This window comes from Melozone crissalis, unplaced genomic scaffold, assembly GCF_028551555.1.
Source record: "Melozone crissalis strain CALT ecotype California unplaced genomic scaffold, PUWL_Pcris_2 ptg000029l_1, whole genome shotgun sequence".
Classification (NCBI taxonomy): domain Eukaryota; kingdom Metazoa; phylum Chordata; class Aves; order Passeriformes; family Passerellidae; genus Melozone; species Melozone crissalis.
This window is the reverse complement of record NW_026535807.1, coordinates 7,058,848-7,302,640: the sequence shown is the minus strand read 5'-3', so window position 1 is coordinate 7,302,640 and position 243,793 is coordinate 7,058,848. Positions and strand designations below refer to the sequence as shown.

The 243,793-nt window shown below is 44.9% G+C and overlaps 1 protein-coding gene across 12 annotated transcripts; it reads right to left on the bottom strand.

Annotated features, from left to right (window-relative positions):
• Nucleotides 1-2,006: 2,006 nt before the first annotated feature.
• On the bottom strand, nt 2,007-205,766 carry CADPS (calcium dependent secretion activator). 12 transcript variants are annotated; one of them, XM_054281013.1, is made up of 31 exons: nt 205,371-205,766; nt 165,674-165,787; nt 161,190-161,522; nt 136,532-136,612; nt 132,075-132,311; nt 129,638-129,759; nt 113,775-113,886; nt 109,736-109,875; nt 108,260-108,326; nt 100,198-100,306; nt 98,987-99,199; nt 87,769-87,905; nt 82,489-82,676; nt 72,398-72,499; nt 71,507-71,570; nt 70,659-70,782; nt 68,202-68,270; nt 67,325-67,342; nt 58,130-58,245; nt 52,479-52,635; nt 51,366-51,507; nt 44,592-44,738; nt 41,376-41,531; nt 38,446-38,593; nt 34,170-34,184; nt 32,765-32,839; nt 31,612-31,695; nt 26,590-26,622; nt 23,883-23,990; nt 5,029-5,133; nt 2,007-3,331 (listed from the first exon to the last, which is right to left on the bottom strand). In XM_054281013.1, the coding sequence occupies exons 1-31, from the start codon at nt 205,749-205,751 to the stop codon at nt 3,152-3,154; spliced, it is 4,077 nt and encodes a 1,358-aa protein (XP_054136988.1). In that variant the 5' UTR covers nt 205,752-205,766; the 3' UTR covers nt 2,007-3,151. The 12 variants fall into 12 exon arrangements, with proteins under 12 accessions (XP_054136988.1, XP_054136989.1, XP_054136990.1 ...); XM_054281014.1 differs by having other exon boundaries at nt 58,139-58,245; XM_054281015.1 differs by lacking the exon at nt 34,170-34,184.
• Between the last annotated feature and the right edge of the window lie 38,027 nt (nt 205,767-243,793).

Below are 243,793 nucleotides of genomic sequence, written 5' to 3'. Positions count from 1 at the left end.
CTAGCAATGCACAGCCAGGGAGCATCTCCTCAAGGCTGCACCCACACTCTCTCATTCAAAAAACTGAGCAGGGCTCACTATTTTGAAAGGTGGCAGGTGGAAGTGGGCTGTGTTTTTACCCAATAAATATTTTGTGTTTAAAAAAAAAAAAAAAAAAAAAAAAAGGGAGACATTTCCAGAGCAGAATCAAGCTGTTTCTCCAGCTCTGCTCTGCCTGAGTGCCAGCAGAGCTATAAATTTCCATGTCCTTCAGTGCTCTTTGCTACCAGCCTGGTGACCACCCCAGTAAGGCTTTCCTAGGGCTTCCTCTTGGAGCTGCTGTCCTTCACAAAAGGCATCTAAGGGAGAGGATAAAGAGGGCATGAACACTCATGTGCAGCAGTATTTGTGTGGGTCTCAAGTGGGTCTCAACCCCCTAGAAAGGACCAGGTGCTGCTTGCAGTTTGTTCCTTGCTTTACATCTTGTGAGACTTGCTTTAACAGGGAAGTCCTGGGAGGGCTTCAGGGTGGGATTGAAGGCTCCAAGCATAATGAGGTCAAGAATTGATATTTTTTGTGTGCATGCCAGTGACAGACCTGCAGAGGCATCTGAACAGGTTTTGACAGACTGAGTATTACTTAAACACTCAATTACTACCTCCAAGGACTCAGGGCCAAGTAGTTGCACTATAAAGGTGGGTAAGAGAGGGAAAAGCTTCCTGTGTCTGTGGTCACAAAGCCAAATTCCTGCCTAAGTCCTCAGAAGTAGCTTTTTTCTGGCAATGCTTCCCTCTACCAGCAGCACAGAGCAAGACAAGTATCAACTCTGCTGGGCTACAGTCAGGGCTCAAAATTAGTCTATTCTGGTGCATCAGATGGCTTCTCAACATGTCAATGGTGCTAAATGTGCACATCCACCACCCACTCCTGAAGTGAAGCCCCTCCTAATGCCCCTCTTCCAAGGGGATGGTGTTCCCAGACACCTGGGAAAGGTGGATGCTGAATGTGTGGGGTGTGGCCATGCAGGTGGGGCTGCTCAGCACCTCCACAGCAGATGCTAAACTGACACAGAGGGAAGGGACCCAAAAATCCAGCACTGCAGGTGAATATGCTCCAGGCTCCATAACTATCCCAGCCCAGTCTGGGACTCAACATCCCCTTCACAGGCAGTTCCAGAGGTCCCAATCTCCTCCCATATGTGCAGGGTGGGTCTCATGTTTTCTGGGCTCTGGAAGATGGTTTAATTGTTCATTATGTCAGGAAGGCTCATCCAGGAAGGACATTTTTCCATTTGCTCATCTTTTATTTGTGAGGGATTTGTCCTGGTTCCCCAGGCTGGCCGCAGGTTGTTGTGTTTGGGGGCAAAGCACACCAGTGCTTCTGCTGCTCTCAAATGCCTGAGACCTGGGCTAGCAGGAACCAGTTCTGGTGTGAATCAGCTCATGGGAGGGAGGGACTGCAAAACCTCTCAGAAAACTCTCTGTGTAACAGAGAATTACAAAATGGATTGGGTTGGAAAGGACCTTAAATATGATCTGCTTCCAAACCCCTGTCATGGGCAGGGACACCTTCCACTAGACCAGGCTGCTCAGAGCCCCTGACCATGAACTTCTTCAGAGATGGGGTATTCATGACCTCCCTGGGCAGCCAGTTCAAGTGTGCTCCTGTTAAACATGTGTTCCATCAAACCAGACTTCCATTTCATTTCAACTCAGGGTTTGTCTCTGCCCTGCTGCACTAAGGCTGCTTTGGGAGAAGTTAAAATACAAACTGAGGCCTTTTGAAGGAGGGTAACTGTTGGGTAAGGCTGATGGCCACATAACAACAGGGGCTGAACCAGAGCAGACATCAATTAGATGTCAAGGGATAAATTACAAGACACAGAGTGCAGATACTGGTGGAGACAGCTGTGGTGGACATAGCAGAAATGCTCTTGTACCTGGGGAACAGAGAGTGTGCTCCCAATCCTGACCTTGGGGAGCAAATCAGGAAACCATCTTCTTAATTAATAAACTAAAGAACACCCATGAGAAAAGAAAATGCCTTTATTCTGTGAGGTTGGGGCTCTTACATCTCAGCTTAGTTTGGTTTTTTTTTTCCTAAGGCAGACATAAAAAGACTCCATAATTTATTATTAGGACATCTGAATAGTTATTTATTGAGAAGCCACAGTTCTCACACTTTTACAACTGTCGGCTTGTATAAGGCAAAAAAAGCAAGATGGATCACTATTTTACACAGAAAGTAAAAGCTCTGGAGAAGGAACCGATGGACATGCAGTTACTGGTCAAAATGCAATGTACATGACATATATAAAAACCATTGTGAAACAGAGGAATTGTAAATTATGGTTACAATCTACCGAAATAAATATTCAATATATTATTATAAACACATTTGTAGAGTCTAAGATTGTAATTAAAGTTGTCTTTGTACATACACGGTTATTTGAAATTTAAACAAAAATGTAACATTTAGAGGAGCAAACGTCAACATAAAACAACTGCTTTGGACTTGTAATGTGGCATGATATATCCATAATGATAGGATTAATCTGGTGTGGCAATTAGAATGACTAATCCTCTGGGATGTAGTCTCTATGGAGTTAACTGCATATTGAAGGGAAGAGCCTGGTACTTTAACAAGGATGCAGAATGATTCAAACGGCTGTCTGGGTTTGTTTGTTTTCTGGTTTTTAAATGAACAGAGAGAGAACAAAAAAATCATTTGTAATTGCCTGGTTTTTCTTTTAAAAACAAAGCTGTTTTTTTTTTTTAATTAATTTTAAGCAGTTGGCATCCACAGAAGAGAAAGAAATGAAAGGACTCGAGTCACTCATCTTCACAACAATTTACCATCAATGTATATACAGTACATTAATGAAGCATTGTTTAAACTTTAATAACAGGGACACACCTAGGATGTTTTCTATGTAGTTTTTCCATTAACAGTATTAAACAATGGTGCTCCATATTGCTTATGAACATATAGATATGAAATTAGGAAACTGATGAATCAAAGAGAGGTGCTAATCTTATTACCACACAGCTAACATGGCATTTGTATTGGTAAACTTCTCATGGGCATTTAGAGCTGACATAAAAATTCCTAATGTGGCTAACTGAGTTACAGACGAGGTACATGCACGGATACCAGGCGACCCCCAGCTGCCCTAGTCATCCTCCTCATCCTCCTCATCGCTGTCCTTCATGGTGATGCCCTGGAGCCCCCCGCCCTCGCTGACGGACGCCGTGGCCTCCTCCACGGTCAGCCGGTTCCGGATGGTCTCGTAGGTTTTGCTGTTCAGGGTGGAGTCCAGCACGCCTTGCAATCGGAAATCTCGGTACGTTTTCTACAGCACAGACACAGGGAGAGGTCAGGGCCACGCCAGCTCCCCTGCAGGAGTCAGCCTGTGCCCAATGCTGGGGTTTGGGGCCAATAATGGGAGAGGCTGGGATACCAGGGAAACCCCAGCCCTGGGGACATTCCGCATCGCCTGGGGAGCGCAGAGGCCACAGGAGCATCTCTGCTGGCCACTGCACCCTCCCTTAGGGTGCCTTGGGCAACAAATTACAGCTCTGTGACTTTGTGGGCTGGGCAGCTTCAGACCAGCACTGTTTTGCACAGGGGGGGTTGGTGTCTAAAAAGACATTGAAGCAATGTAAGGGCTCTGCTCCACCTGACCTCCCTGGCTCCTGCATGTGTTCATCCTGCCTCTAATGTTTCTCTTCAGGCAGCAGGATGCTTATCCCCTGTACCCACAGACATGATTACACATTCCTGGAATGCTCCATATTAAACAATCCTACCTACAGTATAGGGATTAAATAAACTAAGTCCAGGACACTGGACGAAATTATTGAGGCATAAATATAAGCATGGGGTACATGTTTCTAAAATCTCCCTTTCTTCACCTCAATCTGGAATTGTATTTCCATGGTTCCCATACTTCCCTTGTTATTACAATTAATATATCTTATTTGAATTTATGCTTAAAACCTTCTCAACTTTGTGAGATAAAACTCTGGTCTCGTTGTTCATTTAATTCTGTTCTGTGCTCTGCATAGAAACTATTTACTGTTCTGCTATTTCAGAAAGTCCTTGGGTTTGTTATAGCTGCTTCTGAATGTAATATTGGTATAAATAAAGCACAAGGAAAAAAAGCTTTCCTCAGCTAGCTGACAAGTAGGAATAATCTGTCTGTGCCTGTTGTTTTCAGTTATGAAAAGCACATTTAATACATTTCAGTTTTAATTTATTCATGCCTTCAATGTGTTCACTGCACACAAGACCATAAACATTATAAAATACTAGACCAAAAAGCATTAGATAGAACCTAAAATGATCAAAAATATATTTACCCCCTTCTGTGATCTTATTATTTCATGTAAACCACTGTGATTTCACACTGAAATAATTATCATTAGTCCAAGGCACACACACACACAGATATACACATACACGTGCACTTAAAGAAAAAAAAAATGCTACTTTCAGGGTATGTTATCCCACCTTTGTGATCTCTTAGAGTTGATTATATACATCCATTGTAAAAGAAACAACTTCAATTAACTATGAGAACAATCTCATTTGCATTCTGACAATAATCACGAGCCATAGCTGGGTTTAAATGGGTTTAAATGTTTCTAGCAAAACAGCGTTGAAAACTTTTGGGTTGATTTAACCCATTTTAACACCAGAGCTCACAGGTGTGATCAGTGAATTTGTGGTCAGTGAATTTGTCCACAAAAAGGCTAATTTTGGTGCACTTACTGTACAGGTAAGGTCAAATAACAAGACAGTTTGGTTTTTGTTTTTAATGCAATAAATTTGTTCTTATTTGCACACCTGTATTTTACATCTCTCTGCATTTAAAGTTCTTGTTTATCCAGCGCTACCTGCCATAGACAGAGCTATCTTAATTCTTTAAAAGAATATTAATGAATCCTTCATTTATCTGCAGTGACAGAGCACGTGCCACACACACGCAGGAGCACACAAAGGCTCCTCCAGACAGCGAGGGGCACTGGGAACAGCCTGAGTGCTTACCTTGACTATCCTGATGAGGGTTTTCAGCTGGTAGATGTGGAGCTGCAGGTCCATGCGGTCTGTCAGCCAAGTGCACACAACACTCATGGAGCTGGTGTACCATTGCTGCAAGAGAGACACGGCTTCTCCAGCACCCACACGGGGCTCTGAGCGATGCCCTGAGTGACACCTGTGCCCCCAGCACCCCCTGACAGCCACCTCTGAGGCTCACCCCCTCCTGCCAGCCTGCTCATGGGGTCCATAGAGGGACAGGGGAGACTGGCATCTGCTCTTACACAGAATTTCCATGCATGGGCTTTTAAATTTTAACAACAATAACAACAAAATAAACTTATTAGGAGGGTAAAGGCCACCAGTAGTGCCTTGTAATCTGATTTTGCCATTGATGGCACTTGCCAGCAGTGATGCGTGTTTGGCTCAAGCCATCTTTTTAACCTGTTTCCCCCACAGTGAGAACACAGTCCTGCCTTTAAGGATGTTAGTCCCACAGTCAGGTTACTTACCATCTTCAAATTCAATCATAAACAGCCACAGGATGGGTCTGGGACCCCGAGGGTGAGCAGAGGGGAGGCTCATGCAGGGCAAGGTTTGGCTGGGGGGAAGGATGCTGGTGTAAGCACCTATGGGTGGGTGCCTGCCCACGCTGTCTGGGAAGTGCTTTGGTTTCACCCTCACAGTTATGAGAGATGGAAAAGCAGCAAAGAAATCAGCTTGTTTCAGGCTGCTGAACTCACAGGGCCCCTCCAGGGGCTGAAATTGTGCTGCTGTGTGTGCAAAGGGCTCGCAGCAGTGTGGCAGCAGCCTGCAGTGCAGGACAGCTCTGGTGGGCTGTGGCATGTTTCATGCCCACAGATGAGCAGTGAGCCCTCGAGAGGAGGAAAAGCAGGGGCTGGGGGGTGGGTGGGGAGCCACAAAACCTCCCCAAGGTGCTCAGCACAAGGGGTGGTTACAAAGCAGGCAGAAACCCATCACACCTCTGTATGCACAGCTGCACCCTTCTCATGACCTCTCTGACACACAGAGATCAAAGCCCACACTGCAGACCAGCTGCAATTAATCTAGAACTAGTTAAAGTACTAAAGAAATTCCACCAGACCAGTTTATGAAGATCCTGACAGAGCACCATCCATAGTCTGGGATGCAGCTGCCTCCCAACAAGGCTGAAACTTTGCACCAGTCCAAGTCAGGTCTTGGTGCCCCCCTCGGTGCCCCCTTGGGCTGGGGTCTCTGACACAGAACATGCCCTGTCCTGCTGTTGGTGCAGCAGGGGAATGGAGACAACTGAACATTCTGTAATTGCAAAACTTGCCAGTGATTTGCTTCCCTCCATCCTTTGACACTGGCACCCACAAGGTGGCATGAGGCTCACCAAAGCAAACAAATGAGTCTAAGCTAAACCAGCCCTGCACCACAAAAATGTGTGCTCAAAACACATCTCTGAGCTGAGTGGCAGCACACCCAGGAGCTGCATGGGGAAGTTTTCCCCCCAGCTCCAATGATGCTCCTCTACTTTAATTTCTACACCACCTCTTTAAAACATGGAGGAAATAAGGAGATGAAAGAGCCACCGAAGAAATGGCATGTGGTGACCTCATGCTCAATGCTTACACCTTGTGTAACTTGTGGCAGAGGTTCTGCTGACCCTTCCTCTCCAGGACAGAAAGCTGGCAAGAGCTTGGTTGAGACTAATTGAGACTGGCAAGCTGGAGCTCTCAGCTGTCACCTGAGGTGCTGGCATCAGACTGGGGCTGAACAGTGAGTGAAGCGAGCTGGGCAGCTGGTGTGGACCTGATGAGCACAGGAGACATGAAGGTCTGGTGGGGCTTCATACCTCCCAATGCCTCAGACTGGTCTGAGAAGTCAGAGTGTCCCTGGATACCCCCTGAGGGTCCCAGGTACACGGACCCAGGGCAGCCAACAGCCAGCTGGCGGTTGGGTGGCACAGAGCAATGCTGCCACTGGGGGATCTGCCTGGGCTCCCAGGAAATGCTGCAGACCCACGCGGACAAAACAGAGAAACGGTTAATGTTCATAAAGCTGCTTTTCTGCAATCAGTGCTTAACTGAGTCATGCTCTTGGGTGACACTAGCTGTGACCCAGGACTGTGCTGGCACATGGATGCCCAGGTCAGCCAAACACCTCCTTCCCCTTCTGCCACCTCTTCAGATTGGAGCCCCCAGAGGAAAGGGCACAACCATGTGTTACACACACGCCCCCTCCCTTCCCCTGCCGCCTCCCAGCTTCCACAGAGCGATCTGCTGGCTGTTTGTGTCAACTCCACACGAGATGAGAAGTCCCTGGCAGGGGCAGGTCCTGCCATTTCTGTCTGTCCCACGCCACACACGCCCACAGGGCTATGTGATCCCAAACAGAAATTCTGACCTCTGCCCGGATGGTATTGGCAAGGTGACTTTGCTGCTGTGAGACCTTCTGAGCAAGCCAAATGAAATGCTTTTCTGCGTTTCTGGAGGGCACTTCAAACACTCTGGGTTCTGGGGAGATGCAAACTCCTTGGAAGCAAATGTGAATTGCAGCCCTCTCCTCCTGAGCGGCGGCTGACAAGGGCTCAGCGCTCGGCGGCATGAAAGGAGCTCTCTCTCTCAAAGCCAACTCACTCCCAAGACTTTCTGCTTTATGAGGAAAAGACAAAGTCTAATTCATTGATCTTGATACACAAAACCGTCACGTCACTTCATAGAGCACACACCAACTGCTGAATTTCAGCCCTGCATATTCATAAAAATAAGTTAGCCCATAAATTAAATGTTCCCTTTAGCTCTCGCTAGTGTTGATGTGCTATAAGACGCATAAGCCCTCTGATTCATGACTAACCTACCAAAGAAGATAACATTTGCATATGACTATATTATTAAAAAAACAACAAAAAAGCCAAATGGTCCCAAACAGAAACGTATTCACCTCAGACAAAAGAGCACAGAGTGGTCCTGTGGGGACACTGGCCACCTTGCTGTCCCCAGGGGGCTCTGCCATGCCCTCAGGGCCAGTGGGCTTCATGCTGGGGACACAGGGTCCCCTCTGGGATCCAGCTCCAGCCTCGTGGCTTGTCCCCAAAGACAAGGTGCACAGGCCACAGCCCAAATACTGAACTTTGGGCTCTGACAAGGGGCTTGCAACACATTTCAGGCACATTTCATTGGCACACCAAAGTAAATACCATAAATATATTTTCTGCAAAAAACTTCTCATGCCTGATGAGTATAGACCCCCCGATGGTCCAGGCTGTGGACAAAACCCCACGTGTAACTCACCGTAGTACACACGCACATTACTGGTGCTGCTGGCATCCCTGTCCCTCACTCAGGGGACAATTTACACTCAGTCTGGGGGCACAGGGTGAGGACAGGCTGTGGAGCCTGCATCCCCAGGGATGCATGGTGGGTACCGCTCCTCCAGCAGGGTGTCGGCAGGGAGGGCCACAGGGCTCTGGCAGAGGCAAACCACAGCCCCATGGCTGCACACCATGAGCCAGCCCCAGCAGAGGAAATGCAGACACTGTCAGAGCCCAGCCACTGCAAGCATGCACTCTATTTGTACAGACAGGAATTCAAACCCTCTTTCAGGTTTGTTTTCCTGTTTTCCCATCTTTCAGAGCAACTGTCATTGCTGGGGGGATGAGGGGGGCCATGGGCCAGCTGGGATGCACCAGGATGGGCATTACAGGAGCTGGAGCATTACAAAAGCTGCACTTCCATGGCTGCCTATCCAACACCCCAACCAGCCTGAGCAATAAGCTTACTTGTTCCCCAGCCCTCTGCCTTCTTTTTTTTTTTTTTTTTTGAATGCAAAAACATGATCAATAAGTTCCTGAAATAGCAAGTTTGTCTCTGAATACATAAATTGTAGAAATTGGTATGAATAAATCTGCAAGTAGCGCACTGAATGTGGCACATTTTATCAAAACCCAGCCCTGTGCTGGGCTCCTGTGCTTTCTGGGAGGTGGTGTCATTACACACACCCAGGAACATCTGCAAAGCCCCGTTCTCTTTGGTGTGAGCTGAATGGAAGCATGACCTCCTGTTCCTTGCCATGAACCTTGAGTTCACACTCATATTTTACATGTTACAGGAAGCCACAGCTCTCCCCAGGAGTGCTGCAAACAGAATCTCGTAAGCCAGATGCAACACTGCTTCTTAAGGCACCTGAAGGAGCTGTATTCTTCATTCAAAAGCTTACATACTAGTAGCTTAAGGTCACTTCAGCTTTTGTAAAGAGTGGGACAAAACCAGGAATGCTTATAGGGCTGGGTTGTCAGCAGGGTAGCAGAGGGATTACAAGGAACCTGTGACTCTGCCTCTTTCTGCCTTTACTGGTAGTTTTTTTGTGTGTGAACAAGTGCCATACAACAGATTGAGGCTGGTATAAAGGCCTGGGACTGTGCAAGAGCACCCTGCTGAGCCTCAGCTGTGCTTGCAATTAGCAATAGGCATGAAATGATTATTGTTGTGGTGGCTGATGGCAATCTGAAGTGACAAGTTTTATGGGGGAAGTTGTAGTAGGGATGTTCAGCAAGTTTCTGCAAACCATTAATCGAAGGCTGCAGCACAGTTTAGTCAAAGCTATTTTATGTCATTCCAAAGGTCTCACAAGGATGCTGAAAGAATATTTTTCTGCTCTCAGTGCCTTGGAACAGAGTTTTTCTAGGTCAGGGATTCTTTACTGCCCTATTTAGTGTCAAAAATACCCATTTGCCTCAAATTAGCAGAAAGCTTGTAGTTAAGGGCTAGAGATTAGGCATACAAAATTACTCAGCAGGTGACTGCTGGGTGGATTTGGGGTTGAGAAGTCTTTAAAACTGACTACAAGACATTATATACTTCTGACAAAAGAACATAGTAATCCTACCTGCTTGCTTTAACCACTGTTGTTTGTCTATTATTATGTGCTTTAATGCTCATAAGAGCAAAACTACTGGTGATACTACTCAATTACCATAGTAACTCTCCCCTATGACCTCTCATTTCAGTACTCGCTTTCCAACCAGAACCAATCCAAGCAGGGCAAATCTATTTAAAACTGTGACACACACTGCACAAAGAGGCTCCCAATGCTGGCTGGCTCCCTCTCTTTGTCCAGGACATGGGCTTGTTTTGAAATGCTGAAAGGCAGCTTTGAAATGAACCCTTGAATTCAAGGTGTTTCAAAGATGAGGAACTGGATGCTGGGCGGACGCCACCACAGCATCCCCGAGCTGGCCAGCACGAAGTGAGGGGGCCACAGAGGTGGGAAGGGAAACAGGAAAAGGCTGGCTGTGAGTTTTACTTCCCAAAGGAAAACTGGACCTGCTCTCAAGCAACAGTTCAAAGTGATTTATCAGTCAGGAAAAAAAAAAAAAAGTTAAAATTACCAACTCTTTGTTTCTGGCATTTGCATCATTGTCCAATGGGCCAAAAGCTCAGCTGGGGGAAGGCAGAGTGGGGCTGTGATGATTTACAGCTGCTGACAGTAGGGGACAGCTGACAGAGCCGTGTCCATCCAGCCCTGGGTGGCCCTGAGATCAAACTGGGTACTTGGTGTTGTCACGAGTATTCATGGCAGCCACCTCCCCTGAGCAGGTGCCATCTCCACGGGGAAGGGAGGGATGCAGCCCCAGCAGTGCAGGGACAGCAGTGCTGGGGACCAGCCCTGTGCACACAGCTGCCAGTGCTGGAGGGGACTGGTGTGGAGAGTGGGAGCAGAGCTCTCCAGGAGCAGCCTGCCAGCCCCAGGCACCGTGTCCCTTCCTGCACTCTCGGTGTGCCCAGCAGCACAGCCAGGTGTGTTCACCAGAACTGCCTGCAGCCCTGCAACCCAAAGCCAGATCTCCCTATGGCAGTCATGGAAGGATCATTCTTGTCCAGTCAGTCTTCTGTGGCCATCAAAGTGCTCCTCTCTACCGTCCCTCAATGTTTCTTTCACTCTTCGTTCCAGGCAGTCATTTCTGCTCCAAAAACCTGGTAAAGGTGGCAAGCCCAAAGCACAGGGCCTCACAGCCAATGAAGTTCCTACTCCCGTCTATCAGAAATAAAGAGAAGTTCCCAGCATGAACACACACAGCAGCTTATGCAATCCCTTTTCCAGTGGCCAGCTCTGTTGGGATGCTGGGTGTGGATGAGGGCAGTGACTCTTGCCCTGCTCCCAAGCACTGCTAGCAAGGTCCTGGCCAGGCTGGCAGAGCTGAGCCCAGCTGTTTTTCAGGCTGTTCTGGAAATGTGAGTTTTGTGTTGCTGCAGCAGATGTGCTGTGCCCCAGGCTGGGAGAGTGGGGATAGAGCAGGGACAGGGCCTTGGTGACACAAGTGTGTCTGAAAAGCTTGAGTTAAGACGTGGCAGTGGCCCTGGAGGAGGATGAAAAGCCACAGGCACTCAAGCACAAACACCATTCTGGTCCCCAGTGTCAATGAGGAGACTGAGATGGACCTTCTGCCACACAATGAAGAAGGAAGAGGCACAGCTCTCCCCTCAAGCATGCATTTTCTGGAGGGCAAACAGAGACCTGCCCATGCAGCAAACCCCATCCCATCCTCTCATCAGCTTTCCTTGCTCTACTCAACAAAACCCATCCTGTGCTCTGGGTGTTACTCCACTGAGCCCTGCAGAAGGGCTCCCCTGCCCTGCCCTTCGCTGGGGACCAGAGAACCACCCAAAGGCTGCTCAGCATTTGGAGCTGTAAAACGTCCTGCAGCACAGAGGGCCAAGGCTGCAGGGGCTCAGGGCTGAGCCCCAGGCACAGAGCATCTGGCTCGGCCGCGTCCTGGCCGCAGCCATGGGTGGCACCAATAATCACCCAGAGGCTCTTTCGATTTACACCTGCCAAGGATTTGGGCCATTCCCCCAAGCTGGGCAGGGCACAGGGCTCAGGGCACTGAGAACAACCTTGCTGTGAGTGCCCAGGTTTTCCAGAGCACAGAAATTGGTGTGACACTGCCCACGTTACAGAAATAAGTTTAGCGGCTGTGGCTCTTGGAGCACACAGCTAACCATAAAATAAGCAATGAGTTAATATTGCAGGCATTGATCAGCTAGTCTTACTGATTAATGCTTCCAATAAAAAAAAAAAAGCTCCCCTTTTATTCAACAGAATAAGAAATTAAACACTTGAGGGCTCATTCTAAAGAATGAATGAAATTGAATAAGCTACCTAGCACTTGAGATTCCCAGCGAGTGCTTGAATAGAGCAAACCTCCTGAGTTGAATGGATTGCCTTTTGGGACCAATTTGTCTCTTTTCACTCTTTATTCCTCCTTTTTTGCTGACAGATGTACAAAGGCGGAACTGCGCTGTGCAGCTTAGCTACATGCACCCACAGCAGCTGTCACTTTTGTCGAGCAAGTTAATCAAGCAAATGCCACCATATCCCACTTTCTATAAGGAACAACATGTTATAGACAGTAGTCTTGGGAGACGGGGAGGGAGGGAGAGAGACTTTATTTTAACTTTGAGTAGCTGGTAGTTTTTTTTTTTCCCCTCTGTGTGTAAAAAAAAAAAAAAAAAAAAAAAAAAAAAAAGGAGGAAAAAAGAAACAGCCAAACCTGGTAACCTGGTAGCACAAGCTGACACTTTTGTTTTCTCGTGGAACAAATATTTAATATTATTTTAACTCTAATTTGTACTAGAAGGAGAGCTGTCTGGTTTTAATTAAATTTAAGGGACTTAGGGGAACACAGTTAAAAAAAGAAATAGAAGCTTTTTGTTTGCATTAACGCTTGTTGATAATAATATATTGATTGTCAATTGCTAAGCCCAAAAGATTAGTGTAGTAAATAGAATTATCTGAATGCCACAAGTGAAGTGCTAGCTTCCCGTCCCTGCTTTTCCCTTTGTGAGGCACTCTGAATCACTGGTTGTTATTTATACATTTTCTTTGATAAAACCAACTTGTGTGGCTGATTTTTTTTTTTAAACCCTGCCTCATTAAGTGTATAATAGCATTTACGTGTGGGGCTTTCTGCTTTTTAGCCTTTCAAGCTTAAGCTTATATTCCTCTCTCACAACCATGTTTCAAAACTTGGGATGTTCACAAACAATTGGATACACACCAATATTGTATATATCAGATGCTCTCTTGCTATTGCCAAAGACTAGAAAATAACAGAACATTATCCACAAAAAGTAAATAAATAGTTATCGTCCTGCTACGCTGCTGATGCCAGATAATAATACTATCCGGTCATTAGGCAGCTTTTCTGTGGCACATAATTCTTTAAGTTAGGTATGAAAAGCCAACATCAAAAGTGGGTCTGTTGGTGTAGCTCCACAGAGCAGAGCGCTGGGAGGGCTTCAGGCAGCCCTCAGGTTGCTGGTAGAAAGGTGATTCACCCCAAATTCAGACCCTTTGGAAAGTATCTTCCAGAAAATAAATCTAAGCTCTGGTTACAGTTTGCAGTGTGCTAATTTAACTTCTCTGCAGGGTCTTTGCCTTGGTGTGTTCAGGAACTGTCAGCGTTTGGGATTCGTGACCCCTTGGCCAAACTGGGCACCCCACGTCTGCACCTCACCCCTGTGAGCAAAGCCCCTGTTAGCAGTGCTCAGCAGGGCTCTGGGCGAGCGCTCCTCACAGCAGGCAACATGCCCCTCATCTTCAGAACTAAGCCTCTCTGTAAAACTCCACATTAAATTCTAGAGATCTGGCAAAGTGCTAGCAATTCGATAAAAATCCCCTGAAACCTTGGGGTCTTTTTGGTTTTTTTTAAATTAAATTTTGACCTTGTTCTACCAAAGCCTCGTAGAATAAGTCTGGAGTCTCCCAGGTGACACTCACAGCTACTACTGAAGTAAAAGTACCTTTTTCCCCTGGTATTTTATGTACCACTATAATGCTATCACTGCGAGTACACACAGCATGTTCTTCAACATCCACCCCAGAGCTGTGAATTCTGGATGCCTTTTACTCTATTTTATATTCCTTAACTACGAAATCTCATTCTTGTTGACAACGTACCAATACGAGGAAGTTACAAAGTCAAAGGGTCTCGATATGAAAATAATTTGTATTATTATTTAATAAAGTCACAGTCCCTAACGTTGCCTAATAGGGTTAAGCTGCTAGCCAGAGCAACTCATCATCTGTCTAGGATGCAAATGGCACCACCGAATTACATTATTTCTTCCCCCCCCCCCCTTTCCCCAAAAATAAACCACAAAACAACTTTGAATCGCGCAAGAGCTCTGCCTTGCAGCAGGGAAGAGCGCTGGGAGCGAGCGCGGCGCGGAGCCGGGCGCGGGGAAGTGCCGCACGCTCTTTGCAGTACATATGGCACCTGGGAGCACCCACTGCTCAGGAGCTCGGCTCGGGGCGGGCTCAGGCTGCCGCCTCACCCTTCACTGCCTGCGGCTTGGACCCGCCGGGTCGGTGCCACAGGTGTTGATGGCAGGGAGGCCGGGGCTCCCGGCGTGCTGCCTGTGCTGGTGGGATCGCACAAATTCCCTGCTCTCCAGAGGGGCACAGCCCGATCTGCATGGCTCTTGCTGCAAATTCCTCCCTGCTCTTAGCCCAACATTTTATCCCTTTTCAAAGGGGACAGAGAGGGTCAATATCTTTTGTGTTGGTGGGGCCAAGGTCCCCAATAAACCCATGTGCCCAAGAAGCTCACCCCGAATAGCCCCTGCTCTCGGCGCTGCACCAACCAGTGACACCTGCACTTGTCCTGTCAGCTGTGACTCCACACGCCACAGAGGGTGCAGGTTTGTCTGTGCTGACCCTCAGTGGCTCTGCAGGCAATCCGTGCACTCTCAGCACACAGGTAAAGGCTTCCCACAGCAGGGGCACAGCCAGAAGGGGATCTGCAACACTGCTCCTCCTTCGGCGGGGAGGAACAACTCTGATGCCCTGTACTCATTCAGGTGGCCCCAAGCCATACGTCAGGGTGGTCTGCTCTGCTAGCCAGACACCAAAGTCTCTGCTTAGCAAAGAGCCATACACTCACATCCCCGGCAGGAGTGAATGTGTCAATGACTCCCCTTCTGCCCTGGGGAGAATCTCACAGAAAAAGCAACTGCACTGCTGGCACCTCTCTTCCTACAGCCAGGGATGTCCTGGTCCCAATCTGCTGGGGTTTACTGAGCAAACACCAATGCCAGCCCATGCACAGATCATCTCTGAACCCACCCCAGCCACGTGCTGCTGCTGCTCTGAGGAGGGCAGAGCTGCCAGGCCGTGTGCTGGTCAAGGCTGGATGAAGGGCAGCAGGCAGAGAAAGCCGCAGGGGAGACCCCCCTGCAAAAAACTCCTGCTCCATGGCAGGGGGTGCAGGAGTTGGTGCCCACGGTGATCTGGGAAGGAAGCAGGCTGCAATCCCAAACTTCTCTCCCATCCACAATGTCCTCAAACCAGGGACATCCCATGCTTAAACCTGTCGGGTTTGCAGGCTGAGTCCCTCAGCAAGTGCCTCATTTCCTCTCTGAGACCGGACAGTCCTAATCCTGTTTATACACTGAATTACACCTCCAGAAAATGCCCCTTTTAGGCAACAGATAAAGCCTGTCCTGGCTACATGAAGCCCTGAACTGGAAGCCCTGTCTTTCCAGACTGTGCTGGCATGGAACATCCCATATCCCTGCACACAGAGCCTGGGCACACCACCAGGTGGGCTCTGGGTGCTGAGCTCTCTCTGTTTCACTGCAGATACAGCTCTGCAAAGTGCACAGCATTCACTAGGAACTGCCAAATTAAATCCCCAAAAACCTGCTGCTTTGCAGGAATTTGCAGACTTCTCTTCTCCTAAATGAAAGAGCTTCTGCATAAAAACCTATAAAGGCGCACAAACAGAAAACCACTCCTGTATGGACGCTTGTTCTCAAATACATTTTTAACTTATAAAATATTCTCTGCTTATTTCCATTTTTCAAAAAAGAAATGAAGTTGACATGTTAAAATCTGAGTTTCTATATAAAGCAGCCTAGTAAAACACAATATCCACACAACTGCTATTTTTCTGTCCTGATTCCAGAGCCCTGTTAGTGTGAGGCAGTGATGATAAAAGTGGCTGCACAGTTGTTCAGTAAGATGCACAGCAATGCATGCTATAGAATACTTTCATTACACTTGTTATCAGTTTAAATTGGAAGCTGTCATGAAGTGGGACTTGATAAACTTTATCTGCTTCTTTTATAGCCTGAAAATTCCAAAAAAGTAGCTGGAGGCTGCCTGTACATCTGGGCCCTGATTGCAGCAGCTCCCCTGGTCTCTCTCCTTCCTGGGGTTAACACCGGCTGCAGTGCGCTCCCTGCCCGAGTCCCAGCAGGCATTTTTGAATGCTGATATCATACATCCAGGGCCAGGCTTAAGGGAGCACCGGGAAAGGAAAGAGCCGCAGATCAAGAGAAACAAAATGACCTGGGACGGCTAATCTGGCACGCACCGCTGGCTGCCGCGGGCTGAGCAGCAATTGTGTGCGGCCGGGATGCAGGGGGAGAAAAGGAAAAGACGGATTGAAGGCGCTGCTGGAAGTCAGACAATTCGTCATTGTGAGCGCAGGGGCTCTGCCCTGCGCCGAGAGCCGCTTCGGGCAAAGGCTCTTTGCGGAGCCCGCAGGGAGGGAGCACAGCCCGGCCCCTGGGATGGGGTCAGCCCCGCACACCTGCGGGCACCGGCACATCCCGGCCCTTCCCACGCCCCCGCACACGGCTGGGACACAGCCACCTCCAGCACCCGGCTGGGACACAGCCACCTCCAGCACCCGGCTGGGACACAGACACCTCCAGCACACGGCTGGGACACAGCCACCTCCAGCACCCAGCTGGAACACAGACACCTCCAGCACACGGCTGGGACACCGCCACCTCCAGCACACGGCTGGGACACAGCCACCTGCAGGACACGGCTGGGACACAGCCACCTCCAGCACCCAGCTGGGACACCGCCACCTCCAGCACCCAGCTGGGACACAGCCACCTCCAGCACACGGCTGGGACACAGATACCTCCAGCACACGGCTGGGACACAGCCACCTCCAGCACCCGGCTGGGACACAGCCACCTCCAGCACACGGCTGGGACACAGATACCTCCAGCACCCAGCTGGGACACAGCCACCTGCAGGACACGGCTGGGACACAGATACCTCCAGCACACGGCTGGGACACCGCCACCTCCAGCTCTCCTCCCTGATTGCCCACAGGATGGGAGCTCCAATACAGCCTCTTAAACTTAGCCATAAGGCAGAGAGCACCGTGTAACTCATCCGCAGTTATAAACAGAGAGCTCCTGGCCAGAGGCTGCTCAGGAAAAGGCTCTCTCTGGATGGAGAATTCCATGCTCCTGCATCCCCAAAACCGTGGCTACTCGCATCTATAAACGATCTTTCACTCAGTGCCAGCCCCAAACCACAAATCTCTGATGCTCAAAAGCACGGTGCAGATGATGTTAGCAAGCCTATGCTGACCTTAACGTAACGGAGCAATCAGTCTGCCTTCTTAGAATGATTAATGGAAAATCTCCTCTGGAAAAGAAATCAAATTAACTGTCTTCAACCAAATGTCTACTGGAACACGAAAAGCTGTTCTGATAAAGACATTTAGGAGGGGAAAAAACCCCTTTCAAGCATGTAAAATCCAGTGACAGATCTAGGATTTATTTTATTAAGACTCTCCCTAAAATAAATTAAATGGAGCCTACTTAAATGAGCACTTCAGGAAAGAAGCCTTGCTGAGGGGGAGCCCGGAGGCCATGTGCCCAGTGCATGCCTGGGCTGTGTGAAGCCAACAGAGGGGAATATCAGAGGACAAGGGCTGCCTCTCAGGAGTGGTGTCAGTGCTAAGCTCTTCTCCCCACTCCCCTGTGACTACAAGAGGGCACATGGGGAGGAAAAGAGGCTGCAGAAGGACAGTGCACTCTATGCCTCTTCTGGACAAAGAGAATTTACCCCCTAGAAGATACACTGACAACTACCACTACAATTTTATGCTTTTTCCCAGCAGAAGTCCTGCAGTGAGATCAACTCTAGGTCCAGGTCTGAGCTTTGCCAAGCCAGCAAAGGGCAGCAAAAGCTGCATGGCTTTGGCTCCTCCAAAGATGCACAGAGAGGGAAGAGGAAGCTGTGCTCCCTGGAGATCAGTGTGCCTAATTGTCTTTGTTTCACAACTCCCTCTGGAAGGGGAGAGAGGGGAAAAAAAAAAGCAAAAAACAAGGCAGAAGAAATAGCTCCATGGAGGCCGTATCAGGATGGGAGTGGGAGAGAGTTAGTGCCCTAATGAGCAGTCTAGCTGCGTGGGAGGGAAACAGGTTGTTGTCTGTCTAAGAGAAAGTGGTGAGTGTGGCTACAAGCAGCTCCGAGATGGGAGCCCAGCGCGCAGCCTGATATCCGCTCTTCCCCTGATCCTGCAACCCGGCCTCCTGTGAGTAATTCTAACTCACAGTGAGTGGCTCCACTGACTCACAACCAGGCTTTTGAGATTGGAGAGGGGAAGGAGAGGGGAGGATGGGAAGGGCTCTGTTTTGGCATTTGATTGTTTGCCATGCAAGGCTTACGGTCTAGCAAGAAATGCCACGATCCTGCAAGCATGCCTTGAAGGAGCTGCCAAAATTCAAGTGAGTAACCCTGCTAAGGGCAAAAGCTTTGATTTTAAGGATAAGCTAATTCCTCAGTGTCTGCAGAGGACTTGCTGAATTAACTGATCTAGCTGTGTTTTGAATTTTTTCAGTATCTTTCAGGTGTGCTATCAGCTCTAATGTGTAGGTACTGAAACATATGCTGAGCTGCCTGTGTATCCTCCAGTGACAAATGCTTACTCAGGCTCCTGGAAGTGTGTATAAGGATTCTGCAGAAGTTTTGAGACTCACACAGTGTCCTGCATCCTTATTATCTCTGATATTTAGAAGTCAGATACCAGCAAGGGCAGCCTGCTTTGGAAACATGAGAACTGTCCTGCACCATGTCCCCAGGACTCCTGCTGGGCTCCTGGCATGAGGGAAGAAACCCCAAATCCATCAAAATCCACTGGATGCAACATCTGCCTTGGGATATCACTGGGGCTTCCTAAAAGGCAAACTCAGCTGAGCCTGAGGGACAGGACAGGAGGCTGGAGCCTCAGCCAGGGGCTTTTGCCTCCCTGAAGGTGGTGGGAAGGAGATGCTGGCTGCTCTAGCTGTTGAGAGGACCTGGAGTGACTGTTCCCCTGCACTGAGGACAGCTGAGGGCAGAGCAAACCCTGCCCTCCCTGCTACACCTGCCAGACCCTGCTAATCCCACCCTGCCATCAAGACCAGGAGCTGTTCCTGCCTTGCAGAGAAGAACAGGCTCATCCCTCGTTTCCGGAGCGCGTTCTCCGTCTGCTGTCCCGGCTGTGACACAGAGTGAGGAGCTGAAGGCTCTCAGTGCCAGGGAAGTGGTGAAACTGCTCCTGCACACAGCACCCCGGCTGCTGCCACCTCGGCGGGCAGTATCACTGCGTGATTAAGTTCTTACCAGACTTTTTGGTAAAGGCAACCTTCCTGATCTGATAACTGCCAAGGACAAGCCAAATACGCAGGGTCAATCCATGCACCCTTAATCTCCAGAAGGCAGATTAAGTGTATAATTGACCCATATAATCCATGTATCATCTCCAGTGAAATGTTTTTTATGTCCGGTTTAGGCAGACATGAGGCCCATAAGACAGCGATCAGAGACACAGAATTACCATTGCAGTGGATTTCATCAAAGTTAGAGATGGCTTTTTAATCACTGATCTCAGAGACTGCTAGATTTAAGCAGATGAACTAGCACTAAGCACATCTGTTTTAATCCTTATCTTCTACTCAGGCTGGTGTCTTCAAGAAGTACGAGGAGGAAAAAAATAAATTAATTTTTTTTTTTAGGTCCTCTCAATCTTAGGAGCTTCTCTTGGTGTTTTGATCCCTCATATCAAAAGCATGTTTTTGTTTTTTTTGGTAAGATATTGAATTAATCATCAGAGAGAAAAATGCCATCTGCGCTATTCAGGGACTGCATCGGGATGCTGGAATTCGCAGGATCTCGGGGAGCTCACCCAGAGCTCAGTAGCCTTTTGTGTATGTGCTACTCACTGTGGCTGGGGAGGAAATAGTCACCCTATGTTTTACATTAGTGTTTACCAATTTATGTGGAAGGAAGGTTGGCATTCACACTATCTACTAGTCAATCATAGACTTTCTGGATCACATATGTTGCGACGGGTTGAAACCTATACTGTGAGTATCCAAGGGTGTTTGTAAAGATATACACACATGCATGGATCTAGAAATAACTTCTGTCAAAGGGCACAACCCTCACAAGTAAAACTCCCACTGCCTTCAGACAAAATGACAGATGTATAAACTCTGATCTCATGAAGTTCTGAGTGACCTAAGACAAAGAGGACCTGAATTTTGCAGGATTGGTCTGAAGACTCATGATCACTCTGAAGATATTTTCCCATGTTTAAGATACACCCACCTGCTTCTGCCTCATTGTTCCTATAAAAAGTTCCATTCTGTATGTCAACTCTGCTCCCCTCTCTGGGCAAAAAGTGATAAAATTTCATTCCTGTCAGGCACCACACAGAGTTTGTGATCCTTCTGCATTGTGTGCAAAGTACCATAGGGTTTCAATCCCAAAGCACCCAGCCAGGCATAGGAGTGCAGGGAGAGAATGCTATGATGCTATTCTGAAACTCCTCTGCTACCACTGCTCTCTACCAACGGGCCTTATTACAGTGTTTTAGCTTTAAATGTTATCAAATTAGTGAACCAGGCCAAGTAAATAAGTCATGTTACTCTGCAGTAAACAGCACTGCCAAAAAGCTAGTTAGGTTTTGATTACCAGCAGAACTCCACGATCAATCTGTTCATTCAATGATCCCAAGAATACAGATTTTTAAAATTAAGATGACTCTATTTCAGGGAGGGGGGAAAACCCATCCTGACTAATTTTCAGAATTAAGAGGATTAACTCAGAGACCACACAGAAATATAACAATAATCTGCCACAAACACCAGTATCTCCCAAAGAGCAGAGCCCTGTTCTGCAGGCATGAGCAAGTCAGGCGATGCAGGGGAAGAGAAATGGTTTCTGAGCTAAGAAATCATGGCAAATACCAAGGAAAGACATATTAACCCAGCATCTCTGGGGACATGGCCTAACACACTCTGCAGCCTCCGTTCAGGGGAGGAAACAAATGGGGAATAAATGGGAACACAGGGCAGGACAGCAGAGAAGCGTGGGGATTAGGGGTATCCCAGGAGTTCAAACCCCACCAAACGTGCAATAGACAACCTTGCACTGTGCACCTCTGCTCCTGCCCTGCCCAGGGCTGGGCAGAAAGGGGATGTAGCCCACACTGTGAGTGTCTTTACTGGGACCCCACTGGGTGCACAGGACTTGACTGCAGGCAGGTTTAAGCTGTTTGCTGCCACTGCTGCCCCTATTGTCATGCAACAGCCTAAACTGGACTGAGATTTGGCTGGGGCAGGCCAGCACCACTGCACTAAACCAGCTGAGGACCTGGCTGTGAAAGTGTTAATAATCTCATTGCCTGGACAAACTGCAGATAAGAGGATTGTTCCTCTGTCATGCTGGGGGAAGAAGGAACAAAATGAGGTCCAATTCTAACTTAGCATCATAAATACCATTTTTGATTATTCCTCTTCTCTTTCTTATTAAAGAGGTAGTTAGTACCTAAAATGTCCTTGGAAAATAAGACCAAAGGAGCTTAAAGATCCCGTGACCATGCTGCTTTGCTGGGTTAGGTGAGAGGGGCAAAAGGCTGCCGGGCTCTTTCTGAGGTCAATAATAGAGTTAAGCACTTGTTTCTGCCTTTACCCAAACATGGGTGAACACAGCACCAACTTAAATGGGATCTGGTGACCCCCATATGTAAACCCTGTGCTGGTACTGATCCACCAGGAGCACCTGAGCCATGATGGGAACTGAACACGGAGCCAGCTCCTTCAGCTGCAACCTGACAGAGACAATACATGGCTGCTCAAAACATAATTCCAAGTTTTGGGTGACAAGAGCTTGGCACAATCCATTCCCTCCTTGCAAAGCAACCACCCCACAGCTTGCCCTGCTCATGGGCACACACTCACACATATGAGACACATGCAAACATGCCAGCAGCATCAGATCCCAACTCTGTCCCACTGGGATGGGAACAGGAATGGGAACAGCTCCCACATGCTGCAATTCCCACCTGCAGCCAGTGTAAGTCAAAACAGGCAGAGCAATGGAGAAACCCCATCTTTGATTATTTAATTCCTCATGGATCAGGGAGACTTGAGGAAGGCAGGGAGGGAAAGAAGGGTTTTGCATTTTTTGCTTTCCACCAAGGTAGCTGCTCTTTTGCTTTTTAGTTCATGTCAACTGTTAATTTGTTTGAAATATGGCTTGGTAAAACCAAGTATGAGTGGATCAAACTGAAATCAATATTTGTGTTAATTACAGCCTTTTGAAAATTGGAAATAATGGCCCAAATCGGTACAAACACACCAACTGTGAATCATAGGGAAAGGATGAGGGAAAAGGCAGTGTGGGCATTGAAAAGAACAGTCCAGATGAGCTCTGGAAATTTAACTGCTCGTGGAATAAATTTCAACACAAACGAGCAATGCACTCGCAGGCCCGCTGCAGATGGAAGCGACAGTCTTTTGTTTCATGTTTTGTTTTTTCTCCCCATGCCTGCTTGATGGGTGATTTGCTGTCTGGTGCTCACGCTGCAAACTCTCCCCAGAGCCGAGCCCAGGGAGGCACTGCTGTGCTCTGTGCATGAATGAGGCATTCTCAGTGGATGTGGGTCATGCTAGTAGATGTACACAGCAAGATTATTTGACTCTTAATTCATGCCACTTGATATAATGTGATAAAACATTTGACATGAGAGATAAGTTCCATTTTAATCTGGTATGTTATGGGGAAAAGAGAGAGTGGGAATTGTAAAGGAAGAAGAGGTTTCTGAGGGACAGGTAATGTGCAGAAAGAGAAGTATTGAGTGAAGGAAGAGGTTGGCTGGGGAAAAAGCAGATTTCCCTGCACACTGAGGAAGCAAAAGAGTGAGTAAAGAAAGCACAGAAGGCTGTTAGAGTTCCAGAGCCAGGAGACTGAGACATGGCACTGCTGAGGGATGGAAGGAAGGAAAGTAGGGAAAGAAGCTGCTTCAAACAGAAATTGAGATATGGACAAATATCCTAGAGAGACTGAAACAGTAATGCTGCAGTCTGGTCATCAACAGAAAACCTTTACTATAGAACAGCTACAAGGACAGAAAGGCTGTAACAAAACAAGAGCAACGGAAACAGAGATACTTTTGACATGCATCCAAACCTAAAAAACTCAGACATCACAGGTCACTGTTCTCTCACAGTCCAACAAACTGATCTTGTCCAACTGAAAATTAGCCATGAACATCAAGGAGACCATGTCCTTTGGTGGCAGACACCACAACATGGTCCTCCTTTATACCAAAGCCCATTCATAATCAGCTCTGTTTTGATTAGCTTTTAAAATTAAAGTTTAAAATGTTAAATTTGCTGTCAGATTTGGAGTGCTTGTCAATGAAACAATGCAAAACATGCAGAAGAGTTGGTCCTTAGCAAACACATCTGCCAAAAATCTGGCTCAAATTTGAACAGTGAGAGCTATGACTGAGATGTTCTGATACAGAGAAATTTACACATATTAAAGAGCTCTCTTAGGAGATACTGGTTTTTAAAATCCACACACAGACTAAGACACAGTAGACTAGAGTAGAGATTTAAAGCAGGCAGAGAGCAGATACGAGCCTTAGTCAGAAAGAAGGGAAAGATTTATTTTTTAAAGCTGTAACCAATAAATTTTCTCAAAATGTGACTTATCCTCCTGTCTTATTTTGTCACATTTTGGGTCTCTCCTGCTTGGTGTCCAAGGAGGAGAGGGCATTTACTTACATCAAATAACCTTTCTATATACATCTCCTCATTGACCTTATCACGCAGGACATCCTGAGAGTGGCGGACAAATGTCACATAGGCATCAGCAACATCCATTCCTGGCTTCTGCATGGAGGAGAGAAGAAGAGACAGAGAGAAAAACATAAATAGTGACGCAGGGGGCAGCTTCTCTGTGCAGCCTCATCATTGCTTTTCCTTCTTCTCCCTTTCCTGCTGTCCTCCTGCAGTTCGCCCTTTCCTTACCTGATGAACACTTACCTGATGTCACATTTCTATGGCTCTCTGAAGAATTTAACTGATTTTTAAAGAGTAAAATCAAGCATGCAAGATTTTGGGGATAACAGCATTGCTTTAAATCAAACGGGAACTGAAGCAGCTGGATGTAAAATACTTTAAAAAAAAATCTTGTTTGAGTTCACATTGCTTGATATATTGGATTCAAACTTACCTCAAATGAAACCCATTAAAATATGGTAACACGAGTCATTACAAGAGCTGCCACAAAACCTTAAATTTGTGTGGCACATTGTAAGTTTGTTAATAACTAGTGTCATTAGTTTCCATTACTGTGATTTACCTCAGATCACAGAGTATCATTTCTCTGCAAGATACGATTGTCAGCCGCTGTAAATTGAAGTTAGTTAACACATCCATGTAATTTCCAGGGTGAAAATGAGGACAGTTTGGAAAGCAGTAGGAAGGGAGTTTTTTAATACAAAGCAAACAATTATCAAGCAAAGGGCCAGTGCTTGGCCCTTGGGAAGGCAGTGACATTTCTTAACACCTACTGCAACAATGACAAGGTATTAATTTGAAAAACAATGAGGACAACACAAACGTGGCAGTAGTCAAGTGTTACACTTTCAAGCAATTTTCAGTCTGCTGATCGTGCCCCTTCCAAGGCAGGATTAGATGGATTGGTTTGTACCAAGACAATTGCAACAGAATTACAGAATTAGACTTAACTAACATTTGCAGAATTAAATTTAAGTGGTGGGTTTCTGCTCAACATCAGGATTTCCCCTCTGTCCTCCAGTTGAACAGGTTTTTATTTCTCCTTCCCCTGGAAAGGCAGTGGCTCACAGACCATGGGGTGGCCTCTGCACAGGTCTGGGAGCTCTGTGGGGCTGGTGGTTCAGTTCATTAAAAATGTTGAGGCTCTCAAGGAAGCCTCTTTAATATGGCTTCATTTCCAGGGGCAGGTGGGGAAACAACTGAAAACTAACCCAGGTGAAAGATTTCTGCTCTGATTTACACAAAGAACTGGAACATTTGTCTGGCTTTTAGGAGAGGAGCAGACCCTGCTGCAGACCTCCCAAGGGTGTCCAAGGTACAAAGCCTTTGGAGAAGCTTGAAAGGGTTACACAGCATTTTATTAAGACTTCCCGGGAGATGCTTTACATTCAGAACATAGAGGCCTCAGAGAAGGACATGCTTTGCCCTAGAAGTTACTTAAAATAACTGTTCTGTGTTCAAATTTCTGATGACTAAATATTTAAGATGCACTGAAACAACTAGGACATTTCATCTGAAGGATCTCCACATTTTCAGGGCAAGAAATAAATTCTGGGTTCTTCTTCCCAAGGCTCTCAAAATCTTGCTTTTATTACTCCAAGAGAACAGGATGCCAAGATCTGCATTGGGGTATTTTAAACCAAGCAACACCTCTTAATGTTCAAGAGTTTGTCTTTTCCATGCTAGGCTCAAGATATGATAATTTTGTGGGCAACATTTAGGTTGGGCCAAAGGGCTGAAAAAAACCAAATGCAGATGATGTGGTCCAAGATGTCTGATAAATTTATCACATTGCCATATGAGAACATGCAGAACAATACACCTGCATTAAATATACACACATTATACACACACACCATCAGACTCAACTGAGTTACTCTTGGTTTCCATGGCCCTCTAACTGGGTGCAGGAACTGGTGTTGTATATTAAGATCTATTTTTCTGCATTTGCAGTTGCTCAGGATCTTTCTGCCTGTAAATGTTACAGTAACCCCTTATTCCAGCCAACATTCATATATTACACTTCAACTTAATTTAAATGTAAATTTCTGGCAAGTTAAGTGCTCTGTCTAAGAACATTAAGGGCTCTTTTCCTTATGAATCAAGGTCTAATTAGAGGAGACGATGTACAGTTTCCCTATACCAATTACAGAAAAATGGAAAAAATTATTTTCATTAACAATTTCCCAAACACATGTTGGTAGCTCATCACCATTTCCCCAAAGTAATAAAAAAGTCATTTTCCAAAAGAGTAAAATAAACCAACAATTAGAAGAACAAAAATAAAATAGATTAGCTAATGTGTTAGATGTGTGTTGGCTCAGTTCTAACATGTCTGGACTTTTTGTTTGGAAATTATACTGTATTTGTACAAGTCCAAATGAAGAATCAACAGAATGCACTGCTCCCATTTTTTTTTTTTTCAAATGTGATTCAAGCCAATTGCATAAATATGGTACCTTTTTGACACCATCTGCAAATTGTTGCCTAAACAGCCTCTTAGGTCTCCATAAGAGGGTAACTGCTCATTATTAACATAATGGAGATATCCTTTCCAGTTCAAATGTTAGAAGTATGAAGGCCCATGGCTCAATCTTGGCTGTTAATGCATAATGTGGGTTGCTACACATGCCATAAACCAAAGCATGATGCAAATTACTATGACAGAAGTTGTTTAAATTGTGCTTACGGGTACATCCACGTATTTGGAAGCAGCCTTCACCTGTAAAAGGAACAAGAAGAGAGTTAACACCACCAGTACCTTTTCAGGTCTCTGTTTTTTTCTTTAAACTCTCTGAGACCATCTCCAGCCAAGACTTGGGACAACATAACGCTGAGTAGGTTGACAAGGGTGATGAAACTCACTTTCCTGTCTCAAACGGTGGTATTTTTGTTGTTGTTTTTTTTTGGAGAGGTAACTTTACTGCTGCTAAAGCTCTAATAGCAGCAGATGATAGTGTGGGAGTTGTGCTTCTACTTCAGCGAGCGGGGGAAGACGGGGTTCGTAAGAAGGCATCGTTATTTTCTTCGGAGGCCTCGCTCTCCACCTGATGCCACGTGTCTCCCAAGGCTCTGCATGTCTCTCCTGCTGGGAGCTGTATCCCAGGAGCAATGCCAGCTTCCCTGGAGTGGGGCCATGGTGAGGCTGGCAGGGGCCTGCACCAACCTAGACACAAGAAAGGACCCTAATTTTGCTCCCTTCCCATTGTCCTGCCCACGGTGTGCTTCCCTCCTCGGACATTGTCAAGACCAGGCTGGATGAGGCTTTGAGTCACATGGATAGTGGAAGGTGTCCTTGCCTGTGGCAGAAGGGTTGGAACAAGATGATTTTTAAGGTCCCTTCCAACCCATCCTGTGATGCTTTGCTGGGCTGAAGGTTTTCTGAGAAGTTTTGCACGCCTGTGGCTGGGCTGGTTGGAAAGATGTGTTCACGTTTTAAAATTCATCCTTGTTGCCTTCACCTGCAGCCTCTCCTGCACTCACTTGTTCCTCCCCCACATCAGTGAATTCAAACCAAAAATTATTATTCTCCCTCTTGTTGCTGGCCCTGATTCTGGCAAGAGCTTGCAGACCATGATGGGGCAGTGTGCTCATGCCATGCCACAAAGAAGTGCTCTGAAGCTTTTCTGCTTCCCACACTGAACAGCTACCTCATTTTCCCCTGATTTTCCTCCTTTTTGAGAAGATACCGTTGGAGAGAAGGTATCAGAGATGGACACTGCACTCTGGGGTGTCATCACAAGCTGGTGTGATCTGCAAGAGCCCGCACTGACTTTGTCTGTGATTTTCCGTGCAGCAGGGTGCACGTTGCCTGGCGCGGGAGGCGGGGTGGCCCCTGACGTCAGGGCCAACTCTTCCAACTGAGCAGTGCCCAGCTGGCCACAGAGACCTTTTTCCCACTGTAGCATAAGGCACAGTGTCTAGAAAGAGGATGGCTGGGATTTTCCACAACGCTTCTGCTTTTAATTAGGGTAAGCGTTGCCGGCCATCTTTGTTTGGGTGTAAAAGCTCACCTGCTTTTAAATATTTCTAAAGCTACCATTAAAACAGCCTAAATATAACACGCACACAGTTGCATCTTGGGATGAATAAATTATGTGTCCCGAATGAGAGAATGAATGTATGTGTGAGACAGAATGTGAGAGTGGGTGGAAGCACTCATATGGTGTGTGTGGGGGGTGCATAATTAAGCACAATGAGGCAATACAAAAGACCAGACTGGTGGTAATTGCCGAGGTGAACGCGGCGAGCATTGGCAGCGCCCAGGCTGCCGAGCCGGGGGGCAAGAACAGAGGGAAGGGCAGGAGGAGGGCACCGAGCGCCTGCTGCTGCAGTGTGACCCCAGCTCTGCCTGCCAGAGAGGCTGCAGGGGGACGGGGCACGTCCCAGCACATGAGTGTACGAAGGAGACAGCAAAACCAGCACCAGAGCAAACACTTGTGTTGTCTCCAGGTATTCCTGTTTCCAGCCGGCTGGCTGAACACCTTGCCCTGTCTCTGCATTTATCCTCACAACTTTCTGGGGAGGTGGTGAAGTGCTATCCCTTGCTGCTGCGGAATGGGAGCGGAGGAGCCTCAGCCCCCGTGTGTGAAGGCAGCTGGAGCCCATCCAGTGGATGCAGCTCCAGGAGAGCAGGCAGTCATGGCACACCCACGCAGGCAGGGTGCCCATGCGAGCACCAAACCAGCAGTTTTTCTGAGCAGCAAAGCCCAACAACCAGGAGGAAAGCCTGGAAAACGATGTGGCTCAACAGCCTGCAGAACTCAAGATGGGGTCCTTCCTCAGGGCTGCACCTGTACCTTCAAATATCACATGGAGCACGAAGCCAGGCAAAGGCAAACCTGCCAGCTTAGCTCTCTTGGGTCCAGCTTAGCGCCACTTTCAAACTACCTTCTCCAAAGCCAAGAGACGACAAGAATAACTCAGCTTCCTGCGATCTCCTCCCTCCACCCACAAAAAAACTGAGCTGCTTCTCCTGCCCACTCTCCTTTAATCAGAATAATTACTTGTTTTTCTTTAAAGTCAGATTTGGCTACATTTAGTGAAATTTCCAAACTGCCGGATGTTGTGTGATTTTTGCTAGGCTGCCGTTTTTCACAAAGTATGTGACTTTGCCATGAAACATCTCAGTTTACCATACAAATTTTGCGCAGAACAAAAATAAGATCTTTTACTTCTGTCTCCCTTGGGTAGCATGGAATCTTTGGTTATAATTACCACAGGTGTAAAGCTCTGCCTACAGAGGCCATCCAGATTACAGGGAATTTTAGCAGCTGGCAGTCCTGTGAGTGAGTGGATCTGCACATGCAGACACCCAGCCAGGGCCTGGGCTGCTGCCGCCAAGATGCACTCAAATGTAGCAACAAACAGAAAAAAAAAAGTCTGGCCAAATTTAGAAGGGTGTTTTCCTCTCAAAGTGCTCTGCAAGGAGAAGTGGCTAGTGAGAATTTATTAGGACAACAGATGCATTAATTTTATCTTGAATTTCGAGGCAAGAATTGGAAATGAGGATATCCTACTAGGTGATAAAACTGTCTGTCACAAGACCCCCGAGTACATGTCACTTGCAGAGCGCCTGGAAAACACGCGATGAAAGAAGTTGGTGGAAGGGGGTGGGAGACTAATGCTTTCTGGAGCTCAGTGGCTTGGACCATCACACTTTGTTGTATTTGTTCAGACAGGGAAAACGTGGGAGGTGGTGCAAGCATGCTGTAACAAGAGAGAGAGATTCTGTATTTATCACTGCAAAGACTAAACACAGCAAGTCACATTACTACTGCAGGGAGAGGAGACTTGCTAAGCCCAGTGCCAAAGGGGTCAGGGCTGCTCCTCAGCCTCCTCTCCCAGTGGCTCCCAGCAAATATGGGGGCCAAAGCGAGAGACATCCCTTTGTCAGGAAGGAGCAATCCTGCTCTTCTGTCGTGTACCCAGCCCACTTGCTGTGGGCGAGGGACCAACACTTTCCTGAGACATGCACACACCACGCACAGCAGCTATTTGGATACACATCCCTTCCTGACTGAAAACTCATGAAATCCAGGCTTTGGGACCATGTTTGAAGGCTGTGGGGCTGTTGGAGTGGGACAGCCTGTTTTGCTGCTGCTGGGGCAGTTAACTGTCAGTAATGTCCGAGGAGCAGCAGAGAGGATGCCCGAACCCTATGCACCCATGTGCTGGTCCCGACAGGTGCCCAGAGCCCAGGTGCAGCCAGGGCTTTGCTCAGCAATCAAAGGGAGCAGCACTCGGCAGTGTAAACAGTGGGATGTGGTGGGAGCAGTGCAGCACCAGCGAGGAACAGCTTGGATTCACGGGGAAGGAAGGGCTGCACACTACACTGTCTACATGGGCTGATGCCGGTGCTTCCGATGCCTGGAAAGCTGCCGCCTCCACATCCTCTGCTGCTGGCACACAAGCATTTCCTAACCCTCCACAGCACTGGAATGAGGGAAGGTATCCAGGTATCCATACCCTGCATCCCCTCGAGCACGGGTGAGCACAGCCCTGGGGCTGTAACCTCACAGGGTTTATCCAGGGAGGAGAGCTGCACTGCGGGGCAGTGAATGGGACACCCTCCCTTCCTCTCTTCTCTGAAGAACAAAGTGCCTCCAGCACACCTGAAAAGGCAGAATGCTTAGTTTGAACCCCACGGTGGTTCAGATAAGCTGCCAGACTGTGTATACAAAGCTGCCAAGAGCAGTTTCTTGCCTCTGCTGTTAAGCCTTCCTAAATCCATCTCCATTTCCAGATGGATCCTACAAACTGCCTCAAACTCAGCAAAAGGGCCCAAGAGTAGCAAACAGCAGACATTTGCAAGGAACTAAGACAACTCCAAAATGAGATTTTGGAAAGCCTTCCCAGTTTGCAGAGCAGTGCCTTCTGCCTCTTGCCCAGTCTCTGTGAACAAGTCGGTGCAGGAGAGGCTGCACAGGAAGGCAAAAGGACCGGGGTGTGAAATGTGAACACAACTTTCCAAGCAGCCCAGCCACAGGCATTCATGTGCACAAGTGTCTGTGAGCTGAGAGAAGTGAAGTCCTCCTTGCACAGAGACACTCCTGTAAACTTTCTGGCACATGCATTTTCAGAAGACCTTTGGAAATCAGCTGCCATGTGTTCATCCTAAGAAGCTGTCACAACACTTTTCTGGAATACAGCTCTGATTGTTAAACCATTGCTGGATACTGAGGCCAGTTTTGCACAGATATTGGTCTAGTCCTATACCTTGCTAGGAAATATGTGGTGAGCTGTGAATTGGTTCCTCAGTGTTATGGAGAAATGTGGCATTAGAGGCACCTTGTGCTTTGTGACCTCATGGCATTTCCCCTACCTTGTTCTCTTTTAGAAACACATTTTGCTGTTTACTATTTAATGGTCACCGTTACAGCCAGAAGACTGAGAGGAACACACCTGCCCTGTGAAGAGACAATGAAGCTAACTGCATGTACAGTGCAATGCTTTTTTTTGTCTTCATATGTATCCTCTACAGAATAAACTTCACCAAGCTGAAGGATGGATGGAGATGGCTTTTCTCAGTGCATCCTGGATGTTTATGTACTGTATATCTGCATACAGGTTTTTTGTCTATTCATGTGGGAGTTACAGTGATCTAACATCACAAAATGGAAGAATTATTAGGTAGCTGATCTAGTCCTGGGAGAGCAACTCAGAAAAAAAAGAAAAAAGGAAAGAGAAAGGAAATATAGTCTGTACTTACAGTAAATGACAGGAATGAAGAAAACAAAGTCCCTTCATCATATCTAGACAGTTTGGCCAAGACTCCTTCCAAAATGGTGACAAACTACAAAGACAAAAAACACTGCGATTATTTTTAATAGTTGGACAAGGGTGTAAAAATCTGCATCACCTTCAAAGGAACCCGTGCACCTATCAGCATTGCCAAAGGAATGGACCACCTCTCCCTGAGCGCAGTGGGCAGGGAGTGGGGAGAAAGGAGTGCTTCCTTTTGGGTGCTGTGATGCACCCCTTGCTGACTGGGAATCACCCCTGAGTGTCCTGGGTGGTGCAGGGATGGGAGGTGGGGGCAGTGTGTGGGGAATCCAGCAGAGCCTCTCTGGCTGGGGAAGGCTGTGGCTCCTGCTCCCAGGATGCAGTGGCAAGCACGCAGCTAGCTGGGTATTCTTGCAGAAGAATTGAACTGGCATATGTTGGCGGATTATGTTTAAAGGTCTCCACTGTATAATAGGGATGACTTGTTCTCAGAAAGTTTGAAACTAGAGGAAAACACACCCCACCATCTTTCTCCTTACATACCAATTCCCCTCCGTGTTAGCACAGCACACCAGACCTACACAACCACCCAAGGGGAATGCTGGCAGCTAAGCTACAGAAGCTGACTCCGATGAAAAACAATTTCCAAACAATTAAACCTGACATTTTGGAATGTATTTCCCACTACTGTCATCTCTAAATTAATTTCTTAGAAGAGCATATGGTGATCTTGCACAAGATGAGCTATTTTGTCCACACAACCTCGTGTGTAGGAGTGGTGACCACCTCTGCATGCCACCCCAATGGCTCTGCAGCAGCATTTAGCAGTGCCACCCCCTGACTGCAGCCACCCCAGTGCTGTGGGGTGATGCTGACCATGGGCTGTTACCCCATTAACCTAACACCCATTCCTTAAAGCCACTTCTGGCCCGCTATGGCAATCCTGCTAGCAGAGTACTGCGTCTCATGCAGCTCCTTATCAACAAAGAGTCACCATGAAAGGACTGGGAGATGTATGATCCTGCCTGTGAGAAACAAGAAGCCAATTCAACATCCTAATGTGTCACATTTTAATGGAAACGCACATATTAAAGATGCAATGTTAACAGTGAATCACTTCACCTGAAGCCGAGGGTTACCTTTGCCACTAGGAGTGTTATCATTTCTTTGACGGTTTCCTCAATTAGTTCATCTATTTTTGAATGGTACTGGTGCTAAAGAAAAATAAAAGGAGAGGGGGAGGAAAATATTAGCATTGATCACAGCCAACAGCTCTACACTTGTCAGTCTCTTCCCTTGGTAAGCCACAATAAATAGTATTAAACCAAAGAATTATGCAGCTTATTATTACCCTGGGCCCCACTGCAGTGGCCAGTGACTACTTACACTTGTAGGAGAGGCCTTGAGTTCAGGAGAATCCTGCATCAGTTTTGAAGCATGGGCAAGCCCTGCCCTGTTGGGAGTGCCCGCAGCTCTGGGAGCCATGTGTGGATGTCAGAGGGGAGCCTCCACCATCCCTGTGAGAACCAGCACTCCGTGCTCCTACAGATTCTGAATCACTTTGCTCCACTTCTGTGGGCATTGTCCTGTCCTGGCACATGGATTGCAGCAGACAGTGGGATACACCTGCTGCAGGAGGGGAACAGGCAGCCCCTTCCAAGGGCACCACAAACCACCCAGCCCTCAGCATGGAAATGGGGAGGGTGTGCTGCTCCAGGAGAGCTTGCAGTGGGCTCAACCACTGGCAATGGTGCAGCACCCTTCCCACCCACTGCAGCAAAGCAGCTGAACCTGTGTTACCCCGGGTTCAGCAGGCACATGGCTCAAGTGAACCACTCATTCCAATGCTTTGCTGTTTTGTACTGTGAGATAGATTTAAAAACCACCCAACAAACCACGACGAGGCTTTTTGTCCCATGCAAAAGGCAGCAGGCAGTGCAGCCCTGAGCCCCGGGCAGTGGCAGATCCCGTGGCAGTGGCTCAGCACTGGCTGACCAAGGGCTGTGCCTGCAGCACCAGCGTTTCTGAGTCTCCAACCCAATTTCTGCACACGCCAAACCTCGCTTAGCTTGGGAGCTCTGATGCAATCAGCTGCAATATGGCTAGAATAGGTACTAAAATACAGTCTTCTACTAATTTAGAAAAGACCTGTTTCCAATACAAGATTTAATTAGTGAAAACATACAGTATATTCTTATTTTCAATGGACTGAGAAAATACTGATTATGACTGCTTTCCAACACAAAACATTTGATTTTTCAGTCAAACATTTCAAGCACTGGTGCTAGTCACTATATTCATTACCACTTGGCATTAATATTGTTTTAAAATGTTAACATCAAATCACATTGAAAGAGACAAATCTGCTTTAAATACTAATCAGACTTTGGGAAGGAAGACTGTGAGGGCTTTACAAATGCTAGCTGCTGGTCTCAGTGTCTGACTGGTACTCTGAACTGCTCTACAGTTTGGGGATTTTTTTCTATGGCAGTAACATTAATATAGGAATTTGGGAAAAAGAAAATAAAAGTAGGACACACTTACCCACTCTTTTGCAAACTTTTCAGATGATTGGGGACAGAAATAAAGAGGAAAGTGCAAAAGACAGGAAAAAGAACATATGAAGATAAACAATAAATAAACCAAAATCTTTTAAAAAAAGAGACGTATGAGAACAGCAGCATCATGCACAGAAACAATAAGCAATGGAAAATGAAATGGGGTCAAAACCTCCTTTCGCTGAAATGCCAGAGATCGCTACCTGTAGGATTTGGTGGCAGTAAAACAGCGGGAAGGGACCGGATTGTAGCTGACACCTGGCACTCTCTTGCAGTTTTTGGCTCCAAAGAGGAAGGGAACCAGCTGTCCACAGGCAGGGTTCAGCCTCGGGGCAGCCACACAGCCCTCACTGGGGCAGCAGGGCCAGGGCAGGGGACATGGCACAGCACCAGCCCAAGGCCTGGCTGGGGGCACTCAGAGCCTCACCTGGGCACGAGGACAAACCGGCACCGCCACGCCACAGGCTGCGATCTGCTGGGCCCACGCGGGGGAAACATACACGAACAAGCGGGTGAAACTTGCATTGGCAGCTCCCATTCCATGTCCTGCTTTGCAGGTCAAGACATACACAAGTCCCTTATGGGATCATAGTTATGATTAATCTTTAATGCAGAGCTAGGCCATATCAGCTCCCAGGATTGACCTGGCCTTTCCCAGCACAGCTGGAATGAAGCTGTGGGGCGACAGGGACCTGTAACAGCTTGGTACAGGTAGAAGCTGCTGATGTGCTTGGCAGACACAGCCAGGACTTCCTAAGGGAAATGGAGAAGGGGTTGTGCATATATTGGGGTGTCTCTCTCATTATGTTTTCCTTCTGCAACTGCATTTTCTGTGTGTGTAAAACTTTGCAAACAAGTATTCAGCTAACTGCTTTCATCATGTAAGTCATGAGTTCGAATTCAATCATGACTAGCTATGTGCAAAGCAATTCACTGTGAAATGCACTGACTGATGCATGTTCAATAACAAGCTTGTTTCAAAAGCAAATAAGAGCCCCAATGGAATAAAACCACAGCTCTGAGAGCAGGACAGGAGCCTGTGCATGCACCGAGGTGGTGTAGCAGCACCCTGAGCGCTCATTCCCATCGCAGCCGCAATCCCCAGGGCAGAGTGAGCCCCGGTGCCCTGGCAGTGACCATGCAGGGCAGGGCCTGCCCCAGGCAGCCACAGCCATGTGCACCCTGTGCCACCAGAGCCACAGCCCCAGCTCCACCTCGGGAAGGGGAGCCCTGGCCAGGACAGGTCAGAGACGACGGTGGTTTGGAAAGCGAGCGCCTGGTGCTGCTACAGATGCCTGGCTCGCAAAACCAGCAATTCCAACAGCTCCTTCTACATTCCTCATGGAAACACTCAAGGTTAAAGATCACAGAGCTGGTTTGCTTTACCCAGCATAGCCCCCACTCTCGATCAAGTTCATCATAGCTTTCTATTAGCTCAATTATTACAATCCATAATCAGTGCACTACAATGATTCAACTTGACTTTATGTGATGAGTATCTTGCCTTGTCATGTAACAGATTGTGTGTATGTTGTATTTCTCTAAGGACCATCTGACCTTAGATATTAAATAGAAACATACTAGACCAACTGAGAAACATTTAATACATACATTTATCCCCTTAGATGTATTAAAAATTCAGAGGAAAAATAAATATTTAAGATGGTAAAGTATGTTTACCAAATGTTTTAACAGCTGCCTTTAGAGACAAGGAAATGGAATGAAATGATGGGTGTTTGTTTCACAGGGTAATGCTCGCAAAACGCATTCAAGTATCTGCTAAAGTGAGTGTGGCTGAAGGTAGTGTGGAAGGGAAGGCCTTTGGGGTGGGAGGGAAGCCACAGAGCAAGGTCAGGTCTAGGCAAGGAAGGTGCCAAAAGAGTCTCTGCCCAGACTGAACTGTCAGAAAAATGTGTGGTTTGTTTCTAACAAAAATGTCATCTCTGGTTAGGTCTGGGCCAAAGGCCTTGCCTGAGCTCTGTGGTGGGCAGTGTGAGCCCTTTTTGCTGCCACTGAACCGTCTGCACAGGCTGGAGGAGCCACGTGCCAACTGAGGCACTGATGCATGGTCCCATCAGTGAGTTTCTGTCCCTCCCTGTCTGTCCATTCCTCCCCTTGCTGACCTGTGCAGCTGCTACACACCAGAGATGGGGGGACAGAGGGACTCAGTGAGGCACAGACCCAGCTCCCATATTACTGAGAAGGACACAGGCTGGAATCCCAGGCTCCCATGCCTCTGCTGCATTTCCAACTGTCTCATCACTTCCAGTGGGACTGGAAGAGGCAGGGTGGCATTTTGTCCTCCTCTCCTTGTAATGACAGATCTACATGGGAACTTGAATCCCCCTCAGCCTGACCACTTTGGCACACAGGTTTAGACAGCTTCAAGAAGAGGAGATGGAGATAGTTGAAACAGAGAGTGGCACAAGTGAATGGAAGGGGAGGTAGTAACACTACTTAAAAGAAAAAAAAAAAGACAAAGGGAGGGTGTATAAAATACTGAAATACTGCAATCCTAAATGGTAACCTATGCCCCAATAATTTATGTCTGCTTTACAGGTTCCATTAGTTTAGCTATCTGTTAAAAACCTCATGTCCCAGCAACTGCTGCTTGCCACAGGGGTTCAGCTGTCTCAGAGCTGCTGCACCAAGCACCTGCTGAAGTGGCCCAGGCAGATTTGCAGCTGATCCTGCCTGCAGCCCAGGAGCAACCACACAGCCACCTCCTCCCCTGTCAACTGCAGTCTGAGTCAGGCTGAACCTGCGGTGGGACTGATGCTCAGAATTTGGAGGAAACTGTGGCAATCAGGGAGCATCATCACAAGTCAGCATGGAAAGATGCAGTGAGTGCCTGGTCACACAATACCCGGGCACAGAGCTGATGTGATCAGGCTTGGGCCATCTGAATACTTCACCTGGCAGTTTAATGAATGCAATGAGCCTCCCCTGTCTTCATGATCTCCAAAATCTCCCTGTCCCCAGGGACTGTGCCAGTTATAAGGGTTTGATCCTGGTTTGCAGTGGGGAACATCACAAACATGAACCTTTGCAGCTGATGGGGTAGATGCTGCAGCAGCTGCAGGCTGAGGGATTTGGGGAGACACATGGGTATGGATATGGAACAGAAAATGGTAGAGAAGTTCATGTCCAGACCTGGACAACAAAAGCCCACTCAAGATCTGCTCCAGCTGACCTGGAGGACAAGGGAAGACCTGATGATGGGCAGTATGAAATCTCTTACAAGGTGCATGTCACAAATAAAATGTCAGAACTGAAATATGTATAAGAAAAATAAAAAGAACAGCTGAATCTGATCCAAACACCACTGACATCAGGGCAGAGAGCCCTGCTACATCCAGTGGCCTTTGGAGCAAGTTCTTTCAGAGGAACAAATTGAAGTGAACAACTGAAAAAACACAGGAACAACTAGCAATGATTCACTGCAAAATCTGACCATGGAAAGCTGTAGTGAAAAGGCTTATCTAGGAAATGCTGACAAGCAGCGGACTAGGTGAGCCAAACAGTATTTGTGAATTTATTCTACACTGGTATATGAACATTCAATTTGGCTTGAAGTCACTGGAGCAAAATGAGCATTCTGATGCATTTAATTCATTCCAATTTGCCATGTCTTTCTAATTCATAGGTCAATTCACAGAAACTTCAACCTGCAACTATGGCTTCAGAAGAAAATAAAAGTCAGCAATTAATTAAAACAGGTTTGTTATTTGGGAACTTGAGTCATTATGAACCTGGAAATCCAGAATGATCAAGTGAGCTGATTACAGCCAGTACTCGAGGAAGGCAAAGCAGCCGGAATTTCAATCTACTTTTGGAAGTTCTTTATTTTTGTAGTTTTGTTTTTCTTTTTTTCCTTACATGCATCACAGCAACAACTTGGCAGTTCTGTTTTCCTTATGTTTGTCTACAGAAAATAGCCATACACAGAAAGTGTGTTGCTGACACCTGGCTCCAAGGTGCAGTTAATGACTCAATTTGTATGGTCATCATGCAACAACCAAGCTTGAGAGATACCGTATGCATACCACAGTCCTTGCAAAAAGCCACTCCTAAGTGACAGGGATTCCGAATGTTTCTATTCATTAGATTTGAGAGCAACCCCCTGTACATTCATCTGCACACTCTCTATGGAAGGCTAAATCCACAAACGATACAACGTCTCTGAAACGAGCACAACAGGAGACAGGAAATTTCATGACATTGCCTTTAAAAGCTGTGAAAGGAAGAACCTGCATTTTTACCTCTTGGCCCATTTCCATACTGCAAAGCTTTGTAGACTGAGCTTTGGCATCCACCATGACATTAAACATGGTGCATATTGATTGAGGGACTCGGAAATCTGTTGATCGGCTGGTTTTCTGCAGTTTTACTTCAAACGCAATCCTTGTTCTGTGAAGGAAAGTAGAAGAAGATGTTTCAGTTGCTTTTAAAAATACTAAGACAATAATAATTTGAAACAATACTGAGAGGAGTCTGAGAGCCAGAAAGCTGAATGCTGCTGGGAGTGCGATAGTGCAATTGTTACAAATGTGTTTTTTCTAAAAATGATTTTCCTGTTTAAAAAGAAACCCCCTTTCCAGAATACACATTATTTATAAAGCGTTCAACAGTTTCAGGGAAACTGTGACTCTCTTATGCTTGATAAACAGTGTGATGATGTTACAACCAGCAGTGTCAATGCACACCTTTAATTTGGTTGCATTAGCTGATTGATAACCACACCCTGCTGCACTAAAGGAAGCTCCTATTGCTCCCTGACAGCAACTACAAATAACAGAAACTCCTTCATTGCTTGACTGAAAGGACACTGCCAGATCATTGCACTTACAGTGATATGGCAGTATTTGCTCACTGGAAGTTCTTAATCGTCTTGTGAGTTCACAGAAGTGGTTTCCCTGCACCACACACATTCACCAGATTGTATCTGCAAAGCATGCAGAGGCACAGGCATGTGCATATGAACACACCTGCATCACACACCTCCCTGTTCTCCTGAGGTTTCACTGAGATCACATCTGACATCCCTGCAGTAACAAACCATGATACACCAAAACCTTTGTTAGGCCAAAACCTACAAAATCTGATCCTATGTCATATTTTAAATACCAAGGCATTTGTGAGTCTAACAAGGGAATGCTTTCCAGTGTGGTGGGCATTGCCTTGTCTTTTTTCAGAGCCCCTCTTCATATTCCAGAGGTACTTCACTTCACTAATCTAACCTAACACAGAACAATTATCACATCACACAGAATCTGCCAATAAATTAACATAGGAGCTTCAATTTAGAAATAACAAATAATATCAGCTGCAGCTCAGGAATAATTCTGAACTTCAATGATCCCCCAAGGGTAATGCAAATGAAAACTCATTTACGAATGTGAAGCTCCCTTTCTGGGGATCAGATCTGAGCTGGTATGTAGGTCCTTCTGCCTGGATTTATTAGTGAGCAGGCCTTCCTTGCAAGGGCTGCTTTCCTGACAGCCCTGAAATACAACCCAGTGTGGAAGGCAGGGTGGCTCCTCCATGGATTCAACAGTTCAGAGACAGACGCGAAGAAAAATGTTGTGTCAAACTGAAATTGCTAAAGAAACCTTAGCCAGGCCCTGTTTGCAGGTGATATAAATAGGGAAGGCAGCATATTGGTTTACATCAGCAATGGCATTTGAACTGATTTAATTACCAGTGCCAGATTTAGCCTGGACTCGGGGACTAGAATGTTGATAATTACTGAAAGGACCCAAGGAGACTGGGATTTTCCATCTCCTCATGGAAAGGAGCATGTTCCTACTTACTTATGCTCACAACCATTATATATAGTTGTACCAATACAAGCTGGGCCAGGTTTTTACAGAGGGGCAACACATTTGTAGAAAGGTTGAGGCAAACCAGGGAAAAACCACCTGGCTTCCAGGCACGCAAGCTCTCCTCTAGATGTACCTGGAAATTTGCTTATTTTTCCCAGTTATCTCAGCTGAGCTAACTTGTTCTGATTTTTACAGATCATTGCAGCTATAACTGTGCTGTAGGGACAGCAAAAGGGCCTTAATTCCAAGTGAAAAAAAGAAAAAAGAGAAAATAAGTTTTGCTGGTGGTGCTAGAGCAGAGAAGAGAGCAGAGCTCCATCACTGGGTTTTCTCCTAAAACACAGTCTGACAACTGAAAGACAACTAAAGCTCAGTGTTTGTGCCAGACACAGGACCAAAGATGGGCTGCTGTAATAAATTGCTCTATGTCAAAGATATTAAATGCAACACATCTCATTGCACTTAAAATGCACTAGGGTTTATTCCAGATTGGTGAGAGAACAAGCCTCGAGCTATCTGCCTTCCTGCCTGCATCTCAGGGATTGAATGTGCCTTCCCCTGTGCTGATACTGCACATCCAGGCTAGTGAGGATTGTACTGAAAATAAATGCTACATTCAGACTTGCAGAGTGGCCAGGAAAGTGTGGTACAGGACAGCCACATCACTCACTGCAGTTAATATTAGTATATATTGACTATATTTAGTATCCATTTTTTCTCTGGTTCATCTCTTTGTCTACGAATTTTTGCACAAAGAAATACCAAGTTCATTTTTTCTTCTTGCCTCGTTATCGCTGATGCAAATGGACATAAATTGCAGTGGAAAAGTTGGAAATTTAACTTCAATATTTTGCTTTCAAAATGACAGCTGCCAGTATGTCTAAAAGTTGCTTAAAGATATCTCTGTTTTGGAAGATCTGCAGGTAACTATGCTATAATGTGGCTGATGATACAACAGCTTTTCCCAATCAACGGCAGACGTGAAACCTGTGTGCCAAGCAACACATTATCCCACTTTTTAAATAATTTTTTCTTGGGTTTTTTCATGTATCTGTGCTTTTTTAGGTGGGTGCTGGGATTTTTCTTATGGATATACCTTCAGCAGTCAGCATCATCACACCAACCTGCATTTACAAAGATCTGACCTCACGTGTGGCACTGAAAATAAGTAATTTACCTACAAAGCCCAGCAGAATGGGTGATTTATTGCCTTACTGGGAATAAGCACTCAGTCTCAACAGATAAGTGCCTGCTTGGGAGAGTCCACAACTCACAGCAATGGGGTGAATTCCAGTTTTAAGGTGGAATAGCTTTGATTCCCGTGAGCTGTGGTGAGAACCATGCCAGGCTCCCTCATGAGCACCCACCTTTTCACACAGGACTCGATCATGTCACTCGCCATCAGCTTCAAGCGCTGCTCCAGGTGTTTCCCAAACTCCTCCTCAGGCCAGTGCAAATCCCGAATGAAGGTCTGTAGGGCATCAAGTTTCCAGAACATATCTTCTGAGGTGCCTGATCCATTGCTGGCAGGGCAAAATGAGAACACAAGTCAGAAGTGGCATCGGGGTCTTGGCAACCTGATGTGGAGACCATTCCTGCAACAAGTGTAAGGCAGACAGCAGTTTCATACACAGGACAACGCTGGCCATCTCCACCATCAGGATTTTGAGTTTTACCATACAGTTGCCTAATCTACCTTGCTGTCATCACCCACAAAACTTTCCAGACCAGATGAGTAAGACAACATCATGAGTTACACACATTAACGGGAAGAACGTGTGTATGGTAAAAATCAGCCTTAGTTAATAACCACATTAAAGAATGTGATTATTAAGAATTAAGGCCAGAAATTGTGGGAGAAAATCCTTGATCAATAATAACTGCCATACTAGGCTGTATGCAGTTATTAAGATTTAGGGTTTCATGCAATTCTCCCCCCTCCAAATGATATCTTGAGTTTGCCTTGTCCCCCCAGTGTGGCCCCGTTTCCAGGTAAGGGACAGTGCTAACAAGTGGTGAGCGAGGACACACTTTATCTCTTGAACAGCTGAAAAAAAATTGGGGTAAGTCAATTGAGCTAAGGGTACATCTCATATCCAGGAGTTTCAGCAGGATTTATTGCTGCAGCTTTTTCTATGCAAAGGCAATTACAGGACAACAAATTTACATTTTTAAAAATTTATTTTGCAACAACTTTGGTCTGCCACAAAATTCTCAATTTCTTTCCCAAGCATATATTCTTGTACCCACACCCCTGCCCAGATGGAAGTCTTTAGTCCTGCAGTGTGTAGCTACACCAGCTCTTTTCACAGTATAATTATATCTCAAACCTCCACTTACAGAATAAAAATACAGGACTGGATTGCACTCTGTTTGTGCACAGAAATTTATGCATCTATAACCCTCTTCTCTCCCTCTCTTCTTCTCCCTCACTTTTTTTTTTTCCAGAACAATTACCAAGGGAGCTTCAAGAGTTTCAACCCCCTCCTCGCATACCACTAATGCTAACACAGTAATTTATAAGATATTTAACACACCATGCATTACCACTTGTGCTGACATCATCTATAGAAACAGATGAGGGAGGGTGTTTCTATTGTGACAGATGCCAGCTGCATTGAGTTAATGCTAGAGGAGCTGGGAACTAATGCAAACAGGGCTACTCCCAGGTGAGAGCTGTAGTCCCAACATGCCAGAGGGGTCCTGAGGGAGCCTGGGCTAGCAGAGTCAACAAGATAAAGAATGAATAGTCTTGGTTGTAGGAGAAACGTATCCGACACTAAGCAACAGGTAACATGTCCTTGATGGAGGGGAAGGGTGCGTAAAAGGGAACCAGGGAGATGAAAAGATAAAGAATCAGGCATTTGCTTTTGCCAGGGGACCAATTTGGACAACAGGCTCACATGTTCATCTACCAAGAGCTTTTAGTTCAAACCTGTGCTTGGGTGTAAGCAAGCTTTAACAGTCTAAACCCAGTTTTGGAACTGCATGGATTTACATTTGAAGTGATTTAATGTGTACAAATACAATAATTGGTATTTACTACAGCAATATTATGACATCCATTTGGTTTCAAAATTCTTGAAGAATTATTCTCAGTCTTTTTCTCACTTTTGATTAGGGCTCCATCCAAGTAAACAATATAGTATATTCATTTCCAAAATGCACTGTTTGGATTTTACTTGTGAGCACCACAATTACTCTAATCACGCCGGCAGCTTGCAATATACCATTGATGCTCAAGCATTTTCAGAGGGATGATCCAATTTTCTGTCATTACATGATTCTTATCTTTTCAAGGGCAATACCACAAAGCATGCACAGAGCAAGATTAAAACTTTCAAGTACTCTTTACAGACAACTGCCTAAGCTAGCCTTTAAAATAACTATCTTAGCATGAATATGAGTTGTATGGCTTTGAAACATAAACAACCATGCAAATATTTTAAAAGGTTTTAAATCTATTTAAAAAGATCTCACATCAGTGTTTTCTTTGCTTTCATTCATTACCAGTGCTCTGCAATCCTGCCTGTGCCAGACTAATGGCAGAGGCGTTCTGGTGGACTCCAGGTGTAGATGTAATTGAGGGTGTTTCAGTAAAAGAGAACAGGAGATTCTTGGGTGAGTTATTCAGTTTTATCTATTAAGTGAGAGGACAGAGGAAAAGCACCATAGTGCTGTCTGAGACAAGCCTATGCCAACCCTAAATAACTCTCCAGGATTTTAGAAGGAGAATGGACAAATAGTAGTTCCCATGATAGGACATCTTGAGATGATGAGATTTGGGTTGAGCCCACTGGGTACCACCCTCCACACTCCTCAGTGAGAAATCTCCTATAAGAGAACTTGCCTAATCTGTGCTGAGGATTTGTGGCATGTTCCCCCTGAGCTTCACACATGCACCTTGGGACACTCAGGCAGGAAGCACAGAGCTCAAGGCTCCTACAGAGTAACTGCTTTGACGCTATTTTCCAAGCCACAATCTAAAAATCACATTGAAAATCTCTTTCTTTAGTTGGTCATGGCATTATTTGGGCAGTAATGAAGGCTATGGAGCTTTAATTGCTCTCTAGATCATTCCCCAATGTGAATAAAAACTGTTACAGGGTGCTCCTCTTTCTTAAACTGCTTCAAAGTCAAGACAAAAATTATCTGGGATTGCAGAGCTCGCATGAAATAAAATTCATTTTTAGATCTACATCTGGTCCACAGAAATTGGTTGACTGGCATTGAAATTGATTAATCTTCTCTTTTGGACAAAACTCTTTGCTGAGACACATAATGTCACATTGTGAGTTCTGTGGTTTGTATGTTATTCAGACCATACCCCATTGTTGACAGCTATTTTGTAAAGCAAGATACTTGCTCAAACTCTCAGTGGGAGTTGAGACAAATTTTCAAGGTTTATACAAAAAAACCCTCAAAATACACATGCCAGAAATTCACTAGTGTCTCATTCAGAAAACATCTAATTAACTGTATCACTCTTTAAAGTTTTATGTAATGCACAGAAACAAACAATACATATCCATGCCAAGATTACTTTAAATTTAAATGAGATCTAATTTGAACTGAATACACACTCAGAATCATAAATAGCAGCCATCCATGACGGTGCAGAAAAGCTAGGCATTTGTGGGATGCCTAGTGGGATGTTAACTGGTAGATTTGGTACTTTAGGGAGATTCACATTTGGTAGATTCACATTGGGCAGATTACTTGTTAAACTCCTGTGGAAGAAACAGACAGAAAGAAAAAATACCATAACAGTGACAATGCCGATGTAGCAGAAGCACATGACACTCAGAAACAAATCTGCAAAGTTCACAGCATGAGGACAGTTAAAAAACTAAAGCAAAACATTTCAGAAAGAAGCATGAGTATGAAAGTTTATGTACTGAGTTTTCAGTCTGCTATAAAATTCAAATTCCTTAAAAAAAACAAGCAAACCAGAATGGAAAGAAGAATCACAAAGGGAAAAATTTACAGAGAATTTAAACACCTGTGAAAATAACTGCACCTTCAAGTCCTGATACCATTTCAAAGTGCAGAGAGCAGCTTTTCTTCCAAAAAAATCTCTCTTTTAAGGAAGAGTCTCAGTTCTTGCACACACAGGCTCAATGGAAGTGCTAAACTATGAGATCTGCTTAGGGACTGGAATTTGAAATAATAAAGGGAGAGTCTGAAATTCCAGCCATAAGAGTTTTTCTTGCAACCAAGCTCAATGGAGTTGAAATTTTGCTGCAAAACCTCTCTGTCTTAGACCCTCCACAAATAAAGATGGGCTAATCTGGAGTGATGAGACAGTGAACTACAAGGTTCTTCCTCTGTGAAGACTGTGCCCTGATCCTCCCTTGCATTCCTGGGTGCAAAACAAAGGATTGCCCAGCCCCACTATTTGTGCACTGTGCATAAACTGCACTTTGTAAATGAATCCAGGACTAGTATGTGACTGTTTGATGGCTGGAAGGGGGCCATGAGGTGATTAAGATACTCAAAGGTTAATATAAAGCATGTGTACTTGGGCATCATGACTTCAATCAGTATTTTCAGATGTGTAACTGTTATGCAAATAGAGATCTTTAAAAAGTGGACAGCTGTGTTGATTTAATGCAAGATTCTCTCCTGGAACAAGGTGCACGTAACAGCACTGCATGCCCAAAGTTTGGAATGCACCCTGACATATTTCACTGTACTAGGTCTCTAGATGTTGCAATTGGTCTAATTCTGTTTTAATGAGTATATCATCACAGTTACATTCTACATGTAAAATTAAAACATCAGGAGATCTGGGAATCAGCAAAACACAGAGCTCAATTACCCAACTCACATATTACCTGACTCTCAGAAGAGAGGCCAGTTTCAGAAAAATGTCTCATTTCTGCCCTCTCCCAGGAACACTGTCTGACCCCCTGGTACACAACCCACAGGTGGTTTTACAGTCCCATGTGAGGAGCAAAAACAGATGCGTTTTCACCAAATTGTTACTTGGACTCAGTGAAAATGGAATTAGAAATTCAGGATTTCAGCTTCACCCTGCACTGCTGAAGCTGCTGAAAGCTTTCCTATTGATGCACACAGGCACTGCTTCAGCATCCAAACTTGCCTGCTCTGAGACTGCACCAGGATATGGCACCTTTGGAGGTCTCTCCCATTTCCCTGGATTAAATGAGTTACTTCACAGACATCATTATCTGACTTCCTGTGAAACTATCAAATTACACACTATGTCTTTCAAGGCGTATTAAAATCCTAGTAACTTCTCTGAGACATATTTAGCACTTCATTTCTTACTGCAAGTTTTATATATCAACCCCCAAAGCAGTGGAATTGAGCTGCCTGAATAAATGTTTCCTAACGCATCAGACGATGTGAACCACATCTCTGCAAGAGCTCAGCTTGTCATTGCTGGTGAATGTTAGGGAACAGACTTCATTCTTTGTGAATAAAATCCCTTGTTGGGGAGGAAAATCACAAATCAAAGTTTTTTCCAGTGAAAAAAGCCTCACCACTATGCTCTGATTTCTAATTATTTCTATGATTCTTAGCAGATTTAACTTCCTGCTATCTGTGTGTTCTCTTTTTCAGGCAAAGAGGAGAATTCACTACTGTCACAAAGCTGTCCATTGTTTCCATTCATACTGAATCTGCTGCTAAGATGATATGACTATTGAATGAGACATAGACTACATAGTGATTGAGAGAGTGTTAAATCTTCAGAAATGGCAGTGCATGTGGTTAGATACTGATATGGAATAAATAAAGAAATAGCAAGAGGTGGACAACATATAAATGTATAAGGAAAAGCAACTTAAATAACTTAGCCAGATGGTAAATACATAAATCAGAGGACCTTTGGTTTTAATATTAAAATTCAAGAAGTGACAGTGTTATATTAATAAAAACACTGTATTAATAAAATATGACTTCTAGAGTAAACAGTATACTATATTCACACGGAAACATATTTCTTTTATACAACACATTATTTTGCTGATGCAAGAATATGTTGCAAGAATAAGTTAGTACTTTTAAAACAAAACAAAACAGCAAAATAATGGAGTATATTATGTTAACATACAGTAACTAATGTAAAAAAAATATTCTCCTGAACTGACATGCACAGTTTTTCAGGTTCAACTGATCTAATTATCTGACTAACAGTTGCAGTGAGACCTCTAAAAAATGATTAATATTACCAACAAATGTTCCATGAAGCCTGCAATTGTTCAGACCATAAAAATACAGGTCCAAGATGAGAAACGGTTTCTAGAAGCCAGCCATGCCTATTTAATATAGATGGCTAAATATAACCTCAGCCATCAGGCAGGGAATGTGGGCATTTGCATCAACAAGATGAGGGCTGTCTGATTTAAGACGACTCAGCTTCAGGACTGGCTCCTGATACGATTGATGACAGACACAAGCTCTGGAGCTGCACTGCTTGCTTTCCTGGTGTCTTCTGCTTCTGCCCTGTTTGTGTGTGTGAGCTGTGGAAATGCCCTCACCTGGACTGTCTGCTGGGAAGTTCTCAGCGCAAGCAGAATGGCAGTGCACCCCTGCACACCCTCCCAGTGCTCACACTGTACTGCAGCACTGGATGGAACACGTCCAGTTGCACCGCGGCTGCTCCTGTAGAGCCGCCCTAGCAGTGAAAGGAGGGCAGAAAAATCACAGTATTTTTACCGAGCTGTCTCCTGGGTTCAGAATAGAGCTGAACGAGACCCTTGGCCACACCTAAGTGCTCAGTTCCTACAGGATGCCTGAACTGATTTAGTGATGGAGGACGCAAATGCCTGTCTCTTCCATCACTATAAACACTCGAAACCTCACTGTCGAGGCTGAGCAAATGCTCAAGAGCAAATCTTCTCACAAAAGCCTTGATGTGAAGCAAAGAGCTTGATAGTGAAGTAGGCAGTCAAATCTGTGCTCTTCCTGACTGACACCCAGAATAGTAACAAAAATACTCACTTTCACTACAGCGGTGCTTCTTTTAAGGGGAAACATTTTTCACTATCATTCTGTAGTTGTACAACCTTATAAAATGATTAGTATAATCATATTGTTCAAGTTCTGACATTTATATTAATGATACATTTATAAATAGTCTGCAAAGGGTTAGTGAGCAATTAATAGATGCTAAAGCCAGGACTACAGAGCGGCAGAGAGAGCCCTGGGTCAATGAGTAATGTCCTAGTCAAGCCATTGAAATTAGTTGTCATTGCATGAGCTTTAGCATTTGCTCAAAAAGATCTTTCAACACAGACACACACACACAGACACACACACATACGTGTCAGCTGGCTGCGAGATAAATCAGCACTCTCCGAGAAGCTAGCATGAAAAAAACCCCATTGCAAACCCTACTTTTCCAAGACCTCTCAACTCACCAGAGAACAGACCTACTCTGCATCCTGCATACTTGGATGACTGTGCGAAGGACAAGTGTTCCACATTTCTCTGCGTGGATTCACACAAGCGCACCAGCTGCTCTAGCTATAGGGCACGGACCCCCTGCAAATTCAGCAGCTCTGCAGAGGCAGATTACAGAGCCCTCATGAGCACACAACGTCCATGCTTTCCCCCCACCATTTTTTTCAATACTTAACAGTATCTCTCTCTCACTGTGATTTCTATACCTAACTCCTCAGAGCATAAGGTGCAGAGTATTCAGCAATGAAAATAGAAGAAATACATGCTTGCAAACTGCCATCTGGTCAGGTTATGGAGGGCTACATATTTCAGCCTTGACTGCAAACACAAGTACAGAGAAACCCTTTCAAAAGATTCTGTGTTGTGGAATAATTTCTTGGTTAAGAGGAGATAATGAGATTTCCTTCTCATAATGCACTGTAGAGATCCAGGACAACAAGAAGCCTGGTGGAATGGCCAGATTTGATGATCTGTCTTTGCTGGCCAACTTGAAGGTCTATCTCCAAAGTAGAGGAAAGCTGTGGAAGAACATTCTGCAGTGTTCCTGATTTCCAAAAACGCTCTGCTGGAGAGGTGTCAACAGAAGGTCACAATTTGGTTGGGAATTGGCTGCTCCGAACTATATGAGAATCCATGGCCACAAATTCAACTGTGCTACAGTATGGATATGTGGGGTGAGGAGAGAGTAGATACAGGAGGGCAAGTCAAACAGAGTAAGTCTCTAACCTGAATTTTTCTGCAAGTTCCCTGTCGATCAGACAAAGAGGAGCAGGTGGTCTGCCCAGGAGGCAAAGATGAAGATGCCTTAACATTTAGTTCTGAACAGCACATGAAAAATGTCATAAGATCCTAGGAATGACACTCCTTTTTTCCTTTGCACTGTATGTGCCACCCTCTGGCACTCACTGGTGCCTCCCTTCACCGGGCCACATCACGTTGAGCCAGCTTTGCAACTCACACTTTTGTGTGCGAGACATAAGAACAAAATATCAACACGTGAAAAAAAAAAAACCATGGTGCATCTTTTCACCAGATGGACAGAAGCTTCTCGTGGAAAGCACCCACTTTCCTGCTGGAAGAAATCTTTTATATACCCAAGTCTATAAGAAAAAGAGTCCATCCTGGGCTTTTGCTGGGAGATGCAATGCTCAAAGCACACTGTAACTAGAACTCCAGAAGGGAATAACCATCACAAGAGAACTAAGAAAAGATCTTTTATAACTATCAGAGATAACTTGGAAATGATAGATGCTGGCATACCCAGGGACAAAGCATTTTGACAGGCAAGTAGCACATCCAAGTACTTATGGACATCTATAGTTAACTCCTTGAAGTCATTAAAAAGCAAAAAGATGACAGCTTCTGATAAAAGAAAAAAAAAGCAGAATGATTTGTTTATTGAATGCTTGACCCAGGTGGACAGGTACACAGAGTTAACTGCCTCTGTTTCATAACAGACAAGGAAATACATATTTTTTACTAAAGCAGAGCTCTGAAACTGAAGTTAATGCTAACTTCGAAGTGCAATTCTGCTTGAAGGAGTGGCTGTAAAAATGGCATTCTCCTACTCGAAAGATCTATTTCTTGTATGTTTTCTGGGTCACATCTGCTTATTTGAAACAAGATTTTTTAGGATCTTTAATCCTGTTAGCCTGCAGACCAAAGACAGCAAATGGAAAGTGAGAGAGGCTCCTGAATGCCAGCCACTTAACCCCACTCAAAACAGAGGGGATGATCAGGTGTCAAGAAAAAGCCCGAGATTTGGCAGGCAGAATCCTTACGGATGCTGAGGATGCACAAGAAAGAAAGGAAAAAACCTGGGTACTCAGACTCCAGGTTGCATATGGGAGGCTGGCTGCTGAACAAAATCTCTTTTCCTTGTAAACGGAACATATTTGGTGTGAAAAGCCCTGAAAGACCACACGTTCTTTTATACAGCAACCTCTGAGAGCGCGGTGCCATTTCATTTTCCTTAGAGAATGACAAAAAAAGCAAGGAAAAGAGTCTCTCCAGAGGTCACCTGGTCCCAGTTCCTGGTCTGAGGCACTGCCAGACTCATGTCACTTGCAAAGGGTCCATTTTTCTCTTTTAGTGTCTTTATTAGAAGGAAAACTTAGCTATTTCCCTTTGTAGGATCTGACTCGGCTTTATAGAGCAAGCATGACAGGGTTCAGCAATGCTTCAAAACCTGTGAAATAACAACAGTAATCCAAAGCACATGTCACATTTTTATCATTCACCAGCTCTTGAGTTCAATTTGGGTTTTTCTCAGGCTCCCAGTTTCTTGCTGGTAAACTCCTAGCTTTCCAAATGTAAGAAATCATTATGCTTGAGTCATCTTGCCCATGTTTCACTTTGGTTTCTGCATGTCTATTCCTACAGGCAGAGGAGCTGGGACTGGCAGAGCTGCCCTGGACATGGGGACATGTGCAGCCACCAGCCATGGGGCTGATGCCAGAGGCACACACTGCAGTATCCCCCCCACAGGGTGGGTGGAAAAAATGAGTGTTGAGAATAAATACAGCAATGACTCACAGGGGTTATAGGGCTGGAACTGAACACAGTGAAGCGAGATTTTTTTTGTTCTGAAAAGGAGCTATGTGAGTTCAAAAGCAGCATTGGAAAAGGCCTTTTAGAATGGGTTCCAAAAAGCCATGGCAGTTAAGAAGGTTTTCCCATTTTCATGCTTCCCTGTTCAAAGGCACACGGTTCAAACTGAGGCAGCGATGCATTTCAAAAAGCCAATACCATTTCCCTCATTAACCTGAAAATCCTGAAGAGATCAGGCCTCCTATTTACAGCATTAAACTAGAACGTTTAAAGCATTTTCTGCATGTCCAGTCTAACGTTTGCTAATTCACCTCTATATGAATCTCCATCCATTTGCACCCAAATTCCGATTGTATCAAAGGAGGTTTCCTTACTTTACTGGCTCCCATGACTCCCGCTCAAAGCCCCTGTGAATTGACTGTGCAATTGAGGACTCCATCAGATCGACATATCTAACAACAAGTGGAGCAAACAGGTCTTGGAGGTGTTTGTGGAATTTTCCATTGCACAAATTATCTAGAATAGATAAATAAAAGTATAGTAAGACACTACTGTTACTGCAACCTCTGTAACAAACCACAGAGTGGCACTTCATCAAACAATGAATTTGTCAGTGAACAGGAAAACTTCAAGAACATAACAGGAGCCAGAGTTCATGACACAGACAGCAGGAATGACTTCTTACTCCAAACAAATAAACAGACAATGACCCTTCTTTTCTATTAATGTAAAACTTACAAATACATTATCACTTCCTGTGAATAAAACCAGTGTAAGAAACACAGCATGGCAAACATTATGGCTTTAGCATGTGGGAAAATAATTTCTTCTTTGGTTGCTCAGTATCATGATGCTGGAGCTTGCTTTCTAAGGATGAGTCCCTGGCTTTTTTCACATAGTCTTAGAAAGCTAGCTGGGGTCCTGGTCTAGGACCTAGCTAAGGCAATGCCAATTTTGCCACCAGCTCCCCAGGGAGGGTTGGACTACCCAGGAAAGCGCCAAATTCAAAACATGGATTTTGAAAGCATGGGCCCAAGTGCTTTGGAGAATTGTCTTATTTCACAAAGCACTTTTCTTCTGAACTACTTCTGCTTCCGTTTACTTTAGTATTTTCCTTCCTTCAATAAAATCTTAGAGTAAGGACTGGCTTACTCCATGCTAAATAAATGCAGTACACACGTTTAAAACAATACACACATTTAATGACAGATATAGAGTACCTAATTCCCTGCTTATCAGGCAGCCATTACCAAGAGACTTGAGAAGATGAAGCAAAATAAAATTCAACTTCCCACCTTTGACTGCAGTGATTTAAGGGCTGTGCTTTTTTCTAGTGGCAATGCAATAAAAGCTGGTGCTAAAGGAGTTTGTAAATCTGTAAATCTCCACCCATCTCAGTTCTCAGTGCAGCAAGGAGAGGCTGAAAGCATGATCAGTAACCTGAGCAGCCCACTGGAAAGGGAATGATCAGAATGCAGAATACATACAGTCACTACGGAGGGAATCGTTAATGAGCTGAAAGAGCGGGAAGCTGTCCCAGGTGTCTGGGGGCTGCACCTCTAGCGCTGCGTCCATATCCACCGCAAACAGCGACAGGAACGTCTCCGCGTGCTCTACCATCAGGTCTGACCACCAAGCAAAGGCCTTCAGAGTTGGCAGAAAAAGATAATAAAGATGTGTATTAGTTCTAATAAAGCGCAGGGAAAGATGTTAGGCCACATATCTTTAAAAAAAAAAAAAAAAGCATCTCATGGAAACTATCATTATTGTAAAGAGAACAGTGCTTTGAGTGCTAGCCTGCACGGGCAGTGCTAATCACAGAATTAGGCACTGCTGTTCTAACACAAAGCTTTCTTGTAGAGGGTCTCTTCAGAGCTCCACTGTAAAGGTATGCAGCTGTAACGTAGCAGAGAAGGTTTCATCTGTTCAATTTACAATAAATGACTTCATTAATGATGCAAATTATCAGGAAAAAAAATCAACTAATTCTTATTTCTAAAGTACAGAAATTTGGGAGTTTCTTCACTGTGCTTGTGGGTTTTCTGATGTGTTTTTCAACAGCTTAAATTCTACTTGGATTCAGTACTTGCATTTGTCTTGAAAAACTAGAAACCTGAGACATTAAACTCTGCCCTAAATCATTCACACCCTGTTTTCAAGATATTTCAAACATTACCAGTAAAAGTTATTACAGCACTGTTCATTTTACATCGTTATCTAACACTACCACCTTCATGATGCTGCTGATTAGGAACCCATTACAAAGCTCTACTATCAACATGCCAAGGTAAAAAAAAAAATCTATGGCAAGCCTATATTTTCACAGAGGCAGGAAAAACATATGTCTAAACTTGAAAACCAAAAAATATCAGTGAGGTAACTCATTCTCATGCACATGGGTCCTTAAAATTCGCTGTGCGGGCTCTCTGAGGTGGCATTCACATCATACATGGCTCAGATGTGAATGCTGCAAATGCATGCATGCGTGTTCAGTAGTCACTTCTGGCTGGGAACATGCAATATGAGAAGAGCTGTCCACAGGACCATGTGCCGTCATTTGGAAGTGATAGGAAATTACTCAGTGACTTAAAGGAGCTCAGGAACAGCTTTGCGGCACTTGGCAAGAAAAAGAAACCTCTAGCTTAGGCACAAGAGTGGAGATGAAACGAAGGGCATTGGGAATGGAGGAATCAGTTTGAAGAGGAATTGCCAGTCAGGGAGGGGCATTTTTTGCATGTTTTTGCAGACATGAATAAGCAGAATGGGTTTCCACTCAGGGTTCAGTTCTGATTCACTGATGAGCACAGCACAAGTCCAGCTACTGGTTCACCTGGTCATGGAGAGGGAACAGCACCTCCAAAACAGGTTACTGCCATAACCTCCAAAACAGGTTACTGCCAAACCTGTTTCCTGTTTTGGCTCAGCTTCTCAGCTGCCAGCGATAGTGGCAAGGGGTCTTTGGAACTATTTCCACTCCTTCAATCCTTTAAAATATAAAGCAGACTGACACTGCCCTGCTATTATTCCGTGAGTTGATACAAAATGGATGTGAAGGCATGGATAGATTGGGCACTCGGCATTTTCTTCCCAGAGCACATCCAAGATGTGAACCAAATAACCAAAATAACCACATGACCCCCAAACTAATCTTAGGATTGGGCTGCCCTGTAATGGGGATGAAGATGAAGGCACAGCTTCAGTGTCTGCCCATGCCTGAAGCAGCAACACCAGCAGGTGAGCGTCCCAGTGGTCATGGCATGGGGACAAGGTGGCTACAGCAGAGTCCTTTGTCTGCAGGCTGCCCTCAGCTTCAGGCCCATGGAGGAAGCTGCCCAGCTCTGCTGCAGCATCTCCTGCTTGGGGATGCTCAGGGCACAGTGGTAGTGGTGACAGTGGCCCTGGGTGTCTGCAGAGCTCTCACTCTGGGAAAGTCAAACCAAGGTGAGGGAGCCTGTGTGGGGCTGAGGCGTGGGGCAGAGCCCTTCAGCACTTCTCCACATTTGGTGCTGGTGTCCAGCCAGGCACAGGGCTGGGTGCCAGTGAGTGCCATGTTGGGAGGCATCCAACCTCTGAGAGACCACGGAAGAACCAAAACCATCAAGAGGCAGGTGTGCTCCTGATGCCTGTTCCAACCTGCTCGGGAAGGTGGATGGGAAAAGAGCCCTGCTGAGCAGTGGGGCTGTGCAGGGTCCTCTTATCTCAGCAAGGCCTGGCTGTGGTTTTCAGGGGGGCTGTGGGAGCTGTCCTTGCTCTGATGTGGTTTCTCTGGCTGTGCCTCTGCCTGCCCAGAGCCTGCCATGCTGGCACCCACCCAACACTGCCCTGGGTCTGCGGCCATGGAGTGACCCCTGCGATGGCAACCGGCATTTGGGGGGAAGGGAAAAGAGGGGAGGCCAAAGAACATTTTCTGTAACAAATCCCAATATAAACACTTCAGAGTCCTGCAATAAGAACCTGCTTTCATGAAAAAGGAAAAAAAAGAGCTATTTTAAAAAAAGAAAAGCATATGATCATTGGTGGAAAAAAATTATGCCCAAATCAGTAACAGTTTTCCTTTTGCTTGAAAAGTCAAATTTTAACTCCGTAATTCTCAAACTTCTGTCAGGATCCTCAACCTCCTCCCTAATTTCTGTAAGTAGGATTGGTAACACCATACTTAGAAAACCTTTTTCAAGATGGTAAAATTTCATTTATTTACCATCTACTTACCTGCTTTGCTTAAATAATAATGTAAAGGGGGGAAAAGTGTGCTTTCTAGCCAAACACACCTATTATTGTATATTTTACACATGGATACACATGTATATATGTATGACCTCAAGGAGTTAAGATACATATATACATATACACATATGTATACATAGAGAGAGAAAACACAAATTTAAAAACAGGTGAATGGCATTGCCCCTGGCATTTGTCATCAGTCATCCAGAGGAAGGGAAAGGGAGCTGGGAGACATCTGATGGGAGAGATGATAGAATGCCAGAGACCTCCTGCTCCCAGATTACAGACATAGGCACACAGATTCTGCTATTTCTGCCTGTGCTGCATTGCTTCCTTCTCATGGGTAAGACAAACCCGACTGACTAGACACGATACTCCTCTTGTAATGGTTTTTAAACATGCTCTGAGTATTATTTTCCATATTTTCATTAGGGAGTCTGCCTGGATGTCCACATGGGGAAAAAAGGGGCATATGTTAATTGCAAAAACTATTGCTTTTCAGTAAAGTAAGGCATTTCTTCAGTAAGCAGTGCAATTTTCTACTGAATAACCGAAGTAGACCAAAGAGTCACACCTCACAGGTCAAGCCTTCTCCAGGTGAGTGACAACATATAAAAATGTCACCTGGAATTATACAGGGGGAAAAATAAAGTGTAATACCTCAGCAATGCTCATTGCACAGTGACAGTATAATGTGGCTACAACACATAATAAAAATCAGTGAGATAAACCACCCAGCCTCTTCTCTCCCTTCCCTGGGTGCAATTCAAAGTGTGCAGAGAGCTGGCCAGCTGCCTGTGCACTGCTGAAATGCCACAGCCACCCTCAGGACAGGGATTCAAAATGCACTGAGAGTGTGCCGGGCTTCTGGAGAGAGATGGATTTCATCCTTCCAAGTCCCCGTTCAGAACATGGGATGGGGATGCCTCCTATCTGTCTTGGCATTAACCTTCTGTCTCTAATCAAAACCTTGTGACACAAAAGATGCTGGAGAACAGTTCTGAGCCTTCCTCATCATGTGAGGATCTTGGCAGCATGGCTGGCTGAGTGTGACTGGTCCTGCAACTGCTTCCTCTTTTCAAAATAAGCTGTGTTTTAAAAAACAGCTCCTTCCCAGCTGGTTGTACATCCAGCCTGTGCTGGTGAGGAGTGGAATAAAACAGTTTTTGCACAAGCACAGTGCTCTCAAGCACCCCTTGCTTTAGTGAAAAGGAGGTTTATTTCACTCTTCACCCCATATATTCTCTCTCTACATATAAATACTGTATATCCAGTACAAGGCACATACAGACAAAACCAGAGGAAGACCACTACCATTCTAGGCACTCGTGTAGTACTTAGTCCATCTCCACCACAGTGTACTAGAGGTGGGGTGAATGCAAACGACAAGTAACAACAGGCTGAGGAGCGAGTCCAGGCAGGTAGGGTTGTGTTGGGATGTAACTGCAGCGCTCGTAAAATATACCCATTGCTGCATGCATGGACTGGACTGCTATGCCACATTTACCCTCCTGTGTCAGGCCACCAGCTCTGCAAGCAGCCGACCCAAAGTTGCTGTTACATTCCTCGGTCAAAGTTACGGAAGCGAGGGCAACCAGGGTAAAATCCCAGTAGGAAACATGGCACTGAGAGGGCATGCACGGAATATGACAGGAGTGACTCGTTTCATTCGGTTTAGTCACATACCTCTTTCCCCTGCCAGGATCATCCAAGATTGAATGAACAGTAGAAAAACAGGGAGGAAATTTAAATATGTAATCAGGCGTTAGTTGGGTTTTGTGGATTGCTGTGTATTATCAATAAGTAAAACTATACTGCATATTTAATACACACTGGAATGATTTTTAGGTGATTGTGAAATTATTTATCAAATGCTCTTAATGAAAAATACTGTGAGTATATCTATATCTATATATATATCAATGGGAAGGAAAAGAGAAAATAGTGAAAGAGTGCAACAATACCTACAGTCATAAACAACAACTGTTCACTTCGAATTTTAAAATTATTAACTTTTCAATACGCATTCAAGAGCACCAGATTTACAGAGAACTCAAGGCTCAATCCTGCAAATACTTACATGGGTATGCAACATCACCTGCTCAGAGAGAAATGTCCTGACGTGCTGAGAGCAGGACTACAGCCAGCCATGCCAGCTGCCTGTGGGACCAAGTGTTTCCAGGATCAAGCCTCACGATTTTCTGGTGTATATCTGACTATGACATGGTTTCAGTGGTTTTAATACACAAATCTTTCTGTTAAGGTGCTTCAAAGAGTTAAGAGTGGTTGTATTAGGCCTTAGATAACCCAGACAATGAGTAACAGAGCACAGTTCATCCTAACCTCTGTGACTAGTCATTGAGGTATTACCAATAAGCCAAGGCAGAAGAGGCCGACAGGAAACCAGGTGAGTTAATCATGTACTGGAGGGGCCCAGGGGGACCCCTGGAAACAACCTGGATTCTCAGAAAGGGGCAGAAAGGAGAATGGTTCTGTTTCGTTGCAGTTTTCCTTGCTCCCTCCGGACAGCAGGAGCAGCAGCTGCGGCAGGGACCCCGCTCATGCTGGCTGGAGGCACACAGCACAGCTCAGGATTTGGAAATACAACCTTTCTGGAAAGTGGACAGGCTTGCTCTTGCAGGTAGTTGGTGGTGAATATTTGGCCAGACTGGCCCTGTCAGAAAGGCTGCAGACTGACATCGAGGAGAGCACAACTCAGTTAATTCATCCTTTAGCCCTCCCTCCCCTCTGAAAACACATTCCTCCTGAAGTGCACCTTGCCTCCATCGTACTCCAGTGTACTTCCAGCTTTTAAAAAAGATAACCAGCACCAGCTGGGCAGACATCACACAAATATACAAAGCCCCCACCGGATCCTGTGGGAGACCTGTGGGGACACGACCTCGCCGGGGACGCTGCTCACCTCTGCGTGGTGCTCTTCGTTTTGCTGTAGGACTTCAATTACCAACTCTGCCAGACGTATTGTGTCTTCTAACTTTTTAGCTGGTGTGACTAACCGGCCTACATTCTCTGTAGTACAAGAACTCGAGTTAAAAGGAAGGCAGGGTGAAAAGCCAGACGAACAGTGAGTTATTTTAGAGGTTAAAAAAAACCCCCCATAATATTCTGCAGCTTAAAAGATCTTTTCATGCATATGTTAAATGCTTATATAATTAGTACTGAGCAAACCAGAAAGCCACATTCGTTATTATACTATGAAAATACAGTGCTCCAGCTCCAAATTTCACAATACTGTCAGAGTTGGTTTGCTTTATGGTGGCACTTTATTAGCTCAAATAAGAACATCACATTCCCTAAAGACAGCATCTGGCCACTAATGTATGAACAATATGTATCCTTCAATCTAGATGATGCTATTATAGGAATCATATCTATATCATTTAAAAATTCTTTTAAGAAGATCAATTCAAACAAATCTGTCTGCACTTGTAATAAATTGTCAGACTCGAGCAATTTAAATGTCACCTGCTTCTAAAAGCAAAACTCGCAGGTCTGTCTTGCTCCAGGATTTAACTCCACAAGGGTCAGGAGTTATGCATGCTGGAGGGAGTGAAAAGTGGTAAATCCCACAGTCATGGGTAAGATTTATATGGGAAAAGAGACACAACTTTAAAACAAAAACCCCGCAAAACAAACCAAAGAGTTTAAATCCTGGAGCTTGGTGTTTACCTATTTTGAGTCCTTTTGCAGTGTTTTCTGAAAACTCTAAAAAATAATTAAATTATATTCTTCCAGGTAATTCACATTATTAACGACATATTAAAAATATGAGGTGCTAACAATACGGAACATTTAGAGCATTTCATTAGAAATAATGTAGAGGAAAAGAAAATAGCCACAATTTCCCTGCAGGACAGCTTCCACAGAGCTGACCACAGACATGTCTCTCTGGCTCACACCCAGCTTGCAGTCCCAGCTCTCCTGAGCAGCAAGGGCAAAGAGAGGCATTTCACTACACAGCCACTCCATACCTCTGCATCCATGGGTGTTTTGGCCTCTCCATGGTATCAAAGGGCAGCTCACTGCCCTGGGGTGGGCAAACTCTCCCTGTGATGGTTGTTTGGAGCAGGAGTGGAGTGGGAGACCTGCCCCTTGGGATCCATTTGCCAACAGGCCAAGTATTCACAGGGCATCTCACTCCAGCCTTCCACACACCCTGGTTTTTTCCTAGTGTTTGGTGCTGTTTACTGGTGGGGCAGAAGCTTGAGGTTGCACAAGGTGGCCTGTTCTGCTGGACTGGATAACCCAGGGAGAAACCCCTGCCTTGCTGAAGGCTCAGGGAGCTTACAGGACTTCATTCTCCCCCTCAAAGCCTTGCCAGTCCCTACTTTTCCCTGAATGCCTGTCTACAGGTTACACAGTTCCCATGAAAAGGAAAGCCATATGTTTCAGGACAGTCCCAAATGTGGCTGGTTTTTGGAGGAGCTCAGCAAGCTGGAGTCTGGCCCTGTAGGGGCTCAGCTTGGCTGAGGGATGGTAAAGCACCATGCAAATGAGCTCCACAGTTTTATTGATTTACGGCACAGACAAGGGCCTTGGGTGTTTCTTCTCCAGTTTTGCTCTTTTATCATTGGAAATAGACTAAACAAAAAACAAACAAGGTTCCCTTTAATATAATTTACTGAGCAAATACTGAAATTGGAAAGCTCCTGGCTATCTCCTCAGTCTCTGTCCTACACTATCCAGCACCTCAATGGCTACAAGAACTAGAAACCACTTCTGTTTGCAAAAGGAGCCCAAAGACAGATCCCTCAGTAAGATCTGGTTGTTTCTGCACCTCCAAAGCCAAGGGAAGCTTTTCCATTGATCAGTGCAGCATCAGGCCCATTCTCATTTGCAACATTGATCTGCTCTCAAATATAACTAAAAGACAAAAGTGTTAATAAGAACAACTGCTCAAAGATGCTGTCTTTAAAGAAAATATTGATGCTTATATAACTTTGGCAGCCAGCAGATGTCAATCTTAATTTTTTTCCTTCTTATTTTAAATATTTCCCTGGTTAAGTTACTATACATCAGAATATTCTGCTAAGATAGCTGGAGCACTGACAGTTACATGAAACGTATACGATATACTTATCAAACATTTCATCCAACATCATGTAAAGCTCATACATATTTATAGTTTCCATGCAAAATGTTATGCAACAACAATGTTATTTTGTGCTGACGTTGATATTTGAAAATGTTGCATATGTCAGACATTGCTAGACAAAAAAATGTGGACATTTTGAAATAAATGCTACCTCTAGGTCTCTAAAGCCTACCACGTCGCGCTAGGTGCTTTGTATGTACCAAGCTGCATATGAGGACTAGCTTTCTACGGCTACACGAGCGGCTGCTAGACTAGGAAACCACTGAATAAAAGAAAGGAAGACTATTACAGTACTTGGCGGCTGTTTGGCCATGCCTTTGAGCATATGATCTATCATGTTAGTCTGCGTTTGAGGAGATGATGGTGGTGGCCCAGCCGGCGGCTTCGGCTTGGGCGGACGGGCTGGTGGTGCGTGACGGAGAGAGAGACGCCAAAAGTAAAGAGACAAATGACTTCATAAACAGTGACAAAAAAAGATGGGAATTTCAAAAGGAACATAAGCAGAAATGATCAAATAGGAATGGAATAAGCTGCTGGGTTTTTGCTTATTGGTATTTGGGGTATTACATGGTAATGACACCATTTGACAACACGTATTCTAGAAGTCAGCAGATTCGAACGTCCTACAGCACTGTGCAATCAGAAAGCTAAAAATTCAATGCAAGTATGAAACCACACTTAGTGCAGTCACACCAGGAGACTGAGATGGGTTAATTCAGTTAAAACTCTGGAATTCAGAAAAGGTGAACTAAAAAACACAACTTGAAGTCAGCTCCCCAATGCTTAGGCACGTTTAGCAATAGAATAATGAGCCATAGGAATTAATTGCTTTGCAAATATCAATTACACATTTTAGAATTAAACGTCACTGTTGGTTAAAGGGAGCTATAAAATATTCTTGTGCAATTTAAACATGTAAAAAAATCTGTCACTTAAAAATGTGTGGTTCCTGATCGTTTCCAGCTCATTTAATTATTTTCAACTTGGAATTCTAGTGGCTTTTATATTCTGGGTTGAATCATATATAAAAACTTGCCAGCTCTATCAAATATGTTACTTGCTATTCCAAATGTTAGAATACTGCAATCAGGACTTGACCCATCTGTCATATAGTTTACAATATCAGCATAGGAAAAATTCAAAGAAAATAGCCTTTCCTTTTACATACACCCAGAGAATAAATTATATGCTGTGAATATATTAACACAATAGTTTCTATTCCTTTTAATAACAGTTTTTAGCAGCATTGTGACTATTTTTAATCATGCCATTTGCAAGGAATCTGGCATATTTATCTGGACATTCTATTGCCAAAAGTCCTTGCCATTTTGCTTGCATTTTCCAGTGGAGGGAAAAAAAAAATCAGTTGGCTTGTGCAAAGGAGATTTCTGATTGCTTTTATTTCTCACAGAACTACAACACTTATCAAAGTATAATAAAGAATATTCAAGTAAACCATTAAGGAGTGTGAGTTAGGTTGGTGCCCCTCTCCATACACAAGGATAGATACACATACATACATACACACATACATAAAATCACATACAATGCACACACATGCACACACACACTCACACACATTTTTAGTCTTTTAAGCTGTATAATGATTAATTCAGACTCTCAGATTCAAGCTACTGGCTTTCTTTCTTTCTTTTCCTTGTTTTCTTACAACAGGAAAAGCAAATCTATTCTTCCATCTCTGGAGTAATCCTGATCTTTGATCAACATTTACCAAGGGTGACTTTATCCCCAGAAATAAACCTCTCAGCCCCTCAAGTGACAAAAATAACTGCTTTTTGGGCATTGGCCTAATGACTTTCACTCTGCTTTAAAATATAAGCAAGAATTCAATTTGGCTACTCACTGATTGCTCTTGAGTTTGATATGCAAATGTAGGAAGAGTATTTTACTGCCCATTGCTATGGAGAACAGCTTGTGCCAAGGTCCCTGGATGGGAAGGGATGGTGGGGAGAGGGAATTGCACATCTTCTCCCACCCATGTCTGACAACCACAGGGTGGGAACCCAGGGAGTCTGTTGGGTGGCAAAGTTGGGGGTATCAAAGAGAGAGAGAGCTCTTCCTAAGAGTGCCAAAGCCAAGGTGAAAGGAATCTGAGTTTCACCCCATTGCACACGTCAGCACTGCAGCCCTCAAGCATCCTTAAATGTGGAGTCCAGCCCCTGCATCCCTAACAGCTACCCATCCAAAAATAGCTCCTAGGCTTCACAGACATCCAGACTCCAGAGTGTTGAACGGGCCTGATTAGCACAAGTGTTTTCTGTCCTAGGGAAAAGTCATTAATAGAGAAAGAGGAGGAGGAAAAGGCAAGAGATGCAGCAGCATCTTCACGAGTCGCTGGTGCAGCGCGTACAGAACAGCTTGGAGGAGGCTCCCGCCGTGCAGTTGTCAGCACAGTGCCCCAGGGTGGCTCTCACTTCTCTGGGGGGCCTGTGAGAGACCCCTCCAGCACCTTACCCTGCTCCTGGCATCCCCCCACTCTTGGAAACAAGCTCCCACAAGGCACTGGAGCAGGCTAAGCAACAAACTCTTGATATAATTCTGATCTGGCCCAATCTGCACAAATATTCAGCTCTTTTCACACATTTTAGTTTTTCAGACCCAAATTCAAGGCTCTTGCATGACGGCTGCAGAACCACCTGGAGGTGAAGGAGGGGAAGAGTTCTCTCTGTTCCTGTGGGCACTGAACATCCATGTGCCACAACTCATGCTTTTCTTTGTTGTCTCTTTATTGCATTAAAATTTAAAATATTAAGGTCTGGCTAAGGAAAGAGAATAATTTGCTCTGTAAATTTAAATAGAAATGGGGTTGTGAGAGCCATGCACTATGAAGCACTAGAGCTCACACACTTCCCTAGGTCCAGGTCTCAGAGATGGCATGTGAGGTCCCTTTCAGGGGTGGCTCAGCTCCCACTCAGAGCAAGGGAGATGTGTGAGGCTGGATGGGTTTTAATGCACTGGCTCCTGATCAGCTGCAGTGTGTGGCAGGTTTTGTTTCACTTTGGCTTTCCTTTTTTCCCATCCTTTTCCTCTCTGATCCCTCACTACAGCCAGTTTAGTATCAGAAATGCTCTTGTACTTGCTGCTCATGTGTGTCAGAGGAGTAAGATTTAAACACCTTCCTCACTGAAATCAGGACCAAATTCTTACTGCCTGACAAAGTGCTTTCCTGGACAAACTCTTCTAAAGGTTTTTATGCTCCTGCATTATACTGGCACATAAATACTTGCAGAAGCTCAATTACTTGAAAAATTCGGGGTTTGTGCTTGCAATGATCTTCAGCCTGCAATAACAGGTATATTGATAAATCTGTGCTTCATTGGGTATAGATATTGCACACAATTCATTGTGTGTGGCTCTTTACAGACTGGAAAATTTTCCAACTACGTATTTCTACCTCAGCACTGTGATTTCTGCTACTAAATCATCGGCAACAATAAGAATTACACTTGCAGCAGGAGAAGAATATTATTGATTTTTCATATTTTTTAGAAGCATAGCCACTGATTCAATGATTTCCTCATAATTATTAAAAATATATGACCCTTGCTTTAGCATCCAAGTGTTATGTGTGCATTCATTTGTAAGCCAATAATCAAAATGATACAAAAAGCTGCTGTTTTCAAGACAACTATAAAGCATAATGGACTTAGCCCAAGGACAAGGCAGGGCAGACTTTTATTAAACTCATTAAATTAATTTGTGTGCATCTGAAAGGTATTTCAGTGATGGTATTTTTTCTCTCAAAATAAGATAGTTTATTTTAAAGGAAAGAAAAAATCATAGATTTTTTTTTTTAAATTCAGAAAGAGATGTCAGTTCACCTCAAAACCTCAACATACTGCAGAGAGAACTGTTCTCCTGATTTTGTAATGATTATTGAGCCTAGGGAAGCATTTGTGCCTATCTGAATTGTGTCTCATGCCCCAGGCAGCAAGTTGCTCCTGCAATTGGTGGGAGACTCATAGAAAGAAAATGTCAGAATGCAGATCTCTGAATTTCTGAAGCTCTTGCAATAACTTTGTACTGCTTTAGACACTGCCTTTGAAAAGTCAAGAGGAAATCCTGAAAGCTGTGTAACAATTCTTTGTTAAACACAGCCCAGTGCCACTTCAAGGATTGAAACAAATAAAGCAGCATTTCAGCACACATGGATACAGGTTATAGTCATGCCTGAGTGAAAGTATTTATTAATGACTTCAGCCTCCCCTCCTGCACACAAAGATTGATATTTTCATATATTTTACATTTTTATTTACTCAAACAATGTAATTTTATTTTCTTTTTAAGCTTTGTGATTGATCACAAATTCTGAAGTGATTGGCTAGCAGGGGCTGGGCTGACAGATCACACAGGACCTGGTCAATTGACAGGAGGCTCAGCTCCTCAGCTGAGCTCCAGATACGCGCACAGAGCTTCCCAGGCTGACATCCAGAAATAGGGAAGGCGAGTGACGTAAAGTGAGCATGGGGCTGTGACAAGGGCCAGTATGACTGCCTTGGAAAATGCCACTGCTCCTTCACAACCTGCTGTGCTGCTCTAGTCTGAAACCAAGCTCTCCTGCACCTGCTGCCTCGGTGCAGGATGCCTGCCACACCTGCTGAGGCCGGTGCACCACCAAGATGCTCCATGGCTGCTGCCAGCTCGGGCCCAAGCTGCCCTGCTCAGTCCCTCTCCTAGGGGGCACCCAGCCTGACACAGGCACCTGGGGGATGTCTGCCTCTGTACAGGCACTGCAGCTGCCCCTCAGTGCCCCGTGGGCAGCACTGGCCCCTGAACTGAGCGGGTTCCAGCTTCACAGGCACCTGGCATCACCACTGGGTGTGCTTTCAAGAGAGGCTGAGCCTGCCCAGGAGCCCACCCAGGGAGGACAGAGTGTGCCACACAGTGTGTGTGCCAGGACAGTGTGTGCCAGGACAGTGTGTGCAGCCCTGCAGCACGGTGAGGTGTGGTGCCTTGGGAGACTCCTTCCCTGCACAGGGGATGGAGCTGCTGCTGGACAAGCAGAAACCTGGTATTTTTGGATAGCTCAATTTGCCTTGGGGACAGAGCAATAGCAATTCAGTAGGTCCCTCTGCTCTGCAGCTACTTTCCATGAGATGTTCCACTGCTCTGCCACCCACACCCTGGCACTAAGCACCGAGGTGAGATCTGTCTCCTTCACTGCTCATCTCTGTGCACCAACTCAGCACTACCATGATAAACCTCTCCTTACAGAGACCAAACCTAAACTGCAATATGAGAATTTTTCAGCCTGAAAACTGAACTCCCCCCCTAGTCTTACACCAAACACAATCAATTGTCAAACTGACAACTCTGCCTTGGCTGGCACCACCTCTGAAGCTGCCTGTACCCAACTCCAGCAGTGCAAAGTGGCACTTGTGCTCATGGGCATAAGGGATGGAGAAGTTATTATTTTCTAAAATAATTATGTATTTCTGACCTACATAAACAAACACTTATTAAAAGGTTACAATTATCAATCTGAGTGTTTGTAGCTTTGTCTGATTAATAATTAAAGTAATTTATTTTAAATTCTTTTAGCACAATTCCCTGTTTAATGTTCTATTTCAATATTTTAATGCAAGACAAGAGACTACACATTTCTCAGGAGAAAGGAGAACTAAAGGGTAACACTTGTGTGTTTAAGAAGTTGTTTTCAGGGTATTATTTTTATCCTTGCTTCTGGCAAAATAAAAAAGTCAGGTCAAACCCCAGTCACTTTTGACTCCACTTAAGCTGAGGAACCAGTTTCAAGTGAGTCCTGCTGACCTTGCCTGAATTTTTTGTATTTAAAACCAAGGGAGATTTGTGGGCGCAAAGCAGTGGAGTCACAACTCCCTGTGCCCTTCTATTTGCTCCAAGCATTGGGAAGAAACAGGTTATTTTTAAACAAGCTGGGCCATGGGAATGTCATTCTGAACTTCTAAACTGCAGCCATGTGACAGGTTGTTGCAGCAAGCACGATGCTCCATGCAGTTATTGTGCTTAATGCACAACAGCCTGTGCTCACTCTGATTGTTACAGTTAATGGTAATAACTGGGACCGTTCTATTTACTTCTGTTTATTTGCACCTTTCATAAATGGAAGAAAAAATTAGTCTGCATTTTCTAAATATTGCTTTTTATTTACAATTCATTTTACTATGAGGCAATAGATTATGGGCCAAATTTGAGTGAGGGGTCTGGGGAAGTCAGAGCCTGCCCCAACCTCTTGTAGTGCTCTTCTAAAGCAATTTCCCTGTGCAAAGAGAGCTGAAATCAACCAGATCCTTTCTTTTTTCCCCACAAAACAGAACAATCTACTCACAAAAAGAAATGAACAGTTCAAGTTTCAAGGACTCTGGAACTAGGACTCTGGGATACAACAGAAACGAGAAGAGGGGCTGCAGAGCTCCACCATCTCTTTTGCAGAGATGTGCACTTGAGCTGAGCCTTTGCCTTGTTACATGTCACCACAGGTTATAAACGAGAGACAAACACAACTTCTGTCCCACCAGATTGTTTGTTACACATTAACAAATAAATAGAAATAAAGAAGTAAAGAAAAACCCAGTCCTCCCATCGGGGCAGAAAACAGAAGGTATGAAAACCAAAAATGAACATTAGTTTACTTATAAATGTGCTTGTTAGGTGTGGAAAATTAATGGCCAAATCACCAACATTTTTTCACCCAAAATGAGCTGCAGTTCTTTTGAAAAACAAGAAACCTTCTCTTTACAAAGACTAGATTCTCCTCTACAACTCTCTCCTAAGAAGGCACTACATCTCTACAGGGTATTTTTAATCTACACTCTATTCTATGAAAGGAGGAAAAGGAGATTATGTAGACAGCACAAATTAACTCCTTAAGTATCAATGCATCTCCATTTTCAGCCTGAAGGAGTACATATCTTAAGGAGCTATGAAAATAGAAAACAAAATAAATATAACTCAACAGTCCTAACAATTTATAATGCATATACAATTGTTCACCTGCGTCCTTTTGATTCTCTATATGAAAGAGAGAAAGCAACAAGGAGAGAAAAGAGAGAAACAAGAACAGATATGCAGGATTAATGAGCAAGTGGACCGCACAGCCCCCCAGTTATGCGTGATATATGACATTTGAAAAAAAGAAAAGTCGCCCCATCTCGCCCCCCGCCCCCCCGAGCGTGGGGTTACCAAAGGAAGCTCCTTTCATGGAGAGAAAACGCTGCACAAATAGAAAACCAGAGAGGGAGAGCTCTGAGGACACAGAGGGGGTCTCCGAGTGACAGCAGGGTCGGGGTGTCCCCTCCAGAGCTCGGTGCAAAGGAGTGAGTAAAAAAATCGAGGAGGAGAGCAAGTAGAGTGCATCCTTTCGCTGAGAGCTAACAGACAGGAGACATTCAGATCTGATGTACAGAGAAAGGACAGCCTTACACCATCTTATACACAGGATTGGGTAAAGATTTTGTACGCAGGCAAAGGGATGGCTTTTTCCAAGTGTCCTTTATCTGACCTCTAGCTCACTTCTCCACAATGTAGCTGCTACCTTTTGATTGTGTACCAGTGACAAGCACTTTACAAACTGGGGTTACACAGAAGCAAAGTAAAAATGCATTCAGGTCACGGACATAAAGAAGAACTGAAAAAACTTACAGACAGTCTGAGTTTGTCACAAACAGATGGGTTAATTGTCTAACCTGGTTTAGGCTGATAGAAAGTGACTGGACTTCTCACACTGGGTTTCACAGACAGAAGCAACAGACAAGCCAATGCTAAAAGACTTGAAGCAAGGAGAGTGAGTTGGTTTGGATCTGGACTTTCTTGAGGTAATGAGAACAGAGAAAGTGAGGACAGCATGGAGAGGAGGGTGGTAGGTACTCACGAATGGTTAAATCCATCACTTGAGAGGCCAAGCAGAAGACAGGATGCTCATACATTTCTCTCTTTTTCCCTATAAAAGAGGATTTGGGCATGCAAGAGGCTTAGGTCAGAGGTAAAGAGGTTACAGGCTATAGGTCAGAGGAAAACTTCATATCAGGTTAAAAGGAAAGCCACAGAGTATTTTGGGATACACACAGAATAAAAAGAAGAAAAAAAAAAGGAAAGAAAAATAAAAAGGAGGGTTAAAATTTGAGATCTACTGGATTAACCATTCAGCATGCCCATGAGTCACAAGAGAGGCTGTGACCATGACTCTAGAGGTTTGCTCTGAACTGTTTGCAAGAATATAATGATCAAAACATCATGAATAGAGGGAAATAGATTTTCATTGGTTTAAGGCTCCAAGATACTAAGGATTTCAGCCTTCAGTATCTAAGGCTTTCACAGGTATTTCTTCATAAGCATAGCCTTAAGCACTGCTGCCACTGATTTGGTTCTGCATTTCTGACAAAAGTGCCTTACACGTGGCTATTCAAATGTCACTCAAAAGCAAGATTTCAAAGCCATGTCCAGTGAACAGGAATGTGTCTCACCAAGGTAAACTTGTCATTTGCTCTTCTAAGGAAGTATTTGAATATGCAGTGGACTATGCTCATGAGAGAAAACCTGATGCATGCAGCTGGCGGATGTTGGGTTGTTCAAATTAACAATCCCAGCATGCTTGGAAATTGGTGTTACAACCACTTTTGTAGAAATAGCATCAAAAAGTGGCTGTGGCCAATCACAGATAAAGGAGGAGAAAAGCAGAAGAGAGCAGATAGTGTGGAATGAACTATTTCCCTGAAAAGGCAGCTGGAAAAAAAATAGGTTTGTTGCTTCAAAGTATTCCCAGACCTAAAAGTCACAGTGCAAAAAGAGAGGGCAGATAATTAACACAACCAAGAAGAATTGAGGCACAAAAGGAAAAATACACACTAACTGTTCTACTTTGGAAATGAATGCATTTTTACTTACAGATCATAAAGTTTGTTTTTGCATAGATTTATCTGAAAGAAGAGAGCAAATCTTACCAACGAGTTAGTGATATTTATACAGAGAACCTAAGGGAGCCAGCCCTGGGTAGAAGCATCCATCAACAGAAAAGCTGTTTTTGATTCTCAATCCTTCTCCATGCTTGTCAAGTATATTTAAACATTGCATTTTACAGAATACACCAATTAAAGTATCCTCTGAAGTTGAGTACTTCGATAAATTGCCTGATAATACAGTGCTTATGAAACCTTCGTTCCTTCTCTATTTTTGTCACTCATTACCAAGTCAAGAGTTGATAAACATCCTTTTAGTGCCCAATTCTTAAGTGTTTCTCACTGGATGCATAACAATGAATTCATTACCACTGGTACACAATTTGCATCATTAGACAGAAAAAAAATGGAAAAAGAGAGGACATGTCATGTACAGAACCTGGACAATTTGCCATATAATAACAACCCAATTTTTCATGTAAACAAGAACGAAGAACAAATCAGAGGGAGTTTTAGTTTGGGGTTTTTTCCTCCTCTCAATATTGTCCTATAGGCATACAACAATAATCTTGGCTGTGGGAAAGCTTCACACCACACATGACAGAAACCCAGAGTCAGAACATACCATTCATCTGGAACACACAGGTTTAAGTAATTGGGAACTTGGAAAAAGTTGGGTGGGAGTTTGAAGTTGGGAAGAGCAGCCAACAAAGTACCAACATAAACTGATAACATATAAAGAACGACTGAATCATAGACTTTCAGTAACACATATCCTCCAGCAAACTTTAAAATGTCTTTTTGATGGCTACATGTGTCTCTGGTCACTGGTTATTATTCTCCCATAACTTAAAAGGTCAAAAATATCAGCTTTGCCAGATTCAGAGTGACAAGAAAGAAATCCGATGCAAGTATGGGATCACTGATCAATGACTGCAATGCAAACTGCAAACACAATGAAACACACCCAGAAAAAAAGACATTTTAAATTGGCTACAAATGATTAAACATAGATTAAACAGTTTTTCAGCTTTCTATTTTTCATTTGTCTCCTGAAGTGTCACAAGCAATTAGCTGCAGTATACCTTCAGCTGTAAAGATGACATCCCAAGTATTTTTCAATTTGTTTTTTAAAACCACGACGTGAGTCTGAATACTACACCACTGGCCAAATGCACCAACGATCAAAGGGAAAAAAAGCTACAGCTCTTTTTAACTGTTTCCTCTCTCCTTTCCAGAAAAAGAAATGATTTGCATAGCTTCCATTCTTAACTGCTTCCGAAGCCAACACCACAGAAAAGATTCTGAATCACAACAGCTTTACCGACAAGAGAGTAAATAGCAAATGAGCTTTTTTTAAAGAGCTCCCAGGCACCTAAGTTGCCACCTAGAAACATAAGAAAAATTTTAATTTCAGAAAGAAAGAGCCTTACCTTCAATTTTGGCATACTCTGATAGTCGAGTATAATTGACTAGAGCTGCTTGCTCCAAGCATTTACGGATGACTGTTTTTACCTCCTCTTGAGGGACCGGAGTAACTATGTCTTTCATCAGAACCTTGACACAAGAAAATCTGATTTGTTGTGGCACACAGAACTGTTTTTCTCCAAGCCCAGCACAAACAGCCATTCCTATGCTAGTGCTGCGTGGCTCTCAGGGCATGTGTACAATCACAGGACTCACTGCAAGGTCACCTTGGCCAGCCTAAGATGTGGGACTGTATTATTCCCCTTCTGCATTTACACCCTGAAGTCTGTGATGATTTTTTAGGGTATGACATTAAAATCTGTCACAACTTGCCCAGTGCCAAGCAATGTTTTGCCCTTTTCAGGCTCTACTGACTGACTTGGGTTTGGGTCTGGACTTGGCCACACTGTAGGTTAGCAGAGGTGGGAAGGATGTTGGAGTGGGGATGGGGAGGAGGATCACGGTGAGCAGGTTTTATGCATCCAGAGGGAACAAGTCTGCCTCAAGATGGGAATTTCACCAGGCAGCAGCCAGGAATTGCTGCCAAGGGTCTGTGATGTGGACCTTTGCCAGGCAGACCCCTCACCCTTACCTGACAACACAGACACAGAATATTGTGCCCTTAGTGGTCAGGCTACACACCTGCCTTTTAGCTGAGGCAGGAGATACCAAGCTCACCTAAGCCCCAAATTTCAGCATAGAATATCATTAATTACATGTCTTATGCAAAGCCAACAGCTCCTCAAGCTTTTTGAGATGGAAGGATATATGAGAACAGGTCATTTTAATTACTCTCTGCTGTTTCTGTGCTTACCCTTTCCAGCAGTGACAGAGTGGCTTTCAGTGCACCCTCTGGACGGCCAAATGGGAAGCAGTACCTAAAAAAAGCACATCATCTTAGCATTACACCAAGTGCACATGAAAACCTTTCCTGAGCCATAAGGATGCTTTCCTAAGTCTGTCCAAGCAATTCTCTAGTCTCTGCCTGGAATGAGCAGTCTTTCTATAGGGTAACTTTCTGAAAGGCTTTGTAGGTGTAGACTAAGGCAGCAAAAGAGAATATGGGTTAGTAATAAGCTGAGAGTTTTAGCAGTTTCTTAAATCTGGGTGTTACCTGGAGAGTTTTTAGATCTCCTTGGAGAGATAATACCATCTTCTTCTAAAAATGGGGGAAAAAAAGACCCATGGAAGGGACATTTATTTCCAGCTAGAGACCTGACAATGCACCCAGGGTGTAGGTAATGCCCATCACCCATCTGTGTGAATGTGCATAGCCTGCCTGACCTCACCAGTGTGCTGGGGGCCATTCATCCCTTTTTTTGGGGGGTATCTTTCCATACTGCGACATCCCTGCAGAAAGCCCTGCCTGTCAACTCTAGGGAGAAGGTAAATGGGTTATAACTGAGCAGAGAGGAACAGAGAACTAAGAGGATAAGGATAAGAAATTTTTTGTTGTTATATTTTAGACAAAATCCACAGCTTTACCATGCCTATGGGAGCAAGATGGTTTGAGATATCCTTTAAAGGATATATATTTAAAATCACACGGCAGCTATAAACATGCTTCACTGCCCTGTGTAGGTCTGTGTCACTTATGCAAAATTCCTGTGTGCATTCAAAACCTGCCTTTTGGCTTTGCTGCTTATAGGAGGGAGCTGTGAGGAAATCATTCTTCTCGCATTCAGCCTGGGCTCTGTGCCTTTACCTGAAATGTGTGATCTGATTCTCCAGCAGCACCCGGAGCCGCTCCTTGATCTCTTCGAAACGCTCTTTCTCGTCCACGGTCACCGTTCCTATCCCATCAGGCCTGCAGGAGAAACGCCACAATGACTCAGACTCCACCTCAGCACCCTGGGACCTCATCCCACAGCACACTGTCCTTTCCAAAAGGACCCTCAGCAACTGTGAGACCCAGGGCAGAGGATGTGCCATGCCGACAGAGGGGTGGCTGCAGCAGCACCGCTGCCAAAGTATCAAAAATAAACAAGTAGACAAGTATCTTCTCTCACAGTGATAACCTAGATGTGGATACCCCCCCCCCCCCCCACCCCCTTATTTTTATTATTAAAGAAGTTGGGAAAAGCAGATTTCCCTTAAAATACAGGTATATGCAGGGAGTGCAGTGCCAGCTGTCATGTCAGGATTGAGCCAGTTGCTGGCAAAACAGGGTCTGAATTTCTTCAGAAAAATTCAGCTGCTAATTTAACACAATTCACAGTATAAAAGAATATCAATGACACGGATATAAACAGAATATAAAATTCTGCACTCTTTCCTAGCTGCTGAATCACCCCATTATAGAGGTTTCTTGAAGTGAACCATCTTCAATATATTCTGCTGAAAAGTGCCTGAAGAGTGACATGCATTTTGCATTGGAAATGCAATGCCTCTTCAGTAGTTTAATTTTAATTTATAAAAACGAACACATTATGCAATTTATCTCAAATTTTCTCAGACTACTTGATGCCCCTCTATTTGAGGAGTGCACAGGAGTGTGTTGTGAGACACCCAGGTCCCGCTGCCTCGGGGCATTTCTCATTTTTCACGGAGCACAGTGCGCAGACAATCCCTGCTGAGGCTCTTCCTGGGGGCTGGATAATGCCCTGATCCCTGTGCCATTCTGTCCTGCACCTCTGCTGGTGCCAACACACCCAATCCCCTCCTTCTCCCCCACACCCACATGGCAAAACCCGCCGTGCAGAGCATCCCAGGCAGGAGGAGGGAGCGAGTCTGATCCACCCATCCACCAAAGGCATCGGCCAGGCACACAGTCATTGGCTCTGCTTCCATCACTGCAGAGCAAAGTCCCAGCATTTGTGTGCTCCTGGGCAACTCTGCTGGCACAGGCAATCTTGAGGTAATGTAAGACATCTTAAAATTGAACAAATGTTCTTACTTAAAGGCCTCCCCCAGTGTTCAGCTTAAGCTGCATAAATCCGCAGTACTAGACTGGTTTGGCTTTACAAAAGACTTGGCAAGGGATTACAAAGCTTCTAATGAACCTCCTGTCAGGGGTTAATTGGTTGGCTTTATTTTCCTCTTAAAAAATCAAAGGCCCTAAACTTAAAAAGAAAAAAAAATCTATAAAAAAACTAAAATCTATAAAATCTGTGCAATCACTTCTCCTCGACCCTACATTTACTAAGCTCTTAATATCATAAATATGAACTCTGATATTCCAACACAGGTGAATAAACCATTAAAACATTTGGGAAGAGGAACTTGCAAACCGTAGATGATATTTACTGCAAAATTTTAAAGCTAAATATACATTAAATAAAACTTGCAGCATGGACACAGAAAAATACTTGAATACCAGGGCATGTATTTAAAGTTAAACAGCATTTAATCAGAATCTTTCTTTGATTATTTGCCAAATTCAGTTGTGTATTAAGGAAAAAAACAGGAAAAAAAGATTTAGGCTGAAACTTGGATAAAATGTCTCAGTTGGGGAACACATTTCATAAACAATTTTGGAAGTATGGATCTGGTCTCATTAGTAACTAATTAGTACCAGTTATTTTGAAAAAATGAGCAAGCCACAAAAAAACCCAAATTAGATATTGAACAAAAATTAATGTCTTAACATGCTTAATATAATTTATTCCAAAGTTCCATAAAATATTTAATATTCAGATAGAGATGTCCATGCCTTTTGTGATGCTGTGCACCTCACAGTGCCTGGTTTGCTCCCAGGCAGAGAGAGATAATTCAAGGCAGACCACAACAAACGCCATATATTAAGGTGCAGGGTTGAAGCCCTCATTTGACTTTTGGCATTTGGTCCTTGCCCTGTACCCACAACAGCTCAGAGTGTCACTGGGTTAATTGTATCAGCACTGACAAACGAGGCAGTAAAAGCTGCCTGCCCTGGCAGTGATTTGCCGTGGGACTGGAAATGGTCTGAAAATTGTGTCACCCTTTGCTAGGTCAATAACCTCAACTGGTGAGATTTAATGGCAGGATCTGACAGCTCGGGCTGGGTCGCAGCCCTCTCACATGAATCTCAGCCTCTCACGGCACTCAGAGCACTCACCATGTAACATCTCATGGTGGACACCCAGCCCAGGCTGAGCTGACGGCACCAGGTGTGTCCTGCCGGGCAGGGGCAGCTCTGGAAGCATCACTGACCCACACAAAGACAAAGGGTGGGCTCTGGAGAGAAAACCTCTGGCCAATGTGGCTTTTGCCCCAGTCACAACATCCGAAGGGATGCCAACCAAACCCCTAAGTCACACACACACACACAATGAAAGCTTAATCCCTTGGGCTTCCCCTTTCCTGTGAGCCAGGAGGACACAAACCCAGTGGCTCTGGCCACCAGTCCCTCCATCTGGGTGTAAGCACAAGCCACCCTCACATCTCATGCAAACTTGAGACAATCTACAGGTCAGCTGTAGCCATTTTTGGAGCTGTGTGGATGTCTGGAAGGGCCTGCCAAGTGAAAGCCATCACCATGGCAAGGACTCCCTTTCTCACCCAGCTGTGGACTATATTGCATCTGACATGATGAGCATCTCTTGAATCTACCTTTCAGATTTTCGGCAAACCATTTTCTCACTGTCCTTCACAAAGTTGACATTTTCGGCAGCATGATAGGAAAGATGTCATGTCGGCTGCTTTTCAAGTTGTTGTCACAGTGGTTAGCACCAGTTCTGTCATCTTTGCTTTCCTCACAATCCCCCATCTTGAGCCATGTCACAAATAATAATACTTCCGATGTTTTTGTCAAATTTCAAATACTATAACCCAGTTGCACATCTTTGGATTTACTAGTTATGTTAATCTTTGTTGCTCATCTTCCCAGAAGCTGAAGCATTAGAAACTCATTAATTAGTGACAAATGCAGGATATAGATAGAACTGGAAAAACACTACCCAAAGCCTTCCACTTAATTTATTAGCTCGATAATTTTGAAACCTAATTAAATATTCAAGTCAAATATACTTTGAAAATATAATCTTTCTGAGGGAACATATTTATTTTCCCTTTTGCAAGAACACAAAGGGTATATAGCTTAGCATCACTGTAATTTAAGATTCACTTCTGTGCTCTAGACAATTTCGGTACATGGCTGATGGGGCTGAAAAAATTCCCAGGAGAAGCTCAAGCTGCACAGCTCATTCTGATGCTTATTGGCAATTTTGTTTTCAGTAAAGGTCTCTAGCTCAACTTTGATACTAGCTATTTGATCTAAATCTCATGTACAGAAGCATCAACTCCACCAGCGAGCAGCATCTCTCTAGAGCTGCAGGAACTGATGCTCTCACACACAATCCACAACCACATCACTATTGCACTGAAGCAGTGATGAGAAGTGAGAGGAGAGCAAAAGGGTGGAACAGAAGTTTTGGATGTACATGATATATACAAATGCACGAGGGACAAAATGGGTTTGGGTCTGTGAATTCAGCTGGACAAACAACATTACTGTCTCCATCTGTGTGGAGACAATTCCATCCAATTCTCTATAGCTACTGCTCACGGGTACTTGAGGTGTACGGCAGAAGCTGTGGGCAGAGAGGGAAGCAGAAGGGCAAAAAAGGCAAGAAAAATAACTAACGAGATTTTTAATTATAAGTAAACAAGTTTCAGATCACTCCTTCTGCTGCAGATTCACTGTGTTGGCTCTAAACTAGTAAATTCCCACAGTAAATATTTCATATGAAAAGTTTTAAATGCCACTTTCCTAATCCCCCCATGTTTTTAAGTTTTAAACCACAAAAACAACAACATCAACAAAGCAGGTGGTGAAATTAAAAAAAAAGGGTTGCAATTTAAACAGCAAAAATGATAGTCCTTGTTTAGCTTAGATGGTTTGTGCAAATTCCGGGGTTAATTATAAATTATAATTAGGACCTGTGATCCTAAGGCCACTGCTTTATTCTACAAGTCCCGCCTCCCCCCATGCCCTTTTCTAATTATACCCGGTGCCCCCAGGGCTAGTTATGCTGCTAAAACAAATATATCAAAATGATTTTTTAACAAAGACTAATATATGAAGCAATAGCATGCATTTGTATGCAATTATAAATATACAGTATAGCTCCAGCGCGTTAATCTCTTTGACATAAGCCTCCATGAAATACCACGTCGGCTTCTAAATGAAAAGACATATCATCTTTTACACCTTTTATGTTTAACTTGTCTACACTTTTTTTTTTTTTTTAAACTGGGGAAAATATTGCTTACACGTAGCAAACAGATCTTTGCACGCACTGTGAGCCCTGGCATGCAGAGCCAAGGGAAAAAAAACAATGTCAAAAACTGATGCAAATAATTTGATTTTTTAAGTAACAACTCAAATATAAAACACGTGCTGCCTTCAGCTCCCTTGCTGGTTGCCAGGTGCAGCACATATGAGCTATACAGTAAACATCGATGATTAGTGCCTTGGACGGCATGTGTCAGGAGAGGCTTTCGCAGCATCCTCGCGGGAGGAGTTGCCTGCTCAGTCCCACCGGTTGCACGAGGACGGGCTCTGGGGATGTGGGCAGGATCACGGCTGCCTCTCACATCTCCCCCAGCAGACCAGACCTGCAAGAGCCCACCTGCCTACATCCCTAGGAAAAAAGTGTGTTCAGCAAACATGGATATTCCCCATCTCCCCTTTCTTCTGGGGACTCACAAAGGTGAAGGAAAGGTCGGTGAGAAGCCCTTTGTTCACCCCAGTGCTCCTGGGTGCTGCCCCAGCTGCCCGTGAGGTGCTGCTGAGCATGGGGACCCTTTAATCTCCCAACTCCTGCCTTCCCTTCGCTCGGGCTCTCCTCCACGCCGCAGCGCCGAGCCAAGTCACAGCTCATCGGTTCTCATGTGCCATCCGCACCCCTGACACACTGCGCCGGGTGGTTTCTGAGCCCTGCCATCCCACACCCATTGTGATGGATCGTGTCAGCCTCCTGCGCGGAGCTGGTGACCTGCTGGGGGCTGCCAAGCCAGCCTTCAGCACAGGCAGAGCATCCCATCCGACAGGCAGCACAGGGAGCACCTGCTGTGTCACTGCGGCGCTGGATGGGACACGGAGCTGGTGCCTCACAACAGGGCAGGGCATCACACCCCGCCAGCCTGAACCTGCCTTACTGCAGCCAGGGCAGGGCACCTGAACGAGAAACCCAACACAGAGCACACGAAGATATCGTGATAAAGCGTACTTACTGCTTAAGGGACAGAAATAATCCCGCATTTCTGTTGTTTCAACTAGCTGCGTGGAAATCTTTATGTGAAACAGACCAGATATGTAAATTACAATACAATGGAAAAAATTGCAGGTATGTCACATAGTTTTCAATTCCTGAAGGTTTATGACAACAGCATATTTCTGCTGGGTTTACAGTTGTAAAAACAGTAATGAAAGCTAATGGGAACATTAGTTATCAAAATTGTTTTTTCTTGAAAACAAATTTGAGGCCGTAAAATACAGTTTACACAAGAAAGGGAAATCACTAATATACCAAATTAATTAACAAGGAGACTTGTAGCTGCTTGAACCCTAGGTAAACAGTCATTGAATAACTTGCAGAAGATTATGGTACTTGGTTGTTATTAGACTGGAGAGAATTCAGTCCAGCACTTGATTTTGATAAGCTCAGTCTGATAATATTTAGCATGCAAATGATCAATATTTAAGTCTGATTTTTAAAAGTTTAGGATTAACAAGCACAAAAAGAGTTTTTCATGGTGCTAACTTTAACATTTATAAATAATGCTATTCTATGCTTAAATTAAAAAAAAAAAAGCACAAGACCATTTCTGAAAGCCACTTCTTTGCAAGGGACAGGAGCTATTGCTCAAGATTTAGGCACTAACTTTGGACCTGGAAGAGCTGAGCTCAAATTTTTATTCCACAATACTTCTCTCATGTGCAGACAGGGAAGAAGTGAGGTTCCTCTAACACATCACTTCTCTGTGTGTCAAACAACACTGGCAGTACTGCCACAGCCCTCTGACATGAGAACCGTGAAAACAAGGAGAGAGAAGGCAGGGAAGGATCTTGGTGGCCATGTAAACCATTTCACAATTTTATTCCAAATCACAATGTCTTTTCAAAACCATTCCTGCTCTTGTCTTTGCTAGTTCTCTGGAGGACTATTGATAAAGGAAAGCAAGATAGTGGTGGTACCAAAGATACATCAATAAACATATGACATGTGTTGTTGGAAGTCTGGATAATTCTGTGTCTTTACTACCTGTCACTTGTGTAAATACATCAGAAACAATGTTTTTTTCATAATGATATGTCTTTGCAAAAGGCATCCTGTGATACCAAGTGGGCAAGACTCCATTATCAACTAATGAGTGACCACAACAATTAAAAACCATTGAGTTTCTCAGTCTCAGCAAAGAGCAAGTGCCTGAGGACAGTAAACCATGTGGATATTGCTCTTGCTGGTCCCTGCTTTCCTCATACCCAGCACTTCCATAGTCAGGTGTCTCAGGAGGTGAAACTTAGGGCAAGTAATTTACATTTAACTCCATTTCTACTTGTGAAAAAGAAGACATTAAAAGAAAAATTATGTGAGCTGTCATGCAAATAGCAGTGACTTACAGCCTTGGTATGGAGAGATCATGTCAGAGGTCTGAATAAGATACATGAGCCCAAAGGAGGGGAGACCAAACTCTGACATGTAAGCCAACAGGGCTCCAAACTGTTCACAAAACCCCATTTTGACCACTTCACCTGCTGCAGCCGCAGGGCCAGCCCCAAGCTGGGGCTGCATTTCCAGCAGCAGCCTTCCTGCTCCCGTCCTGGCTGCGCGCGGCCGCGCTGCCGAGGCGGCGGCCGGCCGGGCGAGGAGGCATCATCCCCACACTGACACCTGTCATCCTGTCAGCCTTGACCTTCAGGCTGTCCTCAGCATCCACAGCCTGCCTGCACTTCCCGCTGACTGCGAGCGACTGTTGTCTCGCTGCCTGACCTTATGCAAACACGATACAAACAGACAGCCCACCTCAGCTCCATCACTGTCTGCTGCTAATACAGGAGATTGATAGCCACATGAAATTATCTCCCTGCTCGACCTTCATTACTGGGTGGCATATTCTGTCTGACAGCCAACTTCATCCTGGGGAAAGCTAAACCACCCATTCAGAGGTGTTTACTGTCTAAAAGTGAAGGAACTCTTCTTTATGAAGAAAATCAACACTTTTTCAGATTTGATGGAAAAAGAAGCCTTTTTTAAACACAAAGATGTCTTGTAACCCAGTCTTTCCCAGACCACTGTGCATCCCAACAACAATGCAATACATGGCCACTCCAAGATGTTCTCTTGGGTGCTGTGCTGGGTCCTGGGGCAGATCTACCACCTTGACAACTTTTACATGGAAAGTTTCAGCTCTGCCATGAGCTGTAAGTTTCCTGGGGAGAGCGGGGCCAGTCATAAGGCAATGAGCAATGTATGGACACAGCAGGTGGGAGGGAGGGACAGAGCTAAAGCAAGCACGGCTTTACACACATCACAACTGCCAGTAAGGACTGCATGGGTAAATACTGGCTTTCCAACGCTCTCTGCCAGCCAGCTCGCAAATGCACGATGCATGTGGCCTCAACAGCTCTCTGAAAAGAAATCGTGACTCTTCCACTCAGATATTCAGATTGCTTAGAGTAGACACAGAGATAAGCAGTTGCGTTTTCCTCCGAGACCTCCTGTGGTCCCTTTCTGTGACCTTCTGGTAGCAAAAGCCAGACGCTGCACCCCGCAGACTCCATAGCAAACTGCTGGGTGTTAAGCAGAGCCTGCCCTTGGTGGGAACGCGCAATGCTGCAGCCTTGCAGCTCCCACACAGAGCCTCCCGCAATCCCCAGGCAACAGAGAGACGGCACAGACCAAGAAGGAACATGAACCTTCAGCTTTCGGATGCGAAGTCAACTGTCAGCTAAAGACAACTAAGTCACAGCAAGACACCTCATTCCTTTCTTGGAATATTTTAAATGAGTGACTGGAATAGCCCATCTGTGGCCAAATTGTCCCTCTGACAGTGCCCAACAGGTCCTCATACAGTGCAGCAGCTACACACAGCCCCGGACAGCTGAACAGCATGGGACTGGCTTGAGAGCATGACATTTTCCTGAGCCCAAAACTCTCCAGCCCCATGGAGAGGGGATGGGAGGTTGTCACCTTGGTCCATACCATCAGATACCTCCTGCCACCAACCCTGATGAAGAGAAAGCTTCAGCCCTGGTTGTGCTGGACCCTGTGCAGCGGTACATGAGGTAGCTGTGATGAGCATCCCACCTCCTCTCTGTTATGGGCCAGATGGGCTTTGAGCCAAGTCCTGTTCCCAAACCAGCTGTCTGCTGAGTCCTGCCTAGGACAAAGGGCAATGGGGCAGCCACTTTCACTGCCTGCTCCCATCCCCTAAACACCATGTGAGACATCTTCTAAACACACACCTAAAAACCTCAGTCTCTGATCCCCTGTGGGACTTGGGTGCCCAAATGCCATCCAGCTCCCAGGAGAGCATGAGACCCAAATGCTGGAGTCAGATCTCCCTGAGCCAGGGGGGTGCAGCTGCCCAGTGTGCTCAGTGACTGAGAAGCCCTGTGCAACACACTCCTGTGCACTGCACACTTTCGCTTACCTTTTCGGCTCTGGATTCGGCTGGGTTTTGGGCTCCTTCTTTTTTTTGGACTCCTTTTTGGAATCCTTTTTTGTCTCCGTTTCAGCAGCAGAGGCTTTGCCCCCCTCACCGTCTGCACTTGGCTGTGACCCACCAAGTAATTCTGCCATGAGTTGGCTTGGGGGAATGATTGAAATGTGGGGGGCAAGGCCGGCAGCAAAAGTGAAAGAAATAAGAAGAAAGCATGAAAAACCTCAAAATAAAACAAAAGGAAATTAGGCTGAAAGGAAACAACTGAAATCACATAACAATTGGCAAAGAAAGAACGAATGAGCAACGGAAAGTCAGAACTAAAAAAGAAACTAAGGAAGCAAAACTTGGTTTCCATGACAAGATGTATGAAAGTAACTGCAAAAGCAAGCGACAGCCTTGCAATGTGAAACCTGGGCAATGCGTGTCATAATTCAGGGTGGTATTTACCAGAGGTATATGAAAACACCTAATTATTTCTTAACAATCCTTTCTTCAGCAACATATGTAAGATACAAAGTGATATCTCAAAATATACAATAAACATTAACAGAAAAAAGCAGAAAAAGAAGCTGCAATAGATGCTACAGCTGTCAACAAAATAAATGGAGAGGGGGGAAAAACACAGCTCCAGTTCCTCCCATCAAAGGTTTGTCACATTTGAGAGAAAGGAACTGTCTTCTTCTGAAACTGAAATTGCTTTGTAACAGAGCAAGATAAAATTTCCAGTTATGTCTAAGCAATTTCTGAACTGATGTCACGTGGTCTTTAAATGAGCCATGGGTGCCCAAGGGCTTAAAGCCCTTCTGAGCACTGAAGTTTGATACTGCTGAAAATTTCACTGCTCCAACTTGTCAGATCCTCTCGCACAGCAATTAAATCAGCACAGTGTATCATTTACTTCCATTTATTCAACCCGTGACAGTCACAGGGACTGCAACTGCATCTTGTTCAGAATTGAATCTTAGCAAGTGCCTGGGCAAGTAAGTTAAAAACCTTCATTTCTGGATCCTCTATGTGCATTTTTACTGCTTACATTAAACAAGCAATGAAACAAACAAACAAACCGACTATGCCACTAGAAGTGCTGCTGCCAAACATCCACTGTGAAAACAAACTGGGGACTGTTGTGCATTATCCAAGGAAACCTGTATTTGACAAAGTCATCTCTTGTTGGCAGGGCACTGCTAGCCAAGAAGAATTCCTTACCTGTTGCCATGAACATGTGATGCACAAAAGGCAAAGCTGTAGTGAAGTAAGGTGGGGTCAATCATAGCTCCATTTTCTGCGCGCTCTAGCAAATCTCTGAGGTAGCAGAGATGTCTGTGACAGCCTCTCACTCCATTACGTGCACAATACTCATCTAGCACAAAGACCTGGCCAGGACTAAACCAGCCCTGTTTAGAAATAAAGAGACTTGATTTTAAATATAAGTTATTAAATACAAAGGCTATCACACTTGGAGGTGTAGTGGTCAACTGTTCTAATAAAAAGAAATACAAACCTAAGGCCACATTAAGGAAAAAGGAGAGAGGTCACTCAAACAATACAGTCTGCACATCATCACTCAAGCACAACATATACTCAGTGCAACTATTAACAAAAACATATTGTGCTACCATTAAAGGGAAATGTCATTTAAAATGCTGAAAAGTTAGGCCAGTTCATGTCAGTGCCTAGCAAAAATATACAAAGGAAGAAAAAGACACCTTTAAGAGATGACAAGGTTTGGTTATTTAAACAGTGTGAAACAGTAGTCTCATTCTGGGGATGGGATTGTACATTTGGCCAGGAGCAGGAAGATTGATCTGGGGGAAGAGGACAGAGGATTACACTGAAAAATGACTTCTCTTGCATCTGGCAGGTAGGAACGTCCTGCAGATGGAGAAAGGCAATTCTGCAGTATCAGACAGGGACGTTTCCATTGTCCTTATTGCGTGCTGCTGGCGACACGCTCTGACATCGCCCAGCTCCTTGGCACCGAAACAAGGGGAGCTCAACTGAAGAGCAGCATTCCTTTACACACCCAGGAAGCTCAGACCATCTCTTTGTATCACCCTGAGGGGCTGGTGACACAAGGCTTGTGGTGCAATGTCCAGACTGCCAAGGAGGACGCCCTTCCCTGCAAGGGGATGGCTCTGGTGAAGGTCCTGGGACAGCCGAAGTGGAGCGTGCCTTTGCCTTCAGGAGAGAGGCTAACGAGAACAGGAATAATCTCGTAGATTGCTTTTCAAACGCTGCAAAATCGTCAATATTTACATGGAAATTTGGGTGCTAAACAATTGCTAAGACGCAGCTCTGGAATGCATCAAGCTGCAAAATCTTTCGTCGTTTAATTGAAAAGTTCCTGCAGCGGGCGGGAGAGTAGTTGAGGCAGAGCACTGCCCCTATAGGCAACTTCTTTGCCACCCCATCTGTTACCCCAAATGCTACATCTTAGAAACAACACTGCTGTGAAAGATTAAAATATATTTTCTACCACTCAGATGACACCAAATCTTTTCTAGATGCCAAAATAGCTGCTTTGAAAAGAGTTGAAGAAATATCAATTAAGAGCTCAAAGACATAGAGAAGGATTTGCTCATCCTTATTGGGCCAACTCCAAAACAGATTGAGAAAAGAATTAAAATAATGAGGGGAAAATGATAGATATAGGGAGTAGCTACACTGCTGGGATCACTAGAAGTGCACATTTCAAAATGAAGACACAGAACAATGCAGATGGGACAGCCCTCTGGAAGGCTATTTTTTGGGAGGGGTACATTTGCCTTCACCACTTTTGATGGTATTTTTGTCTGCTTTTTGGTTGGTGGTATTATGCTTGATTCTGGAGTTCTTTATGTTGCCTGTTTGTTACATCCTTAGACCATCTCTTGTCTCTCGTTGTGTCTTTGGTGATCAGGCACGGTAAAAATATGGAAATGCCATGATTGCTCTGTTTTTGGATATAGGGGTAGAAGTGCAGTTGAAATTGTTATATTCACCTAGTACAAAGAAAGAACTCATTTCTCCCTATGGGGTGAAATCTTGGCTCTACTGACAGTGATGGGAAGGCTGGCACTGATTTCACTGGAGTCAAGTATCAGAGTCTGAGGCAAAGGAAGCAGAGGCTGAACCCAGCGATCTGGAGCATGCCACATTGCTCCCCTGAGCTGGGGTCTGTGATGTTCTCAGGAGAACAGAAGGGAAGATGGTAAACACCCATAGTCGCTGCCATGGCACCATGAGGGGAAACATGAGCAGAGATCAGAGGTTCAATGATGAGCCCCAGACCTCAGGAGAGCACAGGCAGCAGATCGGAGCCCCAGGAGGACCAGGAGGTCTTCACTTGCATGGCAGAGGTAGGAAATAAAACACTTGCTGCTGAATGGGGATCCAATGGAGCAAGTAAATGCTGCTCCCCACAGCCCTAGATAAATCCCCAAGGTTTGATGAAAAGCAATATTTAAAAAGATCCCAAACATCTTCAGGCAGATTCTGGCTCTTGATGAAGATTTGCTTGGCCCAACAAGCTGACACCCAGCCAGCCTGGAAAATGCAGCTGCCACACATGGGGTGTCTGTCCCCAGTGCAGATAGGTGCAGCTCAATGTGGCTCACAGATTGTCTCCAATGACATGAGGACACCTGGAGGGGACAATGGAGAAAGGGCACAGAGCACAAGGAGCTCCACTGACTGTGTTCAACAGGCTGAACTGCTTTGTTAAGGAGACACATCCCAGGCACCAGCAGGGAATGCCAGGGGAGCTCTGGAGCTGGGAAAAGCAAGGCTTGGTCCGGGCTGGTGACACATAGGCCAGTTGTCTAGAGGCAAATGCAACTTTGGAGAAACCCAGACTTTGTGAGGGAAATTACACATTTCAGTAGCTGAATTTTCACATTTATCATAGGAAATTGAAAAGAATTTAATCTTGGTGGCCCGCTTCATGGATCTCTTAACCTGCCTCCTTCACATCATCTCAGGGTGGGTACTCTGAAGACCTTCCTGTGGTACGTGCTGCGCTGCATAATACAAGTTATAGTAATGCTGACACATCATGGGCAATACAGCTCCAGCAGAGAGATGGCTGTGTGAGCTGGATGCTGGCAGTGGGTAGGGAAGTCTTGGGAAGAGTTGGAGGGCAGTTTCAGAAACAACACACACGTCCAAGTGAAAGAATGAAGACCCACGCATGTGTAGGGACCATACTAAGCTGGAACAGCTAAATACTCTTCTCAGAAGTCCAGGAAATCCTCTGAGTGTGACTGTATTAGCAATTTGTGGATGATGGGCAAGACCCCTGTGCAAGCACTGCAGAAAGTGTTCTTCCCCCTCCCCAGCACGGAGCTCTCTGCCAGTAAACATCACTTCTGCCATGGCTGGGATGAGTCAGCCAGGCTGTTTGTTTTCCTAGGGATGCCTGGCTCAGCCCGCGACTGGGCTCACAATAGTGTTGTTTAACCTGGTTCCACAGAAAGGAAGCAATGCTGAGTTATCCTCTGTGCCAGGGTTAAGTCTTCCCTGGCACCTCCACGTCCACATTTGAAAACAACAAGAGGTGTGACGAGGCAAAACTCTGTGGGACCTTGCACGGAATGTCCTGTAGGGAGTAAGAATCGCCCAGTGGCACATGGTGGACAGAGCAGGCTTACCACGGGCTCACAGCTCCTCCAGTCAACTCAGCACAGTGCTATCACCAACATTCCAAAGACACAGCGAAAATAGTGGGAGCTCTTTGCTGTTTTTGAGGGCGCTCTGTTTTTATACCATCATCAGGACAAAAACATGGCAAAGTAAGTCAAGAAGCACGTGAAACCAAGCATAGGTGAACACAGGCCATTATTCTGTTCCTTACAACACTGCAATGGGTGATTTGAAAGAAGATGGTTAATTGGTGATGCTCCACTCTGAAGAGGATGAGTCTTGGTGCTGAGGGGAGCTCCACCGCTCTGGTAGCTTCTAGCAAGGGCCTAAACATCTCCATAACAAGCAGAAGTGCGGCTGGTGGGTTTCTTGAAGAAAAACATTGTTAATCATTTTCAGTGATGGCCTCTCACCTCTCCATGAGTTTAGTTCAACGGCCACAGCTTTCTCACCAGGCCCAAGACTGCACAGAGACAAACCAGCAGCAAGCCAACCTCTCAGACATGCATGGATGGGGATGGTCTTCCTAGGGTCAGCCATGCGTGGGGAGCAGAAGCTGCATGCCAAAGTCACTGCCTGCCAGAGCAAGGACCTTGATGGAACCAGTGAGGAACCTGCTGCAGGTCTGACAATGCTCCCACCAAGCCTACTTGTACCACTTGGGTATCTGCAGGTAAAGTGCAGCCTTCCCCCGCCCCATCCTTACCTCAGGGGATGTCCACAACTGTTCCTCCTAGCTCTGCCTCTCCTTAGGAGGGTGACAATTCATTACTGCTAGTGGCATTTACTGGACCTCAGTCCTTCAGAGGAGACTGGCCCTTTTTGTGGTACAAGGAGCAGGGCAGGGAGAGGAGCACCATGGTGGAGGAGGACATGGAGGGCAGATTTGAGACTGACAGCCTCCTTGCCAACTGCTCAGCTGTGTTCCCAGGCTGCTGCTTTTAACAGCAAGGCACTCAGGAGCTGCAGGGACTGCACAGCTGGCAAAGGCTCTTGGCACAGCATGGTCTTTCTGCTGAAGGAACCCACCATGACATCCCAGTGCCACCCTGTGCAACAGTGGGAGGGCAGCAGGTCAGAGCCTGTCCCATGCCATGTTCAGGACATGTCCTTTGTTTCAGGATGCTCTAGAAAGGACTCATCCTGTTGTTTTCTCAAAAACTAAGAGCCTCTTCATCCTCCTCACTGAAACTGCTACAAATTAATTGCTCATTGGTTATTTGTTATTTAAGCCCTTATAGGACATAAGAGCCCCCAAGCACTGCACCCCAGCCAAAGGCTACAAGCTGTCCTGGAACGTCTCAGTGCCACTGTCCTACAGTGGGCAAAGAGCTGCAACTGCTGCTCACGGGAGTACTCAGGATGGGCATGCAACTATTGAGCATGGACAGACTGCAGCAGCACTGCAGTTATCCACACAGTCCCATCTGTTACCTGCTTGGGACCCCTGCTCATAAAGAGACACAAAGCTGGGCCACAGTCATTCCTGGTGGGACTCCATTGACATGGGAGGTGGTATCAGACAGTCATCTTTTCCCTGTTCTTTCATCCAGAAGACTCTGGAAGGCAGTGCAGGAGGCTGCAAAACACTGCTCTCTACTTCACATTCCCACACTGGAGTTTCTTTTTGCAGGAAGAAACATTTTAAACATTGCAAACAGAAATGATAAAGACAGTGCGACTGGAGAAGAACAGCAGTCAGTTCACTGCAGGCAGCCTCTCAAAAGAAAATACCTCTGGGCCAAATTCAAACCTGGTGTAAACAGAAGTCAATCTTCCAGCAACAGGGGGATTAGCCCCCAGTCACACTAGCTTTGACTTTGCTGCTTGATGTTTATATCACTAGAGACCAAAGAATATACTTGCCAGACAAGAATAGGAATCATTAAGTCTGTGGTCCAAAGTGAGGCGCTGAACCATCTCAAAGAGTGAAGCGTGGTCAAAGTTACAGGGATTGGAAGAGATAAATTCATCCATGCCATGCTTTTGAGCTCTATCTGCATCTGTTCATTTATACATATAGAGAAAGACACCATTTAGAGAGATATAAGACATTTTAGTTGACAAATATAACAGAAAAAAATATACAGTATGAAGCATGAAAGCCAAGTATCTCCTCTTCCCTCCATTGCCATTAAGTTTTCTCTTTGCAGGCTATACAGTACACTTCACTCCCATTGTCAACTTGCATCAGTTATGGACTACATTATTGTATCTAGGCAAAAGATTTTAGAATTAACATCTTGTCAACTGCTCATTATAGTGCATTTATTCTGTACTTAAAACCAGAACACAAACGTACGAATTCACTCTGCATCTTACAATAGGCTATGAGTTAACAGAATTTTGGCTCACATGAGTAAATTAGCTCCTATTTAGATAGTTGTGGTTAATTGTAATAGATTCTGCCATTCTAATGAAGTTACAGCTTTTTCCCTCTACATTTACTAGGATTTCTAGGTATCACACCAGTTACGTTGTTCTTTCTCCAAATGCCAATGTTTGTCTTCCCCACGGCAATTTTTTTTTCCTAACAGCAACTTTAAATGCTACCTCACTGAAATAAAAAGATGCTCTTTTAAGCATTGCTAAGAAGTTAAATTGATATGTAGTTTGTTGTCACAGAGGCAGTAACCCGACAGAGCGTCGGAGCTGCCAGTCATCCCGATGGAGAGACTGAATTTCCTCTGCCTAGATTACAAGCTGCCATTTTTGGGTGAATTAACAGCCTCAACGTATTCACACTTCTCTGCTTTGGGTGACGTTTATGGGCACTAACTCCTAGGGGCTAATTAATTAATCTCAACATGGTTAACTAAACTACACCGAATTCAGCAGTTGAAATGAAGCCTCCAAGCCAGCCTGGGTGCGGCCAGCCAGGACCCCGCTGGGAGCAGGTTTTGTTCTAGCAGCCGCTGGGGAATTAAAGGACACCTTTCACTTGGTTTTGTCTGTGCTCAGCTTCCTACTATATGGGTTCTTGCCAAATCCTCGACAAAGAAAATAGGATTTAAATCCTTCCCCTGTTTATAGCCTCCTAGGGGAACTGGGTGGCCTTGAAACAATGTGGCTGAAAGGACACAAAAATGCAGTTTTCCGCAGCAGGAGTATATGGTAACTGTATTTGTTTTAAAACAAAATCCCTCTTTACCAGAAAAAAAAAAACCAAAAATCCTTAATTAAAAAGAAAAAAAAAGTTTTAAATGAGAGTGAGAATGTTCTTTGATATATGTTTTTCTATTCAATATTTAGCCATGAAGGATGGTATGTCTTTCCAAATACCTCATTTGTGTCAGTGCTCTCACATAGTAATGATCATTGGTAGCAATCTTTACATTTTCTGTATAGTCTGTCGTTATCTATATACAAACTGTATAAATAACATCACTCACTGGAAAGAAATCAGACAAATTGAAACATGCAACATTTCAATTAGCTGCTAGCAATACTTAATTCAGCTGTAGCTGGCAATTTTCCTCACTACAACCCCACTGAATAAACACTGATGTTTTTCCTACAGAGGATTAATTTTTGAGGGTCTGCTCCCCTGTATGTGCTGGGGCCCTGCTGACTCCTAACCCAGCCTCTCTCGCAGGACCCAAACCCCTCCCTCTCCCTGCTGTGCATTCAGCACCAGGGCAGAAGCAGCTGCCGATGGTGCTGAGCGAGGTGGCAGCACAAGGGCAGGCTCAGGGGATGGGAACAACCTCCCTGGGGAGCACATCACCTCCACGGCACCTCTGCAGCCTCCCTGGGCACGGGATGTGAAGCCCACCCAGCCCTGTGGCCTGCAGCACAGACTGGCTCCTGTCTGTTTTGACAGCTTTCTGCCCCATTGTCTCTGTCCCTTTGGGCCAAGATGGATTTGATTGCATTCACTCCCAAAGAGTTCGGCTGTGCTGTTTTCATTCCATCCCTGGTGCCCGGAAAATGTTTTAGCAGCTATTATCAGACTATTTTTAATGGCTTGCTGCTCTGCCCGGCTCCTCGGAGTTGACTGCAAGCTGACAAATTGGCTGGAGGCCTTCATTTGCCAGTTTTGCTCAGAGATTTTATTACTTTTCAATTAGGAGCCCTGATACACTGTCAATCCTCCTGCTCAGCCAACGAGGCTCTGAGAGCCGAGTAAATCAGCTGGAAATTGGAAGAGTCCTCTAGCCCTTTAGCTGGTGAACCTTTTTGAGCATATGTGCTAGAAAGCATGTTTAAAATGAGTATTTTTCATTCCAGACTAATAAGCTTTTTCCCATATTACATTCTCTGAGCAAGGTGGGCACAGAGCAGACCTTCTGCTGGTGGGAAGCGACTGAAGCGCCGCTGGCTTCCACAGAGCTGAGGGTCTGGCTGGGCTTTTTACAATCACCCTGCCCAAGGCAGGGGCACAGACACTTCCCTGACAAGCGTGAGAACAGACACAGTGATTAAATGTCCTTCACAACTGGCCATAATCAGGGGCAATTTTACTTTCATTAAACACTTTGAAGCCACATCTTCCGTTGGGTGCCTGCTCGAAAGCTCATTTGCCCCAAATCTCTCCTCATCAGAACAACCACATGAAGAGAGAGACATCAGACATGGCACTGTGTGAGCTCAAGTGACCAGAAAAGCATTATGCACATGACTTCTGCTCAGTCAGTGATTTAAAATGTGGATTTCTGCCATGGGAAGGAGGATGAGCAGCTGCAGCTCTCCCTGCACAGCCCAGCACTGCAGCTCTTGCATGGCCAAACCATTTTGCACCAGCAGAGATGCAGGGCTGGGTGGGTGCACATCACCCACCCAGGGGACACAGCTGTCACAATGGGAACTGGAGATGTCTGTGGAGAATGGTAATACAAATGTGTATTTCTTTTAATTGGCCCATCAGCTCTGGGCCAGATGCTTAATTGGGCCAAAATTCTTAAAAATAAGGAGCAGGTTAAAGAAGTCAATCCTATACTAAACTCACCTTCCCTTAATTATTCTAAATAAACATCCCACACACTTTGCAATTATTTTTGCATTTTGATTTTTCCAATGGGCTCACTTTTAAAAATGAAATTCATTAATCAAATTATACCAAAAACATTAAACTTCGTAGGCAACACAAAAAGAACAGATCTAAATATATTATTACTCTGCTTCAAACAAATATCTGCAATTTACAATAATGCCAACATCTGCATATGAAATAAATTTTATGTTTAATCCACCTTCTTTCAAAATGGTCTATACAGTTTGAATGTGATTTTAGAGTACAAAATGAGAATTGCTAATATTCACACCCAAACTGGACAGCCAATTTTAAAGTACTTTAAATTAATTGTTTCAGTCAAATACAGCTGCTTTTTTGACCCTGCTCTGTTATTCTAGCTAAAAAGGAAGGAGAAACCAAAGAAAGAAAGTTATATGATGCTCCAGTAATTTGCAATCCCTTCCCAAGGTGCCGTGCCAAGCTCGCTGGTGTTTCTTTGTTCGGGGCCCCAGCTGAAATGCTGCTGCAGGCCCACAAAAGTTATCTTACATATTTAGACAAGCTGCACACAACTGCAGCTGAAAGGTGTTCGATGGTGGTCTCAGGAGGGAGGCTGCCAGTGGAGGGACATGGCGAGCACAGGCTCTACAAACCTTTCTTCTGCAAAACTGCAGACTCTGGCCTTTTATAGAACATTTGGTCCCCCGCATTACTGCCTTTTTTAAATACTGCTGGGTTTATTTTGTCCATTTTTATCCAGTTTGCATTTTGTGCTGACTCCATTAACTGGATTCCTGTCATACACACCCTCCCTACATGTGTTTGAAATCAGAATCTTAAAAATCTGCCAGTGTCAGGAACACAAAGATTTCACAGTAACAAGAATCAAGGAAACCAAAGGACTGTCCCACTGTTTGGTTCTCTGAGGGCTGTATTTCTCTTTATCTATCTGTTATTTAAAAAGGAAGAGACAAACCAGTCAAATCTCTCATTCTTTTTTTTTTTCTTAAATGTATTTCCCTGCTCTCTGCATTTCTTTTGCTCCAGCAATAATTTTGGCAGATTTCGCTTTGAGAGCAGTGAAGTTAATAGCGGGGGACAAGCTCCATAAAAGAATTCTTGTTATAAAAGGCTTTAGGTAGCCATTTTATTGTAAGAATTTCTTACTCCAGTTTGTTTCTTTTCATTAATGAGTGACTTTGTTTTAGTACCAAAGGCAACTGAAAATCTAGTAAATTTTACAACACATTTCCCTGTTGCAAGAAAATAAAAATCCACCAAACAAACAAAAACCCAAACAACTGTAAATTAAAAGGTGACTTTGTATCTTACTCATCTGGAAAATGTGTGCTTGTCATATCTGCTTGACATTACAAGAATGAAGATGTGGTTTGGACAGTAACAAACAATGACACTAGTCAACCTCATCAGGAGACATGAAATAAAGGAATGACAATGATTGATGGCAGCTATTCATTTACAGATATTTCTAGAAAAGTCTTTGCTGGCCTGGCTGAGCAAAGTGGGAGAACTTTTCCAGCCTGGCCAGCAATGCACCACGGCAGGTGGCTCATGGAGTGCCCACTGCAACCCACTGCCTGCCCTGAGGGGCAGCTCCTGCTCACAGACACGTTTGGGCTGTGACTTGTTAAAGAAATACCCAAGGAAGTGCCTGAAAACCCCATTTTGTTTGCCTGTGTGGAGCAAGAGACTTCACTAGCAAATACTGATGTTCTGGAGGGAGAAACACTGAATCCCTGTACCTGGATTAAAACACCAGGTGGATTGAACTGCTGGCAGTGCTGGATGGTGACTTCCCACATCCCCTCCTCACTGTGCATTGCTACCTCTGAGATGTGTGTGTTCTCAGGGCTCTGCAAACCTCCTCCCCAAATCTCCTCTCCAAACTTTCTCCCCAAATCTCCTCCCCAAACCTGCTCCCTGTGCGGAGCTGTGGCTGCTGCAGGAGCCTCAATTTGCCTCTCAGCTGCAGAGCCAAGAGCTCTTTCTTCTCCCCTTCATATTATTGCACGTTAGAAGACAGGTTTAAATATAATGGGCTGTTTATTCCTGTGGCTTATGGCTCTATCCCTGCTGCAAACAAATTCTTTTCTGCTTCAGTTAGAATTTTAATAAATTGTTATGAATGCTCCTGTAAATCACCAGACACACCAGGCACTGAATTGCAATCTAAGTTGTCTAAGGATTGGCAGTTAGATGAATAAGAATTTGTAGTATGCACTTACATAATTCCTTGTGTGGCAAGTTAAAAACACAGTTTTGGAACAGCTATTTATAATATAAAACATTGTTTCACAGCATCTTTATAACTACTTAAAATATTTTGAATTGGATGGCTGCAGAAACCTGTGAATTTGTATTTCATAAGTTAGAGTTCCAGGCTTCTTAAGAATGTAAAAGAGATTTACAGGCTAGTTTTAAATTCATGCAGGTTATGTGAGACTGATTTAACATTTTAATTCTGCATTCCTGCAATGAAGCATCTGCAAGTTGACAATACAGAAGACACAGCAGCGTTCTCATGATATCTTTAACTATCTAAAAAAGTAAAGCAATTAAAGCACAAAACTAATAATCTAATAAGATAGCGATGCATTGTAGTGCAAATACATGTAATGTTGCCAAACCCAGGTTCATTCATTCGTTCATTCATTCACTCTTTCTTTCTTTCTTTCAAAGTGGCAAAAATCTGTATTTCATTGATATTAAACTTTTGTGGGTTGTTTTTTTTGTTGCAGTAAAGCCTGATAAGAATTATCTTTGGAAATCCAAACATTTAGAAAACAAAATAAAGAAAGAAAAAAGAAAGTGTCTGCTGAGAAGGAATTCTGCCTGCTACCCAGGGGGATATTTGTACACACACGCACATACTCACACATAGGAAAAAAGAAGAAAAAAGAAATAAAAGGAGGAGGAAGGAAAAAAGGAGTCTTGTTGATGGCCAAGAGGGATGACACCGCCTGTTCCTTCTCATAATTGCATTCAGATACTCCGGATACATATTTGCCAGCTCTCATGACCCACTGATGCTATTCCCTCCTAAGGAAAGCAGGCACTCACCAGATATTACAGAAGATTTTAACACCAATAAAAGATTTTTACTGGGTGTGTTTAGGACTGAACAAACTAAGGAAAAGCTCTCTTACAGCACAGGTCTGGGCTTTTATCTTTTGCAAAGTAGGTATACCAGTGGGAAAAATTAAAATAGCAATTCCCCTGGTTTATTTTTTGACTAGCACTGCTTTGATTGGTGACTGAGACCCATGCTAAAACAATAATTTATAGTAATTTGGGGAAACAGCAGCACCATGAGAAATGCATTTACGTCAGAGAAGGCCAGCATCTCCAAATGCAGGGTGACCCAGAGAGCTGCCACTGGCTGCTGAAATCATTCCCTGCCGAGTTAATGGGAGAGGAGCTATCTAACCTCAATGATTCAGGGCTCTTTTCACAGGGCATGTGTGGAGGGGTTTCTGGGGGCCTCCTCTGGAGTCCTGCACCTTCTCTGGGTCTCTTGGGGTCTCCTGCCCTACCTTTCTATGCTTTGAGGTGTCCATGGTTAGCCCTGCACTCTGGTGTGCTGCACCAAGCTAATCATCGGCACGGAGAGAAAGGATATTGTCAGAGTGCAAAATGATCTGTTTTCAGGCAGGAAGCAGTCAACTAGATGTAATTTCCATGAAACAAAAGAAGGTATTATTTACAGTTTTATTGTGATGTTAATTACTATTTACATCTTGGAATGAAAAATAGAAATGTTAATGATTGGCTTTACTAAGAGGATCACTTGATGCCAATGTGAAAGCCAGGGAGAGAAGGCAATTATGCAAACATCACATGCATCCCAATTTCAGTATGGAAACTTACATTTCAAATCTCAATTCAGGAAAATAACATGGAAAGTTTGTACTACAAAATCTAAACATGAGAAAGATTTAAGAGAAAAAAAAAAGCACATTGCATATGTCAGATAATCTAGTCTGATTATCTGAGCTGTGCTAGCTACAGGGAAGCACTTACCCTTGAGTCCAGCTAGAAGTTAGCAGGGTAAGAAGGAACAAACCAGAATAACATAAAGACTAGCAACAAGGCTCAGGAAAGCAGACAGGAGCCCTAACCTAGCAGCTAAATATTTGGGTTCAAGCAAAGAATGAAAAAGAAACTAAAAGAAAATCAAACCAACCAAAAAGAAAACCACTTATAGCTGAAAATTTCTCAAGCAGCTCAATAAACCTCGCTACTTATTATGGGGGAACAAATCATCACAAATTCTCAAAACATCCAACTCATTGTATATGGTGTGATTAACAGTTATTAAATATAAACAGACATTACAAACTAAATATAACCACAAATGATACGTAAAACAAGTACAGACCAATCTTTCATGTTAAAAAAAAAGGGTTTCAAGAAAAAAAAATGTTGAGCACGTTTGGGAATTTTCTTTGATACATCACTAACACAGAACAAAGATTGGTGCTTTCAGACAAGTGACCACTTTTATGAAGCTTAAATATTGCCAAAAGGTGTAATATGTATTGGCAGCATTATTGACTATAATACTGTGAATGATTTCAACAGTAAACAAGAACAGTTTGGGGTTTTTTCTTTTAAAATGCGAACACTGGAGAAAAGCACAGCTTTGTGTAAATGGAGTTTTTCTTTGAAATTGTAGCAAAACAAAAAAAGCAAAACTTTTCACTCTAACAGGTATTGTTCACCCACGTAAAAGGAACTGTAAGTCATACAAAAATTAATGAATAGCAGGATCTATTTTTTCAGTACTTAAATTGCAAATAAAATAAACTCCACCCTGGTTCGGAGCTGTCTGTGTAGTTCTAAGTCAAGTGCTGCCATCGAACTGCGGATGAGAATTTGAGTGCTGCTCAAACTTTATATTTACTGAGTCAAAAGAGGCGGGAGCCAAATGGAATTTACTATTTCTCCCAAGTTTCCCAAACAGCAAGATATGTGCTTCCCAGGTTTCTGTGCCACAGACAGCTCCATGCCAGGTGCGGAGGGCTGGATTTTCTGTGCGTGTGCATGCATGCGCATGAGCCGTCTCGGACTGCTATGACATGGAAGCTGTAACAACAGTTACTCGTCAAATGGCTTAACATTTACTTCTTTGCACATCCTCATTCACCATAGCCTCTAATAAGCACAAAGAAAATAAAAAATATGACAGGTATAAAGATAAACGTACAAGAATAAAATGTCTCACAGAAGTCCTTACCTTTCTGCAGGCAAAAAAAAAAAAAAAAAAAAGCACAACCCAAACCCCAAACCAAAACACCCAAGCCAAATACAAAACCAATAACAAACCTAGACCCTTTTAAAAATGCAATACTTGGTATGTTCGGATTTCAAGACTGAAGGAGCTGAGATATGCATTTGTGCATTTAGGACTCCCCATATGTGGCATGCATGACTCACTGTTGCTTGGGATCATTTAACTGTTGTGCCCTATGACTTTTGCAATGAGCACTGCCATGTATGCATGCTGAAATATGAAAAATGAGCAGCCTTTCCTGTTGAGATGAAGGTGTATTATGGCATGTTGCCCTCTTCCTCTTGTAGGATGTGCACAAAGACCTGTCAGAGGGATCTAGATCAAAACTGGGAGGAGGAAGGAAAACCAAGGACAAAACACAGTAGCCCAGAAGATGCTCAAGTATTAAGCCATCACACTGATGGACTGATGAGCCAACTGGTCTCTCTCTCCCAGGCTTTGGCACAACACATCCAAGAGGATTTTCGAGCTCTTGCAGCAAAAAGGGGAAACTGATGCTGTGCAACTTACAGAAAAAGACATTGTGGATGGAAAGAGGGTGGTGGTGTTATAAAAAGCAAAATGATCCAGATTTGGAGCTGGTATTGGCATCAGAACAAGTGAGAGAAACTGAGGTCAGATCCTGACTCCCTCGAATGCCCTGGAGGGCCCAGGGGGTGAAATCTTGGCTGTTTTCACCAGAAGCAAGGATGAGGGAGCCCTGCCTCCTGGCAAGTGAGCGAGATGCAAAAACAAGGTCAAGCCTGTGGCACGTCTATAGCTCTGAGCACAGTCAGACTGAGTCTGGAGGACCACAAGCAGCACAAGGCTCTGATGGACATGCTGGGCTGTGCAGATGCAGAGCTGATTCCTGGGCCCAGTCACTGACTTCCCTGATCTGTGGCAAGGTTTAGGACAAGCCAGCTGTCCCTTCTCCACCCCAGGTACCCTAAGCAGAGAGGTTCAGCTCTCCCACAAACACAGGGCTTGGCTGTGCAAGCAAATCGTACACCCAAATGTCCACAGCCCCAGGCAATCCATTTTCCTCCTCAAAATCCTGGCAGATTTTGCTTATGATGTGTCTTAGAAAGCAACACCTCACCTGACCCCCCATACTGGTCTGGTGAACTGAAAACTCTGTAAATACCAGGAATTTACCTAGCAGAGAAATTCTCCGAGCTTGATGTGTGCAGGGATGGGAGAAGAGTGGAAGGAAAGGTGTTTCCTCAGTTTGATGTTCTCTGCTCTCATCCCACTCTGCAGGGATCATGCTGGGATGGACAGGAGTGCATCCCAGTGCGCCAACCCCACAACTAAGAGCAGCCTTCAGCATCACTTGTTAGGAGAGGGAGCCACGGGCAGAATCCCTCTCTTGCTCCCCCTTGCTATGCTTTGAAGGCTTTTAGCATGTGAAAAAGCAGCAGTAGAAGGACCTGTGCCTGCTGCTTCTGAGAATTCTCTGATTAAACATTCTGGGCAGAGGGACATAAATCCCTGGGAATGCTCTCAGGTCAGCACAACTCAGCCAGGCCTAGAGGCTTATCACAGCCAGTAAATGTCCCACTTGCAAGAGGCCAATTCTCACCTCCCATTTTTGGCTTTCTGAGAAGTGTCCTTCCTTGCCAACCCTTGCTGTTTACACCTTGCACCCCCAAAGTCAGTGACTGCAATGAAGAGGATGAGGATCACTGAAATGAAAACACTGACTATAGGTTACCACACTGCATCACACCACGTTTCACTTGCAGCAGCAGCAAGGCAAAGCAGAAGGGAGGCCAAAACACAGAGGCATGTGGAAGACACAAAAAAATAAAAAAGCAGCAAGCAGAGGTTTTCTGCTGTAGCACTGGTCATACAGCTGTATGTCTTGTACTGCTACTTTCTATAAATACTGACATGAAGAAGTTAAACAAATATAAAACATGGTCAAATGCTATCGATAAGGAAAGCTCAGATTTTCTGAGTTCCTTACAACAATATACTCCATAACTGCTTTACAGAGACTATTTTAAAAAGCTGAAATCTATTTTAATCAGAAGAATTCTTTAATATTTACCACTTTTCCTTATTTTACTTGTATTTAATGATAATAATTCTTAAATTTTGCTGAAACTAGCAAGAAATGCTGTATGTTACATAATAAAGGGGCTGCAGATGATTGAGACCTTCAAGAAAAATGAGTGAAGAGGCATTTATGTGGTTTATAATCAAATTAGATTTGGAAGAGAAAAGAAATTGCTCTAAATTTCAGATGAAGCAAAGTGTGTGTAACTGCATAGGACATGCAGCATAGCTACAGCTTAAAAGATGATTGCTTTAAATTCACATCTAACTGGCCTGCAAAGCAACCTGTTAAAAATACCATATGTTTTCCTACAGTTGAATATTCAACAGGAGACCTCTTTTTGTGTGTGCATTTCATACTTGCAAGATTTGCACCTGTAGTTTTGAGCACATGATGCATTTGACAGACAGCTAATGGTGCTAATGAATTGCTCTGATCTGGGTGTGCAATTTATTGTGTGGGGGTAAAACACATGTCTGTGAAAGGCAAGGTGGGTCTCAGGCTCTCAGATCCCAGTCTCTCTCCTCCATCAAGTATTGCACTTTAAAATACCCATTGACAAGTTCCCCAAGGAATTTTGTTTCTTGGGTTTGGTTCTGTCAAACACACAGGTTAACTGCTTCTGGATCTACTAATGTAAAAAGAAGCTTTATAATAATGAAAAAACATTTTGTTTTGAAATCAGAAACACATGTGTGAATATTGATTTACATCAGTGCAGAAAATCTTTCCATCAAAGACTTTGGCTGTCTAGGAGAACTTGTTTACTTACAAAATTGAGAGATTGGAGCGTCTATCTGGGGTACATTTCCTCCTTTAGCATTTAGCTTTTGCACTTGGGTAGGTGGCACAGGTTTGTGAGACTGGCCAGTGGCTCTGTACATGGCTTGGACCCACAGGATTCGGTCCTGCTCATCGTCACTCGCAAAAATCACCGTGTCTCCTTCCTTCACAGCGTTGAAGAATGTTCTGCCACCATCCAAACCTGGCAGGAAAGGAAGTGACAATGCAGTTTCACAGACTTTGAGGCCAGCCAGGAGATCTCCTCCTGTTTCCCACCCCACCACTGCTTGGGTGTTTCTTTACCCAGTCCCATGCTGCCCCCAGTTCAGTCCCCTCTCCTGCAACACAGCCCACAGGTCCCCAGGTAACCCAATTACTAAAACATGCCCCAACACACTTGGATTAATTGCTTCTCTCACCTACAGCTCCATCTGTGCAAGTTCCATGTGGGCACCACTGGAGCCCAATTAAAAATGGGGTTTCAGAGGGAGGTTCCCCATTAGTCTGAAAGCATCAGTGCTCACACTGCAGAAAAAGGTCCTTGGGTGATATCCTTATTTCTATCTTTGCCCTGATTTGGCACTCATCCTCCCATCACCCTGATATGAGAATTAAGGGAATAAACAACCTACTAAATCTTTTCTCATCCCCTCTGGGGACACCATTACCCAGAGCATGGGGAGGATCGCCATGCTTAGCAAGCTGTCCCACTGAAATAAAAGAAAAATGGTGCTTGTCCACTTGAATAAGGGTCTCAGCCACCAACAGGCACCTCCAGGTACCAGGGGCTTTCTGTCCCTGCCCCTTCCATGCACTGACACCCATCCTAGTGAGAATGGGGCAGGCAAAAATGCTCCCACAACAAAGACAAGCATAGCTGCTAGCCTTTTATTTAGGGAATATAATCTGAAGGCACAGCTTAGAACCGTTACTCAATTTGAGCATTCAGCTCACAATAAAATTCCATTGGGATTTAATTGTCTAATTCACTTAGGCTCCCCAGAAGAGAAGAGTCCTTCCTTCCTCTGGTGCAACTCCTAGCTCTGTCCCTTAGATCTGTTTATAGAAAAGCCATGCATTGCTAATGATCAATATAAACACAAACATATTTTAGAATAACGCTGATCAGAGTTCAGCAGCAGGCAGGGAGAGGAAGAGAGAGGAGCCCCTTTGGAGTGGTGAGGGAGCTGCCACCCGTACCTGGCTGCGGGTCGGTGTAGTCCACAGTGTATCCGTCGAGCTGCAGCAGCTCTTGAGGTTCTGCTTTTTTCTCCCGGTAGCTGCACATAGCAAATGTATATTGACTAACCTGAGGAAAACCACAAACCTAAGATGGCACCGGGTGACCACCACAAGGCAATCCAAAGCGCTTACAGGGTGTTTGCAGGGACGGGGGATGGCGGGGTAATTTGGATGCTCATTACCCATTAGAGAAAGAGACAGACTCAACTTCTTACCAGGCTTCTGCAAAGCCCTCTCTTAGCACACCCTCCTGCAGCACGCACCTCATTCTCCGCATCAGTACATACAGCGGTTTAATTTCCTCCAAAAGAGGAAGCTCCACGGCTTAAAACCCTCTATCATTCATCCCCAGACAAGCGCAAGAGTGACACCCTGTCACAAACAATGTGAGCTAAATTGCTAGGTGCCAGTCATATTAAAGCAATCTTAAGATGCCACTGATCTCGGCAGTTGTTGTCATCAGTGCTGTAAATGGCAGCTCTCACTCCTCTGAGGTACCATCTGCATGACACGATACATTCAATGTCAGGCTCTTGACGGAAGGCGGCTCAGCTGCGGGGCTGAGCGGGGCTCGGGATCGCCCGTGGGAGCCCATCAGGCCGCATCAGCCCCGCGCGTTCCCGCACGGCCGGCAAGGAGCTCATCCAGCCAGCGGAGGAGAGGATTCTCCGTGCCCCGGGCGAGGAACTCACAGGGAAATTTACTGTCAAATGATTTCAAATGACTTTGTTAAGGTTGTGTCACATCCTGGACGCCTGACGTAATTTTATTCGTCTGGACATTTTCTTGACCTCTGGAAGAAACTTTAAAACTCTGGTGGGTGGCAATGAATTGCGCTTGTCATTTTTTGGAAGTTGGGAGAGATCCTGAAAGATGGGAGCATGGATGGGCCGAGGGGTTTGCAGCCAAATTGCTCGGCTACAAAGACACACGCAACACTTATTTTAGTGGCATCTCTCACTAATAAAATGTAATTGATTGAAGTCGGGGGATCTGTCTATTGACACAGCATCCCTCAGACACCACTCGGTTTGCTGCTGCCCTCTATGGGCTTCTGCTCGCTGCCAGCCTGCTCCAGCAGCCCTGCCTGCACCGAGCCTTCCTCCAGGAACAGCTCCAAAAGCCACCTAAGAATAAACTCTATCATTAACACGTTTGTGGGAGTAAGACTAAAAGCGATGCTTTAAGCATCTTGCATCCTCCTTAAAACTACCAGCACTGACGGAAGATTGACAAGTAGCAGACCAATAGCAGGAGCACACCAGTGCACATTCCCTGTTCTGAACTTTGCATGCCTACCATCGTATGGGCAACACAAAAATTAAAAAGATTAACACGAAGGAATCTAAAAATAACCCAGTGCCCCTCAGCACAACATTCAGACTCCTGTGGCGTTCATTCAGTCGTACGTGCAGTATGTTGCTGCCATCTCCTGGAGAAACTCCGGAATGTGCTTTATTTACGGGAAAATCCTAGAGATCTCGTCTGAGCAGTAAGGATTCGATTTCTCTGCGTTAGACAGCCTGAGCTTCAGGGACTGCATGATAAATGCAATTCCTGAAATGAGTCAGTGCTAACCTGTGCTGACATTTATTGAGAACCTTAATACCACTAACGCTTTTTTGCTTTTCCTGTATGGTCTACAGCAACAGGTAATTCATTCAGTAGTTCAGCTGTTGTTCTCTGACCCTGAACATGAGGTCTGAATTTTGGGCTCTTCTTCATATACAAGTAATTCCACTCCTCTTTGGACACAGAAAATATTCTTCTGCCCTATCAATAAGACAACCACAGCAACACAGTGACAACTTAGGGACAAAGGCATTTCAGAGCTTGTATTTCTCATGTTAAAGGTTATAAATGAAGAAGGCTCTGGTGGAGCCATCCTGGGACAGAGGCAAAGCAAATGGATCTCTCCTGTTAGAATGCAAAGGATTTCCTTGAAAGAACATTGTTATTAGAATAGACCTTCAAGAGAAACCTGCAGGTGGGTCTATAACAGGCAGTGAACCAGAGCTCATCCAGGCTCACGTCCTACTTCTTCTCTACTCTACTCACACAGCTCAGAAGCCCAAGCTCAGGAACTGAGCTTGCTGGCAGGAGCAAGCCAAGGATCAGGCTGGAGAGAGGACAAAGCTCATGAAGGCCTCTGGAAGAGGTGCCAACTGTGCCATGCAGAGTGCCTGCACCTAAACAACTCAAGCCACTGACTTCAAGGACTGGCAGACCAGCCTGGGTGCCCTATCCTGCTGCCTGGAGCATTTACTGCTTGGGGTCAGAGAGAAGCTGGTGCCATGGCTACCAGTGCCATGTGGCTCCTTCCATTTACAAGCAGTGGCAAAGCCAAGCGCAAGAAAATGAGATTCTAGAAAGCTCAGTATGCCACAGTTGTGCTTTGCTGCAGAACAACACTGTAGGGTCAAGAGAAGATTTCACTTGCCTTTCACCAGTCCTCCAAAATATTGTGCTTTACAGAGCCTGCTTTCTGTAAAGCTCAGAAGTGGCCAGACAAGTGAAACAGTTAATAGCAGAAATTAATCTTACAGCCTGCTGAGTTCACTCTGAACCATAGCTGAGTATGAGAGCGAGCGAGCAGATGGGATGGGCAAGATGAATGGTTTGAGTAATTGGAAAAAACACAGATACAGAGAGGAAACTGAAGGAAGACAGAGGAGAAATCTCTGCCCAGTGAGGGACAAATTCACAAAGCAGCTGGGATTTCATCCAGGGACTCGATGACAGCCAGGAAAGGAGCATCTAAGGAAGCTGAACTGAGAGAAAGTAAAAGAATGGAACTAATCCAAGGCACCCCTGGTTGATTCATTACAAAGAGGGGAAAACACTTTGAGAAATAATTTGAGACAAAAGAACATAAGGGAAAAAAAAAGGTGGGGGAAAAGACAAAGAAATTCAGGAAAGGGGAAGCAGACAGCAGGAGACAAATGCCAAAGTTCACTATTCCCAGGCTGCTAAATTAAATCTGACTTTCTTGGCACTTGACCATATTCTGTCACCAGCTATATAATCCAACTGATTAATAAATACAGCAGATATGCATTAACCAGTTCTGACTTTGTCCTGGTTTCTCCACCAGAGACTCCTGCTCTAGCGAGCACTGCTTTCCCCAGGATCCTGCTCAAACCTGTTAATTGTCATGCCTCACACTCTGAGCTCAGTCATTTGCTCCCCCTTTTTTACTGTTGACACAACACCACCCTACTTGGGTTAAATTCTTTAATGGACCTTTTCTAAATTAACAGCATGCATTTTGTCCCAAGGGAGAGAAACCGTGCAAAGATACTGCCATTTGTAATACAGCTTTCCACTTTGATGGGAGACTCTTGTCCTCTGGTTGCAGCTGTGCATTGCCTCCCAAGCCCTTTCCTGACACAAATGAGCAGAGGAAATGATCTAGCTTTAAGAAAAAATATGAAAACAGCAGTTTTCACACCTCAGCATACCCATTCAGCTCTAAAAAATTGCACAAAACAGTTGTCCCAGCTCCTGTCTTCAAGCAGGAGATGTGTGTACTCTCCTGGGCAGGGCTGTGTGGTGGGAATTCATCCTGTGTGAGTATGGACCTACTGCAGACAGGTGGAACTAGCTGTGGCATCAGTTTAACCAGCAGTTTCCAGATATTTTGTATGTATCATCACACTCCAGATTTTACAAGAATCACCATCTATACCTAATTCTCAGCAAGGGTCTAAGAGAAAACATTTTTTAATATGATTATGGGAATCAGCTATGGGTCATTCACCTTGGCTTGAAGACCACGGTCTAGGACTGCTGGTGTACCACACTGCAATTCTGCTGAATTATCTTCAGTTTTGGGGTGATATTCAGAGTTACTGAACTCTTACTTCATTTCATTTTATCCCAAGTCAGCTGAGTTTTGCTAAAAGCAAGGACTGTCACTCTTAGTCTAAATTATACTGAGTTTAGGGAGTCTGTCACTAGAACAATAGATCCAGGCGTAGACACTGCAACTGGTTTTAATCTGCAGAGAGTTGATCTGGTTCCAACAACATTCTGCAAACACCATCAGACACAATCAGCTGAAAACTGCTTCAAGCTACTCAGCAGACATGTCATCCAGGTACCATGGAGTGTTACTTCCCATATGCTGCCAGAGCACTGAAATGGGGTTATGATAAGAGATGAACAGATTCAGTCTGAAATCTCAGTGTAATTAATTCACTTGCCCTTAAAAATCATTGTAAGAAATTTCCTATTGCAAAGCCAGTAAACCCACCATAACCAACCGTGGTGTTATTGCCAGTACAGCACATCAGACCTTGCAAAGAATTAATACAAGCTCTGCCAGCTATCAAAAATCCCAGCTTTTGCATGAGGGTCTAATTGGCAAACTGGCTGAAATTTGTGTGCTGTGCTCAAGCAGCTGATACAGCAACTTAGGAAACACTTACAACATCTGAAATGGATGTACATTTTCTTTCCTAACCAGTCACGGAGAACTTTGCCCTAAATAGCTTAATTGCTTTTGCTTACCACTGCCACTGGCATTACTGCTGCCTTTACGAAGCATTTTCCTCGCTTGTGATGCTGCGGACCATTTCCATCCAAGCTCAGGGCCATATTCTGCCATCATTTTCACACTGCATATCTCAGGATTTAAAATTAGGCAAGTAACGAGTCTCTGCCATGTAATTTACATCTAATCAGTATTCTGCTCTTCTGCTGCTCATCTCAAAGGGTGTCTATGAGAAGGGTGGGCAGTGTACAGAAAGGACTGCGATTCATTCGGAAGCGAAAACTAACCCCCTTAATGTACAGATCAGTGCTGGAGGAGCACACACCCTTGCCCTGCCAGCCATGCCATGCCATTCCTTGAGGGGCTGAGCCAAGTCCACCCAGCAAGGCAGGTGCTGGAGAGTTGAGGCTCAGGTCTAGAAATGACACAAAGGAACTGCTCGCAGCCACTACACCCAAACAAATCACTTCACTCCTGTATAACCCATGCAGTTACACAGACACAGAAGGTGCGAGGGATTATTCCACCCAAATTACAAGGAAGTTATTGCTCCTTTCCCCTTCTCTCCAGGGCTTAACACAAGCCAAGTAGCAGTGGAAGCGCTCCCAGCAGAGCTGCTTTTTCTCCATACGTGCGCAAAGCCTCCGTTTTTGGCGGCAAGGCTTCACTGACACAAAAGAGACAAACTGCCATCAACACCTTCCTCCTTGGTGCCACCCATGCAGTTTGGCACTTTTGTGCCTTGTTTAAATAGTTATGAAGAGTTTGAGTATTTATTACCACGAATTTCTTAACCACTGGTACCAGAAGACAGAGTGGTACCACCCAACGGTACTGAAGGAATCAAGGCTGTGTCCATCTGAAATGGGGAAAGAGGGAGAGAGCACAAGACCATGAGGGGGAGGTTATTCTGCAAGCAACAGGAGATGCTGTAGCAATAGAAGATGCTACAGGTAAGGGACAGAGACAAGGGATCAGAAAGGAAATATTTAGTTACTCCTCCAAACAGCCTTGCCCTCCTGGCAGTGTCAAGGACTGACCAGACCACTATATGTCAAATGGCCTTTATGCTTTGGGCTCTATCTCTCAACTCTGGTGCAGGCAGGAGGCTGGTGTGGATGAAGCTCCTGAAAGAGGGGCTGCTCCTTGTCCACTCTCTGTAACAAGAGCCAGCTCACCTTCCTGCAGGGGTTATTTTCTGCCTGTGGTTTAGCAGAGTTCAGAGCATCCTGGACATCAACACCTTTACTGCCAATCCCTGTTCGTATCAGCACCCATCCTTTGCATTGCATGAAAAGCAAATGACAAACATACGGACAGCAAAGTATTTTTATTCCATCTTTATTGCCTGCTGACATGTTCAATATGCTCAAACTACATCTGAGGGACTGCATAGAGAGTGTTTCTTGTTTATATTTGATGTACGGCAGAACACTTTACATTGCACCAAATGTTGAGCAAACGGTAACATAACAGAGAAGCTGCAGTGGCAGCTGGAATTTCTGAGGTGGGCTACAGAGACTCTCTGGGGGCAAAAGTCTGCTCATCTTATTCAAATGAATCGCTTTTCTGGCCAAATCCTGCTCTGATATGCCAACTGACGAATACAGACCTAGTAACATGAGAAAACATGGAATAACTCTGAGAGCTTCAATTCCACAGCAAGCTGAAGAATTTATAGCAGCTAAAAACCAGAGAAGCAACTGCAACCACACTGAATGGCCAGAAGGCTCTGAGAGACAAGTTCAAACCTGCAAACCCTTGCACAGAAGAGTATCAATAGAATTACTCATGGGAGAAATGAGGGTGGGAAAAATGACTCTCTGTTTTGGAGCATCCTCTTCCCAGGGAAAAAAAGAACTGAGAACTTTGTCTAATGGGACTGAATTGTCTCTCAGGGAAAAGCAATACCAGTCGCACTACAGGTGATCGTGGACAGCCATAGCACTTCTAACTTCATTTCAGAAAATTATAAAGGAAACAACATACAGAGAAAAGCAATCCTTCAATCTCCGCCCAAGAATAGGGTCAGTATAAAATGTTCCCAAAAGGGAAAGGCAGATAGAGGCGTGCCCTGTGGCTGCTCCACACTTCCTCCTCCCTCTCTATGGTCATTTTGACCCCACATGGAGTACAAAATGAGCACTTAAACTGCCTCTGCTGATCATACTTGGTTATGGGACTAGGTACTCAATGATTCTCTCCAAAGAGCCTCCTACTTACATTGCTCCCACACATCCTAAATCTCCTGTACTTCCCAAGGTTGGATTTCCTTATCTCCCCCACAGTTTCATGCTATGGAAGCTAGCCATGATGGCTAAAAGGAGATTGAATACAATTAAGCTTCCTACTGAGACAGGTGAACTTGGAGCAATAACTAACACAAAACAAAGGAACCAGCTTACACCAGGTGATTTAGGACAGGTAAATCAGGTGTCTAAGGTGGAAGAGGGACTGCTTGAACTCCTCTCCTTACCAGCACAGGACAGCAAACAAACAAGCATGCTCCAAATGTGGAGTCTGGTGCACCCGGTTTATACCACGTCTGTTCCTACACTTTGCCCCTCTACAGCAGACCTGCCATCTGCCTCATCAGCAGCAGGGTTTTACCCTCTGAGCTGATCAGTTTGGATCTCTGGTGTCACAAGAGCTCAGTTGGATCCCATGTTATTTTATCAGAGCATCTCTGTGTTGCTTTCATAGAAAACCCTGAACAAATTCCTCACACTTGGAGACAACACACCAAGAGAGTCCAGAGAGGAGAGAGAGAGAGATGGACCCAAGAGGACTCTGTGACTTCCTCAGGTTGGTGTGAAGATGGATCACTCACACTGGGGCCACACACTTCTGTGGCCAATGCAGTGGTTTCACCTGCCCTTGGAAGGTGAGGGAAGATCTAACACACAAAGCACTGAGCAGAACCTTTCTAGGTTACAGAGGACATCTGCCTGTTTCCTTGTTTCCTCTTTCCATTCTTAACAGTGGTCAAATGTACAGGTCTAACGACAGGGAGGGCAAAAAGTGAAAACAAGAAAAAAGGGAAAAAGGAAGACACTGCAAAACGATGACTGCAAAATGATCAGTGAGAGCTGCAGACAATGAGAAGCAGTAATAAATGTGAAGGCAAGATAGATGTCAAGAATGATTTGATGCTGATTCTGACATAGCTAGTGATAAAACTTCTGTAGATTCAAATGGGCTCCAAATTTAACCTGGAGGTTCAAAAGAGAGCCCCAGGACCTCCAACCAAGACGGACTGAGCTTCCTCCTCGCCTCATTAATTCCTTATTAAAATTGATTCTCCATTTTATCAAGCATTCAAGTGCATCTGGAAACTCAAGGCTAGAAGTCTGCAACTGGGATATCCTTGAGAACACCCATACATTTAGAAAAGAATCCATGATTAACAGCCACCCTGCACAGAACCACAACTCAGCATCAATCACATGGCACTGAAAATGGCCAGAGGACAGACTCAAGTACTTCATGTTGTGATTTAAGATCACTTCTAGTTACATCTGTTACCTGGACCAGGACAAAGAATCGTTTCTTCCATCTCTTCCAAACATTTTTACCAATGGCCCATAAATACCTAGGAGAAAAGAACAGGTGAATTCAGCACACAAGTGTTAATTTGTTCTCTTGCTTTTCAGTATATTCTGTTTACACTTAGAAACTGAAGTTAATGCACAAGAATTAACTAATGCACAAGGGCAATTACAAGACTCTCAAGTTCAACAGCATTCATGAATGGGTTTATTTTTAGCCTGAACAGATTACCAGAAAAGAAAGTGACATAAAAATCTTACAGACCCTTAATGTTACACAGTATTAATTCTCTCTTTCCTTTTGTCTTTCACAACTTGCTCAGGATTTGAAGCTCTTTAGTGCCAGTGAATAGCTACATCATGGTTGGATGGGTGAAGAATGCATTTGCAGCAGAAGAATTAAGGGAGAGAAATCCCAAATCTTCTTTAGCCTTCATAAAACCATTTTGCTGAGGGGAGCTGTCAAACAGAGGGACATTTCCTACATCAAACCCAGCACACAGGATCTCAATATCCACTGGACTGACTAAACCAGGGCACTTCACTGAGCAGCTCTAAGATGAAATCCGAGAAATTGCTTGGCTACAGATAATTCAAGCAAACTGAATAATCTCTGAGGAGGAGTGAATTTACTGTTTTATACAAAGGAAGAATTAACTAAAAAATTAATGTCAAAATAAGCATTTAATCTCTGTGATGAATTGGCCACTGTGACACTATAACACAAACACTGGCAAAACTAGTGGCAGCACCAGGCTAATAATAAACATAAGGATATTATTCAGCATTAATACGTTTTATGTATCATTATAATTACTTCAGTTCTGGCTCAATAAATACAAAAAAGATTTCATTTTTGGTTATGCAAGGGGTTCCTTATGCCAGAAGGGATCTAGCATACACTTGGTGAATGTTTAAATCACAAAACTCCAAGTCATGCTGATGTGGGCTTTGAGTCCTTGGCTAGTCCAAGAAGAAGGTAATAAATGTCCTTTTGGCTATTGCTGCTAACATCAACAGAAAGATAATCTCAGTTCTGGTAGCAAGAGGTATAAACCTCAGAGTTTTATAGGTAGATCAAATGTTAGTAGATTTAGATTTTGATTTTGAGAAATCAATACTGGGAGACACAGAATAACTTAAAAAATTATATTATTCTCAGTAAGAGAGTTGGACAGTTCATCTGTCATTTCTCACAGGAAAAAACATAATTTCCCATGAGGAAAACTGTTTAAAATTTAAACTGTTTGGCTCATAGGCATTAATAAAAGACTATGCTAAGAATATGGAAAGTGCACTGTAAATGACTGTAATAATGCCATTTTTATATGTATCTTTCTGCTTCACCTCCTGTGAACTTGAGAAAGAAACTTTCTCTTTGAGAACCTTAAAAAGCAAAATTTCCTAATGCACATTCAAAACAAAATGACTTTAGGTTGAGACAAATGTTTACCCAGAGTGCTTCATGTTTTGAGGCTTATCCATTCGCACAGCAAGCTTGATCTTCAGGTCTTGATCAGGGCAGTTTTTGGAAACAGTCATTTTGTGCCACTCTGACTGCTTTGGGCTATTAGGAGTAGGGTGGAGAACAACCTGTAACAATTAAAACAAACAATGTTAAAGGGAAAAATTATTCATGAATGGGGTTTAATGGGGAACATTAATAATGTGTAACAAAAATACATCAGTTGACCTAGTTTTGTCCTAGAAGTCAGCCTGGATATGCCTATTCACATCAATGAGGATGGCTTTTTATTGCTTTTTTAAAGTACAGCTTGTTATTTTGAGATTTGGTCATATATTCTTTGGGTCCTCAGTCAGCTCATGGGGCTGTGCAGGCAGAGCTGCATGATCAATTCCTGTCATTTCAGGAGGGTACATCTGACTGAGCTATGACAGCAGATAAAATCTGCATCCCATGTCATGACATGAGCGGCTGCAGGACTCTGCTTCCATTTCATGCAGCAGGAAATGCTGGGAGGATCTCCAGCTGCAGCACATCCATTCAACATCAGTGACTGCAGATGAACACCAAAGGCTCAAAGAAACTGAAAGCTCCAAGAGGTGAATAGTCTTTCCTGATCATAGCTGTGCTTTTCCCACTCGTTCATTACCTCTACAAAGCAGAGCAGCTCCCTGGAGAGTAAGATACAGAGTATTCCCCTAGGACAACACCACATCCACCATCTTCTCCTGGTATTTCCACATTTCCTCTGAGGTGGCCTAATCCCCTTCCTCCTACACCTGCTCCCCTTCTGATGCTTTCACTCTCAGAGGTGACTTTGCCTGGTACAAACTAATTCAAGCTTCCACTGTGCTGTAGTGAGATGAATCTTCTTTAAATTCATTAATCTTTATGCAAGCAAATTGTTTCACAATTCTTACAAATGGCAGCATTCACCCTCATTAACTGGTGTGCTGCCATCACTCATTTCTTGCTCATGTTTAGTCTATGCCCCTGCCAAACTCCAGCCCAGACAATAATCTTGTATTCCTCTGCTCTTCAACTTTGCTGCTGATTCAACAATCTAGAGGCTGTTTTACACCAAAATATCATTGACGCTATTATCCTGTCATGAATTACTGTAAAACTTATTTTATTGCCTCCTCTAAAGCCTGAGGTAAACATCAGTAGATTCTCAACTTTACCCTTATCCATTAATGTTATTTATCTCTTCTTTTATTGAATTGCTTTCTCTGTCAGGAATCTGAAGCTGTTATTAGTCACACAGATAACTGAGCAACATTAGTCTGTGCTGCATCACTCTTGGAAGAAAACACATTCAAGCAAATCCTGAAGATGAGAAATGAGTTCTCCTTGAGGCAGGGGGTGTTAGAACTGTGACAGACCCAAGCTCTGAGCAGCATCCAAGGAACCCCAGAGCCAGGCAGGTCATGCAAGAACATCCACCTGTGCTAAGCTGCATCTCTTAGTGAGGGAGCAGCCATTCTGTGTGCTTGGGATGCTCTCTGCTTTGATTTCTAACTCTTTTTTCAACAAAAGACACAAACTTTTCTCAGTGGTGCTGCAATTCACAGCTCTTCCCCTCCTTGCCCTCAGCAGATGAAGTACTGGCATGGCGGAAATCCATGGGAGCCTTGCCACTGGCTTCAATAGGGTCAGGATGTATTCCCATGCCTTCAGCTGCCCATTCAGCAGTGCAGGGCTTGGGAGCATTTTCCAGTTCTCCCCTGGATAAAAGTGGTGAGCTGAGGAGTGGCGGCCGCTTGCCAGCTCAGCACTGGCAATAGAAAGTGGGCTTTGTACCCGCCTGGCAGCGCACAAGGCCGCTGCTCAAAGGGTGGCTGAGCAGGGGTGTTTTGTGTATAAAACCTGCTTTCCTCCTCTCTCCATGCAGGCAGGTTCCTGCCCACTCCAACAGCTACACCAGGGGCTTAACACACTCCCGGTTTCATTATAATTTAAAGAAGAAATCTTGATGCAGCCTGAGCAGACACGCGTCATCCTTCGGCCGCTCCGGGTACACCAAGCGTCCCTTTGAAGTTTGGCCGACTGAAAGCACTGGTGGCCACGGGCCAGGGGGAATCACTGCCAGCTCCCCACACTTGCCACTGCTGGCCTGTGTCCTTCAGCCTGCAGAAACTCAGGGCTGAGGGATGGTTTCCTGCTGGACTGGGGATTAAAGCACATTGGTAGGGCTGGCTCATCAGCCTTTCAGGGCAAGAGGGGTTGCTTTGGGTGCTGACATCTTTCTCAGAACAACATGCACAGCTAATTGCTTCCCAAGACCAGCAAAGTCAGCAGTGCTCATGGCTGCCAGTGGAAACAAGGCTCACAAAGCAAGAGGGGCTGCACTGAGTGTAACCACTCAGGGGAAAATCCCTGAATGGCAGCGCGGCTGGCTGGGCGAAAAGCTCTGCTCAGCATGCCACAGTGGATAAAGGCAGGGTGCCAGGCTGTTTGAAGTAGGAGGTTTTGAAAATAATCCTGAAAATATTATGATGCTGTGCAGCAAAACAATTGTAGGTTTTCAGCTGTAGTACTGCAGCCTAGAGGGGTCATCCTCTTTGTCAAAAAAGGAGGACAGGCAGAAAGGAAGGATCAAGGTGTGGATGAGAAAGTCTGAAGGGGCTGTGACTGCCTTTGAAGAGAAGGTTGAGAGGGCAAAAGAGGGGGTAGCTTTGCTTTTCTCTCTCTCAAGTGCAAGAACAAAGGATACTTCATGAACATGAAAACACAAATAATTAAAATGAACATGAATTACATGAGACAAAATTGCACACAGCATTCTCCATAATAAAGCTATATATTTGAATCAACAGCTCACTAGATCCTGGGAGAATGTTTTGCACTTTTATGAATAGGATTAACAAAACCATGTTAATTAGGAAAATTGTTGAATGAACAGAGACTCTTCCTTGTCAAGGCACAAACAGCCATGGAGTTAGCAAGAAACACCCGAACAGGTTAGTCCATAACTGGAAATATAATTCTTGGGCTTGCAACAGGATCAGTGGCTTTCCTGGCCATGGATTTCTTGGCCATAGCCATACAGACAGGATGGAGAGCAAGGAGTGCTGCAGGGCAGGGCAGACAGAGCCCAGGCTGCCCCTGGAGATCACCTGGGTCATGCTGAGCCACAACAGGAGGTGCCAACTCCTCTTACTCCAAACTGATTTTTGTAGAGTCATCATCACACTGATCTCAGCCTGAGAAGCTGAGGAAGGCATGGCAAGGAGTTTGCTGCCACTTCTGCCTGGGGCCAACGTAAATTAAACAGCTGCACAAGATCCATGGAGACAACTGAAGTGCCCCAAAGCCACAGGAAAGTGCCATCCACAGATATTCTGGAGCTGTGGGCTGCTGTGATCAAGGGCCACCAGTGCCAGGGCACTGCTTTAGGGACCACAGACAAGGGGCAGAGATGGGAAGATTTGCTCTGTGGCCAATACCCCAGGAATCTGAGCTCTTTGCTACTAATTGCATTGATAGAGCAATGAATCCTCATGTTTCACTCCCCAGTCCAGCCCCACTGAAGCCACCAGCTCAGCCACCATCCACCCCAGGGAAGCCAGGGCTCCAAGCCCTTTGCAGGGAGTAGTGCAGTCAGTGCTTTCAAAAGCTCAAACCGTGCACCGGCTGCTCAGCAGATATGAGAGAAACTTAACAGTCCCCTGCCAAACTTAAATCCCCTCTTTTTGCTTCAGCATAATCCCCTTTTCTGCCTCAGGAATGTCCATTTCCGCAAGCAACCTTTGAGGCTTTCCGGACTGCCAGTATTGCACACAAGATCCTCTGCCTTTGCTCAGAGCAGGCACAGCCAGCTGAAATCCTGCCATTAAAACTCACAACAAAGACAGCATGCGAGATGCACTCCTCTCCAGCAGTGCAGAGCTCGCTTTCTTTCCCCCTCCTGAAGCTTGGCAAAAAAGCAGAGCATGTTGTGCTCCAAAGATATTTCTGTACAGGAGAGATTTCTCTAGAAAAGCAGGGCCAGAAGGAAACATTATTAAACTCAAAATCTCCTTACCCTCCCAAGCTCTTTGTCCTCCAGAGCCAGCACTCCTGTGCTCTCTGTGAACAGCTTCACCTTCACTGCAGGAAGCGCATGGGTTGTCGTGAAGTCTCCTTGGGTGCCCCAGCTGTGAAAAGAAGGACAGAGAGGTGTTCAGCTCAGCTGCAACACTGCTCAGGCATGAAAGAGTTAACCTAAAAAGTGTCTGACACAAGCTGAAGTGGTTGGGTTTGTGAGTGACAAGGGCATTAATTATCTTCTTTGGGAAATGTGGGACAGATGTTTGGAAAACCCATGATGATCCTTTGGGGAAATAAAGAGAGCATCTGGGAGCAGCACGAAACCAAGTTTTGAGAGAATTTTCTTAGTTAGAAAGAACAATGTCTTCTGCAGTGCCAGCCTATGCAGTCACAAGAGAAGTAGAGGATTGAAGACATCTGCACCCAGGATGTCTGTAATCACTCATGCCTGTGCCCCTCTCTTGGCTAATTAACCTCTGCTTTCCAGGCTGAGAGTGAGGTTTTCTTTTTCTGAAGAAACTGCAATTTAACCTGGGTCGCTTTCCAAGTCTCAGCCCAACCCAAGTTTAAATCCAAGCCATTATGTCTGGAGTAATCCTAGTTTGCTAGGGCTACAGAGCAGGACACCAGCTCCTTGTGGGTGGGATTGCAGTGGCCAGGAAGATGCCACCTCTGCAACTACACCATCAACCACTGTCCACTATTGTACTCTCTGAGTCATTCTCTGGCTTGGAAAGGAATGCTATAGATGCTGAATTATCCACAGCCTCTAGACACAATGTCTCTAGAGGACATCTACAAGTTTCTGCAATCACAAGTTGCCCAAATGCAGAGAAAACATGACCTCATTCCATGTGGGACCCTGCCAAGAGCGTGCCATGAGCAACACCTCTGGGTGATGTGGTGGAACCCACACCGCAACCCAGAATGCTGCAAGCCAGATGATTACACCATAACTCACTAACCACTTCTATTCCCCCTCACTCTGTTAATGACACTTTCTCACTTTAGGCTGTCCTCAGACTAGATCCTCAGTTCAAGAAAGGCAGTTCCCTTGAAAAGGCTCAGAAGACATGGTCCAGTGACTAGATATTCTGCAAAGATGAACACCAAGCAGCATTTTTAGCTTTTGGAAACCAATCAGTAAAAATAATTCACTTCTCCTTGTGTTCTAGGACTATGGGATTATGCTTTGCTCCCCACTGAACAAATCTTGTCCAACTGAGCTCAGCAGATGAGCATGTTCAGCACAGAGGTGATTAAGAAACTTGGGTTCTTCAGCACCTTTGCTCTGAAGCTTCCTCTCCTGATGTCCCTGTTTCACATCTTTCATTTTTTATAATGATGCATCAAACCTCCACCAGTGCCAGACTGCAGAGGTTTGGCTTAAATTATCTATAGCACTATAGGTCCAGTCAGGTCCTTTACATAATATCTTTTTCATGTGTGAGCCATCAGCTACCTAAAAAATATTTCAAGGGTAAGAAGCAAGAAACAACTTAATTTTCTAATCACAGATTCAGGTCACAGGTTATGTTTTCTCTCAAAAAACTGCGTTGTCACCAGGAGGGAAAGTAGGAAGATTATCTTGCTTTGGGTAAGAGGCAAAAGTAAGAAAATATCCAACCTTCCACTGTGTATTTTGACAGCATCTGCTTTATAGAACTTGTATCTCTGTTTACTATTAAAAAGCTCTTATTTGCTGAAGCATTCCCAGACCATATGTTATCAACAAATGTTACTAACCAAATACAAACAGTAATTTTCATTAGGTTTCCTTCATGGGAACAACATTAACCACAAAGAGAATAAATGTTTCAAATGACAGCAAACATACATAGCAAACCCTTGACAACACTGGTGCTTACATATTCATACCCTCAAAAGCCCTGAAAAGATCGGCGCCAACAAATGGAGACCATCAAAAGTTGAGTTTTGTGCTGGTTGGAGCCTGTGGTGATGTCATTAGTTGCCATAGTGATGCTCAGCATAAGGCCATAATTCAAGCCACTGAAACATCATTTGTATTCAATCTGAGTACCCAGTTTATCTGGGCTGTGTATTAAATTATTGTTCAGAAAATTATCTCTGGACAGTAGCTAGGTATTAGCATCTTCTGAGGGACTAACAGTGGAATGGTTTCATTTCCATATTTAATCATTAAGCAGGTTATCACTGCAGGAGTTCATTTGTTGGGAAAGTGCACTGGGACCCATTGTGGACAAATGCCATGAAGCAGCCATGCTATTTTGTCCCCCTATCACAGAACTCATGCTGACACCTCAAAGCAATAAAACATCTGCAAATGCAGACAGACAAATGTCATCTGGCCAAGAGGACACACACATACAGATGGATACATTTGGATGTACAAACACCAAAAAAAGGTACACAGGTAGAACAATCCTGGCAGTACTTCCTCAATCAGGACAATATTAACTATCTGAATCCTGCCTGAACCCCTCAGCTCAGCATTTCTTATTGGCCAGTGCATCCCAAAGTCTGGGACTGATAAAGAAACGCTACTGTGCACAGAGAATTTTCTAGAATCATGGCCCTATTTATGGCATCTTGCTGTTCCAGTGCTCTCACCAGGATCTACTTTTGTCTCCAGGGTTTCTTATTTAGGATTCAAACTTAGGATAAGCAGCTAAACTCTTCTGGCTGCGAAGTGCCAAAGGTTGAGATATGCCCCAGGTGCTAACTTGACAGATGCTGGCCCTTGTTTTACCTTTTACAAGCATAATAAGGAGATCATGACTGCAGACTTTGTGTCTACAGATTCACCTAGAGGTGCCATCACAGTTACTGAACAAACAGCCTGAAGTGCTGTGATTTTATCCTGAATGGAACACAAAATGACACATATTCAGAGGGTGTGAGCAGCCAACAAGTAACAGAGGTCAGCTCTTGTGTCCCATTACCTCCCCAGCCTCATGGAGCACTGGAAGGATGGGCTCACCTGTGTGATTTCAGGAGCATTTGGGAGCTGTCACAGACACTGCCCTCACTCACACACGAGGGGCTGTGATGCCACTGCCAATGCAGGTGCCAGGCTGCTCAGACCTAGCTGCTCTCAGCTGTCTTGGACTGCTGATCTGAAAAACCTTCAGGTTGATGCTATTCAGCCCTTCCCAATTTATGGCCCAAATCTGTAAGACCACTCTCCTCCCACTGATGCTGTAACCAAGCTCTTACCCTTTCCTGCCATAAGGTCACTGAAGAAACAACTGTCACCACCCCATGGAAGTGCAGGGCTTTACTGATCTTTGGCTGTGGGGCTGAGGGCTTCTAAAATGCAGAAATAGCAATTATAAAGTTAATTACCACACAGCTAAAAAGACAAAAAAATTAAAATACTGTGGCACTGCTAAGTTAAAATTCATGATTGAAATACTATTTGGGATATGAATAAGGCTTGAGCAAAATCCTGTAAAGATCCCTGTCCTGACTGCACTCATGTATCACATGAAACCAGGCAGGAGGGTCTCTGACTTCAGCTGCTTTTCTTCACAATATCCTGCTTATGTGACCTACAATTTTCTCAGCTGTCCTTGAGAGACACTGATTTAATAATTTCTGTTCAATTCAAGTATGCAAGTTCCTCGAAGGGGAATTTTAGCACCTGTGACCTTCCTATAAGTGAACATACACATTTAATACCCAGGAAAATTCATTAAACACTTACATTAATATACTGTGCTCTCCAGCAAGTCTGCTCAGCCCCTGCCTAATTTAAAACAGTCACCCTTCTTCCATCAATGCTCTTGTAACTTGATGTAGCCAGAACACTGATGCCTGTGATTTATATAAATAATGAACAAGTGCAACTGGGCTGCATTGCTGGGCCATGAATCAGCCCTGCTAACCAGGCTAACAGGGGAGCAGCTGCAGAGCCACGTGCTTTCCACAGGGGGGACATTTAAACATCATCTATGACCACTTCTCACGGGCTTCAAAATTACCACAGGATATCATTTATCCCTGCATGGAATAAACATAAAAAAATCAGAAAATGCATGGAATAAACATAAAAAAATCAGAAAGTGAAAGTGAAAATGTGTACTAAAGGAGAGCTATGCTGTCCCCTCAGTGGGCTCACTCCAGGTGTGCATGATGCTCACTGGCCACAGCAGTTTCCTGGGACAATCTTCTCTGCCAGAGCTGCTGCCCTTCTGCCTTGTTCCCATAAATTCACCACTTCAGTAAAAAAGTCATGCAGAATAATATTCCTACCTGTTGGCCAGATTTGCAGGAGTTTACTGAGCCACCTGCTCAGTATAGTTTTCCCAAATTAACCGATTCAGCAGCAGTGCCTGCCCTCCCAGGACAGGAACACGTCCTTGGGAAGGCAGGGCACGGCAGGCAGCTGCTTCCACCCCTGCAGGGTCACCAAAACCAGCAGCAGCATCACCTGCCCTCCTGCACAGCCAGCTGGCCGTGTGCAAGGGCACAGAGTCCAGCTGAAAGGCATTTAACGTATGTGACCATGGTTGGGACAATAATTTCAAGGGCAGCTGTCCTTCTCTTGCTGTCCTCTACTGTCAGATGGGATCTGGTGAGGATGCCATGACTGGCCAGTCTGGCTGCCTCCCTCCCTTGTGCTTCATGCATTTCTCTTCACTTACAACCCTCATCTCTCCTCTTCTGACATGTCTGTGTCCCTCCTGGTGTACTTGTAGCTAGGTCTCCATAGTGAGCTGGCTGGTGAAGGGGAGTTCATCAAATTGGCAGCACAGACAGCCTGACAGACACTGCCTGGGCTTGGTGACTGCTTCACCTTGTGTGGTGTGATGCTTTTAATCCAGCCTTGGTTTCTCAACTTACTGTGGTGTCCAGTCATGGTCCCTGCTGGATCTGGACCCTGCTCTGACATGGAGAGTTCAGATCCGTGGAGTGCATTGCTGCAGACTGAAATGCTACTTACAGTCTCAGTTTAGTTCTCCCAGAAATCCTGTCTAACAAATGATGGTTTTATTACTTTAGCACACTCCTCCCCTCCCAGAAGAGACCTTTAAATCTTGGGCCATAAATCATGTATGCCCATGCTTAAGCACTGGGAAAAACAGAGTTAGAGCAGAAGCACACCAGGCACTGAGCTAACCTACCTTCATGCAGTTGATGGAGTAGTGCACCTTTTCCTCTAATGTAATGCTAAGCTGTGTTTCTTTTCTACATATTCCTAGAGATATAAGCAAGGAGGAAAATAAACAGGTTTAAAGTATCTAACAGTTAACTATATATGAAGAAGCACACAGGATAGCTTTTTACTATATTCTCTAATGCTTTATCTATACCAGCCATTCAAAAACTTGAACTAGATGTTGATGACCAAAATTGTCAGTGATCTACCTGAACTTCCCTTGCCCATACATAGAGGCAATAGTTCATTATAACTGAGCACAGACAGACTCACTCAGGTCAACAGCAAAATCTCATGCAGGGATGGCATTAATCCCACTGGGATGAAAATACCCATTTTTTAAAATGAAAAGAGACCTTGGGAACTTCTAGGAACACCATAAACTAGACAATGGTGATCCTTTCACAAGCAGAGGCTGGAAGAGCTGACAGCTCCTTGTAGGGAGCAGTGCAGGTGAGGCACTGAACTGGCAGGGCTGTGGCAGAACAGATGTGTCTGCGACACGTGGCAGAGGCAGGTGCTCACACCTGCACCAGCTGGGTCACAAATCCATAATAAACAGAAGCAGGGCATCCCAAAGCCTTTGAAAAAATATGTACTCTTTGCAGCTCTTGTGGGTAATAGAAATGGATAATAGGTTTTTCGTTTGTGTCTTTGGGATTTGAAAAAGCCCAAAGGCACAGAAGAATTCTGGCATTGTTTAGGCACTCCAAGAAAGCTCACAGGCTGGGTCACACACCTGAAGACCTGTGGGATGCACACACAACTGCACACACACAACTCTGTTCCAGCAGGAGAATGCCATGAACAACTGCCAGTCTGGGACAGCTACAAATTAGTTTGTCCTAATTTCCTACAGCAGGACTACAAACCTAAAATTTAGGGGACTGTACTACTGTGTAAATGTGCCTCAGTCACCTGCTTTGTGCTCCTGCTACTGCAATAAGGAGAGATCTAATTAAATCAGTAGAGTTAGGCCTTAATTTGCCTCATCCCAATTTAGAGGCAGCAAGCAGATGAAGTGATGCCTGACATAGAGGGCCCCTGTCTTTCCACTGCTATAAGGGTGTGCTGGAGGTGACTGCTGCAGATTCACAAAAAAGATTTGAAATTAAAATCTCAAAGAACACATACAGATGCATATACATTGCTCATGCAAAAACATCCTGGGCTAGGAAATACCACTCAGGTGCTAAGAAAGGCACCTTTCCATTCTGCCTGCAGAAATGCACCGAGAAAGGTTTGCATCCATAATACATTTTGATACTCGGGGCTGCTGAGCCTCCTCTGGGATTCCTCCCACGGTAAAACTTTGATGTGTTTACTCACCTTCAAAACAGGATAACCAAAGACATCAGACACAGATTGACAACACAGCCTATTTTTGTTTACATTTGTTTCCTCCCCTCCCTTTCAGCTGCCAGAACAGCCTTTCAGTCCCATCCCCTCGGAACAAGCTGAGCTGAAGTGGGAGTGACAGCACAAACAGATTTTATTCCTCCCAGACTCTCCTGCACAGACTTTGCAGTGATTTAAAACACGCTTCCACTGATGCAGCTCCCGTGCAGGTGCTGATAAATCAGCATTCCTGCAGGCACTGGCTGGCAGAGGCGGCTGTACCTGCCTTCCCTGCAGCCAGGGAACACTGAGTGAGGCCATGGCTCTGCATGCAGCACTGATGATGTCTGCTCTGATGGGATAACCCAAGGATGCTCTGAGTGAATCCATCGTTTCCCATGGCCAAGCATGGAACACTCCCTCTGCTAAAATAGAACACCACAGGTAAATATTTTGTTTACAAAAAGGGCATTTATTTTCCCCAAAATACCACTGCAGAAAGCACTATGCTGTTATTCAAAAGGTGAGCACAGACAGTGTGTCACTAAGGACTGGGCTCCTTCTACAGCAGCTAAGGAGGTGTTCCACCCTCCAGCACTTCATGGCCTGTCCTTTTCTGTTTCCACAGCTCTGAGACACAATGTATGTGTCACACACACGGGCACCATCTTGCCTAACATCATGCAGACAGCAGTACCAGACCATCTCTCCCTCCAGGAGCTGAAACTCCCACATCCTCAGGCTGGCTACGGCAGCCCTGCTGAGAGGGAAATATGGCTGGGAGAGATCACATCTGTGCCTGAGTGTGCAAGGCACAGAAGGATGAGGGTAAAGCTGACAGAGACTGCAGCAAAGCAAAGCCTGCAAAGGTCTGCTCTTGATCTGCTTGTGGCTCACACACAATCCCCGTGGATCCCTTTCCAGTGCCAGCACGGGGCACCGCAGCCAAGAGGAGCTGCTGAGGCCGACAGCACAGCTTTAGGAACCCAAAAAGGGATGATCTTTGCTATGCAGAAAATACAGCTTGACTTGTGTTTCCTGAGAATGACTGATTCACTGGGGAAGTGTCACGAGGAAGGAAGAAGGGATGGGAGGTGGATGTAAAATCACATAATAGCTATTTATGGCCACGAGATGGCATTCCTGCCCCAGAGATGTCCCTCCACCATGCCTGCACCCAGCCCAGGACCACACACCCCTCCCAGACCACCGCACCCCAGCCTGGACTCTGCTGCAGAAATCCCTCAGCTGGTTTGGATGTGAAATTGTGGCAGTGCTATTCACCACAATCTTTTGGGTATTAACAGGGAAAATTAAAAAAAAGAAAAAAAAAGTTGCATGAATACCTTCCATGATTTAAATGATGACTGCTTTTCAAATGCCCTGTGCTCTTGTCCAATACTATCACAATTAGAGAAGAAAAAACTCAGCAGGGGTAACTGGAAGCGAAAGCCCAGCACTGTTTTATAGGGAGGTCTGAACTGAAAGAAAAATTGCTTTTACAAGGGCTGCCTACTGTATGTACTCCATCACTGTATGTGCTTTGGGTACAGCAGGAGTTTACAGCTTCATTCATTAAATGCCTGTGTGCATTTGCTGTCTGTGGCTGTGACCACTTCTTGGATAGGGTGACTTCAATGCCACACACATGCTAATCAAAGTTTCCTTTGGCCAAAGATGCTCCACTGACCCAGCCACAGAGCTGCTCACTCCACAGAATGACCAAATATGATTCATCTCTCCTATCTGATCTTGTCACCCTGAAAGAAAATACAGCTGCAGGGGACTGCCATTGGTTAAGGCCTGGTCATGGTTTTGGATTTAATAAAGCCTGCCAGATTTACAGAAACTTAGTATCTCACAAACACAGACCGTGGAGAAGGAGACAGAAATCCTCTGCTTGAAAATACAGGTTACTGGTTTGTGCTAACATAGTCTAGACCCTCCTTTATAAAACTTAGCAGAAAGCAGTGAAATATTTTCTAAATGCAAACAGCAGAAAACAACTCAAGGTACTGAGAGAGACCAGTCTGATTTTTATTTATGCCCCAATATATGTTATATTCTTATAGGGGCTTCCTGACTCCCCCTTTTACTGTGGAATGGGACAGGCACCCTTCCAAAATCAGCTGAAAGGAAGAACAAGAAGTGTGAGACCATATCTTGTTGCAACAGCATAGTAACAGCAGTAGGTTGCTCCCTTTAAGGGGTTTTATACTTAGTTCTGTGGTTTGTTGGGAGATGCAGCACATTCACAAAGCCAGCACACTCTACCTTAATTTCACAGAAAGGACACCTAAAATGCTGAAAAATCACTATCAAGATTGGTCTTCTCATTTCACCATTCCAGAGCTTTGTCCAGACAGGAGCAGGCACAGTACCAATTCTTTAAAGCATGTCCTCTATCTCCCTACTCTGCTTTGCAGCAATAGCAGCACCCCTCATTAAATAATAATGTGCACTACTTGTACACAGCACTTAATAAATAAACCAACAACTAGGCCCTTTCACTTGCCTCATCCCCTGCCTTTCCCCTGGCAAATGATGTGCTGAACTTACACTAAGGCATGGCTTATTTGTTTTTTTTAAATGATGTGCTGAACTTACACTAAGGCATGGCTTTTTTTTTTTTTAAGAACACCAACTCTGAGCAATAAACACCATGACTGAATGTATCTCAGACCCTGCATTCTGCAGTCCTCCCCTTAATGAAGCACTGTTTCAGATCACGGAGTCTCACTCTCATTTCAATGTCCTTTTGGTTTTTCCTATCCCCATTTAAGGCTGCAGGCACAGGAGTGATGGAGCAGACGGGTGTCGATGAAAATCGCCTTGGGCAGCATCACACCTTCTGGAATACTTAAATTTGAATGTATGTGCTATCACAGGAATACATAATTCCCAAGTGCATAGGAACACTCAAGAAATTAGACAGCTGGCGAGAAAAGCAAGACATTCATCTGTGAAAGGGAAGGTGCATGAGCTCAACCCTTACTAGACACCAGAGAATCCATGTGAAAGCAATGCTATGTGTGCCCTGAAAGCCAGGGAAAACACAGGCAGAGCTTGCACTTACTTGATACTGGAAGAAACCAAGTACAAGGGGTAAGTGTAAAGAAACATTAATCTTCAACACAGCTTCTAGTGTGGCACAGGAGAGCAGGGACTGAACACGACACCTTTGGGAACAAGGCCCCACCTGGGACCACCATCCAGAGCCCCAGCAGAGTATTCCATGGCAGCCCAGGAGGTTCCTCCACAGCAGTGCGGCTGTCCGGGTGACACTCGGGAATCCCTACAGGATCTTGCCTTTATTCTGGAGAAAAATTCAGCTGTTTAATCTAAAGCAGAATTTTTGTCCCACAGTGGCTGAGCTGGGTAAGAACCAATCCTGCAGAACAGCTATGAGGGAGCATCAGGCAAGGTTCTGAATTCCTAATTAAAAAGGGCAGTAAATCACTTGCACAAAGACCTCCCATAATAGATCACATACTTGCACTTGGGTAATAACTTTTTATTGCAGTTTTTGCTGTGCTTAATGACTTGTCCACAGCCTCCACTTTCAGAAATGGGAACATCACAGCATAAATCTCAGGAGCATTATGGAAATATTGTCACACAAAAGGGGACTTGAAGAGCAGGTGAAACCAAGCTAACAGCAGAACCCTTCAGGTGCAAAGTCATGCACAGTCTCATCAGAAAACTCTCTCCTAGGCATGCTAAGTAGCTGCAAGTGAAGAAAACTTGTGTCAGGGGTTTGGACACCACTTTGTACCCTCCAGCCTTAGACACAGGGGCTAAGAGCAGCTACCCTGAAGCTCCTGTCCCTGTCATTTTCACCTCCTAGCCCAGCAGCATCGTGGGCTCAGGGCATCTGCACCATGCTCACAGAGACCAAAGCTGGAGCCTCGCCTGGAAGACACTTCCCCAACAGATGCCTTGGGACAGACTGACCCTCTGCTCAGAGCCTCACCCCAGGAACAAGGACTGCACCCCACAAGCAAAGGTGTCTGATGTTTGCTGTACCCAGTCACCTGCTTTGACACATTCCTAAGGCTCCCAGAGATTTCCTAAGGAGAAAGAGCTGCAAACATCTGCACAGCTGTGAAATGAAGCAATGTGACTGGAAAAGCAATCCAATCAGTGTGGGTAATTAAGACAGCTTATATTTAATGCTGAAGCCAATTAGAAGAGTGAGGAGGAGGAAAAAAGGCAAGAAAAAGCAGCTATTTCCTAAAATTTCCTTTTGCTTTGTTTTTTACCCAGCATCATGAATTTTGCTTACACAGGGCTTAGCTAAGCATGCAAACCTAAATATGAATGTCTGCTTAAAATTGTGTAGCCACACAGGACCTGTTCCTGAGCTTTGCCATGTCTGGGAGACCTACCAGGCCTGGCAACAACAGCTGAACTGAGGGATGCACACCAAGAATTAAACTCTACTCTCATTCACATCAACATAAACCCCTTTGGTTTAGCAGAGTCAGATTAATTATATGGAATATTTGAAATTTATGCATCTCAGAAGGAGTTTTCTCATTTTACCACAGGGGAGTGTTCACAGCACCTCCCAAGACACTGCAGCAGCAAAACACTGACTGCAACAGAACCCTCCCATTACAGCCCTCTCTGTGCAAAGCCACTGGGCAGCATTTCAAACTCCCTGGCCTGAGGCAGGGGATTCCTGAATGAAAAACCAGATTTTCCCCTTCTGCAGACAGAGAAAGCATCCCTGCTTGCCAGCCTCCTTTCCCACAGGGCTTCTCCCTTTGCTGCTCAGTGCCCAGCTCCCAGAAGGTGAAGGTGAGTAAACAGCACTGGAGAAGGATGCAGGTCCTGTCCCTCCTCATGGTCAGACAGAGGGCTCTGATGGATGTGGCACACTAATTTGAAACAAAAACTCTGGCTGAGTGATAAGCTTGGTGCAGGGATCTGAACAAGGGCAGCCTGTCAGAACAGAGAGAAGCAGCAGAGCTGTCAGAGCACCTTGAAACACATCAGGGAGCAGCATCAGAGCCAGCACAAAGATAAAACCAGACACCTCTGTCTCCTAGGGAGGTGGCTAAGGGAAAGGAGATGGGAGAGGTTTAGAAGTTTACCAAAGACATTCCTTTATCAAGAGTGAATCTCTGGAGAAAGGGCACAAGGCTCAAGCCCTTGGTCATGACAAATGTAAGATGTGGCATGCAGTCAGATAAGAGCCACTGAGTGTCCTTTCTCCAGCACTGCCCTACAGCACACACAGAAGAAAACTACATAAAAAAAAAATCCCAAGCAATGCAAAGTGGCTTTTCCTCCTTCAGAAAACAACAAGCTCCATCCTCACCTCTCATTCTCTCAGCTGCTGCACCCTTGCACTAGGACTGAAGAGCCTGCTCTGCAAGGGGGATAGATAACCTCAAAATGAAAACACTTCCAGAGGAGCAGCCCACACCCCTGTCCCTTCCTGGCATGCCAAATGCACAGACAGGTTGGCCAGATTCTTCCCCCACCAGTATTTACCGCTTTTACCCCAAATGGTTCAGCTCAGTTCAATGCAGGGACACCCAATTTCCACTACTATGATAGAGGAAAGAATGTGACTTATCTGGGTGCCAAAATAACTCCAGAATCTGTAGCATTTATTCACAAGGTACACAGGTCCTTGCTGTTGTTTGGTTCTGTTTTCTTTTGTTCTGCTCACATCAGAGAAAGGTGCTGTGAGGTGCTGACCATGAGCACTGCCACAAGCACAGGTCACTGTTCACATATATGCATCAGTTTCTCTGGAGACTTCAGGACAGGGGTGTTGTGGCTGGATCTTTTGTGCTATTCCCAAACCCCTTGACAACCCTGTTCCCAGGCTGCACAAACAGCAGCACCACTGACACAGCTCCTGAAGGGCATTTTGGAGACATCAGAGGACAGACCACAGGCCAGCACACAGGGAAGGGGGGAGAGATACAAACCCCAAAAACATCTGCAAGAATGCAGTTCCAGCACAAAAAGCAGTAAAATCCTTCTCACGCTGGGATTTGAGATATCTTTTAGAGGCATCTGCGTGTTAGGGCATAATACACAAAAGCTTTTTCTTACACAACTTATTAAAAGCACCACTAATAAAACACTGCAAGCTTGATCTGAAATGAACTTTTCTATTTCAGGTCTGGCTTTCTCTAGAACTGTGCCATCCCCTGCATCTGTGCTGAGGCAGATAATCCTCACATGAAGGGATTGGGCTTAAAATGTCAGGAATCCAACATGAAGCCTGAGAAGAAATAGAAGGCCAGTGTTTACTGTTGTCCCAAAACCCACACTCCTTGCACACAACTCATCTGATGGGTACTGGGTATTTAGGGCTGCTAACCCTGCTGCTGCCCTGCCTCTCTCCAGATCTGTAAATGGGATTCAAGCTCCGAAGTCACTAAGATGATTTCTTCTCAAAAACTGCCAGTTTTGCGCCAAAAAGATGAAAGAAGAATCTCACACAGACCTATACCAGTGCATTTGGAAATCCCTCCTTGGCTGGTGAACTCCTTTTATCATGAGAGATGTGGAAGCTAGGCTGGAACCCTGGCATGGCACTGAGCTGAAGAGCAGCCACCATCCCCAGTGTGCTGTGACTGGGTGCTCCAGCTGAGGGCTGGCATTTTCAAGGACACGAGGTGAAAGTGAACAACCCCACAAGTTAGGTGAAAAGATCTCCTACAAGGTTGAGGGGCCCCTACCACTCTCCACCCCAGGACATGGGACTGTCATAGAAAAGTAAAGTCTTCCAGTGAATCTTACTGTACAAATGTAATTTTTCTCCCCTGATGCTTATGAGAAATTTAGCCTTCTGTAGCCTGTAGAGCCTCCAGACAATGGCAAAGCTGAATTTCACTCAGTTTCAAGGCTGGCAGTTAAAAAATGCTGCCTGATTCCAGATCTGCATTCACTGCATATTCTGAGCACAGGTGCTTAACCCACACTTTTTGAGCCTCTGAGACATAAAACTTCTGGGATGTACAGAGGTAACTTGCTTCGGTGTTCACAGTTTCATAGTGCTGAGGCTCACAATCCCCAAGTGTTCCTCACCCCCAGGCCAGGCACATCCCTGCCAAAGCACACAAATCCTGGGATGCTGGGCAGTGAGCACTCCCTCATGCCTGCACTGAGCTGCTTCCTTTCTCTAGGGGTGGTTTGCTTATTACAAAAAGCACAGAAGCAAGCACAGTGTGAATGACCTCAGTGAGACTGATGTCAGCATCTAAACTAACACCTCCAAAGGCTGTTTTGCATTGCCATAAAGCCTTTGTTTCTAAGGCAGCACTGCTCAAAAATGCACCAAAACCTTCTCTGAGCTGTTTCTATCACTGCTCATCACCAGAGCACCTGGGGGCCTTCAAGTCTTGTATTAAGCAAGATGACAAACATGTCACATCTGATTCATTCTCTCTTTCCTTCTCAAGAGAACTTAGGTGCAGTAAATTGCTTTCACAGAGCTTTGGTATGCTGTATCTCAGCTGCTGTGCCTGGGAGGGGAGGCAAGGTGGAAGAAACACCTCTAATGCAGAGAGGAAAGGAGGACAAGCTTTTTGTGATGGCCTCTGCTTTCTGTGAAGATTATTCTAGAGTCTCAGCTTGGCTGGTCTTTGGTTCTGGAAAGAAAAGGTCTTAGGACCCTCTTGGAATTCAACTATCAAACCTACTCCCCTCCTAAACCACTTCCATAAGTATTAGCCCAAGTGCTGGAGCAATCCAGAAGTCTTGAAGCCTGGCTCACAGCTCTGTAGGAAGCCAGTGCAGAGAGAGGATGAGTGTGATGGACTTGCATGACTTTTATCACATCACAGCACTCAGTGTTGGCTGCATTTTCTTGAGGGCTGATGGCTTTATGCCCAGACACTGTACATTTAATTATAATAAAAAGACCCACTCAATTAAAGAGTTCACTCCTGCAGGTCTTATTTTCAAAGCAATTCTCATAGAAATAGTCCTGCATCTTGCAGTGAGAAGACCTGTGCATGGAAGGGCAGATCCTGTGAGCAAAGGTGGGATGAACAGACCAATCTAAACAAGTACATGCAACCCAGGAGAAATGTGCTTTTTCAGTATGAATAGTAGCAATTTCCCCTAAATAGAGCCCAACTTTCTCCACTGAAGCAATAAGAATACCTAAAATAGTGACAATTGTAAGTTCTCATGGAAATTTAGCTCTAAGCTCAGCTCTCTTCCTTCCTTCTCTAAAGCAGATTTCAAAGCATTTTGAAAAGTCAGCCAGGCTGCAGCACTTTCCCTGATTGGGAATATTGTTTTTGAACAGCTTCCTGCAGATTCCTGCTGCTCTGGTGCAGCACAGGCCATGAGGCACCATGGGTTTCTGTGCCTCTGTGAGAGGACAGTGACAGAGGGAAGGCAGCCTGTCCTGGTCTCTGCCTGCACCCACTGCTCCTGAGCTGCTGCAGTGCCTGTGCACTGCCAGTCCTGCAGCCATGGGGTTCTGGATTTCCTTCCATGAGCTTGGGAAGCTCCTGGCAAAATATGTCTAAGGACTGGCCACTGGGAATGGGATATGAGCACAACAGCACTGCTCCCCACTCCTGGAGGAGGCTTCACACCACCTCAGCAATTCTCCACTGTCAGGAACCACATTGAGAATTTAATTTAAGTGTGAAATCTCTGCAGTCATCCAGAGAAACACTGCCTCAAACCCAGAGTGTTTCAAGTTCACTAATACCACAAATTGGAGAGGAAATAAGCCATTCATCATTTTCTCCTTCCAAATAACAAAGGCCAATCATTACTGGTAGGTGCTTAACAACATCCAGGTAAGACAAAAGCAAGTATGGGGCCAAAAGTGAGGATTTGGGGATGAGGTCAAAGAGGACAGAACAAGACTCTGCCCTTGAGTGGGACTGGGCCAGAGAGGTCTCAGATAAAGCTTTAACTGAGTAATTTGAAGCTTTTCCCAGCTCCTCTCTTCCACCTCTGGCTGCCAGACTGTGTCCCTGCCAGCTGTTCTCTCTCTTGTAGGACTGCCAAAACCCTGACAGTGAGGACAGGATAATGTACCTGTACCTGATGGCACCAGTTCAGATGGACACTCAGGCAAGTACTTACCTAAGCACATGCTTAACTCCATCCCTATTTAGTAAAGCACTTATGTGTAGGCACAAATTTATCTCTCTATGGCTACACGAGATATAAGCCTCTCATTAACACTTCATTCCCCTCAGTCAGGGCTTATGTGCCATTTTTAGCTGCAGGACAACACTCTGCATGTGGGGAAGGAAGGAATGCTTCTCCTCTGCCTCTGAGAGTGCCCTCAGCATGCAGGAGCCAGAGCTATGTGCAGTGACTCAGCAGTGCAGAGACAGGGCAGAGCAGTGTGGTGGGGAGAGCAAAGCAAGGCTTACGTTGGCTTTGAGGCTTCAGCCTGGTCTGTCTGCAGCTTCTCCCCCCCTTCCACCTCCATGGTGCAGTACACGATGCGGTTGGGGGCCAGCGACTTCAGCCCCTGCACCTCCATGATGACAACCTGCAGGAAGAGGAGGAGAAAGGTTAGAGGGGCAGCAATCAAAAGATTGATTCATTTCATCCTTCACACCCTGCTGGGGCTGCTCAGCCCATGGGGTCAGCCAGGTCCCCCAGTGCTGCTGGATGCTCTGAGGGGCAGCGGGCAGGGACGGTGGCACTGCCCAGGCTGAGGGGGGACTGTGGCACCAGCCAGGTCGGTATGGAGACCAGGATTCCCTCTGGCTGCACATGGGCTCTCTGAAACCCTTGGGTGTCCAAGCTTCAGGAGATGAGCTTCACAGATATAGTCCTGCTCCATCTAGAAATGCCTTAATATGTGAAATCCAGGGGGAAAAAAAGCACACAACTACTCAGCTTGTGCCAAAAGCATATTTTTCATATTCATTTCCATTATACTAACATAAAATGGTTTGGGGTTGGCATTTGAAGATCATCTGGTCCAATCCCCATGCTGAGGCATGGACATCTTTCAGTAGATTGGGTTACTCAGAGCACCATCCAACCTGATCTTCAAAAACTCCAAGGATGAAACACCTATGTCCCAGTTGTTCCCTGTTCCTGCTACCCTCATAAAAAATATTTTCTTTCTTATACTCAATTTATATATACCCTATTCCAGTTTAAAACTGCTGCCCCCTGTCCACTCTATAGCTCCGGTTTAAAAAAAAAACAAACCAAAAAAAAAAAAACAAACCAAAAAAAAAAAAACCAACCCAAAAAAAACCCCAACAACCAAACTTGCTTATAGAAAATCTTCCTAATTAAGAAATCACCACCTGAGTTTCATGCAGGTAATTAATTTTTTTCCCTTTTTTTTTAAGGTGATTAATCCCATTAACCACATACCTTAAACATTTCTACAAGAATCACTGTGGGAGTTTCTGTTCATGCTCTATTACAGCTATTTATGTAGTATATACACAGGGGTTTAAAATTCCTCTCCTCAGGTTGTCTGATCTGTCTGGAGCTGAGGATCCTGTCCCTGGCACACAGAGCTGCACAATCCCTCTAATGAGTGCACATTTTTGGTAAAAGCTTTCTTGCAGCAGGAATTTTGTGCACTGAGCAGTGCCCAGACCTGCCAGCTCCTGAGTCAGTGCTTCACTGGGCTTTGGCTTCCCACCAGATGGGGTTCAGCTGGAGCAGAGCATTTGTGACACCCTGCTGTAAGGGTGGCCCTTCACACACAGCTGCACACACTGCACAGCTTCTGACACGGGGGGCTGCTGCTTTGTGATAGCTCCCTGCTCCTCCACATGGGAATGCTTGGAAGTCAGCCTCATTTGATGCTGCTCTTGAAGGCACCATCTCTGGGTTCACAGCCCTAGTTTTAAATAAGACTGAACTGAATATTATAAAGATGGCTTCAGACACTTAATGAGTTAAATTCTGAGACTGGACAACCAGGGTTGTTAAGTTTTGCATTAGCAGGATATGTATAGCAAGAGACTCCCTAGGGAGAGAAATAAACAGGAAACTACACAAAAACGAAATTTTCTGATTTTTCTGCATCCTACGTTTTTGACTCCATCCTGGTAGCTGTTTTGACAATGTAACATAAACCCACTCATTGACAGACAACAACAATTCTGTAGGGGTGAGTTGGTGACTCCTTGAAGTAAATATGCCCACAAATAGACCACAAATGTGTTTGCACAAAACCACTGAGTTGGCTGAAAACAGCTACAGAGCAGCACTGCTCCAGGACTGAGGCAGCAGCAGCACCCTGCCTTCCCCTGGGTTGCACAGACAAACTGCTCAACACAGCACTGAGCAGAAAGGCAGCATGCAACAGAGAGCACAGAGCAACCCAGCACAGCACAGGATATCCACACAAACTGCAAACCAATCTGTTGGGTGAATTCAAACCCCAGGGATTTCTCACAATTCTTCACAGAGGAAGCAATTCGCGCAGGGAAATGCAGCAAGCCCTCTAGCTGGCAATAGTTAAGGACGCTGATATTTGCAGTGTTGCATTATTGTAATGGTTTTGGGGACAATACCAAAACCTCAGGGTTACTGGGCTACACTCAGTAACAAACTGCACGAAGAGATCAGTTAATGGTGCAGATTTCTGAGCCATTTGATGTACATCATCAGAAAATGCCAGACAGTGCACATCACACAGATTGCTCCAACAAGGTGCTGTGACACCAGAAAGGACACAGTGTTTAATCATAGGCAAAGCTTCCAGTAAACAGAGAGTGATTTCTAGTCACCTCTCTCCACCTAACCTAAATTTGAACTGAGCAGAAGTTGGCTGCTGTGCTTTTCACTCCCATGAACTGTGCACACTGTTGTGTGCATGTAGCTTACCTCCAGGGAGAACGACAGCACGACGTCTGACTTGGAGAGCTGGTTCTCATTTTCCTCTCCCATGTCAATTATTGAGGTGTTGTGGCTACGTTTCAGCTTCTGCAGCTTGAACTCAGAGCCTCCTTTAGACACAGGCATGCTCTCCAAGTTTGCCATCAGGAGATTGACAGATGACTTCAGCTCCTCGATGTACATGTTCTCCATTTCTTTGGACACAAACTTGGGAAACTTGCGCTCCTTGGATTTGGAAACAAACACAACAGAATGAATGTTTGTGACAATCAACAGCCACTTGTTGCACTGGGAGAATCCCCCAAGAGCATCTGCAGAGATTTGTGAGCAGGGAATTCCTACAAACCAGATGACAAATTACAGCTTCCCCCTGAGTAATGTAGAAACATTATTGCTAGTTTCTCACAGAATTACTACTTGGTACTTGTCCAACTTTCCTGTATCTTGCATGCACTTTCATTTCACTGACTTTTTTATCTGCAAACAGGCTTTTTCCTATGGATGGCATTTTCCTCAATTACAAACACTCCAGGCCAGATCTCAACTGAACTTTGTGACCAACAGCAACTTACTAAGGATTCAGAGGATGTTGACAGTAACAAATGTGTTTTTCACTCTCCCAGTTGTGCTTGCTCTTTTTAAAACACTTCTGAGCAGTTGCTTCATTGGGTTTCTAGTTGTGAAAGGAGCCCAAAGGGAGAAAACCAGCCATGTGTGGGCAGGAATGTTTGGTCTTAACTAGAAGAAGAAGTAAAACATCCTTTCCACTACTTGCCAAGGCCAGAGCCTCCTCCCAAAAAGACAACTTTTCACTGTGAGACTTTCCAGCGCTGCTTGCTGTCAACAGGAAATTTAAACTCCAAAACCAAGGGTGACAGTGAGAGCAAAATATGATGTTCCCTAATTCATATTCTCAGCTTTGCACTGCTGCCCATCACCAGCCTGAGCCCTACATCTTCTGACAACTCCTCCCATGTCCTGAATCTGCTCAGGATTCAAATGTCTCTCAGTGGGTTACAAGTACTGTGCAAGGTGTAAGACAGAGAGGCAGCGGCTGCAGCCAGGGAACACAAGGCTGATGTGCAAACAGTCTTGGCGGCAATTCACAACATTGTAAAAAGCCATTTGTAAAATGTATGCTAGAGAGGAAAATAAGGTCATGTTTCTTCTAGAAGACTGCCACCAGGCTGCTGAAAGAGTTCTCCTCTGCACTAGTTTTTGCATCAGTCCTTAAGATCATACCCACTACAAGCAGAGCTCACAGCAGCACTCAGACCAAGCAGCTGAAGTATGGCCATCTGTTTCCAGCCTCAATCTTGGGAAGCAATTCCCTCATGTAAATTAGACCTACAGTAAAATAAACTACCTAATCAGCCTCCTGTATTGTCTGTGCTTTATATAAGTTGCAAGTCACCCCTAGGAAAAAAAAATAAACAACTGTTTCATAGATTTTGAGAACTACTGCTGCAGCAATGATGTTCAGACATTATTGCTTTTTTACCCTGCTGTCATCCATCTCTCTAGGGACTGCAATTTTGGCACTGCCCTCACAAACCTCTTCAGCAGTGCAGTAAGGACTGAGACATTTCACTGTGTGCCACCAGCAACTTGTATTAGGACTAAAAGTGTAGTTTGAAGTGATGCATAACAGTGTAACTGGGACTGTTTAACTGATGTTGGAAATGCAGAGATGCAGATGTGGTCTGAAGTCACCCATCAGACTGCAGATAAAGCTGGGGGAAGTCTGGAGTAAGAAATTATCAAGAGATGCAGACAACAGCAAGAAAGGGCATCAGTCACCTCCCCATGTACTGGGAGCAGAGAGAGGATCAGGAACAGGGAGAGGCACAAGCATGGAGACAGGCAGAGTTAGGACACTGAGGAATGACCTGTCCAGCAGGCTGGAGCAGAGTGGCTCCAGCCCCAGACAGACACATCACTCCAGTATCACCACCAGGTCTCATTTACTTGCTCCTACACGTGCTCCTCCTTGTCCTTGAAGCCAGGTGACTGGGAGGGGGAAAAGGCACCACAGGACAGCAGAGCACTTGCCACTGCAGAGAAAAATATGCATCTGCCTTGGCATCACTAAGCTCTCAGCTGTAATGCTGCTCTATTTAGCTGCTGGAAAAGTACAACACACAGACTGAAAAGCCTGTCCAGATTCAGCTCTAAAACATCTGCTTGCCACAGAGTGTGATCCTCAAGCTGCCTGGCTCCAAGGCCGGGCTGATGTGCTTCGACGGAGCTGGGCTCAGTGGGAGACCCTGCCTAGCACTGCCCTAGTGCTGGGCTGAGCTGCACTCTGCTGGGCACAAGGGAAGGCTGAAACACCCACAGCTGTGTCCTGGCATGCAGAGGCAGGAAAGCTGGCACAACAGTGCCTCGTTCAAGGTCACACCACAGCTCAGATGAAGCCTTGCAGAGCCACTGGTCCCGGAAGACTCCACAGCCTTTGCTGCCTCTGAAGTGCAAATGTCCTAGTGTGAATTTCTTAATTTAACAACAAGGTATTAATTTGCCTCGAGGATGGAATCTCCAAGACAGTGGAAACCTCAGTGCTGGTTTCACAAGCACTGTAAGCCTCCCTGTGCAGCAAATCTGTATTAAAAGCTGCAAATTGAAGATAAAAAAGGAAATGCTATCCTTTCACTGAGCTGAATTGTGAACCTGCCCTCTGTTACAGGGAAAGCAGCCTTGCCCAGAAAGGAGGCTACAGAAGAAGATTCAAAAGGTCATTTAGATGCCTCCAAAATATGGTATTCATGGATCTGAAAGAACAAGGTTTCTTGCAGGCAGATGCTGGTGGGACCTGACATTCTGAAAGGAAAGTCTGCTGCAGTACCATGATGGAGATTAAATATCCTTGGCTGCCAACTGAAACCCAGGTAAGCCCCTTTTACTCTAAACCACCCTCCAAGCTGCACTGCTGTATTTTGAAGGTTGAATTCCGCACAGAAATATGTCAGGTTATGTTGAAGAATTTCCCCCTGACTCTCTCTTGGATAGCCAGCAGTGTCATGGTTTGTTTTCAGCATCCTTGGGGGAAGAATGGAAATGGAAAATTCTCATTTGCAAAAAAATAATTCATGATGCTGCAGCTTCTCCTGGCTGCTACTGAATCATGCATATTGTTGTTCTACATATCATAAAGAGAAAATGAAATAACAAAACCAGGCAATCTTTTTCTCAGGGCCTGTCAACCTATCTCAGAACCAGAGCAGCCATGCTCAGTGCAGAGGCTGACATTTCACTGCAAATAAATACTATAGGTTTTCTTGACAAGAATGAAATGGCAAAGGGCCAAATGCTGAACAAAAGAGCTCCAGTGAGTTTGCTGTTTTGCTGCACCATTGATTGGCCATGTGGTCCTTGGCCATCTCACTAATTTTATCAGTGAATTGGGGAAAATCAGAGCCTATGTCCCCAAAGACAAAACAGCAGCAGATGTTTAACAGAGGTGTTAGTGAGGAGGGGCTGTGCAGGCTCCACCAGCACCATTGTCAACGCCTGACTATAAATCAATATTCTCTGCTTTTCACATCCAGGCATATCAGTGTGGTTGCAAACAGCTCTGATATTACCTATCTTATAAAAAACCCTAATTTGGGCCCAGCTCAGTGCTGGGAGGACTGCTGCTGAAAGGCAGGCCCCTAGACTGAGCTTGTCTCTGTGATTAGATTTTTTTTGCCTTGTAGTAATGGTTTCTTGATTATCAAGAACAGCCAGATAGATCATTCCAAATGACTTCAGCCCCATTAGGGCTTTATCAGTGATTCAGAGCATCTGATTAGAGGCAAGGATAAAACTTGGCCATGCTGATGTCAACATGATCCTCTCCATCATCTATGGTCCATTGGAGGCCACTGTGTGGGGGTGTGATTTGCTCCTTAGGAGATGCTCCTTCCAGAAGGGTCTCCAGGGAGATCAGCTGAGTGCTTGGTTATCAAAGCTGTCTGGAGGTCTCCAAACAGCAGCAATGTCTGCAGGGGGCAGTGATGGCCTGACTGCTCTCATGCACAGTGTGAGCTTCTTTGGGACAATACATCTGAAGGACCTTTATTGAGGCAGCATTTCCCTACAGGCAGGAAAATGTGGCTCCTATCAGCCCAGCAAAACACACAAATCCCATTAGGATGATTCCTGGCTCCTTTTTTACACACGATTATCCACCTTATTGTCTAGCATAGAAATGTGACACCTCTGAGGATTCACAAGGGATTTTTCAGGAACCTAAACTCTCCCAGCTCATCAGGACATTCCAAGAAATGCACATCAAAACAGCTTCATCTTGTTTGTTTGCAGCTAATAATCCCATCACTTTTAACCACTAATTATTGTGAGAAGAAACTTGTAAGAGAATGACAGGATCTGGGGGCTGCATCAAACTCCTTGTATACTCCTAAATGAAGAGGTTATTAATGACAGTAGACTTTTGTTTTTACCTTGGCAATTTGTTCTGCCATTTGGAGACGTCCATCTAACTCGCGTCTGATCTGTGCTGCTTGCTCATCAGGGTTGTCCAGCTGTAGAAAAACAAAAGGCAAATCAAGGTGAAAAATTAACCAATGCAACACCTTTAGGAGCAGTTCAGTTCTTCAGGCTGACCGCCTGTGCTACATTGCTGATAGACAGAGTGAGTGGTGAGGGGCCACATTCTGGGACAGAAGCCCCAACAAAGCACAGACACAATGTTCACCAACCCAAGACAGTTTCTGATGCCTGCCCTGCTGCCTCCTGGGGCTGAGCATCCTCACCATGAGGCAGTCTGGTGCAGTGTAGTCTGGAAAATTACAGCTACAGTGATGACCAAAGTTCTGATTCTCAGCCTGATGAATGATGAGCCCTCTGTTGGTGCTCACTGGATCAGATGAAACACCACGTTGCCTCTGACCCATTGCTCTCCACGGTATCTCCTCCTCCGTCACACACGCTGCTTCACCACGGATTTTCCAGAGAGCCAACAATTACTATGGCTAAGATTGATGGAAAGTATATTTTTGATTAGCTTTTGAAAGCCTTTGTTATGGATTTAGGATTTAATTCAGGAAAACCACAAAGTGTCCTGACTGTGATCCAAATCCATTGAAGCTTCAACAGCTTCATTCACACCAGCTGCACAACATAACCTGCTGGTGAGGTTCATTTTTATATTCCTGATCCCAGCACCAGCACAGAGCCATGGATTACCAGCACCTTTCAGGATCAGCTGCCCCTGTTAGTTTCTCCATGAACAAATGTACCACACAACTTTTCTGCACCTCTGGAAGCACCTCTTGGAGCTGCTTCATTAAGGGTAGGAAATGTACAGACCCAGATTTCCATTTCTTAGCAATTCTGAAAGAGGGAGCATTATTTGAATTCTATCTGAGCTAAAGTAATTGAGGTTAATCACACACTACCCAAAATAACTCAGGAGCTAAATTTAGAAATTGAGGGTGCTGCTGGGGAGGAGGGTTGATTTTGCAGTATGATAATGAGCCAACAAAGTGCCTCACGCTTTCTGCACTATCTTGATTGTGCAGATGTTTTCCAGTGATGCTACAGGTGTCCAGGAAAGATCTGACTGCAGAAGATGAATCTTCTTAGGAGCCAACAAGCAGCCTAGGAAGTCTCTGTGGCTGTGGTTGAGTGGGTCAGGTATTGCTTTCCAGAGCTGTGCTTCCCAAGACTAAGCAGCGATGCCAAGCCAAGTAACCTGGTACTTAAAAGAAACAAAAAATCTTTCCAGGCTGTAATTTCAATGATTCTGCATGATAGCTCCATGACAAAAACTGGTCTTTGGGAAAGCAATCCTAGTTTATAGTAGCCAAAATAACATTTTCTTCTTGTTGGTTACAGAATGGCATTAATGAGACAGCTCCTGCCTGTCCTCCTGGCACCTTCCAGCAGATCTCTTGTGACTAAGAGCAGCATCCTAACAGCTCAGCCACTGTCTCCTGCTGTGCCTGGGAAGGACTCCTGTGCCTGGGAAAGGCTCCTGCTGCCATCAGAGCAAGCAGAGTATGTTTTACACAGCCATAACACTATATAGAGCCATTAAGAGAGTAATGCTGGTACCCATAAAATATACTTTCCTTGTGAAATAAGGAAAGGTGCAAATGTGAGGCATACCATCTAAGCAAGACCAAGTAAGGCAACACAGACCTTAATATCATTAAAATGCAATTTCTTAAGTAGAGAATCAGCTATTTATTATCTGCCACATGCATGCCCACTTCATATTCAAGTACTTGACAGTCAAATACATAAATGATTTAGGAAGTCAAAGAGAAAATAAATTAGTTTCGTTCTGCATTATGACTGTGTTATGTGTGTGCTGCAAATAAAGCAAAGATATAAATCATAAGGTTGCCCCAGTCAATTAAATGTGAAAAGTATTATAGATTTCAGTATGTACATGATTTGTCATATGCACTGGGCTTTTCTTCAGCAGCATGCCACAAATACATGATTTACATAATTCGTAATTCTCAACTGATCATTACCCAACTGCCTGCTGGTAAATTAGATGTTTTCATACGTCTACCCACAACCACATTAGTTCTCTCTGCCTGCCCTGCAGAGATTACCTACATTGGTGTAACAGCTCGAAAGCAAAAGAATAAAAATTAAAAACCATGTGTAGATTAGGTTTTAAGTGGAACCCAAAACTGACCAGCACTGCAGGCACTGCAGGGCAGGTGTCTACTCAAACCCTTTCTAAGCCTGGCTTAATTTCTCCTAAAATAATTAATGCAGCCAAATGCATATGCTGTGCATGGTTATAGGTGCCAAATGCTTCAAAGAGAAAGTTTCAGGACACTCATCCTTTAACATGCCAGGAGCTCTGTAGCTCAGCAAATGGTTGATTAAGTATTTCAAAGCAAACAGGCTCATGGTGAAGGCTGAACAAGATCACAATATGGGTGACAATTTTGTAGCTTTGATATAGGGCTTTAGGAGAGATCTTTGTCTCATAAAAGGTGGTTTCATTTTGTGATGCACAGTGTGAGAAAACACTGAAAAATTCATAAGCCACATCAATTAATAATGAATCTGTCAGTCCAGGAGTACTCACAACATGTGGCAACAGCATCATGGAGTGCTCCAACTGAAAGAAACATGGCCTCCAAAGTGACTCATGGCAGGGATGCCCGTGGTTTCTTACCATAAAGCTGCTGTTTTAGGAGATTAAGTGCAATGAGGCAGGACATAGTGGCACCATGTGCACACATATGGTCCATGTCAATGTCACAGACTGCTCTGCAGCACCCCAAAATGTGACAAAGCCCCTCCCCTGGGGAGGAGATTACCTTATGTTGCTTATGTGTAGGTAAAACAGGCTACACTGCAGGGATTCAGTCATTTCCATAATTCAGTAAGAGCTGCACAGTTGCTGTTTGCTGTGGAGAGGTGCTGGCTCCTGCCATCCCAGCAAACTCCAAGGTTATCTAATGAATGCCTTCTGCATGAGAGCACTCAGGGGGTCCTGGGAGGGTGATTTAAAACAATAGAAAGGACTTGGATAATTCAGTAAGGGCTGATGGTTCTCTCTTAAAGAGAAATCTTATTTCATGCTTCACAAACTTTAGGGCTGCACTAGATTCTTTGGTGAAAGCATTCCCTGGGATGTAGAGCAGCCTCTCCCTGCCTCAGTGTGAGTCTCAGAGTGCTGCAACACATCTCTGTGCCTCAGCAAACACCAGGGCTGTGCAGGCTCTCACCCATTGCATCTGCCTGTGGATGCTGGGACCAACCCTGCTCCACCAGGAGAGGTCAAGAGCTTCACCCTTGGATTCACCATGGCCTGAGTGCTGTCTTAGACAGCTGTTTATGCCATGAACTGAGATGATTTTCCACCAGAGCGTGGTACTCACTGCTCATCTGAGAGTGCTGATGGATCACCCAGCACGAGCTGGTGCCATGGCAAGGGCAGGCAGGTGCCAGGCCTGGATCCAGAGCAGGAAAAGATGGTATCTCTCCATGCCCTCTCAGTTCCCAGCCCGCCTACCACCACAGCTCTGCACAGCTTTGCAAAGCTGCTCCGTGGGGCTGAGGAAAGCTGAGACAAGCAAAGCCAGCATGCTTCTTTCCAGCAGATTGAGCAAAGATACCTCCAGATTTATGTGCAATGATGAATCAAGGTAAATGAGAAAACAGATTCAGCAAAACAGGAAGGGGAAGAAAAAAGTGCTGCCTGCCTCTGCAAATGTTTTGCAAGCTGATTAGAAAAGGGATGGCAGAGCACATCCACTGGGAAGGCACGCCCTTTCCATCTGTGGCCAGGGAACTTTTGAACCCTGCAAATCCCTCTGCAAGATCATCTGTGCAAGGTGTACGCCACTGAAAGGGATTGAAAACTAAAGCTGTCCAAGGCTCTGACCTCTGAGCATGCCTTAATGCCATCTTCTTATGGCATTGCATAAGGATGCTTGGGGGCGTGTGGGCAGATACACTGAGCTATGGCACCATCACAGAAACTGGAGCACTGGCTGGCCAATGCTGCCTGAGGTACATTTAACTTGTGTGTGTTTCCTTATCATAGGCTGAATTTCCCATCAGTTAATGCAAAGATAATCACCTGAATTTCCTAGATATGGCAATAAACTACTATTGAGTTCCAAGTAACTTTTAAAGCTAGAATCAGCTGTAATTAATTCATCCCAATCCATGATGGAAGAAGGATCTACATATCCTCAAATCCTCATCTTTGATTAAAAGCTTAATGGTAGACACATTCATCACTTAATTCAAAACAGGCTTTGGCTTTTGGAGCTAAAGCAACTTGCATGAGGACCTAGTCCAGCAAAGCTGCAGTACCCTGACACTCAGCAGGATTAAATGTGACAGAATAAGATGTGGGAACGTCTCCAATGGTGCCTATGCAATAATTGTTTTTCTGCAGAAAGCCCTGAACAAAACACTGGCAAAGCAGAAACTGGCCATGAAACAGCAACGTTTAGGTTCTATTATATGCTAAATCAGCAGGAAAAAAGGGAGAGGGAATGTAAAGAGAAGTTTATGACTCCCACTTTTCAAGGACCAGGACAGCAAAGGTTGCAGTCCTGCTCATTACAGTTCATTTTTGTATTTGTGAAGCTTAGATTTATCACAGCCAGAGATCTAAAGAGACCAACCTCCTGAACAGGCTGATATCTTTCACACTGCTTTGATGCAGCAAACTTTCCCATGAGGTCAGGGAGAAAGCAGCCAGGAGAATTAAACCTCTAGGCAGCAAATTTCCAGCACATAAAGAGGTTCTACATGTTCTCAGTGGATGGCATCCTGTGGTGGAAGTGGGAGCTGAAGCTGCTGGTCCCACCTGTGAGTCGGATCACACTTCTCCAGAAATCTCTGTATAGGTCACCATCAGACCCCTTCCTACAGCAAGCAAGCAAACTGCCTTCCACTGCAGATGCAGCTATTTTAGTCCCTCTGACAGGCACCTAATATGCTGCTCACTAATTGGTATCAGCTTATCAAAATCCAGAGCAGAAACATCACATCTCCAAGTCCCTTTGATCAATACATAACAACAACAATTATAAATGATTAATAAGCAATCAGTATTGCTATGCTAAATTACCATATTGTGTTAATTAAAAGGTCAATTCCTCACTTTTCTTAGACCAGTGCCCAAACATCTGTGCTCTGAATCATTCAAAGGTTTCAGAGAAGTGTACCTCAGAGAAATCTCCTGGTTTTGAACAGAAGCAGCATAAATCCTTAGCCATATCAATCCTATCTAATCTATCACAGCATTTCAGAAAAGCCACCTCTTTTTTAAATCATAGCATTCAACAACATGAAAAAAAAATCTGAAAAAAGAAATATGGATTGGAATCCTAGCTTCACTAATTGGGAACATCCACTCATACTGCCTGATCCCCTCCAACAGGACCTATTCTGCCCCTGAAGAGCCAGAAGACACTGCTTCATCTGGCAAAGCAGTGTCCCCTCATCTCTGAGAAGGGCCATGTGGAGCTGAGAGCTGTCATGTGGGATCTAACCTCACATAATACCCTTATGAGGTGCTCTGGCACCTGCATTAAGGATCAAGGATGTGAGAAGAATTGAGGGAGACACAGAAAAGCAGCAAGAGGCATAACTATGAAGAAACAAACAGAGGGAGCAAAAATGTGATGCTTTTAAGAGCAGTGCTTCTGTAAGTTGAGAGGAGGAGGAATGCAGCACAAGGCACCAGGTGTGGGGAGAGCTCAGCAGGTGGGGCAAGTCCTTCCATGGGGTGCACCACCCTTGTCCACTTACTGGCAGGGACAGTCAGCCCAGCAAGCCATCTACACAACAGAGAAAATGCTGTTATTTGTCCATATTAAATGTAGGATAAATCATTTCTGTGTACAGACACTACAACAATTAGAGAATAAGATGTTTAAGCCGGGCAGCAGCAGCTCCTGCCACAGCTCCCTCTGCACAGAGCATGGCACTGCTGCTCCCAGGCCTGCACTGGCTTTGCTCTGATCAGCTCAAACCATGGCCCTGCATGCAGCCCTGCCTGGGCAGAGGAGGATGGGCAAACAGGGACGAGCTTTTGGGCCCTGGGGTTTGTATAGCCTAGAAATTCCTCCTAGTCTTAGAACCACTGCCTTCCAGTGTGGGAACTCAGCACAGCATTCCTGATGTGTAGAGTCACCGAGACCACTCCTGGGGGGCTCAGAGGTCCTGGAACGTTGCCAGAAGTGTTTGGTGGTTGGACTTTGATCCTACACGGGAGACAACACCTGTATGAGGATGGGAGGATCACATGGGGATAAATGGTGAAGGGATAGATTAGTTATAGAGTGAAACACAGGTTTTAGAATCTCGGTACAGGGGGGTTCTAAGGGGACAAGATGGAGGAATTAGGGCGTGTCCTGTCCTTCTTCTTCTTCTTCTTGTCATCCATCTTCGGTGGTGATGGTGGCACTTTGAGATTGGTTCTTACTGAATGTGCACTTGACAATAAGGGTGAAAGGTATTGGGGAGAAAAGGTAAATATCTTACACGTAGTTTTTGGTATAAAGATAAGTGACCTCCCCGAGGGCAGTCAGGGTGCTCATGGCTGACTTGCTGTGCGGACCTCTGTCGGGCTGGGAGAAAATATTGTAGATAAGAATTAATAAACAACACTGAAGACCGAAAAACCTGAAGACTCTTTTCGTCCTTTGGAGCGTGGGCTGCCCCAAGGCCATCCCGAGCCTTTCCAGGCCATTAGAACAGCCGAGGAACGGGACATTCCAGATCTCATATTGGTGTTCAGAGCAGGCTCTGAGACCACAGCAATAATTCACACATGTAGTGTCATGAGCCTCCAGTCTTCACCATGTTACCACACTGCAGACAACAAACATTTCCTTTTCTTCTTGTCACAGAGCCAAATGAATCCTAAATGGCTTTCCTGACCATAACACACACACAGCACCAGCTACAGACCTCAATTTCTGACACATCAGCTGTGAAGGCAAGAAACTGCAGATAAGAGAGCACTGAGGCTTTGAGGACACTGCCAGACCCAGTGCACAGCACAAAGAACATTCAGTTTTTTCCAGACCATGTATTGCATGTAATAGAAAATATTAACTCACATTCCAAATATTTATGAAAAGTTCAGACATAATTAAACAATTTGCAATTGAAAATTAACAATCTAAAAATTCAGCTGTGTAGACAGAGAGCATTAAATATAACTGCAGTTAATGTGAGCTGATTTAAGTACAGCTAATACAGCAGCAGCAGAAAAAGGCAGTCAATCACATCCCCTGTCATTAATAGCCTTCTCCATGTGAAATATTATTACCTGAAGCTTTCAAGCTGCTCTGCTGTCCCAGTGTGTGCAGGAGAGTTGTTTGCCTACAACCGCTCCAGCTGGAGCAGAGGGATGAGGTGTCCATCTGTCCACCACCCCCAGGTGTCTGTCTGCCCTAGTCCCCCAGCCAAGGCTGTCGCAGCCCCTTCCACACCTGAGCCCCAGGAGAATGCAGCAGCCAGGCTGCTGGGGAGCATTTTGGAGCAGTGCCTGCATCCCTGGGCTCCCAGGGGTTCACAGGGGCTGTGTGTGACGAGGATCCCAGCACCCTGGGCATGGGGGGACCTGGACCTGGGGAAACAGAGCAGTGCTGTCCTGATGGTTGTGCACTGTGCTCATGACAGCACCAGCACCAGCTTTCCCCCAGTCCCACCCTGGGCTTCACCCACTGCCTCTCAATTATCTTTCCCTAGAGCTCAGTAGGGATAGAGCCTCCAGACAGAGCTTTTCCATCCCCAGTGGGTGGAGAGCTCTTTTTCACACTGCTTCACTAATTATTCTTTGTATTTAAAGCCAAGTAAAACACTGATTGCCCAATACATCCATCCCAGCCCAGGCTGGACTACCTCAGCCCTCAGCAGATGCCAGGACACAACACAGCTGGAGAAGAGGGAGCAGCACCCACCACCCTTGAACCCCTTGGGCAGCCTGAAGGAGAGGGCTGGGATGCCAGCAAGGATGGCACAGTCCTCTGCAGCAGACTCTCATGATCATGGATTTAAGGATGAGACACATGTGCTGGGTGCTGGGTCAGGCCCCACTGTAGCTGCACAGTGACTCCACCAGACAGCTCCTCTGCCAGAAACACTGTCATCTCCTGCTTTCTGAGGAAATGTGGCTTATTTCAAACTACATTCAGCAAGGCATGACCTCTTTCCTTTGAAATTGCTAACAGGGCATGAGGCTTTTGCTTAGAGAGTTAGAGAAAATACACTGGACACTCAGAGGATGGCATTACAGTCTCTGCTATTGTTGAAGTCCCTCGGTGCTTTCTGTGTGCCAGCATTCTGAGAAAATAAGGTGATAGCCTGCTCTCTGATCCCATTTCATCTGAGCCTACCCTCAATCTTCCCTTTAAGCTTTCACCAAGGACAATGCCCTTTATATGCAGAAAAGACTTAAGTGCAAAATATACAGCTGGAATCCATATGTGACACAGAGCACAACCATGACTGCAGGTCTGCAGCACCAGTACCTGCTCATGTCAGCCAGATGCTGCAGTTCTTTTTAGAAATTATGAAAAACATCAATGAAGAGATTAAAGAGAAAAGCCACTCTTTAAGCATTCTCATGGAATTCTGCTTTTTTTTTTTTTGCATTCTGCTCTGTAACCTGGTAAAAATTGCACTCACACTTCAAATGAAGGTACCACCAGATGTTACCAGCAATAAACCCATGGGAATAGACACATATGGAACCTACAGCTGAATCCCTTCCCCTCTCTTTCTTATAATTAATCAAGGATCTATGGAAATCAAGGGCAGCAGAGCAGTGCTCAGGGCACTAGGAAAAAAAATGATGCATGTGTGCAACCCATGGGGTCAGACTGCTGTCCCTGCTGCACACCCTTTGCATCCCCCTCTTTTTCCAGAGAAATTATAGGGAAAAACAACAGGGAAAAGCAGCTCTGACAGGACTGATGGCCCAAACACTGAGAAAACTGTTAAAACAGGTGGAAGAAAACAAGGGAGCTCTTGCTGGGAACCAGCAAAGCTGGGAAATGCTCTGGTACCTGCCTGTGCTGCTTTGCAGGGGCAAAGGAATCAACTGAGGTTTATGCTGTGACCTTGCATGAGAGCTGAGGGAATAACAAAATCACTTGGCTCACAGGCTGAGCAAAATCCACAACAGATTCCACCCTGTCAAAAAGCATTCATCTTCAGACAGGTTTCCTCCCTGAATTTTTATGCAACCTTAAAAACCTAAGCTGTCCTGTTTCTAAAATGCTCAGATCCATCTTAAATCCCATCTCCCACTCATTTTTAGTGGAATTTAGAGTGGAGGGTAAAACACTGCTGAAACAATTCAAGCAGTTCCTTAAAAACCTTTAAAAAATGCTTCCTTCAGCCCAAATGTGCCTACATTATGAACCATGTGCAGGCTCACTGCACAGAGTGCGTTTGCTGGAAATTAAGAGATGTAAGACTGCCTCTTCATATTCCACTGGGAGAAAAAGCAGCAATCCTGTCCCATTTCTTCCAGAGCATTTTCACACCCAGCAAAACACCTCCCAGCTGTGCCAGATGTGCTTTCCATCACAGGTAAAATGAATGGAGGGGGTGACAAAGCAGCTGGCTCTGCAAGATGCTGGCTCATGTGAGCAGGAGCCCAGCTGAGAGAACGAGTCCCCAAGAGTGGGGAGGAGAAAATGGGCAAAGCAGAAAATCCCATCCCAGCCCCAGCACCACGCAGAGTTATTCTGGTTTATGCTGCTGGCAGCCTTCTTAACTGCACAATGACACACGCTAAAAATATTTGCCGTTTGGACTAGATTTCATGTTTAAAAATGTATAACAAATAATTACTTGTACAAGCACAAACCTTATAGCTTCTGCTTCTGAGCAGATGGGAATTTGTAACAAACTTCATCTGGCAAAGCAGTGTCCCCTCATCTGCCATCACCTCATCCTCACTGCCATGCAGCACCAAGTGCTCCTTGCATGCCAGCCCTGCCTCCCAACACGGGCAGCTCCACAGCAAAGGCTTTTGGCTGCAGGTGCCCAGGGAACAGCTCCAACCTGCCTGGCTGCAAGACTTTTTCAGAGCCCACCACAACTTCCATTGCAGACTAAAAGGAAATAACCAGCCCAGACAAAGTTCAGTTAAATAACTGATTCTATATTCAGCAATGACACTCACGGTGTCCAAAACCTGCCCAGTCATGGGATGGATTCCCAGCCTAAAATTAACCACTTGCCCCTTCTTGTGCAATCTCTAGTAAAAATTGAGCATACAATTGCTATGGTAAGGCCTGAGCTTCCATTTAAATGCATGCATATCTGATAGAAAAGGATCCAGGGTATCCTTCAGGTGAGAGAAAGACTGTCACAACCTTTGCCCAGCTCTCTCAACCCTGACTATCAGTGGCAGCCAAGAGTGACTGCTTTGATCCCAGTTTTACTGCTCCTGTACACGGACAGTTAAACATTGCGGCAATACATCTGCAAACAAATTACTTGGATCATTTCCCCAGGTGAGTCAAACTTTTAGTTCTTCCTTATCTCTTCACGTAACTCTCAAGATCTTTCCAACACATTTTTATAGTACAGATTCCAGATTGGGATACAGGAGAGCTTTTTTTTCTGCCCTGTAGGAAGACAAGGGTTTCTCAGAATGTTTCCTGGGGTACCTTCACACATGCCAAAGGCTTGGCACCATGGCTGGACACCTCAGCACACCCACTGAGGCTGTGGTTGCATCCTGTTTTCCTTGCCCACCAATGTCCTGAGAATCCTTAGCTGATGCCCACAAGGCATCAATCAGACACAAGCTTTGAAAACCTTTCACAACTCTGTCACCACTTTCTCAGGTACCTTGTTACCTTCCTGCAAAGTCTGACTCTTGTTTTAACACTATTTATGACAGCTTGTACTTCCTCATTGCTTGTTTTACCTTTAAGTCCTCTCCAGGGCCTCTTTTGAAGCAGGAAAAAAAAAAAAGACAGAAAAAAGGGGTAGTATGGATGAAAAAAGGAGCTGATTTTCCTCTAAATTTTGGTAGAGGTTCTCTTGAAGGTTACAGGTTTGCATCCTGAGAAAAGCAAGGGCATCACAGTATTTTCAAACTGCTAGGAAGGTGGGGCTGGCCCCATATGCAGTTCAGCTGTGTCCACACACCCTCCCCAGGGTTTTTCAGAGCATCCCAGAGCAGCTGGAACAGCTCTCCACACAGGTCACTGCCACCAGACCAGAGTGAGGAGTTTTGCTTCATCTTAAGGCAGGAATCAGTGCAGCCTGCAGCAGACAGCCAATGGCACTGTCAAAAGGAAATGCTCCTGCTCCAAGCTGAACTCTGGCTTGCTTGGTGAATTTTTCTGAGACCATCCCTTGCTGTTACTTGCTGTCAGTGGCCCTTCCCTTCTCCAGGGCTCCCACTGGCAGGAACCAATTCATGTCCAGCAGAGTTTAGAGTTACATCCAATTTCATGCTATCAATGAGCATTTACTCCTTTTTCAGCAGAATTTTATTTGACCCATTTTTCTTTTCCTCTGCTCCCCTGAACCCCTTCCCAGCAGCCTCTGCACAGGGAGAGTTTTGTTATTAAAGATTCTTATGAACTCTTTGTCTTTGAACAGGAGACATTTACTTTTGGCTGATAACTTGCATTGAGCAAATTCAGGCAGCAGTGGAGAGAGATTCTCTTCTCCTATGGAATGCTGGTATGGCAGGATGCCTCAGGGACACAGATGTGCCTCCTGTCCTGCCCTTGCACACTGCACTGCCTTCCCTCCATCATCCCCTGCTCTACTGCTACCCCGACTGCAAATGAGATCAAATATAATGTAGAGATACCAGGGGGAGCTCCTGACTGGCAGTGGTTCACATGGTGCTTCACATGGTAGTGATAACCACTGATCTGGTGAAACAAAATGTATTTTGATTGTCATTCTCCAGAAAACCACTCTTATTTTGAAACACATCAGGTTTTTCCAAGATCACTAATGACAAAGCTCAGATCAGGCTCATACTCTGATGTTACAATGACAGCATTTCTACTCCTATATTTAGGATAGAAAGAGATATTATTTTTTCCATTGATGATGCTTTTTTTATTTTTAAATCCATACAATGGATGAAACTGCAACTGGCATTATGATAGGCAAGTGTAATGATCCAAATGATCTCACTGAACATATATTTGGCTATTTTAATTGACAGAAATAAAACTTCTACTGCCTGCCAGACATCCTCAGCTGCTCTGCAGTTGCCATACATAAAGCCAGAACAAAATGGCCAATCAATGACCCTGAATAATTGCCTTTGTTGACTGTTAATAAAGGGATCAGGAGTTACACAGCTGGGCAAAGGGCTGCACGAGAAAGGAGCAGAGTCACCTCCCAGCACTGAGCAGGCAGGGCTGGGGGAGCAGCAGGGCTGCAGCTGGTACCCTGGGGAGAACAGCAGCTCATCAGGGAGCCAAACCAGTACCAAAACTCTGCTGGTAGCCCTGGGGAGAACAGCAGATCATCACTGTGCCAAACCAGTACCAAAACTGTGCTGGTACCCCTGGGGAGAACAGCAGCTCATCACTGAGCCAAACCAGTACCAAAACTGTGCTGGTACCCCTGGGGAGAACAGCAGCTCGTCAATGAGCCAAACCAGTAGCAAAACCCATGTCCAGTTTTCTCCTCCTGCTTTGCCAGGACCACGCTGTCAGCAGGGACTTTCCAGAGGAAAGCTGTGGTACCAGCCCCAAAGAAACTCCTGTTCCTCATCTCAAATGCTGCAGATGTTCATGGGAACAGACCCTTTTCCAAATACTGCTGCTGCTGCACACCCATAAGGGGCCACTGTAACATGAAGGACCCCTGATATAAGCCAGTACTTAAGAGTGAATTTCTCTTCTATTAATCTAACTGGCATCATCCGCTCTAACTCCATTCCCCTCAAGCAGACCAAAGCACGCTTCTCTTGTCTGACCATCACTCTCCCACACAAAGTTATTTTGGAATCATTTTGACAGTGGCAGCCACAGCTCCTTCAGCTAATTTACACTCAAATGATACCTAACCATCTGAGCACAACTGTTCCCAGCCAAAATCCACTGTTACAAAGAAAAAAAGGCAAATGAAGAGAAAATCTATAAGTAGAAAGGTCAATGGAGAGCAGAGTTAGAAGGTCAATGAAAATGACTACTTGATATTTTAAATTTTTTGTAGAAATACAGAATAATAGAATGGTTTGGTTTGAAAGGGAACATGCAGACCATCTTTTTCTAAACCTTTCTGCCATGGGTAGGGACACCTTCCACTAGACCAGATTGCCCTAAGCCCCATTCAACCTGGCCTTGAAAACTTTAGTAATCAGAAGTTTTACCCTGAGAAAAACTCTGGGCAACTTGTGCCAGTGTGTCACCACCCTCACACTGAAAAATTTCTTCCTAATACCTAATCTAATGCTCTTCTCTTTTACTTTAAAATTGTCCCCCCTAGTCTTATCACTATCTACCTGTGTTGACAGTAAGAATTTGGATATGCATGGGAAGGGAATAAGATTCAAGCTATGATGGGATGGTGAGTACCATGATGAGGAACTGTTGCTGACATTACACCCTGCATAAGAAATAAAGAGCATTGGGTTTTAATGTGATTTTAAAATACAAAATAAAATGCTACACTTGGCAAATGGCATTCTCATCAGACCTAACAGGCATCATGGGACTTAATAAAATTATTGTGTCAATAATTTCTCCATGGACAACATCTCTGTTTTGCAGCTATTTTGTCAGTCCTGGTGCACGAGACTCCTGGCACTGGCAGCCCAACACACGCCTGCAGCTCATCCCACCAATGTTGCACAACATCAGCTCTCCAAAAAACTGGCAGAAATATCAGCATGATAAATGGTGTTGAGAAGAAATACGAGACCATTTAATTACTCCGCTATTAGAATTTTATAATTTAAAACACCCAAAAGGCTCTCTCCCTGTCAGGTTTGGACTTAACTAGGTCACGAAATAAGATAGTTATATTTAGCCAAACTCTCCACAGAAGACAACAACTCGTGGTCCTCAGCCTGGAAAAAAGAGAACTCATCACTGATGTTCCTTCTGCTAAGGATTAAAGCCTTACACTCCCTCCAGCATCCCACTGCAATCTGTGCTATCTTCCAAGGTTTCCCACCTTTGTTGGCGACTTAATATTTTGATTCTGATTTCTGATACCTGAAGAAAAATACCATCAATGTAGACCTTGCGCAGTTTCCCTTCCTGTGGACTAATGATGACTGGAGCTGTGCAGTTTTGGTGCTGCAGCCAGTCCAGCTGCACACACAGGCAGCAGTCAGGCAAGATGCAGAAATGAGCTGCACCCATGGGAATGAGCAGGAACTTAAACAAAACTAAACTTGAGCAAAGTCAGGGTGCCTGACCTGCAGCCACTGTCTGTCAGTGTGCCTGCTTCCTCCCCAGCACCTTTTGACTGCAAACATCATTCCTCATGCAGCACGTTCAGAAGAGGACAGCAAAATTATGCATTTGTTCTTTGTTCTCATTTATTGTGGGAAATGCCTGTAATTTTTAGCTGTCTATGCACATCTGAGGAATGCTTAAGGCTCAAGCCTGAGCACACAAGCAGGCAAGCCTTGTTCCAACAAAGCCCACAAGGTGCTGGAACCTGGCTGTGGCTGGGGCAAAGAGGGTTCAGACTCCAACCTCCACCCCATGCTGTGCTCTTCTGGGCCACCAGCACTCAGAGCTCATGCAAACTCCACTCACTTCCCTGTTACAGCTATCAGTGCTTCTACAAAGACTTCACAACAAATAATATTGTGCTATCACCTCCCCATGTTCTTACTGGTCTCTGTCAGAGACAAAAAAACTGGATCAAAGGCTGGCTACAACACTTGAAAAGCACATGCACAGATCACTGCTGTTAGGAAACATCACTGCTTGCCTGCATTATACAACAAAATCTGTGCTATGGAGGCCAACACAGTTTTTACATGATAAAGGCTACTATAGGCCTTTTAAATACATGAGAAATTGTATTTGAATTTGTGCTGCATCCAATTCCCTATTGAACTTGCACTCTAATTTCTCGCAAACATGAGTAGAATCAGATGTTCCAGAAAAAATGTAGTGTATTGAATATGAAAACTCAGCACTGAAATTGAGGTAAGGAGGTTATGTAAGTTAGGAATATTGAGGCTGAGCCTTTGAAATGCATGAAATCTACTTTGTTGATCATTTCCCAACTTATAGTCAGCTCAGTGGGAACAAATATGTGCCTACTTTGATATCCTTTTGAAGAAAATTCTTGGCATCTCATTTCTGCTAAGAAATATACCTATTCTCTTTTTAATTTGGTACTTTTTAGATGAAAACTGGAAGATTAACCCAGCTGTATTTTATATTCATGAAGTACTTTCTATGGCCTGATCCATTTGACTCCCAAAGTTTCTTCTGAATTAAAATTACACTATCACATCCTAAGCTGTGACATGAAGCATTTTTTCAGTTGCATGGAACACTGGTGACCTGAACAATGAAATGTAAGGAGTGAAGGAAAGGACTGGTGAATAATATTTTTTTCTTTTTTTTAAAATAACTCCTTTTTCTTGAAATCTGAATACAATATGGACTGCAAAGAAGCAGCCTTGAGGAAACCACATCTTACAGAAATAAGATTAGAGAAAACCTAGTAAAATATTAATGTAGAACTTTCAAAATATTCCCTTAGTGAGTGATGTATGTCAGAAGAATGATCTCTCTATATAACATGATAAAAAGAAAACCAAAAGAATAGTGTGTAACCTTAGGCTAGCACAGCTCAGTGGGAACCAGCCCAGGCTCTCTGACAAGACATTGCTGAAATGAAGCCCCTGGAGCTCTGGCACAAGCCAGCATGACCATGTATAACGCCACCATGACTATATCTTTCCATTTTGCTCCTGAGATAGGCATTAAGAGTTCCCCAGGAAGGTAATCACTGATAAAATACATGAGCAAGGATTGAAGTGCTGCAAAGCATTGAGATTTTCATGTGGAATTCAAATTAGATTTAAAGATCTACGTGCAGAATTAAATTCTAGCGGCTCCATTGTATTTCCAGTTAAAAGGAAGAGGAAGAGAAAGAGAGGCATTAACATAGAGCAGGGTCATGCACCAGTTATGTCTTATTAAGTATTCCAGCCTTCCTTAAGATAAGCATCACATATGGGTTCTTTTGCAGCTAGTAGTTCCTTGCTTAAAGGGAGAGAGGTCTGGATAACATCCCTTCTGTCTCCCAAGGCCTCCTGGGCTGATTGACAGGAACATGTACTGCAGGGAACAAATGCTGCTCAGAGAAAAAAGAAGATTACGTTCTCCAAAAGGGGCCAGTGGGGGCATTTCTTTGTCGTGTCTTCTGCTCATCATCTCTGGTTGAGGGAAAGACAAACAGGAGTGGCATTTTCCTTCCCTAACAAGACACAGTCCACAATGTTTCTCCACGTTGAGAAACTGGTTTTTATGTACAGTGTCTTGCACTGAATTCAAAGTTAGGGAAGCAAGAGAGATTGCTCAAAATAAAGAGAGCATTTTGAGAGCCAAGTCTCGCCTCTGGAAACCTTGGAACCAGATCCCATGGAAGCCAACTCAGAAACTGAACTCTGTCCCATCAGGTTCATTTTTTGTTGGTTTGGTTTTTTTTTTGGTTTTTTGAGGAGAGATTAGCAATAAACATTTTATTTTTATGCAGCACATTTAGCTATCACTCTCTCCCTCCTGTAATGGACACCATTTGGCTTGGCTTCTCCTCAGGCAGACCCACCAGGTGTTCTGAGGCTGGATACCCTGCACAGTGGCAACATACTCCATGGGATCATTGGGTTTTTCAGTGCAAAGTGTATTTTTCTAAATCAGCAACTTCTTGTCCACTTTTTTTTTCTCCCCTGTTTTTTAGTCTCCCCTCTCCCAAAGCCAATACAGGTAACACCTCTGGAGTCTGTACTTTGTGCCACCCCAAATCTCCTCTCCATTGAAATGGTTTCAAGCTGTAATTCCCCAATATTGTCACACTTGGTGATGCTCAAGGACTCTCCTATTTCTCAAGCTTTTGCAAAATCTTCCCCACCACTTCAGCATCTCCCTGCACAGCTGTGCCAGGAAGGTTCATCTTCCCAGCCCTCTCTTTGCTCAGAGGTGGAAGCAGGCAGGCACTTGCAGGGGCAGCAGACACCAGAACAGCTCTCTGTCCAGTTGGTATCTCAGGATCCAAGTGTTTCCCTTCCCAGAGACCTCTGCTGCAAGCGGCAGCAGATCAACACATCAGCAAGTTCAATCCTTCATACTTTCACCAGTCTCTCCTACCTAGAGCCAGGAGTTCACAACTCAACTTCCTCTTTTCAGAATGCAAGGTTATGGTAGGGAAACAAAAATGTATTAATAAATATTGATTTGAAATGATGCTCCTGATCTGGGGGAAAAAACCCAAACATCTGGCTAAGCAGCAGAAAAGTCATGCCAACAACTATATTTTCAATGAAAGAAAAGAAACAGCAGCCCTTATATAAAAGGGCTAAGGTAAGCTGGAAAATTCAAGTCATCAATATGATGTTTTATAAGGTAACCATGGTTATTTTTTATGCATTCCTTTGCAGCATGAATGCAGATGATGAAAAGTACTCATGGGCCAACTGAAACAAAAATAAATGAAAGAGATATCTTGATGGTAATTTAAGCCTTAAACTGCAAAAATTAATCAGTCCACACAGACAACAGAGAGCGTTCAGCTGATGCTGCACCACAAAAACACCTTGTTAATTAGATGAGGGTAAAAAGGGTTTTTATAATTTCAAAAAGAATGAACATCTTGAAAATCACCCTGCTTTTAGCCCTAATGTACCTGCAGGGATCCATGGTGCTGAAGTAGGAGTTGTCCACATGGCCTCTGGATAAAGTCCAACTGTTTGTAATTTAATGTGTACAAGCAGGTGGAAAGGCAGAGGAAGGGGGTCCTGGCATGCTGCAGCCCTTTGTGCAGCCAGGGAGGGGTCACTCCTGGGCTGCATCCATGATTCTGCTCCACTGCTGCTTCTCCAGAATGTTTGGCATGATCTTCCATGAGACTAATGAGTTCTCTTGGTGGCTCCCACCTTGCTGGCAGGTGGTGCCACCCCTTACAGTGAGGCAGGGGGACAGGAAATGGTGAGGGTGCCCAATTGTGACAAATCACAGAATCTGAAAAGAAGGCTTCAGCTCAGAGGAGTCCTCATGGACTCCTGCAGCACACAATGAATTAAACCTATCTCCAGAACCCCTAGGAAAAGGGGCTCCCAGCAGCCAAGATGTTTTGCATGGAAGCAGAGAGCTGAAATAAGAGGCTGCTTCTCCACTCCAGAACCTGTCTGGATGCTGAAACCATTTTCTGTCCCCTAAATAATACACCATGACAAGCCACTGCTGGTTTTGGTGGAACAAGTGACACTTGTCTAGGCTGTGGAGAGGCAGCCTCACCCCTAAACCCAGAGGGAAGGCAGGAAGTAGGGTGGGAAGGATTCACATCAGAAGAGTTCTTCAGGCTAATAAACATCTCTGGTTAGTGTTAGAAGGAAACAACTGAATTCTCTGCAAGTCTTCACTATTGTTGCATGACATTATAATCTCTCTGCTAGATATATGCTCTTTGGATGTACACTTTGGCCTGGTTTCTGTAAAGGGAGTGAAAACCAGAAATCCATAGAAGGCCCAGAACTGGAAGTTCCTAGTACACGAAAACACATCCCCAACTGGCAGCTAACAGGGTTAAAACACCCTCTGATTAAATGAAAGCATCTTTAATTAGTTTAATTGACCATGCCTCAGCCAAGACCATCTGCTCAGCAGCATTTGCCTGCTCTTTGCAGGAGCGATTGATCAGCCATAGCTGGAGAATACAGCATTAGGCTACATCAGATTTATTTTGTTTAATAGAAGAGCTAATTTGCTTTAAATTTAATTACAGGGGCCAAGATTGCTCTCTAAGTCCATAACAGCACATAACATAAGCTGATCCTACAGCTAATGGGTGCACACGTAGGTCCCCACATGTCTGTGCAAATCAGGCACTGCATGATGACAGCTGGGGTCCCACCCTGGCAGAGAGTGGTCTCTGCATTGTCCTCCCCAAAAGGCAGCAGCACTGTGGCACACTGCTGGGCTGGCAGGGCCACCCTGCTCACTGCCCTGAAATGTCCCTCCAACGGGCTGAGGTCTCACTGGATGCTGGAGCTGGCAGATGTCCCATCTCAACCACCCCTCTTGCTCCAAATTACAGATACCAAGTGATGTATCACACATAAGGTCACTGTTCCTGCACCAACAGGGACAATCATGGCACCTCTCTGTGGCTCCTGGGTGACCTCCATCAGCAAACCCCTCCCAAAGGATGCACCTGGCAACTGAGGGCCCAGCAGAGCCAGGCACCACCCTCACCCCTGACACTGCACTGTCCCTCCACATGCCAAAAAATCATTCTTCAACACATTGCAGGCTGAGCTGATGGAGAAGGGCAGCTGCTCCTCCTCCCCAGAGGACCACGTGAGTATCTACGTTGTGCTGTTAGGACAGGGAAGATTTCATTCACTTCCCAGAGCTTTTCCTTTTCCAATTTCCCACTGGGCACTAAACCACGGCAGGCTCTGGGAGCTGCCCGGCCCTGACAGGAAGCTGCAGCTGCTGCAGCAGTAATTACAACCCTGCAGAAGGCTCCAGGCTGCCATTTCTGTTTCCATGGAAATAAATACAGAATTACTGAAAACAGACCATGATGCTTTATGGGGTTTGAGGCTTTTTATCATCTCTAAACCACTTTAACCCATTTTTATTAGTCGTGGTTTTGTTTTAAGTGGTGGGGAGAAGGCAAGGTGGGGATGATGCTTACAGAGTGAAAATAGGTGGAGCTATCAAAAGGAGTATTAAATAGTGAAAGAGGGGGAAAATTCACAGTGTAAGGCAGATGCCCTGAGGATTTTCAAGGGGGAGAGCAGTGCTGGCCAAAGCTGCAGGTTGTCCATGGCACATGCATCCAGCCTTGGAGAGAGGAGCCCATGGAGGCTCATTGGTTCTCACCATCCCCAGGACAGGCTGTTTGTAGGGGGCTCTGGGGTCCAAGCAAACCTCCCACCCTTTCAAAGGGGTCATTACAGCCAGAGTTAGTGCTTACATGCTCAGAACTGCAGATACATATTTAACAGACATTGAGCTTCAAGATGATGCTAGAATAAAAAGGAATTACTTTGTGTTCCTTCAACAGGGAGCAGAAGGGAGGGATCTGATCCTAACCTGAGGCCCTGAACTGAAGGGACAGGGATGTGCACAGACAGGTAACTCCACACTGTGCACAACAAACCTGGACTCACTCCTCATTGCAAGGCACGGCTGGGAATTCCTCATCACAACAAACCAAATGAAATACCTAGTCTGGGGAGGATACACACAAATCAACCATTTATTCTGAGGTGACCTTAGCCTTCATCTCACTGTCTGAGCTGTCACAGTGCCTCGCATGAGTTTCTGGCCCTATTTGGGCTGCAGTTTCCAAGGACCACTGCAGCTTCTCTGCAAACAGAACGGATTTAGGAAGTATTTTTCAGGAGATGTCTCCAACTTTGAGCTAAGTCAGCAAAGTCAGCTCATGCCACGTGTTTGGCACACACTGGGTACAGGATGGCCCTGTGACTGTGTGCCAGGCACATGATTGACACGTGCTGGGCATGGGATGGGCACGTGAGGGGCTCAACACATCAGAGCAAGTGAAGAAACCAAGCTGGGTAGAACCACACGAACTGCAGAGATGAGAGAGGGGCAGAAGGCAGGACACCACCTCAGCAAATCATTTCTAATACTGACTTGAGCTAAAATCAAACACTTGAGTTAGTTTATTTTGGCAGGGGAACTTTCTGCTATGTGAGAAATGTCAGCCTTTGGACATAGTGTCCTAATTCAGCTGCGAAAATAAATGTCAAAACAGTGAATTCTAGTTTTAAGCCAGCTCCATTTGAGAAAATTTGGGTTGAAATGTTTCCTAGTTAAAATCACAGGGCCCCAAAACTTATGAAACAACTCCAATTGCACTGGTGAGATGTCTTTATGCCTTTACATGAAATAGCCAGACAGCAATGACACCTGGTGTGTGCTGCAGCCCACCCACACATGCACACTTCTCTGATGTTTTGCCTTCTACATGGATGGACAGAAATAGATGCTGAAAAACCACGACCATGTATTAGCATCACTCAGCAGGTCAGATATGCCTATATTTAGTTATTTGATTTCAAACCTTACATCTAAGGGAATTATGCTTAGGACAGGTTATTCTGTCACAGTATATGGGACACTTCAGGCCTGGGAATGCAGAGAAAGTCTGACTGGGAATCCTGAGAGTTCAGGCAGTTCTGCAGGGAGAGACCACTCTTCCTCTGAAGCAGGAGGATGGACTTGCACAGCTCATCACAGACAGATCTGAACATCTGCTCCTGCTGCAGGATTAACTGAACAGCACTGTACCAGCTCTGGCTCTTCTCACTGTAGCTAAAAATGACTTCCAAACACAGCTTGAGACAGAAAAGTAAATCACTGCCCTACGGCTGGGAAAGAACAAGACAGGGAGAACACCACAGCCTGATTTCAGAGATGCTCATGAAGGTCAGCAGGAAACAGAGTACCCTAGGAAATGCCAACTGCAGCAAGAACCCAAGTTTGGAATTGCCCAACACATACAGAAAACAGCTCCTCTTGTACTCTTCCACAGCCACAGGTTAATCACAAAGCAGAAGAGCTAAATTTAAGTCTTGCCAACAGGTTCTGGACCAGAAAGACCACACTGAAACACATTTCTCCCTCCACCACCTCTCACAGAGCAGAGGAGCTCGCTGCTGGAGCCTGAGATGCTCAATTCCCATGCTGACTCCAGTGGAGCAGAAACACCAAGCCACGTGGCATGTGTTATGCAAAGAGTGCAAGACTCGTGTATTATTTAAAATGTTCTAGTCAGAGTTTGTGTTTAACAACACTGGAATCTTCACAACTATGCTGCTACAACACCACTTCACATCTTTGTTTCCTAAAAGCCTTTCCAACTGCATTAATACCTTGCTATCAATAACTGCTATCTCAGATCCTGCTAAATCACTGCTATCACATTAAGAATACACTTATCTCATGCTCCCTGGGGCTACTGTATTAAAAAATCTCTTTAAAAATCATCCTCCTTCTGCACAAACAAAATATTATCTCAGAAGTGAATGGAAATGCAGTCCCAGTGATGCAATCATTATGCAATTAGTGTGATGTAACAGGAGGCTACATAGAGAAAATCATCTACTTTCAGACCACAGAAGTACCAGCAGTGTTTGGGGCTCTCAGTACCAAACAGAAGACAACTAGGAGGACAACTAGGCAAAGCCTTGCCACCCCTTGTCTCCTTGCACAGCCTCTGGGCAATTTCAGCCTGCACACCAAGGCAAGGGAGAGCACAGACCAGCCAGCCCCTCCACAGAAGACAATGGGCTTTGCTTTTCTAATCACAGGTGTCTGATAAACTCGATGAACAGCACAGTGCTGCCACTCTGGAGAGAGTGATGGCATTCACACAGCCTGCCAGGGAAGAGGCTGCTTTTCCCAATTCCTCCCAAGCATGTCAGACAAGCACAGGTCAAAAAAAGTGTAGCTTATACCATATCAAATAACCAGTGAGAAGCTCATAACTACCCCCAACAGACTGGCTGCAAGCAATGGATGAGTCCCTGCAGAAAGAGTAATGGTGAACAGCAATTTCTGTGCTTCATGGCCAGAGAGAATACAAAGCATCTGCTGCTGGTCAGAGAGCTCCAAAGACCCTGCTGGTACAGCCTGGATGACATGACCACAGGTAACATCCAAAAAGAGTTCCCAGAGCAAACCCTGTGGTTTCCCTGGCTGCTCTGCAGAGGGAGAGGGAGCAGCAGTGACCTGTTCCCCAAGGGGCAGGGTCCCCCCCACAGCACTTTAAACACTGCCACTGCCTCCCAGGAAAACACCCAGCTGCTCAATGACTGCTGACCCTGCAGCTTTCTGAGGCATGCATTGCACAAAGGGCTTTCCCTTCTGCATAGCTAATCCTCACTATCCAGGTATTAAAAACAGAGTAACTTCCATGCTAATTCTAGCTGTCACCAGGAATTATGTCTTCCTGTAAAAGCTTAAATTACAGGTTTACTCCCTTCTAGTATTAGAAAAGACCCAGAATTAAATCCTCCAGGACTAAAACCAGGAACTCATGCAGGAAAAAGACTGATTGATGCAACAGGGCAATTTGCAGGGAGCAGCCTCTGGGTTCACAGTGTCAGCCAGAAAGATTCTAACGAGCAGAGACCACAGAGCAGGGCAGCTGTGATCAAACACTGTTTTCTGCCTCAGTGGGAAGCACAAACCAGGAGGGAAGGATCACACACACGCTCACCCTGGTCCTTAGCAAAGCACAGGTCAGACAGACACAGGGCTGGAGTTGGTTTAAGTCAAAAAATAAACCAAAACACAGCAGAACGGACTCAGTTCTTGACACATCACTGAAAACATTATGGGTTTGATTTTAAAGAAGCCTTCCAATAGAGGATGGAGGCACGAAATCTGTGTAAACAAAATTCATGAGGGCCACTGCAGTTTTTGCTATGAAGATATATTACTCAGGGACATTTATTATCCTCTCCCCACTCTGTCATTAAGGTTTGAGATGAAGAACAACAAATGCAAGATAACTAAGGCTCTTTACAGGAGTAAAAACAGATCAAACATAATTCTCTGTGTCTTAAAAAAAATTGGAAATGTCTAGACAGAAGACAGACAGAATTGGTCTCAAATGTATTAATTTCAATAAGAAGCTGAAGCCTTGTATTACAGGGAAAAGACTGTGGTCTGTTCCTCCTCCAAAAACTTTCCAAACCTTGCTCTCCGTGACTCTGGCATCCTTTATCCCACTGTGATATTTATATCCAATAGCAGGGGACTGTAATCTGGGTCACCAGCAGTCTGGATAGCCACGGACAGCCCTCAGCAAGAGCTCTGGAAACACAAGCAGCACTGCAGAGTCCTGGCTATGCAACTCTGGAGAGCTGGCCCTTCTGGGGTAGAGAGAGAGGAATGGGAAAGGTTTCCAAGTGCAAGCAGAGCTACCCTGAGGCCATGGGGCTTTGGGATGCTCTTTCCTTCCACCACAGGCATGCAGGGATCACAGAGCTCCCTCTACTTAGGGAGAACCTGTATAACCTCACTGGGCAAGTCTGCATAAGCCACCACCCCAGGGACTCTGAAACTGATATCTCAGGCTGTAAGAACCTCTGCCATTCAGACTGGTGATGTGACACAGGATGGGCAAACAAGCCACAGGCAAACAGCCCACTTAACCACCCCAGAGACTTGCTCACCCAGATAAAGAGCTGAGGAATAAAATTTTCCCATCTCAGCAATCCTATGGAACTGAGCAAGAGAAGGAGGCCCACTTGGATAGCCAGAACAACACTGGCAGTGCAGAAGTCCCACCATAAGCCAACCCCCACTTTCCTGGTAGAAGTTCTCTCCAAAAGAGTCTGGTCAGACAGTTTCCAGTTCATAACAACATGGCAAGCCTTCCCCAAAAAACCCTCTTCCGTTCCCACCTTACCTGACACGCATTGTACAGAAGCTGATGCTCAAACTTCTTGATCCCCAAAATGTTCTGGAACATCTCATAGAGCTGCTCCTTGCTGAGGATGAGCTCCGAGGCAGCGCTCGCTGTCATCCTGGCCTGCTGCTTGCGGGGATCCTCCTCCCCACGGTAAATGGCATCAAACTTTGCCATCCAGGAGCTCAGCACTGTCTCCTTGCTGAGGCCATCGATCTCGGGCAGGCTGCGCACTCTCTTCTCGATGTGCTTCTTGAAGACCTCCCGGGAGTCGTTCGCCGAGCAGCCCCCGCTCTGCACCATCCTGGCAACGCGGTCGCTCTTCAGGAACACCTGCAAAGAAAAGGGGGGTTTCAAATGGTTGCAGTTGGAAAAAATCGCCCTTAAGTACCACCAAAGGTGGTTTTGCTGCTGGGGAGCTGCTTACTGACTGCCAGGACATTCTCCAACTCTTCATTCTACTGCCACGTGTTGCCAGAGGTTTCAGCTGAACTTTGGGAAGTGTAATGAAATCAAGTGAAGTTTTTGCTTTGCCTTCACTACTATTAAATATTTTGGTGCAATTAGGACTTGATGTGATGTTATGGTCACACCTCACCAGATACATAAGTCCACTTTGGGAAAGCAGGATTTTATTTTGTTCCATCTGATGTTTTAATAAGGAAGTTTTTGCACAATATTCACCTAACCAAGTTCTGCCCTCTTAGAGGGAGCAGTCATCTTACTGAAGCCAACATTACTGCACTGAATTTATTCTGGTAGCCAGGCCCCTGAAAAACCTCTTCAAGGACCAGGTTTGCACCCTAACTCTACTACACCAGAGAAGATCCTTGCTGTCTGCCCTGCTGACACAGGAATGGGAAGTGCAAGATGGTTCAGCATGGCTTGAACCTTTGCAGAGATGCAGGGCACAGACAGAAGGAGAAAGGGAGGGAGAAGACATTTCATAAAGATGTTCTTCCCACTGCAAGAGCAGCAAAAGGGTCAAAACATGACAGAGTGCCACAGACCACAGATGTCCTGAGAGCAACACAGAGCTGAAGGGTTAGAGAGTCAGAGGGATTTTGGGTTGGCTCTCCTCTCCCAAGCCCTGAACACAAAAGAGCAAACAATAACCAGTAAGAAAACTGCTGTTTTATTAATAATGCTGAGAACTGATGAATACAGCAGCTTGGGAAGAAGCTGTGCCCTCACAGGGGGGTATCTGTCAGCTCTCAATAATTAAAGAGCTTGAGGATGACCTAAGGACGTGATAGATTTATCTTTTATATACCATTCAGCAATATTGTACTCCACGTTCCCAGATGCTTGATGGCACAGGCATCTCTTGGCAGTAGCAGTGGGTTTTGCCCAAGGACCAGACCAAAAATGATGCTGAGGAAGAGCTGAGCCATTTCCTTCCAATATCACCATGGGAGCTCTCACTCCCTGCAGACAAGACAGGCAGAATGCCACCAGCAACCTCTTCAGTCCATGCTCAAACAACAGCAGCATGTGCTTCATTTCCTTGTGGACATTAAATATGAGTGATAATGCCCCAGGTGTGTGCAGGTGCTTTCAAGTAATGTGAGAGCTATCCAGAGCCAAGCTCCTGATGCAACCAAGGCAATTATTAGCACACAGACTGCAGGAAATGATGGGAGGTCACAGTGACCTGCCCCTCCTGGGCTCCCATGTCCCCTCATCCATGCCAGGTGCCCAGGCCTGAACCTGTGTGACAGTGCTAATGACTTCCCATACCTACCAGGGCTGTTGTTATCCATGGTCCTCACCTCCAGCATCCTGAGCAGTGGGATCTGGCTCCCCATATTCCCTCAGCCCTGATTCTTCCTCCCTGGGTGTGGAGCAGCAGCCAGCAGAGGAAAGGAAGGCTGCATTGGCAGGCACAGGGAGCACCAGCCAGACACAAAGCAGCAGAAATCATGAAATAGGAAGATTTAAAAAAAGGAAAAAAAAAAATGTGTTCTGTCCTGTTTTCTGTAGAAAACACCAGGTGAATTGCCTGGCAGTAGTACAGCTTAGTAGGGTTGCCAGGAGCCAAGTATTGCCTAGAAGAAAATCCTAGCATGGGTGCACACTGCAAATCTTGCAGAAGGGAACTGACCTCCAGGAGCTGGGTCAGGCACCTCCTGCCACACCCACAGATGAGCCCACCATGCCACTGTGCCTCTGTCTGCCCACAGCAGAGTGGAAATGGGGCTAATGAAGCACTTCTATCACATGCACTGAAGTGACTGCTGCAAAATGTGCTGGTGACAGACAAAGCTTTACTCATTAGAAGTCAAAGGAGCTGAGAAAAGCTCCCCTGCAGTGTGTTGGAGTATGCTGGGCCTGTCTGTGCACACGGGTCTGCAGCATTCCTGCAGGCACAGCGCTGCTTTGCAGAGCAGCAGCAGATCACTCAATTCTTCAATTTGATAGCAGCCTGTGAACTAGCCTGAGACTGACAACCACATGCTTACCCTGACAGCCAGAATTAACAGCAAAATGTGGCCATGCAAACACATTCAGGGCAACAGCAAACGCATTTCTGACCTACAATGTCACCCTTATCTTTTTTTCTCTGCAGAAAACTAATCATTCCCAAGTAATGAACTTATCCTGCACCATTAATACGTGGACCTTTTAGAAACATCAGCCATGTCCTGCACAGAGATTACCAGTTTCAGCTGTGTGTTTTCCAAGCCATCTTGCAGATTTATAAATCAGTCAGTGCTGATTTCTAGATAGCACCTAGCAGAAGGACAGTTAATTGAATAAAACTGAGATTTGCAGGAGCTGAGATAAGCAGAGTGATTTGCACAATGGATCAACCAAGGGGGCACATCAGAGAAGAAGGGACATCACTCTCAGCAGGGAACACTGCTCAGGCTCTGAGGGACAGAGGGTTTCTGTGGAAAGGTTTTGCCTTGTGCCTCTGCAGCTGCTGCCCAGGAAGAGCCACAGAGGCAAGGTTCAGGTGCACAGAAGCTGACAGCACACAGCCATCAATTAAAGAAGACCAACAGATAAAAAGAAGAAAAAGAAAGTTGTGCTAAAGGACACAGAGTAATGCATTACACTTCATGTGGCCTGTTTTAAGCAGGACAGAGCCAGTGGAGGGTCCACTTGAGAACACGGGCTTGTGTACATCTAGTGCTAATCTACTGCTCTTTTGGTGGAGTCACCATCCCTCGAGGAGTTCAAAAAAAGACTGGATGTGGCACTTGCTGCCATGATCTAGTTGAATAGTTAGAACACGGGTTGGACTTGATGATCTTATAGGTCTCTTCCAGCCTTGAATTTCTGTGATTCTGTGATTCAGTTTGGTAACTTGGGGCATTTATACAGAACAGGACTTCTGGAGCTGACAACACTCAGCCAGACCAGCAGTGAAACAGGGGTGTTATCTGAACAGATTATGCTGCTCTTGCATCCTAAAACACAGCTCACTCCATCCTGAAAACTTTCTTTGAGAGCACATGTTCAGTGAAGATGTGATGATCCCTTGGCAATTTCTTTTCTGATAAAAGATGTAAATGACTCTTGGCTTCCTTCCTGTACAGAGAATGATGTAGCAGGAACTACTAGACTGGTTCAACAGAGTCAATCCAGAGATAATTTGTGCTTTCCTTACACAGAAGCAGCTGCTGTCATATCCTATAGAGTTACAATTCTCTTCAGTTTTAGTATCTGATTTTGGTCCCCTCTTAGATTGCACTTCTAGAGAAATATTTTATGTAGGCAATTCAAAATCTTCACCTTCAATGACAGAATAGCTCTAGGGAGAAAGAGAAGTGGTTTGCAGAAAGGCTAGCAAAAAAAATAAACAACACTCATAGAAATGACAAGCACTGATTTCCTTCTAAACCAAAAACTTTTTCCTTCTAAGCAGAGATAGAAAAAGCAGCATTATGGGCTGCATACAAAGGCAGATATGCATAATTATTCTTTTGCACAATTATGAACAATGTTTCACATTCTCTGGTATCATCTAGTTTTGTAGATGCACATCCTCCTCACTCCCCCTTTGCTTTGCAGCACTTGTCAGGCCAAAGAGAAAAGACAAGACTCATGCTGAAAATCCCAAAGTCAGTTGGACACAATGCAAAAGCTTCTGCAAGAACTGAATGTGCTGCCCAGATTTCTCTTGGTATTTTTCACATGGAGCACATGACATTGATTTTACTGCTTTGCCATCTTCCCTGTTTTAAAATACACAGTTCAAAAGTATCAGGAAATTATTTTTCAGCTCAAAGGAAAGCAGTCTTCCCCTATAACAAAACACCATGGCTGGGGGTTGCTATGGTTGTTCCATGGTTTACATTCAAACCCTGAACCTCCCAAACATTGTGATGTACCAGACATCAGACAGAAGCCACTTTGCATTTGCCTTTGCTTCATATTCTGTGACAATGGAAAAACCATTAATTCAGAATTCAACCCCATCTGTGAATAGGGACAAGGACAGGGATTCATAAGAGCATTGCATTGTCTCCCCTTACCTCATAGTAGCTCTGGACAGCATTTATAAATGCTTCATCTGCCACAATCTGGGTTTCTCCATTGAGAAAGGCCTGGAAACGATCTTTGATTGTCTGGAGCTGCTGCTTACTTATCTGTAAAACATGCCAAAAGAAGAAAATTTGTCAAAAAGGTTTATGTACAAGGGAAAAACTCAGTAATTGATCTGCAGTACCTTATTGGGGTATTTATAAAATGCATTTAGTCATCACAAGCACCTGAATTCACCCTAAGCATCATTTCTAAACAACTCTGCTGCCACAAAATGCCCACAAGACTTTTACTACTTCAGGTATACTCAATTCAAAAGCAAGCTGCTGTGTGAGTGCTTGCAAGAATCTGTTTTGGTGCAACCCCTTCCCAGTCAGCCTTTCCTCCCCTTTAGAAGTTGAGATTTCAAACCAAATGGAAAGCTTTGCAAGCTAGCTGTTGGGTTTTGTTTGGTTTTTGTTTTTCTCCTGCTCATTTTGTTAATTTCTTTTGGCTTTTCACATACAAAACATCAGTCAAAAACAGTGGTGAAAGAATTTAATGTTGAAATCCTATGAGAGCAAACCTATTCTCTTTTTCAAAGCAAGGACTTTCTCTGCTGTCTCTTTGCTGCTCAAAACTTCCTGTCCAGCACACAGCAGGTATAACTTACAAGACAATTCTAATTCTGTCACAGTGACATCTATAGAAAGTTTACAAGGTTTATTCCAGCCCTGTAAGATAACATGCCATTATTTTTCCAATTTATCTGTCAGTTTAAAACCAGACATAGCTAAAACCCCACCTCTTCAGCTTACAATGCAGACAAAGTCACAGCAGCCACTTAAGTAATGTATCAGCAATGCCAGCCTAACATCTTAAGATGTAGACAACACTCATGCTGAAAAACTGCAGGGACTGAAATGTAGCTGGGGCTGGTTTACCATGGGGTTACCTCACATTCAAAGATAAAATTTAATTTTGACAGAAGGAAGCAAACAATAAGTGTATATTGCAACTTCAAACTTAAAGGGAAAGGAGAGCAGTAAGAATTAGGATAGGTATTTATTGGTGACCAAATAGTCTAGAGAAGTGTCTTTTTTCCTCATTTGTATGCCAGTGGAAGAAACTATCCCATTAGAATGGAAGAGAATGATAAAATTAATGGTTCTAAGTGTCGAAATGGCTTTGAATAAAGTATAAAAAAACTGCATGGATTCTAACAACTAGAGCATAATGACACCTGGTAAACACCACTAGTGATAAAAAGCAGGAGAGGGACCACTTGGAAAATGCAGGGATAAATATCACTGCAGCTACAATCATGATGTGCTGTGTGGGGTGTTTGGGGACTGCAGTAGTGAACATCATGAACACTGGTAATTAATGCCTCAGCACCACGCTGAGGGGGGTTAGTGAGCAATAGCAATTTGATGTGATAATCTGGGATTATCCACCTGCTAATGGAGAAGTGTTCATCCAAGTGACAAAGTGAGACTTGCTATGCTCTGCTTTAGAAAACATGGAACAGCCTTCACCACCTTGTGGGTGCTGCAAAGGTGGGTCAAACCCACCCCCAAAACATCAGCCCAGACTTCACAGGGTCTGACATGTGCAACAAAGCTCAGCACCACAGGGCTGCAGTAAGGACCATCCCTTAGCCTGACCCACCTCAGCCTCGAGCCATGAGCCCAGAGGAAAAGCACTGCCAAAAACTTATAGGATGGCAGATTCTTAGGATCAAAAATTAGATCCTATCTGCCATGTCAGGCACCTAAACCCCTTTGGGGTGTTTGCCAACAGCACCCTAGACACGCACAACAGGCTCCAAACCCATCTGAGCTGATGGAATTGAAAACTGGGTCAATGATAAGAGGAACCAGAGACAATGCAGTGAACAAGGACACCTGTGGGAATGTGCTAGGTCTGTTTTTATTAATCATTTAATTATCTCGAAGAAGCAAAAGGCAAGATGTTAATTAAATGTATTGACAGTTTTGTATTAGCAAGCATTGTGAATGTCAGGAAGAAATTACAGGGCAACAGATGCTTTAAAAAAACAAGAAAAGAAACAGGAAAAACTACAGGTAATCTTGAAATCTGCTGCTGAGGCACACAGAAAGACATACCAAGAGCACAGCTACTCTCAGCCAAGAGGCTTTTCATTTGGGATTTTAACAACAGGCGTGGCATATTTATTACATTTTTGTGTTCAGGTTATTTCTTAGGACAACCTCCAAAAGTCCTTGCTTGTTCAATTCCTATAATGCCATCTAGCAGCAGTATTCTATCCTCCTTCCTCACTACTGAATGGGCTACCTTCAGAAGGAATGATGCTCCTTGAAATTCCTAGAAATTCCCAATACGCAGCTGACACGCAAGCTCCTGGGGGTTGTGGAAATGAATCATCAGATTTGTCTCTATGAGAGTGTCAGCTGCCTCCTCCTCTGCCAAGTTGTATGCCAGCTTGTTCCCTATCCAGGGAAAAGGAGATCCTGTCTGATCACACCTGGCTGCAGCACAGTCCACTCCTCAGCTCACAGGACCCTCAGTCTGCCACCCCCACCAGACCAGGAGACAGCACTGGGCATTGATCCATGGCAGTGCCACTGTGAGGGACGGTATCAAGGAGGCAGCTCATCTGAGACACAACTGAAGTGTTGTCATATTAAACTCAGCTTCTGCAGCACAGCAGCAAACACCTGGTGCAGAAAGCCAGCACCACAAGGGAGCAGAGGAAACCAGACCTGCAGGTCAACCAAACGTGCCCAACACACTTCACCTCCTATTTTATGCCTCTTTCCTTCCCCATGAGGCCCCACAGGCATTGCTGCCAAATCCCAGAAGCACTTCTGGGGCAGCTGGGAGGCTGCACCTCCCAGCACAGGCTGGAGCAAGGCAGGGGGGGCAGTCTCAGCACCAGAATCACTCTCCAGAGCCTTGGCAGTGCCAAGTGATGCCACTAACTCAGCCACAGGCTTAAAAGAGCACGTGCCCTGAACACTCAGCTGGAAGCTTAAGTACTTTAAAGGCAGGGGTGTTATTTTATCTCCTGTAATTAGGGGCACCAGTGATAAGCTAGAAATCCACATAAAGCAAGCCAACAGCTTCTGCAGATCCAGTAAGGCCACTCAGTTACCTTCCATAGGGTGCTCACAAATAGCAGAGAACGGCAGAATTACGTCCACTTGGAAGGACATCAGTACAACACCACAGCCTTCACACCAGCTGTGGCAGGAGGTGAAACCCTGTTAGGCTGCAAGCCCAGCAGGGGTGTGGATGTTGGGGGCATAGCCTCACTGCCTCCCATGCAAGCAAATCCAAGCGCCATCACACAGGAGAGCTGGGGGTAAACAGGAGAACTGGTGGATTCAAGAGGTTAATTCTGTTTACCTTCCCTCACTTTTCCAAACCTCTCTGATGTCCCCTTACAACTGCTTCCCACATGTGAGCCATTAAAAAACAAATAGTCATTTCAGAGGGATCACAGAACACAGCAGCACTCTGGACCCAAGAGAACTCTCCCAAGTTAATACTGTGATGTGCTTATGCAGCAGAGTGTTTTCTAGACCTTTACCTGTCTGGGAGAATTTAAGTTGCCAGATATATTAAGTTGCAGGCATATTAAAAACTGAGGAGTTTTTAATCAACTGAGGAGTGAACTCCTGGCACAGGGACCAAGCACAGCACCCATGGAGCTTTTGGCCTGGCATCCCTTGTGGATTGCATGGTTTTTGATAAGAAGCTTGGCAGACGTCTTTCCCATAACAGATTACATTATGGGAAGAGCTCACCAGTGACCAGACATGGGACCCACATGATTGCTACCTTCTTGGTCTAATTTGTTAAGAAAAACCACACGCCCAGCACAATTTAGAGACCTGTCCAAAGACCCACCTGCCACAAGCAAATCACAGAGGCAACCAAATGAATTTACTTGATGCAGATCCCAGCAAACAGCACATCAGCATCTTTGGGACAAACACTCACCAGCAGCTTTCTTGCTCTGTGTTATTTTTGCACCTACTCAGTCTGACTCAGAGCCAAGTGCAAACGTGAATGCAGGGAGCCAAGGCACCTTCTCCAAAGTGTTCCAGCCAGTGAACAGCTGGCACCATCTCTGCACATCATCTCCAGCCTCCTTCACCTACACCAGGGAAGCACAAGCACTGCAAAGAGGAGCTGTTTGCCACAGAAAACTTCCCTGAACAAAGTTATACACAGCAATGTGCCTCACTGAGCCATCCTCTCTCCAGAATGCTTTGCTGAGTCTCAGCATGCAGGAGTAAGTACAACACCAAAATGGGCCCAGGGAGACTGTAGCATCTCCAGCCTTGCAAATTTCCACAGCCTGACTGCATGAAAATTATCTGGTTTGGGAGGGAGCCCTGCTTTGAACAGGGAAATTGGGCCAGGGACTTCTAGAACTCTCCTGCAACCTTCATTATGCTACAGCTACCATAACCAACAGATGATTTGGAAGGAAGGGCCATCCTAGATTGCAGATTCCTGAATCTGTCAGTAAGTAGCAAGCTGCAGCATAGCACATTCACACCTGTACAGATACTCAAACCTGCTTATAAAGCCCTGTCCATCAATGTGAGGCTGCTGAAATCAATCAGATTAGGGCTTTGTGGAAGGATGTTCCCCAGTGAAAGACACCCTATGGTTGACAAGTGACCTCCTTCACTGCCACACGTGAACACCTCTGATCAAGGACTGAATGCTTCAGTGCACTGATGCCTCCCAGAGCCCTTGCACACTGCACATCCCGCTGAGGGCTCTTTCCTGCAGGCAGGACACGAGGGTGCATCACAGCACTGCAACACATCCCTAATGGCTCAGCCCATCAGTGTCATCCCTGTCCCAGAGGAATCATTTCAGCTGAGGACTGCAGGTAACTCCCAGGGCACAGTCTGCAGGTAATTCCCAGGGCAAGCACCTCTGCCTTTTGCCCAGAAAGCCCAGCAGCAGACAGCCATGAGCAGCACTGAGCTCTTCCTTCTTAGGGCACCTGCTGCTCAGGGACCACTGCAGGGAAGGAAGGAGGAATATTTAACTGCTCACTGTGCTGTTGCTCTGGGTTTGGTTTTGTAACATGTAATAAATATTTCATTACTCCTCAGCACCAGGTGATTTAGGAAAAATCTAAACCAACCAAATGAGCATCTCTCATCATTGCTGCTTTTACAGCCAGGAAACGAGTTACAGCACCAGCAATGTGGGAGGGAAGGAGGAGGGAGGAGGCCAGAGCAGCCAAGCACTGGTCTCAGGAGAGAGGCCAGAGGCCCCAGCAACGGGCATGAGACTAGAAAGAAAAAATCAGGTTATTTTGCACTAGGAGAATGTATCAGGTTGTCCCTCTGCTGATGCTGATTTCCCTGCTACAAGAGAGGGCCACAGGTGGGGTGACTCACAGCCCCAGCATTTGGGGTTTTAATTGCACACTCTCCTGAGCAGATGTGGCTGCTCTGCAAACAGCTGAACACTGCTGCTTTTCACTGCTCACATACACAACCAGTGTTAATTGGCAGTCTCAGGAAACTGTTCCCAGCCACCTAACAGTGCCTTTTCTGGTTGCTTCAGAGAAATTTAGTACTTGCTACCAGAAAGAGCTTCTTGTGCTTTGGTTCCTGATAGCCACCATGCATCCTTCCAGGGATACCCTTACAGTCTGACCATATGCAGATCACTGTGCACACACCCACTGTTCTCCTGCTGCCTGTGCAATTCCCTCTTTGTGGGTGCTTGATTTGCTGCCTCTCCCTTGGTCCAGTGCTTTACAGACCCTGATGAATCCACACTGGCCACCCACTCTCCAGCCACATCATCCTTTGTGAGTGGCAAACAAGAAAAAGGCATGGTCCTGGCAAGCCACCCCAGTGTCACCTACTCCTCTCTCAGAAGAGGGTCCAGCTGATTTGTTGCAGAGAAAATGACTGCACCACAGCCATGGCTGGGTTTGCACACGTGGGCAGGGAAGAGCACACGCAATTCCTGCCTGGAGCAGCTCATGCCCTGTCTGCTCAGCCCACCTGTGATGCTGGGGATGGGTCAGAGCTATGGGGATCCTCTGGGAGAAACTCTCCTACATGCCCACCTGCCCTGTGCTCAGAGATCAGGGTTTGGGCACAAACAATGCAAACAGCTCCTTGGTCCTTACACACCAGCACAGCACTGATTTGGAGGTCAGAGACTGAACCAGCCTCACTTGAGCAGCCCAAGAACACAAGAACAGTATTTCCCAACCTAAGGGTAAATATCTGCTTCAGCAATGTGACCAAAGGGGACAGAAAACCCACTAGAGCAGCCTGCAGAGGGAGAACGCCCCTTCCTCTGCCCAGCCACAGAGCTAGCACCCAGCCTGCCTCCCCACAGCACCAGCTCCAACCCCTGCCAGGACCTCTCACTACCTCTGTTATTATGAGCAAACTCCAGCAGCCTTGCAGCACAAGCAGTGAGTGGTAAATGATTTTGGCACTTGCTGGAACATTTCTCCTGTAAAGAGGCTCAAGAATTGCTGCATAAGTATGGGAAAGCAGAACATCAATCCCTTTGGTTAAGCCAGCTGCAGACACAGAGGCTCTAGATCAAGCAGTGCAGATCTCCTCTTTCCACTGTCCCAGACTACCTCCAGTAGCAGATTTATTGGAGAGACAAAGCACAGGCTCTGAGTTGCTCTCTGAAATACATGGATGTGTTTTTTTATCCTCTCAAACCCTGAGTATATTTCTTTTCTATGATTCACTCTGCCAGCTAGGCACACTTTGACATACATGAAAGACCTAAAATGCTATTATGGCTGCTCCTGCTTTCTGAAACGCTGCAGTGCACAATGCTAAAAAAGGAAAGCAAACCCAGGATTTGGTATTGGGCCTTGCCATGATGACTTTCCCCTTGTGCTTTCCAAGCTACACCTTCCTTTTTCAACCTGCCACCACAGAGCAAGCCCAGAGGCAGGTACATCAAAAGATACCTTGCCACAGCCTGCCTCACTTGCTGTCTTTGTTTGTACCAGGGGTATCCATCCAACATTCACACACCACCCTTGCATCTCTCCCCTGCAAAAGGTCCCCTTTTCCATTAACATCACAGAATCAGAGAATTGTTTGGGTTGGAAGGGACCTCAAAGATCATTCAGTTCCACCCCCTCCCACTAGACCAGGTGGCTCAGCTGTGATTCCAATCAGGAAATTCTGCTCCTGCCTGCAAGTTTCTTTTTCCTGTGTGTCTCCTCCTGGCTGGTCCCTCCTCTGCAGCTGATGTGCTGGCAAGTAACCCCAAGATGGAGCCACCTGACAAGAGCACAGAAAACGTGGAACTTTTTCCACCTTTTGATCTTATTTTACCTAAGCAGACCATTAGCAGAGTGAGTCTGTGACAGATCCAACAGAGTAAGCTAGCCCTGCTGGGTATCTTTCTGCATATGATCAAACAGATACAGGCCCCTACTTTTTTACTGCTAATAAAAATATGACTTTGATCTTAGAAGAATAGAGAAGCCAGCATAAAACAGAAGCAAGAAATAGCAATGATGAAATACTAGGCCAGTGACTGAGGATGGGCTGAGGGGTGATTTCTGCTCTGAGGAACCTCCCTGGTGGCTTCTGCTGTGCCAGGAACCTTGCCTGGTGAGCTCTGCAGGGTAAAACACATCATGGTGATGTGGCAGCTTTCAGCAGAAAGCCCAGCGTCATGCTGCCTGTGGTAAAAGTGCAGCTGCTCTGTTAATAAAACAGAAAAAACAAACCCATAAAAGCACTAGCAGAAATACAGCTAGGAAATAAATCCAGGAGACAGATAGAATGGAGGCTTTGTAGAATGGGCAGAGGGACAAGAAAAGTTCCCCAACACTGGAGGCCCCTTTGGGTGCCCAAAAATCCCTTTACTCCCAGGCTGGATTATCTCCTCCTCCTCCTCTCCCTAACTCAAATACTTTTCTTATTCAGTCCCAGTCCCCGTCTGATTAACTTCACGTCCTGAGGGCCACTAACAGAACCATTACACAGCCTGCTCCAGCAAACCCCACTAGCAAGGGCCTGGCCAGAGGGGCACTCTGAGACATGTTTGCTCTGACTGCTGCAGGAACTCTCTGTAAATGCTACAGACATGGTTTGGCCTTGCCCTTTCACTCCACTAGTGCAGTACATGTGGTACATACAGTGCATTGCTGCTCTGAGACCTCAAAAAATGCTCAACCCAGGAAAAAGGATCGAGGGAAGATCTTCCTTCTCCTCTGGAACATCACAGGCAGTCTTGGAAAGTAAAATTTTCTCTCCTTTTTTTTTCTGTTGGATGGAAAACAAGACATGGTCTATGGAAGCCTGTGAGTGTTAATGTGACACAGCTTCTGAGACGTTACCTCCCATCCTTTCATGCCTCAAGACCTTGGTGTGCTGCAGTGGAGGAGGGAGGTGGGAAGCTGGAGAACATCACAGGTCCTTCTCCATGAGACAGCCATGTCCAGGCCCTTGGAAAAGTCAGGAACAGGCTGGGCTATGATCCTACTAGAATTTATATTTATTTCAGAATATTCTGAGGACAAGTTTCAGAACTTCAATGTTCAGAGCCTGATGGAAAGGAAGTAAAAAAGACAGTTTGGGATATTGGATATTACACATCTATTTCCCAATGGCTGCAAAGCCCTAAGCCATCTGCTCTGTCACCACCACAGGTATGCAAAACCTCTCAGTCAATCATCTGCAATAGATAGCTGATACTGAATTTATTTGATAATAAAAGAAAAAGTGCAAAATCTCTTACAAGTGCTACAAGGGAGCATTTGCAAACAATTCCCAGGTGCCCAAAAGAAAGAATTGTATAGAAGTGGTGGTTTTACACTGCTGATCAGTGTGGCCAGTACCCCTTTGATCAGGAACACTGCCAGCCCCTCCTGAGGAGTAACTAAGAGCACAGAACCTCTTTGCACCACCTGGGCCAGTGTTATTTGGACAGTTCAGCACTCTGAAGATCAGTCCCCCTTACTGGGGTTACTTAATAATCATCCATAATAATTAACTTAATTATTAACCCTTAATGGCCCAGCATATTGTGGGTTTGGAGATCCCAGGCACAACCTAAGGACAGTTACATATCCATAAACTAACTGATCCACAAATAGGGGTGAGGGACAAGGTGGAAACAAAAGATGGTCTATGCTGGGGGTTCTGGAATTCAGGCACATCCTTGCTGTCCAACAAGCCCATTTTTCTGATCCCTCTGTGCTGCATTTCCCATTAGTTTCTCTCCAGAAGTGGCTACATGCATGAAAAGATTGAGAGCCTCTCACAGACTAGGATGGTGCATAACCAAGAAGAAAAGCAAGCTACATTTAGAGACACTTTTAAATCACTATTTGTACTATTTCCATCTCTGTGTTCCTATTCCAGGCAGACCTTACAGACTGCAAAAGCCAATCATCTTTCCTGGTTAATGTATACAGCTGTTCATGCTGACTTAAAAATATTAAACAATCAGAACTAAAAGATCTCCTACCGACACTTCAGATGTCCAAACAAGAAACCCAGGCTTCTCTCTATTCTTTTTTCAAGGTAAAAAAAAGCACATCTACCATCACTGGTGTTATTTTTGCATCATTTTCATCATTAAACTCTGCCTCTCCTCCGTGTCGCAAGCTATTTTAAAAACAGTTCTTACTGAGCTGAAGTGGCAGACAAATGAATGGAGAATCAAGGACTCCTGGTGTGTCCCAGCCTCTGTGAAAATGCTGGTTTCAGCCTGGCAGAGTTAGCAGGGGAGGGAATGTCTTTGATGGGAATGAACAAGATGGCAAGAAATGAAGAGGAGCTCCCAGGCAGACAAGGCTGAAATGGTGAGCCCTGCTGTGGGCACCCCATATGCCCACGCTGCCCCTGCCAAGAGCTGAGGAAACCACCAGCCCCCAAACCAGAGGGCTTCTGTCTGAATCAACATGAAATTGGGCTGCTGGAGCAGATGAGGAAGCAGATGCAGGTCTGAGCAATATTTCTTTTCCAAAGAAAGCACATTTTCAAAGCAGCCCACTAAGAGACGCGACCTACTACACACCATGGCTCTGGCTAAGTACAGCCTGTCGTGTTTGAAATCTTCCCTTATTCTGTGCATCTGCCATGAGTTCCAAGAAACAAACAAAAAGAAAGAAAACACTCCAGATTTTAAGAAAATCTGTGTAAGAGCCAAATACATCTCTGATCCAGTAGAAGCTGTCTCCTTCAGACAGCACTTGAAAAAGGTTCAATCAATCAGTCAAGCCAGAACAGAATTTGTTTCTAGATAGAAAAACAAGAGAAAAGGTGTGAAACTGTAGTGCACGTCCTCCTCCACCTCACATTTCCTGCTAAAGTGAGTAATATCAGATTTTACAAGGGCATGTTGTTTGGAGCTGGAGGAGAAAGTTTAGTTAAAGGTAGTTTGTTCTGAGGCAACAAACTACTGCAAGAAAACAGCATCTCAACTTTCCATGCCAACCACCAGGCAGAGACATGGGAATATACCTTCACAGGATGGCTGGGATGCACCTGTAATAGCTGAGAATGCCTGTCTGCTCCTTCAAAGACATCTGGGAAATTCATCTGCAATAGCATCATTCCACTGGGGTGATTTACTATTATTTAAATAAAAGAACTGTTAAAATTATCCAGTTAGTTTCCCACAGTTCTAGTCTTTGGAGCCAGTTTCTGTCAGGAGGATGAAAACAAAGGGGCAAATCTTGCAAATTATCTGAGGCATCACAGAGATGGGATGGAAGCCCCATGGGGACACAGCCCCAAGGGTGGTTTCGTGCAAGCAAGTGCTCGGATTTCCAGGCTTGGAGCACATTCACTTGACAGGGAAAGCTGGAGGAAGCAGTGACCTTTTCTCAGCTTTAGGCTGTAAGCATAAATGAAACCCAGCTAGGGCAGGCATGGCACACACACAGCCTGTGTGCAGTGTGGGTAGGGCCCACACTGGCATCTGCAAAGGGACAATTAGCTGCTTGCATGAAATTAGGCATGAAGGCTTTCAAGATAAGGGAAAGGCCATTTGCTGGCTGACAAATGGAGCGTGCAGTGATCAGTCTGAGCCTTGCAACCCAGGGAGATGCCCTGGGGAAGCAGTGCAAGGACAGGGGTGAGCACCTGAGCTGGGCACAGCTCGGCACTGGGACCTTCCCCACACAAACCCCACTGGTGAAATGAGAGAATCAACACCACAGCCATGACTGAATCATCCCTGGGGACCTGGCTGAGGCAAGAGGGACATCCTGGCTCCCTGAGCAAGCAGCCCTCTGCCCTTGGTGCCTCTGGCCATCATGCTGGCTGTCTTTTGCCTTTTACCTCCTGCCAAGTTTAATTAGAGCTAAAGAACCCCAAAGCTGCCTGCTGTGACCCAGCACCAACCACCCAGCCCCAGCAGCAGCAGCACCCAAGTGCACAAATCCTTCCTGTTGGCTCTGGGGCACAGGGAGCAATGCAGCCAGACCCAAACACCTTCCCATCAGCCTGGAGACACAGCACTGGTAAGCTGGATGTAAAAAACAAACCAACCAACCAACCAACCAACACCCCAAAACACCTAAAAAGTGCCTTTTTCTGTACCCCTGATGGCCTGTAGGGCTTTTTTTGGCCAAAGGTTAGAGATATTAGTTTGAAACATCCAGCTTTCCTAACAAACCCAAAAGTTTGGTACCACTGCTGTAATGCCTCAGTACATTAACTCTCTAAAGTCTGGCAGTTTTCAACAAAGCAGTTATACATGGCCCTAACATAATAATCCTCTCCAAAAACACATGCCTACACATTAAAAACTCTCATTTAAGCCAGGAAAGCTGTTTTAAGGATTCCTGTGAAGTGTAGTGTATTGCAGGCTGTCTCTAAAAGAAGAAAGATCCATTTTTCTGCTTTGGGCTTGAGGCAGAATAATTTTAAGGGCTTTGAGTGAATGATGAGCTCTGTGCATTTCTGCTGGGAGGGTCAGAGCCCCCTGCTATCCTCTCCCCATCAGATGAGCTGTCTCTGCTCCTCATTTGCTGTGGGTTGTGCAGAAGAATTGCAAGCTAATGCCACAAGAACAGTGACCTGCAGCAGAAAGGGATGTAACAGATGGAGTAAATATCCTCTTCAACACACCCCCAGAATATGTTGTCCAAGCTCAAAATCCAGATTTCCTATGTGTCTTACACTACCTTACAGTGGCTAAAAGATCCAGGAGGAGGGAGGAGAGCAGGCTGTGCACAAAGGGAGCAGAACACAGTCCCAAAGAGCAGGAGGGAAGAATTGCCTGTTGCTACATCAGGTAATGAGTTTGTCTACACATTAAGAGCTCAAGTTGAACCCCCCCCAAAAGGCAGCAAAGCTACTGCAGAACTGAAGCATATAATTTCAGAGGAGTGCTTGTAGGAGCAGAAAAACATGTGGGCATACAGAAAAAGGAAAAGACAAAATAAAATTGTTCTTCATAAAAGACAGCTGTGCTAGCATTTGCCTACAGCATTCTCTAACCTGGAGCTTACCTTCTGCTTCTAGAAGCCCTGCAAGAGATCACTGAAACCATAACAGCCAAAACCACTAAAAAAAAAAAAGGAAAATAAGCTCCACAATTGAGGACAATGCATTGAATCAATACTCTCATTTTCCTCCTCCCAATAAGTGTGAGGAGTGAGCTCTGTCCTAGAAACACAGGTCTGTGCAGGTGGCAGATCCCAGAGCTTGGTGGCAGCTGAGCCACATTACTCCATGTTACACTGATCCCGTAAAACAGATCTCACAGAATGCTGTACCTGCACAGACAATCCCACCTCACCTCAGCCCACAGCATGGATTGCCTTTTTTTTTTTTAACTCAAATATTCCTATTAGAAGCTCAGCCTACGCTGAAGAATTAGAGATAACTGGTGCCCACAGAAATTGGAAGGAAAAACACCAATCTTAAATATTGCTTAAAGAAAAGCTGTAGAGCTCAGGATATGGGAACGCAGTCACTTACCTGAAAATGCCCCAAAATATTTGAATGAAAGGAGCTTGGAGTTTCACTCCTGGTGCTGATTGCTGGGCCAGCACCAGCACAGGCAGCGATGGCTTCTCCTCTGGCATGACACACGCTGCACAGGGGGCCCACACAGCCTGCTCCAGAGCAGGCAGCCCTGACTGACAGCTGTCTCAGAGACAAATGCTTTCCCAGCCCTCTGGAACACCAGCAGCCTGGATCAGCTTCCCTGGCAGCTGGATGAGGGAGTAGGCATGCTGGAAGATGGGCGGGGAGCCCACGGGGTGTGCAGGTCGAGGATGCCAGGTACCAGCTGCACTGGCTCATGCAGCTCCTCTGGCCCCAAACATCATGAAGAAGGGATCAGGCTGAACTGTGACCAAGAAAGCTGGGCCAGGCTGGGGCGTGCACAAAGGGGAAATGCCAAAAGCAGCACAAACAAGTTCCCTTTCATTCCACGCTGGCAGGGCTTCCTCCAGTGATGCCAATGATACTTTGCCATCCAGCCCCTCCTTGTCTGCAGTTTCCAAACTTCAGAGTTTTACACACAATGGTTTCTTGAGTGGGCAAGTATCCTGCCCACACTGACGAGAGAAGGACAAACTGGTGGGAAACTTTGTTCCAACTCATTTCCAGCCAGGTTTCAGCTCTTGGCTTGACCCACGCAGTGGAGAAAGCTGCCAGGCTCCAGTTGAAACCCTGGCTACGGGCTCAGAAAGTCAGACATCATACATGTTGCAGCAAACAAAATCAGCAATAAAATCTTCCTCACCAGGAAATAGTGGGAAAAAAATGCCAGGGAAGCTGGCAATAGAAGTCACTTGAGAACTTCAGCACTCCTGCCCATCAGCTCCAGGCCTGGAGAAAATACTTTTGCCTTCACTGCCTAAAAGCCCAAGTGTTTACCAGGAGCAAAGTTCCCCAAACCTGAATGCAGAACTGCTGGGCACAAGTCACTCCTTCTGGCTGATGTCTGTCTTTGCAATTTCATTTTCTCTCTGATGTTATCTCCCAGGATGCACTAAAGCTCCCCTTAAATTTAGGTGGCAAATAGAAATTTTTATTTCCTTTAATCTTTTGAACTGTGACAACTTCTTTACAAACCATGCACTATTTTTGAGCTTTCTGATTAATTCCTTAGACATTTTTTTACAGAAATGTGCTTTAAACATGCAAAGCAAATCCCAATTCCTCCTGGGACAATGGAGAAGCAAAGAAACTGAAGATAACATCAGGAAAAAAAAACAACAAAGAAAGACAGAAGCCTTTGCCACATTGCAGGCTAACAGCAAGAACATGATAGAATAAAGATGCTTATCTGAGCAACCCAGAGCCTGCACAACATGAGTCAGTAAGAGCAAGGCACCCCTCAGCCTGTTTGGGAGACCAAGGGGATTTCTGAATGGGGCTGGTAGCTGAGCCCTTTGCTAAGCTGTGCACAAATCCTCTTTGCCTACAGGCTGACATTTGGGTGGGTGACAGAGGCTGCATTTCCTGCTCAGGGGCTGCTGCTGAAGAGGAAGCAACATACCCTGTAGCTATGGAGGGCCACAGGGAAAGCCTCTGAAGCACTGTGTCAAAGGCTGGAATTCAAAAAAAAGACTTTTCTTCCCTTATTCTTGGTGCCTGAGAGCCTGCATTAACCATCACCACACTCCAGAGCTTTACAGGCTCTTCCCAAGAAAGAAAATAACAGAACATTAAGCTGGCACAGTACTTATGAAGTGACAGCAAGACCCCTTGCAGTAAAATCTCTGTGTGATGCAGAAGGAATTACCCCCACAATTTCACTCCTGTCAGACAGCAGAGCACAGCACAGGGGGTGCTGTGCTGCTGATGCCAAGAGTTTGATTTCCATTAGTGTTAATAGGAACTACTGTCAGAAGCAGCCAGGAAGCCAAAAAGCCTCCAGTCCTGATGAGTGCCTTTGATGAGTACGGAACTGCACTAAGTCAGTCCCAGCAGCTGCACCAGGCAAATGTTGATGGCTGTGAGCATGAGAAAAGAGCTCAGGCTGCAAAGAAGGGCTGGATCTCAGCTGGGATGGGGCACTGGAGCAGCACAAATCCCAGTGAAGTGCCAGCAATGGCACAAGCCAAACCCCACTGCAGTGTCCAGGTGGCTGTGGGTCACAGTCCTCAGGAGCAAGCCTGAGGGAACCAGGTGGACACTGCAGCATTTCTTGCAGCTACTCATGAACAGCCACTGCCAACAACCACCAGGGTCCTTAGGATGGGGACTGAAAAGCATTTCTATCTCCAGTGGAAACATAAGATAGTTCACAAGAAAGTATAGGTTTGGAATAACCAGGGCTTGGGATCAGAAGATGACATAACAAAAATCAAAAGGTGGGCCATGAGAAATCTGCATGCATGGAAGAACAAGGGCTTAAAATTTAAGGATGTTGTTTTGGTCCCTGCTAGGGTCCAGCAGTTCAGATCGAGAGAAAAGGCCGTAATTAAAAGCATCACTTCAAGTTATTGAAGATTTTTTGGATAGGCAAAGGCCTAGAAAAAATTCATCCCCAAGATATGAAAATATATTTTTATTAATTAGAGAAAAAGCTAGATACAAGTCACAATCCCTTGAGAATGGATAAACTAGATGCCGAGGTTATTTTAATAAGCAGGTGCTGAGCTGGTGGTGGCCATCTCCCCAGTGTGCCACACGAGGCGAGTCGCTGGCACAGCCTTGGCACCTACAATTTGCAGCAAAACCATCAGGTCTCCCAGCAGATCCCCTGCCAGTTCTAAGTGCCTACCCACCACCTCCACCACTCGTTTCTCATCAGCTCTCCACAGACAGCAACAGATCATTTCATCCTGTTACTTATGCCACAGAAATTTAGATTCAAGGAAAAATAGGCATAACAACGTTACATCATTTAAGCAACCAACTTAGCTGACAACATCAAAATTCTGCAAGAGCAACAGACCTTTAATTAAACTAACTAGCCTTGGGCCAAAGAAAGACTTCTTTCCTGCTGATTCATTTGATAGGAGGTGATGGTGCCACAATCACTGTCACAACTCAAAGCACTTCTGAGTATTTGCCCACAGCTCACTCAAATCCCTTTGGCTGCAAATGCCTCTGCAGAAGCCTGGGCTACCCAGGCGCCTGCCTTGTCCTGTTCACACCCAGGTCAGCTCCAGGGCCTGTTTCTGTGCTGATAACCTGAGACTCATAGCCTCCCTGTACCATTTGGTGCAAATGAAAATAACAGAAAATCCTACCAGGCCTAGCCCCAAGGTACTCATAACTCGAATAATTTCAGATGGTAAGCCAGGAGCAGTCCCCTTCACAGGGCTGTGCCAAGGACACAAGTCTGTGTCCCTTGGGCAGGGACTGATGATGAGCTCTGGAAGGGGAGCCCAAGCTTGTGCCAAGAGGGTTTGGACAAGCTGGGCACAGAGGAGAGAGACAGCAACTCCTCCCACCATACCCTGTGCACTTGCTGCCCTCAGGATTGCCAAATGCCTCAGGAAAATCCAGATTCTTCACAGGAGCTCAGTGCTGCAGGGAAGAGACACAGCTCTGTACAACCCAAAATGATGCTCCATCATGTGGCACTGCTCCAGCCCACACAAGGCTTCTTCCTCTACTATACACTGAAGTGAACTGCATTTTTTGATGCTTTTTTTTCTTTTCTTCTGGAAAGAAGCTAATTAGAGTGGAAAAGATCTCTACGACTTTCACATATACAACTCCTGTATTTCAGACTTTAATTTGTGTTATGCAACTACCACACACACTGTATTTGAAATTATATAGCATGCAAACTAATGAAACACTACTAACAGCACCAGGTACTTAAATCATGCTGTGATAAACAAGGAAAATGATTTTGTGTAAGCATGGCAAATTCTCCCTTGCACCTTGGTCAAAGGTACCACCAATTATCAGATTGGTAAAATGCATCTGTTATTTAGGGTAATGGCTTAGATTTACATGCAAAGTGCATGGCTGGGGGTGCATAAGTGCTCACACAGTGCAGGGAAAGGGCACCTTGGTGGCACTGATCACCCAGGGAACCCCTGAGAAGGGGAGCAGGAGCAAGGCAACAAATGTGAGCCCAGGGCAGGGCTGTAAGAAACGGCCAGCTCCCTCAGGAAGGCTTTGAGGACAAGACTCCTCAAAGTATGGAAAAATCTGCTGAAAAAAAAATTAAAATAACCCATTCCCACTCACATTCATGACAAGAAATTAAAAGTATGTGTTACAGCAAGGGAGTCAGTCTGATACTGGAGAAAAAGCCCTGTCCCAGTAAGGATGCAGATGCACGGGAGGAGCTGACCCAGGAACTCGTGTCCCCACATCCCCAGTGGGACCAGCTGCACAAGTGCCACCAGGAACAACCTGGGCATGCTCAATCCAGCTTTAAGAGAGTAAGATGTTCAGATAGCCCAGGTCCTTCCAGCCCTATTTTTCACAGGATTTCTCCCCTTCCCTCCAGCTGCCCTGCCATACCTCACAAGAGGCATCCTGCAGCCAGTGCTGCTCTGCAGCAGCCCCCGCAAGAGGCACAGGCTATATTTATTCTGGTACATTGCAGTGGGATGCTTTAATCTGTGTAATCGCCTCAGAGAAGATTTCATTCAGTGAGGGGAAAGCAATTACTGTTTCATTTGCAACCAGTTGCCTTCCCAGGGTCTTAATCTATCAGAGCTGGAGGGTCCTGTCAGCCCCTGCACCTGCCTGGGCAGTTTTTGTGAGACAGGTTTATGTTTCTGATAAAAGCACCGGCCGATACTCAAGGTTTCCAGCCCCTGTTTGAAGCAGTTTTTCTCCTCCCAGATGCTACTGCTTTTATCTGACAGCATACACCCCGCATGAAGAAAACAACTGGATATAATCCTAGATTAAAGGGATTGTAATGCAGAATTAAATACAAGCACAACCCTTCATGGGGTTTGCTGTCGTCATCCAGCAAGCACAGAGCTGGGCTGTTTGGGGGGTGGTCAGATGGTGCTGGCATTTCAGATAAGTCTCTGCAGCTCCTGACTTCTCCAGACAGGCATTTACATCTCCCCACAGAGGTGGGAGGGAAAAAAAAACGCACCTAAAATAAAAAAACCACAAACTGACCCAGCAATAAAACAAACAAGTCTTGGTCTTTCCATATGATGCTGCATTTTCACTTCAAAAACTAGCAACTAAAATCCAAATTCTCAGCAGGACTTTGCACATGGTGGAGCTGATGCACCTCAGTGCTAGGAAGGTTTGTGGTCCCACAACAACCATGCAGGAACCAGAGGAAGGTAACTGAGGCTCAAATCAGACAAGAAAAAAGTCCCAAGGAAAGAACATTCACTGTCTACTGCAGCAAGGACCACAATAGCAGAGCAATGCAAAAACCCCCCAGGAAATCTTTATGACTTTATCTTGCATCAGAAAAGACACCATATACTCATATGCACAGCTGCATGTTAAAATAAAAAAAATTTAAAAAAAAAAAAAAAGAAAAGCACTTTAATCTTCTGCTTTTTCCAGCCTGGCAGCCAAAGCAGTTTGACATGATAAAGAGACTTGAGAGTTGTGAAAACTACATATTAAAAGGAGAAAATTTCTAACTGTCTTTCTCTTGTAAATTGTGGCAGCCAAAAAATCCAACCCTAAAATAAAGACGTGCCTGAAGGTAGCAATTTTATAATCAGCAACAGAATGATTTATATCACTGCTGTCATCTTTGTTGGGGAAAAGGAAGCCAGGTATTGTGATCATTAGCTTTTTGATACAGATGATATTTTTAAATGAGGAAAAACACATGCATTTTAATCAGGAACTGAAGGAAATTGCCCCAAAATACTAACAGAAGAATCTGCAGCTCACGCCAAGATTTGCAAACACAGGAGATGAATATTAAGGCGACAAACATCATCAGTGACATCCCAAGCTGCTGCATATCCCTGGGTACGTGTGTGGGAGCTCCTTCACCTGCAACATGGGATCCCACACCCTCCCACTATATACATCCCCATGCCACAGGGGGATGTATAGAAATTTCCTCCTTTTAGAAAATTTCCTTTTAGAAAATTTAGAAAATTCCTAGTTAGAAATTTTCTCCTTTTAATTCCAGGCACACCCTGGAAACTGGTCCCATTCCCAGTGCAGCCTGTGGTTTCCAGGTGCTGGTGTCACACAGCAAGGAGCCACCACTGCTCCCCAGAGTGCAGCTGGGGCTCCCCAGTCCCACTGATGGCAGGCACAAAGCAGCACCACTGGGTACCACAGAGACACAGCAGCACCAGGCTCTTCTCTTAAAAAACACAACAAAGAGCCAAGATGTTACTGCCTCTTTTCCCCAGACAAGTTCCAGAAGCAAAGCCTGGCCTACCTGGTACTCCATCTCTGAGCTGCTGCCTGTGCCTTGGCAGACACACATGAACTCACATGTGTAAAAGAGAGGAGGCTGCTGCTGTCAAAGGTTTAAAAATCAACTCAGCTTGACCTTTAATGCAACAATGTGGCTTCTCATGCTTCCATTCCCCAGTGTAACCATAATCACATTTGTTGCTGAGAAGCAGGAAACTGTTTTCAGAGACCAGTTAACACACAGGCTTCCAAAGCCTAGGTGATGTGACAGCAAGGGCAGCAGCACAGCCTTTCTTAAGCCCAGTGGAGCAGGTTTGAAATTGGGATGCATTTTAAAACCACAGAACAGAATGTCCTGCAGATGACATCAGCAGCACATCAAACTCCACTGAATGTTTGTGGAGAGGAACAGCAGAGAAAGCACTGAGAGTGCTCAGCTGAGACGGAAAGTCCTTGTACAGGAATTCCAAACCAAACAACAAATCCCTGGTCACAAACACCCTCAGAGCTCAATACAGATGAGGAAGAAGACAGGGATTAAGTCTAAAAGGCTAATTTTTGCCTCCTGCCCCCCTCTATTTTAATAGTATACAGGAAAGATTAAGCCTGTATTGGAGTAAGTTTTGTTTACAAATCCCACACAATATGCAAAAAAACCTCTCCTCTAAAGAAGAAGCTGTGTCACCTCCCAGTTCACAGCTTGCACTGGCAGCCATGTAATCTCAGCCTGGGTACAGCAGTTTCAGACCTTCAACAAGGATTCCTCAGCCTGACAAGGCTGCACTGAGCATGTCCAGCAGTGCCATGCCTGTGGGAGCAGCCAGCAGTCATTCTGCACCATTCAGCTCATGGATCAGCAGTCCTGCCTATCAGCCTGACTATTTCTGGCCCTGTGGGTCTGCAATTCCTCTGTGCTGCCTGCCCTCCCATGTTTGCCATTGAAAAGCGCTGATAGCACCAGAAGTTGCACTGTTTTCTGAAAGCGACTCTAATTAAGTATAAAAGCAAGTCTAATTAAGTATGGTCTGCTCTGTGAATCCCCTGGGAAGACAGAGGAATACCATCAAGCCTTGCATCCAGCCATCCTCCTTTTGCTTGGTGTAACCAGCTGACAGCAGATGAAGCCCTGATCTGAGCTCCAGGACGTGCAACACAGAGGCACGTGCTGGGCAGAAGGTGCCAGGTAGTGGAGGGCTAAAATACTTCTCATCCTCCACACCCCGCTGAGAACAGGACTCTGCCATCCATCCTTCTGCCAACAAATCCTCCCCATCTCTGTTAAAATCACAGCAGCACCCCCAGGCACACCCATATCTCATTTCTGAGGCTTCTGCAGGAAGCTGTAGGTATGAAAGCAGTCAGGATCAGGTCTGGAGCATCCTGGGGCAGGGCCTTTCCCACAGCCAGGCAGAGAGCTCTTCCCTGCTCTCCTGTTTCATCTCTGCATGACAGAGAGCACAGATCACAGGTGCTCACCAGGGAATCCATCCTGCTCTGTGCAATGCTGCTAACAATTAAAAGCTAACAACAAAACCTCCAGTGAGGCAAAGAGAACCAGAGCACAGCCCTAAAACATCAGTCACTACAAACACACCTGAAGCCCAACACATGTGGGGCACATTTAAATTTACTTTTCTTTAATTATGAATGAATGTGGGTTTATTTGGTGTTTACTCAAGGGCAATAATAAAAACACACTCAAAATTACAAATCCCCCTGCAAAGAACCATCACCAGTGGTTGCCCACCTTGACCACCTGGTTCAACGCAAGCACATGGAGATGCAACTGAATGCCAAAAGCTGACAATTTTCATGCCTGAAAGGAGGAATTTTCCTTATGTTCTGTCCTTACACACTACAGTGTGCACTCTCAGTAGATGACCACCTAAAACCCCTACTTAAGCTACTTATTCTTTTGCACCTATTTATTAAACCAAAGGCTGAAAAAAGAAGAAACCCCACTCAGGAAGGGAACAATGTAATGAAGCACTGCCTGAATTCATCAGGACAATTGATAATCATAGCTCTGATCTTGGGTTGCAATTGATTAGCTATAAATACACAACACCAAAGGTACCAGGGCAAGGAAAGAGCTTTTTTGGAAAGGCACAGGAACAGACCCCAAAAACAGAGCCCTAAGTGACCACTGAAAATGGGAGATACTTCCCTGCTCACAGTGGACAGAAGGGAGAATGATATCATTAAAGCCCACATTGCATCTCAAAGTCCTTGGAGGAAAGGGGAAGAGGTACTTCATATTTCTATAAAACAATTAGTATTGACAGAATGGACTATAATACAGCACTCAGAGCAGAGCAGTAATTAACTATCCAGCAGCTTGCTTACTGGATGCAGAGAGAGAGCACTGAGGCAGCAATTAGAGAGCAGAGAGGCAAGGCAGGCACATGGCTTTGCTCTAACGAGGTACTGACCTCCAAGCTGTCTGCTCAGGTGTCCTTAGAGACATCCCATACCCCTCACCCAGCATCCCTGGCACAGTCACTGGCATCTCCCTGGGCACAGTGAACAAAGGGCTGGCAGCCAGCAGGGATTTGGGAGCACCTTCTCTGCACAGGTTGTGCTCAGCCTCTTCCCCTTGCCTGGGTTCCTCTGTGCCTTACAGAGTGTGGCTATCAGCCAAGCAGAGAGCTCTGGCCACAGACAGCAACAGGGATGGAAAAGTACCACCAACAGGGGATGGTGCCTGGGAACTGATCTGCAAGATGCCACATACCATCAAATGCTTTTGCACTGAAGCTCAAGGCAACTGGTTTCAGCACCTTTCTAATTTGCAAATCTCTGAATAATCCTGAAAACTGAAGCCTCGGGGAGAGCTGGGGCTGCTTCCACACCATTTCAGCCTCATGAGGCTTAGCTTTAAACATCTTTGGGGAGAAAAATATTTGCAGTCCAGTTTGAGGTCCAGAAAAAAAGTGCCCAAACCTTCAGCATTTCTCCCCCCAAACCCAAGAGGTACCATGGATCTGTTTCTAAACAGCTACTCTTGGGTAGCCCTTGCTCTTCCTTATTCCCACCTACTGGGGGAAGTGTCCTTGCACAGTCCAAAGGCCTCCTTGTCTCTTGGTAGGAAGATGAAGCAGAAGCAAATGGTGTTTCTGCTTCAAGAGGAGCACCTTCCTCCCACCTCTCCTCTTCCCTTTCTTCCCTCTTTTGCCACAGGAGTTTTCCAGCACTGGCTGGTGATGCTTCTCAGCAGGGCAGCCACAAACACACAGAGAACAGGTCCATGTAAAGCCAGTGCATTTACACCCATGCATGTGCTTCTGGCAAACAGCTCACAAGTTGGGCTGACATAAATGATGAAGTACCAGAAATAAAGCTCTTTCCTGCTGTGACATTTTAAAACAATTCAGCAGGCTTTTCACACCAGGAAGAGCCAGGGCTGTGTGTGCAACGAGGAGTGAACGTGCTGCAGCTCTGTGCGTGGCTCCAGAGGCAGAAAATTACTCTGCAGTGATGCAAGCAACTGCTTCATTCCTGATATCCCTGAAACAAGGACAGAAACTGGACCAGCAAGGGTTTCACAAGGACACCATTCTCTCCTGGGTGTGGGTGCCAAGGCTCTGTAAGGATGAAGGGCACAAAGGACCCAGAAGACATCAGGCATCACTGGGCCAGAGTGAGTACCAGAATCACTAAGTCATCCTTGCTGGCCGGACCAAACTCTCACAGTGCAGAAAAGGTTATTTAAGAAATAGATCTGAATTTGGAGGCAACACTAATTTCTGGATACTGAGACTCTGAATAAGCTTGCTAAGGAAAGCAAGGCTGCCACAGGGTCTGCTGCAAGTGGTTTAAGACATGAGACCTGCTGGGAGATGACAGTTTCACATTCAGCCTTTCCAGAAACCAAAGCTACAGAGACCTTCAGGTCAAAGGCACAATTCCCTCCCAGGTGATGCCAAACTTCACCCAGTATTCAAGAGCAGCAGCTTCTGCTGCTGCTACCTTTTCCTGAGAACAAATCAAAGAGGACAGTTGGAAAAACCTCATGGTTGCAAAGTACAAACCTTAAGGTTTTGGACACAGGAATTTAAGGCAGAATCCTCACAAGCCTTTTGTCACACTTCTTACATGGGACACAGTACTTGGATCAGTTTGCTGTCACTGTATGCACGACTTTACTCATTTTAGCAGCAGCAGCAATCACTCCTAGGTTTTGTGGTGGCAGGGACCAGCACCTGTGCACCAGGAGGATACCAGGGAAGGAATAATGCATTTTCTAAAGAATATCACTGAGTCAAATAATCTCATCAGCTCTGGAGAATCTCAGCTTCTGAAGTCACAGCAGCTGAGGACAGACAGTGTCACAAAGCTGCTGCTACATGAATGACAGAGCCATTTAAAAGCAGAGCAATTTTTATTTCTTCTCTTCCCAAAATGCCACTGTCAATCCCAACACACTGGAATGAGAAAGCTTTGTTTTCACTGGAATGTTCCACCAGCAACCACTGGCTTCCTACAGCATAAACAAAATAAACCAGATCTTGCCCCCAATGAAAAGTAATTTTTTGGTACTGACGAGTCACTGCTTTCCCTCACCTCAACATCCCAGCTCATACTGGTAATTTATATCTAAATTATTTCAAAAGTGGTGCCTGTTTTCACAGCACAATTAATGCAGCAGCAGGTAACAGCCAACACACAACTCCTGCCAAAACAAATGTGCTGGTTTCATCTTGGGACCTTTTCCTCTGCTGATAGAGCTGAATATTGCTCCACTAGCATCAACAGGGGCAAAATAAATCACAGATTAAAAACTGACAGCAACAAACCAAAACACTGTGGTTCCTGCTGCAATAGTTGATAAATCCTATTTAGGTATCAAATAAGCTCCAAAGGAGAGGTTAAAGGAAGCCAGCAGGGTATGGAATAAAATTTGGCAGCTGTAATTCTGCTGCCAGAAAGGCAGTGGGGCAGGACCATGTCTTGGTGGCATCCATTGCAGCAACAGCTTCAAGGCACTCAGGGCATCCTGTACTACTACAGAGAGCAAGCAGCTCTCCCTCACTCTTTCCTTGTGCAGATGATTTTGGGAAGGGAAGAAATTGGGAATCATTACTGTGCCACAGCTCTGAAATACTGTCCCTGTGTAGGCAAGAAACTGCTCCCATCACAAAAAGTATAATTTCAGTGTGCATGTGCATGAATGCACAAGGTAAGAACTAAAAATAGAGGTACCCTATTTCCATGCATCAAGTCAGCAGGTACAGAAACAGCATAAACAGTGATTCAGCAGTAGCCTGCATGATGCAGGAGGTTGTTTCTTTGCCTCTGCCTCCCTGTTTGTAGCCCTTCCCACCTCTGCTGAGTTACCAAGGCCCAGCAACTCCCAAGAGCAATGCCCAGAGCTGCCTTGCACAAAGAGCCCCAAGCCCCACGGGGCCCAGGGAGCCATGGGGATTCACTGGCTGCTTGGCTCCCTTGGGAAGGGGGTGATGTGAGGAGGCTGCAAATGCTCTTCCCACAAGGTCCAGCTCTGAAAAACACTCTCAAGAGAGTTTTTCTGTCTACAGAAGTTTGTCTAGTACAGAGTCTACCTGCTAGCATATATTTTTTTAATAAGACAGATGTATAATTTGCATTTTTGCTATTATTTCATTAAGCTTCTGTGTAATATCTACAAAGAGTGATCATTCAAACTGGATACAAAGAGGTGCACAATGAACAATTACAGTGTATGGCTAAAATTTTTGGTGCAAAGTAGTACTGTGACTCCATAAACACCTCTGAAAAATTGCACAAGATAACACCAAGGACATTTTTTGAATCCTGAGATTTGTTACATAAACAGCTACGACCTTGTACCCATGGTTTCAACAGGGACAAGCTGGTTTTTTTGCTGATTCTTACCCCAAATTTTTTCATTCATGTTTGCTTGAAAAGTCAGAAGCAGATACAAGAAAAAGAAAATGAAGAGTAGGAATTTCATTTACATTTCATAAAACCATAGCTAATCTCTTCAAGCAGAAATGAAAAAATACTTCAGTCTTCCCACTGCCCAAGCTCTGTCATTCCCCCTTTCAAACACAGCAAAGTCTCCCAAGCATCCAGGTGAGCAAATCCCTCCTCCAGCCCCTAAATCCTGGGACTAAATCTATCTTTGAAGGGCTTCCTTGCACAGCTGTAACTTACCCCCACACCATTCCTAGACAGCGTAACTAACCAAGAACAATTAAAGTGCTCAAGGATTTCAACTTAATCTCAGAATGTATTAAAGTCCTTTCTGCTCTCACCTTGACATACTTTGAAGTCTGGGTGATTTGCATTTTGATGTCTAATTGAAATGAGGATTGCTGCCTGACAGGCCTTAATCTTCTCAAAAGCATGGTTGCTCCTCTCTCCCCAAAGCAAATATTTATCACAAGTTTCACCTTGAATATAGGTCACAGCATTGCAAAGCAAGTAATCAGAGCTGTTAAAAAAAACCCAAAAAACCAACAAACTACCACAAAGATTCTGTCCAGGTAAAAAAAAAACAAATTCAAAAGGCACATCCATTCCCCTGAGTCACAGCAAGGAAAGATTATTACCATTAGCTTGAAGGTTATACAGCAAATGAAACAACTGGCTAAAGAAAAAAATAAAAGAAATCACTTATAAGTGTCATATTCCATCATTAAATTTTAATAGGAAAAAATCACTACTGCGATTTGCTTAGTCTGAATATATATGCAATGTAAAGAGACACACTGACATCACCAAGGCATAACACCAGAGATAAATGGAGATGATTTTCCACACTACTGGAGCAGCTGTAACTCCCTCCCAAACCTGCAGCAACCAAAGAGCAAGGCAGCTGCTTCTGGCTGGCCACTGCCTCTCATGCCCTTGGCTGAGAGGAAGGAATCAGAGGTCTTACTCTGCTCCTGAATGTGTGGGCCTTAACAGAGGGCAGCTGAGCTGCTACACGAGTTAAAATGCCCGTGTCCTGCTAGTCACAGTTGGTTGTCCCTGAAGCCTGAGCCCTCACCAGAGCACGAACATCTGAAGGCCGCGTTGTGCACCGAGAGTGCCCCAAGCAAGGGCAGCCAGAGCACACATCCATATGCATCCCCAGAGAGCCCATCTGGAGCAGAGCCTCGCTCCACGGACTCCCAGCAATGCAAAACTAGGCTCAGGACTCCAGACTGCTTCCTTTTCATACAGCAGCTGGGGTTTGAGAGCAATAAGGATGAAGATTTTCCTGTCCTGCTTCTGCATTACACTGCAATTCTCCCTCCTGAAGGAGGGCAGCTCCTGTGACAAGCTCAGGAAATGTCAGAGGAGCAGGCTGAGCAAGCCAGGCACTGCCCTGCCTATGGAAACAGCAGGCAGGCTGCTGTCCACCTGCCCAAACACAAACAGCAGGAAAGGGTGCACGGCTGTTGTGCACAGAGCTGTTACGATCTATATGAAGCCCCATGTGTGTAAATGAAACATCGGCTCCTTCTATCATCAAACGTGTACAACTTGTAAGCATGAATTATGCAAGACTATTAACTGTCTTATTTTAAGAGGGAGCAGCTGTAAAAGCTGCTTGGAGGACACAGCAAGTCACGGAAGGGGCAGCCCCTGGTGTTCAGTGTCTGAGCTACAGCACAGCCACTCTCACAGGGTCCAGCCCCAGTGCTCCCCAGACCTGCATTCTGCACTAAACAATTCACCCAGCATCTCACAAGCTCTGTCTTCCAGGAGTAATATTTTCACCACCTTATTGATAACAGCTTGAGAAAGATCTGGATAGTTGTGTGAGTCTGTGAAGAAGTGAGCAGAGGGCTGAGCCTGTAACCTGGCTCAAACTCAAGCCCCCAGTCAGTGCCCAAACTGCCAAGCTCTGCCTTTGCTTTCACCTTTCACAAGGAACCTGAAACAGCAAACTCCTGCTGAGACCAAGGAGCTCCAGGCTGTTCCAGCCCAGTAACTCTCTTGTTGGCTAATGAACCCTCACACTCAGCCAGAGCCCACAGCTGAGGATGCCAGCCTGGAGTGACGCTGCACAGCCATGTCACAAGTGCCACCATGTCGGAGGCAGGGACACTGAACGCTGGCTGGCAGCACGGAGCACTCACCCATCCTCAGCCCCAACACACAGAGCACTGCGGGCTACTGAGCTCAGCCCTCCCTGAGCACACACTGTGCCTAGCAGACATGCTAGACTTGCTGATAGCAAGCTCTGGCCATAAATTACCTATAGGGTGAGAATTTTGATACAATTTTACATAAAACATTATTTCCTCTGGTCAATATAAATGCTGGTAGGACAGAGTGGCAGGGCTGTACACAGCAAATAAGCATGTTGGAACAAAAGAAGTGCTGAAAGGGGAGGCACAGATGGGTATTAAGACCAGTTTCATTCATTGTATATATCACGGACTTGGAAGAACAAACATCAAACACCGTGATTACATTTACTGATGATTCAGATTTGTGTGGGCTCCTCAATACACAAGAGGAGGGCAATAAAGTCCTGGACAACTGTGAGCAAGCAAGCACCTCGGGGGATAATTAAATTAATCTGAGCTATGGAAATGCCACACAACAAGGCTAAAACATAAAGCAAACAACATAATAAAGGACTTTGCACTCAAGAAGCCGTAAGAGACAAACAGAGGCTACTGCTTGTTCCCAGTGACCCACCAGGGTGCCAGGGGCGGCACAAGCCCATCAGGTGAAAACTGGTACAGGATACACACAAAGCTCTAAAAAAGCAATCTCAGTGATACCAGTTGTATGTGCCCCCAGCCCAAGAGACTGTGGCTTTAGAGAAGGGTCATGTCACAAGGGGATCACTGGTGGCACAACAGCTCTGGTGCCACCCTGACAAAACAAATCCGTGCAGGGGACCCCAGGCCACAGCACCTGCCTCTCACCTGGCTTAGCAACTTCCAGTCCCTATTACCAGCTGCAATTCCCAGACTCTTGACCACTGCTCCCCATTTGGAAATCATGTACTTGCCCCTAACTGCCTGGGCAGCCTCACCACGCTGAACAGCCCTGTCTGATGTAGGACAGCTGCCTCAGGGACACTGAGGCACCTTCCCCGAGGCACCCTGCCCAGCAAAGGGACCGTGTCAGGGTACCACAGCAGGCACAGAGCCCCTTCCACGAGACAGGTCCCAAGAGCATGTCAGACCAAGACTGGGGAACACAAAGCATCTGCAGCAGCAACACAAGCAAGGACATGGGAGAAGTCAGAAGTGGCAGAGCTGTCCAAGGCCCTGAAGGCATGAAGATGCTAAATTTGATGAGGTTGAGGAAGGGAGCCAAAGGAGGAATAAATAGAGCTAATGAGAACACAAGGCATGAGCATTCAAAAACCTTTAACACACTACAAACAGCAATAAAAAGGCAATTAGAATTCCGAGATGCATGGAGGGTAATTGCATGCACTATAAATAGGTAGTGGAAAGACTGTCCTGCTCAGCAGGATCTGATTCACTTTTGGGGTGACTTCTGTGCAGAAAGGAATATTTTGGCATGCAACAGAAGCTGAGAAAAGGGAGTTTACAGAGAGATGAAATTACAGGAAGAATTTCTATCACTGACATCCTGCTGCATGAAATATGTACCAAGCAGGAGCTTTGCCACAGGGGCTTCAGAGGTCATAGTTTGAGGAACTCCAAATAAAAGTTCAGCAGCAGGGGTGCAATGCAGTCTTAGAAGGAAACATCCATTTTATATCAGCCAGCACAGGAGTCCAGGCACTTCAGTGGCTTCCACTATTGATGGAGAAATCTAACGATGCCCATGGAGACCCCATCCTGCTCAGTTCACAACCTTTGCACAAGCACTTGCACTTGTAATAGCACTTAAAAACAAGCAAAATCACAAGTTTGAAAGTGTAATTCCAGTGTCAAAATCACTTCCTCCATCCTCTATCCTGCCACTGGCATGTTGCTTCTGTTCCCTACCCGTGCCTCAGGCACACTCCACCACTCTGCTCTGCTCACAACCCCCTCCCAGGCTGGTGCAGCCCTCCAGGGGATGCCCATGGCTCACGTAGCTGACACAAGCAGCCAGCTCACAGTTGAAAAAACAGGCTCTCTGATGCCATTCCTGCCCAGCCTTCCCTCCCTACACCAGTGAGGCTGGAACAAATGCACCAACTGCTGCTCTCCCTGCTGGGCATGTGGCTCAGGCTCTGCAGGAATGTGTCATGAGAGATTCTGGGAAAGAAGTAGCTCTTGGAGCAGATAAAACCCATGAGAGTCTTTTCAGAATTACAACCAACATCTTTTAGAGTAGAAGGTACCACTTAAGCCCAGGAGCCCATAAACAAGTAGAAATCATACCAGGCAGAGCCTTGGCTAACATAATCCACCACTGCATGATCAACTCAAGGTTTTTGAGGACACCAGCTCTCTCTTGAGACAGCTAGAGGCTAGAAGAGTATTATTCCCCATCATCTCTGCATAGCCCTGGGCATATCTGATGCAGAGCAAATGGGAGATGGAAAAGGAAAACACAGCTACAGCAGAACTGCCAGCAATCCCTCCTCACTGCCCCAGCTCCTTCACAGGTACCCTTCCAGAGGAGGAATGTTTGCAGACTAAAGCAGCAAACACCTGATAAAGGGAGGGGGCAAAGCTGAAACTTCCCAACTCCAAAGTCCCTCAGCAGGTCTCGTGCCCTTCCCAGCTCCCTGTTCTTTCCCGATGCAGAGCATCAGCATAGATTCATGTTTGGGAGCTGCTCTGCCCTCACAAATGACTGAGCACACACAAAGCCTCTGCAGTCCTAACTCTAGCTAGCTCTTTGCTACGCACCAGAAACCAACCCCATGCAGCTCAGAGCATCCCCACATAACAGCAGCAGATGGCTTCTGCCTGGAGCTCTCACTGGCAGAGGGTGGCCTGCAGAGCCAGGGTGGGAGGCACAGAGCTGGTTTTTGCAGCATGCACAGGTCGTGCAGCCTGGCCCATGGCTGAAGAAGAGCTGGCTGTGGCCTTCCTTCCCCCTTGCAGTGTCACCATGCAGGTAGCAAGGCAGCTGGCTCCTGCTGCGTCACCCCATTAGCTTCCTCCCGAGGCAGAGACGAGTCTGTCATCATCTCTGGCCGCAAGGAGAATGGGAGCAGTCTGCTGGGAAGGAAGGAAGGAAGGTGGTGACAATAAAAGCAAACTCGTCACATGCAACATGCAAAGCATTTGTACCCTCTTGCTGAATTAGGAAAAGGTGTTTGACATCTTAGAAGAAAACTGCCTTTTGCTTGATGTTCTGCTTATGTGATACGCACATCACTTTCCAGCTGCCTAAATTCTCTGCTGCTGAGGTGTGGGAGGAGCTGACCCCCTGCAACAGCACATCAGGCAAAGTGAAACCACCTCCTTGCAAAAACTACAGCATCAGCAGCAGTCCAACAGAACTTTTGGATTGCTGCAAATAATTGTTCCCAAATCATTCCATATCTTCTGTGCCTAAAACATAACACCTAAATGCTCCTTCCTTCCCAGCCCACAGCCGTCAGACAGGGATAGGGACACCTGAGGTGAGCACTGGGTGGAACACAGGTTGCATCTGCTGTTCATGGAGCAGCTTCTCCCTCCCACAGCCACTTGTACCAGACACATGTCAAGGCTGGCCAGAGCAAGCCCAGAAATTTCTTCCCAAAGTGCCTCTGCAGTATTTAGGTTCTCTTGGCCAACTGGCTGGACAGGGCTCCCCCAAATCACTCCTTGGGATAAAGTTCATTTCCAAGCAAAGCACCAACTAGAAATCAGATGGGTAAGTGCCTTCTTGCAGACCCAACATCAGGGAGCTGTATTTAGGAGTACTGGTCTATTTTCCCTCCAACAGCCAAGTCCCTTTATCCCACCAGCCAGGCACCTTGTCCTCTCCAGTGCCAGCCAGAGTCTGTTTGCTGGCTGTGACACTCCAGGCTCTGAAATGACCCCCATGCACACACCCATGTCCCTACCAACAAAGGCAAATCACTGTCTCTCTCTGGGGGGCTCTGAGGAAAGCATGGGGCTGCTCCCCTGCCATGTGGAGGTGGGGAAAAACCTTGTGGGTTGTGATCACATGTTGGGGTGCTCAAAGCAGCAAAACCCTTCAATAGGATTGAAGCCTTCTGCACCTCAGGGCAACGCCAACTTAGCATCATGTGCCTTGGTAACCTAAATTCCCCAGGAAAGGGAGAATGGCATCCCAGAGGAGTCAGCAAGCCCCACAAACCTCATCAATTGAAGCACACTGCAAGTAACAGACATCAGTGGCTGCTACAAACTTAGAGAATCTCCAAACTCCCATTGCCATCCTCTCCAGCTCAATAGGTTCTCAGGATCAAATGCAAATGCTAGAAATCAAATTCAAATGCTGGAGCAGACATTGCTCTTCACAAGGCAACCTGTGAGACTGTTTCAAGAGGACAATTATTAACAAATAGCTTCTTCTATCAGTAGCTCCTCAAGGTGTGTGCCTGGAAAACAGCCTCTGCTCCCTATTACTGTCCACCCCTGTGCCAGACAGGCAATTGGGAGCCAAACCACCCCCTTTTATCCCTGCTCCAAGAGACTGAACTGAGCCTGTGCACACTGCAGTGCTGCAGCTGCTCTGGATACCAGGCCTCTTTCTCCTGCAGAAGTGCCTCAGGCAACGACAACATCCTAAACAAATACTTCTTTTCCACTGCCAAAAAGTTTATTGAATTTTTCCCCCCAAAATTCATCACCTGGCTGAAGACATACAGTGAGTAATAGACTTGCAGGGACAGGGTCACTCTGCTCCATGCTTGTACAGGATCAGATCCAGCTCATAAATACTAAACCTAAATCATCAAGTGTGGATCTAAATCCCACCCCAAAAAGGGAGTAGAAGGTGGTCTGCAGAGGGTCTACAGACAAAGCTAGATTTGAAGATTCTTCACTTTAGAAAGTCTGAAAGTCCTGCCTTTGTGTGAATGTCACCCTAATTCAGCACACGAGGTCACAAAAGGCAGTGCCGGACCATCAGCCCTGTTTGTCAGGGTATTACACAAATGCACAGTGGCATCAGCCCAAAGTCCTACCAAAGTCAGTGAGGTTCCTTCAAGATGTGCACATTGCATTGCCAGTCCCCAAAGATAAACACCACAGCACCGTCACTAAAAACCATGACAAAATCTAGATTTCATGAAGTTTCTTCATCAAATATTAACATTTAGGTATGAGGAGACACCCATGAGGGTCACTGTATACCTGACACTATTAAAAGTCCAAGCTCCCAACCTTACTGTGAAGTAGACAGACAGGTTTTGAACTATGACAACTACAAACACAGCACGACTTACCCCAAGATGAATAAATATTTGCATGACACTTTGACTCAGGTGTTTAAATTCTAGAAAATGTCTGACTTTATCAGCCTGAATCACAGACAAACAATACCAAATATTATCACTAAAAGCACCTTTTCAAACAACAATTTCAAAAGGTTAACATCAAACACTCAGCAACTGCACTTTATGTCCTGTCTTAAAAATGAAGCCCACACAATTCAGAGGAAAACGTGGTTGAAGCAACCCAAATATCCTGTACCACAAATTACTTCTTCCTAAGCAAGTGCCAGGCTAGGATGCTCTGTGTATTTTTGTCAGTACCTCCCTGGTAATGACACAGGGGAGCTGCCCAGGAACCCTCCATCCCTCACATCTCCCCTCACCCTCATGAAGGGGCAGCTGGACCTTGGAGCATCCCCTCTAAGAAGGGTGGCCCAGTTCTGACCCACTGGGAGCTGGTGGTGCCACTTGGAGCATCCAAGGTGAGGAGACAATTCTGATTGTCCTGCACCACACTCTAAAAGAGCTGGGCAGGGAGGTGGCACCTTCCCTTGGACCTCAGCCTGTTCTATTTCCAGGAAGGGAACACCTTTGAGGGGCCACCCATCAAACCCCACCCACCCTCCTGGGTGGCATATGGAGAAGAGCTGCTCATCACCAGGGAAAGTCCCTTTGTCTGCTGTTTTAAGGGAACTCTACTGTTTTAATTAGTCTTAATGCTCAAAGGCACACTAAAATATCTGATTTCTAGAGATCATTTTGGGGGTGAAACCCTGGCACTGCTGAAGCCACTAGCTGGATTCACATCAATACTCTCCAAGCAACAGCTTTATTGATCATACTGTATTGATTGGTCATAACATACTGATCAAGTTTACATCATGAAACAGAAAGAGGATGTTTACCTTGTACCACTCTGGACTACAGCACTGCCAGCAGCTCTGGGGTTTGTATATATACACTGCTAGCAGCAGAGCTGGGATGGCTGGGCTGCTACTGCTAAATAAACTAAAAACAAATTAAATATTTCTCCAGCTAACAAAAAAATTGCATAGGGAAATGACTTGCCGACCACTTTCCACATAGGTAAATGGAGAACAAGTGAGTCACCATTCAGCAGAAAAAATTACAAGTTGTGCAAGAGGCAAAGTGCTTCAGGGAGAGTGTCTAGACTATGCAAAGCAAGGCCATAAATTACACCTTTTGAAACAAGGGGCTGTAGCAGGGCTTGGAGCTGCATGATCAGATAAGTCTTCTCTACTCTTAGTTAGTAGCATCTCTGACCAAGAGGTGCCACCCACAATAATTGAAATGTCAGGCTATGGATCAGGAACTACGAAGTTTTACAACAGCCAAAGACCAAGCTCACAGCCTATTTAATTACCCACTTCACAATCCAACAAACTGCAAGTATATAAATAGCCAAAGTATGACAAATATTTAATATCTCCTAAAATTAAATTAAGATAAGACACTGGCAAAATAAATTATAAGTGTTTTAACTGAAAACAACTGTTTTCTGCAGATTCCAGACAACTTGAGAGCAATAATCACATTCTGCAGTCCACACTGCTAAGCAGCACAACATCTCAGATGTGCCAGACCTTCCTTGCCATGGTGATGCTCTGCAAGCAGGCTCACCTTCACTTCAGGGCTGGCACAGAGCTGGGCACAGCCACACACACAGCCCTCATTTGATGGTGGCAGTGGCCTGTGCCCACATGGAGCCATCTAAGGGGTGAAGCCAGCCCCTAACTACTCCTCCAGGTTTGCACAGGCATAGCACTAATAATATTCCTGCAAGCTTTGCTGCAGCTACAGAGCTGTGCATGAGGTACAGCTCATGCTTCAGAGCTGCCTGGACCTTGCAGCTGCTTCTTAACAGGACTAGACAGCAACTGAGGGGCAGACAGAAAACAAGCAGAGCATCGTCTTTACCTCTCCTGCCCTCAGAGCTGAGAAAACCAAAAATCTCCAAGGGTTTCTTGGGACCAGCAGAGCAGAATCTGATCACAAAAACAAATTCCTCCAGCAGAAAACTGCTAAAACAAGTCCCAACACCACTTGAGTTCAGTCTGTCCCACAAGAACAGTGTGCTGGTGCTTTTATGAGAGAACTTGTGTAAGCATGGCATGAGAGTAACAATCCAACCCATGGCAAGGAAGATGTGGTTATTTGGAAGGCTGCACTAGCTTTCCTGTGTCCTAACTGTTGTAGCATCTGTGAGCCTGCTGAAATGGCAGGAATTCAGTATTTTAAGATGCATTGTAACCAGTTGAACAGTTTCTGACCCCTCACACCTGTTCTGCATTAAGCACTGTGCTTAAATCAATCACCATTCAGCAAAGCACAAGCTTAAGCGCTTTGCTGAATTTGACTGAGAATTTTGCTAATGCACCTGACGTCATCCCACAGGCTTACACAGGGACCCAAATCATGAGCCTCTTCTCCCAGGAGTAGCCCCTGATAATCTGCAACAAATCTGGAACTTTTTTCATCCTGCATTCATCCCGCTGGGAACTGATTTTCTCTTCTGCCTGCCTGCTCCCTTGCTCTGCAGGAAGGAAAACAGGCAGTGGCAACCACGGCTGCAACAATGTCTGACCTAATGTGCTCTCCACATTTTATCTCCTAAAAAGTTCTTCCTGCTGCCCCTTTCCCAACAAGTGTTTTCAGTTTATGCTATTTGGAAGTAGCAAACATCAATTCCAGGGCTGTGCTGTGCCTTTTGACTGCTGAGCTGCAGAGATATTTAGCAAAAGGTGCAACCCACATCCAAGGATGCTTGGTTTGCACCACTACAGACACACACCTTGTCCAACATCCCTAGGCTGCTGGCTGAGCTGTCTTCCCAAAGGCTTCAGACAACTGGGAACAAGTGGGAAGAGGCACCAAGCACTGCTGGTCGTCTCCACTCCACTCTACTTCCAACAAAGCAGCATGATCTAGAGAAAAGACCACACACATCCTGGACAGGCAATTACCAAGCTCAGTGCCATCTGCAGTAATAAAACACATTGTTCTGGGAGCCATGGAGCTGGCAAAGCCACTTTCCTCCTGAGCTGCATCATGAGGCCGGAGCCTTCCATATCCAGCAATATTGTAAGCTCTGATGGGAGTTTTTCCTCCTCATTCAGTTGGTCTCTTGCTCAGATTCCCCAGTGTCTAGTAATGGCTGCCCACACACTGCACCTTCCTCCCATCTGGGGTAGAAACAAAAAATGAAATCTCCCTATTTTCACCAAGCCTTACAGGGATGAGCATCTTGCAGACCATTGTCTGCATCTCTAATGTGCCTGGAATTCACTGGTGGCTTAAAAAAGAAACCTAAGTGGGAAGCAAAGACAGCACAGGCAGGTATCTAATAAGGCTTTTTTCTTTTTCCTCAGGAAATACTGCTAGGGAGATGTAAATAGAAGAACTTACAGGTAGACATCACAGATGTGTAGTTACTGTAGTGGAGCCTTATCCCATAAACATCAAAATAAACCCAAAGCAGAGGTGTAGACCTGAACACATTCATCTAAAAAACAGCTTTTCCTCTGTTGCTGAAATTTCTGGGGTGTCAGGGTCAGAAAAATACCAGTTCTGAGTGGCATCTGCTTAAATTAATCTGGAAATCTGAAACACAGAGCTTACTGCTGGTGTAAACAAGCAGAGCTGTCATGCCCACATGCAGTAAGTACCCAGCTACACCATCCATTCACACGTTTCCGCTGCTCTCTTTGCTCTCATACATTCTAATTTATCAAACAGCAGGTAATTACCTTTGTGGTGCAACAGCAGCACCTTAACTACACAGTTCCCTTTATTCCAGGGGGGTTCATGGGTGCTGCAGAACACCAGGCTGCATTTTCCAGCTCCTGAGCACTACACATGTGTGTGTGGCTGCACAACTGGTGCCCACTGTGCCAGTGTGTTCCCAGCCCCCAGGGCACCAGCCAGCTCTGACACAGCCCTGCAGGAACAAGCAGGGAGGATTACACACCTCAGGGGAGGAACAGTGATCCACAGCCCAGGCAGGAACTTTAGTGCTGCGGCCACAACACAACAAAATCAACTCTTTCTTATCTGAGGAAACTGCAAAGAAGGTGAAGCTATTAGATGCTGCCTGGGCTCTGGGAGCCTGGCTGCAACACAGTCCATCTCTGTGGTCCTCCAGCTGTGGTGGGGATGGGTTCTCCGTTATCAGATACCCCAGACAGGAACCCACTCTGCAGGGCAGCAGCTTCACTGCCTCACCTGCAAAGCCACGGTCCCTGCCTGGGCTGTGCTCGGGGTCACAGCATCTCCCACTCTACAGCTGTGAGCCCGGTGAGGCCAAACCTCACCCCTCTCCTTCCAGCACTGGGCAGAACCTGCTGAGCAGGGCTGGGGACAGGTCCCCAGCACTCACTGCTGCACAGGTCTGCCCAGACACCTCTGTGGTGGCACCTCCCTGACGTGGGTGTGGAGCCAGGTCCCCTCAGCTGGGCAGGGCCCCAGTGGGGCTCCCAGACACGCTGTCCATGGGCAGATGGGCAGGGTCAGGCCTGGCATCTCCAGGGCCCTGCATGTGCAGGGGATCAAGCCGCAGCTCCTGCAGCCTCTGTGTGCGGCACCACTGGGAAAGGAGGGAGTGTGGTCCTGCACACCAGCCTGGAGACTGCAAATGACAATACTCTGCTCCCTACTTCTTCAAGGATGAAACAATTCCCTGGCAAACTGCAGACTGTGAGGGTGGAGAGGCAAATGGCACATGGGAAAGGAAGCAGTTTATTCCACCTCTGCCAATGAGCAAACTGACCCAAGAGCCCCCATCAGAGCAGGACCAAAATCCAGTTTTCTCTCATCTTTCCCCTAAGAAGCAAAATGCATTTGTTCCACTTTGGTGAGTTCTGAGCACCTGACACTTTCATCATTACTGAAGACCCAACCAATACACTGCAGCTGAAGCAAGGTGCTCAAGAGGGATCAGGTCTCTCACCTTCACCCTCTGGTCTCCCGCCAGCCAGACAGGAAGGGACATTCCCAGAGGGATGTGTTAGGAGAGCAAAGCAGAGGAGCACATGAAGTTCATCAACAAACTCCAGGCTCTGGTAGTCCTTTAATTGACTTCAAGAGGAGTCGTGGCAAAGAAAAAAGGGCAAGGATCTACTCCCAGCATGCCAACTGAATATAGGGATATAGAGAAAACAAAAAACTAGAATTAATTCACCTTTTAAAGGGTAAATTCAATTTGACATGTGTTATCATGGTAAATTTAGCTTTCCCAATTACATTTCACTGCTAAGTTTGAGGGGAGAGGGTCAGCCCCCAAGACACACCTATTTTAGCTATGTTAATAAGCCAGAAATGTTTCCCTATGTTCTTCATTTCACAGAGAACGGATTATTTCTTCCCAAGATCCTGTGTAACTTCCACATAACCTTGAATACTGCTGCCATTTTGTAATTTTTCTCATTACTCCTCATTTCTTTGTTTCACCTGCACTTTATTCCCCACCTTTTCCTCTCCCTCCTCCAGTCCTTTCACAGTGCACTATTTTGATTTCAGGGACTATAAACTGTCCTTCCCAGCCACTTTTCTCTGAACTGCTAAGATGCTGCACGGTCCTTTGGATAAACTACTTGTCAATTTCAGTTCACTTTTATGTGAGAAACATTTGCAGGACTGACTTGGTTTTGTTTCAGTGAAACTAACAATAATGTAAGTTTCATCTTCAGTTCACTTTTACGTGAGAAACAGTTACAGGACTTACTTGTTTGTATTTCAGTGAAACTAACTAACAATAATGTAAGTTTCATCATCTTTCTTTAATACAAAGAAGTTGCACGGGGAAACAAAAGCCAAAACTACTTTGGAAATTCACAATCTGTTGAAAAGCATTGTAGGCAAAAAGAACAGATAAAAGAAACTCCAAATCTGGCTATAATTTCAGCTATGTACTTTGCTCAGCAAACAAAAGCAGATCACTCAAGCTTCCAGCAACAGATTGTCCTATATTGCCTTTAAACTCCATGATACAGTACGGATACACTTTCCTACCTCCGTATGTTGCAATGACTAATAATAGTCCTGGGGTGTAGCAGAACTGAATGTCGTTTGCATCAATACATCCAGGAGTCTGCCTGAATTGTAAAGGTCATTTGTGAACACAGAACAGGATCAAGGCTAAAACTGCAGTCTAAGAAACTCAACCGAAAATGGTGACAAAAAATCAGCCAGTTGTTCAGAGAGCTACATTACATCACAGACTCAACTCTGGCTGCCACAGGGAAAAAGTTGGCTACATTTGACTGAAAGATGCCTGTGTCCAGATCCAGAAGAAACTTAATTTCTGCCCTGGCCCATGAGCTTGTGCCTCAGAGGAGAAACAAACTCCAGGATAGCTCCTGGAGATGGGAGCCCAGGCGAAGCACTCTGCCCAGCCTCTGCCTGGAGCAGCACCCGGCCCTGCTGTGGCGACACACTGGGGGAGGACAGTCAGGACTGTGGCAGAGACCTCACCGCAAACCTCTGCTGATGCATTCCACCGGGAAGGCGGTCTCGGGGAGCTCGCCAAGCATAAACACTTGCAAGAAGTTGAAATGAGACTCAGCAACTCCCCAAGTCAGTGCCAGCACTGCCAGTTAAGCAAACTTTGCAGTAAGCATGGAGTTGTGGAGTCCCTTTGCAAGAGGCAACAGCACGTGCCTGGCTTTTTCCAGCAATATCACCCACTTCTCTCCTTTCGACAACCTTTAGAGGCCAACATCCCAAACTTCCCGAATCCCGACGTTGCGTAACTAGAAGCAACGATGTATGTCACCGGCTCTGTGTGGGAGAGCGTGTCGGGGAGCGGCACGGGGGGGGACAGGGGGTCAGGGGGCTGCCCCGGGCCCCGAGCCAGGGCTGCTGCCAGCACCGCGCACCGCGTGGGCCCAAGGTGCCCTGAGCCGGGAGTGCCCTTGGGGTGCCCGGGGAGCTGCAGGCCCGGCAGCGGCGGGAGAGGCGAGGAGTGGGCAGGGATGCGGACAGAGGGGGATCTGGAGAGCGGGCACAGGGGTAAGGCAACAGCGGGTGGGTAAGAAGGGGGCAGGATGGATGGCAGGGGCAGGCAGGGAGCAGCCAAAGGTGGGTGGGTGATGGAGAGTAGAGGCAGAGCCCGGCCGGCAGGGCAGAGCCGGGCAGGGCAGGGCAGCGCACGGCCGGTACCTTCTGCTGCCGGCGGGCCATGTCGGTGGGCTGCTTGGCGTTGAAGGGGTAGGCGATGCAGCGCATGACGAAGACGTAGAGCTGCAGCTTCTTCTTCCTCTCCTCCTCCTCCCGCTGCAGCCGCTCCAGCTCATCCTTCTCCTTCTCGCTGGCCACCGAGGGGCTGGGGCTGGCGGGCCGCGCCGCGCTGCTGCCGCGCCCGCCGGGTTGCAGCCCCCCGGCGCTCCCACCGCCGCCGGCACCGCCGCCGCCGCCGCCGCCCGGGCCCTCGCCGGGGCGGCTGGGCGACAGCCGCGCCGCGGCGGGCGCCAGCGGCTCCTTGCCGCTCTCCTCCTCCACCAGCTCCTCCGACTCCTCCTCGCTGGACGACGGGTCCAACATCGCGGCGGCTCCGGCTGGGCTCGGCCGGGCGAGCTCCGGACCGCGCTGGGCTGCGCTCCGCTCGGCGCCGCCGTGCCCGTGCCCGGCTCCGGCTCCGCGCGCCGCCGCGCCCGCGCGCGCGCCCGCCCAACCCCGCCCCGCCCCGTGCGCGCGGGCGCTGGCCGCGGTGCTGCACGCGCGGGGCGAGGGGAGCGAGCGGAGAGCGGGCCCCGCGCATGCCCGGTGCGCGCCTAGCCGCCGCCATGGCCGCGGGGGTCCCAGTGGTGTGGGGTGCTGAGCGTGTGCCTTGGTGTCCCCACAGCCCCACACAGGCACCGCGGTGTCCCCACAGAGCCCACTGTCTTCTCCGAACCTCCACAATCACACACAGACACTACTGTATCTTCTATGTCCCCACGGACACCAATGTCCCTGCTGTGCCCCTGGTGCCCCCGCAACCCCACACTGTGTCCTCGCAGCATCTTGAGCCACATGAATCGCCGCAGACCTGAGGCTCACAGCATTTGTTTTCCACCGAGCAGCTCTTCTTGCACCTCAGTGCCGCTAAAAGTCTTAATTGAAAAGTGATATTGCTGGTAAAGCTTTCATCCAAGTCACTAATTATTACATGTGTAATGATATCGTGGTGTTCTGCTTTGAAGATTACCTAGGGCTAGCTGAGAACTTCAGGAGGCTCTCTGAGGGATGAGTCAGTGAAGACATCGTGTATGCAATGGTTTAGTTTTTGGTGATTTTCAGATCTGATTGAGACTTCATTTACATGTATTTGTGTATTTGTGGTCGGTGGGTGTTTTCAAGGTTTTGTTTTTCTGCTCAATTAGCAGTGCTTCTTTTCTAAATGTCAAAATACCTGTCACCTGTTAATTCATGCTAATAAATATTTAGGGAGAATAGATAAACATTGGCTCATGGTGATGGGGCTGTGAGAATAGCTTGCGGGTGAGGAGACAGGCACTGCTTCTCACGATGTGTTCCAGAGTTTTCACAACAGCTGGGCTTTCTGAGCTTCTTACCTACTTCTAATTAAAAGCACAGAGCAGCAGATGAGTCTGGAAAAACTTCTGGGTCCTACATTTCCAAAAGCCACGAGAAGTGGCTGCAAAATTGGTGTAGAGAATGAAAAATGGCTTTCCCCATTTCCATCAGCCTTATCTGCTAGAGCTGTGGCATTCTGCACACCACACATGGTGTGTGTCCTGCCAGCAATGTGGGAAGACCTGAGGATGACAAACTCTCTGTGGGGAAGAGCAAAATTGTAAAGCTCCTGCAAACAAGGTTTTCTGTGTGCTTCCCATTGAAAGGAGCTGTCCAAGCTGCAGTTGGGAAAAGACTTTTCAGCCCCTCTCAGCCTTTCTCAGTATTATTTCATTTCATGTCTCCCTGTTTATTTTTTCCCAGACAAACAACTAGAAGTAGCATGATATCATTGCTGTAATGCAAATAACCCTGCTCACCCAAGGTTTGTGGTTGTACTGCTAGGGGACAGGTCATACAGCACCTGCTAGTGCCATTTGGCTGCTAACATTGCTAATGCAAGGATAACTACCACAAAGGTGATGGGATGTCTCAAAAGTCTCTTCCTCAGCAAAGTTCTCTTACTTTTTTAGTTGTCTTTTAGTTTGGCATTTCTTTCTTTTGATTGATGCCATATTTATAGTATCCATCAGAAAAAAAAACCTTTGTCCTGAGTCCAGTGGTGCCAATGCAGAAAAAAATTGAATAAATTACATCAGTGCATATGATGATATTATCTATAGGTGATCACACAACAGAGGAGAAAGCAGAAGTCTTTGGGATTTTCAATAAAGAAATGTCATTTATTGTATAGGAGAATGGAAAAAAAAAATCTGTGACATGACGCTGCAGGTGCTCTCCCTCATAGCTAAGGAGGCGGATGTTCCGGAGCTGCAGCTCTCTGTCTTCCCTCTCCTGGACAAAACAGCAACAAAGCTCTGTCAGATGATCAGAGGGAAATTGGACCATTCTTTATGAAAGGTTTTCTGTGGTGATTGCTCTGATTGTTGCAGTAACTCTGCAGAGGTGGATTCACTAGAGGAAAGCAGCTGGGGATGACAGAAATAACTTTTGCTGGTAGGAACATCACAGACATTGAGTATCTGACTATAAAGACAAATTGACTTTTCTGACAGATTGTCAGAAAAGATTCCTTAAATTAATTGATGTAAGATAGATACATACAACCACCAAAAATACATGCATGTTCTTTTTTAAGAACCTTCAGAAATATATTTGTCCTTTAGTGGGTGAGATTTGGCTCACTTGAGAACTTTGAACTTGGTTATGTTTTGAAAGGCCTGACTGAATATCAAGATATGGTTCATCTGGAAGTTTTGCTGGTCCAGAGAAGCAGGGACATATCACAGTCAATGTGATCAACATTTTATTTCCTTGATTCACACATCCACATTTTCACAGTGACTGTGTTTGAATGTACAGTAAGAACATTCATGCTTTTTACTGAGTAAAGGAAAGAGTCAGGTCAAAAATTCTCAGGCCTCTTCCTTTCTCTTTCCAAGTGCCATATTTGTCCAGAGAGATGTTTGCAGCTTCCTCTAAAACATCTCTCACTTGCAGTTGTTTGCATCTTATTGCAAGGCAGTGTCTGGAAGGCATTGTGCAGGAAGGGAAGCAGTAGAGTGATCATGAAAATTATGTGGCTAACTTCCAGTGGTATTATTTCACGGTGGGTACTTGTGTAATTACCCATCATGAGTGGGTAAATGTAGATAAATAGGAGCATTAGCTAAGTAATTTTTGATGTTATATTGGTTTTTATTGCTATTTTCTCAGGATGCTTAAAACAAAGGCTCTTTGGGTTAAAAGGATGGCTAATGTTGGATGGCTAAGTTCGTTTTCAAGATGAAACACAGCTGCAAAACCCATGGTCCTTTCTAGCTTATCACTTTGGAACAGCCTCCAGGAGGTTTTAAAAATATGCCCCTACATATTTTTTCCCAGCATCATGAGTTAATTGCATCTGCTAAAACACTTTCCAGAATAATTACTAAATGAGATCCAAAGTACCTGCATTACCAGCTCTCTTGCAAGTTCCGGTAAGGGGCAATACTCCCCGTGTGGGAATACTCCACCTCCGTGCCTGTTTGCACTACAAACAAGAAACAGCAAATACACACACACCAATCCCTGCTGAGGGAGAAATGCTTCCCACCTCTCATGGTTGGAGTCACAGCAGCTGAGTAAAGGAGATTCCAGGTGACCTCAGGTATCAAAAGCAGAGTTGGATGAAGAATAGTAAAAGTATTTTGTAAAATGTTTCAAGTTTCTTTTCATTTTATACAGTGTCACAGGGAAGAACCAGCTGATATTAGAAAAATCACTGCTGTAGCAATTGTATCTCTCTCCAGTTTTTTCCATTAGACAGAGGAAGTCAGTACAGATAATGATTTGTGGAAATTACTGCAAAGAAAAGCAGAGCTGAAGCAGAGGCCTTGGCTTTAGGAAGAGACTTGCTATGTAGTGGCACTGGGTGCAGTGGCACTCACTGCCTGTGCAAGCAAGCGGGCAGGACCCAAGGCTTGGGAGAAACCCTCAGAAGGAGTGAACTCTGCTTAAAGCAGCCATTTGGGAGAGTTTAACAGAATATCTCCCTCAGGGAGTCTTGCATTTGCATGAAAACCAAACAAACCCACACTCTTTTTATTAATCCTGGTTAAAGGCCTAAACCAGAATATTTATGAAAGCTGGAAGCAATTAGTGCCTTTGTAAAATCTCTGTGCACTGATGGCAGGGAGTTGCAGGGACTGTCTAGAAGAGGAAAGAGAAAGATCCATCTCTTGTGCTGTTTAGCCTCTGCTGAGATCCCCTGTGGCCATGGAATATGATAGAATCCTTAGGGCTCAAAGGACCAACCATTAACCTAACACAGCCATATTCACCACTGAATCATGTCCCCAAGGGCCACATCCACACACCTTTCGAACATTTCCAGGGATAGTGATTCCACCTCTTCCTTGGGCAGCCTATTCAAATGCCTGACCGTGCTTTCAGTGAAGAAATTTTTCCTCAATACTCCCTCTAAACCTCCCCCTGGAGGAACATGAGGTCATTTGCAAATCACCTGCCCTGAACATGAGATTTGGAAGCAAAGTGAGAGTGCAGACTCTGGTGCTGGGGTACTCTCTGCTTCTCTTGCCAGTCCCTGACTGCACCCACTAACTCCTGTCCCTGTTCCTGCTCAGATGGTGCTGTTTTAATGAGCCTGAGATGATTTGTCTTATATATGCAGTATGCTGGGTATGGATCATCAAACACCTCTGGAGGAGTGTACAGAAACTCCAGCTAGGATTCACCCTCTCTTTGAGACTGACTGCAGAGCAGCTCCTGATTTTTGACAGGGCTGCCCAGTGCCAGCCCCCCAGGAATCACAGGGTGCCAGCTGGCTGCTTTTCTTGGTGTTTATAGGAGTCCAGCATCAGAGATCATTTGTTCTTCTGAATGTCATCTACTGCAAATTTGGCCCTTTGGCAACATGCCATCAAAACATGAAAAAAGTTTTTGCTTGGCTGTACCTCTTGCTTTAGAAAAGCAATTTTACAATACAATTCTGAGTTCTGTACAGTATCAGGTTGAAAATGAAAGGGAAAAAAGAGGAAAAATAGGTGACAAAGACTACTTAAAAATATCTTACAGCTCATAGAGATGAGAAATTTCAGCAGCAACTGAAAAAGGAAGCAGAGGAGCTGCTGAGGGACAGCCTGTCTTACGCTGTGCAACAGGCAGTGCCAAGTAAATGGTACCTCCTCCTGAGGACTTGCTGTCACATCCTTGGGCACATGCTGTGAGGGACTAGACAGTTTGCACCTTGCAACAGGGCACTTTAAAGAACTGAATAATGGGAGTGTGTGAGTGGGCAGGTTCGACCAGCACATCCTTTGATTCAGGCATGAATAGAGTCTGGCTACAGAGTGCCACTGGAAAACACTGCCTCTTGGTAATAACACTCATTTACAGAGTGGAAATAGAAATCCTGGTGTGTCCCAGGCTCCATTTGTTTCACTGTTTCCTAAAATAGCAGAGGAAGTAATCCTTGTTTCTTGGTAACAGTGTTATATAGATTTCTCAGTCTCCCAAACAGAGTGGCTTAAACTGTTGCTCTTTTCACCTGTTCATGCACACTCAGCTAATATTTACTTTGGGATCCTGGCTGCACCAGGGCTGTGGCAGGAGCAAAACAGAGGCCAACCAGAGCTGCCGGCCTTGCTTAATCCTTGACATCAGGGAAGTGTGGGATGGGGAGGGAGGCACCCTGGGACACTCAGCTGCTGCAGCTGCAGATGGCGCAAGAGCTGGGGTGCTTCAGTTCAGCATTCCTCTTATCAATGCTCAGTCTGCTCCTTGCCCTGCACACAGGACATTTACAGCAAGTTTCCTTTCTTCAGCAAGCTGCCTCCTGAAAGGGAGAATCTCTCAGCCAGCTGAGGGTCAGTCTTTCACAGTGGGAATAGTTGTCTGTGCCCTGTGCAGTGGTAGCTGCCCACTGGGGACCGGCAGGGCATTGAAAAGCTGGAGTTACCCTTTCTACCTGCACTGCTGGTAAAATGCAGTTTGCAATAAGATAACCTCTTAATCTATTTCTGGATAGTGTATTTGAAGGCGCTTTGCAAAGGCTTTTCAGTCTCTTGAAAAAGTCTGTTTAGCCATCATTCCCTCTCTTCTCTCTCCTTTGCAGGTGCCAGGTTCTGCTCTCCAGACCTAATAAGCATCTGCAGGAAAATGAGACTTCCCACGGCATCCAGGTTCTGGAGTCAGAAATAGCCCTGTGTGCTGAGGTAGGAGTGCTTATTCCACCCTGCAACTGGATTTAGATAAGGCGCAGTTGCAGCTGTGTGGGGGGTGCCGTTGGCTGCCTTTGAAGCAGCCCTGGCCTCCACAGGCAATGCTGCTGCCTCTCAAGCCTCTGCCTCCCGCAGTCCTTCTTTGGGAAGGAGACAGCAGCACATTGGCTTTGGTGCCTCCTGTGCCTGGAGGCTGATGCTCATAATGATCCACGTGATGGGTTTCTTCCAGGCACCTGTCACTGCTCAGGGCACTGTGAGAGCAAATACTGTAGGGAGAGAGGGGAGGATGTACTGTAAGAGGCATGGCAGGGCAGGGACAGAGGGGGAAAGGTCGATTGCCTTCCTTGATAACACGAAGCAGGGGATGAGGAAGTTTAATAGTGATAGGAATCATACTACCTGCTCTGTGCCCCCTGCTCTCCTCCACGAGCCTGGGCAAATCCTGCTTGCCATGGAGGATGCACTTGGTCCTGACACTGGTTTTGGTCTTTTCAGCCTCTTCCTAGGGTTTATTATACCAGGTGTGAAAATAAATAACAAAAAATTAGCCTGACCTCGCAGGCCCTGAAAGAGACCAGACTCTCTCCATGTCTGCAGCTACTCAGCAAAATCCACAAGTGAGCTATTTATCTCCACTTTCTGGCCAGACTGGCAGCATCACATCCGTGTCAGGTTCAGCACTGAAATCCTTTTCCAAACCCTATTGAGAGGATTGTAGCAATATTTTGCTGCCCAGTCAGCACTGGCTTCCAGCTTTCAAGGCGTCTGTAATTAAAAATGACTGAGTCTTATTGCAGATAGGAGGACCATGGGCAATTTATCAAATGCACCCTATTCTGCTCGCCCAGAGCCTGGAAATAATTGCAGCTGATCTATTCCAGCATGCACAGGGCTCCTACAAAACCTGGGCTGGATTGCTGCTGCCAGTCAATGCCTGACTGCCATCCCTGGGGTCACTGCAACTCAAGGGGCATCTGTTTAGTTATTTTTAAGTTTTTCAACCAGTCCTCATATTTCAGGAGAACCTGAACCTTTCACACCCAGGGAAAGGAGCAATTGATTTGTAGCAATTAAACTCTAGCTGTGTGGTTACATCACAGCACTCCTCCTGCTAAGTAAATAATTCTGAATTTCTATTAGGCCTTTAAGTATCTTTGTTCTGGAAGATCTGATTTTACTGGTCTTCAACACATCACTAATAACTTACAGCTAGTGTTTTTTTCTTGGTAATTATGAACCTTTGAATTTCCTTTCACATGAGCCACTTTGATTTACAGAAGCGACTGGATGGGCTTCCTCTGGGGCCATGAATCTCTCCTTTTATTAAACATCCCAATCATGACAAATACCTCAGAGTCACCATTTTAAAATAAATGCATTATCAGTACTGCAAAATCTACGTGAATTAATATGTAATATCAGTAAGTAGGGCGCTTGTGCAGTATTTTGGGCACAGAATAAATATTTAATGATTTCTGTTCCAAATTTAGTGTGAAAGTGATTTAAATGCGCAGCATGCTCCCTGCTTACATATCAACAATTTGACACAAATACCAGCTGGCTGTTCCTTGCTTCCTGGGGACACTGCTCGGGTGTGGCCAAGTGTCCTTACCAGTGGCACAGCTGTGGCTCACAATGCTTAGAAATTCCTCTGCTATTGATTCAGCAAGGGACTGGCTCAGACTTGGTAAGCTGACTTGAGGCTGTTCATAAGGACTTTGCTGCTGCCTTTGGGATAGGAGGAAATAACATCCAGCCTATTGTGTGTCCCATCTGGAAGCTTGGCCAGCTGAGCAAATGAGTTTGCAGAGGTAGGGACTGGGGGATTTACTCAAAATGAAAACTCCCAGACCTAGAAAGGGGCTGTTTCTCCCATGATTCTTTTGGAAATGATGGTGATCAACTCAACGACCCTTTGGGAAGAGAAGCCTTGTGTCCACTCCTGAGCTGTTCAGGAATTGCTGGGTTTGGTTGACTTTTCTCCGAGATATTTCTCTGACCATTCCAAAGGACAATTTTTTAATTATTCACCAGGACAATGCCACTGTCAGGTTCCATGGGAAATTCTTGATGTGTTCCCCTGGGAAAGTTTTAGGCTCCCACAAATTTAGAGAGATTGAAAGCTGCTTTTAACCAATTCATCACCAATTCTGGGGAAGAAAAAAAAATACTTTATCTGTATGTAATAAATAAAAATAAAGAAACTCAATTTCTTGCCTCCTGCTTGGAATGCCCTGCTATTGCAATGTCTCTGCTACAAGTGTGATAGATGAGTTAGAAGCACAGCACCAGAGCACTACAATGTAAACCTGAAGAGCCTTGTACTTTTGGATTCATTGTGGGGACTGCTGCCATCAGGAGACCTGAGGTGACTTTGGAAAGAAGAGCAATGCTTGATTTTTTCCTCTTCTCCTGCTGTAAGCAAACAGCTTGGATGAGGGACTGACTCAGGGCGCTGACTGATGCCCCAGGCACAGCTCTGCTGCCAACCTCACCCTTCCCACTGTGGGCTCTGCCTTCTCAGGCAAGGCAACCCACAAAGCTCTGTCTTATAAAATCCCTCTTTGCAACCACCTGCCCTAACTGGGGATATTTTCACCCAGTCTCATGGAGAAATGAAGCCCAAATACAGCTCTGGTAAGCTTACAGATGATAAAGCTCCCAAAGTTTGCACAGAGAAAGTGATTTTCCTCAGCAGCGAGAGGTCTGCGGCTGTGCTCACGCTGCACATTTTACAAGCTGGTAAAGCAACTGCTGGTTGAATTTGTCCCTTAAAAGCATATTAATGCCTCATGAATACCTCCTCTAATAGTTTAATTCCACTTTGATTCTCTAATTTACTGATGGGAAAGGTGCTGAGTTGCACAGATTTCATCCTTCTAAGTAATTTGACATCTCTGTACATGATACCCCACAGCAGCAGCAACAGAAGAGGAAGGTTTGATGTAGGTTTTAAAAGCATTTGTTTGGATCCCTTCCAAGCATCTGTGCAGCATTTGCATTTCCCATTACTCCCCAAGTATTTTTGTGGCTAGCAGTGTCTTAGATGCAAAATTTTCTCCTTCTCTAAGAAACTTGATCCTGGAGTGATATCAAGCACTGTATATGTACATACACACAAACAAATTAATATCTCTAAATGTAAGTGGTGGTTAAGTGGATAATAATGACAGTAAAACTGCTACGGAACTGCCTTAGTGCCTATTACCAAAAAGTATTACCTTCTTTGTAATGATCATAGGACACTATTACTTTTAAATAAATTATAAAAATGGTCAGATCACTTATTAAAAATATTTCTCCTGTATCATAGTTTCTGTGATTCACAGGAACATCTTACTGCCTTGGTCTTGAGCAGAACTCTGAAGCATGCACCACAAATTGTGTGTACCATGGTGGCATATGCAGTGTGCTGGCTGCACTGTGTGTACCTGCACACTGTTGTAAGTACACTGAGGTGTACCTGCCTGGTGCTGCAGGTTCTCAGTGTCATACACCCCTTGTTGTACGCGTACTGTGCTGGCCATGCACTGTTCTGCCCCTGCCATGTCTGCTGCACACCTGGCAGCCTCTGCTTGGTGCCCAGGCAGCATCTGGAGAGACAGCAAACCTCTGTGTATACTTGTGGAATCATTGCTAGCAAAAACACCATGTGAAAACCACAGGCAACAGCTCATGCTGAGGGGGACCAGCCATAGGACAGTTAGAACCTCTGCTGAGGGCAGGATGGAATTCTACAATGATTACATGGAGATGGAAATAACTATGAAGGCAAATAACTCTAGTGGTGTAGAAAGAGACAATGAAAGAGACAATTCACTCCCTGGACTCATCCAAATTTCCAAACACATCTTTAGATGGGAAGACAGCCAAAATATTCCCATCAGGGAGGCGAGCAGTGGCAGGGGGGAGAAGAAAAGCAACACTACTCACTAGATTTCAAACAGCTGGAAAAAGGCTAATATCAGTTAAACCCTGTAGCTTGGAGCACAGTGGGAGGTAAAGAACTCCTCACTGGGGATAACTGTAACTACAAAACCTGCCTGCTGGCTCCCCAGCCATCACAGGAACCAGCAGTTTTATCACCCAGACAAGCTGTTCCTGAGCAGGCTTCGTGCTGTGCCTTTTCCTTGAAGGATCCCTCTGCCATTCCATGTGGTTGTGTCAGTGCACAAAGGTGTCTGAGGCCACAGACAGTAAGGAAAACCCCAGAGCCTGCTCCACCATTGTGCAGAAGCTTGAACATGATCCTATGTGGTCAGAAATCCAGGGGCAGGGACACCTCCCTGCAGAGAGGGAGGAAGATGTCCAACCTGCTGTGCCCTGCACTGACACTACCCAAGCTGAAATCAAAGGACATAGTCAAGGTGGTTTTCACCCACAAGTGATGAGAATGAATTTTTGAGGCTGACTGCAGCCTCCAAAACTGAATCTCACCCAGTAATTCCTGACTGAACATGCCTGCATTCAGCAGTGCCTTAATTCAGGAGTTCCAGTCCTTTTGAAAAACCCTGCACAGTGGAGGAAGCTGGTGTACCCACACAGCTTGCTGAATATTGTCTTTATTAAACATTTTGTGCTGTCTTTTTGGCCTTTGGCTCCCATTTCATTGTGCCATTTTCTGCTAGGCGACACCATCATATAGTTCCCTGAATTAACTTGTGCAGAGTCTGGTCAAGCCACTTAAGAGGCAATAAATTATACTGAAGTACCAAAAATGCCAAGCTCAGAGTTGTTCATCAAATTCTTGCCTGACTCCCTTGCACTGTTTTGTGGGAAGCTCTACAGCAGTGCAAAGACACCTTTCTTTTCTATAATATTTTGTACCTATTAAATAACATGTTTCTCTGTCTAAAAATATCCAAACCAATGAAGGTGTCATGTTTATTTCTTGCCTTCTTATTGTCCTTCATCTGTTAAAAGTGTCACAGTTGTAGATGAGAAAGAGAGAAATCTCTCAGAGGGCCACTTTCCTTAATGTTTGCTGCCCTTTTGCCCTCTGAAACACAAAGTGGAGGACTAGGTAAATGCTGCTGCAGCTGATGAAGCCCTCTGAGGGCATGTGTCACAGCATCCATAATTGGTTTGTCTCTTACTACCTAATTTCCCATGATAATTCATGGCTGAGGAGCTGCTGCTCCTGGTCCCATCACCAGAGCATTGTGTCTGCACTGGGGAGGCAGGGCTTCCCAGGTAACCATCCCAAAACCACTGCCACATGGAGGGGCTTTATTGAAGAAAGGTGTTTTTTAAATGTTCTCTGCTTGACTGTAAAACCCCCACATGCAGCAGGATCAGATGCACAGGACTGGACACAGGGCAATGTTTAAAATGGACGTGTGGCACTTGGCTGGTCATGAAAACAGCTGAGACCAGAAACATTTCTGAGACCCAAAGGCACAAAAAAAAGCACAGTTGCTGCTGCCTGTGATTTACAGGTCCCACAGGGATTTTGGCAAGTCTCTTTGAATAGACACATTCACCTCATCTCTAAGAGTAAGCAACGGACCCAGTCAGTAATCAAGGTATGAGCCAATCTCTGAAAATGCAAATACAATGTATATTCTTCAAATATCTGCCATTATTCTTAATTTTTTGCCTTTAAGAATAGATCCACGCCTTTCCTATTTTAACAAAATATTGCTAGATTGCAGCCCTTTAGATATTTCATTAGAGCTCTTGGTGCCAAAAAGCTTTGGGTAATTAGGAAAAAATGGTACTAAAAAGGGCATAAGATACAAGTTTAATAATGCCACACAGATAATGAATCTTCCTTTAATGATAAAGGGCATTTGTCCAATGTTTCCAAGCATTTTGAAATCTAATTTAATTTGACAAGGATGAATACAAGTAAATAATACATGAAATTTACTGAATGGTTGCCAATCATACAAACACTCCTCTGCTTGTAGCATTGTGTCTTGGTCATTTCACTGGCTTCAGCAGATACTCGAGTTTTTTGATGGGTTGCACAGACTCAGTGTCCCACTGCCTGTGTGATGGTGGGGCAGAAGAGGACAGGACTGCTGAAACGTTGACCTTTTCTTTCCCCTTAATTTCCACCTTGTTCTATAGCACTCTGATATTTGAAGTTCCACAATTGAATGTGTGGTGTGTTGTTAACATACTGCACTGCAAACTCTAAAATCTGGAGTTTTGGGGATTTGCAGGCAGTATGGGAGGCAAGGATGTAGGCTGAATAAAGCAGAACAGAAGATCCTCAAGCTCTGCTGCTTCCAGGTCTGCAGCCCATGTGGGCACATGGTAAGGCTGCAGTGACACCCATCATGGAACATGGGGAAATGACGGAGGAAGCAGGAGACAGGAGTTTGCAAAAAGAGGAGTGAAAGGGCTGATGGGCCATGGCATTCCTGTGAGATCTGCTCGAGCACCCTTCAAGCCATCTATCACTGAAACTGCAGGTTCCTTACAAACAAGAACCATCTCTTGCAGAGATGGCAGCACAATGGCCTTTTTCAGACTATGGTCAATCCCCTTTTATGGCAGGTACCTTCAACGTGTCTGATAGTTCCTGTGTTAGCAGTCTGGATTTGTCTCCTCATCCCTGAAGGGAGCCCACATGACAAATGGAGATGTGTATAATGATGTCTCCAATGTCAGGGGAGTAATGCAACCAAAGAAATTAATTTCATTTGCTTCTGTGTTGTTCTAAGATAATTTATCCTAACATTTCTCCCAGGTATAGGGCATGTCCTGTATTGCATCCATAGCTTCAGGTACCTAGGGAGAAACATCAAAGGAAGAAACTTTGTCAAACTGCAAGGTTAGATCCATTTATGTTTGACTCCACCAGTGAATCTTTAAATTTTTGGACTGCAGCCATGCTGACATTTATTTCCACAAGACTTCTCCAATAAAACAGAGTATCTGATATTAATGTGATTGACCTGCTGGCCTTGCTGAAACTGCAGGGAAGTAAGTGTGCATTTAATCAATTTTGCTGTGCATGTAGAGGTCATCATTGTGAGTGGTATCCTGGAGATGCTGTTCAGTTACTTGCTCTCTGTAGAAAAGGAGATTTTGGATCCTGGTATCATCTAAAGAATGCAAATGCCCAACAAATGACTTCCTATAAAACCCTCTTGGGAAGAGCCTTGATGCTGCAGATGCTGAGTGCCATGTGCTTTGGAAATTTGGGGTTTTCCTCCTTCCTGCATACTCTGAAAAGCCTGTCACCTGGTAATAGAACATGCCCAGAACTGCTGAGTGCAAACTATGGGCTGCCATATGAAAGTTTTTGGAGTAAAAAGAGAAAAATCAGAATTCCTGAGAAGGTCAGTGGTTGGGAAATGCATGGACTGGTGTATAAGATAAGGAATATGCTAGCAAGGCTTTGCTCTAGGAGATTTTTTTAAAAAAAATCAATTAAACTTAACCCAAATTCTGCTTTTGAGTTTTTTTCCTTAAATGAGTGACTTTCTATAATAATTTTGATGTGAGCAGTCAGAGTTGACACTTGTGATTTAGTTGTATTGTATCTGATAGCAACCTGATCTGATGGCCAACTGTGTAAATTGAGCCCACCATGACGATCCTATGTTTGTTTAAGTGGCACTATTTTATGTGTGATTTGAACTGTAAATTCCTAGCACAGGGGCTACTTTTCTATTTTGTATTTATATAAAGCTGCACACAAGAATATTACCAGAAAATAATTACAACCTGGTGACATAAATAAGTGGAGAACTAATGATTTGGCTCCCATGTGGAACCAGCAGTTATCCAAGTGGGTAGTCATATGCTGGAGGACTAAAATTTCTCAGGAATATAACGTGTTATTCTCCATTCATTCACAACCCAGTGTGATTTTTTTTTCACTCTGTACACTGTGAAGGAAACTGATAACGAATTTTTCTTTTTTTCCATTTTGCTCAAATAGTTTAAAACTATTCAAAAAAAATGAAGGTATCTTCATCACACAGGAGGGTGCTGCCTTCATGGCTTGCTGGCCTTTGTCTTCTGCTGAAGCCCCCATAAGAGCGTGGGACCAACTCACATACTATCCAGAGGAGATTAATTTTGCATTGGGAGCTCTTCGAGAAATGCACCAAAAAAAAAAAAAAAAAAAAAAAAAAAGCACGTGTATCTGAGAATGTGATTAAAAAGAGTTTTCTCAAGTCTGGCACTGTGTGATTAGTACTCCAGAGTCTGGCTGAGAAGTGAGAGAGGTGCCATCCCAGAGAGGAGATGTTCAGGATAGCCATCCAACATTCTGTGTGTCCTGCCAGCTTTCCTCACTCATCTCACCCATTTCTTGGTTGAGTCACCATGGAGGTGAACACTTCCTGAGGGAAAACAACGTGCCATCATCACTTGCATCAAGAGTTTCCTGTCAACCTTTTTCCCTCTTTCATAATTCTGTCACTGTGAATATCACAGGCTCTGACTGCAGAGGCTGGGCCAGACTCATACCCTTAAAGATACCCACAGGATGTCCTCTTATTATCTGAGTCTGTTACCTAAAGGCAGAAACAGAAATAATCAAGAAAATGTGCTGCCTATCCAGTAGAAAATGCTCATCAACTGATAAACTAACGCCATGTAGAAAAGCAAAAATCAGAAATCCCTGAACTGATTATCCCAGCAATGAGAAATTTTTTGCAGTTTTGGCATGCCCTCTTTTGAGGAATAAGCTGCTGCTCACAGGAGTGCTTATTCTCACTTATTCTCCCAGCCCAGCAAATGTGTGCAGCTCAGGGTAGGCCTCTGATGGAAGTGGAAGTGAGAAAATGCCTAGGGAGGGCTGCCTGAACTCAGGTATTTCTGTGCACCTGTCAACATCCCAAATCTCTAGAGTTTATTTCAGCTAATGCAAAAACAAGTGGGATCCAACTAGATACTATTTGCTCTCGGAAGGGATGAATTAACTGAAGAACAGAGTTGTTCCTCCAGGGGCCCAAGACCAACAGTTGATCATTATTCATGGTAAGTGGGGAAAAATCCTCAGTCACACATCCATTTGGTACTTTGAAAGAGTCAGATTCCCAGTGCAAAACAATGATGCACCAGGGCAAACTTTGAAACACAACAGAAGACACATAAATACATTTGGAGGCTGTTGCAGCCAAAGCCTTGGAGAGCCCTGGTCCCTCTGCTGGCAAAGAATACCTGAGATGGTTGCAGAAAGGGAACATCTCAGAGAAACAATGAAAAGAGCAATGTTTGCATCCAAATGGAAAACAAACAGAAAAAGGGAATGTTGCAATTACTGTGATTTGGATATTAGAAACTGGAAAAATCAGATAAGCAAATGAAAATAATACAAGAAACAGGCTACAGTTAGAGACAAAAGAGCAGTAAGGAAGTCTTTAAAATGTATTAGGGATGAAGATAAACTAAATTATGTCTTTGGACTATTACCGTATTGAAATTATAGAAATGACAACAATTATGCAGAAAGGCAAATGTTTTTAATGAACAAATATTCCTGTTCTGAATCTAGGAGAAATATAACCACAAATGATGCATTCCCACCAGATGATGGAACAACAATTTGCATAACAGCAGAAGTCCAGGGGATAGCAAGCAACAGTTACAATTACTCAGCCTCTCCAAATCAGAAGTGTAAATAATTTGAAAAGAAGTGTTTTGAGGAGAACTTACACGTTTTTTTCTGGCCTGCTAATGCTGGTTTTGCAGTGATCATGGAGTACTGGCAAAATTACAATGGGAGAAGAAAAGATGCTATTTAAGAGAAAGTTGGACGGTTTGTATGCCTGCTGAGTTCTGATCCTGTGGAGATAATGGATCCCAGACAATGAGAAACAACTGCAGAAATCAAGAAATAGGAAGGGATAATATCATTAATGCCCATCAACAATAATAGGTCTTCTAAAATTGGCTAGATTTTTTTTAATATAATGAGATTACAATTTTGCTTGTAAAATTGATTTAAGCCTCTGTAAAATGTTTGACTTGGTATTCCACCATGTGATGTTCAAGAAGCTAGTTCAGTACAAAATCAACACAGCACACAAAGTGAATTAAATATGAGCTTAACAATTACCTCTCAAAGACCAGTTGATGTGGGCATGTATCAAGTGGAATCTCCACAGAAATCACTGCTTGGTCTCAAGGCAGGCAGTTTTACTGGTACCTGGAGAAAACAGCACAAAACCTTGTCAGATCTGGCTGGCCACTGACCCATGGTGGGACAGGAATGAGCAGTGGAAAGGAGAGGTCCCTGGTGCAGGGGCAGGTGTTCTGCTTAGGCAAACATGACAAAACCACACACATTTTTCTTTTAGTTATAGGTGAAGTCAGTGCTAGAAGGGATTGGGGCCCTTGTGCTTGGCAAGAATGAGGATGTGGTGGAGCTGTGCCCATAAGATCAGCTTCTGAGAGTTAGGGCTGGGTCTGAGAAGGGCAATTAGGTATAAAGTGGCTAAAGGACTAATACAGGGGAGCCTGAGACAATTGTTTCTGAAACACTGTGCAGTGGGAGGCTGCTGGCTGCTGCTGCACGCTCCTAAGTGCTGAAGTGGATCCACTGACAGTGAAAATGTTTTTATCAGGCTTTGCACTGGAAAACAGCATCTTTTATTAGAGTGATGGCACAGCTTGAGACTGCAGCCACTACTATCAGAGAGGATTCTATCTATTGAACCAAGACCTCTATTTTATTCCAACACAATCCAATGGTTTTCTTTTTTGAAAGTTACTTCAGTGTCTCATCTCTTGGAAAGGGCTTAGTTTAATGTAGACTAATTCTTCTGTCTTTCCCCTTCCACTGTGTTTCATAGAGTAGTTTTGTCTCTTCCATGATCAACTGCTGAAGCACCTCGTCATGCATCACTTAATAGCTGGCACATGTAATGATTCTTCATTTAGCTTCCATACAGTAATGATGGATTTTAGGTTATTAGCCAGTGATGATGGCTAAAGTGTTTTAGGATACATTTCCCTCTGTGCAGCTCTCATGCTGGGTGCCAGCACAGAGCCAGGCACTGAGGGGACAAGACCCGTGCAGAGGTGACATCCTCACTGTCTTGGAGTGTACCATGGTGATCAGCAAAAGTAGTCTAAGCTGGTGCCTCTGCCAGGGAGAGGATGGAGGAGGAAAAGGGCAATAAGAGCCATAATTAATCACTTGTGGACTGACTGATTATATGGCATTAATAAGGAAGTAGCAACAAAAAACTGCATGGACCCAGTTCTCAATGCTCTCACCTCACTGCTGCTGATCCCTCCAAAACCAAAACCCTGGCTAAATGCCATTTTGGTAGGTCCATGCCATCCCATGCAGGGTTTCCCAGAAAGTCCTCTGATGGCACATCCTTTCCTGGTCACAGCCATGGGGACACTGCAGGACACACAGGCTCAAAGTCATGTGTTCATGTAATTTAGGCGGTGCCAAGGATGGCACCAAGGATGGTGAAATCCCAAAGTGAAAATCTCCCCAGAGATAAAAAATGGTCTTTATAATTTTAATTCTCCTCCCCCAGCTGACCATAACAGAGACATCAGAGCCTGAAAGTAGAGACCTTCTATGACGGGAAGAGTTGCAAAAGTAGGATGGTTACTTTGACTGAAGATGGAAGTGTTTCATTGCCTGAATTTCCTCCCATTCCAAACCAGGACAATTGCTCAGCCGCATGGGAGGCCACAAACTTGTGAGGGAAACAGTTACTTTAGAAAGAAGGAAAACCTAAATACTTGATAATGTTTCTTGTAAGTAATGATCGGATACTTTATTTATAGTTTTTAAAGCTGTTGAATCATTTATTTTTGTGACTGAATTATCTTTTTCATTTAAACATTTCTGGGAAAACAAATTATTTAACAGAGATCCCCAAAAGCTTTCCAGCACAGCTATTATTTCACATCATATTTCCGAGGAAAAGTCTGTTCAAAGTTTCTATTTATTCAGACAGCTCCATCTGAGCATGTGAAGCATTTCTTAGTTCCCTCTGTCAGTTGCTACCACTGATATCAAAGGCTTTACCAGGGGGCCAAACCTGTTGTGCTGCTTTATTACATATTAGTCATCCCCAACTCTGCTCCAGCAGCTGAAGATCGCAGCGATTTGCCCTCGGTGGAGGCAGCGCTGTGCTGCTCCTCCCACGCCTTGCCAAAAGGCCATTTCCTTTTGACGAGATATTAGCTGAAAGCAGCTTGTGTGCAGGCTCCTCCTGAGCACCACCCTGGCTGTGCTGAGGAAGCAGGAGTTTGTGGGGGAGCACAAATCCTCAGGGACAGGGGGGAAAAGTGGGGTCTTCATGGTCAGAGCAGCCCAGGAGCCTGATGTGCCCTGTGGGATGGAGCTCCCACACAGGAGGTGTCTGGTACATTTGTACTAAGAAATATTTACAGCTCCCAGCCAGCTCAGTGCACTGCCCAATCTCTTGAAGAGCTCATCTCAAACTAACTTCTGCTTTAGACACCTCCATCTAAGATTTAGTATGGATAGCAGAGTGTGAACACGCACATTTTCTGGCAATCCTTGTGCATTATTAAGTTTTCTCAAACTTGCTCCTTTTTTATTTTAACAATTTGGATGAAGGCTTGTTGTTAGAATGATGTGGGTTTTTCCTAGTGGGCTGAAGAATTTATGTCTCCGCTGTGTTTGTTGCACTGTGAGAGAAAAAAAGAACACACATACACAAAAAAAAAATAAACACACAAAATGGATTTTGAACCCACATTTTTGGAGTGATTCTAAGTAATTGCAGCACTACAAATTTTCAAGAGTGCTTTGGGTTTCTGGGCTTGCAGAGTTACAGCAATTTAAAATTAATGGAGTACTTAAAGTTTTTAAGAGCACTTCAATTTGCAAGTGATCAGAGTTCAGGGATGCAGAGAAAAAATAAATTAAAATAACTGGAAGTGTTTTTCAGAACATTTATCGTAACTCTGGCATAAATGACACCATGTTCAAGGGCTGCCAGCACTTTCATTGTATCCTGTGTGCCATGGAGCTTTATCTCTGTGACAATCATCTCTTCAGCAAAATCAACTGGCTGATCATGGCCTCTCAAGAGAAAATTTATATTTCTAAACAGCAAAAAACCTGCATACTCTTTGGGCATAATTTCTTTGTCAAAAGCTTCTTTCAACATATTTGAAAGGATTTAGACCTAGGTGAAAAGTTAGGGGAATCCACAAGGCTGAGTTGAAAGCTTCCACCACATGTGCTGCTGGTTGGATGTGATGTGCAGCAGCCCTTGTGGGTGCCCACATGCTCACAAGAATCTTCTGGCACCATTACACCTCCAGGCTTTACTTCCAGTTCTCTGGTCTGCCCCAAATGTCCTGCTTCAGGAAAATACCAGGAATGTCATTCCTTCCTCTGCACAGAGGTGTCTATAGTCACATCTAAAGGCATATACATACACAGGGCTGGGGGAAAAAAATGGTTTTGTACACATTAGTTTACCTTAGAGAAGGGAAACTATCAGATCTTACAAAACAAAAATGAAATAAAGTAACACTCTGAGATTTCTTTGAAAAATGTGCTCATGAAGGTATCTTTTCATGCCAGGATGAAGGCAGTTCCACTGCTATGAAAGCACTCATACAAATTAACATCTAATGTAGATTCTCAATGGACTATCAGGGCATTTCCTTGCGTATCTATTGAAACTTCTGAGTAAGAAATTACTTCTCAGTTGTTCCATTCAACTGCAATAAATCTCATGACTGTAGAGGGAAAGATGCTATCCTGAAATTACAGCTTCCCCATCAATGTGCTTGAACACGTTACCCAGGGATTGTCATTTTTCATCTGAAAGCAGACATCAGAGTTCCTATTTCAAAGCGTTATTTGAAGTAGTAGATGATGTGGAGAAAAGAGCTGACAGCAGAAAGGAAAATAACATTTGCACGTCTTGCAGAGCAATTTGAGAGAAGGGCAGGTGCCAGAGGAAGAGCTGTTCCAAAGTGTGGGAGAATAGTGGGGAGGTTCTATCTGCCATAGGGGTGTTACCTGCACTTGAACCATTTTTACTTCTCTCTAAAGGTTCAAAGCCTTTGCTCTTTGTTTTCTTTCAGCACACACACAACAAATCCTGTCAAAAAGAACTGATAAGATAATTCATTTCAGAAATAACTCAGACCACAGAAAATGCCCACGAACCTCAGTGCAATGAGTCCTGCCCACGACTGTGGTTTCTGAACATTACAAAGGAAAAGGAGGAGGATGTGAGGAGGAGGATTTTCCTGCTAAGATAACGCTGTGGACGCAGAAGGGATCAGCTGAAAGAAGCAAAGGGTTCAGCAAACCTACAAAATCTTGAAATTGAGGAGGGGGAAAGGTGAAAAGAGAAGAGAAGTCAACTGATCCCACTCCCTCCTAATCTGCTTTTGATTATCAAGCTATTTAAAGTTAATCACTCATCGAAAAAGCCTGTGCAATATCAGGTAGCAGAAATATGTGCCCTGTAAATTAGCAGTCTTCATTGGTGGACGCTGTGTGCATGCTCCCAGGAATATTCTTGCCCTCTGAATGAGGATATTCAGGCCTGTTTATTTCCTGAGGCATTGGGAAATAGCCTAAAATTCAGTAGTGATGTTTTCAGATAGCTATGGGTAGCTGTGATCTAATTTATTGAACCTATGCCCTGAGTTATGAAAACATTGGAGCCAAAATACTGCACTTAACATTGTGAGATACAAAAGGTATTTGGAATATGATTTAGAAGTCTACATACCTGATTTTCAAGGCATTTATAGTTAGGGTTTTTTTTTTTTAAAAAAAACCCTGAGGTGCAAATAGGCAGTTTAAGGGATTTTGTAAATTGCTGGCAGATTGGGAAGTTATGAGCAAGAAAGGACAACACAAATGCCTGTTTTGTGCATTGCTTGTTATTACAATTAATAAATGCCTTCAGCTTTACAGAACTCTTTGGAAAGCCTCTATAGGATAGACAATGCAATTATGTCTGGAAAAGGCAATCTCATCTCTGCAGAATAATTTACGAGGACATTAAATCAATAGGCAAATCATAATTAATTAAGAAGCTTAATGTGTTGATTTTTTAATGTCTAATTATACCTCTATTTATATCAGTTACAGGTAATACTCGAAGAAGGGGAGGGAGAATGGTTTTTAAAGAATTTTCCCTGTTTAAAAAAAAACCCCCAACCATATAACATTTCCCAGAGGACTGTGAGCTGAGATCTTGAATTGCAAAAGAGGTAAAAGAGATGATGAGATGGTGAAGGAAGAGGTTCATAAGTAAAAATTTAATCATATTGTATAATAAAATATTTTTATCATTGAAATACCTGAATGTAAACTTAGCTTCCCTATTGAAATGAAACACAAACATGAAACAATTTGACTTTGTGAATTTAAGACAGTTCTTGCAATATAGACTTGGGCTTTCTGCTCACCAGGAATGTGCAAAAAGCCATGTTGATCATCCAGAAATACTGCCATATCTTCTATCACAAGCTGGACTATGGCAATGAACATTCTTCTTAAAAAAACCAATTAAAAGTGTTTTCCAATCTCCAGTGAATGTGTTTTTTCCATGTTTCCCCAGCCTTGCTAGGGTGGAGTGGGATAGCAGTGATGCATCACAGAATTCACCAGGAACAGTAAAAAGGCTGCAGACGTCACCTTCATCATCTTCCCTGTCCTTTGCATCCTCCCACGCTGCCACTGGGCAGGTGCCTGGTGCCCAGCACAGAACCCCCATCCTCATGGTGTCTGAACGTGCTCTGCATCTTGCTGAAGCAGTGACCAGAAAACCATGCTCCCCCAGTCTGAGGGGTCAGGCCTTGGCAGGCGATGAACCATCCATGAGGTACAGGGAATGCTGAGCCCAGCTGGGAATTCAGACCCCCTTCCCCCAGCTCCTCATGAAGCCAAACCTCCCTGCACAGCTGGGTTTGGGCAAAGCACGTGTTCCTCACCGTATATCACCCCTGTTGGCACAGTGGCACCATGGGAGGGCTGTCCTGAGTTCCCAGCTGAGTTTGGGCAGAGCACATGTTCCTCACCCCATGTCCCCCCTGTTGGCACGCTCACGGATGTCCTGAGTTCCCTGCTGAGTTTGGGCAGAGCACATGTTCCTCACCCCATGTCCCCCCTGTTGGCACGCTCACGGATGTCCTGAGTTCCCAGCTGAGTTTGGGCAGAGCACATGTTCCTCACCCCATGTCCCCCCTGTTGGCACGCTCAGGGATGTCCTGAGTTCCCAGCTGGGTTTGGGCAGAGCACATGTTCCTCACCCCATGTCCCCCCTGTTGGCACGCTCAGGGATGTCCTGAGTTCCCAGCTGGGTTTGGGCAGAGCACATGTTCCTCACCCCATGTCCCCCCTGTTGGCACGCTCACGGATGTCCTGAGTTCCCTGCTGAGTTTGGGCAGAGCACATGTTCCTCACCCCATGTCCCCCCTGTTGGCACGCTCACGGATGTCCTGAGTTCCCAGCATGTGCTGGAGCTCAGCAGGGCAGGACTGGCCCCAGCTCTCCAGTCAACACCCAAGACAAACAGGTCCCTGCTGTGTCACTGAACTGACATGGTGTGTGCACAGGGATCCTGGTATCTGCTTTATAGGACAAGCACAAACCATGGCAGTAATTTATTTAACTCCTGTCAAACAACAATCTTCCCACTGGGTGTAATTTCCTGAGCGTAGTCTGGTTTGGTTTCAGTGTTACTCTGTGACACAGAGATTCATCAGGCCAGCTTGGCATTATAAAGCACTGCAAAGCATGCAATACTAAATTTCCATTTCCAGGGTTGAAAAAAATGTTACAAATTGAATGAAGAGGTGTTAAGGTTTTTATGAAGGCAAGATTTTATACGTGTTTAATAAGGAACAAATTTAAGAATGGAAAAAAGTAAGAAGCGGAGGGAGAGAGGAGGTAAAATGTAAAGAATTAAATAAAAAACTCTTTAAAAATGATGATTTGCAGGAGAGAATATTTGAACTACTTCCTAGCCTGTTTCATTTCCCCATCATGGACTGTGTCACAGCTGTAGTCCCAAAGGTAGGCTAATTTGCCAGGCTACCCATGGCAAGGGAAAAGGAATGCAGACTCACTTGCTACATCCCAGCTGTTGGTGGTATTCCTGTAGGGTTTAGGTCATGAATCTCTTCTGATTTGCAGACCCTGCTAGATTTAGCTGTGGCTGCTAGTTTGAAGCTGTCTGACCTGCTTCTTCCCTGCAGGTCTTCCCCTCTGGATCTGCAGCCCTGTACATTGATTTATATCACCATGGGTTTAAATCTGTAGAGTTTCTCTGAATATTATTAATTCTCCACTTTCCCAAGGACAGAATTGTTCACTATAAATCAGAGGTCTTCTTCATAAATTCTCTTTGTCATCTGTGGTAAGCATGAATTGAAGTTCATTTTTGCAGCCTCAATGTGATGCCTGTTATTGCTCATATTTTCTGTGTATTGGTGTGGTAAAAATAACACTGATACAAATACTTCCCAGAAAACCATAAACCACAGAGAACCTTTACATATTCAGCTAAAATCTTTGCCTGCAGGAGCCATACTTGTTTTCCTGACCTCTCTCTGGGGGTGATGCACAGCTACACCAATAATGCTAAGGACAAAAAGGGGAAATGTGAATAGTTTTACCACCACTGCCACCTAGATATTTTTCAGATAATTAGTAGGTCTTCATCTATCAAGCTGCTCATGTTTTATTAGTTCTAGTAAAAATGTATTAGGCTGAAAAAGATCTCACAGGCATTATTCTTTTTTTTTAACGCCCAGGCTGCTGTTGCAATGAGGGCCCCAGAGCCAGGCAGGCCAGAAACCACCATGCTTCATCTGCTTAGGAAATTAAATGATGGATGCAGGGTGAATTTCAATGAGGGCTCCCACAGTAGGTCTGGAGACCTTAGGAGAAGATTAACTATTGCTCAGACTCATTTTAAACTCTTCTTCAGCCAGCAAGATATTGAAAAGTTTTGCATTAATGAAGGATGGACTCTGATAGTGGTTACCAGAAATATCTATTCAGATACTGAGGTCTGTTTATTGTGTGTAGTTTGTTGTGAAAATTTCATTTTTAGATGAAGGCAGATAAGTCCATGACCACAGAGCTCTGCTAGGGAATATCAGCTCCACAGACATAAGGGAGCACAGACTAAAGAGCTCTTGGAGAAGGAAAGGCCAACCAAAATGGAAGGATGAGAAAAATTGGGATGTTCTGGAAAAGGCAGTTTTTCTCTCTGAAAAAGGTGAAGGTATAGCAATAATGTCATTTATCTATATAAATAATGCATTAGCTGAAATGAAGGCCTGGGTAGAATTCTTTTTTCACTGTTTTAACAGTTTTTCCTTAGTTGATGACTCCTAAAGGGTATCTGCAAGTCAATCAAAAACTGTATTTTTCATTGTATTTTTCATTTTTCATGGCAATCTGGCCAAAGCACTCAGCACTCACTTCCTTTCCTCACTTCTGGGAGCTGTCCTTCGTGCACATGAATTCTCTGTTTGAAGAAAGTTGGTTAAAATAAAAGGACTTAATTATCAAGCAGAACAAACGAACAAAGATGTTTAATTAAATAAACCCAGAAACCTCGAAGAAAGAGAGAAATCTATAAAACAAGTGAAGGCAGCCAGATTAGTCAGCAGTGGTGCAAGGATTTGAAAGTCCCTAATGGTAGTAGAAGTACAAAGGGAAGAGAACAACATTTTTGCTCAGCCAAGCCTGCAAGCAACAGAATTATTGAGCTAGAAAGACAACCTGTCCTGCTTCATAGGGCCACTGCAGAAGGCAGCATTCAGCAACCTCTGCCTGTATTTTGCAATGAGCAGACAGTTAATGAAGATCTCCTGCAAGAAAGATACTAATGTTGGATGAAAGCTGTCTTGCTGAGCATGTTGCTCATCCTGTAGCTCGAAGCTAAGTCCTGTAGCTGAAAGCACAGCCAGGCAGCAAGTGTCTGCTATTGATGGTTATTTAAGACATCAATAGGCTGCAATATAGGTAACTATTGACTGTGACGTTAAAACAAGCTTTTGAGTTGTTAAACTCTAATGTAAAATGAGTTGATTTATCATTCTTAAACGGTTGGTTCTTTATAATCTATAAATTCACCTTTACTATTAAATGAAATGACAACTTGTGTTTGTCATGGCATCCACACCACCACTGCGTACAGAAGTGCAGCTTGCTCTGCCCAGCCATCCCATGATCACCCTCCTGCTCTGCCTGGCTTGATCTCTCACAAAGGAAAAAAGAGATTTGCACCTTTCCCGTCCTGCCACACTGAGTAATGCAAAGTCTGTAGCTCCACCCTGCAGCCAGGAGCTGACATCTCACTGTCCTGAGGGGTATTTTCCCCATTGGCTGAAGATGCATCACAGAATTCAACATATTGTCCAAAAACAATTCCACTAATTATTCACATAGAGTGGAAAAACCAAAGACTTTTCAAAAATGTTTACTTCCCCTTTATAGCTGGCAAATTGGTTACAGGTTCAGCTCCATTGAAATCACCAGCAAAGGACAGTCAAATTACTTTTACAGCGTGAAATGTAGAAAACAAAAACTCCCTGTTAATTTGGTTGGGTCCTTAAAAGTGCTTCAGAGATTTTGTTAGCAGTGGTACTAATGTTATCATCTTGTGCTACTTAAAACCCAACACATTTCTCACTATGTTTTCAAACATAACACTTGATTTTATTTTTAAATACTGATGTGGCCTGTGAAAATTTCTTGGAAATCTTCTTTGGAAAGGGCAATACTGAGTAATTCTGGTTTTAAGGGACCTTTCAAGCACTGTGTGTGTTTTTCTCTTCTGGGAGAAAGATTTATCTTGCTTTAGAGAAAAGGCAGGTTCTATTAAGAAAAGTGATTAGCAAATGCTTATATAACTTGCCGAAACATAAAATTAGACTCTATTTTCGAGCTGCTGACCTACTAGATTTCCTTGTGTCATGTGGAGTTCTAACACAATAGTAACTGTGAAAGTACTGCTAAAATTAGAGCTGCAAAACTTGACTGCTTCATTTTTCACTTTCCTGTGTAACACAACAAAACCGGAGGGTCTGGCAACGCCGGCGGCACAGGGGAAAGCTGGAGTGGGATGGATCAGGCAGGAGCAGGAGGGGCTTGGCTTCTCCCAGAGCACCGAAATCTGGCTCTGTTACCACAAGGAGCTGTTTTTACTGGACTGTCTGGGTGGAGGATAAAACCGCTTCAATTTTCAGCAGAGCTGAGCATCTGCTGCTTTTAACTTCTAAAAGCACTGAGAGCATGTTGATACACAAGATGCTATTTTGAAGAGTTTATTCAGCCAAAAGCTAACCACACCCAGTATCTGCATAATTCTGTGGAGCAGGATAATTCCCTTTGGGATTAACTCAATTTCACATCAGTGCCCATACCTGCAGGGCCCTGAACCACCAAATTCTTTAGGTTGCAGACAAACAGCCCAGAAAACCTAAACCTGGGTCTCTGGGCAGGTCTCCAGACCCTGAGTCACATTCATGAAAGCAAATTTCACTGGGATTTGCAGGAGGCTAAATTAACTGCAATTCAAACTTTTCTGTGAATAATATACTGCCTTGTTACGTATGTGACTAGTCAAATAAATTTAATATTCCAGTCATAGAAATCAAATTAAATAAACCCAAACCATGTATTGCAATCTCATTTGGAACAGGCTATTATTTTAATTTGTCTTGTAACCTCACACACAGAATAAAAATAATATACCTATTCTAATCTCCTTAAGGAAGGAAAGGTGCTGGAACAAAATGTTTTCCACTCTGAAACTAACTGACAGATCTATTTATTCTTCCATGTATTGATGATGGAGAAAATACAAATAGTGTACAAATGGCAGACTTGTCTGATCATAGGCCATGGATACCCAGTCTGGCTGAGCCTGCAATAGGCTGAAAGTGGCAGCCCAGGACCAGGAGTGTGATACCCTTTGGAAGGGGCAATGATGTTACCAAAGCCCAGCCAAGTGCTCATCAGCCCTGTCCTTATTTTGCTGCCAGAAAAATGTTCAAAGAAATTCCTGTTGCAAACAGCTGTGTCACCCAGCAGTGATCCTCTGCAGGGTCAGTGTCACTCTCAGGGTGTGCAGCCAGGGCTGGGGCTCTTGGCCTCATCATTGCATGTGCTGCTCATTTGTTCCGGTGGTCAGCACCTGTGCAAAGTGGGATGCTTTTTGTCTCTATGAATCCATCATCCCTTCTGGTGTCTGTCTTGGCTCCCACAAACTGACCTTAGGGCAAGACTTTCTCAGCCCTCAAAGACCCTCAAAGGCACAGCAAAGTGTGGCAGCATTTGAAAAACGTGCAGCTCACAGTCATTTCATGCTAGACCTTGCCTAGTCCAACCCCAGAAGCCAATATACTGAAATTCATCATGCACAAATAAGCACAGCAATATAAATAACCACTAGAAAACACAGCAGTAATGATAAATATTAATCTAGAGAAGTGCCTAATAGATGATAAAGTTGCGGAGAAAGCAGGTTACCTAATGCACAACTAATGGCTCCTTGCAGTTACAAAATTACAAGTAAATATTAAACTATTAGAGTCTGATCTGTGCTGTCTCAACCTTTGGAGTTGTTCTCCTTGGGGAGCGTGGGGCCACCAGGGCAACAGCCTGATCTACCTCAGCCACAGCTCTGTCCCAAACCCTGCCTGCTGTGACAGGATCAGCATCTGTTACCTGTACCCAACTTCTGACATTTTGCCGTAGAAGAAAATTTCAGAAACTCATGGCAATAGGCAGCTTCTGACCCATTTTTTGCTGTATGTAACACAAAATTTTATTCAACTGAATACATGTTCAGGGTAGTAAAGAACTCAGCTTTGCTTCATATCTAGAACAGAGCACCCCTTGAACTGATCAGATGCTAAAGACAGTGAAATAACAACAGCCTGACTCATAGCTACCAGTTTGTAAATATTTACATTGTAAATAAATAGCTGAAATAGGCTGTTTATCCCAGGAAAAACAACAAAGCTTCATAAGTAAAATCAAATGTGTGTTATGCATTACAATTCTTACATTTCCCATTCTATCAGCATCAGTCTGCATTTCCAAATTTCAATCTGCTGAGAGCACTTAGGAATCTTGTTGCATTTGTGGGTTGCTTGGGATTGCTTTACTAATGCAATGTTAAAACAAAAGCAAAAACCCTCCCCCGTAAGGGCTACTCAGGCACTGATATATTTGAATGTACTTTGGCAGATATTTCTATAACAATCTGCTTGCAAATAAATGAACAGTTTTATACCTACATAATGAACTCTTTGTTCTTTAACAGCTTTACATTACTTAAAGCCTTTCACCCAGCTTATTCTGCAAGTTCTTCCAAAGCATTTCCTTTTGGATGCAATGGTATCTGAAGAGGGATGTAAAGGTTAAAATGCAAAATAATACACTGCTGAGCAGCAGGAAACTGCACAGAATGAAGGTGCCCAAGCTAGAACAATTCCTCTTTTGATTTATCAACCATCCCACTTTTTCCATAGAAATAATTTCAAGTAAATTGTGCTGGTGTCAAGGCAAACCATTAGCACGGCAGGACAAATAAACCAGCTACTGAACTTTGGATGTGGCTGCAGATCCTTCATGGCTGCAGGGCACAGCAGAGCTGGCCAGCCAAGCCTCTCTCCTCTCCACAGATAAAGGAGACCTTAATGTAAAACCTGGGCAAAGTCATGGAGCTCTTCCCAGAGCCCTTCAGTGCCAGCAGTCCTTCAGGGCAATGTGGGCAAGATTGCCTCACCACCGCTCCCGAGATAAAACGGGAATGGAGGACTTAAACCCCCATACAGACACAAAGGGCTTCCCACAGGGCTGGACTGAACAAATAGGGATTAAATGGATGCATTAGCCAATATCTTGCTGAATGGCTGGGGCTCTTTGCTCAGTTTCTGCTGGGTAAATATTTTGGTTTAACACTGCTATTATTTAAATGCCAATACATAAAGTCAAAGAGACTTCACTGAGTCATGAATGTCTCAGGTTTAAAGTCAAATGACACTGTTCTCTTTCTTCACTCATACAGCTTTTATTTTAAGATCAGAATTAAAGAGATATTTAATCCTAGCCCTTTCTAATCTTACCTAACCACACAGCTTTTGTTATAGGGATGGTGCAATCACTGGGGGATACATTGTAAACCTGTACTTTGTGAAATAATGGTGAAGTGGTAACTGAATGCAGGATTCTTCTCTTGCTAACAAGTGATGCTCAAGTAGTTCTCTTTTGACAAAAAGGCAAAAACCCCCTAAACCCAAACAAAAGGCATGGAAGGAAATATTATAGCTGTGTTTCCATCCCAAGGCTGTAGAAGTCATTGATTAAACTTCTGGGAAGTCTCATTAATACATCAGCTTTCCCTGAACTCCCCAGTGACACGCATGATCAAATGCATTTCTCTAGCTTTTTGAGGACTGGAAGGATAGCCCTTTAGAACTGATGGCACAGAGTGAAGGCGACACCACTGAATTGTTGCCAAGGAGTTTCAGATAATGTTTTAGCTGATTTTCTGACTCCTGGAGTTCTTGGACTGGGTCCTAGAAGTCGTGCAGTCTCTGGAGAGTCCCTTGCTGACAAGCCTCCTGCCATACCAATGCCTTATCTCCCCCACTTGTGGTCCTGCTCAGACAGCCAGTGCCAGCCTGGTGCTGCCCTTGGCGCACACAGACCCCCTCAGCCCTCTGAAAATGGGAATTAAACTGCCTCAGATAAAGCCTGTGTGTAGGGAGGGCTGGTGTGCTGTATTGTAGGGATCCTGGCTGATCTGATCCTGGGCAGAGCCTCAGCCTGTCCACCCACCACCACATCCTGCTGACAGACCAAGCAAGGTCAGGGCGTGCCTTTCTTAGCTAAATAAAGCCCCAAGCTCTACATAAAAACCAAACTCTTTGTGTAACACCTCTCCTTCCTGGCTGAGGGAGCCAAGTGAATGACTCAGGTCTGTCAAGAGACAGTGGAACTCATCCTTCTCTGCTTTTTATCATCCTCAGCCTGAAATTGATGGCAAAGCTCTGAAGAGGCTTTTCTGCCTGTGGGTCAGGTCAGCCATGCCGTGCCATGATGTGTGACAGGACTGCAGAATTTGAAGATAATCCTATCCAATTTTCTCACAAATTCTTCTAGGAACATATATGTCACTTAGAGGCACATTTCATACACTTATTTTTCCTTTCTCTTACTGGAGCAACCAAGCACCAATTTAGAGGCTGAAACACTCAAAGGAGGGTTATCTCCTGTCTGAAGTATTTTTTAAATCACAAGCCTTTCAGGTTGCCCTGGTATCCCCCAGCCTTGTGGAAATCAAGTTCTCATCCATTTTTGTCAGGTGCTCTGGTCCTGAGAGCAAAGCGAAGCAGAACCATTTTGTAATGGACTGAGAGATGGATGACTGCAGGATGTCAGAGCACAGGCATCATCTGTGTGTCACCTTTGTGCCTGGTGACTTCAGAGCTTTTCTCTTTGCCTGTCAGCTGTAGTCTCCTTGCCTTGATCTCAGGAAATGTATGGAGCAATAAGATTGGGAATTAAATTGTGCAGGGGAATAAATTGGAGGGCATGACTAAAGATCTCCTGCACACTGGCAGCTTGAGAGGCTCAAGGAATTTTTTATGTTTGAGAAACTGAATGGAACTGAAAGTGGTTTTGTGCATGCAAATTCATGGTGACACCACTGATTATGATATCAGGAAATAAGAAGCTGAAAGAATATATTTGCTGATATTATAGTTACACAAAATATAATAATTGTCAGTCATTCTTATCTGTACTGTGAAGGCCACCAGCAAAGGGATCTGAATATGACCAGAATTATAGTGCCACATGTGGTTATGAAAACCTGGAATTTTTGTTGTGCGTACAGAGAATCCCCTACCACATAATAAAAATGGATCTTTTTTGGAATTTATTTATTTTTAAAGAGATGTGCCCTCAGAGTATGATCTGCCTGTTATACTCACAGGCTAACAGGATCAGAAGTCATTATCTAAGGTGAAAAATAACTTACAGTGACGTGCAGAACTGAGCTTGTGATGACATATTTTCCTTAAAAGTTACTTGTAACTTCGTGTCAAGTACTTACTAAACAGCAGAAATACTTGTTTACATTGCACAGTGGCATGGAGGAGTTAATAATGGGAAAATATTTTTAAGCTGGATTTATTTTTGCCCAAATGTTCTCATTAGGAAACCTATTTCTGACAACCATCAGCCACAGAGGTTCACTTATAGTCTGGTTAAAAGCCTATTCACTATATTGATGAGAAGACTCACTTATCTCAAGGAAGTTTTGGCCTGAATTTCATTTCGTTTCTTATTGGCTTATGTTGCAAGGTATTCTGATGTTTCTTTTGCTTTTGTATTACACTTCTGGGGTTTTTCATCCTGGATTATATATTGTACCATATATATAATGCCTGAATTTCCAAGTGCCTTGGGATACACATGTCAGAATGACTGGTATTTCCTCAGTATTTCTGGTTTGGTTAGGACATGGGAATGGGTTTCCATACACAGTAGCATAATTAGAACTCTCTTGTATAAGAAAACATGGATCAAGCCCTACAAATGTTTTGATAGGGGCTTTGACTGAAATCAGTTTAGATTGATGACTGAGCAATTTATATGTGATCAAGCCTTGGTGCCTGGTGCTGGGGTTTGGAGTGGGATGCAGTGATGCATCAATCTTCCAGGTGCTGTAGTTTTCAAATTTCTTCCTAATTACCCAAAACTTGTTAGAAAATCCTCCCTAAAACAGCAACAGGAATCCTTTTCATTCAGCAGCTCAGAGACCTGTGCAGGGATTACTGTGAGCTCTGCTATTAGGATGAAGCTGGGAAGGTTTGTTGCTTTTTTTTTTTTTTTTTTTAGACATAGGCAGAAGCATTTCTCGAGTGTCATAAGCCTAACTTCTCCTTTCATGTGACACATCTGGGTTACGGTGAGCTGCCCCCAGGCAGACGGCTGCTGCTGCTTGTGTAACATTACAATCCCTGCACGAGGGAGCCAAGGAAGGAAAACACAGAGGAAGAAAAAGAGACCACTTAGGAATTTAAAACAAATGATGCAGGGGATAGGGAGGATGGAAGGGTGTTTTTCATCCTGCAGCAGATAGAGGAAATGTCACCCATTGCTGCTTTTCTCAGTTTAAATGGTTTTTTTGGCAAGGCTGAGGCAGCCAAGCAGGGGATGGTGTGGGTGAGTCCTTGGCCTGAGCCTCCCAGCCCTAAAGAAGGAACCACATGGTGCTGCTGGCGAGCTGGCAGGGCCAGCCTGGTGCCCACGGCATTGTGGAGGAAGCAGAAAGCAATGCTGAATCTTCTGTCTGAGATTTTCCACGCTCAGACCAGCAAGAGGAGGGAAAGAACTGCTGCTGCCTTTGCCTTGCCCCTGGCAGCCTTAGGAGCACTGGCACTCTGACACACTCGTGCCCTGGAAAAACATTCGGCTCTTTTCAGACTACATGAGCATTTACATTCACTCCACAGTGGCAATTCCCTGTGATCCAGACCTTTTCTCTCAGCCCAGAGTCCCTCAGCACATCACTGTACAAAAGCACTGTAGGAAACTGTTTTTCACCTATTTAAATTCATATAAAACAAAGTAATCAACTGATAGCTGTAATATTACAACTGTGCATTCAAACAGGTGTATCTGCATTTACATCTTTCTTCTGTCCACCTTCCCCCTGTGCTCTGCTTTGTACCCACCCCAGGTGCCTTTGCAGGGCTGGAGGAAGGTAAGGAGCAAATGAAGAAACCCTTTACCTCTATGGACAAGACAACAAAAACAATATGTATTTGCTGAGTGGTCCATGGGGTCACAAAATTCTGGATTACAGCAGCAGTGAACTGGCAGCTAGAGCTTTCCTCTCATGAGAGTTAAGTCACAGCTGCAAGGATCATTATTCACTGCTCAGAAATGTCATCCCCTAATAAAGCATTCACTTTCTGTGCTTAGATTCCTTTTAAAGTTTTTGTCTTAGTAAAGAAAGAACATGAGTTAGTTTTCATTTTGAGTAGCCTCCTCCGGTAGCTTTATTAAAATGCAAAATGAAGAATGATGAAGTGGACAAATGCTAAATAGAAATGGAAATGTCAGCTAGCTTTGAATCACAGCTTCTGAGAGAGAAAAAATTATACAGAAAGTTAATTCCACAAGTTCTTAAAATTTGCAGAAAGTAGAAAATACTTACAACTTCCTTAACTTGACCATCAAATCTTTCACTGTGCTGTTGTTTAAAAACTCATGAGAAAGGAATAACAATTCAGTCTCAAAAACTGAGATATGAAACTGCAGATGTTGATTAGCAATTCTCTGTAAGATCTCTCTCAACCTTCCTGCCTAGCCTTGTAACACCGCTGATATTTTAAACCAATTCTTGAAGAATTAACACCAGAAGTCCTCTCCTGTGACTGTTGGGGATATCAAGGGAAGCACTATCATTAGGTAACCTTGTTGAAGGGCAGGTGATGAACGACATCAGTGGAACGTGGCACACAATGATGGACTGCACAGAAACCTCCCCAGCCCTGGTGGGGACTGCAGAGAAGCCTCCCCAGCTCTCATGGAGGATGTGAGACTCATCTCTGCTGCAGTGGATGTGACACAATGAAAATCTAGAGCCACTTCAGCCAAACAGGGCAGTTTTCATTCTGCCTCCCATTTTTCCCCATCGAAGGGGTTCTTCTCATCACTTGCTGCGTATTCTTCCAGGTATCAGCAGTAAATATTCAACATTCCAAAAGAGACCACCTCACATATGTGGGATCACTCAGGGAACATGAAAACATTTACATGTCTGAGCTAGAAAATCAATTTCAATGCTGTCAGATATAATCTCTATGAAATTATTCATATTACTACTTTCCAGAGAGAGAAAATGCCTTTGAGCCTTCCTTGCTACTGAAAAATATTTTAGATAAGCTGTAAGTGCATAGAAAGTTAATGGTAAACTATTTCCCTTTATTTTCACTGACATTACAAAGTAAGCAAAGTGTCACATGTTTCAATGTGTGGTGACATTTTTTGGGTGGCTTCTCTCCAGAACAATGATTTATGTTTTGGAGAGTGGGGGAGGCTTCTTTAGGTAAACAGAAGGGGAAAGATTTGGAGATGTGTTCTGGCTGGCTGGAGCCAAGACATTATCATGGTTCTGTCACAGGACATTAGAAAATAAAATCACAAGCAGAAAAAAGAAAACCCTGTGGGCCCTTAAGGTAGCTGGATATAGAGCTCACCTCTCCAGACACGTTTTTACCAGTGTTCATCATCAGCAGTGAATTTCCAATACAGCTCTGAGGCTGAAATTGCCATATTTTCAATGACTTATTTCAATGCAAATTGATGATCCAAATGCTTTTTGCACTATAAAAATCACAGCCAAGACTAAAGTGCCTTTTAATGATGCGCTGGTTTACAACTCTGAGATAGTCAGGAGACTGAGCTTTGGAAAGAATACCCAGGATCCATGGAAAATTTTCTGGTGTGCCAGTGGAAATGCAAGACTGACAATTTGGGTATAAGATACTTTGTTCTATAATTCCTACTAATTTTTTGAGTCTTTGGCATCTGAAAGCACATGAGGGTATCAGTTTTTGGTAGAAATTCCTTAAAATCAACATTCTCAAGCCTTTTTTGACCTCACCAATATCAAGTGACTAAAGAAAATTACATAAGAATGGGAAAAACTCATTATTTTTAGCATCTTTTTTAATAGCAGTCTAAAAATAGTTTAGTCATAACCAGGAATGTGCACTTCTGTAAAACTCAAGAATTTGGCTCAGGAATCAGCCACGTGATTAGCATCTGCTATGGTCTTTTGGGCTGAAATCTGGAATTTGTGCCCCATCTTACTCCATAAATCCAAACAGGAAGCACTTGACTAATTCTGCTGAGCACAGGAGTTTTTAAATGTCCAGCTTTTTAATTTACCAAGGTGTTTGCTGGAGAAGACTAAGGAAAAGGATTGTATGGGAATCCTGGCTGAGCATGACCATTGCAGACAGGATCCCTTAGTGCAGTGTGTGTTATTCTCCGAAACATTAATCTTGTAGGTTTTTAGTCCTTTCTCCTTTTTTCCCATCTTTGATCATTCCCATAATGATCAAAGTGCTGACAGCAGGAATTTGTGGGAGCACAGCTCTGCCTCCCTTTCTTACTGATGTGTCCTTCAGTATTTCTTTTGGCTCTCCTAAGCTCCAGTTAATTCTGATCCTCCCCTCCTACTACTGGGAAATGATTTTGCCATGTATTGCTTATGTCCTTTCATATTTTAATGAAAGCATGGAAGATAATGGCTGAAATTGTACCATGGCAGAAGGACTTGGTAGATGATGCTATTGTCTACAGACACACTGGGTCTCTATAAATACAGAAACTCTACAATTATCATTAGAAGGTTTGTTAAAATTGAAAAAGCATTTCCCATTAATGAAAATCTCTCACTTCCCCTGTTTCCCTTGGTGGAAACTGGCAAGCTCTTCCCTATTCTGGATATTGTTCCCTTACCTCCATCCTGTTTTCCTCCTTTCCTCTCATTTCCATTCCTGCCAAAGCCTGCAATGCCTCCACCATTATGTTCCTCTTCTTGTATATCACAAAAAAACATGTGGCTCATTAAGTGTAAACATTTTTATTTTACCCAGATGCATTGTTTCTGTACCATTTAATTTCCTGAGCACACCCCAGTGACTGTGGGCACAGAGTTGAATGTCTGGGAGCTCATGTATGCCAGTCACAGCCTGGAACATCCCATCCTTCTGCTTGGAGTGGAGCAGGACAGTGGGACCAGCTGCAGCAATCACCAGCTCTTCTTCACACATCACATTCACCAGATGTGGCCTTGGCATCAGCATCTGGATTTGCATCCAGGTGATTCCTCATAGGCTGCATCTGCTCAGAGATCACTGTTAAATGTGTATATGTGTATTTGCACACACTATGCATGCACACACACACATATTTCCATGGATATATATTTATGCATTTATAATTCTATATAAATATTCATTACATAAATACAATTGCAAAACTTGGGACTAAATATCAAAACCTGGCCATAAGTCTTGGTGAAACTAGGCAAATTGTTTTATTTAATGATTTAGGTTATTGAAAGCATTCCATTTCAGGGTCAACCACTATTTAATTTTAATTGAATGAAGCTGAAGCTTGTAGGGTGAAGTTCAGGATTTTGTACTGCACAGCAAAAACATCAGCACCGAAATATTTGGACACTTCCAGGCACTTTTTTCCTCTGTTTTGAGCTAAGGAATCCAGCAGAACTGGTCCACTCCCACAAACAGTTTAACGTGTGAAGACTTATTTCCAGGGAATGTATATGTTTATTCTAGGTAATAGATGTAAAATTATGCATATTATAATTAAACCACATAATCCGTGTTCAGATTTAACTTTAATTTGAAATTTGAAAAATTGGATACAAAATCTCAGAGAAAACTTCTGCAATTGCAGTAGGACACCTACAAAGGAAAAGCTTTCTCACAGGTTTTTTTCAGCCCTATTGTGAGCCAGGAGGGAAGAAATGAGTAAATACACACAGTTGTCTGAACACCATCGAGTTTACAGAAATGCCCAATTTTTCAGTGATACAGGGAATGACTCATTCCTGCCCTGCAGAGATCAGGAACCCAAGGCAGAGAGCAGGAGTTCCTCTGCTGCTCTAAGCTCCTCTTCATCCATGGGATGAGAAATGTAAGCCCGTGGGGAATGTTTTCCTTAAATCCCAGCCATCATTCAATATTGTGGCTTATCCACTTCTGCCTGCTCTGTTCTGGGGCACTTGGCTGAAGCATGACAGGACTCCCAAAACAGTGTAATTTAAAGTACAGTTTTGGCCAGTCAGTGTCATATTTTTTTCACAGAGATTACAAAAATGTCTTTTCATTTCTTATTTTCTAAGGGCTAAGAGTAACTGGTTGTTACTGCATCTCAGAAGCTGTTGTGTGTCAGGGTACCCAGCACAGGGGGAATAAAACAACAGAACATGCCCTTGAATTTATATTGAATATACAGTTAAACATCTTCACATTAAAAACCTGTAGTCATGCAATGTGGGTGACACAAGAATACCCCAGAAATGTTTGACATTTAGTCTGGAGCCACAGACAATTGATAATCACATATTAAAAAATCTGCAGTTATGAATACATGGAATTTACCTGCAGATATCTTTGGGACAGTAAATCAGTCAGCTGGGGAAAATCTGCTCTGCTTACTGCTTTTTGCATCCCATAACTTAAGATTCAGATGCCTAGGCATCAATTTAGGAACAGAAATTTAGCTACCAGTTTTCAAAAATATTTCTCTAACTCTTTGCATGGAAAGGTCACTGTGCTGCTCATTGTATCATCAGTTCTGAGCTTCTGAGACAAGCAGAAACCCCGCTTGCAGTCTTTCAGACACAGAGCATTCACAATACTGGGTTGAATTTCAGGTTTTCATTTTATTTATGTTTCCCTTTCATCTGAATTGGGATGTTAGTCATCAGGGTTATCCAAGCAATGCAGTGTATTCACAAGCTGCCATATGTCCAGAGTGAGGTAGAACAGATAAAATTCAGAGAAGTATTAGTAAAGCAATAGTAAGTAACTACATAAGTGTAGATTTTTAGCCTAACATAAATAGCTGATGGGCATTATAAAGTTGTTGGATTTCTTTTCTTTGCAATATACCATATTCTTGAGATAACATGATTAACCTAGAATAGCACACAAATCCAGCTCTGAAGCACATTCAGCATTGCAGAGGTGAATGCCATTTGGGCATTGTTAAACATTTCATTTCTGCAGAAGCTTTGCTGCCCAAGGCCAGAAACATTACCTGACTTGGCAAAACCCATCTGTGTGCTTTCCTGCTAAATGATCTTTTCAGTTCTGGTAGTTCATCACAAATTTAAACACAAAATTCTGGAGACAATTTTGTTTAATAGTGCTCCTGATAACTTGCTTGATGGTGGAAAGAGTCAAAGTCATTGTGCACAGCAAGCACTCATTTCTGCAGTCAATTTTACAGGAGCTTAGAATACAAGATGCAAACACTACCTTTGCAAGTAAAGCTGAGCATTTACAGAATCTTTGTAAATATGTGTGGAATTGTCCAAAAATGGTCTGTACAGGTCGTTTCCCCACTGGAAAACCCCCCTTTTGTGTCAAGACCCCAAGTGTGTCCTGTCAGCTTGTAAACACTGGGGCTTGTGCCAGATGCATACAGGACTCTTGGAGCTTCCCACTCCTCTATTTTTGTGTAATTAG

Bases quoted from the DNA above. Each gene is read 5' to 3' on its own strand.
- CADPS (XM_054281013.1), bottom strand. From the start codon at position 205,751: ATGTTGGACCCGTCGTCCAGCGAGGAGGAGTCGGAGGAGCTGGTGGAG. The intron at 51,508-52,478 runs GTATGTATTCTG...TATCTATTCTAG, and splicing joins CGATTCCCTCCGTAGTGACT to ATAATTTGTGCAATGGAAAA. The intron at 38,594-41,375 runs GTGGGTGCTCAT...TTTCCTTCACAG, and splicing joins ATCGAGTCCTGTGTGAAAAG to AACAAGGATTGCGTTTGAAG.